General features: G+C 41.8%; 12 protein-coding genes across 23 annotated transcripts; 6 read left to right on the top strand and 6 right to left on the bottom strand.

Moving 5' to 3' along the window:
• The first annotated feature begins 51,887 nt into the window (after window positions 1-51,887).
• sphkap (SPHK1 interactor, AKAP domain containing) lies at window positions 51,888-111,771 on the top strand. 2 transcript variants are annotated; one of them, XM_080889803.1, is made up of 12 exons: window positions 51,888-51,937; window positions 84,207-84,309; window positions 85,517-85,627; window positions 98,871-98,930; window positions 99,333-99,473; window positions 100,459-100,711; window positions 100,952-104,285; window positions 105,618-105,773; window positions 106,630-106,713; window positions 108,349-108,398; window positions 109,542-109,723; window positions 109,898-111,771. In XM_080889803.1, the coding sequence occupies exons 1-12, from the start codon at window positions 51,894-51,896 to the stop codon at window positions 110,051-110,053; spliced, it is 4,674 nt and encodes a 1,557-aa protein (XP_080745929.1). In that variant the 5' UTR covers window positions 51,888-51,893; the 3' UTR covers window positions 110,054-111,771. The 2 variants fall into 2 exon arrangements, with proteins under 2 accessions (XP_080745929.1, XP_080745930.1); XM_080889804.1 differs by lacking the exon at window positions 51,888-51,937 and adding an exon at window positions 81,554-81,862.
• A 67-nt stretch (window positions 111,772-111,838) lies between these two features.
• Window positions 111,839-124,295, bottom strand: daw1 (dynein assembly factor with WDR repeat domains 1). Of its 2 annotated transcripts, none has more exons than XM_080889806.1 (13): window positions 124,195-124,295; window positions 123,857-123,929; window positions 123,056-123,200; window positions 122,295-122,353; window positions 122,084-122,206; window positions 121,857-121,956; window positions 121,210-121,293; window positions 120,068-120,174; window positions 119,824-119,926; window positions 119,319-119,433; window positions 119,000-119,076; window positions 113,035-113,197; window positions 111,839-112,843 (listed from the first exon to the last, which is right to left on the bottom strand). In XM_080889806.1, the coding sequence occupies exons 1-13, from the start codon at window positions 124,232-124,234 to the stop codon at window positions 112,809-112,811; spliced, it is 1,224 nt and encodes a 407-aa protein (XP_080745932.1). In that variant the 5' UTR covers window positions 124,235-124,295; the 3' UTR covers window positions 111,839-112,808. The 2 variants fall into 2 exon arrangements, with proteins under 2 accessions (XP_080745932.1, XP_080745931.1); XM_080889805.1 differs by having other exon boundaries at window positions 111,843-112,843; window positions 121,210-121,317.
• A 1,818-nt stretch (window positions 124,296-126,113) lies between these two features.
• LOC308401589 (uncharacterized protein) lies at window positions 126,114-149,473 on the top strand (the record flags this gene model as incomplete). The annotated part of the gene is made up of 15 exons (XM_080889863.1): window positions 126,114-126,263; window positions 131,823-132,002; window positions 132,351-132,516; window positions 132,638-132,938; window positions 133,132-133,283; window positions 134,145-134,337; window positions 134,567-134,708; window positions 134,975-135,090; window positions 135,526-135,682; window positions 135,997-136,232; window positions 136,315-136,792; window positions 148,571-148,649; window positions 148,778-148,970; window positions 149,130-149,271; window positions 149,363-149,473. The coding sequence occupies 15 exons, from the start codon at window positions 126,114-126,116 to the stop codon at window positions 149,471-149,473; spliced, it is 2,796 nt and encodes a 931-aa protein (XP_080745989.1).
• A 1,410-nt stretch (window positions 149,474-150,883) lies between these two features.
• LOC308401588 (arf-GAP domain and FG repeat-containing protein 1-like) lies at window positions 150,884-159,800 on the bottom strand (the record flags this gene model as incomplete). Its single annotated transcript, XM_080889862.1, has 4 exons — window positions 159,475-159,800; window positions 159,102-159,196; window positions 151,047-151,103; window positions 150,884-150,949 (listed from the first exon to the last, which is right to left on the bottom strand). The coding sequence occupies exons 1-4, from the start codon at window positions 159,650-159,652 to the stop codon at window positions 150,884-150,886; spliced, it is 396 nt and encodes a 131-aa protein (XP_080745988.1). The 5' UTR covers window positions 159,653-159,800.
• A 152-nt stretch (window positions 159,801-159,952) lies between these two features.
• LOC308401587 (thiamine transporter 2-like) lies at window positions 159,953-183,394 on the top strand (the record flags this gene model as incomplete). Its single annotated transcript, XM_080889861.1, has 6 exons — window positions 159,953-159,956; window positions 160,171-160,459; window positions 160,654-160,805; window positions 169,526-169,663; window positions 182,928-182,974; window positions 183,242-183,394. The coding sequence occupies 6 exons, from the start codon at window positions 159,953-159,955 to the stop codon at window positions 183,392-183,394; spliced, it is 783 nt and encodes a 260-aa protein (XP_080745987.1).
• Window positions 183,395-183,802: 408 nt separating this feature from the next.
• On the top strand, window positions 183,803-187,257 carry LOC308400771 (thiamine transporter 2-like; the record flags this gene model as incomplete). The annotated part of the gene is made up of 7 exons (XM_080888732.1): window positions 183,803-183,949; window positions 184,264-184,499; window positions 184,579-185,059; window positions 185,308-185,386; window positions 185,506-185,698; window positions 185,847-185,988; window positions 186,080-187,257. The coding sequence occupies 7 exons, from the start codon at window positions 183,803-183,805 to the stop codon at window positions 186,227-186,229; spliced, it is 1,428 nt and encodes a 475-aa protein (XP_080744858.1). The 3' UTR covers window positions 186,230-187,257.
• agfg1a (ArfGAP with FG repeats 1a) lies at window positions 187,118-209,912 on the bottom strand. Of its 9 annotated transcripts, none has more exons than XM_080888722.1 (14): window positions 209,534-209,912; window positions 203,476-203,569; window positions 201,537-201,652; window positions 200,569-200,734; window positions 199,607-199,769; window positions 198,487-198,606; window positions 197,384-197,455; window positions 195,813-196,028; window positions 194,593-194,779; window positions 194,361-194,440; window positions 193,821-193,925; window positions 191,319-191,501; window positions 190,970-191,064; window positions 187,118-187,256 (listed from the first exon to the last, which is right to left on the bottom strand). In XM_080888722.1, the coding sequence occupies exons 1-14, from the start codon at window positions 209,698-209,700 to the stop codon at window positions 187,197-187,199; spliced, it is 1,824 nt and encodes a 607-aa protein (XP_080744848.1). In that variant the 5' UTR covers window positions 209,701-209,912; the 3' UTR covers window positions 187,118-187,196. The 9 variants fall into 9 exon arrangements, with proteins under 9 accessions (XP_080744848.1, XP_080744850.1, XP_080744849.1 ...); XM_080888724.1 differs by having other exon boundaries at window positions 197,423-197,455; window positions 209,534-209,911; XM_080888723.1 differs by having other exon boundaries at window positions 191,349-191,501; window positions 209,534-209,910.
• A 743-nt stretch (window positions 209,913-210,655) lies between these two features.
• Window positions 210,656-212,807, bottom strand: mrpl44 (mitochondrial ribosomal protein L44). The gene is made up of 4 exons (XM_080890295.1): window positions 212,592-212,807; window positions 211,684-212,152; window positions 211,360-211,538; window positions 210,656-211,241 (listed from the first exon to the last, which is right to left on the bottom strand). Exons 1-4 carry the CDS (start codon window positions 212,765-212,767, stop codon window positions 211,070-211,072), a joined length of 996 nt encoding a protein of 331 aa, XP_080746421.1. The 5' UTR covers window positions 212,768-212,807; the 3' UTR covers window positions 210,656-211,069.
• A 58-nt stretch (window positions 212,808-212,865) lies between these two features.
• Window positions 212,866-215,238, top strand: dnaaf1 (dynein axonemal assembly factor 1). The gene is made up of 2 exons (XM_080890294.1): window positions 212,866-213,948; window positions 214,031-215,238. Exons 1-2 carry the CDS (start codon window positions 212,982-212,984, stop codon window positions 214,891-214,893), a joined length of 1,830 nt encoding a protein of 609 aa, XP_080746420.1. The 5' UTR covers window positions 212,866-212,981; the 3' UTR covers window positions 214,894-215,238.
• A 133-nt stretch (window positions 215,239-215,371) lies between these two features.
• mffa (mitochondrial fission factor a) lies at window positions 215,372-221,191 on the bottom strand. 2 transcript variants are annotated; one of them, XM_080890296.1, is made up of 8 exons: window positions 220,992-221,191; window positions 220,146-220,363; window positions 219,091-219,260; window positions 218,873-218,964; window positions 217,868-218,029; window positions 216,318-216,374; window positions 216,027-216,111; window positions 215,372-215,939 (listed from the first exon to the last, which is right to left on the bottom strand). In XM_080890296.1, exons 2-8 carry the CDS (start codon window positions 220,357-220,359, stop codon window positions 215,808-215,810), a joined length of 912 nt encoding a protein of 303 aa, XP_080746422.1. In that variant the 5' UTR covers window positions 220,360-220,363; window positions 220,992-221,191; the 3' UTR covers window positions 215,372-215,807. The 2 variants fall into 2 exon arrangements, with proteins under 2 accessions (XP_080746422.1, XP_080746423.1); XM_080890297.1 differs by lacking the exon at window positions 217,868-218,029.
• Window positions 221,192-221,828: 637 nt separating this feature from the next.
• Window positions 221,829-284,824, top strand: egfem1 (EGF-like and EMI domain containing 1). Its single transcript, XM_080888276.1, has 38 exons — window positions 221,829-222,160; window positions 223,046-223,180; window positions 223,697-223,806; window positions 224,125-224,229; window positions 247,094-247,216; window positions 251,565-251,687; window positions 253,922-254,047; window positions 254,300-254,422; window positions 255,954-256,076; window positions 256,681-256,818; window positions 257,067-257,189; window positions 257,496-257,618; window positions 257,696-257,947; window positions 258,110-258,238; window positions 260,103-260,231; window positions 260,628-260,756; window positions 264,454-264,588; window positions 264,954-265,088; window positions 266,127-266,252; window positions 267,621-267,752; window positions 268,048-268,176; window positions 268,264-268,395; window positions 268,713-268,841; window positions 273,222-273,350; window positions 274,033-274,161; window positions 274,448-274,576; window positions 276,181-276,309; window positions 276,642-276,770; window positions 276,873-277,001; window positions 278,620-278,751; window positions 278,964-279,092; window positions 279,598-279,726; window positions 280,769-280,897; window positions 281,196-281,324; window positions 281,506-281,634; window positions 282,474-282,602; window positions 282,743-282,871; window positions 284,414-284,824. The coding sequence occupies exons 1-38, from the start codon at window positions 222,078-222,080 to the stop codon at window positions 284,491-284,493; spliced, it is 4,881 nt and encodes a 1,626-aa protein (XP_080744402.1). The 5' UTR covers window positions 221,829-222,077; the 3' UTR covers window positions 284,494-284,824.
• On the bottom strand, window positions 261,042-264,445 carry LOC308400525 (EH domain-containing protein 2-like). Its single transcript, XM_080888277.1, has 6 exons — window positions 263,490-264,445; window positions 263,192-263,368; window positions 262,980-263,077; window positions 262,176-262,588; window positions 261,912-262,076; window positions 261,042-261,805 (listed from the first exon to the last, which is right to left on the bottom strand). Exons 1-6 carry the CDS (start codon window positions 263,708-263,710, stop codon window positions 261,245-261,247), a joined length of 1,635 nt encoding a protein of 544 aa, XP_080744403.1. The 5' UTR covers window positions 263,711-264,445; the 3' UTR covers window positions 261,042-261,244.
• Window positions 284,825-288,358: the final 3,534 nt, after the last annotated feature.

Below are 288,358 nucleotides of genomic sequence, written 5' to 3'. Positions count from 1 at the left end.
GAGGGCGCTAGTGAGTATGTTGTTCTGGTTGTGGTTTTAGAGAAGAAAAAAAGAAAAATAAAGAAAGGAGTCAACTCCGGTAATCCTCTGTTCCTACCTGCGTGTGTGTGTAATACTTGCTGAACTAACACCACACAACAAGTGGCGACGAGAGTAGTGGTGATTAAGTTATGGCTCTGCTCTCTTTGCAACCCCCGGCTGTGTTCCTGGATTGCCCGGGCGAACCGAAAATTCCATTTGCTGCGTGGAAAAAGTTGTTCGATAACTACTTGCTGGCGATCGGGGGTAATGACTTTGCTACGGAGAGGAAGAGGGCCCTGCTCATTCACTGCTTGGGAACGGAGGGACAACGAATCTACAGCGCCTTACCACTCGCTACGGATGATTACGAGGGATCCGTAAAGGCTTTGGAAACGTACTTTCATCCTAAAGTCAATGTTGTCGCCGAGAGATACCGTTTCAGGCAACGAGCCCAAGCTGTCGGTGAGTCTACAGATCACTACGTTGCAGCACTGCGTGAGCTCGTGAAACAATGTAAGTTCGGGGCTATGGAGAATGAAATGTTGCGGGATCAACTTGTAGAGAAGACAAATAATGCTCGTATACGTGAAAGACTGCTAATGGAGGAGGATTTGACGCTCGATCGAGCTTTGGAAATTGCTAGGCGTACAGAGGCTGTAATAGCTGATGCAAAGGCCATTGCTGTCGGTGAAACAAAGCCTGTTGCCGCTGTTCAAGTACAAAAGAAGATGCGCAAGCCAAAATACAAAGCAGCTAAAAAAACGGATACAGCTCCGACGTGCTACCGTTGTGGTTCAGCTGATCACAAAGCCAATGATAAATCCTGCCCCGCAAAAGACTGCAAATGTAATACGTGTGGGAAAATCGGACATTTTTCGAGAGTGTGTAAATCTTCTCATAAGCTTGTTAATGAAGTGACTGTTCCTGAAATGTGTGTTTTAACTGTTGACAATTGTGTCAGTGGTGATCCGGCTAAATTGATGTGCACTGTTGCAGTCACTGTACCAAATACTGCACAGGCATGCACTGTTAAGCTACTAGTAGACACAGGGTCTGGTGTTTCCATACTGCCTGAACATGTTTACAGCACAAATTTTGGCTCAGTTAAGTTAAGTAATCCAGCTGTTCAGCTTATTACATATTCAAAAGAGAAACTGGATGTATTAGGGTGTCTTAGAGCTGACATTACTTACAATGGCAAGAGTGCCTCCACAGATCTCTACATTGTGAGAACAGGAACACCCATACTGGGAATGGACTTGGTGACTGCCCTCCAGCTACACATAAAAGGGGGACAATTAGTTCTTGACAGTCCCAAGGTCTGTGCTGCACTCCAGCAAACCTCGGCTCTGCCCACTCAATGTAAACAGGAATGTGAGTCTCCAGTTGCATTCGGATGTGCAAAGGACTTTGTACATAAAGTGAAGGTGCGACCTGAAGTGAAGCCAATACAGCAGAAACTTCGACGCTTACCCCTGTCAGTCCGTGATGCTGTTTCCGCAGAACTCAAGAACCTTGAGGAACATGGCATCATAGAGAAAATTGATGCATCTGAATGGGTCTCCCCGATTGTAGTCACTAGAAGGAAGACTGGTGGCATACGCATGTGCGTTGATTTGAGAGAACCTAACAAAGCGGTGGTCGCTGACAGTCATCCCTTGCCACTGATAGAGGACATACTGTCTGAGCTGCGTGGGGCTGTCATGTTCTCCACCCTGGATCTTAAATCTGCCTACCATCAGCTGAAACTACATGAAGAGAGTAGAGGGCTCACTGCTTTCATTACACATGAAGGACTGTACCAGTACTGCAGAGTTCCCTATGGGTTGAGTTCAGCACCTGCAGCCTTCCAAAAGATGATGACACAAATCCTACGCGGCCAGAAAGGGGTGCAATGCTACCTTGATGATGTCATCATATACGGAACGTCAGAAGCTGAACATGAGGCCAACTTGCGTGCTGTGTTACACAGAATCAACAATGCAGGACTGAAACTCAATGTTGACAAATGTCAACTCCGTCAAACTACTCTGAGCTTTTTGGGTCAAAAGATCGGTCCAGAAGGTCTGCTGCCAGATGACTCTCATGTCACTGCCATCCTGCATGCTCCGCCCCCTACTGATCCTGCAACCCTGCGCTCATTTCTTGGCTTGAGTGCATGGTACAGCAAGTTTGTGCCAAATTACGCGACTGTTGTTGAACCTATGAGAGCTCTTCTGCGTAAGGACTGTTCATTCCACTGGAACGAAGCAGCTCAAGCAGCGTTTGATCAAGTCAAGCGGTTAATCGTGCACAGCCCTGCCCTGGTGATGTTCGACCCCAGTAAGCCAACCATAGTCTCAACAGATGCCTCAGACTACGGTGTAGGTGCTGTTTTGACTCAACTTGACGGTAATGATGCAGAACATACTGTTGCATTTGCATCTCGCAGCTTGTCTGATGCAGAGAGGAAATACTCAATTGTTGAGAAGGAAGCTCTAGCTTGCGTCTGGGCTGCTGAAAAATGGCGCACATGGCTCTGGGGCAGAAAATTCCTCCTACGAACAGATCACCAAGCACTGACAACACTGCTGACTACTAAGGGCAATAACAGAGCTGGTCTACGCATAGCCAGATGGTCAGCTCGCCTGTTGGAGTTTGATTATGAAGTGGAATATAGAACTGGGTCACTGAACCATGTTGCTGATTGTCTTTCTAGGCTTCCACTTTCCGAGACAGACATGGCATGTGCAGAGGATGTGGAGTCAGTTGCAGCCATCCTCACTGATCTGAGTGCTGTGTCTGAGGATGACTTCCAGTCAGGGTGCAAAGACTGTCCAGTGTTCACAAAGCTCCGTGTGCAGATACAGAAAGGCTGGCCTGCTAGGAAGACGTCACTGGATCCTGACTTACAGCCGTACTTCCCAATCCGCCATGAACTCGCGGTCTTGAACGAGTGCATCATCAGAGGTACACATCGATTGCTAGTGCCTGAGTCGTTGCAGAGAAAACTCACTTATATAGCTCATGAAACTCACCAAGGCATCGTCCGTACCAAACAACGCCTGAGGGAAATGTACTGGTGGCCCAAAATGGATTGTCATATAGAGACACTGATAAAGAACTGTGCAACGTGCAGACAGAATGACAAGTCCGCTGTCACCCATGATGCTCCACTCCAACCCATTCCTTTACCAGCTGCTGCTTGGGAAAAGGTGTCTGTGGACATCATAGGCCCTTTTGAAATAGCCCCTTCTGACTGTAGATTTGCCATCACATTGGTAGACTACTTTAGCAAGTGGCCTGAAGTAGCTTTTGCTCCCCGAGCTGATGCAGCTACTATCATTCAATTCCTTTCTGTAGTTTTCTCTCGTGAAGGGAATCCAAAGACACTGATAAGTGACAATGGCTCTCAATTTCTCTCTGCTGAGTTCACTGACTTCCTGAAAAGCAGGGGAATCCAACACCTGAGATCCTCAGTGTATTACCCAAGAGCTAATGGGGAAGTTGAGAGATTCAATAGATGCATTAAAGACTGCCTACAGACTGCCTCGATTCAAGGACAACCCTGGAAATCGTTCCTGAGAACTTACCTGATGGACTACAGAGCAACCCCTCATTCAACAACTGGAGTTTCCCCTTCAGAACTGCTCCATGGACGACGAATGAGAACAAAGTTACAGGTAATGGATATGCCTGTTCCTCAGACAGAGAGGCATACCATGTGCGAAAGAGTTAAGAATAAGCAAATGAAAATGAAAGAATACACTGATGCTCGCAGACACGCCAAACCATCCAACTTTCAGCCTGGTGACAAGGTACGGGTTAGGAAGCCGTGGAAGGTAAAGAAAGGCGAGTTAAAGTTTTCCAAACCAAGGACTGTCATGACAAGGAAAGGACCAAACACTTATTTGCTGGATGATGGACGGACCTGGAACGCCTCACACTTATCGGCTCTGTCAGAGCTGAACGCAGATACTGATTCTGACACAACAATGGACTGTCATAAACCAGGAACTGATCTAGCATCTAACTCTGAGTCTGATAGTAGGCTTAGGCCCACCAGGATGAGGAACCCACCTTGCTGGACCCAAGACTTTGTCATGGGAAAGTGAATGTTACTGAGTAATGTGAAATATGTTAAAAGTGTATTAGGTGACATACATCAGAATGATGAAGTCAGGTTCACATAAGAAGTCCTTGTTCAAAGGGGGAGATGTTGTGTCCACACATACTATTGCATTTGTTCTGTAGATGCATTTACCAGAAGCGCTAGAGGGCGCTAGTGAGTATGTTGTTCTGGTTGTGGTTTTAGAGAAGAAAAAAAGAAAAATAAAGAAAGGAGTCAACTCCGGTAATCCTCTGTTCCTACCTGCGTGTGTGTGTAATACTTGCTGAACTAACACCACACAACAGGGAACAAAAAAGGGGAGGCGTGACTGAAGGAGGTACCATGGTTAACTTAAAAGAAGACGAGAAGACTAGACAGGGGACATAGGGAGACAAGTACGGATGACACGGGAACAGACTGATGAAAGGTTACGAAAGTAAAACAGGAAATCACCAGCACTGAGACTAATAAACTATTTAACAAACACAAACTCTTGGTTACCGGTACAACAGTGCATGTCTGCAGCCGTCTGTAGAACACGGGAGGCCCTGTCCACAAACTCGAATACCCATGTGTCCCATGGTATATTACTGGCCACCATTTGGTGTGGGGAGGGGGAGGGGGCTGCTTCCTTATTTACAAGGGGTGACTAAAGTTGATTTGGCAGATTTTACCTGCCTTACTTTTACTTATCATGAACAATGTGATAGCAAACCCACAGTGGGTAGATGTAGGTGGACTGTGGGGCTGCATGTGTTGATTAAATTCACATATATCCCACACAGGCCCAAAGTGGTTGTGCAAACACAGCAGTTTTGCCCTTTAGAGTCCATGTATGGGTTTTCTGTGGGCAAACCTCTCGCCACTCGACGGACTTTTAATAACTGTTCGTGCATGATTTTCACTGAAACCTGGCTGGACAGCGCCATTCCCGATGCGGCTATCGATCTAGCAGGCCGCACCGCCTATCGAGCCGACAGGTCTGCGGACTCGGGTAAGAAGACTGGCGGGGGGCTGTGCATCTATATTAACAACCTTTGGTGCACGAACGTCACGGTAACGGAAAAACTGTGCAGTACAGAGGTAGAACTGTTGGTGTTAAAGTGCCGTCCATTCTATCTCCCTCGGGAATTTTCTGCCGTTTACATCTGCGCTGTTTACATTCCACCAGATGCTAATGCTAAGCTAGCGTTAGCACAATTGAGCAGCAGCATCAATAACAGCCTGGTAGCACACCCGGACAGTGTCTTTATTGCGGCTGGGGATTTTAACCACGCGGACCTGAAATCTGTACTTCACAATTTCCACCGTAATGTGAAGTGTGCTACCAGAGGAGATAGAACGTTGGACCAGGTGTACACCAACATGGCGAATGCGTACAGAGCCCAGGCTTATCCCCACCTGGGTCTGTCAGACCATCTCTCCCTTCTGCTACACCCAATATACACACAAAAGATCAAGAGCACTGGGATTACAACCAAAACCGTGAGAACATGGCCGCAGGATGCTATTCCGATGCTTCAGGACTGTTTCCACTGCACAGACTGGGATGTATTCAAGGTGCAGGACACTGACAATCGTGTCGCATTGGACAGTTACACCTCCACTGTCTTGGACTACATCTGTTTCTGTGTGGACAATGTAACAACTTGGAAACGATTCCGTGTGTTCCCTAATAATCCACCCTGGATGACACACGGAGTTCAACAACTTATTCGAACAAGGAACAACGCTTTCAAATCCGGGGACCAGGAGGCATACAGTGCTGCCAGGGCCAACCTGAGAAGAGGCATCAAGACTGCCAAGCAGCAGCACAGGAGGCGTATCGAGGCCAGGTTTGAGAACAACACAAACCCAAGGCAGGTCTGGGAGGGCATCAGGGCTATCACGGACTACAAAAGAAGAACACCATCACCCTCAGCCGACAGTTCTACTCTGGCTGAGGATCTAAATCTCTTTTATGCCCGTTTTGACAGGGAGAACACCGACCCTGTCCTGTCCCCTCTCCCCTCAACCGACCCTGCTCCGGTCCTGAGCACTCATGAGCTGAGGCGTGTGTTCCGGAGCATTAACACCAGGAAGGCGGCCGGGCCGGATGGAGTGCTGGGCCGGGTGCTAAAAGACTGTGCTGCGGACCTGGCGGACGTCTTCACCTCTATATATAACACCTCGTTGTCCTGTTCACTGGTACCATCCTGTTTCAAAGCAGCAACCATCGTTCCCATCCCAAAACAGTCAAATGTCACATGTCTGAACGATTTCAGACCTGTGGCACTCACCCCCATTCCCGCCAAATGCCTGGAGAGACTGGTCATTAAACACATCAGAGCTGCTTTTCCACCATCCCTGGACTCGCACCAGTTTGCATACAGGGAGAACCGGTCAACCGAGGATGCGATCGCCACAGTGCTGCACACATTACTGAAGCACTTGGAACACAGGAACACCTATGCACGGCTCCTCTTTGTAGACTACAGCTCGGCTTTTAATACCATCCGGCCATACAAACTCCGTCCCAAACTCCACCAACTGGGACTTAACTCCTCTCTGTGCAACTGGATTGTGGACTTCCTCACTAACCGTAGACAGAGTGTCAGAGTGGGTAAGAACACCTCTTCCACCCTTGTGGTCAACACCGGTGCCCCTCAGGGGTGTGTTCTGAGCCCTCTGCTATACACTCTCTTCACCCATGACTGTATTTCCTCCTGCGCGTCCAATCTCATTGTTAAGTTTGCAGATGACACTACAGTGCTCGGACTTATATCCAACAATGATGAGACAAACTATAGGACAGAGGTGCAACAACTAGAGTCATGGTGCCACGACAATAACTTGGTCTTAAACACCAAAAAGACCAAGGAGATCATTGTAGATTTCCGGAAGAGGGGTCATAACAACCATCTGCCTCTCTTCATTGGCAGTGAGGCGGTGAAGAGGGTGAGCAGTTTTAAATTCTTGGGGGTAACTGTGACCGAGGACCTGTCCTGGGGCAACCATATCACCTCAGTTGTACGGAAGGCCCAACAGCGCCTCTACTACCTGAGGAGACTGCGGAGCGCACACATTCCCAGATCTCTGATGTTGAACTTCTACAACTGTGCCATCAGCAGCGTTCTGACGTATGGATTTCTAGTGTGGTTCCCCAGCTGCACCAAGGCCGATCAGCAAGCACTCCAGCGGGTGGTGAAAGAAGCTGGCAGAATTATTGGAACAAGTCTGCCAGAGATCAGTAATATCTTCCCCACTCGCTGTCTGAGGAGGGTGCACAGTATCCTGCGGGACCAACATCACCCTGCGCGCCACCTTTTCCATCTGCTGCCCTCAGGGAGAAGGTACAGGTCTATACAGGCCAGAACATCCAGACTGGCCAACAGCCTGTATCCACAGGCTGTGAGGCTCCTGAACTCTCTGCCCCCCTCTCACGGACAATAACCATATCCAACTTCTTAATAGCAATGAACTGGTCTGCATTGGTGCATCATATCTTTATTCTCTTCCCCCTCCTGCCCCCCCCCCCCCCCCCCCCTCTTTCTTAAATAGATAACTATCATATCTGATATCATATCTCACAGTACAATAATATTGAATGGGTTGCATTGTTGTATTTTGTCATGTTTCTCAGGTCTTTGTCTGAATTTCTACGAACATTATTGCTAAGGATTGTCTTATTGCATTGGAGTCACACTGGGTTAAATATGTACACTTGGGTTTTAAGGGGTATTTATTATTTTCTTCTTTTTTTTGGGTTGTATGGAAGCCCCAAACGCAATTTCATTGTTCTTGACAATGACAATAAATAAAATAAATACTAACCTACTATAGATTTCGCACAGAAAACCACAACATGGGCCCCGAGGGGCAAAATGACAGTGGGTTAACCCATAAGGGGGGCAATGAGTGTTTTCTGTAGGCACACCCACGATAGGGAGCCCACAGCAGATTACCCAGATCTTTGCTGGTGGTTGGATCTAAATTTTCACCCAGTAGTATACATATTCTGTGGCACAGCATTGTGATGACATAGTTTAAACAAAAAAAAACTTGCTGTTTAATCAATGTAGAAAAGAGCGAAAGCTTTGTGTTTCAGTAATAGCAGCAAGCCAGTCTCCTTATCTTTCCCCACTGCTTCAACAGCAAATCCATATAGTGAGGCTAAGTGAAGTGAAACCAAAGTCACTGAGTGGTAATTGTATATGGAAGCCAATACATAAAACGAGTTATCAACATCCAGTCCTGGCATCTTGTCCAAAACGGATGAGCCCATCATTAAAAGGGAGCCTCTTTGTAAGTGTGAGGCCTCCAGAGATCCCCTGCAGATTGCTTATTTCACGGCCCATGTGTGTGATTTCACCCAGATTTTCGGGAATAGACTGTTTAATGATGAATGCAGCCGGTTTGTGAATCTTCTACTCATGCTGCCCAATCCCTATATCCATTCTCCTTTTAACACAACCCAGAGACAAACACTATTAATAGCTCATGCTGTTTTATTTTTTATTTTTTATTATTATTTTTTTTTTATATAGCTCATGCTGTTAACAGTTAATGATGCTCAAATCAAAAGCAGCAGATCAAAGTTTTTTATGTTATTTTTTTTATTTATTTCAAAAAAAGAAGTAATTCAAAGCTCTCACCTACTTGCAGGTGCGGAGATCATGCCATTTTGGGGGGGAAAGGAATAAAGTAAAAATTAGCTCCGAAGTTATTTTGAGCCCGTCTTTTCCCACGCAGATGAAGAGAGGTTTCATGTGCACGCTCAAACAAACTGCAGTAATTACAGCAATTCATGCTCTGCAACAACACTGACGTGTCCTCAAAATGACACTCGGAGGACCATGAGATTAAATTAAAATCAGGACTGCGTAAACAAAGACAGTTTCAACATAATCTAAACTTTTTGGTTATCAAAAAAAGTAAAAGAAATAAGTATGGAGAAACCGGAAAGACTTCCAGGAGAGAGGAGTGAGGCTTGAATGCTAAAGAGCAATGCAGGGTGTTGCGAAAATTGCACATCGCATTGCAAATGGAAGAGTTCTTACTGGGAACTTAGGTGTGCATGTGAATCTTGTGTGAATCCGCACACTGTATGTGGTGGAGAGTGTGTCGAAGTACAACCGTGTATTTTCACTAAAATGTAGTTTTTGTGTCATAGACATTCAGTTCTCCTAATAGGACTCTCAGTCTTTTTACACAAAGGTCACAGTCCTAACATCCCAACATCTGATATGGTTTCCACATTCTTCAGATTTCCTTGTTGGACTTTCAGCTTGTTTTGTCACCGTTGCCGGCCGCCATTGCTTATGATCAACAAACTGTATGTTGCCTTAAATGGAAGTAACGTAGCATTGTGTGTGCACATGTTAGTGTATGTGTCTGTATGTTCACATGTCTTCAAACTGCCATTCAAACCTTCACTGAGGGAAGCCCATTTCTCAAATAACATCAGGTATATTGTTGTAACCCTGTCCATTTAGGAAAGTTAGGGTCATGGCTATCAATCTCTGCCTGGTGTCCCGTCTCCTCAGACCTTTTAGCATCCATTCAACCATCCATCTTCTTCCTGTTATCCAATTCAGGGTCACAGAGGCTGGAGCTTATCCCTACTGTCATAGGGTGTGAGGCTGGGTAGCCCTTGGACAGATCTCCAGGCTGACTCAGAGGGAGACACAACCATTCTCCCATTTACACATTCAGACCAATTATAATCACCAATATGTCTGTGAAGGTTCTCAGTCATCCAGGTCATCGTAGTCAAAGGAGCTTGCAAAGAAAAGTGTCTGGACTTCTTTAAGTTGCTTGAAGACGTTTCACCTCTCATCCGAGAAGCTTCTTCAGTTCTAAGGTCAAATGGTGGGGAGTCCCAGATTTAAACGGGGGGATACTCCCACTCGGTTTAAATCTGGGACTCCCCACCATTTGACCTTAGAACTGAAGAAGCTTCTCGGATGAGAGGTGAAACATCTTCAAGCAACTTAAAGAAGTCCAGACGCTTTTCTTTGCAAGCTCCTTTGACTATAATCACCAATAAACCCAACAATATGCCTTGGGCAGATACAGGCAAACAACATACAAACTGCTCACAGAAAGGCCCCAGCTGTCCAGCAGATTCAAATCCAGGACCTTCATCTTCTGAGACTACCACAATGCAGCTGCAGCTGAAAAGAGAGCTGAGTGCAGTCCACTAACCTTTCACATTAAAAGCACATTTAACCCAGTTTTAGCCCGGTCCAGCTTGTACCAGTTACACTTTAGTCAGTCTAAAGTGCTGCACTACTACTGTCACTGGGACTCCGCATCTACTCTAGGAGGTGCACACACAACCCTTAAGAACGGACACCAACGAAACCTGAGAATTGCTGCTAACCATGTCAGTCTCTTTATAAAAGTAGCGAACCGATCTTCTGATGGTTGCTTCAAGCAGGAAAACTCACCATGTCACAAACTGACAAAAAGTTCCCTGCACTCAAATGATCTCCACAGTCACAGATCTCAATCCAGCTGGATATTTGCAAGGTGCACTGAATAAAGTGGCCGGTGGGTGAAGATGTATGATTCAGTATGCCTTTCTATTAAAAGATATGTTGTTACACCAAATTCAGCATTTTGAAGTGTTACACAAACATCCTCTTTTAAATTCATCTCAAAGTCCTTTATTTTTTCATTAAAGGAAATTAGTGTGTTGAACATCTGGATTTTCAAACTATTTCCTTACAGTTTCCAGATTTTTAATTTTTTTTTAAAATAATAACAGCAAATTTAAAAAAACAACAGAACAACAATATGGCCTAGACTCAAAAGGTAGAACACTTTTTTTTTTTTTTTAAAAAGGAAAAAATAAATCAGGAATAAAGATTTTTTTTCTAAACCACCTTTAGGAAATGTCCCTTTGCCTCCTCAACAACATTAAAATTGAATTTTACTCTGTTGGTTCCTGGCCTTGATCTTCACCTGCCTGACCCTTTCTCTAGTCCTTTTGCCACGCTGAGTGAAATGGTTGCCAGCTGTGTTTCAAATGCAATGTCTCCCATGTAAAAAGTAAATTCAGTTTTGCAGTCGAATCATTAACTTTGGAAACTTTCATTTTTCTGATATTTAAGTGTGATAAAATCCTTGCACGATGTGGACTAGAAATCATTCAACCACACGATTTCATGCAGGCAGCAATGGCATTTAATTGAAGATGCATTTAGAAAATAAAGAGCGTGTAAATGTACATGCTGACATAGAAATTACTATAAAAATATGCAGTATGTACTTGATGATACAGGCTCGCCTATATAGCACGTAGTCATTTTTAACTGTTGGTGATTTGATTCCTCTTCTTATCGGCGCAAAATTGCATGCAGTTATATTTTACTTTTCCATCTCCAGCTGTTAAAACTGTCACAGCCTTTGTGTTTGTATGTGTGCGTTACTGTTAAAGTTAGACAAAAACACAGTGTTTGTCAGATCAGAGAATGAGCGTGATCACACTTTTTCAAGAAATAATAGAACAAAACCCAGTCCGCCTTGTGGAGCAGCAACTCGAGAGCTCACTGAGAGTTTTTGCTCCCCAGCTAAAAGCTCACACAATTGATGAGTCAGCCATGATACAGAAATAGGGACTGTTTCACATCTTTCTTTTCGCTCTTTGTGTCACGCGTCTTGGAGACATGCTCCGCATGTTGCACGGGAGACGCGAACTGAGTCACTGTCATCACAATAGGGAATGTAGAGGCTTCATTATTTGCAATGCACATTTCACTGTAGAGATGCTTTTAAGCCTGACAGCCTTGTTTCTTAACTTTGTTTGTACAGTAGGAGCAATCAGCACTCTGCAGTTTCCTCTGCAGTATATGGAGTGTAATTTAGCTGGAATAACATGCTACAGTATTATGTAGTGAAGATGGAGATGGATGGAGCGAAGAGCAGTCAGTAAATGTAATGTGCATCACTGTGGTTTGAAGACAGGATTTTCTCTGAACAGGACAGCTGAGAGGACGTGGAATAGAATGAGCAATATACAGTCCTGTGCAAAAGACTCACCCTTCATTTCTTTATATTTTGTTTCCAAGAAGGCAGACTTTTTTAAATTAAAGCCAGAGTTTTCCTTTGGCTGCTTTTTTCCACTCTTTTTCAGTCCAGTCCTTGTACCTGACCATTTACAGACTAATTGAATTTTATGTTCATCGAGACCTTTAGCTCTGATCTGACATAACAGACAACTTAACAAAGTATCTTTATGTAACTTTAGGCATGTCGTTACTAGCAGCCGTTCCCATAAACGCATAATTTGTTCTCATTTCTCTAATTACATCTACAAATTATGCCAAATTACACAAGAACTGGACTGAAAATGAGGGGCAACAGTGAACGATAAACCTTAATGTGAAGTTTTTGGTTCAAATTATCATCAGTAAGAACAGAGGAGTTCAGAAGAGAGGCTCATCAGTGAGTGTACACAGCCATCTGTCAGATATTGTGGAGGCTCTGTCATGGTTTTGGGCTGGATTTTATCACAATTGATGGAATTATAAACTCAGAAAGGTACCATTATAGTTTGACCCATATTATCTGGAAAGCATTTGATTGGTAACAGCTTAATTTTCAGCTCGACAAAGATCCCAAACACACAGCTAGTGAAGTAAAAGCTTACATGGATAGAAAAAAACAGACAGTGGAATACTTTCAGTCATGGATTGGCCTCCCCGGAGCCCATACCTCAACATTATTGAAGCACTGTGGAATTAAAATACCTTTCCATTGATGTTTCTTAAAGAAAACAGGGTGACTGAGCTCATTATGGCAAAGGATACTTTAGTTTGCATTGTATTACGTAACCTTGCAAATGTAATGAAACCTGTATGGTAGTACATAAAAAGTATGCTCATTATTGGAAAAGTAATAGTAATGCCAGATTTTGTGATCATAATAATAATTAGACTATAATGAGAAAGTCTATTTTTGCAATGACTTGTTTTCTTTTCTTTTTTCAGCTTTTCCAAGAAAACTATTGAAGGAAAAAATCTAAACATATTAGATCCGCTATAAATCATAAAGGCAAAATGCAATTAATAACATTAAAGGGCCAAATGTGCTATTTTCTGAGAGTGGCGGGATTTCGATTTTCAATTAAAGTCACCTTTCCAACATGACCTTATTGATGAGACTCTAGCATCACATAACAGCTGCAGGGAGAGAGACTGAAAGAGGGCTTCCCAAGAGAGATAACTGGATATGCCTATTCTCTAAACTGCCTCTTAAATTTTGAATATACTGTACACGTACCAAACACTATAGTACAAATACGTCTTGAACATGTGTCGACATAAACAGAGCTTTAGTTTAACTGCCTTTCAGTCTTTGAAAGAAGACAGCATGCACCACAGTAAATAACCAACATTACTGTATTAAACTGGTCTTTTCAATTTCCCTTTTTCTTGTTGATATTTCTGCAGTGTCTATATGGTAGTTCACTGACTGTCTATTTTGTCTGTCTCCCTCTTTATACCAGCATTGCTGTTCTTTCATCTTACAACCTGTCATCTGTGCCATTCCTAATTAGAACAGTTAATTATACACTATTTCCAGGGACCAAATTGATTTGATCTGCACTGACCTCGCATTATTTGTGTCAAAAGACATGAGCAGAAAATCAATTTTCCGTGCAGCCTTTCTGCTCCTTCAGCCTCAAAAATTTCTGTTTTCTTCTGAGTTTAAACTTGGAAATGTAACATCAAACGCTGCTCTGTGAACAAGCACTTGTGTATCCATGCATAATGCAGCCACATTGAAAACACAGTTATTACTATTTGCCATGCTGACTTGCAGTCAGGCATAACGCAGGTTGACAAACAGCATCTGTACAGATATCAGCCTTAAACAAGACAGCGAAGCTCCTTTGTAACATGGGAGTATACAGAATATACAGTATATGCACTCACGTGAGGAGAATACACGAACATTTGTTCTGTGTGTGTGCGTTCAGTTGTTTTTTTCCCTATACAGCATTACTCGTGAGCACCAAATGGACTCATAGGTATCATCAGTACCTCAGTCACCTTGCAACAGAAGACAGAAGCCTATTGATTTGTGGGTGAAGCAATTATATGGCTTTGATAGGCTCCTTTCTGACTTACCACACATGTTGGCATGTATATGCACAACAGAGCAACTGAGACATTTTTAGAAACGGGCTATGCTATTGGTGCCTTGTTTCTTTTGTAGAAAACAAGATAGAAGATAATCTGCATGATACCACAATAGATTAGCAGTCTCACTTGCAGTTTAATTAGTATTGATCGTGGGATTTTTCTTTGTTAGCAATGGTTAAATAAAAATCTATCAAAGAGATACTAGTGAGGTTCAAATTTTGTGTAAAGCAGCCACAATCAGTATCATTGATGATGACAAAGGGTACTGTTAACCTTACAGCACACAATGTTATTGGATGGGCATTAATAGGACCAGAGGTATAATGAATCTTTGAACATCTGCATAAGTGCTTGTACTGAAGTACAGATTTAAATTAAAATGGAGAACTTTGGTGACATGCTGGTGAGGTGGTTAGCACTGTTGCCTCAGAGCACAGAGGTATTTGGTTTGGGTGTGTGTGTGTTTCATGTACGTGTGTGGGCTTGTCAAAGCACATCGAAGTATCCTCGCCCAAGATACTGAACCCACAGTTACCCCAATGCATCAGTGTGAGGGAGCACTTGTGTGAATGTGTGTATGATTAAGTGAATGGTGCTTGTACTAAAAAGCACTTTGAACGTTTAGTTAGAGTAGGAAGGCGCTGTATAAGTGGCAGTCCATTTGCTATCTACAATGGCTGCTTAATAATTTGTAAGTATGTATTCATACATGAAAATATACAGTATAAACCTGCATAAGGCTGAGAGTTAAGTCATCAGCAGGATGATCATGTGATCATATAGCCATATCTGTCTGGTTACAATAAGAATGAGTTCAAATATGACTATGAATAATATTATATAAGTATTTGATGAGAAGTCAGACCCTGCCTTTCACATTAAAAACTCATTCTGCCTTGAGACAGACTGAATGATCTGATGAATGCATGATGAGAAGGAAAGAGGGGGCAAAGGAGCTAGTGCTGGCTCATCATCTACTCTGGTTTTAGTATGCGTAAAGAAAGAAGAGGAAGTGGTTGAACATTTGAACTGCCTGGAAAAAGTCTGCTTCCCGTCTGCTGTGACCTCTGGTGAAACCTGCAGCGAGGCTATAAAATCAAACTTGATTCACTGCATGGAAACCTGCAATAAGTAGTGAGTGTTTGTGTAATGAAGCAAAGGATGACACCAAATTAGACTTTAGACTTTAAAAACGAATGTACTGTCACTTCTTCCCACTTATGTTGGCTAACCTTGTTGAGCACTTAATGCTTCAATAAGTCTACATCAGAGTCATTAGGATGCTTCATCATATGTCTTTTTAGCTTGACTGGACTATTAAAACATCTGATTAAAGCTTAAGCAAGCTCTTCTCATTAGTCTGAAAAGGCACCTCGTTAATTATGTTGTCATTATATCCTTTGCATGAAAGAGATTTTAGCTCATGTGACACAAAGGCTGTTAGAGATTTTCTACATTATACATTATAACCAAATCTCTATAAAACAATATAATCAAGTAAGCCTTATATTCTAACCAAGTATGCCTTATATTTTGTGTGTTCATATATTTTCACATAACCAACCCTATTGTTGAAGAATCACCTAACCAAGTCTATTGTTAAAGGAAAACTGATGCATTCCTTACCTCAGTGTCTGAGATGTTTGACAGCATGATATAATGATGCATTCTTTTCCTTTAGTGTCTGTGATGTCAGATAAAGCATGATATACTTCTGTATTCTTATCCCAGTGTGTGAAAGATCAGATAAGTTGATTTAATGTTTAACCTCTTCCCTGACAGTTAAAAGAGGAAGTACTATGTAACCCATTTTTGCCTTATAAATAAAGCAAGCGAGCCTGTGCTCGGTGTGTGTGTCTTCTCAGAGGCATTCACCCGTGCGCACGTTTTCTAATTACACTCTGAGTCGGTCTGCAGTTGTCTCATTTCTCTTACTTGTGTTTGAACAAATGTCTACCCCTGACAAAGGCACAACCTGAAAGGACGTTATTGTGAATCGTTAATTGGCATTGACTTTACAAAGTGACACGTTTCCCATTTGGTCATTAAACTCATTGAAAGTGTCATGAACCAAGGTTCACGCACATAGCGGGGACCCAAAAGCAGACTCAGTACAAATCTTCTGGAACTATGTGCAGGTTTATTGGTTTAACAGAAAAGATCAGGAACAACGAGGGGAGACAAAGATCTAACTTAACGTCGAGGAAATCAGGAACAGAAATGCCCTGGGAAAATGTAATTGGGACCGTCGGAAGAACCAGAGTCAGACAGTGGGATTGGAGGGGAGGGTGTCCGTGGGAGAAAATCCAAGGAGGCAGGGACGGAAACTGAAGGTATTCTCTGGCATACAAACAGGCAGGTGGCAGGCTTCAAACGCTGGACGGTGACCACTAAGGGGTGACTATCGGTCTGGCGTGGAGCAGCCGTCCACACTGGGAGAAGTAGTCCTCCAGTAATTGCCTGGAATGGAATGCAGGTGCGATGGTGACGGCCCAACCTGAGGGCGTGGCCACCAGGGCAACCCGAACACTCCCTGGATACTGAGCCACAGACCATAACAGAAATTTACCTTTAGCCACTGAAACTCCTAGGCAGTTTCAGTATTCACCGCTTCATTGGGGTTTGATTGTTTCTAAATGAAATCAAGCATCATCAGTTTTGTCAGGTGCACAGAATTTTTAGGATATAGTGTCCGTATACCAACACAGCAGATTTTAAATCGAACAATCAATATGTGACTGAAGTGCAGCTTTAATTCAAGGAGTTTTAGGGGGGAAAGATTGCGGTTAGCTTTGGGTCATTATTCACTCACACTGCGTTGTGCTGTCCAGTCAGTTTTTCAGCATTTGGCTGAATCTGAGCAGTGTAGCCCAAGACACTTCAGAGTTCATCCAGCTACTTCTAACAGCAGTCACATCATCAATATAAACTACTGACCTGGTTCCACTGATAGCTATACAGGCCCACACCATATCATTACTCCCTCCATCTTTGACAGATAATTCTTCTCTCCTTCTCCATACATTTCTTTCCCCATCATTTGAGTCGAAGCTAATCTTGCTTTTATAAATATATCTGGAAAACTCTGATCTCACCTTCCTGGTCTTGAGTGTAATCGGTGGTTTGCACCTTGTTGTAAACACTCAGCATTTCTATTCACGAAGGCGTCTCCTGATTGTAGACTTTAACAATGACAGTCCTGCCTCCTCAAAAATATTCTTGACTTGGTTTGATGTTAGATGCTGCTTATCTTAACTTTTGGAAATAATTCTGTCATCATCCACTTCAGTTGTCTTTTATTGTCTTTTAGGCCTTTTTGGTGTTGCTCAGCTGTTAAGTGAATTCATTTTTTAAGAAAGAACCAGATTGTTGAATTGTTACATCTAAAGAAATGGCTTTTTTCTGATAGGTTTATTTTGTTTTTTTCTGATTATTGATGAGCAAACTGCCTCGCATTGACAACTCTTTGGGCCTCATATTTAATTTTGCATCAAAATTACAGTGACTCAACATCAGGTGTTTTCTGTTACATTTTTCATGGACTAATGAGCCGCAAAAAAGAGTGTTAGTCACGTTTGTAGTTAATTTTGAGTGTCTGAAAATGGGGGACTGTGAATAAAAAGGGCTTTAAATTTTAATAATAATTTTTGTACCACTGAATTAAACCTGAAAGTGTGAACTTCAGTCACATAGTCAAGACAGCCTAAGCAATAAAATCCCATATTTGAGTTTAAATTTAGGACATGTTTGCACCCTGCACTCAAATAGCACTGTAGAAAAAGTATTTTTTACATGTGTGTATGTGCTGGTCACGCCATGCCTCTCTTGCCCATGTGTTTACACTGGCACATGATCCATGTTCAGTGATACTGTCAGTGTCCTTCCCTGGTTCCCGGCACCCATATAAGAGGAACTGACTGGCTAATGGGTTTTGACAGGGCAGAAAATTGATCAAGTGGCTGATCAAAAGCTCACTGCTAGAAGGCTGTTGAATGACAATTTGGGGTGATGGTGAGTGTGTCAAATTAGAGCTTTATCAAGGCTGAGGCACAGTGTGGTGCTCCCTATCCAAAGCTCATTACCAATGAGTGATGTCTGAAATATAATTTTTTCCAGCAGGATTGTACAGTAAGAGGGAAAAAACTGATTTTATGAGAATGATAGCATAGCAGTGACCATACGCTCTGACGTCTAGGTGGAGAAGCTAAGCCATGAAACTCAATGTTGGTAAGTAAAAGTAAAAAGTAAAAGTAAGTAAGTAAGTAAAATTTTATTTATATAACACATTTCTAGATAAGAGATCACAAAGTGCTTTACAAGGTATAGACACAGATTAAAAAGACGAAGTACAGTCAAAAGTTAACAAAATGCAATTTTAAAAAGATGTGTTTTTAGCTGTTTTTTAAAAGTAATCAGTGAATCAGCAGATCTTAAGTTCTGAGGAAGAGAATTCCACAGTCTGGCGGCCACAGTAGCAAAAGCTCGATCACCCCTAGTTTTCAGTCTCGTATACTTAATAACAAGTAGGCCCTGACCACAAGACCTCAGAGACCTACTAGGGGCATAGGGCTGTAAGAGTTCAATGATGTATGATGGTGCTTGTTCTTGAAGAGCCTTAAATGTGAGAACCAGAATCTTAAAGTGGACTCTGAATTCGACAGGGAGCCAGTGTAACTGTATAAGCAGCGGTGTTATATGTGAGTATTTCGATGTTTTCGTCAGAAGCCTTGCTGCAGCATTTTGGACAGTCTGCAGACGCTCCAGGGAACTCTTGTTTAGACATGTAAACAGTGAATTGCAATAGTCCAGTCGTGATGAAATAAAAGCATGAATAACAATCTCCAGTTCAGTATGAGCTATTATGGGGCTCAATTTAGAAATATTTCTTAAATGATAAAAGCAAGACCGAACCAGAGATTTGACGTGAGTATCCAATGTAAGAGCAGGATCGAAGGTTATCCCTAGGTTCCTGATAGATGGTTTCACAAACGTTGAAAGGGGACCAAGAGCATTCATTATGCTGGGTACATGTCTGTCTGGAGCACATAACAGGACTTCAGTTTTATTTTCATTTGGTGTAACAAACTGTTTCAGCTTATCATATGTAAGTCATTTTTAGGTTATTTAATAGAAAAAAATTATTTTTGTATTCATAAATATGCATTCATTAGTGTGTAATTTCTACAAATTGCTGTATTTTCATAAACTATTACAAGTATGTAGGGGTGAGCGCCAGTTTGTGGTAGCCAACACGTTACCCCACCATCTTTAAGACAGTGGCCAAGGTGGACGTCGCTGTTTCACCTAATCGTGTTTTTGTATATGGCTAGAAATTTGGCTTTCGATATTGGCACACTTATTCTAATCAGATTAGACATGTTACCGTAGCATCTCCAAACAACTGACAATGAGCAAGCTGAACAACAACAGCTGGTTTTAACTTATAAGTTAGCATTATGCCTCCTTAACTAACACTGGCTAACAGGGGCTAACAGCAGGTAACACAGTCTAATAGCAGCTAATACAGGCTAGCAGGAGCTAAAGGCAGCAAAAACAGCAGCACTTACTGTCAGAAAGGTTCAGGATATTCTCAACAGCTCATGCCATTATTGTTGTTATCAGACAGAAGTTCCTCCAGACTAAACAGACGTGGACACCAGGTGAAGTAAACGGGGAGCTAACAGCCTGATTAGCCAGCAAAAGTCTCCACAGCGTGTCCAGAGTCTTTTTGCTATCTGAATACACTCATTACAGAATACCACAAAATATGTATACACACATAGATTATAGATATTATTTGAATATGTTAAAATAGAGTGCATATTATAAAATGTATTTTTTTTACAGTAGTAAACATGGCAGCCATTGCTATTGTGGGGTACAGTCTAAATTTAATGTTTTTGAACTCTCTCGGGTGATGTCTTGCAGGCAGTGTTGGGAAGGTTACTTTTAAAATGTATTCCATTACAGAATACAGAATACATGCCCCAAAATGTATTCTGTAACGTATTCCATTACGTTACTCAATGACAGTAACGTATTCTGAATACTTTGGATTACTTAATATATTATCATGCTTTTTACAACAACGTGAATGTACTATTGCTGTGTGATTTATTACTATTACTGAAGGTCCGCGTCTCCGAACTGTAGTAAAGGGACCTCTGACTAATACGGCGGGGTCGCTGTCGGCTCGTAGCCGAAAAATAGCTTTACTTTGTTGTCTGGGTCAACTTTTCTTGCGAGAGACAGAGAGAGGCGTTGAAAGACTGCTCCAACGGAACTTATTGTTTTCGGAGGAAAACACGAACACTGTGTACAGTCGAGTCTTAATAGCTTACTTACAACTGGGCTCGTCAGGCACTCTTCTCGGCTGCAGTGGTTATTATTATATTTACATGCTTCCAGCTCCCGTTTTTGCTCGATGACAACTCGTATCTTTCCACTCCCCTTTTTCTCCCTCCTCGCGCTCACAGACACATAACGTGTATGGCAGTCCATTCTCCCTGCAACATGGACTATACTGCCCATGATGCTACATTCTTTAGAGCTATGCTTGTAGCATTCTGCCTGTTAGCTTAGCACAACAACAACAACAACAAAAAGGCGCTCTCTCACCCAGGAAACACACAGTCGCAGAGAGAGAGAGCGTCGCCCTGTAACCATGGCAACCGTAACGCTGCCGCCTGGAACAACAGCACGTAGCTGTCAAACAAAACCCAAACAGTCCTGACCCGCGTCAATATGAAACAGGAAAGTACCGCAGTGTAATCCATTTATTTCAACAAAGTAACTGTATTCTAAATACCACCTTTTTAAACGGTAACTGTAACGGAATACAGTTACTCATATTTTGTATTTTAAATACGTAACGGCGGTACATGTATTCCGTTACTCCCCAACACTGCTTGCAGGTAACCAAAACATTTATTTATTTATTCTACAGTTTATTCTACAGGGGCCACCACATGATCACTCATCCCATTTTCCTCCTTTTTAAAAACAGTGTGCCTGACATTACTCACATTTTTTCTGGGAGTCTGGGAGTTTACTGATTAATGTTTTTACTGTAGGTTGATGTCTAAAAGTTAGATCATGTGCCTCTTCTGCACAGGCAATCTGGCAAGCTTGTTTTAGCTCCTTATATCAGTACATTTATTCTTACTGTATGGAATTATGTCTTTGGCTTTCCTCAACAACTAATCTCCGTACCCTGCTTTGGGAAAGTAATAAAGCTCAGAGATGTCTTCATATTTTTTTTTCTTGTATCATCACAACCCATAAAATGAGCTCCCAAAAACGATACATGCTCATTGTCTTTACGATTTGTGTACCCAGAATGATTCATAGATGTTATTGGAGATACAGATGTGACATAACACAAAATCATTTAGTGGATTAACTAAAGCCTCAGGGCTTGCCAACAGCCTACTTGTCAGTGTTTTTGTTACTTAGGTACATAAATTTGCAATTTTATGGATTTAGACAATTTAATACCATGTGCACTCTTGTGTCTTAGTGCTTAGTAATGCAGGGATGTCACGTTTCTGAAGACTTTATTCAGCTGCCTTTTGCTGAATCAGACACACACACGCTCCCAAAGCTTGCTATTATGTAGTGTTTCTCTCATTTTGTATCCTTCTTAACAAAGCTTAGCATATTAAAGTGTGGTTACCAATCTGTTTTTTCACCTATTGAGTTGGTAATGGCATGTTTTTGTTTTTTTGGATTTTTTTTTTTTGCCCATCCCGTTTGGTTCTTTTGCCATCAGAATTGTTGTCTAAAGGCAAAGAAAGATGCCCAACAGATTTACTTTACCAAATGGACCATTCCAGCCTTGCCGTAATGGTATATTTGATTCACCTTTGCTTTTATTGTTTATTTTATTTTCATATGCTGAGCACGGGACAGACTTGACTGGGGGAAAGAAAAGGGAGAAAGAAAGAGGGAAAGAAAAAGAGCAGGGAAGAGGACCGGTGATAAAGGGCAAAAAACAAAAACCAACAAAACAAACAGACAAAAAATACATATATCAATCACCTGGATCACCTGTTGAGAACGAAAAAAAAAGAAAACAAGCAGAGAAAAAGAGAGCAATATAATAAACAACATCATCGCAATGATCTATGGGAATATAACAGTAAATACTAAATATTAAACATTAATGTGCAGTACGTAAGATCGACAGTGCACAGTGTGCTTTGAGGTAGCAGCCAAAAAGGGTGTAGTTTGTGTGTGTGAGCACCCGTGTGTACAGCTGTGAGCATGAGCGCGCTTATATTTAAAAGGTTCCTTCATGTAATGATCTGCTAGAGGGTGTGGGGAGCCACAGCCCCGTCCTCCAGGGCATGAAGCAGGTATGGAGGAGATCAAGGCTCCAGACATCCAGTGGCCCCAAGGAGACCAAGGAAGACCAACAAAGGGGCAGCTGCGCCACTATCCTGGAAAGAGCTGAGGAGAGCCCCAGATGAGGGGTCGCTCAGCAGCCGCGGAGCAGAAGCCAGGGGTCTTGCAGTGACGTGCCCGTGAGCTCCGCCGGCAGCCAGCTGTGCCAGAGTGACCGAGCCCCAGGCCGAGAGGCCGAGGGCACCCCACCCCCGAAGTGGCCCGAGTGAGCCCCAGGCTCCAGGCCCCGACAAAGCCACCAGGAGTGGGCCGGTGGGTACCTGGACGCCCATCCCCGGACACAAAGAACCACCAATGCACCGATGTCTGAGGGCGTCTGCCACTGGCAGGGGGAGTGGTGGGGGGAGATAGGCCTCCATACATGCATGTTTATTTTTCTAAATTCACTGACATGCCAAGGTGACCAGGGTTATGATGATTATTATAGATCGGCTAGCATGCCCACCTTTATATATGTAAAACATTACCAATATTGGTTGCTACATCAACATTATGATTGCTTTGGTTGCTAGCAGATTGCCATTGTTGCCTGTAGTTTGCATGGAAAACATCTTCATGCCTGCAAACACTTTCCCGCTACATGCCAAGCTGTAATAAAACTTGCAACGGAAATGGAGAACATCCGTCTTCAAAATACAAGCTGTGATTTACCGCTGCAAACAACACCTTTCAAAAGACAGATCTGCTAGCAACCAAAGAACTCATAACTAGGTTTCCAGTGCTGTACCGTTGACTTAGAGGAACCACTAGCCAACCAATAGGGGAAGAAATATTTTTCAGTGTTTACCATGGGATTGCTGACTGGTCTACAGGACTGTGGGACTTGCTCTTCAAGCATCTTCAACTGAGTATATCAAAGTTAGAGAGGCAAGGCTGAGATTGTTTGGATTTATCTGGGGGGATAGTTGATATATACTGGACAAGGGATGCTGATTATAGAGCTGCCAGGCAGGAGGAAATGAAGCAGAACACAGAGAAGATTTGTGGATGGCGTGAAGGAAGAAATGCAGAGGGTTAGTGTGATATAGCAGAATGCTAGGAATAGGTTGAGGCGAACCCTAAAGGGAGCAGCCAACAGAAGAAGAATTAATTCAGAATTCGAGATGAATGTTTTCCATGAGTGTTATAGCAGTGCTCGCCACTAAGCTACCAGGCTGGACAAAACTGATCAGGCTGCTCCAGAGGCAGAAAGGCAGATGAACAGAGAGGATAGTTGCTTGCTCATGATTTCACAAATTATTTCAGAAGCTTTCCCCATCTTTGCTTACCTAAAAATACGTGCCTGGTCTATTTTTGATAGAGCCATATCCTGTGTACATCAGAGGTTAACGTGATACTTTGGTGCTCAACTAAAGTTGATCGAGTATATTTTGCAAAGTTATCCACAAAAAACACTTAAAACTGTGAGCCTTTGCTTTTCCCGATTAAATAATTTTTAGGCCTTCTTTGGACTTCATTTTCATTTCTTAATCATTTTTTGTTGGTGGTGTTTTTACACTAACAATTCCACAATATTTCCATGCCAACCTTTATTTTAACCATTAGCTGTGTATTTAACATTCACGCCTGTAGTCGTGTGAAGAATGTTCAAGTAAATGTCTGCATAACGATGTAATTTACATAAGCCATGTGTATATCACGGCTAATATATGGAAATATGAGTCTATAACTTGGTGCGATTGTGGCTAATGGTTTTCACCGGAGATAAAGAGCAAAAGCATAAAGTCAGCCTTCGGTGTTATACCTGCTCAAGTCAATGAGGCGGCACGTCATGACAGACACCGGACAAACAGCATGATGAAGCAATTAAGACAGGCCTTGACAAACCTTAACAAGCTCTTGGCTGAGCTCCCCTGCTGCAGAGCTTGTTAAACCTCACATGTTTGTGCAAGCAGCCCACTAATGAGCCAAATCTACAGTTTGTAATCAATTAATCTCCTTGACAAGGGTATGGGAAAAGGGAGAATGGCTTTGAAAGAGTTGGAAATGAGAGCGAGGGCCAGACCGACTTTGTTTTTCATATGATGCTCGTTTGGACTCATGTTGATGTTCATTTTTTTTCCTCTGGCAGAACTCAAAAAACATTTGGGCTTCCTGTTCACTAAGTGACGGTACATAATGAAGACAGCGCGTCATGTTTAGTAAAGTGTCTGTTGGAACACATTCATTATCTCTTTAATGCGATGTTAAATCATAATTAATGGATGCAAATCAACTTCAGTTTTACATGTATGACCTCTTTTCACTTTCCTCACAACAGGAATTAGATTTGTTAAGCAAATAAAGTGAAATACAAATCGGGTTTGCCAAAGTAGCTACAAACCACTGCTTCAAAATGTGCCTATAATTCATTAAAATTCATTGATTTTATTATAATGGAAATGTTCAAAGCATAGCCTGGACGTATAAAATCTACATTACTCTGCACTGAGATCTGTTAAAAAAGAGCTATGGGTCTTTATTGTCTCCGTCCAGGCTTTTTTATGATCTCTTTTGCTCCACAACTCTCTCGTTCTTCCATTTCTTTCAATTTAATGCACTGTGATTTTATGTGAAGTGTTGTGTTCACCTCATCGAAGCTTGAGAGTCTTGGAACGTGCAGGTTGCAGTTACTTTGGTCAGACTAATTTTACTTCAGCCACTTCAATAAATCTAACTTGGTACTGTTTTTTACTCATACAGTAATAAACAAACTCATACAGAAAAAAATGAACCAAAATAATGTCATAATACAGAATTTGGGTCACTGTGCAACATAATACTTTGATAATATCTGTTACTTACTCACACAATTTATTTGGTACACCTTGCTAATACTGAATTGTACCCATTTGTTCTTTCAGAGTTGCTTTAATAGTTAATAGAGATTTCGGCCCATTTCACATGATGGCGTTGTAGCACAGTTGCTGCAGATTTGTCAGCTGCACGTTCATGAAGAATCTCCCATTTCACCACATCCCAAAGGTGCTCTGTTGAGATCTGGTGACTTCCGAAGTCATTTGAGTACAGTGAACTCACTGCCATGCTTATGAAACTAGTGTGAGATTATCTGAGTTTTGTGTTTTCCTGCTGGAAGCAGCCATCAGAAGATGGGTACAGTGTGATAGTTAATAGATGGACATGGTAAGAAATAATATTCAGGTGGGCTGTGGCATGTAAATAATGCTCAGTTGGTACCAAGAGTTCCCAAATGTGCCAAGAAGCTTTGATACAAGGCACAATGCTTTCCTTTATAAACTGTCGGTTTCTTGTTCTAGTTGACAGGAGAGGTACCTGGTGTGGTCTTCTGCTGCTGTAGCCCATCTGCTTTAAGGTTTGATATGTTGCGTGTTCAGAGATGCTCTTCTGCATACCTTGGTTGCTACGAGTGGTTACTTGAGTTGCTGTTGCCTTTCTGTCAGCTTATAGGAATCTGGTCATTTGACCTCTCACCAACAAGGGATTTTCATTCAGAGAGCCACTGCCAGAGAGCCAGTAGATTAGTAGTTTCTGAAATACTCAGAACAGCCAGTCTGGTACAAACAATCTTGCCAAATTTTGATGGTTTATTTGGCTGTAGCTCAGGTGGCAGAGCAGGTCAGCCACTAACCAGAAGGTCGGTGGTTTGATCCCAGTCTGCATGCTAAATATCCTTGGGCAAGATACTAACCCCATATTGCTCTCCGATGCATCCATTGGACTGTGAATGTGTATGAATGTTAGATAGAGCACTTAAGAGCTTAGAAGAAGTGATTGAGTGAATGAATTAGTTGTATAAAGCGCTTTGAGTGCTCAGACAGAGTAGAAAAGCGCTATATAAGAAACAGTCCATTTACCATTTATTTGACCTTCAACAGGTAACCTTGACCGCGTCTACATGCCCAAGTTGAGTTGAGTTGCTGCCATGTGATTAGCTCCTTTAAGTTTCCTTCTTTCATCTGCCGCCCTCCCTGAGCCTGGTTCTGCCGGAGGTTTCTTCCTGTTAAAAGTGATTTTTTCCTTCCCACTGTCGCCAAGGTGCTTGCTCATAGCGGGTCATATGATTGTTGAATTTTTCTCTGTATGTATTACTGTAGGGTCTACCTTACACTATAACGTGCCTTGAGGCGACTGTATAAATAAAACTGAAGTTAATGAGCAGTTAAACTGGTGTACATAATGAAGTGACCTTTGAGTACATTCAACTGCATACAAGTTAATACACTGCTAACCAGCTCTGCAGTATATACAATCCTACAATCCTGTTCTATAAATTAATAAAAATTAAAGTGTCCTGATTCTGAGCTGTGTGTTGCATGAAGCACATCTTTTTCTTTTTAAATTTAACATAACTGCTTATATAGTTTTGATTTTAGGCCTGAGTAGATTATAATAAACTAATTGTAACTCGCACACATGTTGCCTATTGTTTAATACATTTATGGAAATTTATTTTGTGTAAAGTTCAGCTGCTTAATGGTCTGACATTTCTCTAAGTTAAAGTCGGCCACATCACTTTTTTTCTGTAGGATACATGCCACTAAATCAAATACACAAGACTACAACATGTTTTGTTTTTGTTGAGGTTTGCTTTTGGGGTATCTAGTAACACAATTTTTATAAGAAAAATCCATCACACGTGTACTACGTGTTTTTAAAAATAGCCCTCTTGAGCTGCACTGTGTCAGAGTGCATTTCATTTCAGTTTATCAACCTGGAGCAGATGTTCCAGGGATGCGATTCATGTTTTCTGCATCCTGTTACGGAGTGATGAGCAAGACCACATTCTTCTCTGCTGGCTGACTGTGCATTGCGTTGTATTCACGGGTAACCACAAAGCCTAAATTGAACAGCAGCAGGGAGAGGGCATTTCATCAGTGCAAGTGAGAAGAAATGTGCTGTGATACAAAATGTAGCAGAGTAAGGAAAGGTTGGAAGGGAAGGAGAGCGTGAGAGGCAGGACAGACGGGGATTAAATGGATGAGAATCCCTTCTATGCTGTGCTCTTATAGTCCTGGCATTCAGTTCAATGCTTATCCCAAAGGGTCACAACGTTTCACTAATGGATACTGAGTGGATTGATCCCTACAGCATTACTGGAATGGATGGTATGAGGCTGCCAGACACCCTTACTCATAGATGTAAAGATATTTAGACTGTAGAGAAATTTACACTGAAAAGGCACACACACTCATTCACTCAACACACGATTTACTCATGCACCACCCCCACACATCTGTCCAGAGGAAAACGCTCAGTGCTGTCAGTACGTACTCTCTGAAATTGAACAGACATGCAAAGAAATCAGTAATGCTATCAAACACTTCCTGGCTGCTCACAGGCTTCATTTAAACACTGTATGTACATAATTCACGGTGTCTGAAAATAGACCTCTGATGTAAATAATGCAGAGGGGCCATTAAAGAAGGCAAAAACAAACACATGGAGGGAAGAAAGCAGAGAGGAAGAATGAATGAAAGTTAGAGGATCTGTTAGTGGGAGTAGTTTGTTTGTCTCAGCATTATGCCCAATCAGACGAGGCTCCGCGGAAGACAATAGGTAAAAGCAATGGACTTGCTTTTCTAGCCTGATGAGGTGAGCTGCATTAGCTGACAGCCCTTAAGAAATGTGACAGGGTAAACTGGGATAATGAAACATGTAGAAAACATGTAATAGGCTTGACTAAAGGTGCTTACACACTGGATGCGTAAAATCTGTGTTAATATTTTGTGCATTAACAATATTTGCTTATTCTTACTGCAGTTGTTCACACAGACCACATAACTTTGGTGGACAAATCTTCTGAATTTATTTATTTAGATTTTTCTGATTTTTTGGATCTGAATCACACCACTACATTTGGCAACAAGTGCACTCACAGCGAGTGCGAGTGCAATATTTTTATATTATTATTTTAGTATGGAAATAGTGTGCCAGACACGCAGCTCTGGGTCAGTTGGCTCCCTGAAATTATTTCTCTACCTCCTCAGATGTGGTCCCAACTCTGCTAACAAGAGCTCAAACCGCTCCACTGACACGCTGAAATATCGATGAAAGCAGTCGTGATACAGCTTCAACTCATGGATCAAAACATGAAATTCTCCCTGCTGCTGACTTCTTCTGAGAAGTATTTAGTATTTAGTATTTAGTATTTATTTATTTATTGTCATTGTCAAGAACAATGAAATTGCGTTTGGGGCTTCCATACAACCCAAACTAGATGAACCCAGAATCTCAGTTTCTTCCTTTTCTTGTAACATCAGGACCAGCTCATCATTGCTTGATGTCAACTTCAGACTGCATTTTTGAGGACAAATTTTCAGCAAAAATGCAACATGTTTAAATGTTACACAACAAGTTCACATATGAAAAATTCATAATTTCATGTCAGTCTGTAAGTTAATGGCCTTAACTCTAAAAGTTTTACTGTAAACACTCGCTAGCCTAGTAATACAGACTGCAACTTATAATGCATGTAGTAGACTCGTTTTTTTTTTAACTTAAATTACATACTTAGTTGTTCAAACAAGTAGCTGTGATTCTACATGCATTCAATGTATGTGGATAGTGTGGTCATGGTGTTAACAAATACCCCAACAATCCCATGACCCCCTATAAGTAAGTGCTTTGGCAACAGTGGGAAGGAAAAACTCACTTTCAACAGGAAGGAACTAGCAGAACCAGGCTCAGGGAGGGACGGCCATCTGCCGTGACCGGTTGGGGGTGAGTGGATAAGGACAGGAAAAAGACATGCTATTGAAGAGAGCTAGAGAGTAATAATAACAAATAATTAAATGCAGAAAGTCATATAAACACATGGTTAGTGGAAAAAGGTGACTAAAGAAGAAACACTCAGTGCATTGTGGGAATCACCCAAGCACCCTAAACCTAATTCTTAATAGTGAAGAGGGTGTCTCTCTCCTGAATCCAAACAGGAAGCTGGTTTCATAGAAGTGGGGACTGAAATCTGAAGGCTCTGCCTCCCATTTTACTTTTAAATTCTCTGGGAGCCACAATTAAGCCCACTGTCTGAGAGTGAAGTGCTGTAATGGGGTGATACAATACTATAAGTCATTAAGATAAGATGGGGCCTGATTATTCAAGACCTTGTACGTGAGGAGCAGGATTTTAAATTCTATTCTGGATTTAACAGGAAGCCAATGAAGGGAAGCCAATATAAAAGAAATATGCTCTCTCTTTCTAGTCTGATCTCAGTACTCTTGCTGCAGCATTTTATGTCAACTGAAGGCTTTTTAGGACATCCTGATGATAACGAATTACAGAAGTCCAGCCTGGAAGTTATAAATGCATGAGCAAGTTTTTCAGCAGTTTCTCATTTTGAAGATATTGCACAAATGGAAGAAAACAGTCCTACATATTTGTTTAATATACACATTAATGGACATATCCTTATTAAAACTGACTTCAAGGTTTCTCACAGTGTTACTAGAGACTGAGTATCTGGTTAGAAACTGCATTTTTATGATTTTTAAGGCTGAGTACAATCACCTCAGTTTTATCTGAATTTAGAAGTAGGTCTTTGTGTCTTTAAGACATTCCTGCAGTTTAATTAATTGGTGTGTGTTATCTGGCTTCATGTATAGATAAAGTTGGGTGTCATCAGCATAGCAGTGAAAATGTATGCTATGTCTTCTAATGATTCTGTTTAAGGACAGCATGTATAATGTAAACAGAATTGGCCTGAACCCTGTGGAAGTCCATAATTAACCTTGGGGTGTGAAGAGGAATCTCCATTTACATAAACAAATTGGAGTATAAGTTAAAATACTTTACCACAGTACCAGTAATACCTACAGCATGCTCTAATCGTTCTAATAGAATATTATGCTCAACAATATCGAACGCTGCACTGATGTCTAACAGGACAAGCACAGAGATGAGTCCACTGTCAGAGGCCATAAGAAGATCATTTGTAACCTTCACCAAAGCTGTTTCTGTGCTGTGATGGGCTGATTAGCTGTTTGACAACTACTCTTTCAAGAATTTTTGATATGAAAGGAAGGTTGGAGATTGGCCTATAATTAGCTAAGACTGCTGGGTCTAGAGATGGCTTTTTGAGTAAAGGTTTAACTACAGCCAACTTGAAGGCCTGTGATACATAGCTGATTATTAGAGATAGGTTGATCCTATTTAAGACTGAAGCATTAATTAATGGCAGGACTTCTTTGAGATTTCTTTAGGAATGTTAATGGTTTGGAGGAAGTAATTACTGAAGTTAGCCCAGAAAGATAAATTAGAGAAGAAGACTAAATAAATTAGAAGAATCAATGGTACTGAAGCAGCTGTGCATAATGTTACTTCTGTAAAATGTTTATAAGTTGTTGTTTTTTTTGATCACTACATTTTTTTTGTAAAGAAATTCATGAAGTCTTTACTAATTAACGTTAAAGGAATGGTTGGCTCAGCAGAGCTCTAACTCTTTGTCAGCCTGGCTACAGTACTGAAGAGAAACCTAAGATTGTTTTTATTTTCTTCTTCAGTGATGAATAGTAAGATGTTCTAGCTTTATGGATGGCTTTGTCATAAAGCAGCAAACTGGCTTTCCAGATGGAAAATATTCAGTTTCAGACTTTAAAGTAAGTCTTTATTAGTGATTTTACTTATTTGTCTCTTATATAAAATGGGTAAAATTTTGGTATTGTTAGTATCTGTTAAGCACACAAGTTTCTAGCAGCCAATGTGAAGCCCTCACTGCCAGCAGTTGTTCTCCACTGTTATACCTCTGAGATTTGATCATGTTCGAGTTAAATATTTGTTGGCAAGAAAGAGACATAACTAACCTAAACTGGACTACACTAGCTGAGCTAAATGATTATTCTGGAGTTGAAGGTCACTTTGCTTTGTGTTTACATCAGAATGTCTTTTCTTTGATCTACAACACTATCAGAAGCATTTAGCAGCACAGTCTGAAGAAATTTGCCTTCAGTCCACATATATCCTTTGGGTCATGGTTGCACTTGGAGTACCTGCTATTTTAAACTCAGTGCAGACACTTATATTTGTTAAAATAAAATCATATCTGTAGTGTCAAATGGATGTGAACAGAAGCACAACCTGCATAACTGGAGGTTAAATTGACAGGTAGAGAAATATTCCTCCATTTTTATTGATTCCAGTTTCTCCCCTTATTGGATGATTGTGCTGAGGGTTTATTTATTTGTTCAACTGTGATGCCTGAGCCCCATGACCACAACCGGCAGATAAATACATCACCATGTTTCGCTAAAAATAGGCCCGCTGCTGTTTTGCAGCACACTTACAAAAAACACAAAACTGTGCATGCTCACACACAACAGTTTCCTGCACACCCACAAACTAGAAACTGCAAGCACACTGTATGCACACAAATGTAGAGCTTTAGAAGCTGGAAGGAAACACCTAATTACAGTCCCACCTTCAGGGGGCTGAAAAGCAAAATGTAGAGCTACTTTTTCCTTTTTCCCCTGACAGTATACGACCCAGCCAAGTGTCAAGTACATTGTATTAGTGCGGCCACTCGGTGACCAGAGGAGTTCTTTAAGTGCATGTCATGATAGAGGCCCTTCAGTTGTCCTCACACAAAACTGTGCACATGTACACACACACGACATTTTGATCATCTGTCTCTACCGTTCTCTTTTGTCCACACCCCGCCACTTCCTGCGGTAGAAACAAGACAATTGTGTCTGTCTGACTCACCTCAGTCCTCTCCCACTAGGCACTGCATGGTCGCATCTAACAGACCACATCAGACAAAGAGACACTCACACACCCGTCTATCCCCAAGCTCACACAGCAGACCATACCTTTGCAAACAACCGTATAGTTTTTTTGTTGAATGCATGCATACATGTCTGCATTATGAAAATGAAATAGACAAAACTGACAGCATTTTTTGTTATTATTTTTATATATGCAATACAGACCTCTTTCTATGATTTACTCGTGAGTATGTCCCGATGACTGTAGAAAAGTACATTACATGATACACTGCATTTCAGTGCAGTCATTAGTATGTCCAAGACCTATATAAGTCATATATATATGTACTATTGAATTTAAATTACCTTTACCTTGCCGGCTCTTCTCAAAAATGTGCACAAGGACACATGCATCATAAGGACATGAGTATATGCATGTGCTTGCTTCAGAACGCAGTCATCCATATCACACTTTTTACCCATAGTGTACCATCAGAAGTAGTGCTGCAACAGTGAGACTGCAGGGCAAAGGCCTTCTTTAGACTTTATTTGTACAATATAATGTGCAAGTGTGTATATTTTCTCTTTCTACCATATCTGTGACATCTGTCTCTCACAAGCATGCCTGAGATACATCTGGCTCATGTCATGTTGGAGAAGTTGGGGTGAGAGTTAATTGGCTTCCTGTTTTCAAGAACTTCTCTTTTTTATCGTTCCCCTGGCACTTGGTAAATTTCTGTCCCTGGAAAAAGTTTCAGTCTCTGATTGAACCATATTGGGTTACACTTATTAAAATCAGAATTTTTTGCATAAAAGGAAAAAAGGGCAAGTCTCCTTTCAAGAGAAAATATCTGAAAAATCCTGGCGCATCAGCCTTCTCTCCAGACCGACTGTTTAGTTGCAACCTGTCAAGTTCTCCAGACGTCCCACTGTAAATCAGAGGTGTGCTGAGTTTTAGCTACATCTTGAATAATGGCCATTTGATAGTCAACTTGCAGTTACAAGTGAAAATTGACACTAAAACTAACACCACGCCAGCAGGAGCATTTGCAAAGTAGCGTCTGTCCCTCCTCCCCACTGAGAGAGTGGGCTAAGGAGTGAAACACGAGTGGGAGAGGAGATTAAGAAGAAGTGGAGGAACACAGAAAAACAGACAAACACTGGGCTCGTGTGAGTCAGAGCACTGAAAAAGTGATTTGTCAATACATTCAGTTAACAACTGCCCCTGAAACCTAGCTGTCAGACACAAGCTAAAAGACCACCAGCCTTCACCGATGATGCATCAGCGCCACAGTACTCATGCAATTTTAAGTACTGTTTTTGCTTTAGAGACACTACCAGCTGGACTAGATGTGTGTGGCTCTATGTGCCAGCACAATTCAGAAGTTTTTTTTTTTTTTCTTTTAAAGCTATTCCTGGTCATCTTTTGATGTAAAGGGAATAAAAGAAAAAAAAAAATTTTTCTCTGCAAACACTGATAAGCTGTTTTCAAAGGATTATCTATATGAAAGCTGGAGAGAGATGCTGCAGTAAAAGACATGACAAACTGAAGCCCATACAAAAATGTGGCTGCAGCCACAGGCTCTACATGCAAAATGCTTCTAGTGCCTAATAAAACCAGAGCAGACATAGAGCACTGCCACACATTTGAATGCCACGCAGCCTCTCCAAATGTATCGTCTGTCTTGGTGCTTTTGTTTGATTGTTATTATTTGATCAGTGCAGCTGTTTACACTGCCAAAGCCAGCTTTTCAAATCTCTTATCTGAATTTGACAGCATGTACGTCAGTTTGTGAATGCTGTCAAAACACTTCCGAGTGCAAAGCAGTCCTTTAACCTGAGCATTCCAGTGTGACTGTAGGCCTGCTTCTGTTTGATGCTTTTTCTTACTTTTTTATTTTACTGATAATGTAAAATAAATAACTGTTAATATAAATGATGAGGAATGGTTACGATATACAATAATGAATACAGAGAATAGGGTTCTCCTAGGATTTTGTCTTCTTGGCTATCTGTTATTAAGAACAACATTTACACCTGGGCAGGTATTTCCACTTTTCATTTTGCAGCACGTTCCAACCATAAACAGGATCCCAAAAAGCCATATCAGTTTGACTACTGAATCATTGCTAATGATTGAGAAAACTGAGCAGTAGCAAAACCACTACATTAGGCACTAATATAGCCTTTCATGAAACATTTGGAACTTGTAATTATTTATATTTGCTTTCAAGTCAGCCACAATTAAATGGAAAAACTGCCCTTGTAACACAATATTATTTTTGGTTAATAATATAATTTTATATGAGTTTGTGTTGATGATATAACGTTTGGTCTAGTAATGAAGTTCTGAAGTGCTTTTTATGCTTTGCGCTGTGCAGGGACAGCCAGTGGATTGGGCTTGTCTTTATCGGTTAGGGTTGGTGTTAGCTCACAGAGGTGATTTATCTTTATCAAAGAATGCTTCTAAAATGAATAGTCAGTGTTCACATTGCGTTTTTATGCATTTGTGTGAATTGCATTTGTGGGCGGTCGTGGCTCAAGAGTTGGGAGTTCACCTTGTTATTGGAAGGTTGCCGGTTCGAGCCCCGGCTTGGACAGCCTCGGTTATTGTGTCCTTGGGCAAGACACTTCACCCGTTACCTGCTGGTGGTGGTGGTCAGAGGGCCCGGTGGCGCCAGTGTCCGGCAGCCTCGCCGCTGTCAGTGCGCCCCAGGGCATACTGTGGTCACAATGTAGTTTGCCATCACCAGTGTGTGAATGGGTGGATGACGGGTTGTGTGAAGTGCTTTGGGGTCCTTAGGGACTAGTAAAGCGCTACACAAATACAGGCCATTTACCGTTTTACCATTTGCAGTATGTACAGCTGTCAGTGCAGCTCGGTCAGCAATGCTGTGCACCTAAATTAATAAAGCATTCGCTCTCATCAAACCAAAATGTTTCCCTGTCCTCACACTGGCTTCATCTGAGCCCTTGTCCCTGTCTCTCAGCTTCTCCACCATTTTTTCAAATTTGCACTACACAGCAACAGGATGCACACTGTAATTGTCCATCATTTTCCACTGTAATACTGAACATGTCACCAATGAATGACTGCAATGAATTCACTCCCTCCTAGATTTTCATTAGCTTCCTCTTGATACCATCTATTGCCATCCCCATATCAGACAAGACTTTGCTGTGTTTAGAGGTAAAAATGCAAAAGTAGCACTGACTGTACTGTTATGCTGGTTGATCCTCTTTTGAAGACATTTTACACTCTGAGCAAGTACAAAGGGACCATTAAAAGTGTGTCCACTCTATCAGTAATTCAGCATTTGAGCTACTTTTGTTGATGAAATACTTTTTTCTAGATCTAGCTATCAAAAGCCCTCTGATGGGCCAGCAACTGGACCATGGTATACCCCACCTCATGCCCTCAGGCAAGTGTGTTTTGCCAGAGCTAGCTTTGTTATATGAACAGACTAAACCAAAAGGAAAACTTGCACCATATCCATCTAGCTATTTGGACCTCACATGTGCAGTTTTAGAATGTGTTCCTTCAATTTCTACTAAAAGACCATTTTCATTATTAGATCCTTGAGTTATCAAAACACGTACAGAGCAAATACTATGAATATTTTTGATATCTATAAAGACAGTGACCTTGAGAATATTCTTCTCAAGCCCAGGCATGACCCTACGCTTCCCAGCCCTTTGTAAACTTGCCTGCTTTTCATCTCACTATCACTCAAGCTCCTTCATCTACTAACCCGTTCCAAAAGAAAACAATGATAAATTAATAGTTGAATTATGTCTTTAGACTGTGTTCTTGCCTTTTAAATCCAGAAATTTTCACTGGTTATAACTGTTATATAATTTTGTCCTTAACTCTTAATTACTGCATTTACATTAGGTGCAGGAAGAGTATTTGGGCTCAACCTCCCTGGTCAGTTATGGCCTTTCTCTGTGCCTGTGTGGTTTTCCTCCTCCTGTTCAGGTACTTTCACCTAATATCTCCTGGGAAAAGTTCCAGACTCCCACTACCCTGAAGTGTTTAAGAAGATAGATGGATGGATGAATCATACAGGAAAGTTCACTTGCATGTATACTAGTTTGGTTACTGAATTCTGTGCTGAAAGGTTGCAACTGTAATTTTCCCCATAATAAATGTAACATAAATTTATTAGCACATTGATTGATTAACATAATATTTTTACAGTCATTCCAGTTGCAGTTACAAAATCCAAATTCCTTGAATTTCCTTTGGTGTAGTTCTATGCAAACACCATAGTAGGGTTGTCACAATACAGATACCCAGGAAAATACTTGATAATCAATACCATATTTGATACCGCAGAGAATATTCTGACTCCATCCAGCAACAGTAATGATGAGGAAGTCATTTGTTGAAAAAGTTAATTTCAACTGAACCCATCTGATTCACTGCTCTGCTCCAGATTTCACTCTTTTGCTCGTATTAGCGCTCCGCACTCTGGACTCTCTGTTTAGCTACAGTTCCCCCGCTGCTCTGCACAGCCAGCAGCCCACCCAGTTGTGTACGTCCATAACCTGCTTTGCCATGGCTCACTATACATATTAATCTTTTCTCTAACTACAGTCCGCTAGCTGCTATGTTAATGACAGCAGATGGATTTCGCGTAATTGCTAAAAGTTAAACAGCTAACGTTAATATGTTAACTGGCCAGTTTAACATTCATGATAACTGTTTTCGTTGCCTTGTACCTGTGACATGTGCAGTGACAATAAAGTTGAATTCTATTCTATCCTATTCTATTAATAATGAAATTATTTTGAAACTGGAGCTTTAATGACCTCTAAAAATACCTAAAGTGTTGTTCAGTGTTATGAATGTTAACTGCTTTAGCTGTTAGTGAGGTTGGAGCTGTGTGCCGGACTGTCTCGGTCCAGTGGTGCTGTGTGAAGTTGTGCGTCAGCTACAGGAGGCCAAGATAGTATTGTTTTTATTGATACTGTTGCAAATTAGTATCTTGATGGTAAATTAGTATTGATTAATATTTGAGTATCCATCCTCTTATCCTTATCATAGGGCAAGGGGCAGGGTACACCCTGGACAGGTCGCCAGTCTATCGCAGGGGTAACACAGAGATACAGACAACCAGTCGCACTCACACTCACGAGTAATTTAGAATAATCAATTAACCTAACCCCGCTAAGTGCATCTCTTTGGATTTGATTCAAACTAAAACCTTCTTGCTGTGAGGTAACAGTGGTGGCCACCAGGCCACTGTGCTGCTACTTTCCATTTGAGTATTGATTTTTTTTTCTCAACAGTTTGTTTAGCCATTACATCACAAAGTACCTATTTGTATGTTTCCTCAGAGAAGACTGGAGTGTATGATAATAAATGATATGTCCCTCTGGTGTCTCGGGTATCCTCAGTGAAATATAATCCTGGCAATATGTGTAGTCTGTTTTTTCCCCAAGTTTTGATTCAGTTATTCTGCCTGCTCACTCATACAATGCAGTTGTGCATACATCCATATAAAAATGCCAGCATGTTGACTTCTGCTTTTAGAAATAAAAGAACACAGAAGACATCTGCATGTCACCGAGGAAAACTAATATTTTGTGTGTATTTCCTCACTGAGAAAAACTGAAAACATACACAGAAACCTTCAAGGGAGACACAAAATCAATGGCCCAATACAGAAACCTTTTTATTTCACACAGTACATTCACTGCCTGACTGGAAGGCTCAGCACATGGAATCAAACACACACTAGGTTATCAAATATGCAGTATGCATACAGCAGGGGTTAGAAAAATGAGAGGAGGCATGGCATTGAAGAGTGTGATAAAAAAAAAAAAAAAGACTGTGCTTGTATTTCCTCCTAAAACTCAGCTTCTCCTTATCTCAACCAGTGAGTCAGTCAGTCAGTATTAAAAAGAATTATTTCTCAGCTCGCTACAGAGGAGTGCACCCTTCATATGCCAGCCGCATGTTAAAGCTGTTAAAACACAAAGCAAACCTGTCATTGTCATGCGTAGAATCAATCAATTCAATTCAGTTTTATTTACGTAGTGCCAAATCACAAAAGTTGCCTCAAAGAGTTTTATATTGTAAGTTAAAGACCCTACACTAATACAAAGACAACAGATTTATGTGTTTAAGTTCAGCTAGTTTCACTTGATATTTTTTCCTCTGGTTGCATTCACTGAAGTGGTTCCTCACCCCACCAGTGGGCCCTGCTGCACAGTTTGAGAAATAATCTTCTATCCCAAAAGCCTTTTTTGGATATGTGCAGTCCTGTGTAAAAGTTTTGAGCTGCTATTTCTTTATATCTAGCTTGCAAAGTGTCTATTGATGTATTGAAACATGTGCAAACGTACACGGAAATACAGTATACAAGGTAACCAGAGCTTGTACATTTCTAACGAGCCTGAAAGTCAAGATTTGGTGTGACCATCTTTATTCTTCAACACATCCTGAACTGTCCAAGGCAAGCCTTCTTCTGCTTTACAATATAAAGAGCCTCAAGGTGAAAGCTGTGATTTGACACTATATAAATAAAATTGAAGCTCCTCTTTGGATGTTGGCTGCCTTTTGTTCTGTTCTCTGTCATGACGATCCCACTCTGCTTCAGTAAAGTTGCGGTCCAGGCTCTGGGGAGGCCCATCCATTACTGATAGTTCTTTATTGTGCATTTATTTACTGCAAAGTCTGAAACTCTGGCTCCTTGGCGCAAAACATAAAGACATGAGGGGTGGCTCAAGACCTGTGCACAGTACTCTCTATACATGTACATCAACCTGTTTTTAATGTAATGAAGCATGAACTGCATCGTCTATGAAATGGTGCCATTTGTGGGAACCAAAAGTAACTTCAGGGAATTCCTCTGTTTCTTTGAAACTTTTTCTGGGTCTTGTTACCTCAAGTAACTCTGTAAATATCTGGCCATTTACAACTAGTCTATATTCCACACCAATGCACATGCCAGCCAGAAGCAGCAGTGTCTGTGGGCAAAGCAAGCACACACTCTGTGGACCATGGTAATGGGTTGAAAATGTCAGTGCATCTGTCCGTGCCCTCTACCTATCCTTCCCTCAAGCGTCTTCCATCCTTCTACTTTCCTTTTTGCTTTTCCATCGGGTGCTGTTGAAGGCAGAAAGTGTACCGCAGCTCTAAACTCACCATTCCTTGACCTCAGTTGTCACATTTCTTGTTTTTTCTTTTCTTGGCCATGATAGGTTCATTTATCATTCTGTCTGGCAGGCTCGCTACTTATCTATATCCTTCATTTAGTGTATACTTTATTGGTTTATTTTCAATTTTGTCACTTATGGCAGTGTCCTATTTTTCAGTCGCTCTGCAGCTCCGAGGCCAATAGTGAGACTTTGACAAAGCATTGATGGGAGACTGAGGATTTCCCTACAAATTCTTTCTGTCGCTCACGCATTTGTACAGCAGACCATGACAACATGCGGACACATACACCGGCAGGCTATACGGCATGTAGGTTATTCCACCTCATGACTCATTTGCGTGTCACCACTTCTCCACCCCCATGCCTTCATGCCGGAGCTCCTTTTTCACTTACTGACAACCTGTGAAGCGAGAGGCCTGATTTCAGCCTGCGATCCACAGGAAGCTGCTCAACGAGTAGTTAAGGAAAGAATGGCTGCCACAGAATTCAAGTATGAGAAACATGAAAGGTCACTGATTTAAAAGCTTCAGCCAAATAAGCAATTTGGAAAAGTTGTAGTGCGTGTGATTTCTGCACAGTTAAATTCATATTTTTTACTAAACTCCAGCTGAGTAATTTCCTGTTGTTTAGTAATTCCTGTTTTTCTGCCAATCACAAACAATGACTCAGCTGCCAAATTACCTTTGCAAGCTTTGTACTCGAGCTGTTTTTTGACTCACCTGTGATTCCTTGTGTAAGATATTTGCCTGTGACCTATTTTTTGATTTTCTTCAGGTTTTTGCCTTTCTGTCTGCGCTGGTTGCCTTGCCAGCATCCTTTGTTAAACGTTTACTCAATTTCTTCTGTTTTTTGGTGTGATCAAAGGGCTTCTCCAGAATCTGAGTTTGCTCAGTGGAATTGAATTCAGCCATTTTAATATGGATTTTTACAAATTTGAGCCAGGCGGCACACATGATTTTCTGTTCCAATCTTTTGAAATATTCAAACTACTGTAGCCTGATTTTGCCTCAGTTTTAATAATCTGTAAATCAAAGCATGACATGAAAGTCACGACTGTTTCTGTCTAAGCGAAATTACAAGTTTATAGCGGTTTGCCTCAATAGTTGCTTTTGAATGATATATTAGTTTATGCTCATACAGTTTGAATTTAAATTTGCTTTGAGGTTCTTTCAAAAGTTTAAATTACCGCTGTGCCAGCCTTTGGAGCAGGTCAGCCACTAATCTGAAGGTCGGTGGTTCGATCCCAGGCTGCATCCTGGCTGCATGCCAAATATCCTTGGGCAAGATACTAACCCCGTGTTTGCCTACTGGTGGTGGTCAGAGGGCCCGGTGGCGCCTGTGTCCGGCAGCCTCGCCTCTGTCAGTGCGCCCCAGGGCAGCTGTGGCTATAATGTAGCTTGCTATCGCCAGTGTGTGAATGTGTGTGTGGATGGGTGAATGACTGAATGTAGTGTAAAGCGCTTTGGGGTCCTATGGACTAGAAAAGCGCTATACAAATGCAGGCCATTTACCATTTGGACCAAGTCTGCAGTGATGATGGAGAGGAAGTGCAGGTGAGACTGTCATAATATGCATTGTCTTTCTGCAGGGGGGCATAGCATTTGAATATTAGTTACACTGAAGCATATGCATATTTAGAAAGCAGTCTTTAGTCTTTCTCCCAACTTTTGAGTCTTCTCTACGGTGGCCCTGAGAGGCCAAACAGACAGCAACTTAAGAAAACACCACCAATAAGAAAAAAGCACACAAAACACAACGGAAATAGGAAAAAACGACAACGGAAATAGGAAAAAACAGATTTCCAAAAGCACAAGGGAAGTGTTTCTGGGGAGACAATAACCCGCCGGACCAGTTGCAGGAACCAAAATATGCTAAGAATTGCTCTGGGATACGCTTAAAAGAAGTGGAGGATCTATCAGTTTTGTGAGGAAAGAAAAGATGAGAGGTAAGTGTGTTAGTCTAACTATTAGCCTAAAAATCCGTCACCAGTATTATATGAATCATGAAAACAAGCCAAGTTTTGGGTTCCTGCAAGTGGTCCGTCGGGTTATTGTCTCCCCAGAAACACTTCCCTTGTGCTTTTGGAAATCTGTTTTTTCCTATTTCCGTTGTCGTCTTTCCTGTTTCTGTTGTGTTTTGTGTGCTTTTGCAGCGTTTTTCTTATTGCTGGTGTTTTCTTAAGTTGCAGTTTGTTTGGCCTCTCAGAGCCACCGTACTTCTCTCTACTATTCTATAATAGTATCTGGTGCAAACTCAACTTAAAGAAACTTGAATAGAGGGATCTTTGATGCTCTGAATCTCTGCCCTGACCACATTATCTGTGTTGTTTCTTGGTCTCAGGACCTTACAAATAACAGAGAGTAGGTCTGCTCAGTGCCTGCTGCTGCTGATATGTCAGGGGCTTCCATGTCAAACTACTTGAAAGCTCAGTTGTCTATTTCCACAGCCTCTGCTTTTTTCTGCTCCCATCAAGTCACAAACAGGAGAGTCACTAATCCAGAACTTTAATCAAAGGGCTAGAAAAAAACAGGGTACTCTATCTCGCAGGTGCTATCGGCAGACCTGGCACCACACTGAAGCCCAACTAGGACAAAAACTGCCAGAAGGATTGCGTGGTGGATTCAGTGACGCTGAGCTGCCATCCTGATTTCTCAGAGCCTGTTGAGAAAGCAGAGCAAGAGATGCTCATCAAAGTCACAGTGCTCCCTGGTCCCACTCACTCCAAGTCTCCTCCTTCCTCCTCTCCAGTCACTCTGACATCATTCTTAATATTCTTAATATTATGTCTGTTCCCCACACTAGGATAATCCTCACAGTGTGTAATAAATGATCATAACAAAGTCCGCTATGACTTTGCGGTTAGCATTTAGTGATGATGTCCCATGTGGAAAGTACCAGCGATTGTTCCCTTGGCATGTTTAAGCAAATGCTATTATGCTGTTTGCAATGGCTTTGTTTTTCTCAGCATGAATTAGATGTGTTGTTGCACCACTGCGATATAGCACCTGAGACAGAGTGAGGGTGTCACAGCTGTGATGTGTGAAAACACATGAAATTATAAAAACATGTGTCTGTACTGTGGGAAAAGCTTTGACAGTAAAATGACTCATTAACCTAGGCAACCCATGACATTTACCTTGGGTTAAAAAGAGGCTTTGTTATATATTAATGTGCATTTCCTATGAGACAGTAATATTATATCATATTAATCCTTAACCTGTATAATATTTCTATTTTTATTTGTATTTTTAAATATTTTGTATATTATTCTATTGGAACATTTAACCATCTATTTTATGCAACTTGTAGCTTTCATTATCTAGGCCTTAAATCTTATAGAATAACAACAACAGTGTAATCTGAGCATCAACTTTATGTAACTGGATATCAAATGAAGTCCCCTAATGTTATCCCCAGAGTAGGCCCTGCTATTTGTGTTGGTAATGTCTATGCAGTGGAGACCAAGGGCAGGTTCTTCATTAGTGTTTCATTAGAAAAATCACACGGCCCACCACCAAACAAAAATGTCACAAAAGCATATTGATAACTTTTCCTCTTCCACCAGGTGTAGCAGAATTGGTTCAGTTTGTCCCCAGTGCACCCTTTTTGCTTTCGTCTGACCACTACTCATGCTAGGGCCTCATCTAGGTCAGGATTTTGTCCAGGACCAGTTCAGATTGACTACTTTTTCTTTTCAAATATTTATTTATTGCTATTGTTTATTGCTGCGTCGTCTCACAGCATGACTATTACGTCATTTCTTCTTCGTCTTCTTCTGTTTTACTGGCAGTTAGCAACCCATTTAATTAGAGCAGGTAGTTGTACTGCCCTCTAGTGGAAGAGGATGTCATTGTTCTGCCCGTAACTCACGCCGATTGCTGAGAGTACTAATCAGGTGGAACCAGATAATCTTCCACGGCACACCTGATCTTTTCTCACATCACAGCTACGTGCTGTGGCACAGTGGTTGGGAAGCACTGCACCATACCATACCAAATATGCATCAGGCAGACCTCCAGGTTTTAAACAAATCCCCAGGTTATCAGAGGTTATTTGGAAGAACAATAAAGGTAAAAAGTGAATATTTGCCAATTTGACCCCATAGTTGTCAAAAAGTGCCGTTTTCCTACAGTATGAAATTATCAGTGTTAAAATTGCTTTAGGCGGTGGTTTGAAAAAGCATTGTTGCTGATGGTTGATTGTTTGTCGGGATTCCAGGCTCCAGATGCCTCCAGAAAAAAGAAGGAAAAGGAAGGTAAAAAAGTGTGATTCTCAAAAGGTGTTCTCAATTAGCACGCAACGGAAATGTAGACATACAATCAACTGAGCACATACAGCATGCTTTGAAATTTATTAGCATTTAGTAACAGTGTTAACAATAGTAATAGTAGTAGTAGTCCAGTAATCTGAGTGTAAACTTTATATTTAGAACCAGTTGTTGTTGTTTTGAGAAAGTTTAAAGTTTAAGTCTTCAGTAGCAGAAAGAGGTGACCTGCCAGGCAAAACAGGTCCCGAATCCTAGATCATTGATTATTGCAATAAAAGGTTAGGCTCAATTTGTTTAGGTAATCAAGTCATTAGGCAAGCTGTCAATCATATTCAGTGACAGGTATGTTGATAAATAAACTATATATGGACCAAAGTGTGAACCACCTACACATTACATATAGAGGAGCTGGTCAGCCATGAGAACCCAAACCACGAAGCTCCTGGTGTACAGTTTTTGTGCTGATGTTAATGCCAGATGAAGTTTGGTACTGCAGTTATAGAGAAAGCAGAGCTTTGGAAACTCTGTGTCTGGGTTGCTGTGGTTGCTAAACACTTTTGAATTTACAGCATTATATCATATATTTTTGTAAAGGCAGGCTGGGTGGCTAGGTGCTTAATTTGTATACATGTGTGGTAACTCGAAGATAACTGGATAAAAAACATCTGAATTCAAAGATTAAGAGCTGTGGGTCAAAATTATTCTCCATGTAGTGTATTTGTTGTTAGTAACTTAAACCACACTCATTCCATAGTTGGTTTGTATCTTTACAAACTTCATATAAACCCACCTTAGAACTCTGCAGTAATGGAAGGTGATCAGACAGTAACACTGCACTTTCCCTGCACTCCTGTCGGGTTTTTGCTTGGACTTGGACTCTATTCACCTCTGTTCACCCGTTTGTTTATTCCGTTTTGTTGTTGCCGTGCAATGGCTTTCCAGAGTCATCTCCAGACAGACTGATGGGGAAAGAGAGAACACGGGGTAATAAAATGTTCCTTTGCAATTTATTTTCTTTTTTATGTTCTTCTATATTCCTTCCCCAAACCCTTTAAGTGCTTGTGGACACTGGACCAGATCAAAAGAGTAGCCATCAAAGCAAGATTGCTTCACTTGATGTTTATCTCCACACTTAGAAGAAGCATTTTGAATTAGCCATCACTCTCTGCCTTTGGGACCTTACGCACCTCTTAGGAAAAAAAAAGTCTCTTTCTGTGCGATAGCATTGCTTGGAGCTTGCCTCTTCATTTCGATCAAAGGATGAAGAAAGACTACCGTCAAAAAGGTTATGTCAGCCTGAGAATTTCTGGTAGCCTAATGCAAAGTCTTTCAAATCAATAAGACATCAAAGCTGTCTCCTGGATTAACCCCCACCATGTTTTCTTCTGTTAAAGAAGCGTTATTGTCTTGTATTGATGCACAGAGGTTGATGGAAAAAGTGAAATTAAAGAGGACATGGCGTGCAGATCATTTATTTCCTCTCTAGCTGCGCATAGACCGTACAGTACCAATCTAATGTGTTTCTTTTCTCTGTGCTTGCAGAGCCTGAAGATGCCAATCAGGGCCCACCTGTCTGGCCACTGATTGTCTTGTCTGATGAGCCAGAGATGTTTGTTATAAGCATGGTGTGTTTCAGCAGAAGGGTTTTGCTGTCATGTAATATGAAGCCATCCTGTAGTTTAACTAACAAAAATAAAAGTATATGTAGCCTTTAGAAAGGAAGAATGTGATTCTCTGATGATTAGACTAAAGAATTCAGTACTGAGTCATTTGAAGGATCAGAGGAAATTATGTCTGCTTTTTGTGTTCAAAACTTTACAGAATGTTGTTGGAGTACCTGCCCCCAAAATTTCTGTGCGGTAAATTGAAAAGAATTTTATCTTGGAATATGGAACATCTAAGCTCAAGGCTAAAAGACTACAAGTCTTAAAATAAGATTTTGTTACTGTTCATTCTTTAAGATATGACTTAATCATGCCAATTACTATTGTACCTCAAAGCTAGATACAGTACACGATTCCTAGCCTACGAAAAATACTGTATATTAAAGCACACTTTGAGTAAAAAAGCCTTTAATTTGCTCAGAGATTTACACTCATCAAGGCATGGGATGAATTTTGAGCTTTAAATGATTTCTTTGAACTGTTCTTTTTCCAGCGTGGAATGATTGTACATCATATTGTACCTTAATCACTGTAAAAAAATAGTAATAGGGCACAAGTTTACAAAAGTATACATGCAGACTAAAACGTACACATTGTATACATCGAAAAAGCAGTTCAAAGAAATCATTAAAAGCCACAAACGTGTAAATCAAGTTTGAGAATAGAGCAACTTTAAGCTATCTTTAGTATTGCAAGGTTGCATGTGAGTGCATGTAATTTTAACATAATCTGAATGTAATTTGTCTGTGCTCTAGGTTAAACCGAGTGGTTACACTTTTGTTGGCTAATTCTATTAAATAAATGAATGAATAAATAAATAACTGCCAGAAAGCAGTAAAATGCTGCAAACAGTCTTTTTGTCTCAATTAGTATTTTTGACCAAACTGTTTTTTTTCCCACTCACTGGCTTTTTGAACCAAGCTGGTTTGATATCTTTATTAATCAAGAGGATGTAGCCTTATCGTAATAGGATAAGCAATTAATGTGTGTTTGTGTGTGTGAGATTAAAGTGAACATCAACACGAGCTTAATGACTTCATTTCTTTTCTACTCAGACCTCATTAAAATGCCCAATAACTTCATTAATTGGTGCCAAAACCTCATTACAATCCTCCAAGACCTCATCATAGCACTAGGACAACAGTGCTATGTGACTATCATTTCAAATTAATAACTCAATCAGAAGTTACTGTACCTTCTTGTCTATAGATTACAGTGGGTTAAACATAAACACGGAAAAAAAGTAGTTGCAACAAAAGTTGATAAGCCAGTTTTAATATCAGGAAACGTATCCCTGTTACTTTATCACTTTCATCATTATCAGCAATGCTAAAAATTGTGAGGTCATTACCTTCCTTTTGACAACAATGTGCAAATTTTGTTTAACAATTCTCACAAATAGGCTCTCAATTTTAAACATCGTCAACTAATTAAAATGTTGGAACACAAGAAAAGTGAAAAATTTGCAAAAACAATGCTTTATTACTTAATACCTTAATATGTGTTGAGACACAATAAAGAAACTAGCCTGAAACAAGAACTTTTACATTAAAAGTAAAACATTTGATCCGTTGGCTGTATAGTTTTGATATTTTTTCCAATGTTTAATGATGTAACTCTATAATATTTTAGTTTTACTTTGATTTGATTTTGATTTTATTGATTAGCATTCAAATTCAAATCTCAGTGAAAACAGTGAAAAAACAAACAAACAGTGAAAACAGAAAAAAATCTACCATAAAGAAAGAAAGCATGAGACAAGGCTAATCAAAAGGTATTGGCTGAAGCATTTGCTTATTACGCCAACCCTTTTCACAAAATATCTTTTTGTATGCAGCTCCTGTACACAGGGCTTGAAGAAAATAATAAAACAAAGCAAAAACCAAACAAACAAACAAACAAACAAAACAAAAACAAACAAACAAAAAAAAACTTTCCACCTTAGATAAGTAACTACATCAAAGCAAAAGAATCAAGAGGTTTTTTTTTCTCCTTTTTGCTCTTTTCATTCTTGATTTATATATTTTTCTATTACTCTATTTTTAAACATGTTTTTAAACAAGGAAAATGACCTACACCTTTTTAAATCACTGTCATAACTATTCCACAGGTTAACTCCTCTAACAGAAACACATCTCTGCTTTATATTTGTCCTTATCTTGTTTTTTTTTAAAAGAAATCTGTTCCCCTTAAGTCATATTGACTCTCTCTGACTTTGAACAGCTTCTGAGTACTGGGGCAAAGCAAGTTATTTTGTGCTTTATACATTATCTGTGCCATTTTATATTCAACTAAATCATAAAATTTCAGGGTATTCAGATTAATAAACAAAATGTTAGTTGGTTCTATATAGTTTAATTGGTTTATAATTCTTATAGCTTTTTTTTGTAACTTGAAAATATGAAGAGTGTTCGTTTTATATGCATTACCCCATATCTCCAGACAGTAAGTCATATATGGAAGCAACAGAGTACAATAAAGTGTGTATAATGATTTTTTGTTCAGGACATGCTTTGTTTTATAGAGAATAGCAATGGTTTTTGACATTTTTGTTTTCACGTGGTTTATATGAGACTTCCAACTCAGCTTATCATCAATTATCACTCCAAGAAATTTATTTTCGTACACTCTTTCAATTTCAATTCCATTAACCCTTATTTTAGATACATTTTTCATTTGTCTAGTGCCAAAAATAATCAATTTTGTTTTCTTTATATTTAATGATAACTTATTTACATCAAACCAGTTTTTTAATATATTTAACTCCTTTTCCGCTGTAGTCAGAAGCTGTTCTAAGTTTTTACCTGAGCAGTACAGAGTCGTATCATCAGCAAACAATACACATTTTAACAGTTTGGAAACACTACATATGTCATTTATATATAATATAAATAATTTAGGGCCCAGCACAGAGCCCTGAGGAACACCACAAGTTACCTTCAACTGCTTAGATTTTACATTATTGAATTCGACATATTGATATCTTTCATCCAGGTAACTTTTCATCCACTTGTATGCTATCCCTCTTATGCCATATCTCTCTAGTTTATTCATTAATATAGAATGATCAATTGTATCAAACGCCTTTTTTAAGTCTATAAAAACACCAACAGTATATTCCTTATTATCTATTGCATTAGATATCCCTTCAACAAGTTCCATCACTGCCATTGAAGTGGACCTTTTCACTCTAAAGCCATATTGGTTATCACTTAGGAGATTATGCTTCTCAATATATTTATCAAGTCTATTAACAAATAACTTTTCTAAAATTTTTGAGAACTGTGGGAGTAGTGATATTGGCCTATAATTGGTAAACTGACATCTCTCTCCGTTTTTATGGATTGGAATAACTTTTGCTATTTTCATTTGTGAGGGAAAGACACCAGTTCGAAAGGACAGATTACAAATGTATGCGAAAGGTTGCACTATATATTCTATAATACTTTTAACTAATATCATGTCAATACCAAAACAGTCAGTGGACTTTTTATTTTTAAATGTCTTCACAATGTTAATTATTTCTCTATGAGTTACAGCACCAATAAACATGGAGGACACAATCTGAGTAATATGTTTATTTAGGTCGTTATTATTTCTTGACTCTGGAATTTCTTTTGCTAAATTAAAGCCAACATTTACAAAGAAATCATTAAATTCATTTGCAATGTCTTTAGTTTTATCAAGCACAATATCTTTATCTTTTTTAAAATAATCTGGATGATTCTTATTTTTTGAGCCCTTTTTGATTATACTGTTTAATATCCTCCATGTTTCTTGTGTGTTACTTCTACTTTGCTCCAATAATTTGTGGTAATATTCTTTCTTACTTGTTCTTATAATATTTACTAATTTATTTTTATATAACTTGTACTTTATTTCAGCAGCTTTTGTCCTCTGTTTTATGAATCTCTTATATAGATTATTTTTCTTTTTACATGCATCTTCTATCCCCTTTGTGATCCATGGCTTATTTGATCTGTGATGCTTTCTAGTGATTTTCATTAAAGGACAATGTTTTTCATATAGTGAAATTACAGTTGATAAGAATGCATCATACGCACTATTTGAATCTTCATTTGCAAAAACCTCATTCCAATTGTGTTCCTTTAAGTCCACCTGGAGGGCAGCAATGGCTCTTGTTGTTCTATGTCGTATCATATCAAATATTTGATTCTTTTGTTTAGTTTTAATCCCAAAATAATTTTGAAAAATTGCAAAAACAGGAAGATGATCGCTTATATCAGTTATAAGAAGTCCACCTACTATTTCATGGTCAATTTTATTTGTGAATATATTATCTATCAATGTAGCTGTATCAATTGTTATTCTACTTGGTTTTATAATTACAGGGAAAAGGGAGTTACTATACATTGTATTTATGAAATCTGTTGTTTTCTGATGTCCATTTGGGTTTAGCAAATCTATAATAAAATCACCACAAATTATTTGCACTTTTTTTATCATTTAGGTTGCTAAACATAGCAGCAAGTTTTTCATTGAATAACTCAAGGCATGAACCTGGTGTCCTATAGATGCAACTTATAATTATATTGTTAGCTTTTTCAACATGAATTTCAATAGTGACACATTCCAATATGTTATCTATGGTGCTTGACATGCATTCAATCAGACTACATTTCAAAACTTTATCTACATATAAAGCAACACCGCCTCCTTTTTTATTCACCCTGTTCATTGTAAATAATTCGTATCCTTCCAGTCCCATTTCACTAACTTTCTCATTATCGAGCCATGTTTCTGATATTGCAATTATGTTAAACTTTTTTAACTTACTTAAACATTCTGTAATTTTAGAACATTTTTTATACAGGCTTCTACTATTGAAATGTATGACCGACAATGCATTTGCCATTTTAATATTCACATTGAATTGGTCGTCTGTATAGTACTCACAAGTATTATTGGTGTTATTGTAGAAGTGGGTATCTGGGTCAATGTTACTTTCAGGGTCATTCATGTTGTGCTCTGCATAGTTAAACGTTTTGAAGTTCGTTTTCTCAGCGTGTGTGGCAAAATAACCACCTTGACAGTCCTTTTCATAATCAAATTCCTCCTCTTCAATATCTCCGAATGGAAACCTATAATCTGTGTCCAAACTTGTCATTTATGTGTTTTTGTTGTTGTTGTTTCCATTGTTTTTGAGCCATAAGGCCAGAAACACTTTCCATACCCATTGTTCATTATCCAATCGTCACTTTTCCAATAGATTCCATAGCAGATTCCTGATTATTTATATTGCTCTAAGTCTTTGAGTTCTCTTATCATCACAACTTTCGCTTCTTCGGGATTGCCATTTAGTCTTATCATTACTTTGCAGTTCCTCATCCATGTCGCTTGTATCTTATTTTGTTTTCTCAGGCTGCGTGCCTGTCTTGCAATTTCAGCAGTCTTTTTCGTTAAATGTTCATTTAAATACACACCAGTCCCTTTTAGCTTCTTACCCTGTTTCAGTAACTCAATCTTTGTTTTGCGACTCACAAACCGAAGAATGATTGCTGGCTTTGTTTTACTGTCTTTTCTGGGGAGCGTGTGGCATGCTGCAATATGATGGCTCTGAATACTTACATTCTTCGTTTGAAGGAATTTTATCACTTGCTGTTCAAGCGTTTGCAGCTCCTCTACCGGGGCATCTTCACCGTCTTTACCTCCGCCAGCTGTTACTCTGGCGTAGGTTCGGTGTTGCGTCTCCAGACCACTTATGACTAAATCATCCATTCTTGTGTATTGTTCAAGGTCCTCGATTCGCCGTTCCAAGTCATCTATTTTCTTGTCCTTGTCCTTTATGAGGTTTTTTAGTTGTTTTATTTCATCCATTAGGTCATGTAGCATACCTTGTTGTTTAGCCACTTTGCTCAGTTCATCAGACATGAAATTAAGCGATTTCCTAATCTCCTCCAACTCCTCTTCAACTCCTGGGTTTGCTTTTTTAGGTGGCATTTTGAAAATGATGAGATTGGTATTTCCTTGTGATGGCCCGTTGAAGTCACTGTTGGTTTACTTGTTGGTGCCTGGCTGCTGGAGGATCCTGGGCCCAGTGGCTGCTGGAGGATCCTGGACCTGGTGGAGCAGGAGGATCCTGGGCCTGGTGACTGCTGGAAGAGCCTGGGCCTGTGGCTGCTGGAGGATCCTGGGCCTGGTGGCTTGCTTGCTTGGATTACGGCATTAAATAGATATTTTTTTTTAGCTGATATTGAGTGATTTGATTTCACATGTATTCCTGCAGCTTTGCTTTTAGTCTTTCCTTAATTGCATGTGGGCATGAACAGTGGCTATGTGGGCCTGCAGGACAAACGTGGCATCAAAGAAAGGCAGCCATCTGTTCATACCTTCTGACACCAATTGCGTGGTTGTATATGTGCTTGTATAAACTCGTCTAACCATTCAAGTGTCTTTGTGTGTTTCAGGTGCAGAACCTGGAAATTAAGAAATTTGGAAAAGAAAAACAAGAATAAGACTGAAGATGTTGTCGGCTTTCGTTGCTGTGCTTCGGACCTTCACTGAGCTGTAAGACCATTGCTTTCTGCTTTTCTTAATTTCCTGCATGAACCATACGGTACAGTTACTGTTCAGTCTTTTAAGTGTTTGAACAATATCCATTTTTATATTTTTGTCTCTGTGCAGCACCTTCTTAGCTTTAATCCGAGAGTTTGAATATTCAGGAATTAAACAAATCCTAGAAAGCTCCCCCATTTTCATAGGCTTAAAAGTAATTGGACAAACAGGCCTAATTTTAAATATACTACTTTTAATACTTGTGTGGAAATCTTTCTCAAACAATAACAGCCTGAAATCTAGAACCAAATGGATGTCACCAAATGCTATGATTTGCCATGAGGGGCTTCAATTCAATACAGTTCATTTCAGTTTTATTAATATAGCATTTAATCACAACAATTGCCTTAAAGCGGTTTGCAAGGTGAGGTAAATACTCTACAATAATATAAACGATACTGATATCCAGGAAAATGAGGTTTCCAGCCTCTAATTTAATAGATGGCTAATGCAGGTAATTAGTAATACTTAAACTTCTATCATTAACTTGTGGCCCGTCAATTTTTCACATGTTAAGCTGCTAGTGAGGGGAGGGGCTTTGTGCCTGCTGTTTGCAGCTATGAAGAATTGTTGTTGTTGATACAGTTATAAATGTGTAGCGATCTAATCCAAGAGTAGTTTTAGTATTTATTGTCAGTATCAAAGTGACAATTTTCAGTAACATAGGCAGCAAAGGGTACCCACCATGGTACCCACATGTCACCGTTTGTAGTGGCCAAAAAAAAAAAACTACCTTAATTTGCTGCTTGTTTGTTGAACTTCAGTAACTGAAAACCATGATCTATTGGCCTGAGATCAGGTGACAGACCTAGCTATTGAAGAATATCCCATCTCTTCACCTTGAAAAACTCTTAGGTTGATGTTAGAGTATGCTTTGAGTCATCAGTCATATCCACTGGCAGCCACGATGTTTGACAGATGATGTGGTTTCTTCTTCTTCCTGCATTTCTCTTCCTATCACTCTGGTACAAGTTAACCTTGGCTTCATCTGTCTAAAAATTGTTGTGAAGGTTCTTAGTTATGATTTCTGGCAAAGTCTAACCTGGACTTCTTAGTCTTGAGTGTAACCTGTGGTTCCCACCATACTGTAAACCTTCTGTATTTCCATCTCATAGCCATCTCATAACTGTAGACTATGAAAATGACACAACTGCCTCCTGAAGTCTTCTTAACTTGTTTACTTGTTGGGAAACTGTTTTTCTGTCATCATCCATTTAAGTCATCTTCTGTGGTCTTTAAGGTCTTTTTGGTGTTGCTGACCTGATTGTTCACTCCTAAAACTTTTTCTCTGTCTCTCTGAAAGGTTTATTTTTTTTATTTTTATTTTTTTCCAGCCTAATGACAGCCTCCTTCACTTGCATTGGCATTTTTTTAGACCTCACATTTAGAGATGGGTTCTCTGGCACTAAACAGCTGCCTCAGTTTTAAACTTGGCGTCAGTTTGCTGTTTTTGTTGTGAAATAATGAGGGAACATCCCTCACTTGGCAGGCATTGTCAAATTACTTTTGAACCTCTGAAAACAGGGGCCATGTATAAATATGGCTGTAATTCCCAAACAGTTAATAAAAAGGTTTTTGCTAAACTTCTTAAATTACAGCTGCAAGTCTGTCACATCTGGATTTTTGATCTACGGTCTACTGTTGTGGTGTGCAGTGTCAAAAGCACAGAAATAAATGTGATTTATGCAGCTTGTCTGTGGTTCTGTGGAGAGGTAGTTGCTTTGCTGCTGTTAGGTATCCATATATACGTTTTTTGTTTAAACTCAGACAGTAAAAGGCTCCTACAATAACTCAGGCATTTTGTCTCTCTTCCACGCGGGGGCACGCTTTTTTTTGTTGTTGCTCCACCTCATTGACATCTTTCTTCATTCTGCGTGTGATTACAACACTTAATTGCTTCAGTTTATCATCCGGGCCCGAGCCGGTGTTTCCCCAGGGACTTTGGTTAGGGAGACAGAGCGAGGGGAAAATGAAAAGCCAAGCACTTACATGCACTGGGAGGGCCGAGGCACATCGCTGGTCATAAAGCACTAATGGACACCAATTAATCCCATGCAAACGTACACCTATCTGGAACAACCCTGACATATTACAAAACAATAATATGATAAACTTTTCAGATTGGAGTGATAAAGGAATCAAATATTTAGAACATATACTAGAAGGAACAGAATTTATTTCATTTGACGGACTAGTTACACAATATGGGATCAACAAGAAAAGATTTTTAGAATATCAACAAATTAAATCCATAGTAAAAAAGAAATTTAAACCGGGTCAAGTTGAACTACAAACACCACCAAGTGTGGTTCAATTTCTTACTCTTAAACCCCCCAAATTACTATCCAAAATATACAGAATGCTTTCTAAAACAGATGAATCAATATCACTTCCTATTGCAAAATGGGAAGCGGATTTATCAGTTAACTTAGACCTAAACTTCTGGTCTCAGATTTGCTTAAAAACCTTTCATCTAATTAGAAATCCCAGTCTTCAATTAATTCAATACAAAATATTACATAGAGTGCACTATACAGGTCATCGGATGTTCAAGATGGGCTTTACGTCTACCAACAACTGCTCACACTGCCAAACCAATTCACCGGACAATTATATCCACGCTCTTTGGTTCTGTCCACCAGTTCAGAAGTTTTGGCGCGAGATATGTGAAGACTTATCGAAGTGTCTGAAATGTAACATTCCAACTTCCCCCTTAGTGTGTTTGTTGGGCAGCTTAGATAATGTCACTTCAGAAAAGAATATCGCCCATATGGTTTTCACTGCCCTATGCATAGCCAAGAAAACAGTCCTCATGAACTGGAAAAATAAAAATAATCTTAATTCTAACCAATATAGAAATTATCTATTAGATTACATTAGTCTTGATACAGCCTCTGCCACCACATCAGATCAATTGCTCTGGGCTCCTTTGATCAGCTCCATCACCTAGTGGGGGTGGGGGGTCATAGTTTGGTCCCGCCTTCACTGTTGTGATTGGTGTGGGGGTAGGGACAGGCTTAGGGCGTCGGGGGGTTCCCCGGAGGCATCTTCCTTGGGGGGCTCAACCCGGGGTAGCGGTCATGTCCGGTTAGGGGCTCTGTTGGCTCTCCGGTGACTGTTTCCTCGCGGCTGCGTGCAGCGGGGCTAGGGGAGGGTCTGTGCTGACGGACGTGGGTTACTGACCTGGTAGCCTGGCTGCCCCTGGGTGGGTCCGGGATGGGCGTGAGGTTCTGGGGGCGCTCCGTCTCTGGGCTGGGACCCGGACCGGGCCTCGGGGGCTTGGGTCCTGGTTGGTGTGTTGCCGGGGTTGTGGGTGGGTGGGTGCATGGGGGCCCAGCCCTGGAGCAGGGTGCCGCCGGTGCGTCGAGCCACCTGGGGGGCTCTTCAACTGGTGGGGGAGATTGTCACATCTTGCAGGGGCTTTCCTCTCCTCAGGAGCTCCCTCTGCAGGAGGGGGAGATACAGGAGAGGTGGAGGAAGATCTCAGCCTGGGTGTTTATTGTCTTATGTAGTCTGGAAGATGAGTGGATGGTGGGGTGGGTGCAGTTTTCTCTGTGGTGGGGTTGGGTGGACTGTCCCGGGCTCTGTGGGGCCGGGCGGCGCTGCTGCACTGGGCCCGGTCTGGATGGGCCTGGGCCCCCTTTCCCTGGCGGGTCACGGAGTATGGGGGTGCCTACTGGGGTCAGCGGGGGAGCTGGCCCCAGGGAGGGGTCACTTGCCCCTCCCTTCCTTCCCTCCCCATCTCCAGCTGCCTCCCTCTTCCCGCTCCACCACAACCACCCACACATGCAGGGCCTTGGAGTAGGGGTATGTCACCAGGGTGCAGAGGAGGCTACCCCCCCCCCCCCCCCCCCCCCCCCCCGTCCCCTTCTGGCTGCCTCTGCCTCAATTTTATCCCACAACTTAGACATTCACATTACTCACACTCTCATTACACATACATATAGGATCTTGGGGGTGGGCACGATACACGGAGTCCAAAGTACCATCAGGGTGTACACCTCACCCCTGACATCGTTGCCCACCTCTCAATTTTAAATACACGTAGACATTGAGGGCTAGCAGGAGGGACCATGCGCTTACCTGCTGCTCTCTGGCAGGTAGCTCCAAGCCCTCCTGGGTTTTAAATGCACCTTAGAACACACATGCATCAACATTACAATGAGCGGGTGGAGGGAGGTTCGGAGTCTTCTCTCACCCCCGTTCTCTGCGACCTGCTGGAGCAGGGGGGCTAGGACTAGGAGGAGGAGTTGGCCGTCCGACTGCGGTCTGGAGTGTGGAGCCTTCCTACTGCTGCGAAGTCGGGGCGGTCTGCCTCCCCCCACCGCAGGGAAAAGGGAAACACCACCTGGGTCTGGGTGCAGTTCCCCCCTCCAGGGGCGGGGGCACCTAGACCCGGTTTGTAGAGTACGCTTGGGGAGTGTGATCGTGTGTACAACGTCTCTTTATGTCTGTCTCCACGTTGGTTGAGTGTGGAGTAAGTGCATATGAGAGCATGAGGGTGGGAATGGATGTTTGTATCTGTGTGTGCCTGTATGTCTGTGTCTATATGTCAGGTTGGGTGTCAGGCGCCACCTCTCTGGGGACATCTCAGGCCCTCCAAGGTTTGGAGGCCTATCTCCCCCTACCACCACTTCCCCTGCCAGTGGCGGACCCCCTCAGGTGTCGGTGCGTTGGTGGTTCTTTGTGTCCGGAGATGGGCGTCCAGGTACACACCGGCTCACTCCTTGGTGGCCGCTTATCGGGGCCTGGAGCCTGGGGCTCGCTCGGGCCACTTCGGAGGTGGGGTGCCCCCGGCCTCTCGGCCTGGGGCTCGGTCACTCAGGCACAGCTGGCTGCCGGCGGAGCTCACGGGCGCGTCACTGCAACTCCCCCTGGCTTCTGCTCCGCGGCTGCTGAGTGAGCCCTCATCTGGGACTCTCCTCAGCTCTTTCCGGGACAGTGGCGCGGCTGCCCCTCTGTTGGTCTTCCTTGGTCTCTTGTGTTCTGGGGGCCTCTGGATGTCTGGAGTTTTGATCTCCTCCATACCTGCTTCACGCCCTGGAGGACGGGGCTGTGGCCCCCCCACACCCTCTAGCAGATCATTACATGAAGGAACCTTTTAAAAAAAAAAAAAACAAGCGCGTCCATGCTCACAGGTGTACACACGGGTGATCACACCCACAAACTACACCCTTTATGGCTCCTACCTCAAAGCACACTGTGTTCTGTTGATCTTACGTGCTGCACAATAATGTTTAATATTTAGTATTTACTGTCATATTCCCATATATCATTGTGATGTTGTTTATTCTATTACTCTTGTTCTCTTCTGCTTGCTTTCTTTTTTCTTTCTCAGCAGGTGATCCAGGTGATTGATATATGCATTTTTTTTCTCTGCCCGTTCTGTTGGTTTTTGTTTTTTGCCCTTCTCCCCCGTCCCTCTTCTCAGCTGTTTCTCTTTCCCTCTCTCTTTCTCCCCTTCTTTCCCCCAGTCAAGTCTGTCCCGTATTCATTAAGTGAAAATAAAATAAACAATAAAAGGTGAATCAAATGGACCATTACGGCAAGGCTGGGATGGTCAGTTTGGTAAAGTAAATCCGTTGGGCATCTTTCTTTGCCTTTAGACAACAATTCTGATGGCAAAAGAGCCAAACGGGACAGGCCAAAAAAAACCCAAAAACAAACAAAAAAAAAAAAACTAATGGACACCAAGCTGCTGAGAGAGCACGGTACTCTGAGATACACCTCATCAACGGCAACAGCAGCGGCGTCTCACCAGTGCGACTTGCATAACAGGTGCCACCAGTCCCTCGTCAGACAGAAAAATAAATGGGACAGATGGTGCTAAGAGAGGGGGTTTGTTTCATGTAATATCAGAGGGATGTGGGGTTTTTTGGTGGTAACTTAACACCAAACAAAAGGACAATGTGCATGGAACAGATTTCCCTGGAATGACATAGCCATCTAGAGTTTAATGTGTCTATAAATAAGAATAGATGAATAAGGATGATAATATTGGGCTGCATGAATGTGTACTGTAGGGCAGAGAAGACAAATGGTAAAGGGCATCAGAAGCACCTGCCTCCGATTATTCTGGCTCAATCAACTGGGACACGCTGAAGTAGAGCAGAAGATAATTGCAGGTCAAACTACACTTTGGGAAAAGAACAACTTGAATGTGTGGGATACATACAGGTGCATGAATGGGATTCATTTGTCATCACTAGTCTTTGTGGGCATACGTTGGGGGCCGCAGAAAATAGACCTGAAGGCTGGTTGGAAAACTAAACTGTTTTGGCTCATGCGCCATGTGGTTTTTCATTCAGGTGAGTGGGCACCATCCAGTGTTATTTATTTCCCATAATGCACCCACAGTGACACTAAATTTTTTGTGTTCAAGATAGTCGGACAGCAGCCCCCAGGCTCAATTATAGAGCACCATTCTTAAAGCAGCTCAAATATCATTTTAAATTTGCTGACAAATGCCAAAATGTCTAACCTGTAAAAGCCTAAACAGCTATTAGATACATGTATTTGATGCAAGATGCATCTTGTCATCTTGGGTCATCTGCTGGGTTCGCAGCCTTTGTGCGCTTTCATAGCGATCTAGCTGAACAGGGAGCCGCTCGAGCTCAGCTGGGATCCTATATTACACGGCACTCCAGCTCCACATTCTAGGAGCTGTCCAAATTGTTTGGGAAAATTGCTACCAGCGAGCCTGCTTTACTTTGTTGTAAACATAAAATAGTGTCAAATCAAGAGCTTTCTCCTGCAAGCGTGGCGAGCGGGGCTGCATTTCTTGCGTGGTGTGCAGGTGTGTGGTGCTGTAAACATGTAATCTGTGCTCAGGGGGCCATGTCTGAAGTAGACTAATCAGAGAGAAGATGGGACTTTAACAGCAGGTGTAAATCAGCAATGATTTTCCTTTGTATTTTTTTCCCCCCTCTTTTCTCACCCTCTCTCAGTTTCTCTCTGCGCATGAATGAGCTCACCATTAAGCGAAACAATGCTAATGGATAATGGTCTGTGGCTTCTGTGCTGCCCTCCCTGGGCTCCTTCTCTATGGATTTTAGCTTCCATGTCCTTCGTATCCAATTTCCTATCCATATAGATTGTCCTTCTTTTTGTTGATGATTTAACAAAGGTCAAGAAGTCTCATCATAGCTTGGTTCGTGTCCAATCTCAGGATCACTGCAAGACTGCCATACAGGCTGTGTTTCTCTTAGTTTAACAGACCGACAGAAGGACAGTCATGCTGCGCTCATGTCTACCCTCTAGTGCAAAATGTTTTCTGTAACGGAAAAAGAAAACATTGATTTTTCTGCAGAAGGACACAAAGAGCGACTTTGACTTTTCAAGCCAATGGTGGGAGGTGTGAAAGGCTCAGTTATGAGTGTTGTTCCAACATCACGCCTCTCAGTTTGCCACCAAGGTCAAGGAAACTGTTTGGAAACTGGAGCAACAGATTAAACTCCCTCACCATGATTTGTATGTCTGTAGAGAAGCTGTGATGTCATGCTGAGCAAACAAACAAAAAAAAAGGGTTGACAACCTTTTCACGAGAGGGCTTGAAGAAGAAGAAGAATGAGGTGATGGTTTTACACTTGCTGTCACCATTTCACCATGTCACCATCCTCTGCTAAACTGAACACAGCCGGTCCGTTCATTCGAACGGGTTCAGAGCAGCAGCTCTGAACCCAGAGCTGCAGCGAAGTTCACCTGCAGATAAGATGAACTTCGCTCAACTTCTGTCCAGATGCAATGTGATAACGTTCCTATTAAAGTGTTATTTTCCGTTTCCGATAGTAGTCTTCCGTTTCACTACTATCACAGGCTGATTCTTTTCAAGAATGTATGTAGATCAGGAGTGTCAAAGATAAGGCCTTGTAGCCGGAATCAGCTGGGTAAAGAGTCCAATCCTGCCCGACTGCATGGCTTGGGTGAAGAATGGCATAGATTTTGGCTTTTTAATGATGTTGTCTTAAGTGTTATAGCATTTGCTACATTCATACTACATCAAAGTACTATTCATTACTAATAGAAAACCAAATGACAGAAAAGTTCCTGTTTTTACTCTACCTACCTTAGAAATATAAAGCAGAGAAAGTTTTTCAGTAAGAAAAATAAACTTTGTTTTATAATTACAAGACAGTCTGGGCAACGAGCTACAATAACATTTTCTGCACTTTATACTTTTTTTCCCTTCCAGTTCATGCCCAGTTATGTAGCACCAAATCACAACAAGAGTTGCCTCAAGGTACTTTATATTGTACGGTAAACATCCTACAATAATACAAAGAAAACTCCAACAATCAGATGACCCCCTATAAACAAGGACTTTAACAGGAAGAAACCTCTGGGAGAACCAGGCTCAGGGAGGACGGTTCTGCTGTGACTGGTTGGGGGTGAGGGCAGGAAGTCAGGACAAAAGACATGCTGTGGAAGAGAGACAGAGATTAATAACAAGTATGATTAAATGCAGAGTGGTGTTTAAACACAAAGTGAGTGAAGAAGAAACACTCATTGCATCATGGGAAGCCCCGCAGCAGTCTAGGCCCATTGCAGCAAAACTAAGGGAGGATTCAGGTCACCTAATCCAGGCCTAACTATATGCCTTTAAAAAAGGGAATGTTTTAAAGTTTTATGAAAGTTTAGAATTTTAATAAAGCAGTACTTTTTTTATCGTGTAGAAAAACTTCGACGTGTGATTGAAATTGCACTTCTTTTTCTTACATTACGATATCTCAGGGTTCAAATGTGTGGTTAAACTTCTTTACACTGACATAAAGGGGACTTTGACTGGTTACCCCTTGAGGTGAAGGTTGTTGTGATTTGATAGATTACAAATGAAACTGACTGGAACTGATGTGGCCACCTGGAGATCAAAGGCCTGTATTTGGCCCACAATGTAGGATCAGTTTTACATCCCTGATATCAATATTGAAATTAATTATGCAAAAGGGAGCATAAAGGTTTATACTAACTGCTTGTAAATTTTCTTGTTTTTAGAAAAAAAAGTCATGATCATGACAAAATACCGAGTTAAGTGCAGTAAGTATAAGAGCGCTACAATATAATAAACCTAAGAAACAGCCACGCATTCTGGTCCATTATACTGTGTTTACCGTGGAGAGAGTGAAAGTCATGAATCGTGATCAGTGGTATTTGTATACTGTCGGGTATAGTAGACAAACCCATTCCAATGCAGCATATAAAGGAGTGTCTGCTGAGCTGCAGGCTAGGCCTGGCTTGCCACATGGAGGAGCAGGAATAATAAGAAGTGAGATTGAAGGTCATTAAGGGCACACAGATTTGTTTGTTGCACAATTGTGGCTGATACGCACATATATATATATATATATATATATATATATATATATATATATATATATATATATATATATATATATATATATATATATATATATATATATATATATATATACATACACACACACACACATATATATGACGAGCCTATGTAAAATTTTTATTTAGCCCCTAAGGGTAAATAATAAGGCAGTGAGCTCACTGCGTATAGAGAGGAACATATGCAATAATATGCTTATAGCTGCTCGTATGACACAAATACTGAAAAGCAGACACAGCCACAGCGCATAAACATGTATATAAAGTACGTTGTAGACAAAAACACAGACCAGGATCTTTGAGCAGATGTTCTGTGGTTGTAGTGATCAGATGGACACTGTTTTATCTGTCCTGGAGACAGCATAACGGTTGTAGGATGCTTGAGTAAATCTGGCTTCTGCCATCTGTCCCAGTGACTCCCTGTACACAGACTGGATCTCACAACACGATACAAACAATCAGAAGGGCCCTTTGACGGGACGAAATCTTTGTGAAAGTGCCATGTCAGCAAAGACTGAGAATGTTCCAGGTTTTTAGAGTGAGAAAGAACTAATTTCAGTGCTATCTGAAATCATTCCTACCACTCTTATGAAACTTACTTAAAGATCAAGCTACAGTTCAACTCAGCAGAAACGCTGAAAACATGGATTAACGACTAGTCTAGTTTTGATTTTAAATTACTTTCTTATATGTTTTTGTTTGCATTTGTCAGTGACTCTTCTCATGAATCCCAATTAGCTAGTGGAGGCCTCAGGAAGTAATTTCTCCAAGTAGTGGTAAAAAAAACCCAAAACAGTTGTTGTGTTGTTTCCACTTACATTTTTAAAAATGTTTTTGCCAGATTGAAGGAGAAAGACGTATCCTTTTTTACCGTTTCCTTTTCTTAACCATTCTTTAAAGGCCTATATAAACGAAACTCTGTAGAAAAAAATTGCGAGTCCAGTTACACATTACACCTACACAAGCTGCTGGGCCACAGAAACCCATACCCCGAAGCATCTGGTGCACCGTTTTTGTGCTGATGTTAATGCCAGAGGACGTCTGAACGCCTCAGCACTCGGCGACCCTGCTCTATGACTTCATGTAGTCTTCCACTTCATGGCTGAGATGCAGGGGTTCCTAAACTTGTCCACTTTGCAGTAATACTGCTTACAGCCGATGGTGGAATATGCAGGGGGAAAGAAATATTTAAAATATTAAATATGATAAACTTGCAGCAGCAGCAGCCTTTTACAGTACTACACTCGAATTTAGTGAGCTCTTTAGAACGATCCATTCTATCACAAGGAATGAAGACTGCAGGGCTGGGTGCTTGATTTTACACACCTGTAATCATGTAGAAAATGTATAGAAAACAACAAAATTTAAAGATTCAGAGTATTGGGGCAGCTGATTACAATTACAGCTGATGAAATATGTGTAAGAAAAAGCTTTTTTTTCAAATTTTACCTTGTCAGAGCAACAAAATCAGTTTTATAATATAATAGTTCTCTATGGTATTGTTGTTAATAGTGATGGTGAAACAGCGTGAAAAACTGAACACTGAAACCAGGGGATCTTTTTTCCTAACATTGTAGAGGAGCAGACCTGTGATGAGAGAATTATTATAATAATAAAAATATATTTTATTTGTGGGCACCTTTCACAACACCCACAGACTCCTTGCAAGGAGTTAAATACCAAAATCACAACTAATTTGAAAAACTAGCAGACAACCACAATTAGTTTCATGTAATGTTGTTTCTTTGTAAAAGCTTAAAAAGCGCTTATGAGAAGAGTCTCAGGGAAGAAACTGAAACGTCCAGTGCAGGGGATCTCAGTCTAATTTATTTAAACTACAAATCAGGAAGAGCCAGCTCTTTGCACCATTTGACTGAGACAAAATTCAGCTTGCAGCCAGCAGCCTCTCCTGCAGGCATCTTGTTCATGACCTTTCAAATGATTGCTGATTAAGAGCACTCAGCCGCCTCCAATGGGGGAGATGAGTGAAGCGAGGAGAGCAGAGGAGAGGTGGAGGAGGGCTGCCCTGTCTAAACAACTGTGTGTAGTGAGATTTTCATTCAGTGTTTACAGTCTTTTCTATCAGCTGAACACACAAACACACACACACACTGCTGAGATAGAAAGTTATCAGTCTGTCAGTTAGTGTTTTTTCAGTAAACACGCACACTGTTAGACTTTTCATCGCCACTTTACGGTAACATACTGGTGTCACTGTTGCCAGCGTCATACCGTGACGCCGTGTTACGGTAGCTTACCGTTCTGCAGGATGATACCGTTTTTTGCTGGTGTGGTATAATACTCTTGGACAAATTATGGTAACGCACAGTAGCCTTTTTTACGGTATCTGTCGTTGTGTCGTAAATTACGTCAACAAAGTAACATCATACTGTGATTAAGAAATTGGTATACTACCGTTTATTCACGGTATGTCACTGTAAGCCCGCTGCAAGGTAATACACTGCAATATATTAACCAGTAACTTACCGTTATCACGCATCATCAGTACCAAAAATATTCATCTCTGCTAGAGGATACAGTGTCCCAACAGGCGGTCATTTACTGTTTAACAGGTCGTAATTTACCGTAATTTCAGTTAACAGTAACATACTGTAAGAGACTGGAGGGTTCCAAAAAAACACACACACACAAAATATAATTCATGTGCTTTACACCACTTTATTTCAATTCAGATTTTTCCCTGCTGAAATACACATTTCCAAAATCAAAAACTGAAAAGAACTGAAAACATATTTTCATTGAGGAAGCACTTGTTTTTACTAAACCATGTAATCCATTATTTGCTCAGATGGTTGTACAAACAATAACGATATTATGTCATATCCATATCATGGCAGACAACATATGCTCAAGTGTTGGGTTTTCTTAGTTATATTTTGTAGGGTCTTAAACCTACAATGTGAAGTGCCTTGGCATTCATTTTGTTGGCACCATGCAAAAAAACTGAATTGTAATGAATATAATATCAAGCCCCACACTTCTGCCTTTATATACACTTTATATACACACCAAAATACTGGCTCACCACCAAATCAATGCACAAAACAGGGTCCACAAGGACATGGATGAGCGTGTGTGGTGTGAAGGAACTTGAGTGACCTGCACTGAACCCTGATCTTGCTTTGTGGACTGAGTTCATTGATTTGTAGGGTGAGCCAATACATGTGACAATTAAAGTGTAAGTAGCTGAAATAATTTTTAACAAATGGGTAAAAGAAGGAAAAAAAATCAAAACTATTGCACTCAAAAAACCTATTGGACAGAGACAGCATCTTGCAAGATGGCAAGAGGGCTTGTCTTCATTGTTGCTCGTCTTGTGTAAATGTCCAGAAAGCATGGGCCATGGATCATCTGTGGAGACATGGGTAACAGCACATTGGTCACTTAAATTATACATGAAATTCACTAAAAATGGCAAAAACAGTTACCTAATTTGAAGTTCTCCACTCAAATTCAGTAAGCCGCTGGAGGAAAGTTGTGACATGAGGGTGAACAACCTTTCGCTTCACAGTGGTCCCAGTCCTTCTGCTTGTCCCAACCTTGGAGGTACATTTGGCCGTGTGACCCTTGTGGTAACTGGATAAATTATTAAAACTATTAAACAATAAAAAAAAAAGATAGTCCAAGCATTAGCGCTTGCTGTTACAAGACGTCCAGGGGATGTGGTGCAGTAACAAAAAAGTGTCCAGGTTGAAAAAGGAAAAGACAGTAAGGCAACCTGGAAATTACACTGTATTTTTTAAGTTAAACTAGGTGGTCTAGCTGCTTTTCCTATCAAAAGAAAGAAACACAACAAAAGCTAGACGCTGCTCTTTTAAACAGGAAGAGCAAGTCACGAATAGTTAAATGATCAACACCCTCCTCACAAGCTCCAACACAGAGCCTCTCTGGCCCTGGAGCCCTTCTCTCTCTGGCCTCGGGTGAGCAGAGTCAGCTTCACAGACGCCTGTCACCCAAAGCTAGAAAGACAAAATCACAACAGGCCCTGATAGAGCCGTAACACTGACCATCTTTACAAACACTGTATTTGTTATAATTACTTTTAATAAATAAATTATGCATAATTATTGTATGGATTATGGTCAATTGCAATGTGAATACATTTTGATTAAAATGGAAAATGGCCTAAACATATGACAAATGAATTAACTTGTCAGTTGATGTTAGGGTGAGATCCATTCATGCGTCCATTCACCTCTGCTTGTCCTTGTTAGGGTGAGCTGCTCAGTGGAAACATATTACAGCTGCTGTCTATTATCTTCATAAATTATTGATCATGTGGTGCTTAGTTCTGGCCACCTGACAATGTCAAAGCATCATCATTAATCCCCATAATCGTACAGAGCACTCTGATCTTGGATTTAACTGACGTCGCATCCAAGGCAGGCTTCTCGAATTAGTACATCTCTAGTGTATGGACCTGTATGAACTTTCTCTACATAGGAAAAAACTGCTATAACATGATTGAAAACAGGGTTTTATTTAAGATATATTTCCACTCCAACTTTGTTTTTTTAAGAAGATATAAAGCTTCTCATGTTTTAATCCTGGTTATTTTCTCCCTTGCTTAAAGCAGAGTTTTTAGCCACAACACTTGACACATCTTGACCTCCGTGTCTTTTAGTGTTGCGAGGCTGAAAGAGTTCATCTCTCTCTTTTTTTGTAATGTTAACTAATGACTACTTTCATTTCCAAAATATCACTCCCAAACAAAGCAAAGGCTATGTTTTCATAATGGGGGAAAGAAAAAGACCTCTAGGGTTTAAACCAAAGTTCCACTTCTGTGGATAAAGAATATTGTGTACCCAGCAAATGTTTACTGAAACATGAAAGCACATTACTGGGTCGTATCAGATGGGGAAAAAATGAAGAGGAAAAAAAACCAACAACCAAAGGAAAGACGCTGGATGTTTGATGAAGCATTGATGAGAGGGTGAGAAAGAGAGAATGAGTCAGCAGCAGCTTGCCCGCACTCTTCCTCTCTAAGGACAGATGCTTTCCTAAGATTAATATTCCCACTCAGGGTTTATTCGCCTGTGTTATCCCCACACTCACCAGGTGATTTCACGCTTCGTGAGCATCCAAAAAGCCCCCTTTTCTCTGCAGCCGGGAGTCCAGCCTGTCACCGATTTTAATAAATGATATTGATAAACCGCTCTCGTGGCTCCGAGTGTAACGGGAGTCTAAACTTAGCCCGTCGAGGAGCGAGCATTGATCTGACTGTTTACGCACACCCCCGTGCCATTCACAGTGTTTCTTCATCAATTATTAAGCTTCGGAAATCTTTACAACTAATGCCTTTTTCAGATCAGTCATAATTAACTCGTGGCCAGTTGTGGGCACCTTATTCTGTATGAAAGGCACCGGCAGTCATTACAGCCAGCTCCGTTCACTGTGCCCTTAATTGATCACAGATTTAATAGGTGGCAATGAATTATAAATCACTGATTCCACTGATGTCTCACAGAGGCGTGTGGTGTCCTTTTTTCTCAGTCCACAGGTAGTTGAATGGACTTCAGACAGTCCAAGATATTGATCTGTGGGAGGTAATTTCATAGCATATGCATGGTTGACCAAATGTCAGAGTTGTGGCTGTGTGTGCGTCTTGTGTTACATGCTTAAGAATATGTGAGGATCAGCATGTGGAAGATGTGTGCAAGTCATTACCTCTTATTATTTGAGACCGGACCTTTAAATCCTCAGACATAAATGCATCTGATAATTATATCTGAATCCAGACCCCTTTCTCACACACGACAAATCTTTTTGTTTTGTGCCACTTGAAGCTGCATTAAATCTTTCAGTGTAGAGAAACTGAACCGTTAACAACCACGGTGAAGGCATCAGCATCAATCAAACGTACATTTTCAGTGCTAGTATCTGTATGGCACTGGAAGTATGGCATCAATCGACTCCTAGCACATCTTTAGACAAGATTTTTTGGGAAGCTTCATTTACGCAATGCAGTATCCTGACTTTACACATAACAACAATTTGGTGTTTTGGTTTTTTAAACCTCTGTTAAGTACGTCCTAATGATCCAGCACTCCAGTACTGGACAGTAATGATCTCCATCGGTGCCACATTTTTATCATGTTTAGCAGCTGATGATTTACAGTCCCTTAATTAAACAAACCCTGCCTTCTTTTACTGGCCTTATTAAACATGACAAATGACACAGACAGCATAGTTAACCTTTGAAAGATATCTTTTTTTGGCTCCTTTTACTAAACTCTCCCATAATTATGGCACTGTCTTGACCTTTAATGACTCTGTTACCAGTAAGAAATAGTAATTGAATTGTTGAGTCAAAGCATCTGGTAGTCCATTTGTTCTCGGTGGTAATTGTAAATGTTAGCTGAGGTCTGCTTTGGTGTTGGCAGGGTTTCTTCGTGGCTGCTGACGCACATGCCTAACAGCAACGTTGACTAAACAGATCGGCATCCCTCTGTGACCGCTGCACGCTTGTTAAATGACATATTAAAAATTCATTTAAAAAAATCACATTTCTTTGTTTTTTTCACTGGTGTTGATTTAGATCAATGTTTTTCACGCTGTAGTTGTTTAGTTAGTTTGGAACATTTAGGTGGAAAATCCCAAACCAAAGCACTTTTTTACTTTTCTTGTACTCTTGTTACAATGCAATATCTCATACTGTATTTGGGTGTTTCATTCATCATCAAACAACTGTTTGTTTTTGAGGAACCAGCGAACACTTAGAAACTGAACAGTTACATGCTTGAGCTGTCAGTGTTCATGAAAAAGGTACAGCTTATATCATGGCTCACTGCCACATGCATAGACTTCCTATAAACTCGGCAAGAGAGTGTACTGTAACTATACAATATAGTTACAGCTGCTAGCTTATTCACAGAGAGGCACCACCAGGGGGGTTTCCTGGTGACCAGGAAGGCACTAAACTATGGTGTGATAGTTTTAGTCTTTTCATTAAAACATCATTTTGTTAATTAAGAATTAGAGGATCTTTTAGTTTTAGTTTTAACTAGTTTTAGTTTAGGCAACTAATTATCATAGTTATTGGACTAAATCTAAAGTTGATTCAGTGTTTTTACCAGCGAGAGTTGCTCCACACAGTTTACAGAGCGTCTTAATTTTCTTTAACATGAAATGCCAAATGTGTCCTCTCACGCTTTTTGTCATTTTGTCCCTTTTTCGTGAGGAACACGGAGCATCCGAGAAAAACTTGTTAGTTATCGTCTTGTTTTTGTCAGAAAAAAAGTTTGCTGACAAAAACTAGATGGTGAAAATTATTGGTCGCCGCTTTACAACATGGTAATCACAATCAGCACAGTGATTTTCTAAATACTGACTTTATGCTCAAACTGCACACCACATGCCTACCAGTGGTGTGAACTGATTGCTTGCGTGTGAATGTTAGAAATGTTAAAAAGCCACTTCTCTGCTCCGTGAAGAAGATTAGGGTGGACAGACGCTAATCAACTGCCAAGAGAGACCAAAGTGATGGACAGAGAGAGGTTTACATTCAGAGTAGGAGGTGGCAGCAAGATCGTGGACAGAGAAGCAGATGGGGAAATAGGGAGAGAGAGGAGGAGGAAATATAAATTGAGTCTTTGGTTCAATTTGTCTCTTATATTTTCAATGATTTTGTTTTTAATTTTTTGCTGCTTTGGGATTTGTCACGCGTAGATTGGACTACATTTAAAAACTGCTGATATTCCATCATCTTAATCTTAATGTATGCAATTTAGATTATTATGCATTAAATACAACTTACTATATTATTCACCAGCTGGCCTGTCACTGACTTGGCTCAAACAAAGCTGCAGCTAGCCCAAACCTGCCGGCATCCTCCCAGCAGTAGACCGGAACCACAATCTGTCACCTCCACCTGCACTTACTGTAGTACAGTGCAGCCCTGTGCAGCACACAGCCTCCCCTGGCATCTTTCATGTCTCCCCACCCTTCATTAATTCCTCATACAACCTTTAGTGCACCATTTCCACAGGTTTTCCCTGAAACTGTTCAGCATCGACATCGACTTCCAATTCTTTTGCCACATTCCTCTATATGTAGTAAGTAAGAGCTTTAAAATACATGCATACAATATCTTGACTGAATTTTAAGTTTATAATGAAAGTCCCAAAATGTGTGGTCTCAGTTCTATAATTAAGATCGATGACGTGACTGTGGCACTCACTTGACACCACTGGGGTCTACCAGCTCTCATGATTCTGGCCCAAAACATGACTCCACCACCTCCTTACTGACGTCGCAGCCTTGTTGGGACATGGGGACCATCCACTCACCAGTAAACAAGGCTGTTTGAAAATTAATCTTCATGTATTCCTGGGCCCACTGCAACTGTTTCTTCTTGTAAGTATTGGTTAGAGGTAGCCGAATGGCAGCTTTATACACGAATGCAAGCCTTTTGAGGTTCCTACCCTTTGAGGTTCGTGGGACTCCAGAGGCACTAGCAGCTTCAAATACCTGTTTGCTGCTTTTTAATGGCATTTTAGCAGCTGCTCTCTTAATCCAATGAATTTGTCTGGCAGAAACCTCATTATGCCTTTATCTGCACAAACCTGTCTGTGCTCTGAATCAGCCACAAATTTCTTCACAGTATGATGATCACGCTTAAGTTTTTGTGAAATATCTGTTTTCATAGCAAGCCATTGCACTATTTGACACTTTTATGCAGCAGAGAAGTAATCTTTCTTTTCCATATTGCTTGAAACCTGTGGCAAGCTTCTTAAGTAGTTTTGCTTTAATTGGGCTCACCTGGGAAACTAATTATTATTATTATTATCAGTGATCCAAAGAGCCCTGAGGCACAATACCATCCATGAGTTTAATGCAGAATAGTTTGAAACTTGGTGAATGGCTTGAATGTTGGAATTGACCAGCAAATAATAAACATTTCAAACAATCAGTCTTTATTTTTTCCAGGCTCATAGTTCATAGAAATGAAGCAAATTTCCGTCCATTAAGATCTCGTTCTCAAACGTGTTTGGCCTCCAAAAAAATTTATACATTTAACATTTTACTTCCACTGAGTAATCTCTGTCTACTGACCTTATTACAGACAGTAAGATTATTATCTGACAGTTTCAACTCTGAAAAGCTTTGATGTTTGTCCTTCTTGGTTCTACAAAATATTACAGCGCTGTTACAGGCATATCTGACCTCATGCTACACATAAGTAGAACATACATGTGAAGGAGCTGCTGGAGACCACACCATCATCTGCATACATAATATGGTTCACTAAAATATTACAGCCTCTCAATTTCTTTGTCAAGCCATTAACATGACCGATAACATTTTCACCGTCAAAGTGTTTTAGTGTGCAGCCCATGTGACACTAATTGAACATTTATTTTCAGTCCATAAAAGTGTACTAAAAATATTTTTTATTGTATTTCATTATTTGTTTAACGTATTTTGAATGATACTGCATGTACGTTGAAATGACCACTCACCGTTGACACTGAAAAGCAGATGCAGCGACCCTCCCCATCGTTGACCTTTTCATGCGATTATTATAATCAGGTTCCATAATCATAATTTCATTTTGTGATGAGAACACAGGTGGAAAGAAAGATGGATGGAAAGGTTGAACGTAATTAAATATGGAGTAGCTGAAGTGAGTGGGTACTGCGATTACTTCTATTAGCAAGGTCATTATCTTCAATTGCTTCCAAGAACTGATTGTCAGTGAATTCTGTTTCTTGTTCTGTCTTCCAGCATGTTTGTGTTTTAAAGGAAGAACTTACTCAAAGACACGTCCAGATGTATTCAGCAGCTGTGAGTGGCTGTGATGGGGATGGAGTGCTGTACGGCTGACTGACCTAGCCCACTTAGCAAGAAAGAGCCCATGTTCAGTTTCCTGGTCTAAGCACAACCTTGATGCAGGAGGGAACCTAAAGAAATCACCCCTGGGTCAAAACTTCATGTTGATTTGCTGAAAGGGAAAAACTGAGCAGCTTTTCTCCTTTTGTGGTCATGACCTGTCAGGGAACTGAAGCCCTGCATGGATACCACTGTCATCACCCACACCATCACCGTCATCATGCTATTTAAAGACTTAATTCTCTATTCCAGTATTGCTGCCGATACTGCTTGGTCATAGACAAGTTAGTATAAATATCTTATCAATGGAGAACAGTTCTAGGAAACCAAATAAGCGTTATTGATTAGTCTAACAGTTGAATTTTATGAAAGTGTATCATTTGATCTATTAAATGTTGAAAAATAGTTTGTCTCCCTCCTGTTTAAGGTGATGTCTACAGATGCTTTGTTCAGCCAACAGGAAAGCAGACAATTCTCTGGTAGGAGGAGCTAACAACTGCTTAGCCCGTTATTTTCTGTCAATTTTTTCGACAAATTGATTCATTGTTTCAGCTGTAATTTGATTGTTTCATTCAAAAAGCACTCTAATGATTTTCCTTTAGTGAGTAGATGATCAGGGCAGGGAAGGAAGCTCACTCGTCAACAGATTTTGCCCTGTGCCTCTTTATTTAGCTAAAGAAAGCCACAATACCTGAATATGTATCAAGTAACCCTGTCGAAAAAAAGAAAAAAAGAATGAACTTTAAATCCAAAAGATGCTGAAAATTAAAGTAGTTTTTTTCTCTCATGAATCTGCAGTAGGATATGAGCCCTGGGAGTGTGGGACCTTAGAAATGTAGAAGGTAGTGGGGATGCAGAAGCTAATACATGGAAACTAGAAGCTGTAGTGTTAGTAGCACATAGAGGGATTGATGAGTTGAGGTGGGATTTAAACACTCCAAATAGATAGATGAGTGTCAAGTGTGCGAGTTGATTAGCAGAAAGGTTGGACCCATGCCCAGACGGACATTCACAGAAAGATGGACAGGAAAACAGACCAGAGAAAAACAATAAGGATGAGATCCTGCTAAAAGAAACATAAGGGCAGTGAAGGTGACCGCTCATTAGGATTGGGCGATTTGCTCCGTAGCCCAATCGTCCTATAGGCCCCCTGTGGCATTGCTGATGATTGATAACATTGCCGCCAGGAAGCAGAGGAGCCTACCATTATGGTAGCAACATCCAGTCAGTGTAATGTATGATGTGTGGCTCAACAAAACACAGCTTGGTGAAAGCGAAATATCCACACTAGGTTGTTCACACTACAAATAAAATGTGACAGCAAACTCGCTCTAGTATGAACGGTTCACGCCCCTCAAAAGAAGACGTTACACATAACGCGCTCTGTTTACGTGCTCTGTTTACAAGCTCTGTTTATGGAAGTAAAAATGGCAGCTGCAGAGCAACTACTAGGTGTTGTTGCAGCAGTCTATCAATTTCTCCCCATATGCTAATAATAATGTATACTTTATTCATCCCCATGGGGAAATCACTCTCTCTGCATGTGCCCCATTCACTCAGCGAAGCAGCAGGCAGCCACTAAGTAGCAGGGAACAGTATCTTGCTTAGGGATAGCTCAGGGTAGCCATTCAGTGGATTCGAACCCCCGACTTTCTGAGCATGGGGCGACCACTCTACCTACTGAGCTATCCCTGCCCTTTAATAAAGTCCAAAACCTCAGTTTCTAATAAAGTTTTTATCTGTCTTGTGTGAAACTTGTATGAAAAGCATACAGGAGTGAAAGCAGATATAAGATCCCTTGAAAGATTATATAAATGAAACTTGTATGTTTTGGATACTTCCTAAAACAATATATGAAAGTAATGAGAAAGTGGCTACTTTCATGAGTAAATCATATAAGCCGTATATGATTCACTATATGAAGTAAGCCAAATCTTATGCAAGTCTTTTATAAGTTTTTTCTATTTCTTTTCTTTTGGGTTGACTCGCTCCGTCTCCAGTTTCCGCCACCATGCTTTCTCGTTTGTCTTCTCTGGCACTGTTAATTGGCGTCTGTCTTGTGTCAGTGACTTAAAAGACAGATTTAATGCGACATGACCATTCGAACAGCAGTCGCTTTCTAAAACATCAGATATGTATCGGATTCAGTACCACATACGAAAGTGACCCAGGTTGGATTTGAAAATATCAGATTTATGCTGTTCACACTGTCATACCATGATCGGATATGAGTCGCATAGGGTCAAAAAAGTCGGATTTGATGCGCTTTCGCCTGCAGTGTGAATGTAGCCTTAGTCAACATGGTAAGTGATCGTAAGTGACCAGGTATCAGGTGAACAGCAATAACGTTATTAAGTCATGACATTTACAGCACTTATATTTTTTTAATATACTCCCGATTCAGACTTCTGAGGACAATCTTTGTAGACCCTACGACAAAACTCATGTAAGTGGCCGACGTCGTTGCCTGTATTTATGCTTGTGCTGGCATTAGTGTAGTTACTACTGTGTAGATTTCCCCATGAAGCATAAATCATAAAGGCATACAAATATACTAACTTCACTGTCCCTCCTTACACAAAGGTACATTTTTCACCAACATACTTTACCGGTGGGGATAAATGTCAAGGAGACGCACAAAGGTGGTCACATCAGTCAGTTCAGCGGTCATTAATGTCTTCCTGTTTTTTCTCCCATTTGATGATAGTAATGATGCATCACTGTAGTTGCTCCACACATACATGGTTATATGTCGGTTTTATGTGGAAGGTGCAAAATGAAACTATATATCCCTTATTATGAATCTGAATATGAAGATAACTTAATGCATCACTGGGGAAGTGGGATCAAATTTGCTTCAATTGGCCAGCTACAGCCATTAACTTTGACCATCATCAATCCCTGACATCACTGTCCATCAGCAAAACCCCGCTGTTCATGTGGAATAATAATAAAAGTGAAAAAAGGGATTTATTGATTTGATTGTATGAGCATATAGCGGCTCAGTTTTAAGATGAAATGGAGCAGTTAATTTAGTTTTACTGAAAAAAGTACAGATATTTAATTTGAAGAAGGTGCTGTTATTTGGATTTTAACAGGTTCTGTTTCAGTGTTTATTAACTGAGGATTAGCGGCCAGTCCTGCCCAATTTTGCTTGACATAGAAAGCATGACTGCTGTTTTTTTTTCTTGCATGTTCTGCAATAATCTGTGATCCAGACTTCAAAGCAGAGGTACAAAAAGTCCACGCACGAACTGTGGGTAGAATTCAATGCCACTTCCAAGCTCATTTCTATTCTGATAAGGCTTGTTTACGTATTTACTGACTGAACGTTCACCGTGAACCCACAGGCACCCCCCTCACAAGTTCACGGTTGAATTCTTCGCACTCCTGATGTTCTAAAAATACCTTTTTAACATCACAACTGCTCAGATTCATCATCGCATCTTCTCCTCTCACGTGAGATATTTCTGTCACTAAATTAAAAATACCCCTGCTGTGGCAGGCTTTTGACAGAGGGCATGTACTCCAGCTGATTCTTATCTAATTTGGTTTTTACTTTGGGCCTTTGTCAGATGTCTGCCCTCTGTAGATGAGAGCAGCCTGCACTTTCATCTCCACTTTAGTTGTTCTTCCGTCTGTTATTTTAAGAAAGTGTGCAATGGATTAGTTCACCCCCCTGAAAAGCCTTTGGATTAAGAGGTGTGGAGGATGATGGAGAAGATGATGAAGGGTGGAGAGTCAGAAGGGGAATGAGAAAGAGGAAGTGGTGTAAAGAAAAAGGGAAAACATTAACAGCGCAAAGACATCTTTCCTGTTGGTGTTGGGTAGTCAACATCTGTGAAGCTTCAGGTGCAACAGTTTGTGTTGTGTGCTGTTACGTGTTGTTTGTCATATTTCTGCTGGCTCCTCTGGAAAACGCTAAAACTGACTCGCTGTTGCTATGCGACTGTTTAAAACTGTTTCAAGCCAGTTTTGAACCCCAGCGATCCTTGCTGGAAAAATTCAATGCTGAAATCTTCAAAACCATCAGTACCCTGCATGCTGAGGCTGAATGTTAAATGTGTGAATACCAAATAGTGCTGTCAAGATACTTTGACTTTCTATTACAAACAAAGAAGAAAGAAAATTACCAGCTTTTTAGTGCAGGGTCATTCCATATACAGTCAATCCAATCTAGAAAAAGTTCCCACATCTTCAAAATCAGCTGGGGATTTTGGTACAATAACTTTTGGACATTTAATGAAGCCATGTGAAATTTACTTTCATATAACGAATGAAAAAATGGTTTCAAACCCAAATATAAAATGCAGAACTTGTGAACACGACTTTCCCTTCCATAAGCTACATTAAATGCAGCATGACAGAGAAAACCACACAACCTCTCCAAACATTCATCACCAAACCTTTCACAATTCAATGATATTTCCATTTAATTTTACAGGGGCAATGTAATATTTCCAGTACAGAGAATCAGGTTTGTGTATCATTTTTAGGCCTAGACTATGTTAAAACAAAATACACACACAATACTGGATTGGTCCAATAATTTACACTAGGGCTGCAGCTATTGATTATTTTAGTAACTGAGTAAGCTATTGATTATTCCATCAATTGTTTAAATATTCAGATAGGAAATACTTTTGTCTTATTAATGAATGAAGAATGAACTGGTTCTAATTTTCGCAATGTTTTAAAGTTTAACTTCACATCTGTCAGAATAAACCTAAACCCTTTGTGTGTATATTGAAATTACCTGAAATTACCTTTAAAGAAAACACTTTCTCAAATGCAAAAATATATCAATAATCTCAAGTACAGTAAAAGGTCAAATCAGATTAGATAAGATATACATATAATCTAAATAAGGCATAAAAAATGTATCTTTACTCTGTCTTTATGGGAGGCTTTGTGATTTAATAGGAGACAGGTTTTTGGCGTAGACATTAATGTTAATATTAATAATAATTCACAACCCTCAGGTTAGTGGCTAATAGTTTGATGGCCCATGTACATTCTTGTTGGCTTTTGAAATTAATGTGGTCTAGCACATCCCCTGCCCCCCTTTAGACTCACCCCTGTTTGCTGCAGGTATTGCTTCCATGTAAAATACACCTGACCCATCCTTCACATTTGGGGAAATGAAGGATGCATTTGTCGGCTGCATTTGGAGCAGCCTTTGAAGTGGGACAGCCTTCGTCGCCTGGCTGTGACGTAATCGGCCTTCAAATGTGGCCTCAGAATTGGGACACAGCTAGTGTTCATCAGTTAACTGGAAAAAGGTATTGCTACAGTTAGCTACAAATCTCTCCTTTACTGGTATGCTATAAAATGACAACAGGTTGATTTCAGTGACAATGCTAAGCTGGCTGGTTCTGATATATTAATCCCAATAACTATTTAAAATATGGTTTTACAGTCACTGGTTAACGCTACATCTGCTAGTTTCGACATTCCTCGATCCTGCTAGCTATGCTAACAAGACAACTGCCCCAACTCTGACTTCAGGTTCGATCACCTGACAGCAAACACAACTGGACAAGCTAGGACAACTAAGTTAACTAATTTTAAATATTACAATAAACTCTATGAAATATGATTCCAGTAGAAGTTATGTAATTTAAGTTTTTTTGTGATAGTCCAAGCAATAAAAGAAGGTCAGGCACAGGTTACAGTCCAAAAAAAGGTTTTTTATTTCACCCAAATACAAACTTGGTTAAATTATACAAAAAAATCTCAACCTTGGGCCCATAAAGGAGGTCAAAGCAACCAAACTCTAGTTAAAAGCTAGCACAAAACAATACTACTACTACTAACTCTAACAAACTGATGTATCTAAAGGGGAAATTTAAATAGTAGCTGATTAGTCCACAAAGTCGTAAAAAAAGGGGTAGAACACACAAAAACCGGACTGAAACTAACATAACAAATTACATTCCCCCCATGATCCAGAGTTGTGGTATGACCCAATTAGCAGGTCTCCATATAGGCTTGCTCCGCCCTTTTTCCCACTTCTTAGCTCATCAACCAAAGGACCTGGAGCAGCTGCCACTGAGGTAACTCCGAAAACAAAGAAAGATTAAATCATACGCCCAACTGTGTAAACTAAAATGTCCGTACTTATTTTAGAATACAGTATAATATGATTGTATAAGTAAATTAAATCTAAACCGAAACCAACCCTTTCTTACTCTGTAAATTAAATACTATATTTAAAGAAAGATAAATCTAAGTGTAGTGTTATGTGTAAGTAGCACTGAGATGTTTGATAGATATTACCCAATATGTGTGGCTGTAACTGCAGCCATCACAGTCTCTCCCAATTAAGGCCAAACTAACAGCACTGATCTATTTGGTGTTAAATTTAATAATAATTATTAGGGATGGGTATCGTTTAGGTTTTATCCGATGCCGGTGCCAAACCGGTACTTTTGAAACGGTGCCGGTGCTTAAACGGTGCTCAAACCGGTGCTTAAAGAATGGAGAACACAAAATTGGTCCAAAACCCTCTCATGTTCAGCTGTTTTTTTTTTTTTTTGTAAAAAGATAACAATGTTAGCTTTTTCTGCAGCTATAGGGGATTTATGGCATCACTCTTGGCTGGAAGCAGTGCTTAAACAATGGAAAAGATAACAAAAGCATTTGTGAAGATTCGATGTTTTCAGTTTCGTTGCAACTGTCTTAAATTCAGTTGTGTAACTGTTAGATGCTGCTGCCTCTGCCAAAACAAGGTTTATACTTCTAAACAGGGTTCAACAAATCTCAGAATTACACCCTTGACTATAGAACGATTTACTGCCCTTTGATCACCTACTACTGTTGTGTTAGTTTTAGAGAGATGAAGAAAATCTCAAGCAAAAGGCCTGGGTAAGCTCAGATGAGCCAGTGTGTATGATGTGCTGTCCAACCACTTCTAGAGATAAGTGTTCATACTTTCTCACAGTGGTTACTCTTTAAGATGGAGCAAAAAGTCCGGGATCACAAGGAGCGGTGTGATTGAATTGTACAAATGGTGCACATGTTTAGGCAAGCTCTTCACAAAGCTATTTATGTTGCAGTCAGTAGTTCTAACAAAATATGATCAAAGATGGTGTGCGCAGAATGAGAAAAGAGAGCTCTGAAGAAAAGTTCCGACCCTTCACATCGCAGCACACAAGGCCCACTGGTGCATTGAAGGGATGGAGAAAGTTTTTGGATATTAAAGGAAGTCCTGAGAAGGAAGAAGTCTTCACGAGGAGAGAGTGTGTGCGCGTGTTTGCTTGCATGTGTGTTAGCGAGTCTGGATTCAACAGTATGATGATTTTAGTGGCTGCAGTGTGTGGTGTCGTTGAATTGCAGTGCTGACTGGTCTTTTTATTATTGTGGAGGCTTATTTTCACATTCGTAGTCAAAGTCGCTGCATTGAACTTATTCTGGGTGAGATGGGCAAGTAGTGGTGGTTGTAGCTAGGGAAGTAGTACAGGTCATCTGCTAATCAGGAGGTTGGAGGGTTGATCCCTGCCTGCTCCAGTCTCCAGTTTGGATGCATAAGTATCCTTGGGCAAGTGATACCCAAGTAGCCCTCCAGTGCATTGATCGGAGTATGAATGGGTGAATGATACATGTTGCATAAAGCACTTTAAGTGCTTAGAGTATGAAAAAAGCTCATCTAAGAACCAGTTCATTTACTAAAACAGAACTATTGAATCTAACGCGTTGTTTGCCAAACTTATAGTTTCTAAATGATCTAACTCTTTTTAAATTATTTTAGGTGTCATGCACAATTCCGAGGTGTTCTATGGTTCTACTACACCTATTGAGAACACAATATTAGACACTCTAAGCTGAGGCTTAAAACCTGCCATCAAAGACGGCAGACAGAAAAGTTCTAATCTACATGACAGTAAACGCAGCATTTCATAAAAATCGCATGCTTTGCTGTGACACCAGAATGCTTCTTTCTTCTTAAATCTGATATTAAATCTATATTTAGAAAGTGCAGGTGATGGCGGGGAGTAGTGTAGTGATATTCTATGTGGGTCACCTTTTAAGGTCACTCATGCACACCGCCCAACAGCAAAGTCTTAGATGACGTGGGAGTTTCTGTTCTGCTGAAAACCAAGATACTCTTCGACACTATCCTCCATACTTGATAACACAGAGCTGCACTGGAAATGCATGAAAATATTCTGCATGCTTTGTTTTACTACACACAGAATAATGAAACTCTAAAGCCCGACTGATGATGGGATTTGTTTGTTTTTTTAAATTTACATTATTTGCAGTTATTCTGTTGACCTGTGAGCTGCATGGGTTTCCCTTATGTGTTTTGCTTTGCCTGTCTCTTTGCAGAATTGTTTGTTTATTTGAAAAGATTCAGGGAGGACAAACTGCTTTTCAACAGAAGAGAAGCATGAAATTAGCTGGTACCGTACATAACCAGGGAGGGCATTAACAGTTGGTGAGAAGTGCTGGCTAATGCAGGACTGTTGCTATTTATATCAGAATGTGGAAGAAGCTTTGGATGGAAGCTGGCTGAGCAAGACAAGTTTATAGGCACTATCTATATGTCTTCATTAATTTTGAATGCAGAAAAGTATGGATGGGAAAACTTCATTTGAAACACTGAATACTTTATCATGTGGGTTTTTTCTTATTTTCTGTATGCTGCATGGCCAAGACTGCTACTACAGAAATTAGGCTTTGATATTGTTAGAGCTGAATGAAAGCAAAGGGTAGAGACGCAGACTAATTGCGGGATGCTGATAACAGCATAAGATGTATTTTCTTTGAGCACAAAAGCATTCCCTTTGGTAAAAATGCTCCTTTGAGCAGAGTGAAGGAGCCCAACTCTTTAGTCACCATACAAATCTACAACAGAATCGTCTTTTCTCCTCCTCTCTTGCTCTAACACGCAGACAAACACATGGTATAGTGTCAAATTAAAGGACCAACCCTTGACCTTACGGTGATGAGATCTACTCTAAGGGAGCATTTTGCTGGGTTTGCCCCTTCAGAGATCAGGATCACTTGCAAATCAATGCAAAATAGTTGTGAGTGATCACCTTTACCCTACGATGAAACATTTCTATCTCGATGTTTTCTTCCGGGATGATGGTGCTACCCACCTAAAGAGCATGAATGGTAACAGTGTGGTTTGCTGACTAGTAAAAGTCATTATGTTTCAACACACATGAGAGCTGTGAGGAAGCCAGAAAAAAAAGAAAAAAAAAACTGGATGAGGGAATCCTTTGGAAGTGTGGTGTTCCTTCCTTCCAGTTCGAAAGACTTGCAGAATTGGTGTCAAGGTAGATTTAAGCATTTATGACGGCACCCAGTGGCCCAGAACCTTACTGAAACTCTTAATGCTGGGTTTTTCTGGAACTTGTCACTCCTTTGCATCTCATCAGGACACCTGCTGTCTCAGATCTTTCATATCCACCACTTTCTTCACTTTTTCTCTCCTTTCCAGCAACATTATTCTCACTGCAATAACAGAACTGAAGGTCATGGTTCTTTCACTCCCTAGTCTGGCTTTTGGTGACCTCCTTGGATCAAAGGGTGGAACATTAGTTGATGTCAGATACAGATATATATGTATTCAATAGTTCTCTCAGTTGGCAACTACCATGTGATGTGTGTGTTTGTGGTATAGATTCTGCCCCGTGTGTCATAACAGGCTTAAAGCTACAACCTTTTTGAAATGTGTAAAGGATCAAACGCCTGTTTAAAGTGCTCCTAATGACAAGCCCTCTAAGAATTATAGCCAGCTCTGCAGTTTCTTCCGGCTCTGCAGATTCATTTAACATTTTCCACTGTTTTGGATTTGCTGCCAGCGGCTTTAGGCTACTATTTTGGTTCACTCTCCTGGTGCTCATCAGCATAATTCCCAGATGCACTGGCAGCTGTCTTCCAACAAACAAGCTCTGTCAAATGACACACTACCTGCACAGTAACAAACAGCCACAAAGTGAAGCATCCGGTTAAAAGGAGACTGCTTCTCTCTGGGGTTAATTGAGATAAAGCTAAAAGTGCTGAATTTTTCATTTAACATGAACCAGAGCTCCCAGGGGAATGCTTGTTGCCCCTTGCCTGCTGAATGTGTAAACTGTCTGGGCACCTGGCTCGCCATTTTGACATTTCGGGATAATAAGTCAAAAAATTGTGCCTGCTGTTGGCTGGGATGCTCGCAAGTGTCAAAAATAATTACCGCCAGTAATCAAAAGCAGACAAAACAATTACACGCTTTAAGTTTAACAAGCTCGATGTGCTCGTGCATGGACGCGCGCGCGCTCTATCCGTGTCAAATGCCCTTGCCTGCGTCGTGCACCTCGTTACGTTTGATCCACGGGCTCCTGCGCTTCCACACGGCACAGACGCGCAGAGCGGACAGGCAAGCGCTGCTGCTGCTCATTCTGCTGCTGATTCCACGGGGGGAGGGGGGGCTCGTCACAGTCCCCATCCAGTCACGCTGAAACGGTGTGGGATTCCTTCACTCCTCGATCAGGGATGCGCATCTGGACCGGAGAGTGTCCAGGGGACAATTACGCGTCAAAGCGCTCCACTGTACCTCTTCTTGTCATCCTGCCCCCGCAGAGGAAATAAACACGTCGTCTGAGGACAGTTTGGCTGTTTTCTTTTTCTTTTTTTTTTTAATACAATGGCAGGCGCAAAGTGCCTTCTGAAGACGCCGAGGTAAGACGTCTTAATTATAGTAGCTTTAAAGAAAAATAACACATCGACGACCACATATTCCAAAACGAAATCTGTCTGTGCAGCAACTGATTTGAGAGCATGTTGTTCAGACTTTGTGGTGTTCTTCTTTCACTCGAGTGGAACTTTAATGTTTTTTAGGGGGGCTTCGCACAGAATTTTAATGTGATATTTTCGGATATGGTGTTTTAGGTAGTTTAAGTCTACCTACAACATGTGCCAGTGCGGCGTGTAATTTGTTGTATAGGCTCCAGGTGTACAACGTGGGGATTTCAGTGCTGTGCAGAGTGCTTGTTTACTGTGAGGGGGAAAAACGCACTAAATCCATGCAGTGTGACACCAGAGCTGCTTTCAGAGAAGGCTATTGGCTATTGCCAGTGCTCTGCCGTTAATAAGGTGTTTTACCCAGCCTGGCTTAGTTGATAGAAATGTCTGACAGTGGCAGCAGTCACGTTTCCAAATTTATTTATTTTTTTGCCCCTTCTTGGTAAGTTTTAGTCTTCTGCTTCATGTAGTCGAAGGTGAAATTGAAGGCTCGTGCAGTCTATAGATCTTAATTTGCCACGCTGGTTATTTTTAGTTGTGGAATCTCAAAGATAACGTCAAAAGTTACCAGCTTGTGGACCAGTAAACTGGCCCGCTCATCCCTGAGCATGAAATCCTCAATCGTACAAGCTTTCATAGTGAATTACAGCAGCAGACCCGGGGAGGGTGACGTGTCTAAAAACCAGACATTGCAGGGGATTAATTGTGTCCTCACTTCAGGCTGATGCCTGTTGGTTACCTCGGGCCCGGGAGCACTTGAGCGCACATAACTGTCAGTCATCACCGTGTCGTGATGGAGAGGTCGTTAGGTGCAAAGATTAGAAAGCAGGTCGCGCGTGACAAATCATTTCCCCTCGTCTTCAGTTTTCTGTGATAAACGCTCATCGTGTGCATGAAAACCACCAACAAACCGCTTTATGGCGTTTTTCCATTTTCGTTTCTTTCCCTTTAAAAGCGTTTTCCCGCGTCCATTTTTCACCCTGCATCCATCTAGTTTTGTGCAAGCATCCGACAAATTCACCGCAGAATCATTGCGTGTGTGTGTGTGTGTGTGTGTAATGGGTGTTTTGATGTGCGCCTTGCAGACACAGCAGCCTATTTAAAGCACGTCATATCCACTTATCTCCAGTACATTATTTTTATCTTATTTTGTTTTTTTCCTAGTGGTTCAGGACATTCACAGCAAACTCATTTTTCTGGTGACAGTTTATTTACATCAGACATGTTCATTAACTGCAAACGGATACAGTTGTGTGATTCCCCCGGGAAGAGGGGGGGGGGGGGACTTTGGAAACAGAATGCTTTTAATTTGCTTTGAAATATGTGGATTATAGAAAAAAAACAGCTGTTCCTATTTAAATATGCACCCCCAGCCTCTTCATTTTCCAAATTGATCCTCATAAATGCCATTCCGGATAAGCTTCGATTTGGCTTATCTCAGTGAAAGCATGCATAGAGGATAATGACGCCTTTCTGAGATTTTGGAGTTTGCGGTGTTTCGTCTCGTTGTGCACTCTGACAGGTACGCCCGTCACTACAGTTTGTCCAATAATTTTGTCCTGCGCTCCAAATAAAGGTCACATGTTGTGATCCTTTCCTGCTGCTGCTTTCCAAGTCAAATTTTTGGATCTGGCACAGAAGCTCTGATGTTTGGACGGTGCACTGCCATTGCTCCATGCTTGTTTGATATTAGTTTATTTCAGATAATGGAAACCACTTTAGAGTCTTGTGAATACCATGAAAGCCTCCTGCTAAAAGCAACAAAGGTTTGGCTTTACATTTATGCAGAATGTATTTGTATATCTCATTCTGGGGGAGAAGACCACTTTTTTTTTTTTTTTACTTAACAAATGATGCGATAAAAGGGGTCTTGACATCCACAGACAATAAATAAATAATAAATCAACTTCAGTTATTCATTAGAAATGTCACTTTGGTTGGATATAAACTGTTACATTTTCTTGACTGTAGGATCAGGGCTCAGGCATGGGTAATGGCTTTGATCCTGTCTCGTTGGGTTATGAAGGGTCGAGCTGAAGTGAATGAAGTATTCGGTGCAGAATATTGAAATGCATCTCCCGTCTGACAATAACTGTTTGCTTAATTCAACAGATGAGTGTCCCAGCTTTACAGTTTGAGCAAATGTGACAGTCAATGGGCCGCTCCAGTAAGCCCAGATAACCGCTCTTTACCGATTCCAGATTTTTTTTTTTTTAAAAAGGGAAGTCTTTGACGAGAACTCGCTCTGACAAAGTCAACTCTGTGCCCTTTTGCCTTGCAGTAACTTCCAGTCGTCTGCCATGTTTGAAGGCCCAGAGTCTATCGAGGTGGAGGGAGGCAGCACAGAGAGCGCAGTGCCATCGTCCATCAGCGCCTGTAAGAAGGTAAGACTGGGTGTTCAAAACCTGTCTTGGTCATAGCATCTTGGATATAACAGGATGGGGGGGGGGGGTTGCTTGTTTCTCAGCTCATGTTTCTGTGCACCTGTCTGTCATATTTGCCTTTCCATCAGTCTATATGTTTCTAGCAGTGCCAGAAATTTTCATTTCCTCCTCCTGGGTGCCAGTGACGCTCAGGGGTTGTGTAATAAGAGGAACAGTCAGGCCCCCCGGGTCAGCCCAGTAGATTTATCACATCCCAGTGCCACAGAGACAGGACGAGAAATAATACAGATCAGTGGGCTGAGGTGGTGGCTTAGATTGAATTTCCTTTCAAAGTGTGTGTACCGTAGATCTTTTGGGTGTGTGTGCCTGACTGTACATTATGTATGTGTGCTGGTGGAGTCTAATTAGCCTACTGCTCATGTTCTTAACTGACTTCCACCAAAGTGTCCTGTACAGACAGAAGGTGATATCTATCTTATAATTGGGCCTCTGGCTCCGCTGACCTGTGGCAGCAGCCTTCGATATTATCGCTCTCGGTGAGATCAGCTGACCCTGCGTCACTTTTACCTGGCTGAAGGCCTGCACAGATGGCCTGTTCCAGAGGGTGCAAGCATGGGGGGACATGGTTTGTCACTAAAAATACATAGTGAGAATGAACAACGCAGTCACGTGTCACAATAATTGCACAAGAATGCTATTAATGGATAAAATGTGATTTTAACCTTTTATCTGCTGCACTTGAGTAGTACAAAACAATCTTCTTTTACAAATAAAAGATCACAGATGCATTTAATGAGGTCAATACCAATTACTGTCATAAGAGGATCACTGATTTTTGCAACTGAGAGGTTATTAAAACAGCTTGGCCAGCAGTTACAACACACTAGATTATTACGGAGAAGAACATTATAAATAACCAGCTGCGTGATTTTACGTTTCATCCTAGGGTTTCATGAAACTATCACCTAAGGGAGGACACTATCTGTGACTGCTTAGTTGACAGATTTCTGATGCCTAGCTGCGGACACTTAAACTGAAATAAATGTCCTAGAGAAAGGTCAATTGATCCCATCCTCCTGAAGGGAAAGCAGAGTGGCAGATGAAAGTGGATGGGTGACTCAGAAAGTGTGTGTGTGGTGGTGGGGGGGTGGGTGTCATTCGCTGTGTGCGTTGGTGCATCTGAGTAGAGTTCATCTGTGTGCTTCAGGTTCTGTGCAGTAACAGTGTGCTGGACTCATCGGAGTACTGGCTGAGGAATGAAAAGGCTCTGTGCAGACTGGGCCTGCTGGATGACGACATGGAGGGCGGCTGCACCATGGTGAGTAGCATACGCGTTGGCAACAAAGTCTGACCACATCGGCTCTAGTGTTCAGTCTTTATGTTCAGCGATGGAAAGGAAACGGTTTGAAATTTAAGGCAGGAACGATGTGAAGGCCCATCTTCAGTCTGCTTCCACTGAGCGTGTCTTTAAAAACAGATATTTTACAGCAGGCTCGTGGTAGCTTCTTGTTGCTATTTAACTGAAAGGTTTTGCTCATAATCTACTCAGAAACTTTGAGTAGATACAAACTGCAGCTCTATTCTGCTTTCTGCTTTTGAAAGCTCACTTTAACGAGCAGGGTCTTTGATAATCATTTATCACTTTCAGTGACGTTACGTCTGTCGCGTGAACACTTTTCGCACGTCATTTCAATTTGCTGTTTTGTTCACTTTGTGAAATTGTAAATTAACAGAGTGCAAACACTGAGTGGAAGCCTTTTATTTTCCTTAGCGTCACTCTGTCTTATGAATTGTAAATTCAGTATGAATTACATTCAGGATTTGCATCTGTCAGGGGCTAAAAGGCACTTGGTTCTTGTTCGGGAATGGCCGGTGTTTGATCCTTCAAGCATATCAGTTCAATTTTACACCATCGTTGAAATGTGACATAAACTAGATCAACGCTCTTAATAAAATGCTTTACCCCGGAGTCTCACAATCTTTAATGTAGGTGGGACTCATTAAGGAAAGTAGCTGAAGTACACAATCTGTTCTCTCTAATAACACCAGCTGTTTCTCAATAAGAATGGCATATTCTTTCACGCTGTCACAGCCTAATAATAAGTCTACATTCAAGCCCCTCCGGGATAAAATTAAATTTCTTACCTTCAGCTGCAGATTATCTTTTGACTCCCTGCTTCTTGACTTTTTCTTTAAAAAAAAAAAAAAAAATCCCATTTATATGTAATCTACACATATTTACCAGGAGAATCCAAGCAACACTTCTAAATCACCGGTCACATCTTGCAGCCTCATCTCATTGACTGCAGGACCAGCTCTATGGACCAAAAGCTGCTTTGCTTTCCACGTCTACAAGTTCTAATGATTCTGTCAGTTTATAGCACGCAGATCATCTGCAGCGAGTTGTCATTACGTTTTTATACATGATGTACACATTCAATGTCATTTTCTGTCTGAATGGTACTGCATCCCACAATCACATAAACAGACAGTTCCCTTGTGCAAAGTTGATGTTGGATTGCACCGATTTGTGAATAACAAAGCCAATATTTACGGGATTGACTGTCCAACATGCTCTGTCCACTGAATATTTCCAGTAGTTTTTGAAGTGGAATTTAATTTCCTGAAGTGCATTTTCTGATGTGAGGAAGGGCAGTCGTAGAAAATATCCCAAACTGATTCTCCCCAAATCATCCAGATTGTAGGTGTAAATGTTCTTAATGGTTAACATGATAAGCACTACATCACCATGTTAGAATCACTGATAATTATTATTATTATTTTATTATCGCCATGCTAAACTGCAGTGTCACAGACCTGCCGTGGATTTTTATTGTTTTATTGCTACTTCTGTTGCTCTCAGTTCACAGCACATTTTTGAGGTTAGCGTTGGGGGTTAAAGTGGGATTTGACAGGTGTGTCTGCAGTGAAACACAACAAACAGTAACAGGGTTTTCAAGCCTTAGCTAACCAGTGCCATTGAACTTACTGCAGTTTATCCTCGCTACTGAATCAATACACGAGCAAGAGTTACTTTTAATTTCTATAATTATCTCTGTCACAGGCTAAGATGGTCAGTTTTATGTAGCTAATGTAAGTGGCAGTAATACACCACTTAATAAGCAATAAAGTGCTTGCACATTGTTTTCCCCCATCCATAAAAGATGCCTCGAGTGCTTGGTAATCATTACCAAGGTAACAGGAATAGCAGTAATTTAGCAAAGAGCACCGTTCTCACACTCATGTCACACTTCGTAAGTGTGAGCAGCTGCATGCTGAATTGAATGTTCCTGCAACCACCCGACATGAGCGGCATTCTTGTAGATGATGTGCACAAGCTTCGAACAACTGTGTTTTGTCAGTTTTCTATTTCACCGAGATCCCAACATTCCTGTGTTTCACATACTGATCCTGCATTTTTCATCAAAAAGCTGTTTAAGGTCGCCATCAATTTAAGCCAACTTGCTTCAGTTTGGTTGTCTTTCACAAACAAAACATTTGAACAGCAGTTGGTTAGGGTTTCAGAGCTGTGTCTCTGAGATGATCCTATTATCTACTGGGGTTTTTGAGTGTTTGCCTTATAGGAATTACTTAGACATACACTGACCCTTTTTTTTTTTTTTTTTTTTTTTTATATTATCTTTGAGCATGTTTAATAATAAAAATAATCCAAAGTAACAGAGTTGCAAGATTACATAGGAAAAGAAAAAAGGACGAGATGAAAACATGTCTACTTTAAGTTTAATAGATTTATAGAGGGCTGATGATCTGTACATCGCTCAAAATGCACCTGTTATCCACTGGTTGCGCAACCATGAAAAAATAAGTACATGCATACAGTTTTCATAGGAGTTAAAAGGACAAGTGGCAGCCACTTTCTGCTAATCAGATGCACTTGAATCATCAGCAAGTGTGCGCACCTCTATCAAATCAGAAAGATTGGCAGTTTCTTGGTCTGTAGCATCAATCCAGACACAAACTGCAACACAAGACAATCCAGGGGTGGATGTCGCAGCAAATTCACCTTAAGGTCAGACGGTGTAATGCTCAGAGCAAGCGTAAAAAAACCCAAATGTGTTAAATATTAAAGTTCAAGACAGTACAATTAGAAAAAGACTGAACAAGAACGGCTTGTGCGGGAGGGTTGCCAGGAGAAAGTCTCTTCCTCTCCTAAAAGAAGATGGCAGCACAGCTTAGGTTTGCAAAGTCACATGTAAACTAAAGACCTCAGGAACAGTGTCTATTGGACAAACAAGATCAAAGTGGAAATGTTTGACCATAATGCAGAGCGCCATGCTTGGCAAAAACCAACCGCAGCATATCATCACAAACATCTCATACCAGCTGTTAAGGTGGAGGGCTGATTATATTTTGCTGCCAAAGGATCTGGATACCGCAAAATTACTGACCCAACCATGAACTTTGTACAGCAGATATGTCTCTGCTAAGGTTCTGAGTCATCCAGGTCATTTTAGTCTAAGGAGGTTGGAAAGAAAAGCATCTGGACTTAAGAGCTGAAAGGTCTTCAAGGAAACTTATCCAAGAAGCTTCTTCAGTTCTAAGAGCGATTGGTGGAGAGTCCCAGATTTTAAGCCCTATGGGAGTGTACCCAAGTGGGTCCCAAGAGGACCCCCTAATGATCCTCTACCTAGTCACACGAGCCAAGGTGTGAAAACGGGCGTGGGTCACAATCAGCCAAGGTTTCAGGTGAAACCTAGCCCCACCCTATCATGTGATTTTCTGAGGTCAAATGGCCCAAGTTGTGAGTGGGTGCTGAGGCTTCTGGGAAGGGATCTCAAAACTGGATTATAGATGGCAGACAGTTGGTGTCATAAGACACAGGCCTCTGTTCAAAGATGGTCATTCGCAGTGGACATAGATGGCTTCTTTCACTCTTCTCAGATGATTTGAAAGAGGAGTCTGGGAGCATCTGGGAAGTCCAGATGCATTTCTTTCCAAGCTCCTTAGACTTTGCAGAGCAAAGTATTCAAATGCGAGGCTGTCTTTCTGACAGCTAAAACCTGGCCATAACTGGATCGTGCAACAGGACAATGAATCCAAGAACACCAGCAAATGGAGAAAAACAAGAATCAAGTTGCTGCAGTGGCCCAGTCAAAGTCCAAACCTCAACCTGATTGAAATGTGAAGAAAGCTTATATATGCATAAATGCCTGTAAATGATGTGAGGGACGGAGGGACTTTTTTTGCTTTCCATGAAAAGCTGTGTGTGACCAGTGCCAACATGAAAATAAAGACGACTCTGCAGAAGACTATTCTCAAGCTCCTACCTGAGTTTATGCAGACAGTGTTAATTTTTCTTCCATATAACGTAAGCCCTAGCATCTTAATCTTCAGGTTTTGTATAAATAATACAATGGCCATTTGTTTTCTTTACTCTACTGTTTTCTATGAATCAGAGGAAAACGTTAATACGACTGCAAACAGATGAGACCCGTCCCCTTGGAGCAACGCTCTCGGACTGCAACATGACAAATCGCTCTCGTGACTCTCAATTCACCGTTCAGCTTTTCTGCAGCTTGCACAGAGAATCAGTCAAACTGGAATTTACAGTTAATGCCATCATAAAAGAAGCACAGGGATGAAAATGTACTTTTATATACAAATATGTACAGTTTAAACCTTGATATCCAAAGGCCAACAAGTCTATGAGGTTAAGTTTTCTAAGGAATGATCGCTTGAGTGAGGGAAAGGGGGAAAAGCATCAGTGTTTGTGTGTTTAGGAACAGGAATAGTCTAAAATGAGTGTGGAAGGCCAAAAACTGAGCTAAATAAAAGATGAAAGCTCTGGATTTTCTGTGTTTCGCTCCATAATCCACCTCTGGCTGCATCGCGTTGTCACCTTTGATCATTCACTCATGTTTTAATGCATGAAGTCACAGAGAAGTGTCATGTTGCTGCGATAGTCACACTGAATTTCATCACACCCCTGAGTGCTCTGACAAGATGAGCGTTTTGAAGAGAAATGCAGCACCTAATTTTTTTCTCATTTGCGAGGCAAATTGTTGCTTAACCTCTGTGAATTTCTATTGTTCTATCTGCTACTTGCATTTATTTACCAACATGATTTAAAACTAAGCTGTTCATAAAACTCCAGCAATAAAAGAAGAATTAGAGAGAGCAGAAGTCCATATATTTAAACTATTGTCGGCACTTTTCACATGCAGGAAATGTTTCCCAAACTGACACGAGAAGTTTAGGTTAGCCTTCAGAGCCTCTGCCGAACACTTTCCATTCCTCTCTCCATCCATCTTCCCCTTTGAACTGCAGTCCATGTAGGAAAATGACCTATTCATCACGAGACTCAAACACTTCTCACTTGGGTAGTGTGTCATGTCCTGACCTTTCCCTTCCTGACAGAGAGAGAAGGGGGGGACAGAATAAATATGCCATCGGCCACGGCAGCAGCGCTGACTTAAAGCAGGATCGGAGCAGGAAACAAAACCTCCTTCATCCAAGACTTAAACCACTTCTCGCAGTTTCTTCTTTAGACTGTCTGTCTTTTTTGACAGATTTTTGCTTATGGTGCAAAGCTGTGGTCTAAAGTCCTCCTATTTTTTTGTCTTTATATTAGATTGTGTGTCACTAAGTCTGAATATTTATAGTTGAGGCGAAGATGAATTTGTCTGCTCAGGGGCAACAGTGCAGAGGCATCCAAGATTTATTTCCCTCCCTCTTCCCAAATTGTTTTGAGAGACACTGTATTTCCAAAAGTATCTGCTCACCTGCCTTCAAACGCACATAAACTAGAGCGACATACCATTCTTAATCCATAGTGTGTTGGAAATCTAGTTTTTAGTGCATGTTTATTTAATATTGATCGTATAGTCTTAGTTCAACGTGTAGCTTGGACGGGGTCTTGTTTAGGTGATGTGTAGCTGTCTCTGGAGCTGGAAGCCAGCCTAATGTGCAGTAACACATTTGGGAGGTGTGTAATTTTATGCACTGGCTTAATATCGTGCGTTGGCTTTAGCACAGTGACTTCACAAATTTAAAACAATGCATTTTGAACGTGGACGCACGCGTTTCTCTTAGCCTAGCAAGGTGACAATAGAGATAGTAAAAGCAGTGGAGGAGGAAAAAAAATATGAAAATGATGGCTAATAATGAAATTGCTTCAAAGCACTTACATTTACTGTAATGTCTTATTTAACAGATTTAATATTAGTATGACTACTGTGTTTCTGTGGCTGCGTACCAGAAGGGATTTGGGGTTGGTGATAATAGGATTACATTTCTGGAGAGAGGAAATGGGAGTGTAACTGTACAACGGATGTAAATAGAAATAGCATTGATTAACTTCCTACGCACTCTCATCCAGTGATAAAGCCAAATCATTCTTTGCATTGCAAACTTTGTGATAAACTGTATTGTTAGCTCATCTCAGCACTTCTCCAAATGTGTAGACACAATTGAATGTATGCGTTTCAAAAACTGAAGCATCACCTACCCGGGGCCTTCAGAGACCTGTAACCTACTCTTAGTCATTTTCACCTCAGTCCTTTAAGGTTTGAGATCACTTAAAAGATCCTACTGACATGTTTCCACCTGTATTTACTGAAAAATATGACCCTTTGGTGAATGTATACATCTGTCAACCCAACTGACATATATAGTAAGAAGAATCAGAAGACGACAGCTGTATTTGTCGCCTTTCTGATTTCTTAGTTTTTTTGCGTCACACTTAAATGTTTCAGATCATCAAACAGATTTTGACAAAGCTACTCAAACCTACCTGCCCTGTGTAAAAGAGCATTGTCCTGCCCTTGTCCTCTAAACCTAATGACTGGTTCTGCCAATCTTGGCAGCAAGAACTGCAGTCAAGACATTTTGTGTTAACTGGCAATGGTTTTAATTCAGTCACATTGGAGGGTTTCCCCATTTTCTGGTAGCGAGCAGAATTCATGGTTCCATGAATTACAGCCCAGGTCTTAAAGCAGCAAAGCAACCCCAGAACCATGTTTGCCTGTTGGTATGATGATCTGTTTATGAAATGCTGTGTTAGTTTTACAGCAGATGTAACAGGACTCAGGCGTTCCAAATACTTTAGGGGTTGCCTTGTCAGTCTTAGGATCATCATTGACGGGTCTTTGTTTTTCTCATTGGGACTCTCCGTTGGAAGCCATTTTTGCTCAGTGTCCTTTTTTTATTGTTGAAACACAGACTTTGACCTTAACTGTGACACGTGAGTCCTGCAGTTCTGTAATGTTGTTCTGGCTTCTTTTGTGACCTCCTGGATGAATTATCAATGCACTCCTGGAGTAATTTTGGTGGACCGCCCACTCCTGGGAAAGTTCACCACCTTTCCAAGTTTTCTCCATTTAAGGATAATGGCTCTCACTGTAGTTCAGTGGAGTCCCAAAGCCTCCAGATAACTTTTTCCAGACTGATCGATGTCAGCTTTGTTTTTCCATCTGTTTCTTTAGATCATGCCTTTTGAGATTTTTGAGTCTATTCACTTTGTCAGGTTCTATTTAAAGAATTTCATGATTCAACAGGTCTGGCAGTAATCAGGCCTGGGTGTGGAAAGCTAGCAGCTACCTTTTCATACAGTGTTTGTTTTTGTTTTTTCCTCTCAATAAATGAAATCATAATTTAAAAACTGAATTTTATATTTACTCAAGTTATTACTCAAGTAAACTTGTTTGTGCTGAAACATGTAAGTGGCAAGCGAACAAATACTTTTTCACAACATTGTATGTAGCATTCTTTTAGCCTGGGGCGCTAAATTCAGCAGCTCACTGCCAAGCAGTGATCGTATAACACTGCGTGATTCAGCAATAGAAAGGCACAGCTGTTTAAAATTAACCTCTTTTTCACGTCTGGATTTGAGAATAGTACATGTTGTTGCTTTGTTGTTTGTTTTTTATTTTAAAGCTATATCTGATCACGCATATCAAATAGGAAGCGACTAAGCCTGGCCAGTCTCGGTGTGCAGCATGTGTTCTTTTCCTTTATGGCCTCGTGGACAGCTGATGTTATGCATTTTATAGGCAGGTACTTAAATGTACGACCACAATTTCAGGCTGTTTATAATCATCAGTCTGTGTGAACAGCATGCCTGTCTGGTCTCAACACCAGCACAGTGTAGCTTGCAAAATTAATATGGCAGAGCCACTGAGCCTTGATGTTCTCCCCCCCCCCCCCCCCCCCCCTCAAAAACGTAGTTTGCATTCACCTACACTTAAAATGGATTATAATTAAAGTTGCCAGCTAAGTCAAAACACATTACAAGAAAGAAATAAAGGAAGCTTGGGACCATGTCCATGTGTTTCCTTTTTTTTCTTTTTTTTTTTTTTTCTTTTTTTTTTTTTAATTACACCACCAGTGGAAACAAAAGACATGCAAAATATACCTGCAGGACAACTGCATAAAAAGACCAAAGTAAATGTCTGACAAGTACTACTATTTATGTAGTATTATTTCAGTAATTAGTTCACGTTTGTGGAATTTATTGTTAGTTTTTGGGGGGGAAAGATGAGGAGAAAGCGTAAATAGGGTTGTTCAGGATATATGTATTTTAAGGCACGAGGAACAAAAAGAGCCACTCTTAAAAGAGAAAGAGGAGACAGCAGAACCAAGAGCAGCAGCAGCTGTGTGTAGGAGGATCAGAGTAGGGAGTAGAGAGGGGGGCTGCTTTGGAGGAACGAGGCTTTGATGGACAAAGGACGCAGAATGTTTGTAATGATTTCTTATATTGACCATGTCTGTGCACATAATGTTGTCTTGAAACTCTATCTGTAGTGTGTGTGTGTGTGTGTGTGTGTGTGTGTGTGTGTTAGTTAGTACAAAGAAAGAAATGTGCTTGCTTGACAGTTTGGCTAAATAGGATTTTATGCATAAATAAGTCAGGACAATTGTACCCCTGTGCAGGATGTGTGCATGCCTGCAGAGTTGGGGTCATAGATGGACACTCACTATAAATCTAACTGTATCATACAGAAGCTAAAACTGTACAACTGCCCTGTGGACAATTTCAGCATGTTAACAAGTATTCTGTGTTTAACATTTATTTTGTCTGTATCAGGCAATCCTCCGCACATTCACACACTACATTCCTATAGGCTCAAAATGGAGGGGTGATATGTTATGCTAGTGATCATCAAACAATTCTCTGTAAATGAGACATGTACCTGTATAAAGGTTAAATCAAAGAAAAATTTAATCTCTGATCAGCTACATCATGAAAAAGCCCCCAAAAATAGCCAATGGTCCGCTTGTTTGTTAAGCAGTATCAAACATTTCACAAGGTTAATTCCAAAAATAAATGTGCAATTTAACACATGTTTGGCTTCAAAGTTCAGTATGTGACTTGTTTTTCCTTAAAGTCTGTTAAAACAATGGCGAGGACATCTAGCACCTAAGCTCGCTGGTAAAACTGAAATTTGTTTTCCTTCTCTAGTAAAGGTCATCTCTGACCGTTTTGGTGGTCTGTCAGCACAGGTGGTCAGAGTCACCCAGAGTTCCCACACTGACCACCTGGGCTGAAGCCGAGCACAGCTGTAAATTTTCACGGGTTGAGCACCTAGTGAAGCACGAAAGCGTGGGGAGACGCTCAACAGCAGGTCTTAGCCAGAGTTCTGACACGAACACGAGCCTGCGTGTAGACGTGCACACCCTTAAAAAAAAATTTACAATTTATTTTCACAATACTCTTAAATCACACAGTTACTTTCTGTGAAACAGCTGTTTGATAGAAATGAACCCTTTTGGCTTTTTCTTTTCTGAACGCTCTCGTTGCTTTCACTGTTGCTCCTGGTTCAGTTTGGTAGGTAGCAATCAGCTGGTGAAAGCAGCAGTCAAATCTCAGACGGAGAGGGAGTATTGATCTAAGACTCATGAGGTGGTCAGACACTCCAAATGAGTGTTAGTATGCTCTGCGGCTGCTCGGCGGGCTCAATAAACCACCTCGAAGGTGATTATTGTAAATGTCAGCATGTCCAAGGTTTGTTACTCCATCAGTTAGTGGAACTTTAACCATGAACTTCACTTAGAAAATGAATATAATTAGTGATAAGCTACCTTTATCCGTTAATCAGCTTCACTGCATATTTGAGTCAAGAGATTTGTACACATGTCGTTCCTGATGCAACCCCAAATAGGTTTGTATCTCCTCCCAGGTTCAAACTGGGGATCTTTGACTTTCTAAGCAACCGTCTAAACCACTACACTATGAAGCCATAATGTAACTACTGATATAAAATATAAGTCAAAGCTAATAACCTCTTACTACTGGCTGTTGCTCAAAACTGGAGCCCATTATTCTTCATCACGTTCTAACATCAAACCATTTCTTTGTCCTCTTTATCTCACCCACCTGGTCGGTCCTTCAGAGACGGGCTGATGCACCTGCGTGTTGTCCACTATGTCTGATAGAATCAGAGCATGTCCCTGCGCTTGCGTCACCATGAGACGGCTGAATGGTCCTCTCCTTTCCCAAATGTAGAACAACCTCCTCTCGACTCTCGCCGTCTGATAGTGTTAAATTGCTTCAGTCCCCTCTCAAGGTCACGGGTCTGGATCGCTCGATTTGTTCTGCCTGTGGGTTGTGCGCAGGCGACGTGTTGGTAGACGGGTGGGAGATGTCGTGGTGGCTTTCTCTGGGAACATTTCCAAATAATCAGCACAAGCGAATACTGCTGAGACATTCATAAGCTAGGGAACGGAACCGGCTGTTCATCCCGTGATGAGCAAGTGGACAGGAAGTGAAAAACTGCAGACACAAAACCAAACACAGTGAAAGAAGTTAAAAAATCAATTATCAGCCTCCTTTTTGGATCAGATTAGGTTCAGCATGTGGAAATATTTTTATACTATACATAAATGAATGACTAAATATCCATCCATCCATAGTTAAATAAAAATCCACCATCCTCATCAGGGTGCGACTGGAGAGACTTTTCATAGATTCTGTCATTGTCAGCTGCCATTAACTTCACATCTTTTCTGTTTGGCTGAATCTGTTTTCGAGCAGCATTTTTCATCCTATTAGCCTTCATAGTTTAGAAATCATTGTTTGACTGGAAGATAGCAGATTGAAGGTGAGGGGGAAATTGGCCTTTCTGAATGTGTCACATTATGCTTTTGGCTGAAGGATATTTTGACTGCTTCCATCTGACTTTGCAGACAGGTTTTTTGTTTTTTGTCACTGCCCTTTCTTTGAAAGTTATCAGTCTTTTGTTTCTTTTAACTCTACCATTTTCTTTGATGAAGAAGCCCTGACTGTGTTTTAAAGATGGCAAAAACAGCAGAAGCAAATCCTCATGTTGGAATATAAACTCATGAGTACATTGGCCTATTTATCGCAGCAGTTGTTGCTTCATTTTAACATCTGCAGCTAGAAAATGTGACATTATTTCCCCCCAAAATTACCCAAAAAAATACATGTGGATCTGTTGTGGCTTCTATACTTTGACACTGCTTTCTGGGACTAGATCTTCTTTAAGCAAACACAGATAAATGAGGAAAAGATGAAAGTCGTGAGGTATGTGTGCCGTCTCACAACTGCTGCTTAAAAGCCTAGCAGCAAACGCCAGGCACACCTCAGGAGGTTCAGGGGAAATTATTTCAAACTGTGATGGGTGTCAAAATGTGGTTATTTGAATCTATATTGTTTTTGCAGGTCTGTAGAGGAAAGAATGGGGTTAGATATCAGCAGGTAGAGCAGACGTGGAGGTGGCGGCAGTGAAAAGGAGAGCTAGCAGTATTCTCTCCCCCCCACCCCCAAGTTCACTGAGAGAAGAGAAGATACCACAGTACCTAAGAATGACTAAATTAATGAGCAACCAACAGATGGTTAGATGTTAGACACTGTGACCTTTCATGATCCTAAAAAAATCAACAAGAGCCAATTTTTTTTTTTTTTTTTTTTTTTTTTTTTAAATGAAAACAAACTAGATTTGGTTATTCGTTTTTCTGTTATCTACAATCCCACAGGGATTTGTGAGGACACAAAATATGCAAACCTTAGGTGGAACCAAATACTGAACATAATCCAACAATAGGTGCAACTGAATATGTCCAGTAACTGTGGATCAGTCCTTTGTTGGAGTTTTTGGCTTGTTCTCTGTATAAAACAGCTCACTGTACAGCTTCAGCTCTAGGATGTTGGTAGATTTCCTCACTCGAACTGCTTCCCTCAGGTCCTTTTATGTAATTTCTGTTTGATTACGGTCACGTTACAAAACGTTAACTTTATGCCCCTTATCTATCTTCTATAAAACCACTCGCATCCTCAGGGTGGCTGTTTGCCGCATGACCCACTTTCTCTATTGCTTCAATTCATATCCTGACATTTTCATTTGGAGTTTGCTGCTACGATTCAGAATTCATTGTTCCATCAATCGTGGCGAGCAGCCCTGACCGAGATGTAGCTCAGTCAGCCCAACGCATGGCACGGACATAACCGGGTTTCCCCTTCTCCAAACATAAACTGTTTGGAGGATTTTTTTTTTTTTTTTTTTTTTGTCACATCCATACACAAGACATTCTTTAACAACCCTCTGGCTTGCCACCATGACCTTTAAATGCAAACTGCAGACAGGCTGGACGATTCTGTCAGGAGAGCAGCATGTTCTCCATGCAGGGCTGCAAGGAGTACATACAGAGCAGGAGTCAACAAGAGTTGCTTCCCTGGATTCCTTTGTGACCTCCCAGACTATTACACACCTTTTTCTTCTAGTGGCTTTTGTCGATCAAGCGCGGGGTCACCCTCCTCTTGAATTTCCTTCATTGTATTTCTCTGAAATTGCCTTTGTATTATAGTTATTACAGTAATGCTCTCATATATGCCCATCTGTTAAACAGAAACGGAACAGCCAATCACATCAGGCCAATAACTGAAAACTACTGGTTCTAATTTTACCTTGCTAATCCTGAATGTTTTCATACTTTCCATTAACAATGACAGATATGTAATACTCTCTGAGTATCTATAATTTCCTTCTCTTAAATTATGAAATCGTGATTGCATTGCAAACATATCGCTCTGCCCAAGGCACTTCGAAGCACCCTGCACATTCATATTGAGTAGGGGTGCTACTCAAGGTGAACTGCACTCCCCTTCCAATGCTGTTGCAGCTGAGCTGTATTCATTTAGCCACACAGGACAAACTTGGCTGCGCCAACTTAGAGCAGAGGTTGTATGCTGCAGAATCAAACAGCAGCTATTGGACAGTCCCGGGGTCCCAGTACTGACATGAGAACTCCATCACATTAAACCTGCAGTCAGAGCCGAGGGAACGCGAGACCGGCAGGGAATGAAAGACGGGGACTATGACAGGCACGCTGTGAAAGCGTGGAGACAGCTGAAGAGGAAAAGCAAAAGAGGAGACATGGGGAAAGAAAATCATTTCTGGTTTACACCTGCTCCTACCAGCCCCTCTGAGACAAGAACATCTCCTTAGAAAGGCCTCTGTCAATATGACAATGTGGTGGCCTGAACAGACGGCTCCTGTAGTGTAGCTGATGGACAGGCAGTGCAGAAACTTCAAAATTACTGTAAAATCCCGTCATCCTGACGCCCTCTTTTTCTTCACTCTCAGGTCTGTTTTGTAAATCTGGACCCACAGAAAACTGACTGTCGTGATGACAAAAGCGTCAAGGTGAGCAGATTTCTCCTCCACCCTCATTTGTTCTCTCCTTGCACCCTTCCCCCCCCCCCCTCCTTCCTTCCCACTTTTCATCTCTCAGGAACTCTGGTCCTTGTATTTCACATACGATACATACATTGGCTCAGTTGCCATGGATTCAAGATCATTACCCAGAATTAGAGGGATGATTTGTGTAGAAAATATGCAGATTTTGCAGTCTTTTGCAGCTGGCGGTGGTGGGCGATCAATGATCATTCCACATGGTTCAAGTCCTCTCACAGGAAGAATTTTATAATTATGTGTCTCTGACTTGGAACCGCAGAGAGCACATTATGTTCAGCTTTGAAGTGACTTGACTAAACGCTTTGTTGTTATCATCTAGTATTGTCTCTGTGCTTGGATTGTGTCTTGCAGAAATTGGCATCTGTGTCTCCAGATCTGCCAAAGCTTGTTGAGTTACTGACCGTCCACCAGCCGAAAGAAAATGAGATCCTACTGCTGGGTGGATTAGAAGCCACAGAAGCTTGCCAAGCGCACCCACACCCCTCAGCTCAGGTAAGTTTGTAGTGGTTTTCTATTCGTTACAAGTATTTCCAGCCTTTGGATTGACTGGCCGAGAGCACAAGCTGTTCTCGTACAGCAGCGCTGTGCGATTAGATGTGAACCTTTTGTGCTGGGAAAAAGACCCCACATGAGGGAGTCCATTCATTTTATGGAGCAATTCTTCCATTTTTAGTCTAGTAAAAGCATGTCCTCATCTTTTGAGGCACACTGCTATCTTGGCAAACACCAACTTCAGGTTTGACTTTTATTTTTGTGCAAAAAAAGCGATGTGTGTGTGTTCCAAATATAGTCATGTGAAAACTGGGCCGGTAACAGACAACTGGATTCAAAGTATGTCTGAATACAAAGCAGCAAACATCAAGAGTAAAACATTTCCATAAAAAAAAGTCTGATAAAAAGACATTTGGTTTGAACTTTTTCGATGCAAAGGATGCGTTCACACTTAATTCATCCAGACGCTACCGCAAATATGACTTTGTTCAGCAGGTGCGTGTAAAGAAAACACACCTGCAGGTACCGAGCAAAAAGTCGCTTTTTAATTCCATACTCTGAATTTTTAAACGGCAATAAAAATTACATACAGACACGTAGCTAACTAATAAGCCTTTCTGTTGGTGTATTTGTCATTAAATAAAAAATCCCCTGTTGCGGTTGCTTTTTTTTGAAGCTCATCCAATAAATAAATGTTTAAAACTGCTGTGAGACTCAATAAACAGCCCTATAGGAGCCTACACAGCCTATTAAACTTTCATTAGCAGGTCCGAAGCAATTAATAGTATATCAAATATATGGAAGAAAAACAGGCAATAGAGCTGTATAATGTTTTAAGAGATTTATAGTAAAGTTTGTGACTATGTGTTAACTGTGCTTACCTATGTGTTGTCTGTAGTGGGTTTTTTAATACTTTAAGACCTTTGGACACATTATATATTGAGTATGTGTGAGCGTACATGAAAGTTGTCCGTGCTTCGTTCAGGGTGGGCAGAGATGCACAGGTGTGTGCCTGCTTCAGTGTTCAGGAAAGAGCCAGCCTGGTAGCATCATCTTTGAGATCAACAAGTTCCTGATCGGCCTGCAGTGGGGAAAAGAGCGACAGTGTCAGCAGGGCAAAGCGGCTGGACAGCGCCTCGATGATGACACCAATCGCTCTATCTCGTCCATAGAGGAAGACTTCCTGACGGCCTCAGAACACTTGGGAGATGACAGCGAGGACGACGGCTTCAGAAATGGTGAGTACAGCAGGGTTTGTTTTCAGCTGGGTAAAGATTATAATTATTGTTGTTGCACTCAGAAATGTATTTTCTCTAAGGGAAATTTTAATTTGACACAGAGTCAGTGGAGGGCAAATCGGGATAATATTCTACTGTTGATGTGACATTTTGGAAACCGGTGGCGCTGCTTCCTAATCAGTGTAGACGTTTGTCATTCTCTCTTTCCACGGCTTTTATTTTTTCCCTGTCTGTTCACAGAGCCAGAGAGCGGTGACCTGGGAGAGAGCGTGCCAGAAGCTGCACAGAAACACTGTGTCAGACTTGCAAGTCATCGGGGACAGCTGGCACGTCATCAGCAAAGGGAGGATGCCGAGGTGAAAAAGGAAGGGCATCAGCGAGCAAGCATCCAGACTAAAGAGTCAGCGGGGTACTACGCCACCAATCTGGCTGAGTCGGTACTGCAGGATGCCTTCATACGGCTCTCTCAAGATGAAACCTCCTTTGCCTCAGAGGCAGCCATCAGTGTGTCCCTCTCTAGTTGCCCTCCCAACTTCAAGAGCCCTTCAAAGACTAAACAGCCTTCCCAACAGCGCACCTGCTCTTTTGAACTCCCTAAAATTGTCATTGTTCAGAGCCCAGACAGTTCTGACGGGGCTGCAGAATGGCCGGAGAACCAGGTGCCTCACGTGCCCGATCACGCTACCAAAACTGGAGAAAAGCAACAGAATGAGACGCAGGCTCACAATCCCCATGACAATGGCGGACACGTATCCAAACATGTAGAGGTGGCTTTGGCCTGTGCTGCCAATGTTATTGGCACTATTACTACCCCGCAGCTAACAGAACAGCTCGCCATGGAATCTGCTTCGGAAGAGGACGTCAATGAGGAGCTGCAGGAACCAGAAGATAAAGAAGAGTACTCCTTCTCCACAGCTATGTGTGGCATGGCTCAGGTAGCCGGCGCTGTCGCAGCTGTGGACTTAATGGAGGAGCCCGGAGACGGCGGCGATTCGGACACGGATCCCGCTGAAATTTACACGGCGTCCCGCGGTCTGATGTCTGCTGCCGAGGCCTCCGCAGCCTTCACGCTGCACTGCAGCGTGGCAGAGGGAACCAGCGTTGAAGCATTTCGTGCCAACATTGCTGAAGTCCTGCATCGGGAAGCAGCTGAGGTGCTGACTCAGCCACAAGGCTACAGGAGTGTAGCCCATCTGCTGGAAACCACGCATAACAAGATAGTAGATGGCATTACGTTTTCCAAAAAAAGCTACACAGATGAAAGGGAGGTGGATGAATTAATAAATGAAGTGGCAGACAGTCTATTCAAGCACGCTTTAGAGAAGGCAAAAAAGAAAAAGGAACTGGAGGGTACCGGGAAGGAGGCGCCAAGCTTTCAGGTATTTCTGCAAGACAGTGTCAACAATCTGCTGTTTGATATTCTCTGCCTGACACAGAAAAAGATCAGCCACATCTCCACGTGTGACCAAGGGTCATGCGACACACGAGAGGGTGATGCTTGTGTTAAGGAACCTGCTAACATCAAGGAGGATGCCAAGGATCCATTAAGCCAATTACAGTGCTTATTTGGGCATAATGAGAATCTAAGCGGCGTGCTGCACTGCACAGATAAGTTATCCACAGTTGCAGGGCTGAAGGAGAAATATGCGCTTGAGGAAGGTGATGTCATTGCATCGTCCTCGGCAGCAAACATCAAAGAACAACAGCAGCAGTCATTGTGCAGGCAAACTCAGTCTAAACCCACTTCCTTGCCAGCCAAAGACTTTTCTGACAGCCAGCAGGGCAGTGGTGCAATCAGAGAGCCTTTAAGTGAAATCCCAGTTCAGGTCACAGAGAGGAGAGGACGACTGGGGACAGGCAGTGACAGCAGACAGGCCTCTCTGACACCTCAGTCCTCCCTGAACTCTTTCAGAATAGACTCAGAGTCCAGGACACCAATTACTTGCTATGCTGATGATTTGGCTTCCACGGTGGTGTCTATGGCCACAGAACTTGCAGCAATCTGTCTAGAAAACTCCACTGGGAAACAGCCCTGGTTCTGTGCCCTTAAAGGGTCCTCTGCTGAAGTCCCCGAGGGTTATTTGATCCCTGCTTGCCGCACAGTACTGAGGAGAAAAGAGGGTCAGAACAGCAATTCAGCTTCCAGAAAACATCGGGCGCCCCGCCTAAGTGAAATTAAAAGGAAAACTGAGGAGCAGCCAGAGCTAATGGAGCGGCTGGTCAACCGGGTGGTAGACGAGTCTGTAAACCCTGACGAACCGCAGGACCCATTTGCCCTCTTTGCCTCTGAGGTCACGGCTAGGATCCTGAACTGCCCTGAACTCAATGTGGTGGATACCTCCAAGACAGGCCAGCAGCGCAGCAGACTGCAGTGTGAGAGGTGGAGCCGTGGGAAGGCATCCAGTTATGAGAGCATTCCAGAAGAAGACACGGACCCATCCGGCACACCCAACACTCTGGGCCCGGGCAGCCGGTTAGGTCAGAACTTGAGTCGCGGCAGCTCGATTTCTAAGCAGTCCAGCTGCGAGAGCATCACAGATGAGTTTTCTCGGTTCATGGTTAACCAGATGGAGACAGAGGGCAGAGGCTTTGACCTTCTGTTGGACTACTATGCAGGGAAGAATGCCAGCAGCATCCTGGCTGCTGCTGTACAGCAGGCTGCATCAAAGAAAAACGGCCACCTTAATGTCAGGGCGTCATCGTGCCTGTCTAAACAGTCGAGCACCGAGAGCATCACAGAGGAGTTCTACAGGTTTATGCTTCGGGATATGGATAAGGAAAACAAAGAATATGGCATTGCAAAGACTAAAGAGTGGAGCAACAGCCTGTTCCCACCTCCTCTAAGAACACCCTTCTGTATACGTCAGTCTTCGGTGCCAGACCGGCGCTCCTCAGACTCGCGGCTGACTGTCAACTCGCCCATAAAAGCGAACTCTTTTGATGGATTTGCGCGGAATGTGCACGGGGACACATTAAATATCTTCCCCACCAACTCTGTGTCAGCCACAGGACTGTGCAAGTCAGACTCATGCCTCTATCAGAGGGGTAAGACTGACCAGATTACTGATATGCTAATTCATGAGACCTGGTCAAGCTCTATCGAGTCCTTGATGAGAAAGAACAAGATCATCGCTGATCCTGAAGACAGTATTGATTTGGAAGCTGCAGGAGACTCGCAGCCCCATGTGCAGCAGTTTGCCAATCGCCTGGCAGCTGACATAGTGGATATTGGCAAATCTGCGCTGGGGGGACAGCAAGATGTAGGTGGAGGCACACCTGGGTCACATCCACAGGCGCACATGCCTGTTGGTGAAAGGAGGAGGGGGTTCAAGCAATCCCATCTACGCTGTAGCCGAAGTAGGTCGAGCCAGGAGCAAGCTGGCAGCATCGGGGGAAGTGACAGCGGTTCAGCCTGCATAAGGGGCCCCAGAAATGTGCCGCTGATCCACATCGAAGGAGATCAGCGAGATGAAGAAACAGTCTCAAACCCTGAAAGAACAGGGGGACATCAAGAAGTGTCATCAGACACGCCGGCTACCAAGCATACGGAGAGAGCTCCCACCAACAGCAGCAGGTATTACACTGCTCACAGGCTTTTGTGTGAGTCCGACCCCTCCTTCTTCAGGCAGAGTTTTCTTTAATAACCCTGCAGCAGAATAGTCATCTACTGGATGTGAAACGTAGAGATTGATCTCTCTGACAAGAGTAAGGGAGAGAAATAAAAAAAGTGCTCGACTATTTTTAAACAAAGTATGAAAATCTGGACTAAACACATAAAATGCAGGTGTACAGTGCTATTTATAGAGTTTGATCAAAGCTTAGTCGGCACGCAGAGGATCTATTTACTGGGTGAACTAATCTATTTTAGCAGGTTTGGCTAGGCTGTGACTCACATTGTCTGGGTGATGGTACTGTGTGTGCAGAAAGCTTTTAGCAGCTTCATCCTTTATCCACAGAGTGGCCGCTGAAGTCCCCTTTATCAGTACAAGCTGCACTCACACTAGGATAACAAACCACAAAACACTCGCTGATATTGAAATAGATAGAATCGGAACTGAGATTCTACTGAGACAGCCGAAATGACAAAGAATTTGGGGGCTGCATTGTCAGATACACGAGTAATTGAAACCAGACTGACGTTTTAGCAAGACAGGGACTCGGCATGGTGGTGAGATTTATTCTAATGCTGTAAATGTCTTGAGGGGCTTTCACGGGAGACAGCAGATTGTAGGACTGTCAAGGAGAACATTTTTAGTTCACATTTTTGGGGTAACAAAGACTGCATGTTTCCATTTGGACTGTAATGACACCACTAAAGTGTATGAGCAGCATCACTAATGTGCAAGAGAAGCCGATAAGTGGAATGTATGAAAGCTCAACGTAGAGTTTTATTGTGTTTTTTTTTTTTTTTTTTTTTTTTTTTTTTGTAACGCTTGATAAAACGTGTAATCCAGAAACAAGTGGAGTGCATGTGTTTGTCCCTTGTGTGCGAGTGCAAGTCAGTCACTCGCCGATTCAATAAAACCTGATTTCCCTGCAGAATTGAGGATGGCAGCTCTCAATCATCTGATTATGACTTAATTTAATCAGTGTCCTGGAAAAAAAAAAAGCTGAAAATCCAACAGTGCCCATGGGAAATGCAGTGTGCTGGTGCATTAAAGATATTCAAAGGAATTGGCTTTCTTTTTAATAATCATTTCACACTCCAAAGACATTTGTCATTTGTAGAAAGTTACTGTTTACAGTAAGACATGATCCCGATATGGGCTTATAGAAAGGAGGTTAGTAGTAACAAATCTGGGTGTCTGCGTAACAATAGTAGTGCATAGAGGAGCAGGAACAGTAGCCAAAGTGACCAAAGCATTGCTGCCGACATTGTGGACATCTTGCGGTTTGCTCTCTCCAGCAGTGACAGGGACAGGACAGCCGTGGCTGCAGTAGTGAAGAGAGACAAGCGTTCTATGAGTGCTAGCAGTGAAGAGAGCATGGGGAGCTGGTCTCACATAACCCCCGAAGATGACCCCCACGAGGAGACCAGTAGTTTTATCCACCTGAGCGAGGGGTCAGTAACCGCTGCTCTTTTGATACTGCTCCAAACGCTGCTGCTCACACCCTCACCCCGCTCTCATTGGCCCATTGCTACTAACTGTGTTCTCCTGTGCCAATGCCAATTTACTCCCTGCCACTCCAGTATCCACACCTGCTAATGCAGTGTATGGCAAGAGAGCTCGCTCTGCAAAGCCAGTGGTGCAAGAGCTCTTATATCATGGATCAAAAGGCCAGCTCATAACATCCACTAAACCATTCTCTGCTTCATCAAATTCTCATTTATTTACCCAACTAATCACCTATTAAAATAAGTTTATGGTGTAAGATCCCCTTTTTCCTTAAAACAAAAAGAAGAGATGTATACCATAATGATTAAACTCATTTAATTTCTCAAACTGGACAATCAATGATCTGGGCAGTTCTGAGAGTTAATAGGAAGTAGCAAGGTACTGTGTTTAGAGCAAGAGTAGTTGTGCGCACCACCATAACACTGCAACCTCTCCATCTACCTGCTTACTTTAACTCTGCCTCATCCCTGATCTATGTTGTGACACAAGGGCACGGCTGCCGGCCTTGCCTGTCCACCCTCCCCACCTAACTGCCTCCAAATATGCCTCATCCCCATTTCCAGACGGACCAGCTGCCAGGCAAAAAAATACGAATCACCAGCTCTCCCAGCTTCAGTGCCCAGTTCTGCTGCAGCTGCTATTTATATGTTAATCACCAGCTAATAACATGACCTGCATCCCTGCGCTTGGACATTGTTCTCTTCACAAGTGAACGATCGTGTTGGATGTCTCGAGACATCATTTAAATGACACTTTTGCTGTTTTTTGTTTTTTTTTTGTTTGTTTGTTTTTCCTTCCTAGGAATGGGACCAGCAGCACGTCTAGCTTAGGCCTGGTAGACCTGGATTCTTTTTCTGATGTTCCCTCTCAAAGCACAGTAATCCAGTATGTTTCTGCTATCACTGTATTTCTCATTATGTCTCTGGTGTGTCAACAGTGACATTTTTAATACACACAAACCTTGCAGGTATTATTTTCTCTCACACATGCTAGACAAGGATATTAAGTGTCATTCCAGAACAAATAACAATTTTCTGTTTAACAGACAAAAGCCTTTTGAATTTTCTGCTTTTATTCTGTTCTTTTTCATTTGTCTAAACGGTAAATAATCAGGTTAACAGTGCAGATTTTTTTTTTAAATATCCAAAAAGGTTCGTAATTTAGTGAACTATTAAAAAAATCGTATTTTAAAACCCTGATTCCACAAATGTTTGCATGCTTCATAAAATAAGAGAATTCTGTGATTTTTGAATGTTAAAAACCCACATTTTGCTCACAACAGAACATAGAAAAGATATCCAATGTTTAAACTGAGGAAATGTTGCATTTTTTTTAAAAAGAAAAAGGGTCACTTTGATGGTCGAAGATGCCCCCCCCCCCCCCCCCCCCCCCCCCCACACACACACACACACACACACACACACACACACAAATGGTCATGGTTGCCACTGTGCAGCCTCTCCTCTTTTAACAACAGTCTGTAAACATCTGGGAACTGAAGAGACCAGCTGCTGGATGGAGGATTCTAGCTGTTCAGCAGTCCTGAGTTGTCTTTCTTCATATTGTTTCATCATGCCCCAGATGTTTTCAGCTGGCAAAAACTCTGGTCTGGACTCCTCTTGCTGAAATATGCAAGGCCTTCCCTGAAAACGTTGTCATCTGGATGTTGCTCTAAAGACTGTGTATACCTTTCAGCACTTTCTAGATTATGTCACACGTCTTCTTCTGCGCATGGTAGATTTAACCTGCATTTGCGGATGGCACGGTGAACTAACAGACAGCGATATCTGGAAGTGTTTCTGAGTCTATTCAGTGATTTCCACACAGCATCCTGTTTTTAATGTAGAGGGCCTGAAGATCGCAGGCATCCAATATTGATCTTCAGCCTTGGTCCTTGTGCACAAATTTCTCTAGATTCTTTGAATCTTTCGATGAAATTATGCGCTGTCAGTGATGAGGTGCTCTAAGTCTGTATTCAAAGGAACAGTATTATAAAACTCTTCCACAATTTGTGAAATTGACCTAATTCGTTGCAAAATGTTCATCCAGCTGGGTTTTTTTTTTTTTTTTTTTTTTTTTTTTTTTTTTTTTTTTTTAGCTAATCGTTTTCATTAACTTGTCAAATTTCCCAGTTCAAACATTTATGTTCTGTTGTGAATAAAATTGGGTTTATGAGATTCTAATGTTACTGCATTCTGCTTTCATTTACATTTTACAACATCCTAACTTTGGATTTGGGGTTATATTTTAATTACATGAAAATAAATACTGTTGCATTGCTTTTAGGTTACCAGAACATGTGCAACTTTGTAATTAGCGAGCTTTCAAGATGTGCTTGTATCCAGATTTTGCTACCTTTGGAGAGCCAGGCTTGATGCTTTTCCTTGCTGTAGCATTGCAAGTTGGTTATTTCCCATTTAAGCATTAATGATACTGCTTTTCCCAAAATTTCAAACTGCTTCATTAATGTATGTCAACATATGTGAAACTTTTAGTCTCCATTATTTTCTTTCTTTATAGCGAGGAGACTGAGAGATGCCACCTGGCAGGAGCCAAAGAGACTGTATTTGGTGAGTGTAGTTTCAAATTCGTAGTCATCAATGGTGTTATTTAGAGACTGGCTAATTTAGCGGATATTAGCTATTTATCAATTTGCTGGTATTGTTATTTATTAACTGTTAAAAAAAATCAAATAGTAGAGAAACAGCATTTAATGAAATTATGAGTGTTGATGTCGCATAGTTTGTCCTCTGGTGGACAATCTGCAACTTCCCTACTGGCAACACAGCACAATCTCAATGCAGCTCAATTAACAGTCGCCTCAAGGTGCTTTATATTGAAATGTAAAGACCCTGCAATAATAGAGAGAAAACCCCAACGATCATATAACCCATTATGAGCAAGCACTTGGTGATAGTGGAAAGGAAAAACGTCCTTTTAACAGGTAGAAACCTATTAGTTGATCAGCCAGAGATTAATAACGAAAAACGATTTAATGCAAAGTGGTGTATAACCACATAGTGATAAGAGGTGACGGAAGAAGAAATGCATCTAGGGAAGGCCCTAGCAGCCTAGGCCTATTGCAGTGTAACTAAGGGATCAACAACCAGCTGATCTGAGCAGACTTGGGTGAGTAAATGAATAAAAACATGCAACAAATGTTGCATCTAGTTCATATTCTCGTGCGTGTGTAAGAAAAAAACAAAACACTGACCAATATATTGGAATGTTGGATTTTTGAATCGCCAAATAATTGCTCTTAAAGTCTTATAGTGTTATATCCACTTCTGAATTATACACCTTCCTCAGTTTAAACATCTTATTACTCATCAGAAACTCTTGAGGGATTCAAGGCAGAGTGCTGTGATTAAGCCTCAAAAATTACACACACGTGTGTGTGTGTGTGTGTGTGTGTGTGTGTGTGTGTGTGTGTGTGTGCGCGTGTGCATAAAATCTTAAAGGTCCATTGTTCCAGAAGTGTTTTATCTCAAAGATCATCATTGTTTAAAGACGAAGCAAAACTGAGCCCAGGAGAGCTGAACACGCTGCGTGACTACATGCTTTTTCTTTTGATGTTTCAGTGAGTTTAGAACAGGCTGAATTGTCTGTGCGCCCCAACACTGCTTTGTTAGTGAGGACAGTATAGCTATCATCAAGGTGTTATTCAGTGCTGACTCGTACTACGTTATGCCATATTATATTTGATCTGTTAGAGAGCAGTTCAGCAAGAACAGCAGGCGACAGAAGCATCAGGGAGCTGTTGGTGGTAAACTGTGACCTCGAGCCAGAGTGCATGGACCTGGAGCTGAGAGTGGCTCTACAGTGGATCGCTGCCTCGGAGCTAGGCCTTCCTGCTCTCTACTTCAGGAAGTCCAAAGAGAAGAGAGTTGCAAAGGTAGGCAAAGCTGCTGGCTTGTCAAATAATACATTTATAAGCAGATCATGTTACTGATGTATTGTTTTTGCTTTTTGTTCTGGTCATTTTCTTACCTGATTTAACTGTGGGGGGGGGGGGGAAATCTACAGCTCATGAGACTGTACCTTTTTTTTTTTTTTCTTTTTGTCCCAGTTCCTGAGGGTGGTCCACCTGATGTCTCAGAAGGCGTGGAGGATTGCAGACTTGTTTGACGCTGTGGTTCAGTTCTGTAAGATGCACGAGAAAGCGGAAGAAGCGGGCAAGTCTCTCCAGTCAAGCCTGTTCGATTGGCTTCTGGAGACACTTTAGGACACTTGCCGCCTCTAATCGCAAACAGTAACAATACAAGCTCACTCATTCGCTCACATTTGTAACATGTTCCTGTTTGCGCGTGTATAGTCTCATCACACCAAGTGTCTCCTACCGAGAGCTGAAAGCACGACGCAATCGGCATACTTGAGAAATTCATACCTCTCACCCTTGTCCAGTTGGACCGATCTCCCTTTAACGAGAGGATGTTCTTGTTTCCAGAGTTACCTCTCTAGCGTCATGCACGCAAACACACGGCAAACTGTAGGTACACGGGTTGGACGTTCCTGATGGGAATGAATCAGCCCTCCAGTGATCATAGTTAGCAGGTTCTAACTGCTCCAGATTATATAGAAAATACATATTTACAAATTCACACAGTCGAATCATGGCTTTATTTATTTATTCACTCAGAGAAAGGCACCTATAGGACATACTGTAGGAAAATCAGGTTGTAGCCTTCCCACAGCTCAACATGCTCAAACCTTTTGTATTAAAACTACTTTTAAAAGAGGCTCTTTAAATCTAAGCCCAAAAAAGCCCTGACACTTTCTTCTGATGGTCACATTGAAGTGCACATTTACTTAATGTAAGTAAAAGGTCCAGATTTTTGTTGTCCATTGGCTAACGTACCACCTCTGTTGTGACTTTGAAACTCAGTACGTATGATATTTTATTCATGTTACTTAAGGGATTATTTTGGATAGCTGTACTGTATATACTGTAGATTTTGAACTGCTGCACCTTGGAGTAGTGGACCGCTCCTTTAGCTTTTGCTATGTCTAAAAAGACAGAGTAAGGTTTGTAATGTTGAATTTGTATGTGGATTTGGTCAGTATATTTCTCTACTTAGTGGTAATCTTGTGTTACAACAGCATCGCGGGGGGAAAAGCACATGACACAGCTGTAAACTTGGTCACAGTAGAAATGAATGTATTTATCTTTTGACATCAATAAATTTCTGTGATGTGAAATAAGAGCAAGTGTTGTGTCATTTGTAAACCAGGGAAAATAAAATCTCAATATTCAGGGGTGCATTTATGCACACTATTACACTCCACTGAACTGTTTCCCCAAAAAGAGAGAGAATTAAAACTACTAAACACAACCATACTGATAGGTTTATTATTGTAGTTTGCATTCAGGAACGGTGCTGTATACAACTGATGCATACAACTGTATAACGCCAATTCAAAACAGCAGTCTCCTGCAATATTAGAAACCCCAAGAAACACACAAACCCCTGTGAGCAAGCTCTCTGTGACAGTGGGAAAGAGAAACTCCCTTTTAACAGGAAGAAACCTTTGGTAGACAGAACCTGGCTCAATGAGTGGCAGCCATCTGCTGTGACTGGTTGGGGGTGAGGGGAAAGAGAAGGTAGTATGAACAAAAAATATTGGCTGACTGTTTCAGTGGTGGTGTCCTATTACAGTCCCGCATTTTAATTGAATGAGCTCTTTAGAAAGAGACATTTTCTCACAAAGGCAGACTGCGTGGCTAGGTGCTTGATTTTATACACTTAATACATTTGAATTTAAAGATTTAGTACTGTGGCCCTACAGCTCTGTTCATGTATGTAGGTCTAGCACAAATCTATAAAAAGGTATAAAGGTTTTATAATCTTAATCTAAATCTCCTTATCATAAAAAATCCATAAAACCATATTTCAACACAGAGCTTTAAAGTAGCAATTTGAGAATTCCCAAACGTCATAGTTTTTAGTTGTGTGATAATACGGGGACTTGGCGAGAAAAACACTGTTCTAACATGCCAGCTATGACAGACACTTTATAGAGCTGCCTGACAATTTTCCATCAGTTTCAAACCACCAGCTTTTTCATGAGCTCTTGAAAGAAGATAAAGATATCTGATCGAACATCATGTTTGGGAGATTTAAAATCCATATGTCAATACAGAGAATTTCAGTCACAGACTGCAAAAGGATAGTCAATGTATTTTCAGTCTGGGTTGGACAATAAATCTGCAGTTTGCGTGATGAAGAACAAGAAATTCTTTATTGTCAAAGCAAAGGTGAGTGCTAATTAACTAATGGTAGGCAGCTACCCAACAGTATTTAGAGGTTTCAGGGTCACTACAGTCAACACTGTGGGGCAGTATTTGACAGGTTAGTAATATGTTAGTTGGGTGTACACAATGTAACATGACATAAATCTAATCAGAGCTTTTTTCCAATGTCAGTTTAAATTACCCATGACTAACAACCTTAGTGTGGACAAGGAGGAATGTATGTGATTTTTACGTTGCACTTGTATGGAAGGGACTTTGCAAGCGTTGCTGTGTGATTTGTTTGTCACTGTGAACCGAGTCACAGACTCATTCAGCATGTTGTATAGCAAAAAATAGTGGTGGGAAGCAAAGGAAAGCCTGTGTTTTCTCATCAGGTGGGCACTCCTACAATGATGTGAAGTTACCTGAAACCCTGGTACTATATGATGTACAGTTAATCCATCTATTTCCAATTATTGCTTGAACAAAACAAACAGCTTTTGAAATTGAAGAATTCGACTCCTTTTGATGACATCTTCTGAGCAGAGATTCCAAGCTGCTGTTGATTTCTAGGACCACATTAACTTCACACAGAAGTCAAAGTTTAAACTGAGCAGGAGTTTGTGATTTTTTTGTGTTTTTCTTTTACAGTAGTCCACAATCGAGCAGACACAAAGTGGGCAATATTTGGCAAACACAATTTGATTGTTGTGTTCATGTAAATGCCCTCCTGAGCCTCAGGTAATGTTCAGTACCAGATCCGGCATGTGTTATCCTTGCTGCCTGCAGGGAAGCACAAATACAAATGGATAGCTGCACAGAAGGACACAGCTGCACGCTTTTCATCTAAAAACTGCAATTAAGCATTTGTGACGGTTGTGATGAAGAGTACATTTGCCTCCTACAGCTACATTTTAACAGTGTACGATGGTCAGATGGGGTTTATGTGTGTTTTCTGTGTCAGTTCTATGTACCTGTAATGATTGTGTCACCCTCATAGTTGAAGACGCAGGAAAAGATCTCGTCTGTGTGCCCCTCCAGGACTTGTAAGCAGACTCCAGAGTGAGCATCCCAGAGCCGAGCTGTCTTGTCTGAGCTGGCAGTCAGGACTCTGGTGCCCTGAGGGCTGAAACAGATCTACCAAGAGAGGCAGAGCCAGGACAGTTAGCCTTTTTTCGAGGGTTGTGGTACATTTGCAACAAAGTTGCTGAATAAGAGATTATGCCAGAGAAAGTAGAAATGACATGAGGGGTGGAAATGGGTGAGTCTAGACCAATTTTACCATATCAGTAGCATTATTCCATTGAGGTCATTCAACTTAAAATGCTTAAGGAGGATAAAGGCACCAGTGGAACTACTCTGAGATGATAGAGGAGCGTTATGAAAATCATGGCTGAAACTGATTGTATTATAGTCTGGGTTTATCATTCCCTGAGTGGTTTTATATCCTAACAGTGAGGTAAAGGAAGGGATGATTAAATGAAGTTGGCCCTAGATGGCCATGAAAGTAAAGTATGTTTTTTTATTAAAATTCTAAACTCAGTGCCAACGAGAGACCCCCAGACAGGAAATGGAAACTGTCTAGAGAAGAAGCTGGCAAGGATAGAAGATTGAGGTGTGGGTGGGGTGTGTGTGTGGGTGGAAGCTATGACAGGTGCCAAAATGGAAGGTTGATGTTTTAAAATGGACAGCGAAGAGAAAAAGATCAAAAAGAGTAAAGGAATCAGATAAAAAATAAACAAAGCTGATGAGTGTCTCAGTTGCATACTGCATATTAAAGTGGACATGAAACACTATGTGTAGAAAGGCTAAATTACATCATGGAGCACTAGTCCAATGTCACTGTCTGAGAAGCTGGATTTAAGAAATAAGTGTTTTTAAGGTCATATGTTGTGTCAGTACACAACAAGACGTCACAGGGTTGTTTTTTTGGTTGCTGCCTTACATTAGTTTATGTTAGCTAACTAGCGATAGAACCAATACCTCAAGGATAAAAATACTAAGTAGCTAGACTGATTACTTAGGTTTGAGGGCATTCATTCATGTGTACAGCTCTCTTAAGCTCCAGTCACAGCATTTTAATCAGTTTGAGTTCTCGACTTAAACCGGGCAATTGCAACACCCTGACTCTTTACCTTTTCAGCCATTCTGTTGTAGATTTGCTGGTCTGTTTAGAAGCACTGTCCCACTTCATTACATAACTTAGTCCAAGCCTCGTATTTGGCTCTAGAATATTTTGGTATACAGAAAACGTCACAGACACCTCAGTGACTCCAACTTGCCCCGGACCTGCAGCTGCAAACTAAGACTAAACCATCACCCCTCTACCGCTGTGCTTGACAGTTTGTATGAGGTGTTTGTGTCGATATACATTTTCTATTTCGCAGTTTTGGAAATATCCTCATAAACACTGCATTGTGGACAAACATCTCCACTGTGGTCTTGTCTGTTAAAAGGATATTGCTTTCTCCAGGCACCTTCACAAACAAGCCAAACTTGTTCAGTCTGTTTCTCTTTATGCCATTATGAACTTTAACATTTAGCATGCTAACTGATGCTGATGATCAATAAATACATTTGATTTGCAACAGTTAGCAGTTACTTGTCCTCTTAACCCCTATGGAAGCAACAAGGACAGGGGTGCCCAATCCCGGTCCTCGAGAGCTACCGTCCTGCAGCTTTTAGATGCATCCTTGTTCCCACACACCCGAATCAAATGAATGGCTTGTTATCAGGCCTTTGCCAAACACGATGGCATGCTGAAGAGGTAATCAAACCATTTGATTCAGCTGTGTTGGAGTAGGGATGCATCTAAAAGCTGCAGGATAGTAGCTCTCGAGGACTGGGATTGGGCAGCCCTGAACAAGGGTGTTCTTAGCCAACTCCAGGCCTCGAGGGCAGGTGTCCTGCAGGTTTTAGATCTCACCCTGAGTCTACACACCTGAATGAAATGATTAGTTCATTACCAGGCCTCTGGAGAACTTCAAGAGATGTTGAGGAGGTAATTTAGCCATTTAACTCAGCTGTGTTGGAACAAGGACACATCTAAAACCTCAAGGCCTGGGTTTGGACACCACTGTGTTAAATAAATAATGACACCATATAATACGTCATGTGTTCTTGTTAATCTGAGATTATTTTTACCAGACTGGAAGCAAGTGAACTTTCCTTTTTATATAACTGTATATATAAAATGGAGGAAGGATTAACAAGGCTAAAGCATTTGTTTAATCTGGCATTACTCAATATCGTCTCTCTTGCATGGTCACTAGGTTACATTGGCCTAACCAATCACATCTTGTTTGTAGCGTAAGAATGACTCAAAACTACGAGAACCATTTTTGTTGGTTAGATGTAGAGGCTAACTTTAAGGTAAAAGTTAATTTTAAAACGCATTTCAACAAGGACCTGCAAAAATGCTACTTCCTACACCATATGGATTTTTTCAATGAAAGTTTGGAGCATGCTGTAAATGGGCTCTACAAATTTAATCAAACACTGATTTTTTCCATTAGATTGTCATTTTGATTTGAATTAAGGGCAAGAATAAAGCAAATGGAACATCCAGAATAGGAAAGAGTCCTCTTAATGCTTAGTTTGAAAACACAGTTATGAGAAGCTATCTATACCAGCGGTCCCCAACCCCTCGGGTCCATGAGTCGTTTGGTACCAGGCCGCGAGAGTTGAGGCTTGAGTGTGAAAGTTATGGTTTTCAGGATTTTTATCGTTATTTTTTTTATCGTTTTTCTCATTAACTCGGTTTCCCTGGGTCTATTCCCGTGTTGTGGATAAATCTTCTTTTTTTTTTGCTACCGATACTGGTTTTATTTTTAAAGGCCGGTCCGTGAAAATATTGTTGGACATAAACCGGTCCATGGCGCAAAAAAGGTTGGGGAATGCTGATTTATACCATCTTCCACACAGAAGAAAATATCTTTAGACCTTTAGAACTAGTCATTTAATTAGCATTCCATCATTTATAATATATTATCATTCACAAACAAAAGGGTAGCAAAGTGAATTTACTACAGCAGTGACCGAGATGTAATAAAAATAAAATTAAAAGCTTACTGAGTGAGATACTGAAATAGAAGGAAAAAAACATGGGGAAGAAAATGGTTAAGAAGCATGGACAGGAGGATGGCTGGTGTCCTGTTAGGGAGAGATTAGTGTCATAATCCCCTGGAATCGTCTTCCATCCAGCCTGTTTATTACTGGCTGTCTAATGTGTTTTAGTAAATGCACACAGAGAAGCCCTCTGAGCCAGAACCTGTGGAAAACCCACACTCGTGCAGAGCATCGCACTTGACAAATATTAAATGGGTGATATCGCTCCAAATAAAGAACAAGGTCAGTGCAGGGTCAGACAGCAGTGCCCCATGCCAGAGTACTCGCATGTATGTGCTTGCGTTACTACTAGTAGGCCATGTTAATCAGGTTTAGAACTGTGCTCACAGATTTCTGGCGATAACTCAAAACATCCTGAAGCTTCGAGTCCTGTCCCTCCATTTCAGCATCAAACTCTGTCACATGTTAGCTAGGTAATTTTAAAAAATGACCTATTTAAAGCACTGGCGAGGAAAACTGTGGTCTGAGTCAATATTACACAAAAATCACAAGTTTATTCACAGCTGCTAGCTGCATGACGCATGCCCAAAGTTGTGGCTGTGGCCCTGGTTATAGAATACTTAATAATTTGTTCTTATTTTTATTACTACATTTGCCATACGAATACTGAGATCATTTTCTGAATGGTTTCAAACATAAGACTCACAAATGGGTAAAAGTTTGCTATGAAATCAGTAACTTAAAAAAAATAACAGTCTCACATCTGTGCTCTTTAACTATAATAGCTACAAAGAAGTAATCGCCCAATCACACGGCATCACAGCAGTGCATTTAGGCACCCATTAGGCACATAGACATGGTTGAAAAGACCTCAAATTGAGAATCAGAATTAGGAAGAAAGATGATTTTTAGTGTCGCTGAGCATGGAATGTTTGTTGGTGTCAGATGGGCCAGTGTAACTACTGTCTAGAGATGGCACGATACCACTTTTTTATGTCCGATACCGATACCGATATCATAAATTTGGATATCTGCCGATACCGATATGAATCCGATATAGTGTTTTTTAATCAACAAAACTGTTTTTTTAAATATCTTGCTGCATTTTCTATAAGTTCATACTCAAGTTTAAAACAACAACTACACTAAAGCTATTCTGTTATACCTGTATGCAAAAAAAAATATTTCATGGTTCAGCAATACTGATCAATCTAATAAACTTAAACCTACACCATCCTCCCTATTCTGGTATTTTAAAGAGTACTTAGCATAAATATTAAGCAACCTAACTAATAGGGTTCCAACTCCCAGCAACAACAAAAATAAATAAAAAATGGGGAACCACCCCTCACGCTCCACCTCATGATGCTTAATCGACGTAAATCAACCTTAATTTGATGCAGTGTGAAAAAAAAAATGCACAGAAATCAATTATTTTTCAAGAAATATTAAATAGATTCAACATCTTTCTTCAACAAAATTGCAGACTGCACAGATGGTACCTTCCCAAAGGAAAAAGTACTATAGCTTACTAGGGTATATATATTAGACTTAATAGTTACTATATACAGTAATGGACTTCTATTCATTTTACATCAAATTAAAACTTTGGGTGTAAGATTCGGATAATTATTTATTAAAAGCTAGACATTTTAAATGAGAATAAGAAAGAAAAGTATGTCTTTGTGCCCCCTTTTCCCTGTTAATGCCCTATCGGCCCCCCTGGCTAAACTTTGCTAGATCCGCCCCTGCACAGTTACCAGCCGTCAGCTGCGTAGAAAAGGATCGTGGTGTAGAAAGTAATATTAAATAAATTCTAACAACAGCTTATCAAGCTTAAACGTGCTGCTGTTGTTCAGCCGCTGGTTTCCTCTTTCTGGCGCGAAGTGGGCCAAAAACAAACAAAAGAGACGGACTCGTGACAGAAAAGCCGATCAGCTGATCATTAAGCAGTTTCATGATTGAAGTAGCAGCAAGAAGAGGCAGTCGCTTGTTAAGCTTAATGCAGGAATGCTTTACAAACATTCAGAGATGGACTTACACACTTGCTTTACTTCTCTCGGGGATAACTTTGTCGGAGATGAAATGCCGGGTTGCTAGCGAAGCTCCACATGCTATCCAGACCACCAACAGGTCCTGCATGCCACAGCCGCTCTATCACGTGATGCATACTGCGCCGACGTGCTAACGTTCTGAGGTGAGTTACGGCGTGTTGCAAGTTTTGTGAGGTGCTTTCGTGATATTTAATGGATCGGATTACATTTTTTATTTTTCTCCGATATCCGATCCAGTAATTTAGGTCAGTATCGGACCGATACCGATACGTAATATCGGATCAGTCCATCTCTACTACTGTCTACTGAAATTTACCTACAACCATAGGGTGGACTAAAAAGAGAAAATATCCAGTGATCGACAGTTCTCTGGGTGAAAATACTTGAGTCTCAATTTCTGCTGCAACGTTTAGATGGTACGGTCAGAATTTGGTGAAAACAACATGAAAGCAGCCTGACCCCTGAATCAAAGGTTCAGGCTGCTGGTGGTATAATGGTATGGGGTATGGCAAACTTCGGCATCCTTAGTAACGATTAAGCATTATTTAAAATGCCAAAACATGTCTAAACTCACCTTAACCCAGCTTTTTCAACAGCAAAAACCTGATATACGTAAGGTGTACCAAGGGGCAGGGTTACGCTTTACAAGTTAAAATAATAGTTAATACTCACAAAGTTGAGAAGAGTGATAAAATGCTGAAAAAGCTTGAGCAACACAGTTATGCTTTTTCATTTAATTACAGATAAATAGATGACAAAAAATAGCCATAACTTAAATTGTTCTTTTAGAACAGACAGTTTGGCTTCATCAACTTACCTTGGAGATATCGCCATCATGGCCTTCTAAGGTTGCAAGACACTGATGTGTTGCTGTACTGAACACTCTTGCTGTCCCTGAGAGTTTCAGGAAGAGAGAGAGTTTTCAGCACACAGGCACAGCTTACAAAATTATAAAAATGTTGCTTTTGTTGTGGAAAATCCAAATTTATACAACCAATAAAGCTTAGGTATTTGTAGAAATCTTTAAATGCAGAATCTTAAATTCTGCACAAGTAGTATATTTAGGGTACGTTTGTAATACCGTGCTAGTACAGTTTTACTCGGAATGTAATCTTTTGACTGAAGTGTTGTCTCACCATCAGCTGAGGCAGTAGCAATGAGTTGACCACTTAAATCAAAACACACATCCAACACCTCTTCTTTGTGTCCAGTGAGGGTGGCAACACACTTCCCACTGACAGTCTCCCAAACCTGCGAACACATTTACACATGTCAAAAAACAGAATTATACATGCACACAGGAGCGAACTACATAACTGGAGCATGCATTCATCATGGAGCATGGAAACACCAAACTCATGAAGTATGCATTTGTGAATGTAGCATTAAACTCTGAAGTGGCTTTATTATGGCCATCTCCCTCAGAGGAATGCAGCGAGGTGGATAATTCTCACTTGTGAGCGTGACTCATCTTGGTGTAATTAAGGAATTAGGATTTAATTTTTCTCCACAGACCTTAGACACAGGAGTTTGCGAGAGAGTGGGAAATTGAAGACGGTAAATACAAACAGACATGTTTTCAGCCTCTGACAAGAGATTTTGGGAACAAAAAAAAGATATTTGGGCTTAATGATAGCTTACTTTGCAGGTTTTATCCATGGAACCAGTAACAATCAAGGAGCAATCCCAGTTAAACTGAGTATTGCTTATTTCTCCCATGTGACCAATGAGTGTGTGGACCCGTCTAGGGGAAAAAACAAGGAATTGAACAGCAATTAATCAGTCTCACAGCTTTGTAAGGCAGAATCGATAAGTGTTACATTCTCTGTGAAGTATAAATGATGACACATGCACAAATGGATGCATAATATTGATAACTTCTGACCTTCCTGAAGCAACATCCCATATAGTGACTGTGTGGTCGAAGGAACCGGTGACAAGTTGACTACCCACTGTGTTAAAGCACAGCGAGAGGACCTCTGCGGTGTGACCCTGAAAGGAGATGGCATTATCTCTCACTGTCTTATTTCATTTCTCCCTCACAGCCACTCACATTATGGATGAAAAAGTGCATCATAAAATGCAAATATTTACCAACCACAACAGTGTGGCTTATACAGCTGATTATTTTCACCTTGTGTGTGTGTGTGTGTGTGTGTGTGTGTGTGTGTGTGTGTGTGTGTGTGTGTGTGTGTGTGTGTGTGTGTGTGTGTGTGTGTCCCTGCAGAAAAGTGGGGCTGTTGTCCTAGAAGGAACTACATCAAAGGCAGCTTTAAGAACTTTGGCAGGTGTTTATGTCTTACTGTCCTTGGATGGATTTGTCCCAACAGTGCAAAGTACAGCCTCCAAACTTTAGAAGTGTGTATTTAAGATCAGAATGAGTTTGAAGGTAAGTGTGGTCCAATTCATAAGTGGTGGCTCGCACCGACTTTGATCACCTGTCCCTCATTTATTTTACTTTTTAGGGCTCATTTGAGGTATTTTGTGCATAATGTTTAATGTTTTCAAAGGCGTGTGCAGTCTGGCAACTAAATGGTGTCATAGCTAGTGTGAGCCCCCCACATTATAGTCTCCTGAATTTGTTAACATAAATACACAGGTTAGCCTTACCGGTAGATTTATAAAATTGAAGTTAACTTAAAAAAAAAAGAACAGATTAAAGAATCTGCACTCAGTTGACTGCATTACTGATTCTTCATGGTGTGAGAAGCTAAGTGAATTGAGAGGGGCAGAGAGTTGCTCCTTGCTGACACAGATTCAGCAAGTCACACTATAAACCCACGTGCAGTCTGCACATTAAAGAGGTCTCACTACTCCCCTTAGAGAGGGCTATCAGTGCCTTCTTAAAGAGTTTGTCACATTCCTATCAAATGTTGGTCATCAAGAGCACTTGACAGCATTCATGTCACTTTCACAAGTGACTAAAAAGTTAATGAATCATCATTAATGAATGAATGTGGGTCACAACACCAGGATAAGAAGAGCAAGAAAAGCAATGGGACAGAGTTTGAGGAAAGGGTATCTCACAGTCAGTGTGGCCACTTCCTCCCCACTCTCCACATCCCACAGCTTGGCAGTGGTGTCCATACTGCTTGTGGCCACCAGCGTACTCTGGGGGTTGAATGCAAGACACACCTACAAAATTTTTTTACTTAGGTTGTATTGTATTCTGTAGCAAAGCTGAATAGTATATGGCATATGAACTGCTCTAAACTCTCGATTTGAAACAGTTGTTTCTATTCTTGGCTTGATATGGCAATTTACTGAATATGGTCATCTCACCCATATGCTTACAGCAGCCCAACCCAACCTCTTGTTTGTGAGTCAATCACAGCCAATCAGAAAAAAAAAGCTCATTTAGAGAGCAGATGGACTTAATGGGAGTAAAATATCTTGCCTCAGACAGAAGATGAAACAAGCTGCCCAAGGCTCAGTCTTAGATAAATGGAGATTACTTGTAAATCATGCAAAGCTACTATGAGTCCAAGAATAAAAATGTAGACAGTAAATAAAATTATAGGTCCTGTTAAAGTACTAAACACAATACCATAGCAGAACCTTGTAGTTTAAATGCTCACATAGCTTAAATACTGACTTGTGTTTCAAATATGAATCAGCAATCAACCAAAAACTAACACAAATGAAATTCATTTAAAACAAATCATTATACATACTATTTCTCCCATGTGTCCCCGATAAGTATGAAAACATTTGCCAGTCTCGGCACACCACAGTTTGCAGGTCTTATCAAAAGAGCCAGTCGCAATCTTGTCTCTAAGTTTAATAGAGAGAAAATAAAGCAATGAAACATTCATTTTTAAGATGAAACACTGATGTGAATCTTCAATTGAGCAATGCGACCCTCCCATGTTATAAAGGTTTTCCTAAAACAGCTCATTACCCATAAGGGTTGTTGAACGCAATTGCATACACCACGTTTCTGTGACCCTCTAGCACGTGCAGCTCTGTGCCTGAGGCTGTGTCCCAGACTCTACATGTCCTGTCGTAACTCCCAGTTATAAACCTGCAGTGTGAGAGAAAAGGGGGAATTGCACAAACTGTAATTTCTCCTAAACAACAAAGTGGCAGGTTACTCAGTGTTAAAAACTCACCTTGACCCAGATTTGTCAAAGGCAACATTTGTCAGTGGCAATATGTGTGCCTTGAGCTCCTGGAAAAAAAATTGAAACTGGTCTGAAAAATCCAATTTAGTTATTGACTACATTCATCTACATTCATCTTTAAAATTACCCATGTAACTTCTGTATGTATAATTCATTTGACTATAATGTAATGTGAAGGCTTCTTCCTCCTGGCCCACCACTGGTGGAATAACTTTCTGCTCTCATTAAGAACAGAAAGATCTCCCAATTTTTAGATGCAGGCAAAATAAATTCAGTAACCTCTGATCTCCAGCAATGCAACTGACCCTGACTTCCATTTAACTCCCCTAATACATGCGCATGAAGCACTAGCGACTTAGTAACCCGATCACTGCTGCTTTCTAGTGCCTCTCTAAAACAGTAGTTACTAATTTCACAAATCACATTCCACATATGTAAATAGCATCTGCTAATCGCTGAGCTAATGGATTGTGCCCGTTTATTCATGCTGCAAAAATGTTACTGTTCCAACAGTCTGCGTGGAATAAAAGCATTAATATCATAACTCAATAAGCAACACGTGTGCCATGTTTCACAGACAAAATAAACTTTAGTTCATAAAACCATTCTTTCATTAAAATCAAGGTTACAAGGAGCACCAAATAACTTTCAACAATGTGAGGGAAATAGATAAATGTCTTCACTAGCAGGAATTCCTTGTAAGCGTCATGTCTACGTGTTGATTTATTTACTGCTGTTTTGTGTCTGACCTTGGAGAAACAGAACCTGTGATGGTCCTGCTGGGTCTGTTTCTTCTGAAGTCGAATAACCAGCTGTTTGACCTGATCAGCCTGAGCCTTTGTGACCAGAGGCTCTGATTGTCTGATTTCTTCCACCAACTCATCTGGATTTGTTCTACAATTTTAAAACATAAAATGTGATAAGTCTTTTTGTAATTTTAGGTAGCTTGATGGCAAAAGAGAGAAAAAAAATGTAAAAAAAACAAAAAACAAAAACAAACCAAAAAAAACCAAGACATTAGGAACAGAAAAGGGAAAGAAAATGGAAACAGAAAGGGGGTTTAGGATAACAAATACAGCTTAACAAAGATTACATTTACTCTACAATTTCACCAAAGTATGTTTAATGTGTGTTAAAATATCACTCCCCGTGTTGTCAGATTTACACCCTTGTGACTGCCAGTAAGAGCTGAAATGAGTAATGTTGGTATTCCTAAAGTAAATGGGTCATTTAAAAGAAATCTCTAGTCTAATGTAATGCCACATTAAGGAATTGCAACTCCTCCACAGTCCAACTTCATAATAAATGCAACATGGTTACAAAGTGTTTTTAAATAGGGTTTTAGTCTGCAGAAAGTCGTTTTTTAGTGGTAATGTAACCGTAGGTTGTAACAGTTTGTTATTGACATTATCTTCAGTGCTGAGATCACACACACACACACACACACACACACACACACACACACACACACACACACACACACACACACACACACACACACACACGCAGAGAGAGAGAGAGAGAGATCCTAACAGGTACAACTCACGCACTCTGGAGTCAAATCCAAAAGATCTATTGATTTGGTCCTCAGAAATCCTCCTTTCTCGTATTCAAGGATTATACCTGACAGCATAAAAAAATGAAAAATAAAAGAATTAAAGAGAGGCTGACATTACAACACCTGGGTTCTAGTTAACTTAACCTGTTATGTCTTATAATGACAAACTATCTAACCCTTCTGCCGATTTGAGTTTGAAAAGCGTTAGCTAACTAGCTAATGTCAGACAAACTTTAGGCCATAACGATTTAATATGAAGGTTAGGCACAGTCATATGACCTCCATGAGAAGCAACATTTTAGATAGGACTACAAACATAACTTGTATTACCTGGCGGATAATATCTGAGGAGAAACCGCTTGAGTTTCATTATGACTTCTAATAAGGTCCTATCACATCACATAGAAACAAACCGTTGTTATGGCGACCGGACTCGCGTCCGTTGTATTAGGCATGCGTACCGCGCATGCCTAATACAAGCCTTAAAGGACCGGCGTTGCACCAAAAAGTGCTGGTCTGCCAAAAAGTGATTTCAAGTTTCTATGTGTGTTTTTTGTTTTTTTTAAATTATGTGTAATGTCTTTACATATATTGATAAATAGACTTTAGACTATATATAAAATAATTACCAGTTTTGCAAGTATCTTTATGACCCGGTCCTTTTTGGCCAGTTAAAATATCTATATTGTCATGCTGCTGCTGTCTTTGCCAGATCGCTCTTAAAAAATAAAATTTTAATGCCAGTGAGACTTTTTTAACGGGATACATAGGCTAAAGGATATATAACAGTCACTTCTAAAATTCTACCTTGTGACAGGAATGTTGTGTGTAGCTCAAGATGAGTTGATATCATTCATGAAGATTACTTTTGACATATATTTCAAATATTATAGGCCAGCAAGTCATGTACAGCAGTTTAAACACGGGCAGTCACTTTTTGGCAGACGATCACTTTTTTTCAATGTCTAATATATTTGCTCTAATAGATTTTAGTAAACTAGATTTACGAAAGGGTTGTATATAAAATAAAAAAATAACCTGTTTTTCAAATAACAGTTTTTCAAGGCTCTGCGTTATTAGTCCTACTTTATAATAAATTAAGTCCTTTTTTAAGCATAAATGATGTGTACATAACTGTGATGCAAGGTTTTTATAGTTAATTAAAGCTAAAAAATTGTAGCTTTTACCTTGTCACAAGAATGCTCTTTCCTGCTCAAAATGACTTATCACTACTAAGACATATGTTTCCGGTATGTTTGCCAGATCAGGAGCTAACAAGTCATTTACGACACCAACAATCAGTTTTTGGTGAATGCTGTAAAACACCTTTTTGGGAGAATCCCTTGTTTTTTCATTTACTGAATTCATAAATAAATAAATGCGCAAAATTTCCCAATTTTCCAAACTGATTGATGAGTAATGAGTTTCAAAGTTTATTATACACTGTAGTTTGTTCATGAACTGTGGTGCATACCAGAAAGCAGCTCTCTGCTCTCTGTAACTCATTGACAGTTATCACAAACACTTGATTGCAGTTGTTGCTGCTAAGGGTGGCCCAACCAGTTATTAGGCGTAGGGTGCAATCACTTTTTCACACAGGGGCCATGTAGGTTTTGATTTTTTTTCCCCCTTAATAATAAACACTTTTATTTCGAAACAGCATTTTGTGTTTAAATGTATTTCTGGTGGCATTCATATGTAAATTTGTGTGATGGTCTGAACCATTTCAGTGTAATAAACATTAAAAAAACGGAAATAAGGAAGGAGGCAAACACTTTTTCACCCCACTGTATGCGGATGCCTTCATTTTGCCTGCAATCTCTAGCCAATCTTTTCATATAACTCAATGCAGTGAGTGCAGTCATTTGTAGTAATAAATTGTTTGAAAACATCCAAATATTTCATGTTTTGTTTTATTAGCAGCTCTGTCTTTATACTCTGGGAGGGAATAGTCACTTGTATATTCCCAATATCAGTATGCCTATTAAGAGTGTGAGTCACTCCAATCCCACAATAAATGACTGTACTTATTTCCTCACCGTTCTTCTTGTCTGTTGCTCCCTGACAGGTCAAAGTCTGAATAAGGCATGTGTAGATGATTAAGTGTTTATATTCTAGCTACTTACAAGGTAACCTGACGAAAGCTCAAAGTGCTTTGGTATTAAACCAGATAGTGTTTTTTTAAATCAAGACTGAAGTGCAACTAAAAACAAAAGGAAACAGCAGGGAAATCTCGCTGAGATACTAACATGGGGTGCTGGGCCAAGTTGAAGTCATCTGGATGGGTTTACCCCACAGCCATCCTGTCACTCTATGGATTTTTTGCAAACTGTAGGGTTGCAGAACCTTTCCTGACACCATACCTTATTGGACCACGCAAGAACATTTCTGAAGAAGTGGTAAGGACTACGGACACACTTTCTGTCTTTTATTAAAAGGCAAGGCAAGTCAAGGCAAGTTTATTTATATACCACAATTCAACAACAAGGTGAATCAGTAGTTAAAATATAAGTTTTGAAATTTAAGCTTAAAAGTGTAGATTTGGTGTTTTATTCAAATGCAGCTGAGAATAGGTGAGTCTTGGATTTACCTGGATTTAAATAAACTGAGTGTTTCAGCTGATCTGAGGCTTTCTGGGAGTTTGTTCCAGATATATGGAGCATAAAAGCTGAATGCAGCTTCTCCGTGTCTGGTTCTGACTCTGAGAACTGATAAAAAACCGGATCCAGATGACCTGAGGGATCTGGAAGGTTCATACTGGGTCAGGAGGTCACTGATGTATTTTGGTCCTAAACCATTCAGAGCTTTATAGACCAGCATCAGAACTTTAAAGTCTATCCTCTGACGGACAGGCAGCCAGTGTAAAGACCTCAGAGCTGGACTGATGTGGTCCACTTTTTTGGTCTTAGTGAGGACTCGAGCAGCAGAGTTCTGAATGAGCTGTAGTTGTCTGACTGATTTTTTAGGTAGACCTGTAAAGATGCTGTTACAGTAATCAAGCCTACTAAAGATGAATGCGTGGACTAGTTTTTCCAGGTCCTGTTGAGACATCAGATCTTTTATCCTTGATATATTCTTGAGGTGATAGTAAGCTGATTTTGTTATTGTCTTAATGTGTTTTTCTAAGTTTAGGTCTGCATCATCACTACACCCAAATTTCTCGCCTGGTTTGTGGTTTTTTGGTGTATAGATTGAAGTTCTCTGGTGACCTGTAATCGTTTTTCTTTGGCACCAAAGACTATTACCTCAGTTTTGTTTTTGTTTAGCTGGAGAAAATTGTGGCACAACCAGTCATTAATTTCCTCAATACATTTACCAAGAGCCTGTACAGGGCCTCGGTCTCCTGGTGACATTGTGATATATATTTGTGTGTCATCTGCATAGCTATGATAGTTTATTTTGTTGTTCTTTATAATCTGTGCCAGTGGGAGCATGTAAATGTTAAACAGAGGGGGTCCCAAGATGGAACCTTGGGGAACTCCTCATGTGATACTTGTCTGCTCAGATGTGAAGTTACCTATTGATACAAAGTATTTCCTGTTTTCTACGTATGTTTTGAACCAGTTTAGTACAGTTCCTGAAAGACCTGTCCAGTTCTCCAGTCGTTTGAGTAATATGTTGTGGTCAACTGTATCAAATGCTGCACTGAGATCCAGTAAAACTAAGACTGACATTTTTCCACTGTCTGTATTCAGACATATGTCATTAAACACTTTGGTCAGAGCGGTTTCAGTGCTGTGGTTCTGTCTAAAACCTGACTGGAAGGCATCATTAGATTAGATAAGATTAGATTAGATTAGATTAGATTAGATTAGATTAGATTAGATTAGATGAAACTTTATTAATCTCTCGGGTGGGTTCCTCTGGGAAATTCAGTTATACAACAGTTCATAGCAGTTATTTTGTTTTAAGAAGTAATTGAGCTGTTGAGAAACTGCTTTTTCAATGATCTTACTTAAAAATGGGAGATTTGAGATCGGCCTGTAGTTGTTCATTTGTGTCATGTCAAGATTGTCGTTTTTCAGTATAGGTTTAATTACAGCAGTTTTTAGTGGTTCTGGAAACACGCCTGATATTAAAGAAAAGTTGACGATCTGTAACAGGTCTGACTCGAAGACTTTGAGACCTTTTTGAAAAAACTTGTTGGCAGGCCATCTAAACAGCAAGAGGAGGAGTTCAGTTGACATAAGATGTCCCCCGGGTCTTTGCTGTTAATCGGGTGAAACTGTTTCATGGTGTTTAAACAGTTTTTCAGTGGACACGGTACATATCCTGAATATGCTGTTGATGTACCAATTGCTTGTCTAATCTTTTGGATTTTTTTCTGTGAAGAATTTGGCAAAGTTATTGCAGGCTATGGTCGAATGAAGTTCAGCTGCCACTGACACAGGAGGGTTTGTTAGCCTGTCAACTGTAGAAAATAAGACCCGAGCATTATGGCTGTTTTTAGTGATGATGTCAGAGAAGTAGGACCTCCTTGCACTCCTCAGTTGTAAATTATAATTGTGAAGTTTTTCTTTATAGATGTCATAGTGAACCTGGAGGTTTGTTTTTCTCCATCTGTGCTCATCTTTCCTACACTCTCTTTTTTCATTTTTCACTAGTGTGGAGTTTCTCCGTGGAGACTTTTTCCTTCCAGAGATAACCTTCACCTTAATGGGAGCAATAGTGTCCATTACATTTAACATTTTAGCATTGAAGCTATTGACGAGCTCATTGACTGAACCTCTGGACAGGCCAGGTGTTAAGGGGAAGACCTGGTTAAATATCTCACTACTGTGTTCTGTTATACACCGTTTTGTGATCACTGCTGTTGATATATTTGTGTGGGCTGAAATTTTACTTTCAAAGAAAACACAGTAATGATCAGACAGGCCCACATCAGACACAGTAACGTTTGAAATGCTCAGGCCCTTGGAGATCAGTAGGTCAAGAGTGTGTCCTCTATTATGTGTGGCCTCTGTTACATGCTGAGTCAGCCCAAAGTTGCCCAAAGTGTTACTCAGGTCTTTAGTCCCTTTGTCCTGAGGGTTGTCCACATGGATCAGATCACAGACAGCAGTTCACTGAGGTCATTAAAAAAGTCTGTGCAGTATTTGGGAGGCCTGTAAACATTAAGAAACACAACTTTGGATGGGGCCTTCAGCTGTAAAGATTCAAAAGACTGAAAACTTCCAGGAGATAGCTGCTTACATTGAAATGATTCATTAAATAAGACAGCAACCCCCCCTCCTCTCCTGCTCACCCTGGCCTCACTGATAAAACTGTAGTTAGGAGGGGTCGTCTCGATGAGAACAGCTCCACTGTTACTTTGGTCCAACCAAGTTTCTGTTAAAAACATAAAATCAAGGCTGTGCTCAGTGATTAAATCATTAATTAAAAATGTTTTCCCAGCTAAAGATCTAACGTTTAATAAAGCCAGCTTAAGTGTTTTAGAGGTATTATTTGCCCCCTTGTGTTTGGGAGCAGTCTGTGGCACACAAGGTATGTTTACTATATTTAAAGATCTTTTAGAGTGCAGCTCTCTGTGTTTTGACCAGGCCACATGTCTCCTTCTGTCACCTAAAAGTACAGAAATTTTAAAACCTTCTAGTAAACAGGGACCCAGCTTCTCCTGGGAAAAGTCACCACTAGGGCTGGGCGATATATCGAGTTTTTTAAAAATATCAATATATTTTCATACGAGATATAAGATGTGACAATATCGTTTATATCGATATAGTCTATGTTACGTTATAATTATACTTGTGGAGCCGCAGGTTTGCCTCTCTTTCGTCCACTTATGTCTCTACGCAACGTTACTCGGCCTCGCCTCTCCTTCACTGAACACAACTCCGCCTCCCCCATAGCTTCACCTGCAGGCAATGACAAGATGAAAGAGGAAAATCTCCGCTAGCGAGTTACCTCGGATCGCCCCGTGCGTGGGGCTGGACGGTGTCAACGTGTTAGCGAGCTAACCGCGCTAACGAGCTAACCGCGCTAACGACATGCAGCCAGGAGGGGCTGCACGGCCTAAAATCCTTTCATTTTCTCAAAAATCGACAGTGCACCTTATGTATGAATTCTGGTTGTGCTTACTGACCGCGAACCGATTTTATGTGGTACACAGCGCTCAGCAATCTGTCAAAAAATGTTTTAATATGACTTTGCTAAGCTACGGAGCTGCACCGCTTGATGGAGCCGCCTCGCGGAGTGATAGTACTGTGCTTCAACGTAATATTACCGTACTGTGTGTGTATAAGGACCACAAATGGCACCTGTTCAGAGACGTGGTGCAGCTGTGAAATCTGTCTCTTTGTTATTACGCTCAGCGTCTATTAGTTTACATTTTGACTGCACAATTGTGAGCTTTTCGTTATGCACAAAAACAACATTGTTTTCTTTTATTTATGGACCATGATTATTTAATAAATGCTGATAATTTATTTTTGAGTAATTTCTTCATGTACATCTACGCTGTATGTAAAGAAAATGCCCATTTGACATCTGGGACACAGTGTGACTAAGAACTCTCTTTTTGTTCTTAACTTATGGCTTAAAAAAAAAAAACCGAGATATATATCTTATATCGCCATCCAGCTAAAAAATATCGAGATATGAATTTTGGGTAATATCGCCCAGCCCTAGTCACCACTGCCATAATCCTCGCAGCCCGGACCCTCCACACATCACACATCAGACTGCGGAGACAGAGCATGAAGGTGGTAAGGAGGAGCTAAGGGGGACGAGGCTGGGCAATGTAACTTCGATTACTCTGTTGAGGGCGGGGCTCGATGGCGAACCTTTGGCTGCTCTGGTGGGGGGTTATGGGGGACAAAAAGGGATTTGGCTGGGGGGTAGATCTGAGCCCAGCATTGACCTGCTCTATCATCTCCTCAGTGAATTTCAGGTATGGCGAGGAGGGAGAAAGGGAGGGGGAGGAGGGTGATGGCCTGTCAGGGGTTTGGGGGACTGGGGAAGGTCGTGGTCCTTGGTCCTGGTCGTTGGTGTTGTTGAGAGAGTTGGAGGCAAATAGGGACCCCTCTTCTCGCCTCTGATGTCTCTCCTTTCTGCAGCTCATCCCAGGTGGGGGCAGATGAGGCTCCTCCTCAAGGTTTCTGCTGGGCTTTGTCTGTTCTTGCAGTACTGTTTGTTCCTCTTTATGAGATAGCTCCTCGTTTATCTCAGCCTTGGTGCTTGGTGCCAAGCACAGATGGATGATGTATGGAATAAAACAAGTTGGAGGTGAACAGTTTCACCCCTGACTTGTTAAAATTAAATCCATTTGCTTTAAACAGATGCCTGCGTTCCCAAAAAATATTAAAATTATCAATAAAATGCACTGAGTGGTCAGTACATGCTGATATGAGCCATTTATTAAGTGTAAACAACCTGCTGAATCTCTCATCTCCTCCTCTGACAGGCGGTACAGGTCCACTGATGAATACAGCTGCATTCAGAGAGTTTACAGTATTTAATAATCCAGTAAAGTCCCGTTTCAGAACCTCCGTCTGTTGTTTGGACACATCGTTTGACCCTGTATGCAGAACAATGTTTGTCACAGTTGGATATTCATCTGCAATTTGAAGAATTCTCTCAATCAGGTTGTTTGACCATATCCTTAGGAAACAGAGGACTTTAGTGTTCTTACCGCACATCCTTTGTACATCCTTTACAGCAGAGTCAGCCACAATCAGAGTTTCAGGCCTAGCCTTTAGCTTTCCCTGTGGCCTTTTACTTTTCAACAGATTTTCAGACCTTACTTCACTGCTTTTAGATGGATGGTTGTCCGATATAGATCCAAGGTCCTTTGATAGTGGAGCAAATCTGTTCTGCAGTTTCACATTCAGCACTTATATGAAAGCAAAACAAAACAAATAAACATGCATCAGTTTTCATAAGCAGTGCGATATGCATGTCATGAAAAAGAAGTACAAATGGGATCATCAGTACTGTTTTGTGGTGCTTGTGGTTTCCAGCTGACCAACTACCTGTTTCCTATCTGGACGTATTCCTACCTGGCCTTTCTTTTCCCCGTCTTCCTCCTGACTGACTTCCTGAGGTACAAACCCCTTATTATAGTACAGGGGTTCTTTCTCATCACCAACTATATTCTACTGTGCTTTGTCCCAGGTCTTCCTGCTATGACTTTCCTTCAGGTCAGTTAAAACTTCTTGTTGTTGTTTCAAGAATGATTAATATATAACACTGAAAGGTGCTGTGAAAAAAAATACTTTGCCACTTCCTGATTTCTTACTATTTTGCATACTTGACACACTTACATCCTTCGGATCATCAAACAATTTTTACTGTTAAATGTAGCTAGTCACAATCTTTTTCACACAGGGCCGGGCAGGTTTGGATCGCTATCTTACCCTTGAAGAAATCTTTTAAAAGCTTTTGTATTTATTCCGGTTATCACAACTTAAATCATACCGTTGTTAATGCATTTAATAGAGTTTATCATGATCTACTGCCTCTTTACAACTGTTCTATTCCATCAACAGGTCAACTATGCTGTAGTGACTTCCACGGAGGTTGCCTACTTTTCCTATATTTACAGTGTAATTCCAGTAGAGAATTACCAAAGAGCTACTGGTTACCTGCGCAGTGCAATGTTGGCTGGATATACATTTGGCGCCACCCTTGGCCAAATGCTTGTCTCCCTTGCTGGTATGGGCTCGTAGTATTTGATCACAATAATATGAAAAATAACATTTGATGCATGACAAGAAAGAAAATTATGAACTGAACTTTAAACAAGCACTAATGAATGATCAATTGTAACCAACAGGCCTGGACTACTTCTATATCAATACTATTACCCTGGGAATTGTGAGCGTGGCATTTCTCGTCTCATTCTGGTTGCCCATGCCCCAGACAAGCATGTTCTTCAAAGGGAAGAAGGCTGCAGCAGTAGACTGCCAGCAAGAGGGGCCACAGGGAGAGAAGGAGTCAGTGACGGATAAGGATGGAGAAGGCTCGGGGAAAGGGAAGATGGAATATAATGGCAGTGCTGGCTACTGCAGCAGAGAAAACGTGGCCGCTGCAGTTCATCTGCTTTGGCAAAGCTTCAGGGAGTCCTACTCTTCCAGGCATTTCTTTTCTTTCAATATTTTTTTTAAATCACTAAGATGCTTTGAGTGCCCACTTGCATTTAATTAACACCTGGGATTACTACTAATTGGTCCAAATTTTTATAATGTATTCATAGGGTACTTCTTTTAAACAGTAGAAGTAGCTGTACAGTCATCATCATAATCTCTTGTCATAATTATCACCATTCAGACATTTAATCTACTGGTCCCTGTGGTGGGCTCTGGCCACAGCTGGTTACGTGCAGGTCTTCAACTACATCCAGCTTATGTGGGACCATATAGAGCCATCTGCCACATCATCCATCTACAACGGAGGAGTGGAGGCTGCGTGCTCTCTTGTAGGTAAGATTGGTGTTAGAGCGGGTTATTTTAGATTAAAAGTAATAATTACAAGATGTTTCAGTCAAGCGACTGTAACAGCGTGAATGTGTCTACATCAGTCAGGGTGAAATACATATTGTTTGTTTTGGTCTGACCTCATTTATTATATATAATATATATGCTCTTAATAAATGACATATGAGATAAATTGAGATAACTTTACTTTTCAACTTACTTTTATATCAGAGTAGAGGAAAAATGATGTAAGAGGGGGTCCACTCATTTGTACTGCAGTGAGCTGGAAGCAGGACTCTAATCAGAGTTCTCTGTCTCTGCTTCAATTAGAAAAGGCGAGAAGACTGCAGCACAACCACATCATGTAGCAAAATAACATTTAACAATGTCATTACAGGCTGCCATTTCTGAATGCACATAGATCTATAAAAACCTGCAATTAAAGGGAATCAGCTGTGCCATATCTGTGGTAACTGATTACACAGACAATGTGTATTGATTTTGAACGGGAATAGCAGCACCCTGGTCCTTTTGGTTTAAGCTCGGCCCGCCTCAGTGCGAGAAGAAGAAGAGTAATTGCTTCTATTAAGGAGATAGAGTTAAAAGGTAATGGATTCTTTGATTATTACTGATAGTTGTTTCCAGGAGTTGGGTGAAACTGGTTCATCATAATAAGCAAGCGTTGTGGAGGCCAGGAAATGCATGAGTGTGCATGAGGCCACCGCGGCCTTTATTCTCCCGTTAAAGGGAGGTTAGAAGTAATGGACGAATCAGGGAATGACAATGGGAAGGATGCAAATGTGCAGTGGAGGCGCCGTCCGCTGGGATGTCAGACTAATTGCTTTATTTTTCTTCTTCATGGGCCAGGTGCTGCAGCAGCCTTCTCTGTGGGCTACATCAAGGTGACCTGGGTTGTGTGGGGAGAGCTGGCTTTGGGGATGTTCTCAGCTGTAGGGTCAGGTGCTGTGTTTCTGATGGCATTCACGAGCAGCATCTGGGTATGCTACGTCGGTTATGCCATATTTAAATCCTGTTACATGCTCCTCATCACCATCACAACGTAAGTGCATGATAGAATTTCTCCACGCTGCTCCTCTAAATGTGTTTTAAAAGTGACAAGAACAACTTAAAGAATTCATTCAAACGGACTGTTTTGTCAGTTCAATACAGAGGAAAAGATGACAATATTAGTTTAGAGTCAGCTTACTGGTTGCAGTGCCATACAAATCTATTGCAGTCTTAGAGTATGTGCTGAATCTCTCATAATTATAAGGACTTTGTCACCGCAGGTTTCAGATCGCCTCTAACCTCTCCATGGAGTGCTATGCTCTGACTTTTGGGATCAACACTTTTGTAGCCCTCTCACTGCAGACCATCATTACAGTCACAGTTGTTGATGAAGCTGCACTGGGGCTGGACATCGTGACGCAGGTACGTGTACAGGCTGTAATTATACTACTGCGTATTTGAATGGCAGCACACAGGGATTTAACAACAACTCAAAGTCAAGAACCCGATGGCCCCTTCAGCGTTCTGCTGCTTAACTGAAGCACTGAAATGTGAGGACAGAGTGACACCTGGTGGTTATCATTAGCTGTTGCACGCAGGTCTATTTGATGCAGGTGGTTCACTGCCATAGCATAGATAAAATAATTCTAATAATGCTTAGGATTATGTGTCGTCTCTCTGCTCTGCAGTTTATCATCTACGGCAGCTACTATGCTGTCATATCGCTGCTCTTTTTGATCCGAGGAACCTACACCGCCTGTGTGAACAAACCCTGTCTCCGGCACACGGAAGCCAAGGAACCCGAGTGTGTGGAGGAGGTGATTGCTGCAGAGCGTCTCTGACCTGTGTCAGTGCCCGACAGGTTTTTGGAAGATTGGAACTAATTTACCTTAAACAGCTGCAAATTAACTAACGAGAGCTTGTAAATATGCTTTTCTTAAACACTACAAACTGTAACATTAAACGTTTATACACTGAAAAGCAAACATTTATGTGTTGTGTATTTTTGCTATCTGCAACCCAGACAGGAAGACAAACAACACAATAAAACAGTTACTTCTGATTGGTATTAAAGTCCAGAGTTTTGGGCGCTTACCTGTTTAATTTATCAAAGTTTTATCTCAGCTTGTGCTCGAGTGTCACCAAGATTGTGTTGCTCTTTGACCAGGTTGCTGATTAACAAAATGCCTAGAGAGTTGTGAGGTATTTTTCCCCCATCACACACTTACACATGAAACAGGAAAGCCAACATGGAGGCAGTGAAGAAGTGGAGATCAGACTGGAAGTATCCCACTATTCTGCTTTGCATTTATGGATTCTTCAGCACAGTTAGACCACTGGAGCCTTTTCTCATCCCATATTTGACAGGACCAGATAAGAATCTGACAACTGAGCAGGTATATATGACATATGCTAGAAAGGCTATAGTGTAATTCAATCAAAACAGACTTAGAAAAGAAATGATTTTCAGTTTTTCGGTCCTTATGGTGAAAAAGTTGGTAACTTTCTCTTTTGTACATGCTGCAATTACAAATAATCACACACACATGCACACACAAGCTGGTGATTCATAGCAGAGAGATAACCGGCATCTTTAAAAAGATAAAAATAAAAAATCTAAGTGATAGAAATCCAATCAAGATTCTGAAACCTTTAATCATTTGCTATAAAGTCATGCATTTCCTGCCTTTGATGAGTTTTTCCCTGACAGGTCAACAATCAAATTTTCCCAGTGTGGACATACTCCTATCTGTCCGTACTAGTGCCGGTGTTCCTTCTCACTGACTGGCTGCGTTACATGCCTGTAGTGGTGTTTCAATGTGTTATGATCTTCATCACCCAAGCACTGCTGCTGTGGACAGCAAGTGTGCCAGCCATGCAGGCTATGCAGTTCTTTTGCGGAGTTGCGACAGCCAGCGACGTGGCCTACTTCTCCTACATTTACAGGTCATGTAGTACATCTCACAGATTTGGATTTTTAGCATTGCTCATGGGAGACTTGACATTTTGAATATGCTCTTTATTACAGTGTAATAGATTTGAAGAGATACCGAAAGGCCACCTCTTACAGCCGCAGTGTCCAGCTCCTGGGGTATACAGTGGGCTCCGTGTTGGGTCAGCTGCTTGTCAGCTTCGACCTCATGTCATACAACAACATCCTGGTGTTCACTCTGGTTCTCACTGCCATCGCTCTCCTCACTTCCTTCTTCTTGCCAGTGCCACAGAAGAGCATGTTCTTTCATCAAAGACGTGGGAGACAGACTGCAGCAGAACAGTCAAACACAATAAATGCATCACTGGAAAATGGAGGAGGTGAAATGGAGAGTGGAGAAGGAGAGCCTGATGCTGAGAAGCTTGAATCTATCATTACGCAGAGTTGCGGCCAAGTCCTCCTCCAGCTGTGGAGGGATTTCCGCCACTGCTATTCCTCTAGACAGCTGCTCTACTGGTCTGTGTGGTGGGCAATGGCTACCTGTGGGTATAACCAGACTGTCAACTATGTGCAGGTCAGTTATGAACAGTGTTGGGTAAGTTACTTTAAATTAGTAACTTAGTTACATTACTAGTTACTTCTATCAAAAGTAACCCAGTTACTTCAAGTTACTCGTTACTTTCAGAGTAACTAGTTACTAGGGAAAGTAACTTTGGTTTTACTCAGAATTCTCTTGTTTATGTGTTGCTTCCGTAACTGGATACCCAGCAAGATTGGCAGTCTTCTAGCTTGCTTACTTGCCACAAGTGCACTGTGCCACCTACCAATAGAAAGGAAAAGATAATGTGCACATTTCCACGAGAGAAATCCCACGCCTGATTCTATTTAGCCTGCTTTTTACATCCAACACAAAAACTGCAGTCGTGGTGCTTTTGATTGTACTCAGAACTCGGAAATTCTGCCTTCTGAATAGGAAGATGTAGGTAACACCAGACTGCAGCTGAGCTGCATACAGGGCTGGACTGGGACAAAAAAATCATCCCGGGCATTTTGACTAGAGACCGGCCCACCATTATAGGAAAAATCATAAAGCCTTTGAATGAAAATAAACACTGTTGTGACAGTGATGTACACTGTTCTGATGGTATATATATGCATCAATCTATCAATCGTTTGTTGCAAGACTCAGATAATTTTTTTTTTAAAGTGAGACATTTTAAATGAGAATAAGAAAGTATTTCCTTGTGCCCCCATTTCCCTTTTAATGCCCTACATGGACCCCTGGCAACACTTTGCTAGACCCGCCCCTGCACAGTTACCAGCTGTCAGCTACTTAGAAAAGGATCCTGGTGTTATTTATCTGAAACAGTTCATAACTTCCCTTCAACTCATTCATGTGACCTAAAAGGTAAACCTGTTTCTCCATCACCTGTTCAGCTCTGATGATCCAGTAAGGACATCTCCTGGTTTCATCTTCATGTTTCCCTCTCACCAGATAACCAAACCGATATCATGACCAGCAGCTTTACAGCTGTGGCTCCAGCAAACATCAGCTGATACTAGAAATTAATATTAAATAAATTCTAACAACAGCTGATCAAGCTTAAAAGTGCTGCTGTTGTTTACCGCGACATCCGCTGGTTTCCTCTTTCTGGCACAAAGTGGGCGATAAATAAACAAGAGAGAAAAGCCGATCAGCTGATCATTGATCAGTTTCATGATTGAAGTAGAAACAGGAGAGAGAGGGGGAGAGAATGAGAGGAGAAGAGGCAGCTGTGCAGCGTAAACACAGAATAACTCCAGCTTTGTGTCTTTTTCATTGTAGCTGAAGTCCGGGACAAACTGTGTTCCTTTTCACCTCAATACGAAACGCATAATATTTTCTCTGAATACGAAACGATTCCGTTTTTTACGGGACGGTTGACAACTCTAATAATTAACCTTATGAACAAAATAAAGTTCAACATCAGTAACATAGCACCACCCAGCTGTATAGAAACTCCATCATGCTAGCTAGTACAGTACGAAAAAGTCAGCATAACGAAAATAAACTCCACCTAAACTTGGTTCATATCTGACCCAGATGGACTGCAGGTTATAACTTCTTACCTGAAGTTCAATCACCTGAAACTCGGACCAGCGGCAGCTTCGGGTCTCTCCTCTTGCCTCCCTTTTCCTTCATCCACCTGCTGGCTTCCACCACTTGCTAATGTTATTGAATCTGTGGAAGCTCCGCGATGCCACCACACGAAGTAACGAATAATGAGCCTATCTAAATCCCAGTAACGAGTAACGCGTTCCCGGTTTTGGCATAATAACTAGTGTCAAGGATATCAACAATTATCAAACACTCAGGTGAAGAAACAACACTTAGACACTTGGAGAGATTTTTAACGTGCACGGGTGAGCGCTCAACAAAGAGACTCACACTCAGCTGCAGTCGTTTCCTTTATTTAAAGCATAGATAGCAGTTCCTGTTTTTCATGTTCGTGTGTATGTGTGTGTGCAGCAAGTCAGTTTCTAAGAATAATAAAGATAATGCGAGTCAACTTCTGCGGACGTGTGGGTGCGGTGAAGCTCCTATCAGCTTCTGAAGATGTGTATTTTTGTGCTGATCTTGTGGCCTTATCACATGGCACACGCGGCTTGCAGTTTCACGTTTATCAAGCTGAGCTGCACAGTGAAAATATGAACATTATCAGTATTGAAGCAAAGCATAAAAACATTTAAACATTATTCTTTGACATTCCCTCCTGTTGTTAATGTTTTCACTCATCACAATACATTGTTCATCAGTTAGCGGCCACTTGTAGAAACATTTTCGGTCGTAACTTCATTGTGCATGTGAACTGTGACGAAACATTCTGGAGCTGTAACGTAAAGCAGTTAGGTTTAGACATTACTTTCACAGTCTTCTTGAGGGATTCCGACGTATGCAATAATGAATGTGTTCACCATGTATAGAATCATCGATCTGATACATGGCAGGATACATGTGGAAAACATACACAGTAACAAAAGCAATACTCCTATGATAACCAGTCCTTTCATTAATAGAGTCTTCCAGCTGCCACTCAATAGCCATGTTAGCCAGTCTTCAGAGCTAGGCATATAGTCCTCAAATTGGGCTCTTTGAAGCTTTTTCAAAGTGTTCAAAGCATCCGTCATGTTCTGAGAGTGCATGTTGTCTGGTATGTAGGTGCAACAAGTGGTGTTGAATAGGACACAGAGCCCTCCTCTTTTTGCAAGTATCATGTCCAGGGCGACTCTGTGTTGCATGACCACTATTCTTATTGCGTCAATTTCCTCGTTTTGTGCCTTGTTGATTTTTGTTGAGCTGTTCAGGAATAGTCCGAATCTGTAGTCCAAAGTCTCAATCCTCAGCATGTTTTTTCCATTTCCCACCCATGGGAACAGTGAGTGCAGGACTTTCTGTCCAGTAGTCCATAACTTGAACTCTTGTGGTACGTTACTGCCCCATATTGAGTCGTGGGGTCGGACGTCGCTTGCTTCTCGCTTGTGTCGTTTAGTTGATGAAGTTGATCCAGGGGTAATTTTGAATGTGTGGTCTGACACCAGAACTGGGGCACAATTCCGGCACTATGTTGAATAAATGTTTTAATCAAGAACCTCTACTAAGAGCTTAGTAAAAGAATATAAAAGTATAACAGACAATTTGAATGACCTAGTAATTCAAATAGCCTCGTCTAACCTGCTCCTCAGAATAACTTAGACTCTGCTTTCACTTCTGCAAACTCTCTGCAACTTCCTGTCAACTGCAACTTAGTCTTTCTGAAAGACACACACACTGTTTAAACCTCTGAATACAATATCAATGCTGCAGATTATATATGGATATAATGCAATAGTAATAATGATGATTATTTACCAATAGCAGTAAAATAATTTCCCTGCTCCACACTCCCTCTCCCGACCTCTGGAACACCAGAGGTCGCAATACATTGTGTCCTCGCTCTGACCCTCTCTAGCTGTCCTCTGGCTCAGCAAATCAGACAACCTCATGTCAGCCAATTGGTCCAGTAATAAACACCAGCTCCCACTCGAGAATACTCCATGCGTAAGATTAGGTTTTCTCAGTCCCTCTCTTGTGGTCCAGAGATCTTCTGCAAAGGAAACAAAACACCTTTTCCTGCACCTCCCTAACTTATCATAATTGGGACTCTTTAATCAAAAGCCTTATCCTAATTATCTTCTTAACTTATTGACTTGTATTTATATATATTCTTCAACGTTACTCGTTACACGTCCGGTTGCACACTCTATTTTCCCTTATCTGATCATCACATCCTGTACACAAACCGTCGCTGCTGCAAATTCCTCTATTCTAATCTAAAGTCACCTTTTTAACAAGAAAATCATTATAAACGCCTATTCTACTAAAAGCTCCAAAAGAAAACAACCACTTTAATCAATTAAGTTTAAGCATATAAGCAATTACTCCTGCATACATTTCATCATAGCTAAATGCTGCCTAGAAACAACTCCTGTTTGTTAATACTAACTTCATCTTAAAACCTCACATTTCCTATGTTATAACCTGTTTTTGGTATAGCCTTTTTATTTCATTTTGATCATTTTAATGTAACAATACCTTCTAATTCTAATTTATCAAACTTAACCAAAATATATGCTTTCCTTCCTTTGGTCCGTCTTTAACCCTCCTGCCTTCTTTTAATAAACTCACACCCTTCCCCCTAGGGACCGTTTTGTGCCACGCCCCAAAAAATGCAATAAAAACCTTATGTATTCATATTTTTTTCCACTTTAAATTAGCCAATCTTTTAAAACTACTTCTCCCTGAAATATTCATATAAAGTTTTAATTATATTTCGGGGGTTTTAACCCTTTTAATCGCAGTTTAATTACATGAGCGCACCGTTTTTTTAGCCCCAAAAAACAAAAAAACTAAATATTTTCCAAAAAAAAAATTTGAAGTAATATTTGATTATTATTATAATTAGGCCTTTAGATGGGTCAAAGATTCGAACCAACATTCGTTTTGATCCAGCATTATTTTTAATGCAGGGGCAAATTTAAAAAAAAAAACTCACACCCTTCCCCCTAGTGACCGTTTTGTGCCACGCCCGAAAAAATGCTATAAAAAGATTATATATTCATATTTTTTTTCCACTTTAAATTAGCCAATCTTTTAAAACTACTTCTCCCTGAAATATTCATATAAAGTTTTAATTATATTTCGGGGGTTTTAACCCTTTTAATCGCAGTTTAATTACATGAGCGCACCATTTTTTTTAGCCCCAAAAAACAAAAAAACTAAATATTTTCCAAAAAAAAAATTTGAAGTAATATTTGATTGTTATTATAATTAGGCCTTTAGATGGGTCAAAGATTCGAACCAACGTTCGTTTTGATCCAGCATTATTTTTAATGCAGGGGCAGAGGAAATTCAATATAATGGTATATTATGGTTTTTCACTTTTTCCCCAATAAATGCTTTTTTTCCTTGTTGTGTTCTAAAATAAAATGAAAAAAATATGTAAATGAAAATACAAGATCAGTTTGAACCAGAAAAACTTTTATTTTGAACAATGAACATCAACATTTATGTTTTTGGGAACGGGAAAGATATAAGTAAGAAAGAGCAAGGGAGGGGGGGAGAGCATATGTGGAGGTGTGGTGTGTATGTGGAGGTGTGTCAGAGTCCTCAGCTGACACAGTGGCTGCAAATGATCAAAATGTGGTCCTTGCATATGGACTTCCCGCATTTGCAGCAGGTGCCGACAACGCGTCTCCTTTTCTCGGCGCAGAACTCGCACTGTCTCCTGCCCTTGGAAGTAGGGATCAGGGCGGGGCCTGCAGCAGCACTCTGCGCACTCGTCACGATGGCTGCAGCACCTGATGAGCGGGGAAGGCGTCCTCGCTTCAGTATGTGTGGGTGTACTAAAGCTTCACCCACTTCTTCAACATACAGCCTCCGTTTGTAATATTTCTGCTCATTCCAGGATGGGTTGACAGCTGTCCACAGCACATAGGAGTTGAACAGTGACACGTCCAGCAGGTTGTGGAAGAGTGCCACTGGCCAGCGCTTTGTTATCCTCCGACAGGAATAGGTGCCAACAACCTAAAAAAAAAAACACACACACACACAAAAACAGAAAATTTCAAACCTATGTATATTTTACACAAGAATATATGAGCAAGGAATAAATCTGTGCGTAACTGATGCGTAATGACACCTACCTTGTCAAGGTTGTCAACACCACCTTTGCACCGATTGTAATCCTGGATGATTACTGGCTTTCGCTTCCCTTCCATGCTCACATCCGGAGAGCGGTGTTTTGTGCTCATCAAGAGCACATTTTTGCCACGTCGGGGAACATAGGAGACAAGAGTGTGGGTGAGCGTGAAGGCGAACGCAGACGACAGGACCGCTCTCCCTCTTGTCTGGAGCAATCGAGGCGGAAGCTCCGGCTTGTTTTTCCTAATCGTTCCAACTAGGGCCACTTTCCTCTTCAACAGCTCTTCTGCCAGGGCAAAGGACGTGAAAAAATTGTCACATGTGACCACGTTTCCCTGGAGCCCCTCTGTGAGCTCCAGGGCCACCCGCATCCCCTGGTTCACCTCCGCGCGATCGCCAACTTTGCCCATGTATATCTGGAGTCTCCAGGCGTAGGAGGTTTCCACGTCGCATACAGCCCATATTTTTAGACCGTACCTTGCTGGCTTCGTTGGTATATATTGCTTGAACTTGCATCTTCCTCGGAACGGGACGAGCTGTTCATCAACACAAACGTCTCTGCCTGGGTTGAAGAGCAGCTCCAGGCGAGTTGTCCACAAATCCCACACCTGGCGGAAGGCAGCCAGCTTGTCCTGACGGCGTCGGGGTCGGGTAAGCTTATCATCAAAACGAAGCGCCCCGCCGATTTGTTGGAAACGCTTCAGAGACATGGTGGCTCGAAAAATATCCCGTCCGCATTTATCACCCCAGAGGCTGAGAGACGATTCGTGTCTTGACCGGTAAACACCAGCTAAAATTAGCAGCCCAACATAAGCACGCAATTCATCACAGTCCATGTCATACCAGCCGGCGACTTCGCGTCTCCCGTGCAGATTAGTCATTGCCACCGTGTGCTGCACAATTTCATCCGTGAAGAGGAGTGCGAAGCTGGATCCCGGGTCCCTGATTCGGGCGACGGCGTAGTGCGTCGGTCCTGGGGTGACAATAGCTGCAGGAAAATAGCGGAGGGTCTCCGTCTGAGTGGGGGACCAAATGATTTTGCCATTTTTTGCAGTCCATCCCGAAGCTGCTTCCTCCGTCTCCCCTTCGCTCTCAGCGTCAGATGTTTCTTCGTCGGAACTGGACTCAAGCTGCTCTAGTTCCACAGATTCATCCGTTTCCTCTCCAGAATCCTCGGAGGAGGATGAGGAGCTATCCTGACACTCGGAGTCCAGGACCATTTCCAACACTTCATCTGTGCTATAATATCTTGCCATCCTGAAAATGACTACTGCCGCTGTACTACTCATTCTTATAACCTCTGCTGCATGCACCTGCATAAACAATTTGAGCCCGCAGACAAAATAAAGTCTAATTTGGTTTAGGCCCCTGCTTTTATGTTTATTTTGTTTACATTGCAGAGAGGAAAGAGAGGAAAGACTTCTAAGAGAGGAAAGACTTTTGAAGTTAGACACAGACACACTTATTTTTCTCTTTCTTTTTAATGATCAAAATGATAGCTTCCCCGAGGAATTACAGACCCTGGTTGCTGGTAAGGCAATTCTTAAGCAGAGTCGCCTGCTAACACTTGCTCCAGAGTATGATCCGGCTATTGGACTGATAAGAGTTGGGGGAAGACTCAGAAGAGCAGAAGGTCTGGACTTGGATGCCATGCACCCCATAGTCCTTGATCCGCAGCATCCGGTGACTAAACTACTGATCAGGCAATATGATGAGCAGCTGTTGCACCCTGGGCCAGAACGAGTGTTCGGGGAGATGAGGAGGAAATATTGGATTCTCCGAGGAAGGGAGGCAATCAAGCGGCACCAGCACAGCTGTGGTGAGTGTCGAAGGTGGCGAGCCAGTCCTGATATTCCTCGGATGGCAGATCTACCCCCCGCGAGGCTGCGCCTATACAAACCACCCTTTTGGTCCACTGGGGTCGACTGCTTTGGCCCTTACAACATCAAAGTGGGACGGCGCACTGAAAAGCGCTGGGGTATCATATTCAAATGCATGACTACGAGCTGTGTGCATCTTGACCTGTTGGACAGCATAGATACCGATGCCTTTCTCATGGCTCTGCGTCGGTTTATTGCACGCCGGGGCAAGCCATATGAGATCCTATCTGACTGTGGTACCAACTTCAGGGGAGGAGAGACCGAACTGCGGTCTAGTTTCTCAGCTCTTGAAGCCCCCATTAAAGAGCAGCTGGCGGAGCAGAGGATTGAGTTCCGGTTTAATCCACCAGGTTCCCCCCATTTTGGAGGTACTTGGGAACGGGAGATAAGATCTGTGAAGACAGCTCTTCAAGTGGTGTTGGGAGGCCATACGGTGACAGAGGCAGTTTTGCAAACTGTGCTGATCGAAGTGGAAGGGATCATTAATGCAAAGCCTCTTGGGTATGTCTCTTCGGATGTAGCGGATCCGGATCCAGTCACACCCAACTTATTGCTAATGGGGCGACGAGATGCATCACTCCCCCAGGTGATTTGTGCTTCGAGTGAGATGCTGGGAAGACGGCGATGGCGCCATAGTCAGATTCTGGCGGACCATTTTTGGTCCAACTTCCTGCGTCACCATCTGCCGGATCTTCAGAGGAGACAAAGATGGCAGGGGGAAACTGACAACTTGACCATGGGACAAGTGGTTATGGTGGTTGACTCACAACTACCGCGAGCGCAGTGGCCCATCGGAAAGGTGGTCAAGGCCTGTCCAGGGCCAGACAGTCGGGTGAGAGCGGCTGAGGTGACAGTCAAGGGACAGACATATCTTCGACCAGTTGCCAGATTAGTCAGACTCTCAGCCTGGGAGGATGATGAGTACTGTCAACCCAATGGTGCTTAGACTTTCGGTTGAGGAGCAAATTTATTACTTAAATTTGGGGGCGGCTGTGTCTGAAAGTCTCCTTATATTTCAATTGCATCGCTATAAGTGCAGTGTTAATTTCTGTCGATAAGTTCCACTTTGTTCTTACTGTTTGCTGCGGTGATGACGTCACATGCTTTTACGACGCTCCTGCCGTATCACGAGTCCGAGGAGCACTAGCCATGTTTTTCTCCATGAGTGTGGGGGAATAGCGATCTCCAGCCGTGTGCGTTCCTGTGCAAATGTGACTCAAAATCCCTCCAGTTCTACGAGTCTATTTCCACTTATAGCACGGGTTGTACTTTGACATTGATTACAGGGGGTTTATGCTAGGAGATTTATCGAGATTGGTAGAGGCATGTGACTTACCACCGTAGCATTTGTTGCGGGTTGGATCTGTGTACTGCGGTTGTGTTATTTAGCCACTAGAGGGCACTGAAGACCATGTAATTGCGACCTTTCCTAATTTGGGGGCATTAGGTCCTTTCTGTTGTCTGAGATATGTAGGTATTCTTGTTTCCTGCCTGTTCAAATGGGATTGTGGGACTTTCTTATGTCAGAGCATTCAGCTGATTATTTGTGTTACAGTTCATTATATTGGCATGATGTTGGGAAGTGACGAGTGTTATATTTATATGTGAAAATTGTTTCTCCTTGTTTCTTGTTATTCAGAACCACACGTCTGTCCACCCCTCCCACATTCGTTAAGTATGCCTACTGCTGTACTGTTGAGCTGCTATTAACTTCCATTAAAGTATATCCGGACATCACTCTCTGTGCCCCACTCTCTGACCGGAGTTTAAGTCCTGAGGGAGCTATCATCCCAGCATCCCAGAGATAACTCTCTAACAATATCACCTCTAGTCCCTTGTATCCCCAAGCGAATGGACAGGCAGAAAAAGGAGTCCAAATAGTAAAGAGATTGTTCAAAAAAGCAAGAGACAGTAAGACCGACCCTTACCTGGCTCTGCTAAGCTACAGAACTTCATCCCTGGAGTGTGGGGCATCACCTGCTGAGCTACTCATGCATCGCAAGCTCCGCACCACACTTCCACACATTTCCAAGGAAAATGACAATGCACATGACAACAAGCTGACCGACAAAAGGATGAAACTCAAGCACAGACAGAAAAGGAACTATGACAAAACTGCAAGCCGTCTGGAACCGCTTCAGGAAAGAGATGTTGTGAGGATTGCAGGTCCAGATTTCTGGGACAAAAAAGCAACAGTTCTCAGCGAAGTAGGGCCCAGATCGTTTGCTGTTCAGACAGAGAATGGACAAGTGTTAAGAAGAAACCGGAGAAGTCTGTTAAAGACACAGGATGTTAAACAGCAGGACACAGAGACTGGAACTGAACAACGAGGTGCTAACCTCGTTGGCATGAGCCCCCGCAGCCCCCGCATCCTCAGGACCTTCTATCGCTGTGCCATTGAGAGCATCCTCACTGGATGCATCACCACCTGGTATGGCAACAGCACCGCCTACAACTGCAAAGCTCTCCAGCGAGTAGTGCGGTGCTCTGAACGGATAATTGGAGGTGAGCTTCCCTCCCTCCAAGACATCTACAGGAAGCGGTGCCTGAGGAAAGCGGGGAGGATCATCAAGGACTCCAGTCACCCCAGCCATAAACTGTTCAGACTGCTTCCATCAGGAAGGAGGTTCTGCAGCATCCAGTCCCGTACCAGCAGACTGAGAGACAGCTTTTTCCATCAGGCCATCAGACTGCTGAACACGTCATAGACACCTCAGCTTCACTACTGGAACTTCAACATTATGCACTCCACACTGTATATAAATGCCACTTGTTTTGCACATATTCAACTCTGTATATTTTATATATTTTATTATTATTATTATTATTATTATTTTATTTTATTTTTTTACTATTTAATTTGTAAAAATGTGTATACACACACACACACACACACACACACACACACACACACACACACACACACACACACACACACACACACGCGTAGGAAAATATTTAGTATACACATCCAGAAATGCATACACTATTATATATTGTACATATATTTATTAGTTTCAGGTTGGCCATTCTTGTATTTTGCTCGTTTGTGTTGTTGTGTTTGCACATCTCTGTTGCTTGTGGGGCTCGCACACAAGAATTTCACTCACATGTGCTGTGCCAGTGTGCCTGCACATGTGATGTGACAATAAAAAGTGATTTGATTTGATTTGATTTGATTTGATAACCCTGTTGAGCACCACAGTGAGCCTCCTTCAACTTCCCCAATGTCTGAGATACTGAGAAGGTCTACCAGACCTAAGAAACGTACAGAGAGGCTCATAGAACAAGTGTGAACTGTTGTGGTAAAGAATTGTTAAAAAATAATAATAATAAATCGCAAGTAAATAACGGATAATAATTCATTTAGAATAGTAATTGTTCACACTTAATTGAGACCTGCTGAGTTATGTGTTATTGACTGTTTAAGTTGTCAAAGGTGAAGAGTTCTAATGTGCTCGAGGGCTGTATGGGATTCATTTGGTTCATTCTGGAAGATGTAAGGTATACATTTGGATTTATTTTGTTTGACTTGTGCTACAACTTTTGGTTATAAAAAAAAAAAAAAGAGAACACTACTGAATGTAGTTTGTTGCACAATTTATAACATGTTGAATGTTAGACAAGAATGTTCAGATGTTACAGAGTAACAGTTCTCTTTGGAATTGTGCTTATTATAACACCAACCTGTTTGGAAAGGGGATGTAATGATAGTTGCTATTGTTGAAGCTACCCACAGGGGGCGCTCTGGAATCAATAAGATATACAGAATAGAAGAAGAAGTGATCGTGGTAGAAAGAATAATAAACAGCTAGCTGAAGCTAGCACCAGGAGCAATTCTTGATGTTTTATTCATAGAGGAATAAGAACATTACAATTATCAGTATTGAAGCAAAGCATAAAAACATTTAAACATTATTCTTTGACAACTAGTTACCGTGCTCGTTACCACAATAATAACGTAGTTACTGTAACGCGTTACTTAATAACGCGTTAGTCCCAACACTGGTTATGAAGGCAGCATAAACAAAAATGTGAGCTGTAAAAGCATCTGAATCACTGCAGCAATCCAAATTGCTACTGGGGGCTGCTTTACGATGGGTTTACCTGCAGTGAACAAGTAGTGCCTTGTAGTTGCTGAAGCCTTCTCTTGTGTTAATAAAAGGCATTTTAGATATATATTTTAAACAGAAATAATTAAACACACACACATCCTTGAACAACTTAATGATACCCACACCATACTGCGCAGGTGCTGTGGGAGCATGTGCAGCCTTCTCAGAACTTCAGCATTTACAACGGAGGCGTGGAGGCAGTCTCAAACCTCTTAAGTAAGCAACATTAGATGGCATTTCCCCCCCTCCCTAAATCAAATGGAAGTTATCAGGGACACATAAGATTTCTCAGTACCTAATCAGCTGTCCTAATTTGTCTTATCCCACGTGTACATGCTTTCCAGGTGCAGCCACTGCCTACGGGATAGGCTTTACTGAGGTAAGATGGGAGCAGTGGGGAGAGCTGGCCCTGGGTGGTTTCTCTGGACTGAGTGCAGCTTCACTGTTCCTCATGACTTTCACTGGCAACATTTGGGTCTGCTACAGCGGTTACGTCGTTTTCAAGTCACTGTACATGACGCTGATAACTATAGCAATGTAAGAGTGTCAAGTCACATCAGGGTTATACTTTACCACAGTTTAGTTTTATTTTTATTGCAGATATAAGAGCAAAAAAGCTAAAAATAAAATAAAATAAAATAAAAATTAAAAAAACCCTCCCCAACCTTTAGATTAAGACAAATTCTATGCTTGCAGGTATCAGATTGCAGCTGATCTCTCAATGGAAAGATATGCACTAGTCTTTGGGGCAAATACCTTTGGAGCACTGGCTCTACAGACGATTATCACGTCTGTTGTAGTTGACAGTAGAGGGCTAGGCCTGGCCATCATTCCCCAGGTAAGCCATCAGATCACAAAATATGTACAGCAGCACTGTTTATTTGTCCATTAGCGTCATTAACCTTTTAAACATGTACTCTTCTTTGCAGTTCACCGTGTATTCCAGCTACTTCTTGGTTATCTCTGTTGTTTTTTTACTTCGGGGTCTATTGGTGAGCACAAAGAAGCAGAAAAGAGACAATTCCTCCAGACAAAGATGAAACTCCAGGCAGCGAAGAACACAGATTCTGAACACGTATAGAGCGTTATAGTGTATCACTTATGGTTTCCCATCCCTAAATTGACCTCACATTAGTTCATAAGTAGCAGATAAAAAGTCTTTAAATTACTTACTTCAACATGATGAATAGAAATCTTTTTTTTTTTTGTACAAAAACAATAAAAGAATGTTTCACACATTCATATAAATGAATGCTTTGGTCGTTTCTTTTTACTTAAAATTCATTTTAATATATATACTGTATATATTTACACCTTAACTTAAACTTTTTTAATACACAATGCAAGTAAGTGGTTTTCAGTTCATCAGCCATTTCTTCTGACTGTCATTTGAAGTGTTGCAACTCTGTCAGCAGGGCGGAGACAACAGAGAAACGAGCCCCCCACCCCACCCATCCCTGATGTAGCATTCAGTCCTCCTCCTAACCCTAACCCCACCTTGACAACAGAATATATTCATTTCCTTAGTGAGAACAGTTTATCTAAAGGGTCCTGCACAAATAGTTTGGTTCTTTACAAATACAGTAACTGGTAGTACCCATTAGCTTTTCAAAGCAACAGTTCTGTCTTAGCAAATTCTGTGTGTTAGATACAAATACTGATATGCACAAAGAGCTAATTTCCTAAAAGAAAAAAAAAAGTACAGAATTGCAGCATAATGAATGGGATATACTGTATGCAATAACTTAGTTTTCAACCAGTTTGATTATACATTGTGGCTGTTGCGAAATCAGTTTTACCCCCGGTGTGTCCCTCTGCAAAATCTTCACCCCTTTGTTAGTTACAGCCAGCTTTATAGAGGCGTCCCCATCATAAAACCCCCCAGGGTGTGCTGCAAACTGTGTCTGTGTCTATGTGCACGAGCACATGAATGCCTACATGTGCGCGTTCCCACGTGTCTATGTGAGTGCTCATGTGTGACTGTGTATGCATACCTGTGTGTATGTGTGAGTGCACATGAGTGAGTGTGCGTGTGGATGTGTGTGCGTGACAGTTAAAGCACTGTGGGTGTGTGTCTCTATGTACGTGACTCCCTGCGGTCATAAAAGTCCATCTCCCTTCCAGACCACAGTTATCCAGTTACAAATGTTGAGACCCCCACCCAAACATTCTCTGGGGAATTTCCACTCAGCATTAACTCCTCTCTGTTTTACTTTCACAGTTCAAGTGGGGGAGGGGTCTCCTACAATCTACTCCTAAGTTCACAACACAGTGAGGCCTTTATTATATTGAGGGCAGTGTCAGTGTCTCTACAATAGTTCTACATTCTATGTTAACACATTTCTAAACTCTAAAATAAGCTAAACATTCCTACATGGCTCAGTAGAGGCCAGGCTAGTTCACAGGTTAAATAAAGGGGAGGGCATCGACCTCCCCCTCTGCACACACCATCACTGTTTTGTAGCCTTCGACAGTGTCAGCACGACTGTGTCGCATATTGTTCCATTTATGACAAACTGCGATAGAAAATACAAATTCTTACAAACATTGTGTTTTTAAAGCTACTAGTGAAACAAAAACAGTGCAATAGATGCAAGCGTGCCAGTTGTTGACCCTGTAGTGCAGCTGACATGATGGACCGCTATAAGAAGGGGTTTGTGGACCCGCACCCTAGAACGAAAAAGGGAAGCACGCAGTGAGACTGTGTACTAAGGTTCTTGTCCAGTGTTAACTGAGAAGAAAGTATGCTAGCTATATGGCTGTTCACCAGAGCAATGGGCTGGTTATTCAAAAAAACAAAACAAACACCTCTCCGTGAATCACTACCTTATCGTGGTGGAGTGGTTTGTGTGTCCCAGGGATCCCAGGGGCTATGTTGTCTGGGGACTTTTGCCCCCTGGTAGGGTCTCCCATGGCAAATTGATCCTGGGTGAGGCACCAGACAAAGAGCGAGACTTCAATGCTCATGTGGGTAACGACAGCGAGACCTGGAGGGGCGTGATTGGGAGGAACGGCCTCCCTGATCTGAACCCGAGCAGTGTTTTGTTATTGGACTTCTGTGCAAATCACAGTTTGGCCATAACGAACACCTTGTTCGAACATAAGAGTGTCCATAAGTGCACGTGGCACCAGGACACTCTAGGCCGCAGGTCGATGATCGATTTTGTAATCGTATCACCAGACCTGCGACCATATGTTCTGGACAATCGGGTAAAGACAGGGGGGTGGAGCTGTCAACTGATCACCACCTGGTGGTGAGTTGGATTAAGTGGCGGGGGAGGACGCTGGACAGACTCGGTGCACCTAAACGCGTAGTGAGGGTGTGCTGGGAACGTCTAGCAGAGGCCCCAGTCCGCGTGATCTTCAACGCACACCTCCGGCAGAGCTTCAACAGCATTCCGAGGGAGACTGGGGACATTGAGTCCGAATGGACCATGTTCAGTGTCTCCATTGCCGAAGCTGCTGCATTGAGCTGCGGCCGCAAGGTGGTCGGTGCCTGCCGTGGTGGTAATCCCCGAACCAAAAGGTGGACACTAGAGGTGAAGGGAGCCACCAGGCTGAAGAAGGAGTCCTATCGGGCTTGGTTAGCCTGTGGGACTCCGGAGGCAGCCGACAGGTATCAACAGGCAAAGCGGAATGCGGCTCGGACAGTGGCTGAAGCAAAAACTCGGGTGTGGGAGGAGTTTGGAGAGGCCATGGAAAAAGACTTTTGGACTGCCTCGAAGAGATTCTGGCAAACCGTCAGGCGTCTCAGGAGGGGAAAGCGGTGCTCTACCTGCACTGTGTATAGTGCTGGCGGACTGCTGCTGACGCCAACTGAGAAAATTGTCAGGCGGTGGAAGGAATACTTCGGGGACCTCCTTAATCCCACTGACACGTCTTCCGAGGAGGAGAGTCTAGGGTTGAGGGGAATGACCCGCCAATTTCCGGAGGCGAGGTCACTGAGGCAGTTAAACAACTCCTTGGTGGCAGAGCCCCTGGTGTTGATGAGGTCCGCCCCGAGTTCCTGAAGGCTCTGGACGTTGTAGGGCTGTCCTGGTTGACACGCCTCTACAATGTTGCGTGGAGATCAGGGGCAGTAGTAAGAGGGGAGACCGGAGGGTATGTTCCAACTACAGGGGGATCACACTCCTCAGCCTCCCTGGAAAGGAGAGTTCGTCCGCTAGTCAAACCTCGGATACAGGAGGAACAATGTGGTTTTCGTCCTGGTCGCGGAACACTGGACCAGCTCTTTATCCTCTCAAGGATACTTGAGGGTGCATGGGAGTTTGCCCAACCAGTCTACATGTGTTTTGTGGACTTGGAGAAGGCATTCGACCGTGTCCCTCGGGGTGTCCTGTGGGAGGTGGTGTCTGGCCCATTGCTACGGGCCATTCGATCCCTATACAACCGTTGCAAGAGCTTGGTTCGCATTGCCGGCAATAAGTGAGACTCGTTCCCGGTGGATGATGGGCTCCGCCAGGGCTGCCCTTTGTCACCGGTTCTGTTCATAATTTTTATGGACAGGATTTCTAGGCGCAGCCAAGTGGCGGAAGGCTATCACTTTGGTGGCCTCAGAATCTCATTTCTGCTTTTTGCGGATGATGTGGTTCTGGTGGCTTCATCGGGTGAGGGCCTCCAGCTCGCACTGGAACGGTTCGCAGCCGAGTGTGAAGCAGCGGGAATGAGGATTCTCATGGGGTTCTCAGCCGGAAAAGGGTGGAGTGCCCACTCTGGGTCGGGGATGAGTTCCTGCCCCAAGCGGTGAAGTTCAAGTATCTCGGGGTCTTGTTCACGAGTGATGGGAGAGGGGAGCCGGAGATCGACAGACGGATTGGGGCTGCGGCTGCAGTGATGCGGACGCTGCACCGGTCCGTCGTGGTGAAGAGGGAGCTGAGTGTAAAAGCAAAGCTCTCAATTTATCGGACGATCTACGTCCCTACCCTCACCTATGGCCACGAGCTGTGGGTAGTGACCGAAAGAACGAGATCGCGGATACAAGCGGCAGAAATGAGCTTCCTCCGAAGGGTGGCTGGCCTCTCCCTTAGAGATAGGGTGAGAAGTTCGGCCATCCAGGAGGGGCTCACAGTAGAGCCGCTGTTGCTCCACATCGAAAGGAGCCAGTTGAGGTGGTTCGGGCATCTGACAAGGATTCCTCCTGGGCGCCTCCTGGGTGAGGTGTTCCAGGCATGTCCCACCGGGAGGAGGCCCCAGGGCAGACCCAGGATACGCTGGAGAGATTATATCTCTCGGCTGGCCTGGGAACGCCTTGGTGTTCCCCCAGATAAGCTGGAGGAGGTTGCTGGGGAGAGGGAGGTCTGGGCTTCTCTCCTTAGGCTGCTGCCCCCGCGACCCGGTGTTAAGGTTCTAACATTGAGGAAGGAGAGTACAAACAGCCATGGTCCCGAACTTGGTCAAACAATTGATATTAATGAAATAAACGCGTGGGAAGATCACTCTGTTCGCAGACAGGAATTGATCTTCGACTTAATCAAAGCATCAGCAGATATTTATACCATCAGAGTTTGACTTTAATGACGCCCCGCCAACGTCAGATACATTCCATACATAGGTCAGATCAAAACCACAATGACTTTTAACACAGTTTAAAAGAACATTATCTCTGTCTCGTCTGGAACACGAGCCCCACATCCTGCAAGAAACTGTTCCTCTTTTGCAGAGACAAACATGACTAACCTCTCACCTATAAATGAGTCTAACTAATGTGTGTGTGTGTGTGTGTGTGTGTGTGTGTGTGTGTGTGTGTGTGTGTGTGTGTGTGTGTGTGTGTGTGTGTGTGTGTGTGTGTGTGTGTGTGTGTGTCGACCTTACATGCTCTCTCAATTCATCCGTTGCTCTTCTGACCTTTTACCAGGACAGAGGCTCATCCTTATGTGTAATAACCTAACTGAAACTATATGTACTATGTTGAATAAATGTTATAATCAGGAACCTCTACTAAAAGCTTAATCAAAGAATATAAAAGTATAAAAGACAATTTGAATAACCTAGTTATTCACATAGCCTCGTCCAAACAGCTCCTCAGAATAACCTGCACTTAGACTTTGCTTTCGGTTTCACTTCTGTAAAAGGCACACTCTGCAAACCTGCAATTTCCTGTCAGCCTGTGGCTCAGTCTTTCTGAAAGACACACTGTTTAAACATCTGAATGCAATATCAATACTGTAGATTATATTATTAATGCAATGGTAATGATGATAATTACTAACAATAGCAGTAAAATAATTTCCCTGCTCTCCACACCGGCCTCGGATAAAGCGGATGAAGATGGATGGATAGATGAACAAACAAACAAAAAAAACAAAGCCATCCCTTACAGTAAAATCTACACAAAGAACTGAAGTCTCTTTATTTATTTTTGTGTCAAACACAGATCAAAAGTGCTGTGCAAAAGTCTCGAGCCACCTCGTAGTATTTTATTCTATTGCATATAGTTTTTTATTCTTTTTATCTTCTCCTATACCTTTTTTCTTTCATTTGTGTTGTTCTAACTTTGCACTGTCTACTTTCTGAAACTTTGCACTGTCTACTTTCTGCTGTGACACAACAAATTTCCCATGTGTGGGACTAATAAAGCTTTATCTTATCTATCTTATCAACAGGTGCAGGAGGTTATTCAAATGTGAAACACTTTTCCTGTGACACACAGGAAAATACAGCATGAGTCAACAACTGTTTGTACAGGTTCTAATATACCAAAGTCAAAATTTTGTATCACCACCTTTATTCTTCAACACAGACTAAACCCTCTTTGGCAGCTCTCTAGTAATTACGTTAACTAGTCATGAGGAATAGTTCTCCAGGCTTCTTGAAGGACATTCAAAGCTCTTCTTTGGATGTTGGCTGACTTTTGTTCTTTTTTCTGTCAAGATGATTCCACACTACTTCAATAATGTTATGGCCCGGGCTCTAAGGAGGCCAATCCATGACTGATAGTGTTCCACTACGTGGTTTTCCATTCAGATTTGCTTTTGGCAGTGTGTTTAGGATCATTGTCATGGTGACAAATATAGCAGCAAAGTGGTTCAGAAGGTCCTGAGTTCGACTCCACTATCTGTGTGGAGTTTGCATATTCTCCCCATGTTTGCATGAGTTATTGGTGTGAGTATGAATGGTTGTCTCTCCATGTTAGCCCTGTAAAAGCCTGGCTGCCTCTCACGGGTAGCTGGGGTAGGCTCCAGTCTCCACAGTGTCTTACAGATGTCTGTATACACAGTGGAACCCTCTCCTGACTTTTTTTGAACATACTGCTTCCTGAAGAATGGCTTCTTGTCGGCCACCCTTCCACTAAGACTATTTCTGATGGATCAACTGAAGCGTCAAATGATGAGGGTCAGCTCTCATGTCTTGTGTCAGCTCTTGTTGGATTTAAAAAAAAGAAAGAAAAAAAAGAAATCTATTTCTTAACAGCATGACTTTCATTATACTTTTTGTCTTATTTTTTTTGTCCTAACACATACACAAATGCCATTTTATATCTATCAAACTATGTTTTTATTGGCATTTTTCACAGATTCAACTAAATAATCTGTTCTGGTTCATTTCCAAGTTGTCTGCTATGTGTAGAAACACTGGGTCATGCATTGAGTTAGTCACCTTTTTTATACTTGAATGATTGACAGGTCAAGTGGCTTAAACAAACATCTGAAAATGTTCAGGCACAAGAACTGAACTGAAAACGCCCAGCTGCTTAGATGCAAGATATTACAGTGGCTTGCAAAAGTATTCGGCCCCCTTGAACTTTCCCACATTTTGTCACATTACAGCCACAAACATTAATCAATTTTATTGGAATTCCACATGAAAGACCAATACAAAGTGGTGTACACGTGAGAAGTGGAACAAAAATCATACATGATTCCAAACATTTTTTACAAATAAATAACTGCAAAGTGGGGTGTGCGTAATTATTCAGCCCCCTTTGGTCTGAGTGCAGTCAGTTGACCATAGACATTACCTGTTGAGTGCTAATGACTAAATAGAGTGCACCTGTGTGTAATCTAATGTCAGTACAAATACAGCTGCTCTGTGACAGCTAGTGATGGGCAGATGAAGCTTCATGAAGCACTGAAGCTTTTCATCCAATTGGTTCATCCCAGCGCAAAGCTTCTTGAAGCTTCATTTGCTCTAGTAGGACACCTACTGGACGTAAAAATATTAGTTGGCATGAATTTGAAGAGTGTGGCCTTTTGCACACAGCCTGTAAATGTCAACAACAAAAGGAGTGTGTAAAACATGTATATTGTAGTGATGGCAGTATACTGTGTATATTTATACTGGCAGTGTGGAAAATGATTATTTGGAAATGCTTAAAATAGAAATGATCATTTACTGTGAGGTGAGGTGTGGTTGGGGTGTGGACAGTAGTTGTGCTTTTGTAACGTTGAGGTATGGACAGCTACACACTGAGGCTTTGAGCCTCAGTCCTGCCTGTTCACATTTTATTCTGTAAAAACTAAATTTTCACTGCTTTTATGACCTTTTTAGTGGGGAGAACATAGCTAGGATTTAATGATTTAACAAATCTTTTGAATCCTTTGTCCTCCACAATGCTAAATGGCTGGGAGTCCTCAATCACCATGCTAACCAGGTCTTCATCTATTTGAGATTGTTCTCCTGAGGAAAGACAATAAAGACAAAGCACAAATATAAATATCACACACGTAACTTATAACAGTTGTATAATATTGTTATATCATTTAGTAACATTACTGCATGCTATATTATCATTGCATTTGATGGCTCACCTGGTCTTGCTCCACAATCGGTGTTCCCCTTATTCTCATGCAAAGCTCTGTAGTGCCTATGCATGGATGAGGTATTGTTGTTATATCCCATCTCCCATGGCACATAGCAAACACTTCACCTTGTACAAAACTCAAGACAGCTTAACATAAATTGTATTGCACCATCAGTATTATGAAAATACATCTTCTGTAGAAATTTACATACCTTGTTGGGAGGAATAAGATCAAAATGTTCCCACACAGGGGAGGACATCCTCCACTTCTTAGCTGGCTCCATTCTCTCCTGACTTTCTCTCCTCACTCTCATAAACCTCCAAACTGTCTCCAAACTGTCTCCAAACTCTCACTAACCGCAACTCTCCATCAAACACCCACATTTTTGAATGAAGTCTGAGGGGTTTATATCGCTGTCATATCTCGCGGCAAAGTTCGAACCACTTCATGAACCAGTCATGTGGTACAGCCGGGCAGCGAGGCTTCAGACGTCATCATTTTCAGCTCCTCCCATAAATGAAGCAAGCCTCGATACGCGCATCGCGGAAACGCTCCCTCAATTACTCGACACAAGCTTCGAAGCCTCGATACAGAATGTCACATCACTAGTGACGGCCTCAGAGGTTGTCTAAGAGAATATTGGGAGCAACAACACCATGAAGTCCAAAGAACACAGCAGACAGGTCAGGGATAAAGTTATTGAGAAATTTAAAGCAGGCTTAGGCTACAAAAAGATTTCCCAAGCCTTGAACATCCCACGGAGCACTGTTCAAGCGATCATTCAGAAATGGAAGGAGTATGGCACAACTGTAAACCTACCAAGACAAGGCCGTCCACCTAAACTCACAGGCCGAACAAGGAGAGCGCTGATCAGAAATGCAGCCAAGAGGCCCACGGTGACTCTGGATGAGCTGCAGAGATCTACAGCTCAGGTGGGGGAATCTGTCCATAGGACAACTATTAGTCGTGCACTGCACAAAGTTGGCCTTTATGGAAGAGTGGCAAGAAGAAAGCCATTGTTAACAGAAAACCATAAGAAGTCCCGTTTGCAGTTTGCCACAAAGCCATGTGGGGGAAACAGCAAACATGTGGAAGAAGGTGCTCTGGTCAGATGAGACCAAAATGGAACATTTTGGCCAAAATGCAAAACGCTATGTGTGACGGAAAACTAACACTGCACATCACTGTGAACACACTATCCCCACTGTCAAATATGGTGGTGGCAGCATCATGCTCTGGGGGTGCTTCTCTTCAGCAGGGACAGGGAAGCTGGTCAGAGTTGATAGGAAGATGGATGGAGCCAAATACAGGGCAATCTTGGAAGAAAACCTCTTGGAGTCTGCAAAAGACTTGAGACTGGGGCGGAGGTTCACCTTCCAGCAGGACAACGACCCTAAACATAAAGCCAGGGCAACAATGGAATGGTTTAAAACAAAACATATCCATGTGTTAGAACGGCCCAAAGTCCAGGTCTAAATCCAATCGAGAACCTCTGGCAAGATCTGAAAACTGCTGTTCACAAACGCTGTCCATCTAATCTGACTGAGCTGGAGCTGTTTTGCAAAGAAGAATGGGCAAGGATTTCAGTCTCTAGATATGCAAAGCTGGTAGAGATATACCCTAAAAGACTGGCTGATGTAATTGCAGCAAAATGTGGTTCTACAAAGTGTTGACTCAGGGGGCTGAATATTTACGCACACCCCACTTTTTAGTTATTTATTTGTGAAAAATGTTTGGAATCATGTATGATTTTTGTTCCACTTCTCACGTGTACACCACTTTGTATTGGTCTTTCATGTGGAATTCCAATAAAATTGATTCATGTTTGTGGGGGCCGAATACAAGCCACTGTAAGAAATGAAAGATGAGTTAAGATTTTTGCACAGTACTGATCCAGGAGACTATAGCACATAGCCACCAGACTAACCAGAAAAGGGTTGCTAGAGACCATAGGTCCTGCCATTGCCTGCCCAAAAGGAGTTGCAACAGACTTGGCCTGGCCGAAGGCTGGAAATCCTCCACCTGAAAGACATAATGTGATTTCAAGTGTTACATGATGGACATGGATCTCTCTCTCTCTCATTTATCTATCTAGCTTGCTCTATATTATTTTCATATAGCTATAAATATAATTAAAACAATAATATCAATAATAATAATATTACCAAATCAAATAAGACCTCTTCTGTCAGGGTTAATTGAGTGAACCAAATATTACATGAAGAAAAATTTTATAGACGACCACTTGACAACTACAGCTCAAATCTCACCATAGCCATTATTGTCTACATGACACACACCGTTGGGTTGCTGGGGATAGGCGGGAGGCTGAGGGAAGGGAGCCTGACCAGGAAAGGGTTGCTGGAACGTTCCACTAAAGCTGGTGGGGAGGTTGAAGGCTGCAGTATTCCCAAATCCAGCTGGCATACTCATGGAGCCTGTGCCAAATGGTGCTGCAAAATAGCAGAACAGCAACATTTAGGAACCAACAAAAGCTCAACACATAATAGGCAAAATTTGGTTTGATCTATTGCTGCGATTCTGTAACCCAGTGTGACTCGTTTTGGGCAAAAACGTCTACAATTCAGTATTGTGTGTCGTGTTGGGATTGTCAGAATCTCAGTTTTGTTTCGTTTTTTATTTGGATAGTTTAAACACATGCAATAAGAGTGTCTGCACACAAGCTGTAGAAAAAAAGAAAAGAGGGAGTCAGAATCAGACGTTTAGTGGCAGTGTCTGATCTCTGGTGAACACACAGGAGCAACAGCTGGGATCAAAATGTGTCAGACAGCCAGCTAAAAACCAAGCAATTCTATCAGTGATTTAAGAAAAACAAAATAAAACATACACACACACAGTTTACAGCTGATAAAGTGATACAGGCTACAGTATTTGACCACAATAATATGAAAAATAACATTTGATGCATGACAAGAAAGAAAATTATGAACTGAACTTTAAACAAGCACTAATGAATGATCAATTGTAACCAACAGGCCTGGACTACTTCTATATCAATACTATTACCCTGGGAATTGTGAGTGTGGCATTTCTCGTCTCATTCTGGTTGCCCATGCCCCAGACAAGCATGTTCTTCAAAGGGAAGAAGGCTGCAGCTGTAGACTGCCAGCAAGAGGGGCTACGGGGAGAAAAGGATTCAGTGACGGATAAGGATGGAGAAGGCTCGGGGAAAGGGAAGATGGAATATAATAGCAGTGCTGGCTACTGCAGCAGAGAAACTGTTCATCTGCTTTGGCAAAGCTTCAGGGAGTCCTACTCTTCTAGGCATTTCTTTTCTTTCAATATTTTTTTTTAAATCACTAAGATGCTTTGAGTGCCCACTTGCATTTAATTAACACCTGGGATTACTACTAATTGGTCCAAATTTTTATAATGTATTCATAGGGTACTTCTTTTAAACAGTAGAAGTAGCTGTACAGTCATCATCATAATCTCTTGTAATAATTATCACCATTCAGACATTTAATTTACTGGTCCCTGTGGTGGGCTCTGGCCACAGCTGGCTACGTGCAGGTCTTCAACTACATCCAGCTTATGTGGGACCATATAGAGCCATCTGCCACATCATCCATCTACAACGGAGGAGTGGAGGCTGCATGCTCTCTTGTAGGTAAGATTGGTGTTAGAGCGGGTTATTTTAGATTAAAAGTAATAATTACAAGATGTTCCAGTCAAGCGACTGTAACAGCGTGAATGTGTCTACATCAGTCAGGGTGAAATACATATTGTTTGTTTTGGTCTGACCTCATTTATTAAAAGCAGACAAAGAGCGATTCAGAAGACCCTTATGAAGAGAACATCAAGGGAACAGTTTACCCTGCCGGGGATAGGGTTACCAGGGCCCCGCCCTGGAGCCAGGCCCGGGGAGGGTGCCCGAGGGCAAGCGTCTGGTGGCCGGGCCTTACGGTGTGTTCACACCGAACGCGATGGACGCGAATAGAGCGTCAGGTTTACATGTAAAGTCAATGGAAAGGCGCGATGACACACGATTGCGGGTCCTGCGAAAATTCAGAAGCAGATTTGCGTCGCGAAAACGCCAAAACGTGTGAAACGCACGTCAGTGTAGCGCGTCTGGCGCATTTGACGCGCGAATAAAACCACGCGCGTCAGTTTTTTTGTTGCATTTTGTGCATACGCGCATTTCGCGTCTCCAGCGTCAAATCGCGCCGCGACAACCAATTAGGAGCCTGGTGACGTGGCTTTGACCTAGGTCAAAGGGGCAGATCCAGCCAAAGCCTTTCATACTTCAATGGAGGGGAAGGCTAATCAATGCGGTAGCAAACAACTCGGAGCTGTACGACACCAGCTGCTTTCTGTACCGAGACAGAAATAAAAAGGACTGAGCTTGGAGGAAGATATGTGAAGAGATCGGGCAACCTGGTAAGTTCATTCATTTCTCTTTTGAAAGTTTTTACTGACCCGGGAAAGTTGCACAAAAGCTAGCAAGCCACCGCTATTTTCCCACTGAAGTACAAATACCGTTCTGCTTTTATCCATGTTGTCATTTAGGAATATATTTTATTGTTTATTAATAAACAGCACACAGTGGTCCCGCTGTTCATCCGTCACTGCTTCACTTTTTCGCTGATTTTTTTTATTGCACAGTACAGCATTGCATTCTGCAGCCTGATTGACAAATCTCCTTCGTGTCGTGTCTCCTGCGCTTGCCAAATTTATCACGTTTGGTTTTGATAACCATCACGTCCAATAGAAAAAACAGCACAAAAACACCCATAACTATGACCCTCATTCGGAAATAGACACCTGCACCGCGAGGGAAAAAGGCGCACGAAAGTGGCGGGCAGATGAAGACAAACCGCGGCATAATAATACTTTTATGTTTTGCAATCTACAAAGGTTTGCACTTTGAGAATCAATTGTGAGAACTGTGACCAATGTTCATGTGTGTGGGGGAAAACAGTGTATAAAGTGCGTGACCAGGGGCTAGTTATTCTGAGAACCCCTGCTGCAATAAATGAGGGACCACTGTCTACTCTACGATTATTATATTCAACCTGTTAACATTTAATACTGTATTGATAGAACCAACTGATTCTGCAGCAGAGCATCCCCAGTCCCTGAGCTCCTGCTGCTGCACCCACAGATATGTACAGCAAGCACTGATACCTTTTCAGTCGGTGGGATTGCCTTGTGATCACCTTTACTAAATATCTACAACCAATCTGATTATATCCTGTTTTTGTTTTTTTGTTTTTTTCAATGTTGAAATTAAAATCTAGTAGCAGTCTTCTCGTTTCTTTGTGTTTTGTGCTGTTTTACAGGCCCACAGGGGAGGACGGCTCCGAGGCAGATGAGGGACGGGTCCCAGGACGGTCCATCGGCGCTGGAGCTGGCCATCCTGGTATCCCTGAAGAGTCCACACCAGTCTCCAATGGAGCATTTCCTCCTCAGCCTTGTTCCTGCTCTGGAGAGCAGCTGGTCCTTTTTATTCCTGTCTCTCTGTAAATTCTTATATTTTATATATTTATGTTTAATGTTTTTCTGTTTGAGAATTTTAATATTATTTCAAATACATTTTTATAATGACTAATGTCTCAGTTCTACTACACAGCAAATGTTGGCACACGACTTGACACATGTAGAATTTATTTCATATTATACTAATGACAAAATATACTAATACAGTGGGATGCAAAAGTTTGGGCAACCTTGTTAATAGCCATCATTTTCCTGTATAAATTGTTGGTTGTTACAATAAAAAAATGTCAGTTAAATATCATACAGGAGACACACACAGTGATATTTGAGAAGTGAAAAGAAGTTTACTGGATTTACAGAAAGTGTGCAATAATTGTTTAAACAAAATCAAGCAGGTGCATAAATTTGGGCACCACAAAAAAGAACTTAAATAAATATTTAGTGTATATCAATGTGTGTGTCTCCTATATGATATATGGGGTGCCTTTGTCTGGACGTGCTTCCCATCCAGAGCTGCACAGCACAGAGGAAAGTTCCAGCGCTCCTGGAATCCCTCTGTGATGGACCGCCAGTCTCCAGGTGAAGGCGCAGCCATGAAGTTGTCCACTAGACAGTCCCAGATGGCCGTCGCTGCCTGGGGGGTGATCTGGCTCAACGTGGACACACCGACTCTGTAACTGAATGCTTGGTCGTGAAGGAGTCCCCGGTGACAAGGAACCTGGACAAAATTGTTCAAAATTAGTATTATGTGTACTGCAGTTACAAAATACATTATTCAAATTCCAAAATACTTTTGTGATGTCATTTAAATCACAAAACTTAAATCTTACATAAAACATTTTGTAATTATAAGGATAATTACAAAATGTATATTAGATAATATCTAAAACAGCTGTGTTTTGTTTTAACTTTAACATATCATAATTTGATTGGTAGCAACTTTCACAACTACAGTGAGCCAATCACTCATAATTCCTAAACATGTCAATCAGGTAGGAATGAAGTAAGACATTAATAGAAATAAAGAGTTGTATGTTGACATGTAGCCCTTTCCTTGCTTAAATCATTAATATTTTTGAAAAATTAATCTGTGATAAGACATAGCTTATCAAGATAGAACCATGTAACTAAAGATGAACCAAACTGTTCACAGTTTTATCTAACTCTGTTTTAATAAGGGCTGGTGAGCCCTGTTATAGAGTCTGACAGCTGCAGGGATTATATACAAATATTCAACTATCCCAGAATTAAACCAGTTCTAAATAAAAAGGAGTGAGTATCACTACAAAGGTTAACTCAGTGGTCCTAATGCTACAGTTTGATATCAGCAAACACCGAGCGCATACATTGATGTGACACCACAGCCATGGTATCATTGCAAACACTGATAACAGCATAAATCGAATTAAATCGGGACTTGATGAGAGCTTCTGAGTATCACTAGAAATATTATAAACAGTCGTCTCTGTACCACAGTTTGCTATCAGTAAACACCGACAGCATTCACTGTTAGCATAACACATCCATGTTAGCAGTGTATAAATGGATGGTTTAGCATATTAGCACAGGTATCAATAAAGGACTACCGTATTAAACACTTTTACTAACCTCAGGCAGACGGACAGGCGCTCTGCAGGTGGGATTGAGCGCCTGTAATTGGTGTCTAGGCGGGCGATGCTGGGACCGACGAGGGAAAGCAGTAGAGGTGGGAATCACCATACACCCCACGATACGATATTATCACAATACTTAACTCACGATACGATATTATTGAGATTTATTTATTTATTTATTTATTTTTATATATATATATTTTTGCAATATTCTGGGTATTGCAATACGATATTTTGTGATTTATCACATATTTTTTCTACTGCAGATTTTGTCCATAAAGGTAAACTTTATCAATATTCATTTTATCTAATAATAAAGTCTCACACTCAGTCTTTCTCTCATGTCAGTCAGTTTTATTGCTGACAAAGTGAATGGTTTGTATAACAGTCTAGTAACCAACTTAACTGAACGTAACTATCTGGTACAATTATAGCTTAAAACAAAATATAATTTTACATTAAATAAAAAAGTTTTAAATTTAAATAAAATAAAACATTTCTTAAATTAAAATAAGTAAACTGTCCTGTTTGTTGCTGCCCTAAAAAGTTAAACACATTTGGACAGTGAAGCAATGTCAGCATTCTTGCTCAGAAAAAGGAGCTGATCAACATGCTCTGAAGTCAGAGTGCTCCGTTTTGCTGTGACGATGTCTCCAGCGGTTGAGAAGACTCTTTCAGCCGAGACACTAGTACCTGGGATACAAAGGTATCTTTTTGCCAGTGTGGCCAGGAAAGAATAGACTTCCTCATGGGATTTCCACCAGCTTAGTGGGTCTTCTGTGAGTGCCAGTGACGTGACCTCCTGGTATCTTTTCACCTCCTCCTCAGCTGTGGCAGATAATGATTTTGGTGGGGCTCCAACATCACCATAAGTCTGACCAAGCAAGTCTGTTAACCCACAAGACTTCCTCATCTTGGCTGGTATGAGAGGGGGTCTGAGATTTTGTTCAGTCTCGTCAGGTTTCTCATGATGTTCATGGGCTTCTGGCTCACAGATGGGCTGCTGCCTCTTTTCTTCCTGTAGAAAACCCACACACATACAGAGAGAGGAAGAAAATAAATATTTCATATCTTTTAGTATGCAGTAATATGTTAGCAAATTATAATTAATGTATTTAATTGTTAAATAGAATATTACCAATATGACAAAAATATCACCGATCTACTAATATTGTAAGTAAGTTATTTAAATTATAACACCAGAATGTTTGCTTACCTGAAGGGTTATAGCCTCAGCAACCACTCTGGCACAGGTTTCCTGTCTTTCCTCCAGTGACAGGAACGGCAGGGTTTTAAAGCGTGGGTCGAGAGCTGATGCTGTGTAGAGGGTGTTCCTCTCGACTGTGCTGGCATATCTCTTCTTAAGATCTTGACTGATACTTTGCTTGATGTTTCTGACCAGTGCTGTGTCACCAATGTTGTCTTGGGTGTCGTGCAACAGCTGTGCTAGCAGCCGTGCTACGAGAGACAGAGTAGGATTCTTTTCCTCAGACATCACAGTAGTCGCGACTTGCAATGACTTCAAGGCCCGGACAATTTCTTCAGTGTTCCCAATATCCGTCTTGTTTAGAGTAAAGATATCTGTGCTACTCTTTCTGACTTCGGGAGACAGCAGCGCTGCACAAATCGCAGGTTGTTGTTCAAGGAAACGCTGGAGCATGTCATAAGCACTGTTCCATCTCGTGCAGATGTCGGTCTTGAGCTTGTGAGTCGGGAGCTGTAACATTTTCTGTTTTTGCTCCAGAGCGTGGTTTGCCACTGTGCTTCTATTGAAAAACCCAGTTATGCGCCGCACTCTTCCCAAGACCCTGGCTACTGCAGGCAGGTTTAAGGCTCGTTGTGATGCCAGATTGAGGGTATGGGCGAAACACTTCACATGCAGGTATTCCGCTAGCTGAGTGGCAATTGTCATATTAGAAGCATTGTCGGTGACAACCACCAGATTTTTGTCGGCAATCCCCCATTCCTGTGCTGCATTTTGCAGGAGATTTGCAATGTTCGCTCCGGTGTGACTTTCATGTAATGTTCGAGTTTGGAGAACGTAAGACAGCAGTTGCCAGTCCGCTGTGAGATAATGAGCTGTTATAGTCACATATGAATCCACAGCCCGCGAGGTCCATGCGTCGCAAGTTAATGCAACCCTTTCTGCTGTGCTCAAACTTTCCTCAACTTTACGCTTCACATCTATGTAGAGATTGGGTACGGCTGTGTCCGCGAAAAAACGTCGTGATGGTATCACATACCTGGGTTCCAGCGTCTTGATCATGTAAGAAAAGCCCTCGTTTTCCACAATGTTGTAAGGACGCAGGTCTTTGCAGATGAAGTACATGATAGATTGTGTTATTTTCTTAGCTCGCTCTGAATTGGGAGATAGCTTTGCTAAGCTAAGAGTGTCCAGCGTTGGTTGATTTTTCAGTGGAGCTGATTCAGAGCTAGCTTTCCCGTCCGCGGTTAATGCTATTTTTGGATGGTGCCGTGTAAGATGGGCCCTCATGTTCGTAGTATTCCCAGAGTACTTTATTTTCATACGACACACCTTGCAAATCCCGTGTGTCATATCCATCTCATTTGTTCCATCCTTGTTAAAAAATCCAAAGTACGTCCAAACATTTGATTTAAACGCAGATGGCGCTTTCCTGATCTCTTTTTCTTCCTCCATCTTTGTTTGATCTATTTTCCCATGTGCTGACCTAACCTCTGCTGACCTCACTAGAGAAAAAGCTCAACTGCACCATCTGGTGGACTGGAAGTTTTTGGAACAAAATATCGATATCTGCTGTCCCTGTATCGATACATTATTAGCAAACAAAATATCACGATACTACGCAGTATCGATTTTTTCCCCCACCTCTAGAAAGCAGGTCCTCAAACTGGCTGACGGTGATATCTCTGGAATCGGCCGTCATCCAGGCGCAGCTCCTGGAGCAAATGGTGAAACTCACCAAACTGCTCATGCCTCTGGAGGACCTGATGGACCCAGGTATGGCAAGGACGTCTTTTACGCCGCTGCTCTGCTCTCCACAGTACATAGAGAAGGGACACTCTCTCTTGAAGCGCTAGCTCGACAGCTGCCATCTTGCAAGGATACCGGTCTGGCACAACTTCCTCCCACATTCCTCCCACATTTCCGGTTCACGCACGTCAAAATATGATATTTTGACCCGCAATGGATTTTTCTTGGACACGCGTTGAGACGCGAATGTGCACGCGTCAAATTAGGGGCGTTTGGGGCGTTTTGTTCGCGTCCATCGCGTGAACACACCGTTAGTCCATGGGGCCCGGCCGGGCACAGCCCGAAGAGGAGACATGGGCCTATCCTCCCACAGACCCACCACCCGCAGGAGGCGCCATAGGGGTCGGGTGCATTGTGTGCCGGGTGGCGGCCAGGAGCGGAGGCCCTGGCGGACTGATCCCCGGCTGCCAAGACTGGCAATAGGGACATGGAATGTCACCTCTCTGGTGGGGAAGGAGCCTGAGTTAGTGCGTGAGGTTGAGAGGTACCGGCTAGATATAGTCGGGCTCACCTCTACGCATGGCTTGGGCTCTGGAACCAGTGTCCTGGAGAGGGGCTGGACTCTGTCTCAGTCTGGAGTTGCCCCTGGTGAGAGGTGGCGGGCTTCTAATATCCCCTCGGCTTGCTGCCGGTACGTTGGGGTTTTTCCCGGTGGATGAGAGGGCTTGTTCCCTGCGCCTTAGGGTCGGGGAATGGGTCCTGACTGTCATCTGCGCTTATGCGCCGAATGGCAGTTCAGAGCACCCAGCCTTCTTAGAGTCCCTTCACTGCTCACGTGTGTAACGACAGCGAGACCTGGAGGGGTGTGATTGGGAGGAATGGCCTCCCTGATCTGAACCCGAGCGGTGTTTTGTTATTGGACTTCTGTGCAAATCACAGTTTGGCCATAACGAACACCTTGTTCGAACATAAGAGTGTCCATAAGTGCACGTGGCACCAGGATGCTCTAGGCCGTAGGTCGATGATCGATTTTGTAATCGTATCACCAGACCTGCGACCATATGTTCTGGACAATCGGGTAAAGACAGGGGCTGAGCTGTCAACTTATCATCACCTGGTGGTGAGTTGGACCAGGTGGCGGGGGAGGACGCTGGACAGACTCGGTGCACCTAAACGCGTAGTGAGGGTGTGCTGGGAACGTCTAGCAGAGGCCCCAGTCCGCGTGATCTTCAACGCACACCTCCGGCAGAGCTTCAACAGCATTCCGAGGGAGACTGGGGAAATTGAGTCCGAATGGACCATGTTCAGCGTCTCCATTGCCGAAGCTGCTGCATTGAGCTGCGGCCGCAAGGTGGTTGGTGCCTGCCGTGGTGGTAATCCCCGAACCAAAAGGTGGACACCAGAGGTGAAGGGAGCCACCAGGCTGAAGAAGGAGTCCTATCGGGCTTGGTTAGCCTGTGGGACTCCGGAGGCAGCCGACAGGTATCAACAGGCCAAGCAGAATGCGGCTCGGACAGTGGCTGAAGCAAAAACTCGGGTGTGGGAGGAGTTCGGAGAGGCCATGGAAAAAGACTTTTGGACTGCCTCGAAGAGATTCTGGCAAACCGTCAGATGTCTCAGGAGGGGAAAGCGGTGCTCTACCTGCACTGTGTATAGTGCTGGCGGAGCGCTGCTGACGTCGACTGAGAAAATTGTCAGGCGGTGGAAGGAATACTTCGAGGACCTCCTTAATCCCACTGACACGTCTTCCGAGGAGGAAGCAGAGTCTGGGGATGAGGGGAATGACCCGCCAATTTCCGGGGGCGAGGTCACTGAGGCAGTTAAACAACTCCTTGGTGGCAGAGCCCCTGGTGTTGATGAGGTCCGCCCCGAGTTCCTGAAGGCTCTGGACGTTGTAGGGCTGTTCTGGTTGACACGCCTCTGCAATGTTGCGTGGAGATCAGGGGCAGTACCTGTGGACTGGCAGACCGGGGTGGTGGTCCCCATCTTTAAGAAAGGGGACCGGAGGGTGTGTTCCAACTACAGGGGGATCACACTCCTCAGCCTCCCTGGGAAAGTCTATGCCAGGGTGCTGGAAAGGAGAGCTGGAGGAGGTGGCTGGGGAGAGGGAGGTCTGGGCCTCTTTGCTTAGGCTGCTGCCCCCGCGACCCGGCCCCAGACAAAGCGGATGAAGATGGATGGATGGATGGATGGATGGATGACTGTTTTGTCAGTTCAATACAGAGGAAAGGATGACAATATTAGTTTAGAGTCAGCTTACTGGTTCATTGCCACACAAATCTATTGCAGTCTTAGAGTATGTGCTGAATCTCTCATAATTATAAGGACTTTGTCACCGCAGGTTTCAGATCGCCTCTAACCTCTCCATGGAGTGCTATGCTCTGACTTTTGGGATCAACACTTTTGTAGCCCTCTCACTGCAGACCATCATTACAGAAGAGGTGGGTCGAGTATCCAAAAATTGTACTCAAGTAAGAGTAGCATTACTTTAAAATATTATTACTCAAGTAAAAGTGAAAAGTCCATTCATCCATCCATCATCTTCATCCGCTTTATCCGAGGCCGGGTCGCGGGGGCAGCAGCCTAAGCAAAGAGGCCCAGACCTCCCTCTCCCCAGCCACCTCCTCCAGCTTATCCGGGGGAACACCAAGGCGTTCCCAGGCCAGCCGAGAGATATAATCTCTCCAGCGTATCCTGGGTCTGCCCCAGGGCCTCCTCCCGGTGGGACATGCCTGGAACACCTCACCCAGGAGGCGCCCAGGGGGAATCCTTGTCAGATGCCCGAACCACCTCAGCTGGCTCCTTTCGATGTGGAGCAGCAGCTGCTCTACTCTGAGCCCCTCCCGGATGGCCGAACCTCTCACCCTATCTCTAAGGGAGAGGCCAGCCGCCCTTCGGAGGAAGCTCATTTCTGCCGCTTGTATCCGCGATCTCGTTCTTTCGGTCACTACCCACAGCTCGTGGCCATAGGTGAGGGTAGGGACGTAGATCGACCGGTAAATTGAGAGCTTCGCTTTTACACTCAGCTCCCTCTTCACCACGACGGACCGGTGCAGCGTGCGCATTACTGCAGCCACAGCCCCAATCCGTCTGTCGATCTCCGGCTCCCTTCTCCCATCACTCGCGAACAAGACCCCGAGATACTTGAACTCGTCCACTTGGGGCAGGAACTCATCCCCGGCCCGGAGTGGGCACTCCACCCTTTTCCGGCTGAGAACCGTGGCCTCAGATTTAGAGGTGCTGATCCTCATTCCCGCTGCTTCACACTCGGCTGCGAACCGTTCCAGTGCAAGCTGGAGGCCCTCACCCGATGAAGCCAACAGAACCACATCATCTGCAAAAAGCAGAGATGAGATTCTGAGGCCACCAAAGCGAAAGCCCTCCGCCACTTGGCTGCGCCTAGAAATCCTGTCCATAAAAATTATGAACATAACCGGAGACAAAGGGCAGCCCTGTCGGAGCCGATCACCCACCGGGAACGAGTCCGACTTATTGCCGGCAATGCGAACCAAGCTCTTGCAGCGGTTGTATAGGGATCGAATGGCCCGTAGCAATGGGCCAGACACCCCATACTCCCTCAACACCTCCCACAGGACACCCCGAGGGACACGGTCGAATGCCTTCTCCAAGTCCACAAAACACATGTAGACTGGTTGGGCAAACTCCCATGCACCCTCAAGTATCCTGGAGAGGATAAAGAGCTGGTCCAGTGTTCCGCGACCAGGACGAAAACCACATTGTTCCTCCTGTATCCGAGGTTCGACTAGCGGACGAACTCTCCTTTCCAGCACCCTGGCATAGACTTTCCCAGGGAGGCTGAGGAGTGTGATCCCCCTGTAGTTGGAACACACCCTCCGGTCCCCCTTCTTAAAGATGGGGACCCCCATCTTGAAAAGTAGTCGTCAAAAAAGTTACTCAAGTAAGAGTAAAAAGGTGTTTGGCGAAAAGACTACTCAAGAAGCGAGTAACTGTTTAAAATGTCCGATTTATTTTATAAATAAATGCTATTAGAAAAACAAAAATAAATAAACATACAAATTTTAGTATGTTCAAAAGGAATATATGTAAAAACATCAACAAAATAAGGCACAACAATTCTAATTTCCAGATTTCAGTTTTTCACAACATAAAGCTTTTTTCACCAATATCTACAGTAAATAATATAAATATATAAACAGTGCAAACAATTTCCAGTGACAAGATATGCTGTAAACTTTATATTCATTTTTGCTCCAAATGGCACAGAAGCCTCAGAGAAAACATTAGAACGAGGCATCTTCATGTTCATATAAGGCAGCTCAGTTTTCCATAAATTGTATAAGTGTGCATTTATTTCTGCATATTTAGCAAAAATGTGCCATTTCTTCAGTCAGTGAGGTGATAGTTAAGCTTCAGCAGCAGTTTGCTCTCGAGGTTCTTTCTGTGAAGCTTTAACTGTTTAGCAGTGAATAGGAGTCCTGCATGACTAAGAAGTCCTTCACAAGCTCCAGATGCATGAAGAGCTGTATTGACTTTGATCGACAGCTTCTTGATGTGAGGAAAGCCATGCAATAGATCCACACCTCCAGTGAATGGACATGAAAGGTACCTCTCCAGCTCCCCTGCTTCTGGCTTTCCTGACCCCATGGATCCATCATCTTCGTCGAATAGGCCGCTGTTTGTGCTGGCCTCATGCAGCTCTGGGTCTAGGTGATGTCTGATGAAGTGGAGACCTGTGGAAAGATGTATGGTTTTCAAAAGAATTAGGTCTGGTCATTATAGTGCTGTATACACTGCCAAGCTGCGGATGTTTGTTTGGAGCTAGCCTCCAAAAGCTGGGCATACACTGTGCGATTTTTGGCCCATTTTGAGCCAATCTTTCAGTCGCGCAACCGTTTAGGGGATCGGCCCGAGTTTTGCCTTAATTGTGTGTTGTGCATCGTGTAGTATACATGGGGTAACGAAAAGCAGTTAAAACCTCACGACCAGCTCCCAATCATCAATCGTATGGTCACAAGATAATCAAACCTGTTTGAAATCCTGTCGCCCCTCAACGCAGCCTCTCACACTGCGCATACACAAACACAGAAATGAAAGTGAAAAGGTGGAGCAGCACGGCAGTGCAGCGTGTGATCTGGACACAAGAGATGGAGGCACAACTTGTAGACCTTTGGCAAGCTCATCTGAGCACGTAAGCGTAGAGCTGCCACCCAGGCAAAAGAAAAATAGAGCTATATCACGTTATAACGTTAAAGGTTTCTGCAATATACCTTTCACATTTGAACAATATAATATCACGTTCGTACAATATAATATTTATATTGTATGAACGTGATAATTATGTATATTGTAGTAACGTGATATTATATTGTTCAAACGTGAAAGGTATATTGTACTAACATGATAGTCTATTGTACAAACACGAAAAGTATATTGTTAGAACAATATACTTTTCATGTTATAACGTGATATAGCTCTATTTTTCTTTTGCCTGGGTGGCAGCTCTACGCTTACGTATCCGAGGCTTTTCAATGTGGCCTCACAAAATTATCACGACTACAACAACTATGAAAAGAGTTGGATGGACATTGCTGCTCAATCACAGCTGCCTGGTCAATGTTTTTCATTAGTAATTTAGCAAAGTTGATGGTGGTGGGGTGTGTGTGTGTCTGTGTGAGTGAGTGAAAGACACAAAGAGGGAGAGCGAGAGACAGATTTTGTATGATAAGCTTCATGTTATGGACGCACAGTTTGAGCACTCAGGTCACATCAGAGCATCAGGCCGTATAGTGTGAGACCCTGCATCGTGACCTATGAACTTCTAACCCCTGCGATTTAATTGTACAGTTTGAGCTGGAGCGGAATAACGTGACTGAAAAAAATTGCACAGTGTTTGCCCAGCTTAACGCAGACTGTTTAAACTAAACAAGCTGCTTGTTAATTTTGGTTGAACCAACGACTGTATAGGCGTTGGCTGAATAGCAGTGGTGTTCACCTTGGGGTGTCGGTCAGAACACACAGGACGCACAGATAAAGGTTATACCGTCTTTACTGTGATTCCTCATCTTAACAGCACAGTAGAGCAACACAGTAATGCAACCGCAGGCTTACAGAGTGGTGAGGGGTGTGGGTGTGGTCTGTGAACAAAACATATTCAGAATACTGAATGTAATAAATATCTAAGTCATGAATTATGATTCATTAGCTTTCTTCAAATCTAACCAGAACTACAAATGGGAATTCCTATATGAACATCTACATGCACAAGTTTCATACACTACTCCCAAACCCTTACAGTACATGACACTGACTGCCAATACACCCAACAACAATATATCACAAAACACCAAATGGGTTTAGCTTACAGCTAGCAAGTATGTAGCATAACAAGTACCATTAGTAGCATGAACTAGCCACATAGCGAACAGGTCAATACACATTGCACTCCTACATCCACTAAATGTCCAAATGGCATAAAAGACTAAAACTGTCCTTTCCAGGCAGGGCTCCACGTCTACTCACAGTTCTTTAGCGACGCACACGACTCACACCGTGTGTAGACATCCCCTGCTGAGTCAGTCTGCCAGGTGGCTTTTGCCCTGTGTTAGCTCAAATAAACTCTGATCACTGGAACATGTGCTCAATATTGCAGCTGTGCTCTCTCGCCACAAGGGGGCTCCCCCACACAGCTGACAGCCTTTCCAACATAGCCGCCCCCCAATTTGCGGTGCAAATTGACTCCATGGAAAGGCTGTCTATACAGACGAGGGATCCCCCACCTGGTCATCCTCATCCTTGATCGCCGGAAGCACAATCAGACATACTATAGGCCGGGTGTATGTTCTGTCACGTATCTTCACCTCTGCCGTTCGGGTGTGGCCATCAGAGCCAGTAAGAATCCTCGTAACTCTCCCAATCTGCCATGATGCTCTGGGTAGCTGTGGATCCACCAGCAGAACAACCGGTCCCTCTTTTATGTCCTCCATGGGTCTCTGCCACTTCATCCGAGTTGGGAGATTAGGCAAATAGTGTCTGATGATCGGTCGTTGTGTCCTTGGGCAAGACACTTCACCTACCGCCTACTGGTGATGGCCAGAGGGGCCGATGGCGTGATATGGCAGCCTCGCCTCTGTCAGTCTGCCCCCGGGCAGCTGTGGCTACAACTGTAGCTTGCCTTCACCAGTGTATGAATGTGAGAGTGAATGAATAGTGGTATTGTAAAGCGCTTTGAGGGTAGGGCTGCACGATTTTGCATAAAATGAGAATCACGATTTTTTGGCTTAGAATTGAGATCACGATTCTCTCACGATTTTCTTTTCCAGTATAAATATTTATTGCACTTATTAACTGCACATCAACTTCGTAACAGTTGAAACTGAACATAAAAACAATAAATAAACATAAAAACAACAAATGTCTCACGTTTTGTTGTTGCCGCAAAATGTTGTACTGCTTGAAATTCCGCCTCCACCGTTGCTCGACACTGCGTGTATAGAGCAGGTAGTGCAACAATAGAAAAATTGTTGCGGGACGGCACTGTGTAGCGTTTGTCTAGGGTGTTGATCATTTTCCTAAATCCCTCGTTTTGCACAGTGTTGATGGGAGTCATATCTTTGGTCAGGTGATAAGTAATAGCCTCTAATTTCTTTGTGCCTGCGGGAGTTCGACGTGTATAGGGAAGCGCTGTATAAGGTTCCCGTTATTGATGTTTGGGTGGTTGACCGGGACGGATTTTCTCCTGTCACTTTCTCGTCATCCCTGACGTGCTCTCCGTTGTTTTTTCCCTGCTAATTTTAGCATCACACGGCACAGCTTCTGTATCACGTAGTATAAGGTTCCGCCCTTGTCATTTGTTGAGCAGGAAGAGTGAGCGCTTGTTTTCATGCAGAGTACGTCCCGGATCAAAATGCGGTACAGTCGTCGTCGTCTTTTTTTCTTTTTTTTTTATCGTTGTCATTTGGAAATGAGATCGCTCATAAGTATGAATCGAGATCGCGATTTTCTAACGATTAATCATGCAGCCCTATTTGAGGGGTCCCAAAAAGCGCTATATAAAATGCAATCCATTATTATTATTATTAATCTGTCCACCAGGATTTGCGAATGTCTCCATCTTCGCCTCCCTAGCGCTTCTTCTTCGGGATACACTACCTGAGGTAGGGAGCTGTCAGGCCGCCCCATGAGCAAGTAGTTAGGGATCACTGGATCGATGTCAGCCACATCCGCAGAAACATAACCTAGGGGTTTGGCATTCAGGATACCCTAGATTTCTGTAAGAACGGTCCTGAGTACTTCCTCACTCATGGTCTGAGAGCCAACAGGTGTATAAGGCGTTTTTGATAGAGCGGATTTCTCTTTCCCAAGTGCTTCCAAAGTGGGGTGCTGCAGGTGGGTTGAAGCGGAAACATACCTGCTGCATAGCCAGTTTCTGCTGGAGGTCTGGACACATGCTGGAGAATGCCTGCTGGAACTCCTTTTCCCCTCCTTTGAAGTTTGTCCCCTGATCCGAGTAAACTTCTGCCGGTTTCCCTCTTCTCACGATGAACCTTCGGAAGGCCATCAAAAAGGAATCCGTGTCGACAGATGTCAGGAGGTCTATATTGTTACATCCCCTGGCTAGTCTAGGGGGTTGAAGGGACGAACATAAAGGTGGATAGAGAAGGAGGAGCCAAGATGGTAATTTTAGAAGGTTTATTTAATACGGGTGATGGGATCAGACTGAGGTATAACGTCAGGGAGAGCCAAGGCCAACATAACAAACAAAACATCCCTGATGTTGAAATAAAAGAAACTTACCTAACTCCAAAGAAACAAAATATACAACCTATAACCATAACCGACCTAACAACACATAAACAGGAGAAAACAGGGTGTCAAAACAAAAGGCAGCTCTCCCCTACAAGCAGTCTGAACATGAAACAACAATGCTCACACAAAATACAAAGGCATGCAAGCCTGCACAAGTATGGCAACCAACATGGCCAGAGGGCCCAGAAGCACAGCTCCACAGGCCTTAAATAGTGCTCTGCTGTTTACCAATTAGCCGGACTCTGCGCAACATCCAATCAGGACAGAGGAGGTGGAGCCTGGACAAAACAAAGGGTTAATAGGGAGAAGAGACATCCTCCTGGGGGATGTAACAATATGAACGGCCCGAGTAGTGAGGCACTTAAACAAAATGCCCCATTGCTTCTCCCTGTGTCTGCCTATTGTCAATGGAAAATTATACTTAGTAGTCAGTATAATCTTTTAATGATATAAGTTTGCATATGGTAGAATACTGCATGTTGACCGTTTGATGTCTTAGGCCATAGGTGTCAAACTCTGGCCCGCGGGCCAAATTTGGCCCGCAGCCTAATTACATTTGGCCCGCGAAGTAGTGAGCTTGCCCACTGGTATTATACAGCTAATATATATATTGTTTAGTATTAAGCTTTGCTTGTTCCATATTCAGTTTTCCAGCAAAACTTATTTGAGTCCATAAGAAAAGATTCATTCTTATATCTGGAGGAAGATTTTTTTTTTTTTTCAATAAATATTAATGTTAGCCCGCGACTTTGTTCCAGTTTTGAATTTTGGCCCACTGTGTATTTGAGTTTGACACCCCTGTCTTAGGCTGTTGTTCACTACAAGACTTTGTGTGCATTCCAGAGTGCTCTGGCATTCACACCCACATCCTGGGAGCATAGGAAAGGTCGTACCTTCTCTTATTGTTTTGCGGTAGGATAAAAATCACTGGAACATGTGCTCAATAGTGCAGCTGTGCTCTCTCGCCACAAGGGGGCTCCCCCACACAGCTGACAGCCTTTCCAACACTGCTGTTTCACATAATAAACCCTGTCAGCCGCAGTATTGCCTTCTGTTTTAACAGTTAAAGCAGTAAAGACGAGCTGTTTGCATGTTCGTGGAACTCTTGCGTCATTAACAAGGCTAGCTGTTAGCTTATAGGCTAACCAGCGAGCAGTTAACAGGACAGCTGAAGCTGCACAAAACACCCACAAACTTGTCTCACTACAACGTAGCACCGAAAATATGACTCGCATGACTCGACACAGCTGCTGTAACATAAGACTGACATCCAGCTAACCACAGCTAAAAAGCTATTTAGAGAAAACTTACCGTTTCCTCAGGTTACACGAGTTGTTTCACGCTGAAAAGTTGGTTTGTTTTGGCTCTCACTGAAGACACCGACAATGAAGACATAGCTGTTCTTTTGTACTCCTTTTAAGCAAAACATTCTTTGTATGTGAGGAAAATGCTGTTCATCCTCTTCAGCTCTTCTTTCCGTGTGTCTGCTACTTTGAAACGCTTGGGCCGCTCTGCCCGCCACAGTTTCAAACTGGGAAACTCCACTGGCGGCATGTTATTGTAACGTTCACAAGAACCAGACGGTTGGGGTCTCAGTTTGTCCGTTTATTCGGCACATAAGCCAGCGGGTTGTTAACTCAGGGGGAAGCGCTCTCGAACTACACCTCTCTTCAGCCTGGCACACACACAGAACAACCAGGTCCCCCCACCCCTTCCTGTACACCACCCTCACTACTTCCTGCAGCCCAACCAAACATGAATCTTAAAGGAACAACAACAGTGTGCAGAGAAAACCAACATGTCACTGTCCAGTAACACTTAACCATCGTTACACTGCCCCCCCAGCAATAAGTTCCTCGTCCCCGAAGGAACGACACAGTCTCTGAGGCGGGGCGGTAGCCTACGTTCCCTCCTTGACCTCCTGAGCCCCTGAGGAGGACGCGGAGCTTCGGGGCTTTGGGGTGAAGAGTCCGAGGGGGGGGAACGCAGCCCCGGTCGGGGGCCCCTCTGAGCAGGGTCATGGACGCTCTGTACACGTCCCTCTGGAAAGGAGGGGAGGGACTGTCCTCTGTAGGGGGCCATCCGGTCTCTGTGCAGCGCTACTATCCTCCCCCTAGGAGGCAACTGCACCCTGTAAACAACCTCCCCCACTCGCTCTAGGACGCTGCAAGGCCCCACCCAGCTGCTATCCAGTTTAGGACACCGTCCCTTCTTCCTCTTTGGGCTGTAGACCCACACCAGCTCCCCAGCACAGAAGTGCCTCCCTTTAGTGGTGATGTCGTAATTCCTCTTTTGGCGCAGGCCTGCCTTCGCCAGTTGCTCTCGGGCGTAGGAATGTGCAGAATCCAGCCGGTCCTGCAGCTTCCTTGCGTAGTCCCGGCCCGGTGGTGCCTCTGGCGCGTCCGGGGGTTTCCCAAAAGCCAACTCTGCAGGAGTTCTCAGCTCTCTCCCTAACATGAGCAGGGCAGGCGTACATTGGGTGGAGTCCTGCACTGCCGACCTGTAGGCCATGAGGGTAAGGGGAAGATGGTAATCCCAGTCCCGTTGGTGTTCTGAGGTAAGGATGACTAGCTGCTGGGCCAGCGTCCTGTTAAACCTTTCCACCAGCCCATCGCTTTGGGGGTGAAGTGGGGTGGTGCGGGTTTTCTTAGTCCCAAGGCGTTCACACATGGCAGCAAATACCTTGGACTCAAAGTTACGCCCCTGGTCACTGTGGAGGGTCTCTGCTGTTCCAAAGCGGCTGAACATCCCCTCCACTAATACATCAGCGACCGTCTCAGCCTCCTGATCTGGGATGGCGTATGCTTCCGGCCACTTGGTAAAATAGTCCATGGCCACAAGAACATAGCGGTTTCCTCTGTCTGTGCGAGGAAATGGGCCCATGACGTCCACAGCTACTCGCTCCATTGGGGCTCCTGCTGGTTGCTGCTGAAGCTGAGCCCGGGACTGGTCTTGTGGCCCTTTGTGTGAGGAACATGCATCACAGCTGCGGCAAAAGTCCTCCACATCCCTCCGCTGTTGACCCCAGTAATAGCCCTGGCGGAGGCGGCGAAGAGTCTTGGAGACCCCAAAGTGGCCAGAGCCAGTGCTCCCATGGCAGGCTCCCAGCACAGCTGACCTCAGCGACCTTGGCACCACAACCTGCCACCTCTCCTCCCCCGTGGCAGGATCCTTCCAGGCACGCTCCAACACCCCCTCCTTCAGCCTGAGAGCTGCAAACTTGGCCCACAGCCCCCTGGTACAGATGGAAAACCCAGTGACCTCATCCCAAAGGGGTTGCTCCCCCTTCTCCAGCCACTGCAGGACCGGCAGCAGGTCTGTGTCTTGTTCCTGCCGTGCCCTCCACTCCGCTGCATCCACCACCAGAAGAACCCTGCAGGCGAGCTGTGCTGCTCCGTCTATTGTCGTGAGTTCCCGCTCTATTTCCTCTCGCTTCTCACAGTAACGGCAGCCAGCTGCAGCACATGGGCGGCGAGAGAGGGCTCCACGGTGAAATTGAAGGCTTGGAGCTCCTCCAGCCAGCGAGCCACCTGTCCCTCTGGCTCCCTGAAAGACATCAGCCACTGAAGGGCAGCATGATCAGTTCTGACAACAAATGCTGTGCCGCACAGGTAGTATTTAAAGTGTCTCACCCCCGCCACCACAGCCAACAGCTCTCGTCGTGTGACACAGTAGCGCCGCTCGCTCCTGTTCAGGACCCGGCTGAAGTACGCCACCACCTTCTCCCCTTCCGGTCCAACCTGCGACAACACCGCTCCCAGCCCCACATTACTTGCGTCAGTGTCCAGGACAAAAGGCAGGGCGGGGTCAGGGGGGGCAAGGACTGGGGACTCTGTCAGCGATCTGCGGAGGGTGTCGAACGCCTGCTGACAGTCCTGGGTCCAGATGAAGTCACGGTCCTTCTGCAGCAGGTGGAAGAGTGGTGCGGCTATGGAGGAAAAGCCCTTCACAAACCTCCTGTAATAAGACGCCAGTCCTAGGAAGCTTTTGAGCTGTTTCTGGTCTGCTGGTGTGGGCCACTCGGTAATGGTGTGAATTTTTTCCTCCAAAGTGCTGATGCCCTCACGACCCAGCTTGTGGCCCAGAAACTCCACCTCCCTCCTCATGAAGTGGCACTTGTCGGGATGCAGCTTCAGGCCTGCAGCCGCCACCCTCTCCAACACTTGTCTCAGGGCATCCAGGGCAGCATCAAAGGAGCTCCCGTGCACTAGAAGATCATCCAGGTAAACCAGACACCGTTGCCGTGGGACGCCAGCCAGCACACTGTCCATGAGCCTCTCGAAGGTCGCAGGAGCGTTGCAAAGGCCAAAACTCAGGACTTTGAACTGCCATAGTCCCCTGTTAGTGCAGAAGGCTGTCTTCGGTCTGGATTCCGGGGACAGTGGCACCTGCCAGTAGCCACTCCGCAGGTCCAGGGTGGAAAACCAGGAGGACCCGGCTACTAAGTCGAGGGACTCATCAATCCTGGGAAGGGGGTAAGAGTCTTTCTTCGTCACTTTGTTGAGTGGTCTGTAGTCCACACAGAAACGCATCCTAGGACTTTTTTTCTTAGGCACCATCACCACCGCGGAGGCCCACGGGCTATCAGATGGTTCTATGATGCCCGCCTTCATCATTTCACACAGCTCCCTGTCTGCAGCCTCCTGATGAGCCAGGGGCAGGCGGCGGGGGCGCACTTTAATAGGCTGGGCATCCCCGGTCTCAATGACGTGCTCTACCAAGTGTGTCAAGCCAACATCACTTTCTTTCAGGGCAAAAATGTCACTAAACTATTTTAGTACCTGCCATAGACTCTCTTGCTGCTGTGGAGTCAGCCCCTCACAGTTCTTTGACCAGATACTCCTCACTGCTGAGAGCCTCTCCTCCTCCGCTCGCTGTTCTGCTGGCGGGTCTGCAGGGGTCTCTGCGGTGGAGGTGGACGCCACAGCAGATGCTGTGCAGACCGGGGGAGGAATAAGCGGCACCTTCTTCCCATCAGGGAGTACGAGGAGGCCTTTGCCTAAGTCCAGTACACCACCAATGGCTCGTAAAAAATCCAGCCCAAGGATGCAGGCGTCCTGCACGTCAGCCACCCAGGCAGCATAAGACACACCGAGGTCCCCCACCTTGAACTGGAACACTCCCTTCCCTCTCATTGGGGCCAGATCACCGGTCACAGTCTTAAGTTGCACGTTAGTCGGTTGTACAGCAGCTCCGGTTGGGACAATATCGGGTCGGACCAGCGTTGCATTGGATCCCGTGTCCAGCAGGGCCGTACAGGACACCCCCGCAATCGTCACTGGAACATGGCAAAAGCCGCCAACCTGGGTCCAGCCCACAGTGATGGCTGCACCGGGTGGAGGTGGCGGTGGTGTGGGGATGTCGTTCTCCCAGGCCCATGTACTCCCGCCTACACGGGCCCGTGGGCGTTTCCCTGAACCGCTGCAAGCTTGGGGCACTGCCTGATGAGGTGTCCGACTTGTCCACATCCCCAGCAGCTCTGAGGTCGGCGGTGTGGGCCAGCCCGAGGGGAAGGCGACTGCAGCGAAGCTGTCTGCACCAAACTGCACAGGCCCGCTGGCGTCTCCATCTGTTCCACAGGTGCTGACACAGCCCTCACCACGTGTGCGTCGTCAGCGCCCCCAGAGGATCCTGCAAGCATCTCCCTCTCCAACGCTAGCTCCAGGGCTGCACTGAGTGTGGCCGGCCGAGCAAGCTGAGTTTACATGCGGAGCTCTTTAGGGCTCAGGGCCTGCAGGAACTGGTCCCGAGCTAACTCCGCCTGCACTGATGGTGGCATGCTGTCATACGCCCTCCGGCAAAGGCACTCGACTTCATGGGCCAAAATGCGGAGGGGCTCACCTGGCAATCTGCGTCTGTTGTGGAACTCCGACCTCAGCAGCACTGGTTGGTTATACTGCCCGAAGCGCCTCTGAAGTGCTCCGACCAGAGCATTATAATCTCCCCTCTGCTCCTCGGTCAGCAGCAGCAGGCATGCAGCTGCATCCTCACACAGGCACAAAGCCAATTGGAGAGCTTTATGTTCCTCAGACCAGCCAGCTGCAACAGCTAACAGCTCGAACTGTGCGATAAACACTTCCCATGGCGTCTTGCCGCTGAACTTAGGCGTTTTTATATTCGCTGCAGCTTGCTGGGCGCCGCCATGTTTGTTTACATCACGTGACGGCGCGCCAAGCGAGGTCGACTCCTTCCCGCCGGAATCGCGGCCGCTGTGCGAACAGTTCCCGAGCCTAGTCAAACCTGGAGAAAATCCAGCCTCGGCAGACAGCCGCAGCGCCGTTTCCCTCACTCCATGGGCGGGCGAGCGCGGACAAACCTCCCTCTCCTCCGTCTCCTTCTTAATCCTGCCCGGCAACATCCTCGTCTCGTAACGGCAAGCGTCGCCGGCAACAGGGTCTCGGGCGTTCTGGGGTTCTTTTTTCTTTCTTCACTTCTGACACCAATGTAACGTTCACAAGAACCAGACGGTTGGGGTCTCAGTTTGTCCGTTTATTCGGCACATAAGCCAGCGGGTTGTTAACTCAGGGGGAAGCGCTCTCGAACTACACCTCTCTTCAGCCTGGCACACACACAGAACAACCAGGTCCCCCCACCCCTTCCTGTACACCACCCTCACTACTTCCTGCAGCCCAACCAAACATGAATCTTAAAGGAACAACAACAGTGTGCAGAGAAAACCAACATGTCACTGTCCAGTAACACTTAACCATCGTTACATTATCTAATGTGTTAAACTAATTATTTTTTTAAAAAGTAACGAGTCGAATTTTGCAAATGTAGCGGAGTAAAAGTACAGTTTCTTCTTCACAAATGTACTCAACTAAAAGTAAAAAGTATCTCACAAAAAAGGTACTTTAAAAGTACATTTTCTTTCAAAAACTTACTCAAGTAAATGTAACGGAGTAAATGTAACTCGTTACTACCCACCTCTGCATTACAGTCACAGTTGTTGATGAAGCTGCACTGGGGCTGGACATCGTGACGCAGGTACGTGTACAGGCTGTAATTATACTACTGCTGTATTAGAATGGCAACACACGGGGATTTAACAACAACTCAAAGTCAAGAACCCGATGGCCCCTTCAGCGTTCTGCTGCTTAACTGAAGCACTGAAATGTGAGGACAGAGTGACACCTGGTGGTTATCATTAGCTGTTGCACGCAGGTCTATTTGATGCAGGTGGTTCACTGCCATAGCATAGATAAAATAATTCTAATAATGCTTAGGATTATGTGTCGTCTCTCTGCTCTGCAGTTTATCATCTACGGCAGCTACTATGCTGTCATATCGCTGCTCTTTTTGATCCGAGGAACCTACACCGCCTGTGTGAACAAACCCTGTCTCCGGCACACGGAAGCCAAGGAACCTGAGTGTGTGGAGGAGGTGATTGCTGCAGAGCGTCTCTGACCTGTGTCAGTGCCCAACAGGTTTTTGGAAGATTGGAACTAATTTACCTTAAACAGCTGCAAATTAACTAACGAGAGCTTGTAAATATGCTTTTCTTAAACACTACAAACTGTAACATTAAACGTTTATACACTGAAAAGCAAACATTTATGTGTTGTGTATTTTTGCTATCTGCAACCCAGACAGGAAGACAAACAACACAATAAAACAGTTACTTCTGATTGGTATTAAAGTCCAGAGTTTTGGGCGCTTACCTGTTTAATTTATCAAAGTTTTATCTCAGCTTGTGCTCGAGTGTCACCAAGATTGTGTTGCTCTTTGACCAGGTTGCTGATTAACAAAATGCCTAGAGAGTTGTGAGGTATTTTTCCCCCATCACACACTCACACATGAAACAGGAAAGCCAACATGGAGGCAGTGAAGAAGTGGAGATCAGACTGGAAGTATCCCACTATTCTGCTTTGCATTTATGGATTCTTCAGCACAGTTAAACCACTGGAGCCTTTTCTCATCCCATTTTTGACAGGACCGGATAAGAATCTGACAACTGAGCAGGTATATATGACATATGCTAGAAAGGCTATAGTGTAATTCAATCAAAACAGACTTAGAAAAGAAATTATTTTCAGTTTTTCGGTCCTTATGGTGAAAAAGTTGGTAACTTTCTCTTTTGTACATGCTGCAATTACAAATAATCACACACACATGCACACACAAGCTGGTGATTCATAGCAGAGAGATAACCGGCATCTTTAAAAAGATAAAAATAAAAAATCTAAGTGATAGAAATCCAATCAAGATTCTGAAACCTTTAATCATTTGCTATAAAGTCATGCATTTCCTGCCTTTGATGAGTTTTTCCCTGACAGGTCAACAATCAAATTTTCCCAGTGTGGACATACTCCTATCTGTCCGTACTAGTGCCGGTGTTCCTTCTCACTGACTGGCTGCGTTACATGCCTGTAGTGGTGTTTCAGTGTGTTATGCTCTTCATCACCACAGCACTGCTGCTGTGGACAGCAAGTGTGCCAGCCATGCAGGCTACGCAGTTCTTTTACGGAGTCGTGACAGCCAGCGACATAGCCTACTTCTCCTACATTTACAGGTCATGTAGTACATCTCACAGATTTGGATTTTTAGCATTGCTCATGGGAGACTTGACATTATTATGCTCTTTATTACAGTGTAATAGATTTGAAGAGATACCGGAAGGCCACCTCTTACAGCCGCAGTGTCCAGCTCCTGGGGTATACAGTGGGCTCCGTGTTGGGTCAGCTGCTTGTCAGCTTCGACCTCATGTCATACAACAACATCCTGGTGTTCACTCTGGTTCTCACTGCCATCGCTCTCCTCACTTCCTTCTTCTTGCCAATGCCACAGAAGAGCATGTTCTTTCATCAAAGACGTGGGAGACAGACTGCAGCAGAACAGTCAAACACAATAAATGCATCACTGGAAAATGGAGGAGGTGAAATGGAGAGTGGAGAAGGAGAGCCTGATGCTGAGAAGCTTGAGGAATCTATCGTTACGCAGAGTTGCGGCCAAGTCCTCCTCCAGCTGTGGAGGGATTTCCGCCACTGCTATTCCTCTAGACAGCTGCTCTACTGGTCTGTGTGGTGGGCAATGGCTACCTGTGGGTATAACCAGACTGTCAACTATGTGCAGGTCAGTTATGAAGGCAGCATAAACAAAAATGTGAGCTGTAAAAGCATCTGAATCACTGCAGCAATCCAAATTGCTACTGGGGGCTGCTTTACGATGGGTTTACCTGCAGTGAACAAGTAGTGCCTTGTAGTTGCTGAAGCCTTCTCTTGTGTTAACAAAAGGCATTTTAGATATATATTTTAAACAGAAATAATTAAACACACACATATCCTTGAACAACCTAATGATACCCACACCATACTGCGCAGGTGCTGTGGGAGCATGTGCAGCCTTCTCAGAACTTCAGCATTTACAACGGAGGCGTGGAGGCAGTCTCAAACCTCTTAAGTAAGCAACATTAGATGGCATTTCCCCCCCTCCCTAAATCAAATGGAAGACACATAAGATTTCTCAGTACCTAATCAGCTGTCCTAATTTGTCTTATCCCACGTGTACATGCTTTCCAGGTGCAGCCACTGCCTACGGGATAGGCTTTACTGAGGTAAGATGGGAGCAGTGGGGAGAGCTGGCCCTGGGTGGTTTCTCTGGACTGAGTGCAGCTTCACTGTTCCTCATGACTTTCACTGGCAACATTTGGGTCTGCTACAGCGGTTACGTCGTTTTCAAGTCACTGTACATGATGCTGATAACTATAGCAATGTAAGAGTGTCAAGTCACATCAGGGTTATACTTTACCACAGTTTAGTTTGATTTTTATTGCAGATATAAGAGCAAAAAAGCTAAAAAAAATAAAAAAATAAAAAAACCCTCCCCAACCTTTAGATTAAGACAAATTCTATGCTTGCAGGTATCAGATTGCAGCTGATCTCTCAATGGAAAGATATGCACTAGTCTTTGGGGCAAATACCTTTGGAGCACTGGCTCTACAGACGATTATCACGTCTGTTGTAGTTGACAGTAGAGGGCTAGGCCTGGCCATCATTCCCCAGGTAAGCCATCAGATCACAAAATATGTACAGCAGCACTGTTTATTTGTCCATTAGCGTCATTAACCTTTTAAACATGTACTCTTCTTTGCAGTTCACCGTGTATTCCAGCTACTTCTTGGTTATCTCTGTTGTTTTTTTACTTCGGGGTCTGTTCAGTATTTGGAGAGCACAAAGAAGCAGAAAAGAGACAATTCCTCCAGACAAAGATGAAACTCCAGGCAGCGAAGAACACAGATTCTGAACACGTATAGAGCGTTATAGTGTATCACTTATGGTTTCCCATCCCTAAATTGACCTCACATTAGTTCATAAGTAGCAGAAAAAAAGTCTTTAAATTACTTACTTCAACATGATGAATAGAAATCATTTTTTTGTACAAAAACAATAAAAGAATGTTTCACACATCCATATAAATGAATGCTTTGGTCGTTTCTTTTTACTTAAAATTCATTTTAATATATATACTGTATATATTTACACCTTAACTTAAACTTTTTTAATACCCAATGCAAGTAAGTGGTTTTCAGTTCATCAGCCATTTCTTCTGACTGTCATTTGAAGTGTTGCAACTCTGTCAGCAGGGCGGAGACAACAGAGAAACGAGCCCCCCACCCCACCCATCCCTGATGTAGCATTCAGTCCTCCTCCTAACCCTAACCCCACCTTGACAACAGAATATATTCATTTCCTTAGTGAGAACAGTTTATCTAAAAGGGTCCTGCACAAATAGTTTGGTTCTTTACAAATACAGTAACTGGCAGTACCCATTAGCTTTTCAAAGCAACAGTTCTGTCTTAGCAAATTCTGTGTGTTAGATACAAATACTGATATGCACAAAGAGCTAATTTCCTAAAAGAAAAAAAAATGTACAGAATTGCAGCATAATGAATGGGATATACTGTATGCAATAACTTAGTTTTCAACCAGTTCGATTATACATTGTGGCTCAGTAGAGGCCAGGCTAGTTCACAGGTTAAATAAAGGGGAGGGCATCGACCTCCCCCTCTGCACACACCATCACTGTTTTGTAGCCTTCGACAGTGTCAGCACGACTGTGTCGCATAATGTTCCATTTATGACAAACCGCGATAGAAAATACAAATTCTTACAAACATTGTGTTTTTAAAGCTACTTGTGAAACAAAAACAGTGCAATAGGTGCAAGCGTGCCAGTTGTTGACCCTGTAGTGCAGCTGACATGATGGACCGCTATAAGAAGGGGTTTGTGGAAGAGCCTCCAGCTGGATACTGCGCAGGTGGACCCGCACCCTAGAACGAAAAAGGGAAGCACGCATTTAGACTGTGTACTAAGGTTCTTGTCCAGTGTTAACTGAGAAGAAAGTATGCTAGCTATATGGCTGTTCACCAGAGCAATGGGCTGGTTATTCAAAAAACAAAAACCAAAGCCATCCCTCACAATAAAATCTACACAAAGAACTGAAGTCTCTTAATTTATTTTTGTGTTAAACACAGATCAAAAGTGCTGTGCAAAAGTCTCAAGCCACCTCGTAGTATTTTATTCTATTGCATATAGTTTTTTTATTCTTTTTATCTTCTCCTATACCTTTTTTCTTTCATTTGTGTTGTTCTAACTTTGCACTGTCTACTTTCTGCTGTGACACAACAAATTTCCCATGTGTGGGACTAATAAAGCTTTATCTTATCTATCTTATCAACAGGTGCAGGAGGTTATTCAAATGTGAAACACTTTTCCTGTGACACACAGGAAAATACAGCATGAGTCAACAACTGTTTGTACAGGTTCTAATATACCAAAGTCAAAATTTTGTATCACCACCTTTATTCTTCAACACAGACTAAACCCTCTTTGGCAGCTCTCTAGTAATTACGTTAACTAGTCATGAGGAATAGTTCTCCAGGCTTCTTGAAGGACATTCAAAGCTCTTCTTTGGATGTCAGCTGACTTTTGTTCTTTTTTCTGTCAAGATGATTCCACACTACTTCAATAATGTTATGGCCCGGGCTCTGAGGAGGCCAATCCATGACTGATAGTGTTCCACTGCGTGGTTTTCCATTCAGATTTGCTTTTGGCAGTGTGTTTAGGATCATTGTCATGGTGACAAATATAGCAGCAAAGTGGTTCAGAAGGTCCTGAGTTCGACTCCACTATCTGTGTGGAGTAGAGCTGGGCGATAGAACGATAACGATATGTATCGCGATATAACTTTGACTCGATAGAGAAATTAAGCTATCGCGATAGACCTCGCCGCTCTTGTCCTCAAAAAAAAAAAAAAAAAAAAAAAAAAAAAGGGTCAGCCAATCCAAATTAAGTAGCGCAGAGCCGAACCAATCACAGCCGCAGCATCACGTCGCGTGACTTGTTACGTACAGCACAAGTGCCAAGCCGCACGTGTGTTTGTTTGGGAAGCAGCCAAGCAGCCAGCGGGTAATGGAGCCAGCGCGTAATGGAGGAAATGAGTGTGCCGACTAGAAAAATCAACCGAGCGTGACCGAAGAGAAAACAGATGATGGTTCCAATGCCGGAGAGACTGTCGAACGGAAGAGCCATAGAAGTTCCGTAGTGTGAAGGTATTTCGGCTATTTCAAGTCTGACAAAAACAGAGCAGCGTGCACTGTAAATTGTGCCGAAAGCAAGTCTGGAAATACAATAAACTGGTGCATGCGTCACACTGTGCGCCACGTTATTGTTTCGGTGAAATGAATTTCTACAATACTGTTAATTCTACTCTCTGCAGTGTTTAAATGCTTACATATACACACAGTTACTGTCCGTCCACACATACGACTCGGTTCTGCTTCTATGCCGCAGCTTTGTTTACTTTTTCCCACCGAGGCTTCTAGACTTCTGATTGGCCAACATTTCTGCACGGTTAGGAATCTAGCGCCACCTGCTGCTTTGGCATGTTCATAGCAGCGTTTTCCTTCATTTCTGCCTTTATGTGTGGACGGGATTATTTTTTAAAACGAAAACGGAAAATCTCCGTTTTCAAAGATACCCGTGTACGTGTGGACGTAGCCTCAGTCTCTGACTGGAAGCGCTAATTCATCATTCGGCTTTTGTCAGACTAAAGTAACTGTTAAAACTGTTTGAAAAGCTCAGCTATACAACAAGGAGAGATTGAGAATTTCCTTTTAGTTCTCAGTTTATTTGATATTGACAAAAGTTAGTCAGTTTTGTCTGTTCTTCTGTAAAACAAACTAAGATTTATTTTTAGAATTAATATTTTGTTTCTAAGTGGAATTGACAATTTAGTCTGTTTTGTTTGTTCTATTTTGAAACTTAAACGCTTTAGTGGCTGCCTTTTGTGTAGTTTGCAATATTTGCCTTTATTTATCTGAAAAAGTCTCATGTTCCTTAACTCATTCACTGCCAGCCATTGGCAGTGAATGAGTTAAACCCATTGACTCATTCACTGCAATTGACGGCTATAGACGTCAATGGCAGTGAATGAGTTAAGTACATCTACCCTGTTGAACTTATTATGGGAAATAAATATTTAAATAAAAACAAGCTGCTGATTATTTCACATTTTACTTGTGAGCAACGGCACATTTAAATCTTACAAATATAGTTATTTGGCTTATATCGTGATAGATATCGTTATCGCCTGAAATGAAAAAAACATATCGTGATATGAAAAAATCTCATATTGCCCAGCTCTAGTGTGGAGTTTGCATATTCTCCCCATGTTTGCATGAGTTATTGGTGTGAGTGTGAATGGTTGTCTCTCCATGTTAGCCCTGTAAAAGCCTGGCTGCCTCTCACAGGTAGCCGGGGTAGGCTCCAGTCTCCACAGTGTCTTACAGATGTCTGTATACACAGTGGAACCCTCTCCTGACGTTTTTTGAACATACTGCTTCCTGAAGAATGGCTTCTTGTCGGCCACCCTTCCACTAAGACTATTTCTGATGGATCAACTGAAGCGTCAAATGATGAGGGTCAGCTCTCATGTCTTGTGTCAGCTCTTGTTGGATTTTAAAAAAAAAAAGAAAGAAAAAAACTTTATTTATGTTTTTGTCCTAACACATACCATTTTATGTCTATCAAACTATGTTTTTATTGGCATTTTTCAACTAAATAATCTGTTCTGGTTCATTTCCAAGTTGTCTGCTATGTGTAGAAACACTGGGTCATGCATTGAGTTAGTCACCTTTTTTATACTTGAATGATTGACAGGTCAAGTGGCTTAAACAAACATCTGAAAATGTTCAGGCACAAGAACTGAACTGAAAATGCCCAGCTGCTTAGATGCAAGATATTACAGTGGCTTGCAAAAGTATTCGGCCCCCTTGAACTTTCCCACATTTTGTCACATTACAGCCACAAACATTAATAAATTTTATTGGAATTCCACATGAAAGACCAATACAAAGTGGTGTACACGTGAGAAGTGGAACAAAAATCATACATGATTCCAAACATTTTTTACAAATAAATAACTGCAAAGTGGGGTGTGTGTAATTATTCAGCCCCCTTTGGGGGGCAACAATGGAATGGTCTAAAACAAAACATATCCATGTGTTAGAACGGCCCAAAGTCCAGGTCTAAATCCAATCGAGAACCTCTGGCAAGATCTGAAAACTGCTGTTCACAAACGCTGTCCATCTAATCTGACTGAGCTGGAGCTGTTTTTCAAAGAAGAATGGGCAAGGATTTCAGTCTCTAGATATGCAAAGCTGGTAGAGACATACCCTAAAAGACCGGCTGATGTAATTGCAGCAAAATGTGGTTCTACAAAGTGTTGACTCAGGGGGCTGAATATTTACGCACACCCCACTTTTCAGTTATTTATTTGTGAAAAATGTTTGGAATCATGTATGATTTTTGTTCCACTTCTCACGTGTACACCACTTTGTATTGGTCTTTCATGTGGAATTCCAATAAAATTGATTCATGTTTGTGGGGGCCGAATACAAGCCACTGTAAGAAATGAAAGATGAGTTAAGATTTTTGCACAGTACTGATCCAGGAGACTATAGCACATAGCCACCAGACTAACCAGAAAAGGGTTGCTAGAGACCATAGGTCCTGCCATTGCCTGCCCAAAAGGAGTTGCAACAGACTTGGCCTGGCCGAAGGCTGGAAATCCTCCACCTGAAAGACATAATGTGATTTCAAGTGTTACATGATGGACATGGATCTCTCTCTCTCTCATTTATCTATCTAGCTTGCTCTATATTATTTTCATATAGCTATAAATATAATTAAAACAATAATATCAATAATAATAATAATAATATTACCAAATCAAATAAGACCTCTTCCGTCAGGGTTAATTGAGTGAACCAAATATTACATGAAGAAAAATTTTATAGACGACCACTTGACAACTACAGCTCAAATCTCACCATAGCCATTATTGTCTACATGACACACACCGTTGGGTTGCTGGGGATAGGCGGGAGGCTGAGGGAAGGGAGCCTGACCAGGAAAGGGTTGCTGGAACGTTCCACTAAAGCTGGTGGGGAGGTTGAAGGCTGCAGTATTCCCAAATCCAGCTGGCATACTCATGGAGCCTGTGCCAAATGGTGCTGCAAAATAGCAGAACAGCAACATTTAGGAACCAACAAAAGCTCAACACATAATAGGCAAAATTTGGTTTGATCTATTGCTGCGATTCTGTAACCCAGTGTGACTCGTTTTGGGCAAAAACGTCTACAATTCAGTATTGTGTGTCGTGCTGGGATTGTCAGAATCTCAGTTTTGTTTCATTTTTTATTTGGCTAATTTAAACACATGCAATAAGAGTGTCTGCACACAAGCTGTAGAAAAAAGAAAAGAGGGAGTCAGAATCAGACATCAGTAAGTAGGGATGGGTACCGGTATCCGGTGCCATGATGGCACCGGTTCTGACATAAACGGTAGTAACCAGACCAAAAAGCAGCGCACATTTCGGTGCTTTATTTCGGTGCTTTTTTTCCTGAGATGTGATACACTTTGAATTCTAGCCAATCATTTTACGTTTCCAAGGATAGTAGGCGGGTCCAGGTACATACGTTATTTTAGAGCAGAGCTACAGAGTAAAAATGCCCAAGGCGAAGCGGTCAAAAGTCTGGCTGTACTTCACAGCAAAATATGCAAACTCAGCAGCCTGCAACAAGTGCTTTAAGCTGATACTGTGATACTGTCAAAGGAGGTAACATCTCAAATCTGATGAAACACCTGGCGACGTATAGTGTTTTTTTAAACGCCGAGAAATGCGCTGTATTTGATAGCTTGCTGCGAGACCTCACATCGAGCGCATCTACTGCGGGTGGGTTGCCTGTTATCGGACCCGGAGTTAGCAACATCCCCCAAAAACCCGAAGAGGAGAGTCCTGGCCCCTAGCCCTGCCAGTGTAGCAGAAATGATGAGGATGATGATGACAGTAGCAGCTGTTCTGCTCTGCGTGAGTAGCTTAATGTTGTTGGTGTGTAAATTAATGCATGTAAGGTGAACTAACAACACGTCGTAGTTACATGCAGCTGTCTTCTTGTTTGATGGCAGATACTCCCTTCACTCTGGCCAAAAAGGCTAAAATGACCAAAGAAAAAGTGGAAAACAGTTAAACATGAGAGGTTTTGGACAAAGTTTGTGTTTTTTTCCCATTGTTTAAGCACTGCTTCCAGCCAAGAGTGATACCATATATGCCCTATAGCTGCAGAAAAGGCTAACACTGTTATCTTTTTACAAAACAAAACAAAACAAAAAAACAAACAGCTGAACATGAGAGATTTGACCAATTTTGTGTTCTCCATTCTTTAAGCACCGGTTTGAGCACCATTTAAGCATCAGCACCGTTTCAAAAGTACCGGTTTGGCACCGGTATCGGATAAAACCTAAACGATACCCATCCCTATCAGTAAGTTTAGTGGCAGTGTCTGATCTCTGGTGAACACACAGGAGCAACAGCTGGGATCAAAATGTGTCAGACAGCCAGCTAAAAACCAAGCAATTCTATCAGCGATTTAAGAAAAACAAAAGAAAACACCCACACACACACACACACACAGTTTACAGCTGATAAAGTGATACAGGCTTCATTCATTCATTGAATGAAGCATATCTGGTAATTAGCGTGATTAATAACTCAGGGTGTAAGTTTTCGTTTAATGAACAATAAAGTTTAATATTTCTCCTTTAATTCTTTAACCGAGAAGAGGACCATGCTGCAGAAACCACAGATATTTGGGAAACATGAATCCATCCTCAAACCTATCGTTATTAGTCATTTCTCATTCAGCTTCACTCTGTTCCTCTGTGATGAAATGGTAACTGGATTATTGGGCTATTTCAGTGGTGCCGTGTTTACGTCTTTCGAGATTTTCCTCAGTGACAGCTAAAATCATTCACTGGCAGAGCAAAGCACATGAGAGCAAAGGGGAAGCAGTTAGCACAAACAAACCTACCAAAGGTGGGAGGATACCCATGCCAATGAAGAACCCTCATCAAGCCTGTCCAGCACGCCAAGGACAATAAGACAGACAACTGAATCTAAAAATTCTTCACCATACCGATTTATTTTTAAAATCAATCTCTGCACACCAGTAAATGGCAACACTTCTCTTGCTAACCAGTTCCATAGTGAATTGTAGTTTTCAATCTTTTTGCCCTCCTCCACTTTCCTGTTGCTTTTTCTGTGTTTGGCACTGTCAGAGATATAATCACTTCTGAGGTAGCACAGGCAAAGGTTGCCACTTCCAATGTGCAAAAAAAGACAGCTTTTAATACACTAACTTTATGACTGAACAAGTGCATTTAATTTCTATACACACTGTTAAACTGAACTACTAAACTAAGTGAGTAAGCAGGGTGTTAAGTGAGTAAGGTGATTCTCAAAACACACACAGACACAGCCAACAAAAACAAACCTGCTGCAGCTGCAACAGTTGCTGCTCTGCCATTGCACTGGAATGGGTTGGTTGGAGCTGCTGCTGGGACAACACCAGGAGCTACAAATGGATTGGTTGGGTGTGCTGATGGGAAAAACAGCATCAAATTAACATTAATTAGCATGAAGTCCTAAGCAGAAGAATACATTAAACATTTTTCTTTTTTAAAGATAGCTTATAGAGGGTGTTTTGACAGTTCCACGTCAATGTCCTTTATACATCACAACAAACTAATTAACTAATGTTAATGAAACAAAAATAAATTCTTGACCATACTAGGCTGATTCTTGCCAAATTAAGTTTTAAGTTATGATAAAGTTATGATGCTTTAAGAATCATCATTTAAGTACGCAAGTTGTACAAAATGAAACTGCCAAATCTCTCGGTGATTGTCTCAGTTTCCTCAACCTCACTCTAAAATTATTTAGAAATGTAAAACATGAACAATTACTAACAACCGTGTCAATTTTGTGAACATTGTTACCATAACAAATCAGAGACGTGTTTAAGTTCACTTACCTCCAAAACCCTGAGCCATGCTGGGCACAGCCTGCTGTATTTGTGCTGTTGACACCCCCGTCTCTGAGCCAAACACACTCCTGTAGTGACACACCGTTAGCACATAAGTTTAGGAAAGGATGCAAAAAGAAAGGTACTCGGTGGCCTTTTCCTAACTGTATTCTGGAACACTGATCATCAGAATGAAGAAAAAAGATTTGTCTGATTTATGTTGGTTTGTGCAGTCTCTTACCCTTGTGAGGTGCTGGTGGTATTGTAAACAATGGTGGCAGGTGCTGAGGTGCTGAAGACTGTATCAAGCTCAGCTAGAGCAGCATAGCGGTCTCCACCTGCTGGCTGTTTCTGAGGCAAACCACCCACTCCTGCTGCTGCTGCTGCTGCTGCTGCTGCTGAGCTCACCCCACCAGGAATACCACCTCCTAGAATAGAAGTACATAAAAGGAAAGCCAGGTTCAATTTACCTCAGTTCACTTAATGCAGAAGAAAATGCTGTTAAACTTTCAAAGAGGTCCGGAGATAGCTGCCATACTGAACCTACTGAAATTAATAGGGAATAAATGTTAGGTCATTAGGAAGTGTATATTTTCTAGGCCAAAAATACATATTTATATGAGAAAAACCAGCTCAGTACAATTCACAGATACTCAAACACCAAACTTCTAATAATGTGGTATTAAAATGCTTCAGTCAAACCTAGATGTATAGCATTCACAGAAGTGAGGAGGCATTTCAGTCATGTCCAGTTGCCTTTTTGCAGCTGGTTCAGTAACATTGAGGTATAGACAATCGTGATCAGAAGTTTACATTCCCTGTAAGAATTAATGTCCTGGCAATTTGGGGATTTTGAGCATTTCTTTGTCATTGTTCTAAGAAGCAGGATTGTTCAAAGTCCAAGGAAGTCAGTGAAGATACGAGTATTGGTCAATTCAATGGCTGCTCTCAAACAAATTCTTTTTATGCTGGCAAAGAGGCCAGAAACTACCAGTTACAGTCAATCATCAGTAACGAGAAGTTAAAAGGTTTTGGCCTTGTCAAGTTAAAAGATTATAGAACCTTTAGCACTGCTTATTAAAAGATTTAAGTGAATGTACGCATATATTTGAGTCCATATTTATGATTTTGATCCTAAATGAATTAGATAACCTCCCAAACGAATTAAAACGTGTGCAATTTTTTTTAAGTCATTAGTCTAAAAGCCCAAAATTACCTTGACATTCATGCCCAAGATGAGTGTATGTAAACTTCTGACCTCTACTGCAAGTATAAATTGCTAGAAAATGTAAACCAGCCCTTTTTTAGAGACTGCCTATCCCTGCCAGGAGAAGAAAACTTATAGGGACTTAAATCTATGCGCCTAATTAAACCTAGTTTTCAGTTTGTATTTTTGTTTTTCAGTCATTCTCTAGCCCTACAATGGACATCTATGAAACAGGCTAGGCATGAAGGGTTTACCTGGCTCTGTTTTGGCAGAGCTAAATATGTTATCCAGGTCAGCCAGGGCTGCGTATTTATCGGCAGAAATGTTAGTACTCTGTACAACGTCTCTGCCAGCTCCTGTGGAGTTACTCTGGGAGGAGGAACTGAAGGATCCAAAGTCAGCACTACACGATTTGGGGAAGTTCTCAAAATTTGCAAAACTGGCATTTGCTAGTCCCCCTGAGGCGCTACCTGTATGAAAGAGAGAGATTAAAGAGTCATAAGGGGGACTGTAATTGTTGGTTTTGAGAAACAACAAAACAGGTTGGAGAGGGAGAGAAGAAGGTGCATGAAGGGTAAACTTGGGAGTCAGGCTGGTAAAGGGACACCTTCTAAAGGATAGATAGCAACATCTGTCCTTTGTTACACTGCACTATGCTGGCTTTTCATTAGCCTATGAACCAAAAGAGCACACACAATTAGCACTTATATGTGTTAGAGGCTGAGCATGTGCAGGGCAGCAATTTTCTTGTGTAACTCCAATACTTCCGACTTCACCACGATACTGTGGAGAAAGGAAGTTAAAGACAAAACTCATCAAAATGTATTCACTGAGAGATAGAAAACAAGTTGCTATCTCCCAAAAAAATCTCTTTAATATGCCAACAACCCTGCAGATTTTACTGAGCGCTGTAATATCAACACGATCACACTCAAGCAGGTCTAAACGTGTTAGAGCAAAACGAAACATTAATCTCTTAATGTTTACCTATTTTCTGCAACAGACTGCAAAATAATCACTCTGGACATCTTTATGCAACTAATTCAACACGCCATGTCAATGCTTGGAAACCCTCAGTTCACACATTCCTGCATATTACAGAGAAAAATTGAGGTTTTGCTACAGAGCAGTAATTTCCAAATTGCAGCACATGAAGAGCAGATTTGTATGGAGCCCATTAAAAGCAAACACAGAATAATAAATTATTTTGGACACCGCGGTAAAACAATCAGAGCTAACTGGGACGCAGCACAGTTGTTGTGACCCTAAGGGGGAGAGAAGGCAATTTTTAGTAATGACACCGATACCGCTGCATTTTAATCAGCAGTTCACTGCTTTCTATGAAATATTGGTTATTTAATGAGTTTTAGGTCAGGGACACTAAAGGAGTCCGAGTTTAAAGGCATCCCACATTACAGTTTACAAAAAATAGATTCTAGGGTAAAAGCTTTTGTAGAAGTAATTTTTGCATAAAAATCTAGAGGCTAAGCACATTAAAAAAAATATTATTATTGCTTGAGGGGAAAATATGCATCTCCTCTTATCATCTCTTTTCATGTTGCCTTGTTGGATTTTTATACACTTTGGTCTATTTTGCACAGTAGGTCATATTAATCATTGCAACAATCAAAGATTAGTAGACTTATGTTTAACCACTGAGCTTTATCAGCTGTTAATTTTAGTATAAATGGACCAAAAAAAACAAACAAAAAACAACACAGTGAGACACACACACACACAGAGAGGATTGGGATCACAATGACTACACATACAAGATGGGTGAGAGAGTGAAAGCTGTTATGAGGGCAAGCGCAGAGAGACTTACTGTGTGAACACTGGAGAGGCAGAGCAGTGGCAAACTCACCCATACTGCGGCTGGATGAGAGCACAGTGAACGCTTGCAGCCACAAATCAAAGAGGGAGGCAGAAATGGGGTAATGAGCAATGTAAGATGGCAGAGAAATCAAAGAAAAGATGTCAGGTAACCCAGAGGTAAACATTATGAAGTGCTAAATCAAAGCAAATCAAATACTGCTAAAGCAAAGGATTAAAAAAAAAAAAAAAAAAAAAAAACCCAAAACAAAAAACAAGTAAGACAGATTTGACAGCTGAAGGCAGACAGTGCAAGGCAGTCAGTATCTGTGAGAAAGCCACTTAAAAATGTTTCCAATAAAAATAAACACTAAGGAGGCCGCTTCACACAGAGTCAATATGCACCTCCAGCAGAGGGCACTGTAGTACAACATTTTCCTGACAGGAAGTGAAGTTTGTGGCAGTAACTACTGTTCAAATAAGAGTATGTGACTTATGAGTCAAAGTGCTGAAAATAAGCCAGAGGATGTGTCAATAAGCTGCCAATGTATTTTTGAAACACTGTAGGAGAGAGAGAGAGAGAAAAAGCTTTGGCTAACAACGCATGTATTGATTAGCGCTCATCTATTGCACAACACCAGCATTAATTTAGAACCTCAAAAGTACGCAACAATGTTAGTTTCTCAGACATGTGGCTAAGCTGTATGAAGCTTGTGTATGCCCAAAGCAAAGTTTACAGTAAATGTCTCTAGTGAGGTACAGTGGATAATCTCCTGAACACAGTACTTCACGTCTTAGTCTCTTTTACTCTCTTTTAAACAGGATCATCTGAAAACCGTACAACTCTCTGGTGTAAAGAAATGTTTACATTTGAACAAAAAAATGAATGAACACTACACATATGTAAAGGTTTGGGAACAGAGGTGATACAACAGTTTAAATAAACCAACAAATGATGATGTGAGAGAAATTTTGACTACCATTGAGGTGTGTGTGTGACTAAATTATTTGTCTATGTAAATTTTTACATGTCTGCCTGTGTACATAAAGCAAACCTGTTCCTCTGTGTTATTGACTTAGTTGTGTTATTTGTCCAGTAAAACCAGCTTGCTCTACCTGTATTTGGGGGTTGAAATGGTGCTTGGGGTGCAGAGGGAAAACCACCTGTCGACCCAGAAGTGTTCCCGAATGCATCAAAATTAGCAAAGTCTGCCTCTCCTTTGGTATTCTGTGCCACTTGAAGTTGTGTAGAGGTGTTGTACAGACAAACAGATGGAGGAAAAAAAAAGTGAGGGGAAAAAATGGATTAATGAATGAATGCATACAATATCCAAAGACATGAATGACTGCAAAACAAATACAATGGGTTAAACACTACTAATAAAATACAATGGGTGATGTGTTAAATGTGAGGAATAATCAGAGTAGTAGAGCAGTGCAACTTAAAATGCGTAGCAGCTTATATACCTCGACATTCACTATTTCCCAGTAACACCCAAGAGTCCTTCATGTGCACACCCAAATATAAAGCAGGACTTGTGTGCTTAGCACTACACACATCATTAATTTTAACACACCTGTGTGCATGTTTGTTAGGTGTGTTAACGCCACTTTAGTTCTTGCATTAAGGATGAATCTTAAAGGCTCTGAGGGAGAAATGAGAGGACATTATCCTCAATTGAAAGCAAATGCTAACAGCCACATGTTACAAGTACTAGTAACCATGGCAATTTGTCTGTCTGATGCAATTTTATAATATATTTTGATACAATCCAAGAGCACATCATGACTCCTGATGTATAGCAAATTCACATCTTCTCCAAACTGGTGGCATCCTGATCCCATCTAATGTAGTAAATACACCACCTCTGGAGAAGTGCCCACCCCACATCCAATATCTATAAACGCAGTTATTTATTGGTAAGAGATTGGTAATTGGGGCTTTTTTTGTTGTTTATTGTGGATTATATGTGCTGAGGACTTCTATCTTCATGTACATTGTACATGCCCAGGGAAATGAGATACTGGTGTGACCTTCTTGAAAAGGCAGTTTAACCAACTCTAGTTGGGATCTCCATCAGAGACAACTTGCTGGCTACGCTATGCCATGCACATTTCAATAGTGAAACTTGAAAACACTGGTTGAAGCAAACCTTGCCTACAAGTGTTTTAAAGTGGTAACTACATTACTTACTGCAACTAACAAAAACATGAGTGTTATTGGTCTGTTGCTTACTTGTGTGGCTGTTGAAGTGTGCAAAGTTAGCAAAACTGGAGCTGGCGCCTGCATTCATGTTGGGCGGGGCAGCAAAGATGTCACCACCCAAGTCACTGAGGAGGTCATATTTCTTGTCATGGAGCTGCTGCTGCTGGGTTTGTCCACGGCTCACTACAGGAGACTGGTGACGACAAGAGATGCATTTGAAAAAAATTTAATAAATAACTAAACCGGTATAAATGAGCTCCTAAACAGCCTTCATGCAAATTAATAAAGAGGAGATAATAGGCCACGTGAAAAAACAGACTGTGGTGACACTGTCTCATTAGCGATGAAAGATGAACCTTATCTCAGTGGGCAAATTTGGTCATTTATCATAAACAAGATGAATATGCTTTTGTCTTTAAAGACATGGCTTCTTAATACTGCTGTGAAACAATTCACAGTCTAATCCTGGACTGCACCTGTTGTCAATAAATCTGTCATTGCATTTGTGCGAAGAGTCGTTATTTTCTTTGTATCTATGAGATACTTTTTAATTAGCAAATCACTTAGCAAATTAAGTCCAATGTAAACATGTCAGTAAAGCATTTAGGGATGTGTGTGTAAATGGATTACTAAGTAACTGTGGTAGTGTTGAACCACAGAGCATTCAGCAAAGTAAACAAGGTCATCAACTGGTAGCATCGTTTCCGCTAAAGCCCATCATAAGGTTTCATTTTAACATCGGCAACAATGCTGAGTGTTAACTGTCGATTGATAACCCAGTTCAAAGCTGAAAGTGTAACAGCGTAAATATTCACACCATTGTAAAGACCAACCTGAGGGGAGAATATGTAGTAACAACTACATATTTTCACCTCAACCCTGCTAGATGTGGCATATATGGCACACTGAACAAGAACCGGTTTATGCTGTCCAACATATGTGTTAATCATATGATGACTTGTGTGCATGTGTGTACACTATGCAAGTCTCACCTGATTTGGTGGGGTGTGCTTGTTGAGGTGTAGAGACGGTGCAGACTCCCCCAGCAGGGACTTGAGTGGTCTAACCTCTGGGGTGCTGCTGGTGCTGCTGTTTGAGGAGCCAGAGATGGAGGCATGGACTGACGCCACTACCTTGGCCTGCTCAGGAGGCACGTACCTTGGAAGCAATCAACAATTTATGCATTACTTACACTAAAATAAATAAATAAAATAAAAAATAAATAAAAAATAAATAAATAAATAGTGTTAGTTTTAAACTACCATTTATAAGAGTGAGACACTACAAGTTGTGTGTGCGCACAACAGAGCAGACCACGTGAATGCCTGTCTGCAGCAAACCTAGCATGTTCAAACATGCACTAGTCATTGCTCTCATTTTGATCATATTTCAGACTAAACACTAGATGGATGAGTTGATGTTTTGTAACAACATCCATGCTTACCCAATTCACACTTTGGGTGTATCAAATTTGTCATAACAAAATGCAGAGGATAAATAAAAATCTTACAAGAAGCCGTTAAAGATGCATCACAGTTTGTTGGTTGTTTTCTTTTATCTTTTAAATCACTGAGTGATCAGCGACAATCAGTGACTAACTTTTAAACTTAAAACAGTAATCATTTGGCTAGTTCTTATTTCACAAACACCAATGACAATTTTATTCAGAGTCAAAAAAGAAGCTCTAGAACATCTAGAAAAAGCTCATACATATTTCAGTTGATTAAAGCCTATAACTTCATGGAGCAATTAAGTCTTGCATATAGAGCAGCTTTACTGTAATGACCTAGATTCTGTACATCTCAAGAGGGGTATTTGGTGGCTTGCTAGAGGCTAACTGCTATGAGGCACATGTGAAACATTCCAAGCCAGAGAGAGAGGGAGAAAAACAAAAAAAACCCCTTTGCACAATGCACACTGACAAAGATCTTTTCTCAGCAAGCTTATGATACTGACATACCATCTCTTTTTCTCATATTTATCTTGTAGGAACTCCTTGACTTTCTGTGGTTCTCTGAAGTCTGGTACTGAAGAGGTTCTGTCATCATAAAGACCAAGCCAGATCTGTTTACAAACCTGAGAACACACAGAGTTAGAGAAAGGGATTTTTGGAGGAAACGGCACACACACGCACAGAGCTTTGCCATCAGTCATTATTAGTAATGAAATTGTTCCAATAAAGGAAAAATAGACAAGCAAATAAAAAGACAAGCCACATGTAAGATAAAGTTGCAGAGTAAAGAAAAAACAAAACAGAAAACCCCCTCTGACAGATAAAGGGGTTGCGAACCTCTGCCCTGGTGTGAACCTTTGCAGCAATAAGTACAAAAAAGCATTTCTGTCTTGGGATAAAATTCCACATTGGAGTGGTGGAATTTTATCCCATGCTTTGAACACATTTGACTCTGGGATGAGGGTGGAATTCTTCACGTGGACCACGTGCTTTAGGCTATTCCATTTTAGTTTGCTCAAGTTCAGGACTTTCCAAAACAAGCTATTCCAAAAGATCCACTTTATTTTTCTGTAAAAATATTGGAGAACAAACATGTTTGGTGTACATATTGCCTTAAATAAATTGCAAAATAATATATTTTATGCATCTTAGACTGCAGTGGTCTTATTTCTGTTTCCAGACACAGTGACCTCATTATAACAGCACGGTAGTGGCTCTCTGGGGGAACCAGAAGACTCCCGGTCATCATACAGTTCAAGACAGTAAAGCTGTAGTAGGTCTAACTTCAGGATGAGCCTTGGGGCGGTGCATCATTATTAAGGACCACCACAATGACAACCCGGCAAATGAGCCAAAAAGAAAGAGAAACAATGACATGGGGACGGCTGGTGCGAGCTGAATAGTCACAACTGGACTTTCAGGATGTCTAGAAGTAGATCAGTTGTGGATGGCATTGTTCTCCTGGATAAAACATAATAAAAACAAACAAAACAAAAACTCTGTGCTGATATGAGTTACCAACTATACTTGGGCAGCTATTAATATTATCTAGGTGTTGTCAAAATAAATACTTTGTGAGAAAAACACTGCTTTAAACAGGAAAACACTGGGACTGGGCACCAATTTATGACCAACAGTTTATAACATTATTTCCCATATAGACTTTAGTTGGGTAAGCCACCAGCCACATAAATTAAATCCTCCTTCGGCTCAGTGTTTGTCAAGTGCGCTCTATGAAGACAGAAAGGTAACTTACAGGCAGTATTTATAGACCAGCCTTCAAGCGTATATGCATCAGCTCCAACCTTGAGTCTCCTTCATGTCTGCTTTCCATGCCACTTTGCCACATCCTTTAATAGACTGTCCTTCGTGGGTGGCACTGCACTATTTCGTACTCTGTTTACTCGAAATATCTCGTCCCTTCGGTATTTTGCACAGTGCAACTGGTCGATTGTTTATACTTCTCATAAGTAAATAGGTGCCAGTATAATGCATGAAATTCTTGACCTGTCTATTCAATAAAAGTGTGACACAACACCTGTATTAAACTGACAAAACATTTGCCTTACAACAATTTTTGTTGTCGGAAAGTAGCATGCACTTTTTAATCTAGAGTTTGTTTTATAAAACTTTCTACCGCAGTAAAATGATAATAGTCCGCATGAATTTCAAGCGTGCCTAAATTGCCTTATCAAGCATATGTGCAACAGGCTACTTAAATACAAACACTAAAAGCAGAACTTTCACAACAGACACAGCCCATTTCAAGATTTTTAGAGGCTGACTTTATGCCAACCTGTCTATTAAATATTGAATAGAGAAGGACAAACAATGATGGCTCAACCAAAAGCTAATCTAACTAGTCAGAAAGGAAAGCAGTGGGAAGGTTGACCTCGGGCTTAATTTCTAACTTTATTAATTGACAGGGCCGAATTGCCGTTCCTACCTCATTGCCATGTTTCTGTAAGAACTCTATTTCCTGTTGCGTGAAGGTTGTCATGGAGATGGACTTGACTCTGTGGGGTGGATTCAGTCCTCGTCTATGGAAAAATAGAAACAAGGGTCAATTTAATTTGAAGACAACATACATGAAAACCTCATCTTGATACACTCCAGAGCCCACCTCTCAGGACGGGACCATTTAATTAGCTGAAAGCTGAATGGTTGCTGGTGTGTGTGTGTGTGTGTGTGTGTGTGTGTGTGTGTGGGGGTGTGTGTGTGTGTGTGTGTGGGGGAGAGAGAGAGAGAGAGAGAGACTTAGGACAAGTGAGTAACTGAGGATAAGAAGTCATGATTATAGAGAGAAATGAAAGAGACAAATAATGACAGAGAGACATACTGACAGAAAAAGAAAGGGAGTACAATAACCAGAGGAAGTGGGTGAAACTCTCTTCACTTACACTGACTGAACTGAGACTGTCCAAACATTAAAAGAATGAACAATCTTCCTTAATATAGAAACTTCAATTATGGAGTAACACCCATTAGACCACACAAGCCTGGCTCACTTTCCTTAGAAGGTCACACAGTCAATGCCACAATGGCCCAAATTAAAAATGCCTGGTTATGGTAGGAGTTGAAAAGAGCAATCATTTGTCTATTATTAAGCTCCAGGCCTGATTGTCTGAGCACGTTTTCCTCGAATCGCTTACAGGTGAAAACTGATGTTGTGCTGACTGGCACGGTCACCACCTGTTTTTGTGAGAAGGTGACCACAGAACATTTACCATGCGTGAAGACCACTTTAACTGCGAGTTAACAAAAGTACTTGTCAACACATAAAACATATTGAAATAAATAAATAAATCTTCAATTCTATAAAAAAGGATCTGTGCTTCTAGTTGCTTACATTAACCTTTGCTGTTAACCAGTCTTCAGAAAGTAACTAAAATTATAAATTGGACTGCAACTTCAAATGCCTTTAAAAGCAGAGAAAGTGGTGAGCAGTAGGGCTGCCACAAACGATTATTTTGATAGTCGACTAGTCACCGATTATTTTTGCGATTAGTTGACTAATCAGATCATCATCCATTGGATGCAATACTACAGCTTATTGCACCAGCAGCATCTGCTCTTATATAACTATCATTAGCTTACAGCTTTAAGTGTTTAAGGTCTGTGCTAACTAAAAATAAAGACAAGATGATAGTTTATTAAATTTTAATGAAATTTGCGGATTGTTTCGGTGAAGTTTAATAAACTCCTTGCTATCTAAAATATAACAGGACACTGGAGTATATTCTGGAGCATCTCACACTTCTGATAATCAGTTGTCTGCTTGACGTTTATTCAGCTGTGTAAAAACTATAACTTTAATCTCAGACAAACTGATTTACTCAGGAACAAATAAAATACTAAAAAAAAAGCCAAACAATAACATTTTAAGTTATCTAAGTGACTCATATATATTTAACCTGAGTAGCGAAAGACAGCGGTGGGTTTGAAAACGATTTGCGGGGAGTCCGGTGTTCTCACGGCGCTAGTGAGCCTAGCCCCCGGCTCGCTAACGAGCTAGTGGGTAACAGATGTCTCCGAAAACGTCGGAGCGCTTTTGAAAATATGTGGTGTCCTGATAAACTGAGCAGATATTTGAGGTTTACACAGCTACATTCTCGCCTGAAAATATGTTAAACGTTTATTTTGTGACCCAGAAAGAATAATAAGAGTAACATTAAAACTAACCAGCTGCCGCCATTGTTGGAAACTGCGCTGGGCCGCGCTATGAATTCTGGGACACAGCTGCTTCTTCTTCTTCTTCGGGGTTTAACGGTAGCTGACATCCTTGTACATGCAATGCTGCCATCTTCTGTTTCAGTCCGTTATTACACTCTTAAATCCTGCCACTTATTCCTGCGTCTTTTGTGATCTTACAAAGCTTCAAACGACGCGTCGACTATTAAATCAGTCGTCGACGATTTTGATAGTCGACGTAATCGTGACTAGTCGACAAATCGTGGCAGCCCTAGTGAGCAGTGAGTAAACTCAAACAGCCATCATCAGCAAATATCATTAGGATAGCCATTACACTGTGCCAACAGTGGCCACAGGCATCTTTTCCTTCCGTTTCCCTTTGCAGCCATCAGCATGTCAGGAGCACAACAGATACACTCGCTTATGGACATGGATAGTGGATTTAATCAGCCATAACACAGATGTGTTAAAGGAAGCATTCCGACAGCACTCAAAGCCCCATTATACAATAGACGTATTTACAGGTATGGTGGACAGATATAAATGATTAAAACAGCTTTTATCAACCTCAGTTTTAATCTCAAACACAGTAACATGCTACAGAGACATAATGACATGGTATTAACATTTAGGAACACACAATTAAAGCAAAGTTAGTTTTTTGATTGTGGATAATATACAAAGAACTCTTAATTCAAGTGTTTTTAAATACTTGAACTCCTGCTTTATCATCTACAAGAACTACCAAGAGTTTTGCATGTTTCCCCTGCATCTTTATAACAAGAAAAGTTTTGTATGAAGTTTACAAACTGAAGAAGTCACTTGGATAAGTGACGAAATGTTTCTGCCACTGAAAACGCTACATCCAGGTGAACAGGATCAACTTTCTGTGGCTTACAAACACGATGTTATACACAGAGCAGTCAGATGCTGAAGGCATTGAAATACTAGACGGGCCTGTTAAATTATTCACTGCTGTTACCTCTAACAGAACTTGTTGTCATTAAACCTTTTTCTCAATACATCCGTCAGTCAGTGGATTGACTTTAATCAAAAAAAACATTCACTGCTATCTGGTACAGAGTACAGAAGCTACAGTTTAGCTAATTCGTGCTGTTTGTGAACACCCAAAAGACCTGTCGGTTCACATTTAAGAACATAATGATCTAAAAGAAATAACATAATTTTATGTCAATGTGGAAAAGATTGCATGAAAATGTGTGGGGGTTTTGCTTTCCCTTCATACAAATGCTGAGACTGCCACGTACATGACTAATGTTTAAGCAGTGCACTTTTAGTTTTTAATCATTTACTAGTGCTTTGTGTTAGGCTTACAAAAATATACACACGGACCAATCACAGCAGAACCACGTCACACTAAAGTAGAAGGACATTACAAATCCCTAAAACAGAGTATTAAAAACTAAAATGGTCCCCTGATACTGCACTGCGGGGTAGAGAGGAACGGACAAAAACAAAAAACGAATTGTTTTTAAACTGGATAAGTTTTTCCAGCTCCCTGAGGAAGATAAGTGACCAAATTCTAGTCTTACGAAGATTAAACTAGGTCAGATAGAGGGAGAGGTTTCCAGAGCCCTTGAGGTCTAAATATTATATCAACGTCTTAGCAGTGTGGTCCCATTGAGGAGTTCTAATTCTGAAAATGTCATTTTTGTTACTTCTATAAATTTTAAAATTTATATTAAGGTGACTTTTTCAGGAGAATTAAATTGCAGTAACAATCAGTAGCTGCACAGTATAAAGGAACTGCTTTTATCACAACGTGTCAGAGAACAGTACCACATATTGCACTGTAAAATAATCATGAACTAGTCCCTATTGCACTAGTTCAGAGATGGGAACTCGGCTCATTTGCATACTGCAACTGCCTCAGGGTAAGAGAAACTGGCAACACAAAGTCTCCAAAGAGAGGAAAGTCCACACACTTCATTTCACTGCTTTAGATCCCTGCAAAAAACGATATTTTAGTCTTTTAACAGTACTGTTATTAAGCGTCTCATACAACAGAAAATACCCATTCCTAATTTAGTGACTCACTAATTTAGTCACCCCATCCCTGTTTCACAGATTCCACACCATTGTTGAGAAATCAAATGTCAGGGTTATATTAGAGTCATTTCTGGTAACTAGCCATTGATCAGATCATGTATCAGCACATTTGGTGTCTGTGACACCTTCCCAACTCTGATTACTCAGGAACACATAGGTCAAGTGGGGTTACTTCCCGTCATGAGCAAATCTCTAGTAAGACATCGATTGGCGTTCCTCCTGGGAAAGGCTCCACCATCATGAGGAATGTGTTTATATAGCAAATTCCAACCCCACCCTTTAAACAACTACAGCTACGGGAGGAAGAAGGTTATTAAGAAGTAAGTTGTTGTGAACTCTCCATCACTCCAGAGAAAGTCAACAGTGTTAATCTTAAAAGAAAAAGGAATTAAAAAGCCACCTGTAATGTTGGATGAGTTTGCTTTGGTTTATTTGGACAAAATAAAGAAAACACGATGGTTATTCAGAAAATTGGCATAATAAGCCAAGACAGTGATTGAAATTATCAAGTCTGCGCATGAATTTTAACTACTCATAATTCCAACGTGACCTCACAGCCACTTCCTGTTGCTCACATACACAACATCACATGCTGCTGATGTAGCAGCACAGTGGGGCCACACCACTTCCTGAACCTAAAAATCAGATCAAGCTTCCTGCGCATATCATACAGACATCTATGCTTTCAGCCCCACACTCTTCCAACAGAAAGATTTTCCTTGAATGTGACCTTTATCTAACCAAAAGTCAGCGAGAAAGACAAAAAAGAAAGGATATAAGGTTTAGAACAGAGATCTCAAGCTAAAAAAAATGAACTTAATTAGCTCTTATTACAGGATTTAAAGCAATAGGGCAAGCACATGGGAAATACACAGCGGCGTCCCCACAGAAACACCCACTGGTGGCGGTAAACAAAGGGAAAGTATCAGCCAGCATGTAATTTATCTAATGCTCACCAAAGCTAAGCTACATTAACTCAAACCTGGTCAGTGGGCATTTACTAAGCAATAAAAACCTTACCTTTTACCTACAACATTTTTAGAATGATAATTATTCATGAACAGAAAATGGCAAGGTGATCTGTATAAAAGGTGTATGCAGATCTAATTCAAGTATTTGTGTCTTTATGGGTGATGGTGATAGCACTTATAATTTATTTTAGCATTTCATGTGTGTGTTGTTTCTCAGTGAACTACATGTCAGTGCAGTCTGAAAGGTCGATTACTGCAGAGTATTGAGAATGATTAGTGCAACACGGGCAGTGAGAGGGAAACACTTCCTCCATGTTGTACATCTTTTGCCCCATTTACCACTAAACTGATGTAAAACTGAGTGACGAAGTGATTTGTTATTATTGCATTAAACCATTTTCTTTCTGAATGTATCCAGCATCATACAACATGCAAGAAGGAAATATGACAGCTGAGCTGAGACGTATGTGTGGCAAAATAAGAAGAAGCGGAGTGCTCCACTAATCCCAAGCTAAAAAAAAATGCTTATCACACAACTGCACAAAGATTTTAATTAAAAAAAATTACAAATAAAACCCTCCACTCTGCTACAATGAAACTACAATGCTTGTAAATGCATGGGCTTCAGAGCCGTCGTAGGAGGTAAACTGCAGATACACGGAGAGAAAAAAAGCTTTTGATCAACTGCGTTGTCAGCTCTAATTCGAGCTGCGATGTTATGCCAGAGGATAAATAATTCGAAAACACAAAATAGATGAGTGAACTTCGCACAATTGATAACAGATTTTACATTTATCTCAGTCGCGCCTTAAGATAACACGACTTTCGCTCTGCCAAGTGTCGACCATCACGTTTGCAGCGAAAATGCGGTTAAGTGACTCAAACATATGGCTCCACAGGGCGGACCGGCTCAGTTACTAGGTGGTGCTTCCTAACGTTACCGGCAGCTGGAAGCAGCAGCAGCTGGCTTATCTGTGGACCTAGCTTGCAAGTGTCAGATAAGTTCACTTGCTAACACTGGATGCTAACGTTAGCTAGCATCTCGGCTGGTTGGTGCGCTCGCCTGACACCTCTATGCACCCCGCCCAACGCACCACACTGCAATGTCAAAACAGCTAAACTCACACTACCTCCGTCTTTTCTAGTTCCCCATCTGACGGTAGCTAGTGCTACTATTTGACTAACTGGCTGGGTTTACCCCGTGTAGCCGAAGCGCATTAATATCGTGTGCGCCATGTCTAAGCTAAGGTCACTGTGCAACTTAATACTTACAGGATGCCAGAGCAGGAGGTACAGACGAAGGAACCCACAGTCATGTTGGCGTAGGTCGGGCCTCGCTGGTCGCAGTCAAAGCACTTTCTGTTGGGAGGCAAACTCGTCATTTCTCTCAGCATCTTCAGGTGTTTCTCCTCCTGTTTTCTCTTCGCACTCGCCGCCATGGTAAAGAATCTATAGCGGGGGTTGAATAAAACCGTGAGAGACGGAAAGCTAGCTAGCTAAAACTAAAAGAGCTGTGCTTTCTTCTTTTTAATGGTTGTCGACTCGTAAAGACAGAGTGAATCGCTAGGTGGGTCTGTTGTCAGGGCGGCCTCGCGTCTCCTCGAACAAGGAGTTTTCAGGCGATGGACCTGGCGCTAGCTAACGGGACAAGAGCTATGCTGCCATCTACTTCCGCCTTCGCTTAAATCCCGTTATGCAGCCACAGCGAGTCTTCATGACTCAAGGCCAAACGTGAGCCCATTAAACTCATCACAGTCAAAGATATCCACTACAGATGGAGGCTATTATTTTTAATCTAATTTTATTTAAGTTGGCATTAACTGTGTCGTATGCGCTGCACGCTGCAGGCATTTTAACGGCATCAACAACACAATTTAAAGATTGTGGCAGTTAGCGGCTATGTGAGTTACTTTATCTTCAGTTCAAATTTTGACGTGTACATAGAAGCAGACAGTACGCTCGGTGACTTGTCTGAAGAATTGCAGCGGGCCACAACGCAAACTGAAACAAAGAGCATCATCTTGTTTCTAACGGGACAGCTCTTTGGTTGTGCTCCAGACAGCGCAAAGAGCGCCACTATTCTTTCTTTAACGCAACAGCGCCACTGTGCGGTATTGGTTACTACAAGATTGTAACTAGACCCAACGTTAATCAAGTCATTAAAAATGCACTGCGTCACTATATGAAAAAAAATTAATGAAATACGTCAAGTATTAAAAGATACGTAAAATTCCTTAAACGCAATGCTTGATTATTTGTTTCAGGAAAATGTACGATAGAAAATTAATATTAGATATTTAAAGATATTTTAAGAAGAATTTGTCACAGGAACATATGCAAATACCCTGATGAAATGTGTGGAGAAATATAAGTGAAAAAGAGTCAGAATGGATGTGTATTTTACACACTTTATTACAACTGAATAACATATTATTACATAATACAAAGTAAACCAAATGGTATTTGTATTATTTACAAGAGTATTTTGTGCAATGGACTTCAGAACCTCTGTTGTAATCTAGGGTGAGCTGACCAGTCTAGTTCACTACTGAAGATGTCATCAGTTACTGGAACAATAAGCTGGAACAATAAGTCTGAGCCAGATCTTACAACATTTTTTCTTAGAACATCAAGACTTATAGTGCTCTGCTTTGACTGAAGGACCTGACTTTTAAATACCCAACAAGAACCAGTTATGTCAAGTTCAGCACACTCTGCAATCAGTGGGAAGCCTTAAGTCTTCAAATGAGATTCCTGTCCGTCCTTGCCCCCTTTAAATGTTTTTTGCTGCAGCTTTAGAGATGTTAATTAATTGCTGGCTGACTGAATAAAAGGCTGCTGTTGTTGTTGTTGTGGAGAAAAGTCAAAGGGTCTGCAGTTCTCAGTGTAGCCATAAAGTTTCCGGAGGGCCACGCGAGCTGCTTCTTCCTCAGCTGCTGCAAGTGTCTCTCCTGGACCCTGAGCCAGTAGCTTCTTGTCACTGAATTAACAAAGAGGTGAGCAGACAAAAATGTAAATTCTTCATAGCATTAATTTTAACCCATCGCATCCGTTTTAAATTTAGAACAGTAACAACGCACGAACAACAGAACACATACCTGTATAAGCCAACAAAATACAGTGGCAACACTGTGCTGGCTCCAGCAGACCGGATGAGCCGAGGCTCCGGCAGAGGAATTTTCCTCTTTGTAAGCTCTTCCACCAGTAGTCCCATGGGGTTGACCACAGTCCACATATCAAAGAGGTCCTTTCCTATCAGCTGAGTCACCAGAAAATCCTAGGAAGAAGGTGGAGGTAGGATTACAAGAACAAAATGTCCCACCACTGTACACACAGCAGAGGCAACTGAGCAATGTGGACAAATTATGCTTCCTCTAAGCGAATTATTATGTGCCAATGATTTTGTGCCATAAGCGACCTACCCTGAGAAATAATCCAGTTCGCTCAGCTCCACTGCTTTCCTGCAGAGCTCCGATCACTGCCATGAAAGTAGAACAGAGCACATCATCTGGAACAGGGAATTCTGCACTCATTGTTAGGTCTTCAATGCCCAGATTTCTGGCTACGTAAGTGATGACTGCTGGACTGGTGAGGTGCCCTACAATACTCTCCACCCCGATGGCCGGGAGGCTCGGGAAGCTTGCCCTGCACCAGTCGATCAGGAAGCTTTCAGCGAACGCAGACCCCTTTTTACTCAGCTGCATATTATCTTTTAGAACAAGAGCGGCAGTCTCAGATTCCACACCCAACCCCTTTCTCTTCTCTTGCTCCATCTGCAGGTAACAGGGATTGATGAAGGCTGTTTTCAGGAGCTCAAGAGAGAAATTTTCATGCAGGCGATGGGTGAAAGCTTGAATCTCTGCATGGTAATCCCAGTGAGGCTGCTGGGATCTGAAGAAGAAGAAAAAAGTAAATACCAAACAGAAATAGGAGTGTACAGTGGCTAAAATCATGTCTAAAATCACTAAAAGCGTGTACAGAAAGTCTTAGAAGGCCATGGACAAAGCATACGGTCATTAAAATATGACATTTTTATATATTAAATCAATGATAAAATTAGAAGATTAACCGAGATCACGGGGAGGATCTTGGTTTTCTACCCTTGGGCAAAGAGCTTCGACAGCTAGCTACGCTTCTGGTGTTATTTGGAAAAGCCATGAAACCAGTAACGCCACACGCAGCGCTAAAACATCTGCATTAAACAGTTGCAAAATTGCACTAAAATGCCGTCCATATGCACGCTTCTCAACGGACTATGAAAAAATAAACACATTGAAATATCAAATACACGAATGGCCTTGAGACGCTCTCTAGTGATTTTTGGCGTTACCGTGGCGTCGGAGGTGGAGGTCCTTCCAGCTTCAACTTCTTCGCCATGAGGTACGTGTAAGCTTTCATCCATCGCTTTTTCTCTCTAACCTGTGACAGTGAAATATCCCTGCAGACGCGCTGGCAATGAATTCCTAATGTCAAAGCACCACGATTTAGTAAGTACCCTGACGCCATGTTGGGTCCCTAAACAGCAAGGTGCAACCACTAAAAGTGTCCGACACGGAGCAACAAAGCATATCCGGTAGGCTGGAGCGTAAAGACGGAGCGTTACCATGGAAACAAGCGTAAACGGTAACTAATATTAACGACCGGGGCAGGCTGCTGATTGCTATTTATTCGACTGTACAATTCAGAAACGCCTATAAAACCAATCGTTAAGAAGTATTGTATGTTTCTGATATCAATTTTAACGATATCCACTTCGGAAAATCAAGAAAGGATGGAAGATCAAGTGTTGGTAGCAACTGAAGTCGAAGGTGGGGATGCCCGAGAAAGTTCTGACAGCAGTGGAGCTCAAGAAGACCTTGGGAAAAAAGAGCTGCAAAGTTCACCTCAGGAGAAAAATAAAAAACACTCAGGACCACGGATGACCAAGAAATTCCTGAGAGACCACTGTAAGCAGAACAAACTGTACATAACACCATGCCACAATGATGCGCTGTATCTGCATTTCAAAGGTTTCTCCACCATTGAGAACTTAGAGGAGTACACAGGTCTGAAATGTCTCTGGCTGGAAAGCAATGGGCTCCAACGCATTGAGAATCTGGATGCTCAGACTGATCTGCGCTGCTTGTTCCTTCAGCAAAATCTCATATACAAGCTGGAAAACCTAGAGCCTCTGAAGAAACTCTGCATCCTGAACGTCTCCAACAACTACATACACATCATAGAGAACATCTCCTGCCTTCCTGACCTGAGTACTCTGCAGATTGCCCATAACAAGCTGGAAACTGTTGGTGACATAGAGCATTTGAGTCAGTGTCTGAACATTAGTGTATTAGACCTCTCTCACAACCTGTTACACGACCCTGACATCCTGCCTGTGCTTGAGGCCATGCCAGAACTGCGTGTACTGAATCTAATGGGAAATGAGGTCGTGAAAAAAATCCCAAACTACAGAAAAAATATGATTGTACGCCTCAAGCAGCTCACGTTTCTTGACGATCGCCCTGTGTTTCCTAAAGACAGGGCATGTGCTGAGTCGTGGGCAGTGGGAGGGCTGGAAGGGGAACGCCAGGAGAGGGAGCAGTGGGATACACGAGAGAGGAAGAAAATTCAGGAAAGCTTGGATGGAATGGCAATGATTCGGAAGAAGGCCCAGGAAAGACGCAGACTCAGAGAGTTACAGGATAAAGGTAATCAGCTTTTACTACCCTCGTCTGTATACTGAGAGTAAATGTGGATGAATGTTTACACAGTATAATTGTTTCATTTCAGGGAAAACCGATGCTTCCTCTACTCCAGAAACTACTACTGAGGAAAACGGTACCCAGATTTTAACTTCTTCACAAGGTGACAAGATACAAGCTTTTGTGCAGGACAGCCTGGATGCCCATGAAGAGTTCTTAGAGAAACAGTCAAAACAGGGACTTCTTGAAAATCAACCAGCAAGTAAACATCTTGAGACCAAGGAGGCAGGTCAACTCCTGATGAGAGAGCAGTTAGATGAAGATACCCAGGACCATTCTCCGATAACGCACACCGTAAGAGAAGAGAAAGGAAGGGAAAAGATCCCAGCAGATGAGCAAGGCAGTACTGTAGGGCACATGTTAGAGACAGAAAATAAACAAGAAAAACAGTCCAAGAGAAATGAAGCAGAGAGAGAGCAGAGTAAAAACAAACAGCCTCCCCTTCCTGAAGCCGATGACGATGTACCGGTACATAGTCCTGGACCACGGATTACAGAGCTACAAGATGCAGAGCTGCTGGAAACCATTCACCTTCCTCCAGCAAGTCGCTCATTGCGTATTGATGAGTTGCCTGATTTGGAAGATGTGGACACAGAAGACTTTAATGCAGCGTTCTCTTGTAGGCAGGCCTTTAAACCAAAAATAGAAGTCATATCAGGTGACAGCAACGGGGAAGCACCAGCTGGGATTCAGAGTGACAGCATCTCCACATCCGCTCCAGCTAAGAGCTTTTTGTTCCTAACAAGTGGCTGCGACAAATCACCGGCTGTCTCTGGCAATTCTACATCGCTGGTGTATCCAGAGGATGAGGGTGCGCCTTCCGACCCGTCAAACTCAAAAATAAACCGAACCTCCTCTCCACCACGCTGCCTGATCGAGGAGCTTGAGTAATACCTTGATGTCATTAAATTTGAAATATGAATTAAAATAGTAAACTGCAATTCAATCTGTAGCATATTTGTGATAGCTGTTTTGTCTGTGTGCTTGTCAGCTGTTATACTGTGAAAAGAATAAATTCAGGACTGATTTGGTCAGTATTCTCGGGGGGAATTATACGTTTACTCTTCACATTACAGCAACATTTTATATAATTTTATTTCATTCAGGGTTTTTCCCAGACAACTGTGGTCCTTTGTGGTTTAATACAGTGCAATGGGTAAGACAATGCTAGCTGTTTTGTAACAGATATGTATAATTTTTGGTTACTTCTGACCATTTCAAAAGCAAATGTATCTATTTTGTTTGAGAGAATCCACCCAAATAAATACACTTGTAAATTTTAGGCTTTTTTCCTCGGGAGACATTTAACTCCTCTACAGGAAAAACTATGTTAACGTCTCAATAAAAATACAAGACCAAACATGACTGGTACGGTTTTACTAAACTTTATTAAATTTACCAGCCAAGTCACATATTACTCTTAGTATTCAGCATTACCACCATGGAGCTGTATGTCCCCACACTACAGCTCCTTATTTTATTTTTTTTTTGGGTGAACTATATACTGTGCCTCTGGATGAGGTCCGATTGACATGAACAAATATTTACAACAACTTAGCAATGGGCAGCAGAATTTGAGAATAAAAACAAAACACAAGAAAATGGAATAGAAGGAACAAAATAAGAGTACAAAAATAAAACTGTACATGTTTAAATAAACAAAATCAAAATGTTGAGCCTATGTGCAACAGGCCTTGCACGTGCTAACATCTCCTCACACAGGGGTTAAGTGCAGTGAGCAGCTAACTGATAGGATAAAGGATAATACGTTCTTGTCATGTGGATGGCGGAAACACAGGCCGGCTCTAACGTCGCAACCACACCCAAGTGTTGATGAGCCAGAAAGCAACGGTGACGGAGTACAGGATCATCTCTCGCTTTGTTCGCTCTTTGTTCTCTTCCTCCAAATGTTGGAGTCTCCGGTTCAACTTGATGAGCTGTTGCCGAATCAAAAAAAAATTGTTTTATCAGTCTGGCCTCTTGCACCACACAAGACAGAATTCATTTATTTATCATGAGCTAACCTGCCGTCGAAGTGTTGTTGCATCGACCACAGTCATGTCATCAGCTGTCCCATCCAGAGAGGGTTCATATGTTGACAGTGCAAGCCTTAAAAAAAAAAAATGGCTAGTTTGAGAATCACAAAATAACCAAGTCACAGCAGCACACGGCACATTCAAATACGCAGAACAATTTAACAATGGCAATGTAATTTTTATAGATATCTGTGTCCATATATCTGTGTCCTACCACTCAAGGTAGGAAAGGATGAGGACAAGGAGAGAGGAACAAAACGAAGTGCCAGATGAAGTTACCTGGAATCATGCAGGGGGTGGGAGCTGGAAGCCGACCCCCCTCGCAGTGATGATTTGCTAAGGGGTGGGGAAAGACAGAGTTGGGAAAAGGCGAAAGAGATATAGAGAAACCAACAATGTTGCATCCATGCACACAACTTGGATGTCTTTAATGCACCTAGACTTTCTCTAATTTTCTATTCTTTCTAGTCCTTTTAAAAAGTCTTATTTCCCTAAAGTTGTTTTCAGTGTCTTAAAACAAGTCACAACTATATCACTTTAGTCTTCAAAGGGGACAAAGAATGTGGGTAAGTGTTCTAAAAATACCTTTTTAAGCATACAGAAAATATGAATTTGTGAGCAATATTTAGAAGATCCATTTTCACCTTATTCTTTCCTTAAAAAGCTAAACAATTAAAAGGTCAAACACTTGCAAAACTCCTTGGAAAGTTCAGTAATGAATCCACATGCTCTGCACAGCGTTTAACCCTGGAGTAACTGAAGTGTTGAACCTGAAGGTGAAATAAGTTGTCAGCACTACTTCACTTTCTCTTTAATACACCATCTCTGAAGTTTCAAAGGAAGATAAAACAAATTCCTCAGTGTGAATTATTCCCTTTCTTACAAAGCAAACATTTATGGTGTTTGAGAAGTCAAAGTTAGGGTTGGGCGATTGGACGAATATATCGACTATCGACGATAGACAGCCCATTGGCGATCGTTTTTACAAGGGCAATTTATGTATCTATTCGCCCATGAGTAAGTTTGCTAATAATGATGGAGCTAATAGAAGCAGTCAACAAAAGAATAAATAAATAATAGCGCGGTTTTAACAGCACCCTCTTTCATCTGTGAGCAAATGCACCCTCCTCAGAGTGTGCCCAAATGCTTGTTGATGGAGCTGCAGAAGCTGGTGATAGCCTAGCATACTCAGCCGGATGGTGGACACGTACATGCTCATGCAAGTTAGTCGTGTTTGAATACTTTGCTTGCTCGGACAGCCCTAATTTTTTTGGAAATTAGTTCGTCCATGTTTGGACTTCTATGATGTAAACGCGGAAATCAGTCCGTGCATGATCATATTGCTCCACCCATCAAAAAGTCTGCGCGTGCGCGAACATATCGCCCATCATTGATTAGTGGACTGACGATGTAAAAGTTTTTACATATCGCCAAACCCTAGTCAAAGTGCAACTCAAACAACTTGATTCAACCACTGGTGGAAGTGGCAGTTCAGAGCTTCAGTTTTTTATTCTTCAACAAGCAAGGAACTTAGAAACCTTTTCTACATTTTCTGGGATTAATACATGTGTTATTAATACTGTTAAAGGTTAAAACTGGTCACAAGATTCTTGAGACTACACAACCTGTACCACATGACCCTCTCCCAATCCAAAACAAATGGTGCTTATGGGCAGAAATGAAAGTACATTTAATGCCATCTATCATGAAAATAGCTGTTGCAATTTTTACGGCCTTTTTAAACCAATACCCATTCGGGCAATTTTTTTTTCAAAACCTTTAAGCAAAAAAAAAAAAAAAAAAAAAAGACCAGATGATGGGGAGGTCACCTGCGAGGGTTCTCATCCAAGACCTCCAGGACGTGCTGGTAGGCCCGACGTGAAGTGGACTGGATGAAAGATAAGACACCACTAGCGCTGTAGAGGTTGTGTTCTTCAGCCTCGGTGAGAGGGGGGCATGGGTGAGCAATGGCTGGGGGGGAAGGGGTTGCACTGCTCAGTGCCCACCATTAAGAGCAGCAAATTCAGTAGGGAAGGGAAGAAGAGAGAGTACAAGAGAAGGAGGAAGGAAAGGGATAGAAATAAGGAAAGGAAACTGTCCTCCACTGACTGTGCAAAACTAATATCAGAGTGAAAGTGAATAGGCAAAAAGCAGCAGCCAAAGACTGAACCTGCCAACCACACTATGTTCTAACACATCTGGCAAGAAACAGGAATGCAAAAGGAGCTGATTTTATGTTTGATTAAGTGACTATTTTCTAGTTCACCATTCAGGCCAGACAAGGAACCTTGTTAACAGTACCAGTGTGCTGTGTTGCAGAAAGTGATCAGGGCATGAAAAGGTGGTTTTTTTTTTTGTCCGAGAACTGTGTAATATTTTTCTCAAATATTAAGCCTAAAAATTTCTGTCAAAATAATAAAGTTGCCAAGCACTTGTAGTTTACACCAGGCCTTCAAACAAATACATGAAGCTACTAAAGCTTCAAATTTGAATCGCTTTGCATTAAAAGCAGTCTGCTTCACTAGTTCCTGTCAGTGCTTCCCCAGCTATTCCTGTCCTTCTGCGTAGAGGGGATAACAGTGTTCAAATTTGTAATTTATTTAAACTAATCAATTAATCTTTAAAGATTTCACAATTTGGAAATAATCTACCAATAAAAACATGTTGTTAATGTATTAAAAAGTAGCAAAAAGTTTCTGCATCAACACTGACAGCAGCAAAAGCTCCTGACACAGTGGCTTACAATACAAGAATGAAACCAAAAGAAAGATGCTGCATGCTTTACATGCACAAAGACGTAATAGCTGGTACCCAGTTAATGGACCCATACTCACGCTGAATCGTTGCGCATCAGCTGAGTGTTCTGACGGACAGCCGCATTCTCACTGGCTGAACGCTCCCTCCGTAAACGTCCCTGGGGTCGCAACTACAAGGAATAGCATTGACAACTGATTTTCTGGTTATGAGTTACACTAAGGACATTATCTTAAACAATGGGTGAATTGTACATAGTGTTCTCTGTAATAAAAAAAATTACTGATTTATCACTTACCACTTCCTCACTGTCTGGAGCCACCCGCTGATCGTCTTCCATGAAGTCCAGGGGTCGCTCATTGAGGGTGAGGACTCTGGGTGGAGTTTTAAGTGATAGCATTTCCAGTGGTGTTGACTGGATGAGGTCCAAGTCTCTGGGTCTGGAGAACTGGGAGTCATCACTGCCTCCTGACAAATGAAATGTACTGTGAGACTAACCTATCACTTCTAACACTTTAACAGTATGCTGTGCTTTTAATACAAAATTGAATGAATTAAAATCAATTAGTTCACACCTATAGTGGGAAAAAAGCAAATATCCCCTCTGCCATGCTACCTGTATGCATGTCAGCCCCTTCACATAAAAAGCAGTAAGTAACAGCTAAGTTGAGCTTAAAATCTGTGTTGCAGTGGCTTTTGCGCTCATTTTTTCTTTCTTTTGCTTTTGAATGTCAAGCTTTGTTTTCCTTGTGTGAATGCACATCACTGTGCTCTGGTCATAGTTCAACAATGCTGAACTTTGACCACAGCACACCAGTGCTTCCTGAATGGTGTGCATGAACTGTGCTTTACTCAATGCAGGGGGCAAACTGCTCATGTGTAGTGCAACTCAGTGGAAATAATGTGAGCAGTGGTACTGATGTCACATTACGTAAAACATTCATGTTCATGTGGTTCTCTGTGGTGAAGAGAAACACAGAGACACGTGCTGTAGTAGTTCCTCTGTCCCACTTTACACCCCTTTTCATTCTCTTTCTTTATTAAATGTTCATAACTCCTCATGTATGGCTGTGTCAACGGAGACCATTTCTAGAGCTGGGTATGTCTTAAGATATCAAAGATATTGCGGCTAGTGTGATCACATCGCAAGATGGTTTGTAATTGTTACGTTAAAAGTGAAATAGTTGATGGGATCTTGGCAGTGAAACGGCATCTAGGAGCAAAGTCCTGTGGCACTGATAGAAGGAGTTCTATAATCTGCAAAAGACTGTGAGGAACTACCATAATGGTGAGTCACCAGTGATGTGCAGACATAGTGTGACATAAAGGACAGAAAACATACAGTATACTAACCAGCAACCACAATTCTCTCTGGGACTTGCATTATAACACTGTGAGGGACCTCCTGCGATCCCAAATTAGGGTCCTCGTGGGCTGTTGGAGCCACTTTGAGCATCTCTGGGATGCGCATCCTTTGGCTTATTCCCTCGGTGTACTCCAGCTCATAGTGGATACGGTTAATTTCAGCTATATCAGCCGTTGGAGAGGGGAATGTTGCTCCGTTCATTTGGCTGTTCATCAACACAGAATTAATTGTTAGTTAAACAGAAAAAAATCCCTAAAGGAAGAGAACATGCTGATACAATAAGCCTTTGAGCTAAAATAGTTCTACTTCAGCCACACACTGAATAGCTATTGTTATGCAGTGTGTGGCTTCAGCTATTAAACCTAGCCCTAGCACACAAAACCAGAATATCTCCTCTAGGGACACAGTGATACTTGGTGGTGCTAACAGAGTAGTGGAGAGGGGATTAAAGATGGAACAGGCTTGTGATGTTATCATAAGTTATCACATGATGTATTCAGATTTTTTCAGAGTCACGCAAAAGTCGAACATTGACCCCAAAGCAAACAACATTGATTTTAACATTAAAGAACTGCTGGTCTTATTACAGAGTGTTTATTTTAAAGCCCTTAATGCTCACAAGATGACAAGAAATGATTAACTTCAGGTTGCTGTACTAGCATAAGAAATATCTAATACATTACCCATGTAACAACATTCAGAAACTATTATCCACAAACATTTGCGGAAATACTTTGCATTCCAGAAAACAGGTTAGCTTCCGAAAATGAAATTGACAGAAAACACTTTAGCTTAGCGCCATTTCAAGCTAGCACGTTAGCCATATTTCTTACCGTTTAGTCTGTTGCCACGGGCCGCTGTTTCGTCGAAGAACTTATTCAGAAATTTTTTGACGGAACAAACCTGAAGTCGGAAATGTAAAGCTCAGTTTCAAGTATTTTAGGTATTACAGGTGAATTAGCTGTTAAGCATCTCTATGTTGTGAGAGAGGACCTTCCCCTCTTCCTGCTTCTTCCTCTGTCTTGTGTCTGCACGCTAAACAGGAAGTGGCGTAATTCTGGGGAAGTTATGTCATTAGTACCAAGCGCTGAAATTAAAAGCAGAGAAAAAACTGGACATGTGTGCAAACAGTACAGCCTAAAATAATATAATTTGTCTAACTTGTTGGTTTATTGTAGCTTACCATTAAATAGCCTGTATTTAAATATTCTACATGCTTTCAGAAATGACTTTAAGTCACCATAGTAGGTGTTTTATCTATTTTTTTTTTTATTGTGGCTTATTTAATTTGGCAAAGAATTCATCCATCCATCCATCCATCCATCCATCCATCCATCCATTCGCTTCCGCTTATCCTTTTCAGGGTCTCGGGGGGCGCTGGAGCCATCTCAGCTGTCATGACTTTACGAAACGCAATAACATAATTTATCTGCACTGAATGTTTATTGATCTGCTTTATTGTATTCAGTAAAGCTTAATATATATAAAACTGTTGAAAGTAGTTTATTTTTATTTTATATGCACATCGAACCATTTAAAAAAATCAGAATAATTTAGGAGCATTTGTCGATAGGTATAGCCTTTTGATGAAACTACATATTTTGTCTTATAAGCAAAGCTGGCTGTATTACTAATGAGTGCACATGTCAGTGTTGCCGGGAGGTTTGGAGAGATGGCCCCACAGTCACTGTGGGTGGTGCCTTTCTTCGGAGCCATTCAAAGGCAGCCTTTGACATGAGACAGTTGCCCCTCTGCGTAACAAGCAAACGGGATATCAGGGATATCATTGCAGGATAAACAAAAGTCGTGAGTCATGTTTAAAGGAGGACTTTCATAAGTGTCAGGATGCTCTTCATTTAACAGGCACAGAGCCAGCGCCGATTGAGTACTTCTGACCGTGGTTGTAACTGGCTGAAATTATGTTCCCACATATTTTTATTTTGTGCGTAATATTATTTGGCACTATGCATATCGCGTCATCTTTGGAGCTGCAGCTTGGCATGTAAGTAACGTGTTTTGGGTTTGTTTTGGGTTTTTTTGTTTTGTTTAACATCGTTTCCACTGCTTTCCGTTTGCACTGTGAGCACACACTTGAATATATGATCAGGTGAAAGAGAAAGATTTGGGGCTTTTAAATATGACAGAAGCAGCGTGCGTTAGATTGGATTTTTAAAACAGAGATTCTGAGTTTAAACTCTGTTGAACTTTTGATTTCACCATTTATAATTCTCACTTCTCTCCACTCTATGTTTTTCTGCTCAATGACCACTAGGAGTCTCTCTTTCGGGTCCCCTCGTGCATGCGTGTCCACTGTTTTTGTAGCGCGGATGTAATGTGCATCTGCATAATAACTTCCAAAGGAATGTGCTTTTCCTTGGACTGTACTTGAGGGTTTTGAATTTAAATAGACTGTGGAGGACATGATTGATTCTTTCATTACCAGAGAAGAAGAATATTTCCTCTAATTAACTTCAGGTTGCCCTATACTGAAGCCAGATGGTTTGAGGAGGAGGACACCTATGGATAGTTTACCTGCACTCACAACATAAACAGATGCAGGCTCCTTAAATAGAAGCTTACAAAGTTTAAGATTTGAGGCTTTTTTTTTTTACACTTTATTTTGTAGATTTACATTGTAACAATTAAAATGTGGTTGTTTATCTAGTGATAAAAGCAGTAGACGGTGATAATGTGTAATACTAAAACAAATGAACATGTAGAACATGTATATATAACTGTTGTCTACCCCTCAACACAGTCACCTACCAACACATAGACAGAAAAATACAAATAAAGCACTATTTACTGAAAGTCATCAGAAAAACAGATTTTTTTCCCCCAAGTTTTTGCCATTTTGTTATATAAACTATGTGTTTTTCATGCCCAGGCCAAATGTTTGTGCTGACCAGGAGATGTCCATGGTAGGGAGCCGTCAACCTTGCGTCCAGGCTTTTACCCGCATGGTGAAGGTGTGGAAGCAGGGATGCACAAGCCACAAATGGTGTATGGGTGTTGAGAGGAGGTAAATGTAGACTTTTAAAATTTGGTTTGCCACTGGCGATCTCTCCGATAACTGCTGGGGATGACTTCTGTTCACGTGATCTGGGGCTGATAGTTGTAATGTTCATTCTTCTGATTAACAGAAACAGTGACTAATTAGTATTACTACAGTTATTTTTGACTGTTTTATACCTTACACTTATTGCTCTTTTATGCTTTTATATGCATTTATTTTGCTTTTGTGTTTTAATGCCATCTAACCTGCTAGCATGTTTTGGTACCTTGCCATAGCCCTCATCCTTCCCTCTTACTTCATCTTACCCTCTTACATGTTAAGCACTTTGGTACACCATGGTTTTTAAATGTGCTATATAAATAAAGTTTGTTGTTGTTGTTGTTGTTATTAAACCAATTGGCTTTTGCATCTACAAAAATTGTTTAATGATGTGTTAAAAATCTTTTATACACTCAACATTATAAGGTATTACCTGTGAAGGTAATGTAATGACCTTAAAATTGTGAAATTTCCCCTCCTCAGGACAGCGTACTACACAGTTTACAGGCAAGTGTACAGAGTGGATTTGCACACAGTCTACAGGTGCTGCCCTGGTTGGATTCAGAAGGGTGAAGAGAGAGGTTGTCTGCACAGTGAGTAATTGCATTTCATCAGCATGTATCAGATGGAGCTACTTTCAATACTGCTGTGAAGTTGCACTTGAAACAATAACTGAACCCGGAAACAGCCTGTTGTCTAAACCAGCAATGGGCAATTAATTTTCCCAAGAAGCCACATGAGAAACTAGGACTGTTGTGCAGTGCTGCACCAATAAGTTGAACTCAACAGTCTCTGTTTCTCATGTGGCCCCATCGGAAAATTAATTGCCCACTGCTGGTCAAGACTGTATATGCAGAAGTGCACACATAACTTGGATATATCAGCAGCGTTATGCTATGTGATACCTTCAGGGGTTTGCAGTGCCAATATGTGCTTCAATGGAGGGAGATGTGCTGAGACTGGAGACCAAATATGTCATTGTCCACTGGGCTTCAAAGGCACACGATGTCAATATGGTGAGTATTCAGCTTCCCAGAAGATGAAAACTAAAGATTTTGCCAATTTATTAAATTGAAAATAAGTCACTGAAGTATGCAGGTAATTCAAAATAGCCAAATATATGTTTGGGAGCCGGCAAACACACTTATGTATATTCAGGGTCCAGTTCAGACCTTATGTATTCACTCTGCTAAAGCAGAATGAGCCTGTCTTGTAGCTGTGATTGGACGGGGCTGCTCTGTGGGGGCTTTGGCTAGTTAAAGGTGAAAGAAGTGGGTTTTTGTTTGGGAGAAATGTTTTTTCTTTGAAGGCAAGAGCCTGGAGTGCTGTGGCTAACCCAGCTGAGCTTCCTCTCTATAAAAACTGCTCATTAATGAGACTGTCTTCAGTCCTTATTTTATATGACAGAAAAACTAAAACAAAAAATCTTCAGAAATAGAAATTTGGTTTCACCTACCAATATTTCCCCCTGGTTGAACATTTCCTTAATGCATTGAATTAATTGATTTGTTTGTTGAGTATTCTTTAAGGTTTGATAGTTTGGAAATAGGGATATTTCCAGTTTAGAAGCCAATGTGAACTCCCATGTCACTCAGTTATCAGCGTGCTTCTTGCACGGTATAACATAAGGCAGCCAGTTGATGGTTAGCATATACTTACATGTGCAACCGGTTTCCTGTACAAGGTCTCTTTCAGCTGAACAGCTGTTTGCCAGATCACTGCTCAGAGAAAGGACAGTGAACATTTGACAGGGACCAACCTTTCACTCCCTTCCAGTCTTTGTACTAAGCAAACCAGACATTTGCTGCAACCTTTAAATTACTGCGGAGATACAAAGGCAGCACGTGTGCTCTTAGCGATAACCTACCAGAAGGTGAATAAGTGTATTTGCTAAAATGTGGCTTCCTGTAAAATGCATCTAAGCAGTATCTATTACTTAAATTGCATTTAAATAAGCCAAAACAACTTAGAAATATGAATTGTTGGAGATAAGGACTTCTACACAAATAAATAAACTGGACATAATCAAAACCTCTAAAATCTCAGCCTTTCAGTTCTTAATGAACTGCAACTGAGCAACCTGGCATCTGTCACAAATAAATAGCGAACATCTGAAGTAAAGCAGAGTTAAACCCTTATTATTCTTCTTGTCTCTTGTTGCCATCATTGTCTATTCTTTCCGCTCATTGCAGTCTAAGTAACTCTAGTTTTTGTGTGCTTGTTGCTGTTTTGGAGGAGTCCTGCAAAGAGAGAATGGTGAGCGGAAGATATTTGGTTTCTAGCCCCCCACATGCTCACAGAAACGCAAACATGCAGGCAGACACACACATAAGCTTTGCTGTTAGATTTCCCAGGAGAAGGGGCCTGCCAGAGGTGTAACACAGTCCTTCCTCTTGCTAAGATGTTTTCACACAAGCCTGTTGTTGTTTGTTAGAGGCAGCGCTCGCGTTTGTTTTCACGTGGGTTCTTTGGTTTTCACACATCTAAGTGATGGATTGGAAACAGAGATGTTATAATCAGGACTTTCATCCTCTCTCTTTCACGTCCTCTTTGGGAACGCACGTCTTGCTCTTCTCTTTCTTGAAAACACTTTTCCTTCTCTCGTCTCGTGAGACAGATTTATCCACAGTCTTCTGCCAGAAACATTATGCGCCGAGAGAGTCAGCCAAGCTTCTGTGTTCAGCCAGGTTCCTTCCCTCGCAACCTTTGCCTGATGCGGCATCAAAGACACACACTAGTCATTCTGATTTGTGTGGGTTTAAGCAAATTACTATCGTTATTAACCTGCCTTCTTTATTAGATTCGTATTGTGAGATTTCACATTTCAAAATGACACTTTTTTTCTTTCCCGTGTGAGATTCGAGTATGATTTAGAACAAACAGGAACAGTTAAGAAGAAGGAATGCTGACCTCTGTCGTTTTACCTCAGAGTCATAAGTTAAAGGTAGCTGTCGTGCGCTTTGGTCGTGAAGATGTTTCGCAAGACTTTGGTAGACTTATAGTCGATCCCTCGTGTCTGAATCCTTTGCCATGTGCATTTAATCCTGCTGCATGTAATGTTTCTGGTGTTTGTCAGTTTGTACACTGACCAGTCTTTCAGTATCTATATTATGTTCTGCACCTGCACTGGAGGCCGACGTACTGCATGAGAACAGCTGCTTTGTCAGATAGATAAATCTCAGTTTTTTTTTAAAAATGTACTCACAAGAATTAGTTCAACTTCTCTGCTTTCTTTTCACTCAGAACTAGTGTTGTGTTATTTTTTTTTAAAGTCAATAGTGCTTGTTGATTAAATTAGGGCTTCACCTGTCATTGGACAAATTACAACGCTATTATTGATTGCAGCATAGCAGCAACTTTAACCCACATTTTGGCAACTTTACCCCCTTGGTGTTTTTACACTACAACTCTCATCAGATTGTTTCGAGCCTCAAAAACCAGCACGAACTGGGTTTTGATGTAACAGAAAAGAAGAAAGGATTATCAGTATTTACAAAGAACCACAGTGAATACTTCAGATTGTGTGTTGGAGCTGGGCACTCTGAAACTTTTGTGATGGATCCTGTTGCTTATATATTAATAGGGGTTCTTCTCTTGAGGTGCAAAATACATTAAGGAGAATATTTAAATCAAGCACATAAACTGATTCGCTAATGTCTGTGACACACAATTTACTTGTCTTAATTTTTGAGCTTTATATTGAAATTAACTGATTCCACTTAAGTTCAGAAAACGTTTTCATTTGTAAATCTAACCACATGCTCTATTTGGGGATTGCACTCACTGCTCTTTTGCCCCATTTAGTAAATCTGGGCCTTAAAGACTAACTTAAGGGGAGTTGGTACTACAGGAAAGGAAGGAAAGCGTGAATGTGAGTGAATTTTACACTCCCAGAAAAATAAATAGAAGACTTTTCTGTGATTTCATTCTTGTATTTTGCTTGTTTACATTATTGTATTTTGCACAACTCTGTTGCTTGTGAAGCTCGCACACAAGAATTTCACTCACATGTGCTGTACCAATGTATCTGCACATGTGATGTGACAATAAAAGTGATTTGATTGTGTGGATGCCCTCAAGGGCATCACATGTGCCCTCAAGGGCATCCACACTATTGAGATCCTGTTTCTCTTTAAACTTTATTCTTATAGTTGCTCCGCGTTTTTCGGCACTTAACTACTCCCTCAGTTTTCAGCCGATTTTCTCCGTTCAAACTCTAAACTGTTCTGCTCTTTCTGCTAATTCCAGCTATATCTTTTGGTGTTTATTGCTATTATACTATTTAAAATATTACACTTTTTTCCTTTAATTTGTCCCATTGAAATGAATGGGGAAACTTCCACAATTCTGCTAAAACTTTCTTGTCTTTGAAACTTAACTACTGCCTCATACTTTCACCTAGAAACTCCATTCAAACTTTAAAATGTTCTCAAATGATTGGGCTATTCCTGTGTGATTCAGCTTTTTCATATCTGTTACCGTTTTCATGTGATGACTCTTTAAGTTTTCAGTTGCAACTTTGTGATTTTTCAGAAAATACATGCGTTGCTATGGTTGCTATGCAATTAACTCCCAGTGCACACTCGTCCGTTCTGAATTTTCTCTTCATGTCCAGAGATGGGCAGTAACGCGTTACTTGTAACGCGTTACTGTAATCGGATTACTTTTTTCAAGTAACGAGTAATGTAAGGGATTACTATTGCAAAAACGGTAATTAGATTACCTTTACTTTCCCGTAGGAACGCTGCGTTACTGCGTTACTAAAACCGTGAACTTTTTGCGAGAATGTCTCATGACAATGACGCAAGCGAGTGCGACGGCTATGGTAGCTCGTGTGTCAACAATAGAAAACATGGAGCGAGGGATAGAGTACGATCGTGCAGCATTTAATACTTGGAAATACCGACATTATTTTGAATTTGACTCTTTAAAAAGCGACAAAAACATAAGCGTACGTTGTACACTCTGCATCGGAAGAAAACTTCTTTCTACGTCGAAAAATTCCACTTCCAACCTGAGCAAGCACCTAGCACGCTGCCACAAGAATGTTAAATTGACAGAAAACCCCCAGGATCCCCTCACTGACGTGACCGCTGTGGCTACCACATCTACTTCCACCGGGCAAACCTCAGATGGACCCACTCCTGCTAAACAGGTTAAACTAGACGTAAGAGCGACAGGACTTAGTGCCGCTGAACTGAAGAAGCTTGTCGCTGCCTATATCGTCGAGGACATGTTGCCGATTTCCACTGTTGACTCTGAATCATTCCGACGCATCATAGAAAAAATACCAACTAAAAGTGGTGTCAAGCTGCCCCAGAGAAAGTCATTTGTAGGATACCTTGAGAGAGAATATGACAAAATGAACTCTAACTTGAAGGCTACACTCGAAGAGGCAGAGTTTGTTTCCACCACTGCTGACATCTGGACGGTAAATAATAAAAGTTTTATGGGTGTAACAGTTCACTGGATTAATTCCACATTACAACACAACAAGGCCGCTCTAGCATGCAAGAGAATTAGAGGCAGCCATACCTATGATGTAATTGGAGCAGAGATTGAAGAAATCCATTCATCATATGGACTACAAGGCAAAGTTATTGCCACTGTAACGGATAATGCATCCAATTTTGCCAAAGCATTCAGAGTATGTCAGCCCTGTCATTTGGAGTCTGAATCTGAAAATGAAGAAGGTGATGACGAGGAACCGACCTTTACTGATGTCATAGAAGCTCTTTCAGCTGCATCTGGTGATGCACAGTTCAGCCTCCCTCCACACTACAGATGTGCATCGCACACAATTAACTTGATTTCAACAAGCGATGTTGACAAACATCTAAATTCCTGTGCAGACACCAAGGCTGTATATAGGAGTAGCATTGCAAAATGTTCTGCTCTTTGGACTAAAGCAAGTCGATCAACATTAGCCTCTGAACAGGTGGAGGAAGTCAGTCGGAGGAAACTAATGGTACCGACATCCACAAGGTGGAATTCCCTGTATGAGGCCATTTCTAGAATCATCACAATTCCCTTGAATGAACTTAATCCCCTGTGTGTAAAACTGGGAATCAAGTGCCTTAATGAAAGGGAGTACCAGTTCTTGAAAGAGTACTGTACTGTGATGAAGCCCCTGACAGTGGCTCTGGACATCTTACAAGGGGATGAGTGCACCTACGGGGCTTTACTGCCAACACTCACAAGCCTGATGTTAAAGACCCTTGCCCTGAAAGATGACCTCTCTAGAATGACAGCCAGCCTTCCAGATGTCATTGTAAAGGTAAGATTATTATTAATTGCTTTGGGTGGATTTGTTAAATTTATTATACCATTCACAGTGGGTGGATGTTATACTTTGTTTTAAGCAGTGGGTACAATTATTAAAATGATAGAATAAAAGACCAAGTATTCACCCCTTGTTAAATATCAGGGACATTGATCATCATTAATCATGAATATTAATCATAATATCAACAAAAGCCTCAGCCAAAATTAAATCTCATACAGTATTGATAATAGAAAATATAGATGGTTTAGAGCTGTAAAGCCCACAAAATATTGACAATAGGTAATTATACAGTAAAATAATTTTATTCTTAGTTGCATCATATTGTATGTTACAGGCCATCAAGACTCGTTTTGATGCTGTTCTGGACAGCCAAGAAGGACTTCTCGCAGCGGCCACTTGTCCCAAGTTTAAACTTCGTTGGCTGAGAGATGAGCGTAGGAGAGAGTATGTGAAGGAGCTCCTGATAACAGAGTGTCGTAAAGCTGCTCCTGCAACTGAGAACACTAATGTGTCCCAAATCCCAGCCAGCCCAGCCGAAATGGACTTTTTTGAATTTCAGAATCAGCCCACAGAAAGCTTCTCAGCAGAAAAAGAAATAACTGACTTTTTAAGGTCAGGCTATGAGCTTGAGATTCTGAATCAGTTCCCAAATCTCAAAAAGATGTACATGAAATACAACAGTCCAACTCCATCCAGTGCACCAGTGGAACGGCTGTTCAGTTTAGGTGGATTGGTGCTTTCCCCAAAAAGGAACAGAATGTCTGATAGAAGGTTTGAGAAGCTTCTGCTGATGCGATATAACCACTGTTTCAGTCCAAAAGAAAACAATAAAACATAGGTCTTTTTCAGGGTTGCCACAAACTGAGACTGGATTAACAGCCTGAATGTAGCATGCAATAGCATTTTCTGTTTTTGTAATCTCAATATTATGCCTCTCTGCACTTTACCAACTGTTAAAAGATGTTTTTGTTAATTTTATTTATTTTATTTATTTATTTTTTGCTTTATTTATATGAAAAGATGTGTGTATACATAAAAATAATTTATGTTATATGCTGGAGTATGCAGAAATACAGTTTAAGCCTTTATTTTCTTAAAATATGGTGTAATGTGCAGAAATATGTTCAAATGTTAAACAAATTTATTAAAGTCAAAGACTGTTGAATTTAATTAAATTTTTGTTTGATGCACTGTTTATAAAGTTAAGATTAAAAGTAATAAACAATTTTTTAAAAAGACACTTTTCCATTTGATTCACTTTTATATGATGGATTATGCAGAAAAAATAGCATTGGCCCAAAAGGTCTATTGCTTTATCAAGCATTCAGGTAGTGTATCATGTTTTTTAAAAGTAACTAAGTAACTAAGTAATTAATTACTTTTGAAAACAAGTAATCAGTAAAGTAACGGGATTACTTTTTTGAGAAGTAATCAGTAATCAGTAACTAATTACTTTTTTCAAGTAACTTGACCAACACTGTTCATGTCTGAACAACTCCTTGCTACTCACTCAATTTCCACCGCGATCAAATTCTGAGTGCTGATCATCCTGTTTTTTAAGGCGCCCCGCCCCCTTTCCAGGTGGCGCGATTGATAATGACACGGCTCTTCAGACCAAAGGTCCTGGGTTCGATTCCACCTTGGTCAACATGTTTTTTTTAACTACAAATTTATACACTATCACAGACCGGTAATTCATATTGATAATTTATTACAATTCTGCAAAGTTTTATGATTTCACCAGCTTTTCTAATATGGACCTCAGATTCTTGTTAACAGTCTATGGCAGAAATACATACAAGTACACAGCCTGATGAAGCAGACAGAAGCAGTACCTCTGATTGGTTCAGCATTTTCACCTCTTATCAGCACAAATCTCAGCCTCTTCTGCTGTTTTGATTAGAATTTTAAGCTTTTCCACCTTTTTTCAGTTACGTGAGAACCAGTTTGGCTCAATGAGTAGCTGAAAAATATCAGCCTCTTCTGCTGTTTTAGCAGGATTTCAGAGTTCAGCTTTTTCACTTGTTTTAAGCACAAATTTCAGTTTCTTTACCTCATTTCACAACAAAGTTCTTCCTCTTCACCTCTTTTCTGCTAATTTGAGCTTCTGCTCCACAGTGCACATTTTCCCTCTCATCATATCTTTGCTTGTGACCAGAACTCATTTGGCTCAGAGGGTAGGGCAGCTGCCGTGAGACCCGGTGGCAGAGGTTTGAATCCTACCTGTGACAGTTGCTACACATGTTCCCTGCTTGCATGCGCTCTGCTTTCTTGACACTCTCCAGTGTGTCATTACACATACAGCCATCTTCAGCAAGCACTTCTGCTTCTACACCTCTTTTCAGCTCATCTTTTTGCTTCTTTACCTCTTTTCAGCAGAAATTCTTCTGATTCACCTCTTTTCTGCCAAATGTTTAGCCCTTTCACCTCTTACCAGCACAATTCAAAGCAGCTTCTGCTAATTTCACCAGAATTGTCAGTCTCTCCACCTCTTCTTTGTGCGAATGAGTTTGGTGCAGTGAGGTGAGTCGCTGTGTTTAGACCAGAAGGGCCAAGTTTGGATCCTGCTCAGGGCAATATTTTTTGTGTTTTTCAACTTTTTCAGCTTTTTTCAGCAGACATCTTCAGCGTTAAGGCATCCACACAGCATTTTCGCAGGAAATGCAAATTTTTCTAGTTGTGTGGATGCCCTCAAGGGCATTGATTTGATTTCAAACTAAAAAGGTAATCATATTTCAGTATTTTGTTTACAGTTGCTAAAAAAGGTGATTGGCGAATTAAAGAACGTGTTTTTTTTAGAGTGAAAATTGCAATTCATTAAATCAATCAGAATCAGAATCAGAATCAGAATACTTTATTGATCCCTGGGGGAAATTATTTTTTGTTACAGTGCTCCATTTTAAACCAACATTAAGACAAGACAGACAATACGCTAACTAAGAATAGTACAATATATACATATATATACATACATACATACATAAGTCACTTATAAATAAATATTTGGAAAAGAAACATGTGTAGTTGTAGCAGCAAACAGTGTGTTAAGTGGATGCGTTGTACAGGGAGATGGCCACAGGCAGGAATGATTTCCTGTGTCGTTCAGTGGTGCTTTTTGGTAATCTCAGTCTCTCACTGAACGAGCTCCTGTGACTGACCAACATGTCATGGAGTGGGTGGGAGGTGTTATCCAACATTGTCTTTATCTTGGACAGCATCCGCCTCTCCGACACCACCTTGAGGGAGTCCAGCTCCATCCCCACAACATTGCTGGCCTTACGGATCAGTTTATTAAGTCTGTTGGCATCTGCGACCCTCAGCCTGCTCCCCCAGCATGCAACAGCATAGAGGATCGCACTGGCCACCACAGACTCATAGAAAATCCTCAGCATTTTCTGGCAGATGTTGAAGGACCTCAGTCGCCTCAAAAAATAGAGACGACTCTGGCCCTTCCTGTAAAGTGCTGTGGTGTTTTTAGCCCAGTCCAGTTTATTGTCAATGTGTACTCCAAGGTATTTATAGTCCTCCACAATGTCAACACTGACCCCCTGGATTGAAACAGGGGTCAAGTGTTTCCTGGTCTTCCTGAAGTCCACGATCAGTTCCTTGGTCTTTGCCACGTTGAGCTGCAGATGATTCTGCTCACACCACGTGACAAAGGAGTCGACCACAGCCCGGTACTCTGTCTCATCATCCCTGCTGATGCATCCAACCACCGCAGAGTCATCAGAAAACTTCTGAAGATGGCAGGTCTCTGTGCAGTGGCTGAAGTCTGTGGTGTAGAGGGTGAAGAGGAAGGGGGAGAGGACAGTCCCCTGTGGTGCCCCTGTGTTGCTAATCACCTTGTCAGACACACACTGTGGGAGACGTACATATTGTGGTCTTCCTGTCAGGTAATCAACAATCCAGGACACCAGAGAAGCATCCACCTGCATCGCTGCTAACTTATCACCCAGGAGGGTCGGCCTGATGGTGTTGAAAGCACTGGAAAAGTCAAAAAACATGACCCTCACAGTGCTCGCCGGCTGGTCCAGATGGGTGTAGACACGATTGAGCAGGTAGATGATGGCGTCCTCTGTTCCGAGACGAGGCTGATAAGCGAACTGAAGGGGATCCAGATGTGGTCTTACTATGGGTCGCAGCTGGTCCAGGATGAGCCTTTCCAGGGTCTTCATGATGTGGGAGGTCAGTGCCACGGGCCTGTAATCCTGGGGGCCACTGGGACGAGGCGTCTTTGGTACAGGGACGAGGTATGATGTCTTCCACATCACCGGGACCCTCTGCAGGCTCAGACTCAGCATAAACAGTTTATGAAAGACTCCACACAGCTGGGGGGCACAGGCCTTGAGGACAAGGGGACTCACTCCGTCTGGTCCAGCAGACTTGCCTGAGTGAAGTCTCCTCATTTGCATCTCAACCTGGTATTGAGTGAAGGTGATGGGTGGGGGAGGGGTGTCAGGAATCTCACAGGAGGCAACATGTGAAGAGAGAGGCTGGCACAGTGGTGTGGCTCTGGATTCCAGGCTGACTGCAGGTGAGGTTGTGGGGGTGGGAGCAGACACTGTGGTGTCGAATCTATTGAAAAACAGATTCAACTCGTCGGCTCTATTCTCACCTCCCTCAGCTCCCCTGCTGTTGGTTGGCCTGAATCCAGTGATGGTCTTCATGCCCCTCCACACCTCTCTCATGCTGTTCTGCTGGAGTTTCCACTCCAGCTTCCTCCTGTAATTGTCCTTAGCCTCTCTGATCTTGTCCTTTAGTAACACCTGGACCTTCCTCACCTCCTCTTTGTTGCCCCCTCTGAAAGCCCTCTTCTTGTTGTTGAGGAGGGCTTTGATGTCCTTAGTCACCCACGGCTTGTTATTTGGGTAACAATGAACAGTCTGAGCTGGAACAATGGAGTCGGTGCAGAAAGTTATGTAGTCTGTGATACACTCAGTAAGCCCATTGATGTCCTTGGCGTGAGGCTCACAGAGTGTTTCCCAGTCGGTCACCTCGAAACAGCCCTGTAGTTCCGCTATTGCCTCCTCTGACCACCTCCTAACAGTCCTGGTGGTCACAGGTTCCCTCCTCACAATTGGCACATAGCGGGGGGTGAGGTGAATCAGGTTATGATCTGACCTACCAAGTGGGGGGAGGGAGGAGGAGCTGTATGCATCCTTGACGTTAGCATACAGTAAGTCTAAAGTTTTCTCTCCCCTGGTGGGACAGTCCACATATTGTTTGAATGTTGGTAGTGTATTGTCCAGTGATACATGGTTGAAGTCACCCGAGATCACAATAAAGGCACTCGGGTGCTGAGTCTGTAGCCGAGCTATGGCAGAGTGGATAGTGTCACATGCAGCTGTGGGGTTAGCAGAGGGGGGAACATAAACAGCCACCAAGATGACGTGAGAGAATTCCCTGGGTAAATAATACGGCCTGAGTCCAACAGCACACAGTTCAGTGTCCGGGCAACAAATCCTTTCTTTGATTGTTATGTTGGCAGGGTTACACCACCGGTTGTTAACTAAAACAGCAAGCCCACCTCCTTTACGCTTACCGCTAGCGATGCTGTCCCTGTCCGCCCGAACAGTGTGGAAGCCTTCCACGGAAGCATTCTCATCGGGAATGACCTGGTGCAGCCATGATTCGGTGAAACACATCAGGCTACACTCTCGGTATTCCCTCTGACTCCGTACCAGTGCTGAGAGCTCGTCGATTTTACTTGCCAACGATCGCACATTTCCCATCACGATAGACGGCAGACACGGTTTAAACCTCCTCCTCGCTTCGAGCCTCCGCTGTCTCACCGTCACCTTTTTTCTTCTCTTCTGTCCTTGACCTCTGCATCCCCGATGTGTTTTCCTCCAAATTTCAGCTGGTACAATGACAATGAGTTTATTTTTTTAATTACAAGCCTGACTTTCTCGTAGCAAACGACTTCCTGTCACTATTCATCCTGTCACTATTTCTTAAGATATATAACAAAGTGCGTTGTGAGGACAAAGGATATGTCAGCCTTGCCTTTTCACCACAGCAGATTTAGACTTCAAAAGAGGCAAAATGTACACTGAGAAAAAGCCGAACATTCTGACTCTGGTTTTAGTTCAAGTTACAATCCAGGCACTGCTCCCCCTTGCCTCTTTTCAGCACTCATCACTGACTGACTTTCTTGAACTGTTACTTTCTTTGGTGCTCTGGCCAAGTCGTGGTGGTAGAACCCACAGTGTGTTGTGCGGGCCAGCTGACCACCTGCTTCTCATTTCTGATGTGAGACAGTAGGCATCATCCAAGGAAATCTATGTCAGCCACTGACACCAAGGCCGGGGTGTTGACACTGGGAGGTCATAAACAGCCTGCATGTTGCCCGAAGCATGTGTTGAGACTCTGGAGCCGGCTCTGTAATAGTTCTATTTATCCCTGCTTGTGAATGCCACCCTGTCTCACTCTGTAAAGCTTTGGATTAGGCTTTGGTTTGGTTAGATTGGTGCATGTGTCTGTATAAAATTAAGAGACCATGGGCACATAACAGCGTGAGGACAGAAACCATCTGGTCCTCACTAAAGAAGCCTTGGCTGCTTTCAGTGCACTTTTGGAACAGTTGTTATGAACGGTGCTTAAGACTAGATCTTGTAGTGGGTGTTTTTAATGAGACAGCGATCAAAATCAATAGAAATTACAACTTTCTTGCAAAAAGTTAATTGATATAAGTTGTGATATTATAGGTAGCAACATCCAAACAAACTTTGTTGGGAATGTATGGTAGAACAAAGATTTTTCTAACACAAACAAAGTCACCAGGCGGTGTGTGAATTAAACTAAGTATATGTAGCAACAGAAGTGGACTGGACAGTTTTATTTCCAGACTTTAAATCTGAGGAACTCTGTTGACAGCCTCGGGGGAATTGCAGTTTCAGTGTAAATCACATTTTCTCTCATGGAATCTTCTTTCTTCATTTGAACTTGAATGTTTGATTCTGCGGACCTCGAGTTGTCTATTATCGGATCACATCTCACCCCAGTCACTGAGCTCCTGTCTGGACGGGATTTCTGTCAGATTAAACACACCAGTCTTTATCTGTGTCAGTGTTTGAACACTTGTGTACATATTTTTACAAAGGTGTGAATTAGATTGGGCTTGATTGTATGACATAAAGCTGAATGGATGGTGGAGATGGAGTTGCAGGAACACGTCTGCAGTCTTTAGTGTGGTAGATTACAGTAGGTTTTCTCTGAAAGTTTTCTTCTGTGATTGCCGAATGAAAAGGCTTCAATACAACTGAAGTTCTCTATGACTGTATTAAAGTTTTTCAATGAGCTACTGAAATGGGAAACAGCTATAGCTATAGAGGGAGTGGCTTTTCCTGCAGAGTTGTTAGGATGACTGCAATAAATAAAACAGTGGGAGACGGTGACTCAGTTACCACCAGGTCTCTTCTGTTGTGTATTTACTTTTGGTACAGGAAGCAGAGACTCTGTTTATTATGTGCATTTGACTATGTAAAACAGATTATAAACAGTCTGGCATAAATGGATGCAGTTTTGTTTGGATGTTGAAATTTTCTTTTAAGTCTTGGATTTTGTTGACTGTGTTTGTGCATTTTGATTTGTTTTACAGTATTTCAACAGTGAAATGTGTCCTAGAGAATCGGGAGTTATTTTTGTTTGTGTTGCAGCAGGTTTATATGTGCATGTGTTTGGATTTTCATGGTTCTCCTACCTAAATGTTATTTTTGTCGTTAATGTGTTTGAACAGAACTGGCTCTAGAGCCCCAGTTTTTAAGACCAATATGGAAACCACTGGAAAAATATTAAGAGGTAAAATAATGTAGACTGAAAGCAACACAGCAGTGTGCTTGTGAGAGGAAAAGTACTGCAGAGGTGTACTAAAGGTGTGCAGTTTGAGTGCTGTGGTCAGTAGGTCTGGAAAAGACGTTACTACATTAATAAAACTTAGCCTATCTGAAAGAAGGAAATACAGCCAGTAATAATGCAAACCCAGTAAATTAACAGATGTATCAATATGACACTTGGTTCATTAAGACATGGAAGAATCTGATGTATTACAATCAAGTATTTAATTAAATCATGTTTAACTTAATTACATTAAAAGACAATTTTAGTCTTGATTCTGTACAAATTTGATATAAGGTCAGAATGTATGAAAAAAGTCATCTTTTTTAGGATTCATATGTAAATGCTTTTGGAAAAATAGAAATATTTTAAAATAAAAATAGCTTGCAGCCAACATGAAAAAAACAAAACAAGACAAGAACATTGGTTATACTAGTCGATATTCAGAAAAGATTCTTATCTGGAAAAGATAAACACTTTAGATGCTGTTAAAAAGTTTTAGACCCTCCTACTCTCCACACACAGATGTCTGAGGAACTTCAAAGAATGGGGATGCTATTTTCTGGGAATTGATTGGTCAGTAGGTGACGATTTCATACATGTTGAGCTCTAATCTGGAACCTAATCTGATCTGTGTTAGTGCACAGCATATGTTACCATGGCAAGCTACCGCAGTAAGAAGTTAACCATGTTCATAGTACTGAAAACCAGGTTTAACCCTGAATTTACCAAGGAAGATTCAACTAGCTTTGTAGAACAGCTTCCTGCACTATGAACCAAGTCCAGCATATCCAGGTTATCTTTTTGTTTTCTGGATTCACTTTCCTCACCGCTGGTGATCAGGATAAGCGCTCACACAAAGCTGATTATCAACTCCTTAAATTAAACCAGAGTTTCCACTGCAGGTTGATATGATGGGGTTGGCGTTGGCAGCATCTAACCAGTATAAAAGGGTTTTTTCCATGGGTCATAACACTTTTCTTCCACAGAAAATGATCCCTATGAGTGCTACCTACACCAGAGACATCAGATGGTGTTTCAAAAATCGCTACAAAATATAAAATATACACCTGTAAAATACAAAACTGTTGTAAAGAAACATGGTTAACCATGTTTAACACTGAAGTTACACAAATAAAACAAAATCCTGTTTTGTAGTACTGGCTTTAGGGCTCTGGTTGTTGTGTTTGTAGCATTTCAAACACATATTACCAGCAGGGAAGTTTCAGAGTGCCTTTGGGAACATCAACACTCATAACATGATTGAAGGTGTTTCTTTACTTTATATATATATTTTTCTATCATATAAATGCCACTAATGATATCGGCAAATACCTAATATCGACTGAAATTGACTGACATATAGACATATAGACACATTCTGTCTCTCACAGTTGAAGTGTACCTCTGGTGCAAATTACTGACCTCTGTCATCGTTTTAAGTGGGGGAACTTGCACAATCGGTGGCTGACTAAATACTTTTTTGCCCCACTGTATGATAATGGTCGAGCTTTAGTTGGGCTCTGCAGATTTGTACATATGCTAAGCTCATTGCATGTTTCCTCTTTGAGTATTCTGTGGAGGTGTTTATGCAAATTCTTGTACCTTACGCTTGACTGTTTCCATTTTTCACACAAGAAAATTAATGTTTCCTTCATACATCATTTAGGACCGGTTCAGGGAACATACTGGAAATTGTTAACTCTAATCCATTGGGTTTTGAATATAGCTAAAAAATATTTGCAACTTGGAAAAGATTCAGGAAAAATGATTTGGTAATGTCTTCACTTGGTATGGTGTATATCCTTTATAGAGCCTCTGCCAGTGTTTAGTCCTCTGTCTTCTACTGCTTTCACATGTCTTTGGCAGTAATATCACACATTCCTGGATTTGACTCTGGACAGAAAGAAAAATCTGTTCAGGATGAATTTTTACTGGTATGCCTGTTCCTGCTCTGAACTTTAAAAAGAGTGTCAGTGAAACAATCTGTCCGTCAAGAAAGAGAAAAAAACCATAGTCTCTTTCAGGTCTCTGGAAGTAATTAAGCTCAACGATGTAGTCAAGCCAAAATATCAATATGTGGTTACAATAAAAACATGGCTGAGGAAAAATAAATAAATCTAGTCCTAGATTTAATTTGATAGAAATGTTCGTGAAGACCCAGAATGAAGGTGTATAACGTCTTAGTAGCTCCTGTGGTTGTTCTCACAAAACAGTGATGTCTTTCACAGGTTTGGAAGGAATCCTCTTAACTAACATACCATGCGGGGAGTTTAGCTTCTCTAAGTCTTTCCGTGCACTTAGGTCATAGCAGAGCTCCAGGTGAGTTTTGAGCATTGTGCTTTAACTCCTAAGCAACAGAAGCAGATTGTTCTTTCCCTCTAGGTACAAAGGAGTCATTTTAGAACAGTTGTAGTTCCAAATCATTGTCAACAACTATGATCTTAACACAACCTGGGATATAAGACAGCACTCTAAAGTCCCAGCTCACACATGTGCAGCAGGCAGTAATTTATTTAAATTATGACAACTGTGTGGTTGTAATGATGGCAGGCTGGAGTGCTTATGTTGGTCTTGTCTGAAAGGTTTCTGCAACAATAATTTAGGTCATGGCTACTAAAGTCTGTGAGGTGTGGAAGTCATAACGTTTGTTTCTGACAGAACTGAAGTGCAAATGTCTAAATGACCTCTGACAGGTCGGTTGTTGCTTTGGCTAGCGCTTTGTGTTTTTAATAATAGTGGTTAATGAAAAGCTTCACTGAGGGTTCCTGTGCATCTCTGGCGTAATATGTGCTTAATGACTGAGAAACCAATACCAATCTCCCAAGACATGTTTTAAACACATGGTAGCGATCAGCTTTTGAAAACTGAGTTAAAAGCCGCAGATGCCTCTGGCTGAATACATCAGACCTTACAGCAAGTTAAAATTAAATGTTGAACTCTAATAGTGATTGGATGCCAGAGGTTTCCATGATCCACAGAAAAAACTGTATCATCATAGTTATAGTCATGTGTGATTTTTCAGGATAAACATAGTTTGTCTTCTTATTAAACACTGAGACTAAGACAGTGATAATGTTTGTTATGTGCTAGCGTTGCTTCCTTTGTGACCTGTGCACCCAGTCATCCTGTTTTCATTCCTGAAGTCTCTATATGTGGATGTAGGAATCATATGCCGAGACACAGACCGTGAATATGGCTCGTCTAACAGCAGGACACAGGGGGGAGCAAGGCAAGTGCTACATGATCAGCATAGCTATCAGAGGAGGGAGGAACATTAGATCAATTGCTGCCATGTGACAGGGAAGTAGCCACATGCTAAAAAAAACACCCCGGCATCTTTTCAAATGCATTTAGCTATCATTTTTATCAGGTTAATGCTGAACAGGCCGCAGCTAATGGTCTGTGAGATGAGCCATGTGCACTCAAGGCTCACTGTTGAATTCCTACAGTAGCAGTGGAGTTATTCTTCCATGAACTCGGTTTGGCTGTGCTCTATAGTGTTAGTTTTGGGTTTAGAAAAATAAGCCTAAGATAGAGGCCCCCTTTTTCGAGATTTTTGAAGTAGACAAGTGGTGAGTTTTCCACCAAGAAAGTGCCCCAGAGTTCTGAAAACTACTTTAGGGAAGTTAGCAAAAGGGATAAAAACCTTTTTTGGCCTTCACTAATCTAAAACTGGAGAAATATCTGATATGCAGCTGTTTGGCTATAAAGCAAGCAGTGCAATTCTGATTGTTTTTCAGTGTGAACTTTTCTCAGAAGAAGATAAAAAAAATGCTATCTTGACCTTTTGTTGTCTTGTAGAAGAACATCAAAGAGCTGAAAGCGCTGTGAGTCATTCAGGCCTACACACTTCACTAGTTTCTCTAACAACATGGTTTTCTTTATAACTCGTGTTCTTGCTCATTTAAAGGTAAACTTTTCCTTTAACATATGACAGTAAGTAGGCAGCATTAGCAGTCAGTAGCATTAGGGGAAATGTTGGAAGTGAATGGTGAAAGTTAGAACATGCTGACGCTGTGTAACTTAGTACATCTTACTACGTGTAATAATTCTCAAAAGCTAGAAAGACCCTGGCATGGATGTTGTTTCACAATGAAAAGTAAATAGTAACGTTCAAAGCTTTATTAAACTGAAAAATCATCCTTAGCACGATCATGTTTATTCCATATCTGAAACAGCAATACTGAGATGCTGAACAATCTTCTACATGCAGTACAGTTAGGCATAAATCTACATCCATGTTTCATCCTCTCTGTGGAAGGCATTTTTGAGGAAGATAGTTTTCCCAGATGTTGAAGAAAACTTGATGGAATTATGGGGCAAAAAGTTCAAATAAGACTATCAAGCCAGGGGCTCCAGTTCAACTTTTCTATCCCAATTAATGAACTGGGTTTTAATGTTGGAACTTTGGTAATTACAGAGAAAAATGCTGGTGTTGTGCGCGGATTAAATGTTGGGGGAGAAAGCAGGATAGCACACAGTTGTTGTGATTCATGTCTCTTGTACTGCACTGTCAGAGAACAAATAAGGTTTTATTATTTACTATTAGGAAATGAAAGATAAGAAAAAAAAAAGCATGTTTACACCAAGTAAATAATCTGTGTCCCCCTAAAACATCTGATCCATCCTTACAATAAAAACAAGTTTTGAAGAGACAAATGGGAAGCATGTGAGCTGCACAAGTGAGTTCACCACATGGTTGAAAGTGAGCAGGGCTAAATGTTTGTCACATAGAAAATTAAGAGCAAGGAGAAAGGAAGCTTTTCAAAATACTTTCTCACATATCAATGCGTCATATTAACAAACCCAGCTATCCAAAATTAGGGCTTTCCATCACCAATGACCAGCTCTGCCTTTCTCCTCCTCTGTTATTGTATGCTTCAGACGGGACTTAAAGACAGTTGGCATTCTTCCTAAATGTTCTGAGCCATGATTGATTGTATCCCTTCCTCAAGCTCGCCATATCTTGAAAACAATCCACCTTTTGTCTCATCTTTAGTTGCCGCTGAGCAGATTGTTGAAGCTTACTTCCTTCTCTGTGACAGGTTCTTTAAGCTCCTCAGCTGTCCCTGAATAACCTTTGACCTTTATGGTTCACAAGGTCTTTTGCTTTTTCTCCGCAATGGGACACTTCTACATCATAGCTAACACACATTTTCAGCTTCGATAAATAATAATAAATACAATATATATATATATATATACATATATGTAAAACAAATCACTAATGGAGCAATGCACTGGAAAAAGATACAAAATCATCACTTGGAACAGCTCACATTTGAAATATTACATCTCATTGGCAAATAGCAGTTATGTGGAGCTGCTGAAGTAGAATAGCTGAGTAAGAATGTGTCCTGTTTCATGAACGTTTCCAAAAGTTCATGGTGTATATGTCGAGCATAATCTCACAGTTTAAATAATCTTTTTGGTAATGTGTAACATTAAGTTAAATAAAAAGGCTGAAAAATGGCCTGTTATTGTAGAGAAGTGTGAGCTGAGGCTTTTTCTTTACTGGTCTGTCTGGTAAGTATTTCTTTTCACAGTTAACTTGCCATAATAGAAACAAACCTAGAATAGGTGGGAAATAAACACCGGTCCTGCTCCAGACCCAAATTCCATCTATTAAGGAAGATTCAGTAAATTTACTCAGGCTTGAATTTCACTTACCACAACTGAAGCTCTGCTGCATTCATTGAAGAGTGCTGAGAGAGACAAATCATGCAGCCAAAGCCTGCTGATTCAGTTATTGATCCAGACTTGTATCTTTAAATGTTTTACCATGAGGAAAATGGGCACATTGCTGAGGGTTTGTTGATTTATTTAATGTCCATGTACTAAAGGTAGTTTTTTTTTCTAGGGGAAGGAAAAACGGTGGTCCTTGGAGAAACTGGAAAGAGGGGGGGCACTGTATGCTATGCTGAAGACAGTAATGTCAATAACACCTGATGAGATATCCAGGAATAAGGACTTGGTGGTTGATAGTTGTCTATGGAGAACACAAAAGCATTCAAACAGCTGTCCTCTCTGTTCGGCCTAACTGATGGGAAACAAAAATCACTTCCATTCATAAATGAAGAAGAAAACAGTTTCCGTCTTGTTTTGAACTTTATCAAGATAGATACATGGATACATTACAAGAAGACGAAAGCTCTGGCAGAAGGCTCACAAAGCCATCTGTTGCAACAAGTTGAGATCATATACAGTATCGCTATGTTTAAAATCGATAGCTTCCTGATAAAATAAGTTAGTTGCACTACTTCGGCTCTATGGTGACCCCTTGGGTAAGGAAGGGAGCAGCTGAAAGTACCTTCTTTTGATGACTGTCTGCAGAGATTTTGAGGCTGAATTATGTGGAATTCTATAACTAAGTAAAAAATACATTAAATTCCTGCATATAGGTGACGGTTTAAATGGAAAAACATTTTTGCTTTTTCAGTCTTCCCATTAAAATAAGTGCTATTCAGTAACGATGACAGGGCGACACAGTTCACATCGCTAACACTTTTTAAGCGTTGCGTTGTTTTGTGCTGGAAAAAGCTGGATTTTAAAAATGCCCTGAAAGGCACTAAGTGAACACTTCTCCCTGCACACCATCTTGATGGTGATGACAAATGACCCTGAGCTAATACGGAGAGCTCATTAAGGCTCCAGGGAGCTGCAGGATCAAAGTGGGGATGTGTGAGTGGGGGGGGGCAGGGCTGTAAGGTTAAGAGTCTATGTCACTTCCTTGTGAGTTGATGAAAAGTATAGAACAGGGTTGTGTCTCTGTGGACAGCTATAGGTATGCACATGTGTGTGTGTGTGTTTTCCCGGATGGGCATAAAGTTTCTTAGAGCCTCTTCTTGTTAAAGATGAATGGGAAGAGTGTTGGACTTCCATGTAAGTAAAGGCTTGTAAAGCCAAGGCTTACATTATTTATGTGTATTTTTCTGAGGAAAACAATGTGCTAATTATAAAAATAAAACAACTAAGGAAAAGTGATTTACAAAGACCTAAACCCAAAAGATAAATATCTGTAATATCAGCACTGATCATTGTCTCCTTCAGAAATTCTTGAAATTAATTGTGAATCTGTGTCTCCCTTTACATTACCCAGAAAACCCTGCATGCCCTTGGAAACCAAGTGTGGGTGTGGCCTGAAAAAGAAATATGGCGACCCATCCTTTGTTTCTGAGGTCCTGCAGAACTCTGCAAACTTTTAAAATCCTGTAACAACTAATGTTCAAGCGAAGCATTCAATTTCTGAGGATATTTGTCACGGCTGCTGCTTTTCCTTGCTTCTGATTTCACCCACTGTAAAATATGGAGCCGTATAGTATCTCTTTATCTCCACAGGGAACACACATGGTTGCAATAATTCAGCATCGCTCGTCCAAACTATGGCTCTTTGCATCACATCGCATGAAAGGATTTGAATAGGCTATTGATAACGCATCTTGCTTGCTCAGCTGGAGACAATTTTGTCTAAACTGACTGCTGTGGCTTTGTGCTGTTATCAGGAAGCAGCTTTCAGCACAGACTCAAATCCTTTCTTTATTTCTTATTTTTTGAGAATGCAGATGTGGGGAAACAGATATATTATCAAGTATTTTACCTGAACAACATAAACAGTTTTTCATACCCTGTTGTCTTTTAATAACTCTGGCCAAGTCGTCGGTTGCTTCATGGGTGTCTTCCCCCTGCAGGCTCAACATAAGAGTACTGCTGAGTATGTTAAAATCGAAAGCCTTTTTTTTTCTCCCCCGAAACCAAAGGCTTTGTTTCATGGCTTATGTAAAATGTATGTGCCTTTAGATTAGCCTTTGCATAGTTAGATAGCGGTATATTGAAGAAATAGGACATTATTCCTTCATTACCCCTTGAAAAGCTAAACAAATCTTAAAAACCACCATTAAAAGCATGTTATTTTATAATAGCAAGTTAATAAAAAAAGATTATGACTTTCACAAAGTGATACATCAGACTAATTTAAACAAACACTGTTGTCGTGTTCCTTCAATCTAATAAAAACAAGCTGCCAAACGATGCATTTTTTAAAAGCACGCCGTTTCCTGTTTTTTTTCCCAAACTGTTTCTCCACATTGGAAATTTCCTGTTATTCAGAATAAACAAACTCAATGTACAGTGAGGGGCCATTTAATCTTTTTAACAGATGGCGACAAGATACTAAATAATATTTCCTTTCCACCTTCTCTGACAGGAGATGTCTATATCTGATGTCTGCATATCACTGACAGCGTATCCCTTTTCGAAACCAGTCCTGTAACAGTGTATCATGGACCAGAACTACTGTGGCAAAAAACAGCATTTTACACTCATTGATCAGGATCAAGTCAGCTGTATAGACTTGATCCTGATCAATGAGTGTAAAATGTTACACTGCTGTTTTCTATCTTTGGATTGTAGGGACAATAGGTGCCAACCTCATCTGACCAGCTATAAGTAATGGCGTGGGATAGTAAAGGTGGTATGAAAGATTGTAGTGTTTTCAATAGAAAGCAGTTTAAACAGTGGGGACTTCAGTAAAACAGAAATACGCAAAAAAATAAATAAATTAAAAAAGTTAAAAAAAAGTATTTCTGTATATCAAATGAAAGCCCGTTTTACAAACCAGAAACTATTTTAAAGTAATGCCATAAATGAAAATGTCTTCCTTTGTTGCTTGATTATAACTACTGCAGATGTTAGCAACATTTACCAGACCTGCCTGTTATAAATCTTCAGCCAACAATCTGTCTACTATAAAAATAATACTTAGAGCAATATCTCATTGCCATGTGTCATAGATCATTCATATTAATAGGGTTTCTTGTTACCGCTTCATGCATATTAGAAGATAAAGGAAAATTTGTGTGGTGATATCACACCAGATTAGAAGGTTGGGAAAACCAAGTAAGAAGTAAGGTTAGATAAACATATTAAGACTTTGAAAAGAGATTTAATGCCAGTATTTATTTTTTTTTAAATTTGACCTCGAATGAGGACTTTTAGTTGGGTAGTAGAAGGGACACTTAGAAGATCTCCTCAATTCCATTGACATGCCTTCTGTAGAGGAAACAGAGTCTAGGGACAAAAGGGATGACTAAGCCATCACTGGAGGTGAGGTCACTGAGGTAGTTTGGCGAGGCCTCTGGAGTGGATGAAATTTGTCCTGAGTTTCTCAAGGCTCTGGATGTTGTGGGGTTGTAACAGCTAACACGCATATGCAACGTTTGTGGAAGTTGGGGAGATTGTACCTGGACTGAAAAACCTCTTCAAGAAGAGGGTCTGGATGGTGTGCTTCACGTTTAGGGGGATCATACTCCTCAGCCTCCCCTGGCAAGGTCTTAGTCCATCTCTCTTGGTTGTGCCCTGTGGGTAAACGGAGTGTTAGGTTTGGTGGTCTCAGGATTGTGTCTCTTGCACTTGAGCAGTTTGTGGTTGAGCAGCAGGGATGAGACTTTCTCCTGTTCTTTCATTGTGCTTCATGAGTGCACCGATCCTTAAATCCTGTCAATAGACTTCAATTTTATTTATATATCACTAAATCACAACAACAGTTCCTCAAGACGCATTGTATTGTAAGGTGAAGACCCTAAAATAATACAAAGAAAAAAATAAAAAGAAAGGAAAGAGGCAAACAAACAAAAACCCTACAAAGAGTTTAGGATGCAGTGAGGCCAAAAATCCTTTTGTCACATTTAATTAAGCTGCAATGTTTTGTTAACTGTGAATTAACTTAGTGAACTTAGCCTTCAATGTTCTTCTTTCAGATGTTAACGAATGTGAAGTGGATGAAGGCGGCTGTGAGGGGTACTGTTGCAACACCATTGGCAGCTACTACTGCAAGTGCCCTGAAGGCAGTAGGTTGGGGCCAGATGGCAAGGCCTGCAATGGTAAGGTGGACATCTAGAAATAGCTGGCGTACAAACACTGACCTCCTGGGTTAACTTCATTGTTATTATTATAATATAATATAATATAATATAATATAATATAATATAATATAATATAATATAATATAATATAATGTGCCTGTGAATTTGTTATCATTTAGTAGTGCTACGACTCTGTTCTCTGTAATCGAGTTCATGTAACTCAGTACTAATGACTACTGAGCATCATGTTTATGTGTCCCAGCTTGTGTAACCCCATAGCAAGACGGCCCCTAGCTGATTAATTATGACATCACTATAAAGCTTTTTGCACAGAAAGCCCTAAATGCGATCATCTTCTCTTCCAACATTTTATGGCAGTCCACTTTCCTGCTTCAATTTACCTTTAGTCTGAAATCATAAATGCACTGAGTAATTAGTTACAGGAGCTACAATGAAGGCATTTTTGCATGGGCTTACTTTGGCTGCTTGTCTGCCTGTGGTCAAGTTTTTCCCAGCGAGATAGCATCGCAATCAAGACACAGTCACGGAAATTCTGTGCAAGTTTATTAGGGTAAAAAATAACGTTATGGTAGAGACATTAGGTGCCAATCATAACGTTATTTTTGATGCAACTTCCCATTTGAAACAGTCAAAGTTACGGCACCAAAACCGCTTGGTTAGGAAAAAATAATTATGACATTGCAGGAAAACACTGGCGTGATCCATTTTTCAGCATCTGCCCATCTTCTTCTCCTTCCTAATCCTTTCTCAATCTCTTGATTAGAAGCTTTACTGGAGTTGTTTCTTTATGCAGATGATGCACTCAGTGTTCATCTACTGTATAGGCAGACATATGCCATCATTTACATGAGCCTGTGGTACTGTGCTCCATTAGCAATAGCACAAAAAATGATCACTGTACATTTAATTTAGGCCTTTATTTTACCATTCATTGTATACTTTTTGGGCTTTTTAAACTCAGAGAGAAAAAAGTTAACTTTAGAAACTTTTACATAGTGACACCTATTATTTTGACTAAAAACATTGGTGCCATCTATAAATGAACGTGAGCATTTGTTCACATTCATCCATGTGAGGTAATTCAGTGGCCTTTGTGTTTTCTCCCTAAGTATTTCTTGAATCTGCTACATTTAAATGATCTGGCCTCTGTAGACCTACACATGCATCTGTCCACACAGGCAGTGCTGATATATTATAACAAGCGTGCCCTCCCAGTTCATCTGTCTTCTTTGAAAGAAATACGCTGAGTTAGCGGCGCGCCCATTTGTTCCTAAAAGCTACAGGTGTGAACAAATGCTCCTGATCTTTGACCTTTAAGACAGGATAGTGTCACTCTAACATTTTTATGCCTCACAGGTTGCTGGAGAAGTCAGGAGTGAGCAGCATTAGCAGCATTAGCAGCTGTTCATTTCTTATTTTAGGGGCTTTTGTGTGAATTTGCGTGAAAGTACAACCTGATACTTACATAGCATTTTTCACTTGCACCAAACACTCATAGACTCACACTCCAATAGATGCATCAAGGGCAACTTGGGGTTCAGTATTTCGCCTAAGGACACTTTGACATGCAGGTTGGAGGAGCCAGACCGGGGCGGGTGACCCATTCTATCTCCTGAACCACAGTTGCCCCATTTGTTCACTACATGTGGTTAAATTACTGGCAGAAAAGAGTGTTTTTGACTTTAACATGTGGCAGAAAAGAAAGTGACGTTACTATTTTTAGAGTTTTATCTGACCAAAACTGAAGCACCCTGAAGATTTTGGTGAGAGAACTTGCTTTGAGTTTTTGGTTCTCACTAAAATGGGCTCTTTTAACATTCAGACTACCTTTTTTTAAAAAAAGAAAAAAATTCTACCTCATTTGTGCCACTAAAGCAGTTCAGCAGCATGTTAGTAGGGCTGCTGTTTCGCCTAATTGTATGTGTTAGCTCAACAATTCTGCTGTCACATGATATGACCTCCTGACCTGTGACACCTCCAGCCCTGCATGCACCTCACTGTGTGTCTCACGCTGAAATGATCTCAACTGGGGAAACCAATAAGCAACCTTGACAAACTTTTTTCTGTTCAGCTGTTTTGGATGTTAAGCATCATTCACAATAGTAGTCATACAAAAGAGCCTTGTTTCAGTGGCACACACCTTACGAGTGCAATGTGCAGTAAATATTTCTAACATCCATGTATATGTTCAAAGAATGGGGCAAACCACTAGGAATTTCTTTAGGCGACTATAGTCTTGCAATCACTTTGGAGAGGATTGCCCACATGGGTTTGCCAGATATTTAAATGTGTAGAAAGCAAAACACAAACACAAATAAATGCACACATAAACTACATGAAAGTGATTTAGTATATTTGTAGTACTTAGGAAATTCTCTGACCTCAGAGAAACCAGAATTATGGTTGTGTTGTGCATGCTCAAATAAACTGAACCACATGTTCCTGGGAAAAATACAAAAAGAAAACACAAAATAAAACTTTATTTGGGCAGTCATTGCACACACAGGCCTAACAAAGGAATTAGTGTAATCTCAAAAAGTCAGAGATGACAAGCAGGAAGAGTTTTGGAGGATCTTATGAGCACCGTCCCCAATACGTATACGTGAGTTGAGGTTTCAGGTTTTTGGCTTCACGGCTTCCTTCTCTCTGACACACACTATAGGAAAAACAGTGAACAAATGAATCGTGTGCAAAGAGCATGATAAACCACTCATCACTCACACCAAAGAAAGTGTAGTTGTAAAAGTCTTGATGATATTCACCGTTTCATCGTTTTGTTCACAGGAGACATAATATGCAGTTAGCTCTTAGTGTTTTTCTTCACTAGTAAAACTGAAGGAGCTGATGGGGGAATAAGCTGAACAGCACACTTAATAATTAACATTTTAAAGCATGAGAAATTGGAGCTTAAAATTGGTTAAAATTACACAATTACACCTCTTTATTCCACAATCCCGTAAAATTGCGTTATTCATTTTCTGTTATTTGGCGTGCGTCAAACGAAATGTTTAATTAGACCACCTCAAAGCTGGGTGGGACTTTTTTTAAAATTAAGGATGTAATAAATTCCTTGTTTCTAAAAAGCTCATTTTAATCCTTCATTAAATTGAACGCTGTTCTCTCACAACTGACCACAGTTACAGGTGTCTCATTCATGAGCAAAGCGAAAACTTTTAATCAAGAAGCAGAGAAACTGTTCCATATTCATCACTGTGATGGCTGCAAATTTCATATTTGAATCAGTCAGAAGCAAGGCGTGGTGCATGCAGGGGCGGATCCAGAGAAATTTTCTTAGGGTGGCATGAAGGTGGCAAAGAAATCAAATGGGGTGGCAAAATCAAAGCCTCCCCCCCACCCAAACACATATGCACAAAACAAAACGACTACACAACAGAACAGCTACACAAGACAACACAATACACTAAGTATACACTCCACACTAACCATCACAAATCTCCCACATCTAAAAACTCTCTCTCACACACACACTTGCTCGCTCTGTCTCGCTGCTGTTACAGTCACTCCCAAAACTTTTCCCTCTTCCTAAACAACCAAATTCCATATGTTGACTTTTTTTTGAATTGGTCGACATGGTGCATTTGTCCACCGATAGGAAAGCGGTGGCTTTTTCCCCTTTCTTTACTGTTTTCGCGCTGTCCTTAGAAAACGCTTAAAACACACACACACAAAAACCTGACGACAGTATTTAGGAAAAAAGCGTGGCTTATATATATTATCATAACTCTGGATTTACTGGCCTGTAATTAAAATGTAAAAACTTTGAAGTCTGAACTTTCAGTGTGGGTTGAAATAGAAACTCAGCGTGGCTGCAGCTTGTTGCTATGTCACCTTAAAATAGTCATGTGATTTGGAGGTGCAGCGTGTCGGTGGACCACAGAGGGTTCATAACACTCACCTTTCTTCCATTTCCAGAGTGTAACATCCAAACACCTGTGTAAAATCCGAAATTCCCATGTTGTTGTTCAAAATGTGCTCTGGCACAATCATAAGCATGGCTTGCTACTGAAAGCAAGAAAAAAGCCGGTCCTGCTATGGGCTGAACCATTTGTTAATGTTGCAGGGCGGGAACACTATCCAATACATTCAGTTTTAGCATTTATATTCACTGTTGACTGTAACTACACTCAAACTGTTAATGCTATCTTATTTTAATAAACAACACTGTCATATGCAAAACTGGGGTGGCACTTGGGGTGGCAAGGGATCATTTTAGGGTGGCACTTGCCACCCCATGCCACCCTTCTAGATCCGCCCCTGGGTGCATGAATACATATAAATATATATCTGTATGAGGTATGCATGCATTGCATATCTGTGTGTTCAGATGTAGATGAATGTGAGGAGCTCAATGGAGGATGCCAGCAGACATGTGTCAACACACCGGGCTCCCATCACTGTGAGTGCAGTGAAGGCTTCCGCATGCACTCAGATGGTCGAACTTGTATCGGTAAGTACTAAAGAAAAGGATTTACAGCACTTGTGGAAACTGTTTTCTATCTACTCCTCCCCACACCGTATTTTTCCCACATTAATAATTCAGGATTTTTTGCAATCATTCTCTTTGTAATAAAACAGATAAAATACAGTTTTTTAAAAAAATGGTTTGAATTTATTGCACTTTTGAAGGATAGCCTGACATTCTGAGAATTTGCTTGTGAGCTTTCTTTCCAAGCTTTTGATGGGAATATTAATGTCAATCTCACCATATTTATTTTATGAAACTTAAGCAACAGATCATCTGGCGATCAGAGCCCTTTACTACACGTTCATGACATTAGAAAGGTTATGCCATACAAATACTTAGGATACACACTGATAATGCACTTACTCGGAACATGGATGTAGAAAGTGTGTATACGAGAATCCATCAGCATCATTGTCTCTGATGTTTTTAGTGTTTATGGCAATATTTTGTCATTTATGCTTAGGTCTGTGTGCAATTTTCGTTTTTTGTTGTTGCCATGATTTGTGTTGATCTTATCTTATCTTATCTTATCTTATCTTATCTTATCTTATCTTATCTTATCTTATCTTACCAAGAGTGCAAACTGGAGGCATAACTGACATGTATACTTTCTCAACTGCTGGTTAACACAAATCTGTAATAAGTCCGTAAACAACTCAGTGCTTTTAAACATGCAGACATGGTCAAGATGATCTGCTGAAGTTCAAACTGAGCATTACAATAGGGGAAGAAAGGTTGTTCGTGCCAGACGAGCCAGTCGAAGCATTTCAGAAACTGCTGAGCTGCTGGGATTTTCCCACACAACAATTTCTATTGTTTACAGAGAACAGTTCAACAAAAAGAAAATATCCAGTGAGCGGCAGCTTGCTGGGCGAAAATGCTTTCTTAATGTCAGAAGTCAGAGGAACATGGTAAGACTGCGTCAAGCTAACAGGAAGACATTAATAACTCAGATAACCAGTCATTACAGCCACGGTATGCAGAAGAGCATCTCAAGATATGAAAACTTGGACTACAGCAGCTGAGGATGACAGTGGGTGCCATTCCTGTTAGCTAAGAGCAGGAACCTGAAGCTACAGCTCACAATAGATGTCTGAAAAAATGTTGCCTGCTTAATGAGTCTAGATTTGTGTTGCAACATTCAGACGGTAGGGTTCAGACTGCGGGTGTTGGCATAATGGTGTGGGGAATAGTTTCTTAGCACAACGCGAAATCGTAATCCCAAAGTCGGCGATATCATGGATGTGGAGCAAATGTGTGACGCTGTAACATGAACCAAACTCTCTGTGGAATGTTTCCACCACCTCGATAAATCTGTGCCACAAAGAATTAAGGGTGTTCTGAAGCCAGGATTAGCAAGGTCTACATAATGAAGTGGCCAGTGAGTGTTCAGTCCAATGAAAACCAGACTTCATTGGTAGCAGTCACTGAACACAGTTAATGCCAGAACTAATTTCTTCACTTTGGGTTTTGTACAAATGTAACAAACAAATGTAGTGAAAAAAACAGAATGAAAGCGTAGAAGCTAGAGCTTCATTGAATAATCCTTGTGAGAAATTCAGACACAATTTAAAAGGAGAAATGCAAGGCGGTAAAGTACTTTTACCCTTTTAGGACCATAAAATTTGTCATTTAATGAAACAATTTATTACTTGGAGAAAATCGGTACATCTCTGTTTCTATGTATGTCCCCTAATGCCCTCAGTTTCCAGCTGCAGCTTTGTGTTAAAAGATAGGTACGGATGCAGAGGGATGGCTAATTGTGTCTGTGGAAGTCATCAGTGTTAAAAGCCTGCCGTTCATTCAGTTTTACAGCCTGTGTCATCATGTCTGTGTTTAGAGCACCCAGAAGGCACACGGCTAATATTCATATTTGGCACGTCATTAAGTTGCAGGAATGATAGGATGGAAAGATCATTAGAAAATAAACTAGAGGTAGTCATTGGACCAACAGGCCTATTGAAGACCTTTTTTTTCCAGTTTCCTGCATTTACTCAAGTGTTTTCCACAATTATACAGCTGTGCAACTTGAGCTGTGAAAGGTATTTTGAATTGCCAGAAAATTCAGTTATATTTATCATCCTTTCTAAGTTACTGAAAACTTAGTGCGACTTTCAGCCCCATTAAATCTGCACTTGAGCACCTGAGCGGATGGGCTTTATGACTTTGACTTTTTTTTTTTTACTGAGCACTCGTCTATCTTCTTTGCTCTTAAGCTGTGAATTCCTGCTCTGTCTTGAATGGTGGATGTGAACACAAGTGTGTGGACACGGGGGACAATCACTACAAATGTGAGTGTCGGAAGAACTACCAGCTGAAGAGGGATGGGAGACACTGTAAATGTAAGTCAGCCTAACTTTTGGTGCAGAAACATCTGTTAAAGTGGCAGAGCTGTGCATTACACAGCTCAAAATCTGAATAGTCTTCATGGATTTTCTAATGCACTGATTAATTTTACTAGCAATCTTGTTGTGACAGAAAATATATTAATGTGTATGATTCAGATGTCAAGAATACAAATTGTCCTCATCAAACTGTCCTGACCTGGCTTCATTCTGCAAATATATGTATGTGTATGTTTCTCCTCGTGTTAGTGAGGGACCCCTGTGAGGAGAGGAATGGAGGCTGCAGCCAGATGTGTACTTCAGAAGAAGGCCGAGTTCACTGCAGCTGCCGACCTGGTTTTACACTGGCTGGAGATGCCAAGAACTGTGAAGGTGACAAAGCCCTCTCTCTCACTCACATAGCTATAACTCAGATAAGACCTCTGATTTCCTGTATGTGAGAAAGAAAGTTTTCTATGCAGTCCTGTGAGAAACTAACTACACCATTACTGCTTCCCTATAACTAAGAGGGCAAGTAGCAACGAGGCGCTACTAATCAAATGCACTTAATTATTAGATCATTGGCAGGTGTGAGCAGGTCTAAGCATTCAGGTGTGTGTTATACAATACCATTATCTTACCAGCAAACTCACCCTTTTAAACTTAAAGAAACTCCAAAATCCTCTCAGACTCTGCAACCTCAGTTAGCATGCTGGATGTTAAAGTTCCTGATTGTTCAGTTACAAAAAGAATGAAAAAGTATGACTTGTCTATAAAAACAACATGGCAGCATGGCACAGAACAATCTGCAAGGCTTCTGGAGCATGCCCTTTGGACAGATAAGACCAAAGGGAAGAGGTTTGGCCATAAAACACAAACACAGGATATCATCACAAAGACCTCATTCCAACTGTCAAGCATGATGGTGGGGGTGTAGCGATTCATGCCTTGCAGTCATTGTGTTGACCATGAACTCAACTGTGTACCAAAGCATCCCATATGGAAAAGATATATATAAATATTATAAAGTTTGTATCTGTCTTGTGTGAAACTTATATGAAAAGCATACAAAAGTGAAAAAAGATATAAGATCCCTTGAAAAATTATATAAATGAAACTTGTATGTTTTGGATACTTACTAAAACAATATATGAAAGTAATGAGAAAGTGGCCACTTTCATGAGTAAATCATGTAAGCCTTATATGATTCACTATATGAAGTAGGCCACATCTTATGCAAGTCTTTTATAAGTTTTTACTATTTCTTTTCCTTATGGGATTGCAGAGTCAAGCATGGCTGAAATTGAGCCATGAAACAGGACAATGAGTCCAGGCACAGCAGCAAAACTATAACAGAATGACATGAAATGAAAAAGAAAATAATCAAGGTCCTGCAGTGGCTCAGTCAATGCCCAGATCTCAACCTAAATGAAATTTTGTGATGGGACCTTAAGAGAACTGTGCATAAATCAATGCCTACAGACCTCAATTAAATGAAACAGCATTCAAAGTAGGCCAGATTCCCTCCGCTACATTGTGAGAAACTCATATGGAAAGTAGTTACTTAATGTTATAGCTAATTGTGGTTCTGCAAGATGCTGAGAGCTGTAATTAACTTTCCACAGGACTGCGCACATCTACTTGTTTTAGGAACTCTGGATTTGGTTGGAGACTTAGCTGCTACTCGACCAAGAAAGTCAGGTTCCAGGATACAAGTTTCATGAACACTGAAATCCTGTTTACCTCCGCTGTTTCTTAATATGATGCTGAATAATATTCTGCAGTTTTGCAATACAGTAGATAAATCTTTGACACAATCAGTGGACTTTTCTCATGCTCATGTGTTTCTGCCGACATGTCTTGGTGTATCTGTTGACATTTGTCATACCAGGATCTAAAGTTTGTTAATATTTGCCTCTTATAGACATTGATGAGTGCAGCTCTGGCCATGCCAAGTGTTCCCATGGTTGTGTCAACATGTTGGGTTCCTTTAGCTGTGTGTGTCATCCGGGTTTTGAACTCGGTGCTGATGCTAAACAATGCTACCGTAAGTAAGAACTTCAGCCTACCTTCCACAAACTGTAAAGACTGCTGAGTGCTTTTTATTATGCAAATAAGAGAACAACTTACATCATTTCAGAATGACTTTGTTGAAAATGTTCTGATTCAAATGTGCCTTAGTTTTTTTATTTTTAACCCCAAAGGGATTTTTTGACTGTAATGGGAATTTAACTAGTAACCTTTCCTTTGCTAAATAAATATGAATACCACTGCACACTATAGCGCAGGCTGGTGCAGCTTGCACATTCTAAAATCATTTTCTTTTTTTTCTGCTAACAACAGAACAAAACGCAAATACCAGGTTACTTGTAAACTGCTCTTTAATTTGAATCACAAAACTTTGCTTGTAAACATTTCAGTGTAGCACACAGGACTGACATGCGTGATATGCCTCAAAATTCAACCGAGTCCTAAGTTATATCCTTTTTAAATCCATCATACTCTCATTAGGTATTTATGTTGAGCATATAAAATGCAAAATTAAATGTGATTTACAGAGTCACTATTAGCCAAAAATGCCCCGTGTCATTGACCCTATATTTCATCTGTGGTTGTGTACTGTTGTTGTGGTTTGATCCTTTCATCTCCAGGCATTGAGATGGAGATTGTAAACAGCTGCGAGAAGAACAACGGAGGTTGCTCTCATCATTGTGAGCATACCACCAATGGCCCTCTTTGCTCCTGTAACCAGGGTTACCAGCTTGACCAAGACAGGAAGACCTGTGTAGGTCAGACCTTCTATACATGTGTGTGTGTGTGTGTGTGTGTGTGTGTGTGTGTATATATATATATATATATATATATATATATATATATATATATATATATATATATATATATATATATATATATATATATATATATATATATATATATATATATTTTGTTTTCACCTGTTTTATTTAATGTGTTTTGGCTCTGTGCTTCAGTCCTTCAGAAGGATCTCTTCATACCAGCTCTTTAATACTTTCCACAGATAATAATGAGTGTGTGAGTGAGGAGTCCTGCTGCAGCCACTTCTGTAAAAATTATCCAGGCGGCTATGAATGCAGCTGCTGGCCTGGTTACAGACTAAATCCAGACGGTTGCAGCTGTGACGGTAAGGTTGGACTCTTAGCAGATCATCTAGTCTGGTACTTATTAAGGTTTTCTGTGTTGTGGCAAAGCTGTGTATGACACAAATTCTAAAAAGCGTATTTACCAAGTGAGTCCTGAAAAATTAATCCTTTTAAGGCCAGTTCCTACTAGAAAAGGGGGGAAAAAAGAACATTTTACTCAAAAAGCGATGTACAGTCAAGTGCAACTTCTGGATGGGTAGAAAAAAGAAAATCCATATCTGTGTCATCTTGCAGTGCTACACTATCTTTTCATATACTTGCACTATGTTTGCATTTTCTTCTGTTAGACATTGACGAGTGTCTGGCAGAGATCTCGGACTGTGAACAATACTGCATCAACACTGTGGGAGCGTACGAGTGCTTTTGTCAACAGGGCTTCCGTTTGAATGAGGACCGGCGCTCTTGCGTGTGTGAGTAACATTTTCAGCTTTCCAAATACCACTCTGCATTTCTTCTTGACATATAACATTGTACTTGGTCTCTTTAGCTCTTTACGGCAGAGAGCTGGAAGAGGAAGATGAAGAAGAGGAAGATGAGGAAGTGCAGCTCGAGGCTGGCAGATTACCGGACCTGCTGTTCCGCAATGCTCCTCAGCTCCTGCAGTACACGGCAGCCTTGCGCTCCCATTACGGCAGCGAAGATGATGACGACGATGATGGTAGTCACCGTGGTGACAGTGAAAAAGTATTAGAGATCCTGAGAGAGCGCAGGGGAGAGCTCAGACTGGAAAGTCACATAGGTACAGTAAAAAAACAAAACCCCAAAACAAGAAAAACAAAGCATGTGTGCTGAGTCTGCACTTTGTGCTTGACCAGATCAATATTATTTTATTACTCTCCTTTTGTTTTCCTATTAAATGTTGATGATCTTCAGGAATTTCCTTTGGAATTTCCTTTTTTAGTGTGTCTAGATGACTCATTTGGGGAGGACTGCAGTGTAAGCTGTGAAGACTGCGTGCATGGAGCGTGCAACGAAAACAGAGACCGATGCGAATGTTTGCCTGGCTGGACGGGGGTCATCTGCAACGAGAGTGAGGATCTTTAAAAGTGTTCTGAAGTGACGTCTTTCCATCATAACACAAACACTGTCCTTCGGGATAAATCATGTGCCACCTGTCATCAGTGTACTGTAGCAAGTTAGCTTAGCATGAAGACTTTGCTCCATCCAGAAGTAATAAAAACTATATGGTGGGATTTGTAAATACTAGGCTATATCTCATTGGCTTATTTTGCACAAAAAATAAAAAAAATTGTGACTTTATAAAAGTATTTCGTATACAAATGACACATTATGACAAAGCCTTAGAGGGGAAACTGGCTCCATATTTACCATTATTTTAAGTGGCACATGATCATCTCCTCATCTCACTTTCAGACAGAAAGGGATGAAGGGGAGACATTTATTTATTTATTTATTTATTTGTATGGGAAAATTGACCAAAGCGAATGAGTCATGTCCAGATCACATATCTGATTCAGTTGTACATTGAACAGTACAGCATAGACGGGCATGCACATAGCCTTGATTGTATCACAAGGCACATGTTTTCCCAGAGCTATTTGAACTGCCTTTAGCAGTATGGTCTAGTTAAAGAAAGATGACATAGCTCCCTGTGTGCATCGATCCAGCGTCATGTATCAAAGCCTGACGGCTCTTGTGTGGGAGGCTGTGTTGTTTATGGGCTCCAGAACACAAGAGGGCCAGGGGAATCAATTTGTCTGCTACTACTGTGGCCAGGACCCACAGCAAGAGCACAGCCCGAGGCCAAGGATGTCCACTACTGGGTTACAAAGCAAAGCTTCATTGTTCCCATCCAGCTCTGTGATTAATGGCTGTCTTTTGGTCTGAACCTGAGGAGGAGAGCCACGTGTGATAAGTCCATTAGAAGCATTCTGAAACGAGAGTCTGAGGGAGGCAGTGTTCAGATGCACACCCTGAAGGTGATGGGCCTGGGCAGCATTTTCAGGTGGAGTAGATGAGGAATATTGCTGCCTGAGGCAAAGATATGGGGAATGGTGCAGTAGGCAACAACATAGGGGGCTATAAGGAAAAAAAATATGGGCCATGTATGGTCTTTAAAAAATGTGACATATAACATTTTTATTGTATGAAGTTGTATATATATAAAAAATATATAATTAACTGGGTTACTCTTTCCCATATCTCAAATAATTGAATTATATTTGAATCATATCGCTGAAGCAGTGTGCCAACTCTTAATACTGCTGTTGAAGCATTACAAGTATTTATGGTGTTTAAAACTAGCTCTCTTTGTTATACATGTTGTCTCAGGATGCCTTAAGTATTTATTTTATTTAACCAGGAAGTCCCTTGAGATTACAAACTTTTTTTCTAGGGAGAACCTGGTCAAGAGGGTACCTCAATACAAAACGACACCCTTGCCTACTGACCTGTTCACTGCCTTTTTCATATATTATTATGATTTCTCTAAATACGTCTTGTCCCTTCATTTATATATTAATTCATTCATTCTGAACTATTTCCTGTTCTTATCCTGTTCCACAGGGTGCTGCCGTTGCTACACTATTTTAAACAATTTCATCCTGCGATATAAAACTGTTGTAAAGAAGCTGCGATATGGAAGTTAAGCAGCAGTTAACTTGATGGATTAGAATACTTGAGCACGTCTTAAACAGCCAGCTGTTTCTTCTCAGAACTGCTAACAAGGCCAGTGAGATTAAGAAAGTCAGGCAAACCCACAACACCAGGAAAGAGAGGACGGAAGCTGAAAGTGTTTACTGCCTAGACCAAAACTCTAGCTTTTGATGTGTTTATTTTCAAATTAAAAAATAAATAAATATATATATATCTTTGGATTTCCACACTGAACTTTTTTTGAGCCAAAAAAAAATCTTCATCTCCTTTCTCTTCAGCTTGTCCACAGGGGAGCTACGGACAGGCCTGCAACAGCCTGTGTCGCTGTCAGAATGGAGGCTCCTGTGACCCTGTGACTGGCAAGTGTTTGTGCCCCCCTGGGGTGCAAGGCTTGCTCTGCGAGGATGGTTTGTATACACGCATTCCTACAGACGCATGCAACCACCTGGGTCTAGTTTGCTTGCGACCCCCTCCACATGAATTTAACTATGTGATTAGACATCTGTCAGAATGCTTTTATCCTCTAAAACTGACGAGTCATTAAAAAGATTTATGCTAGAAAGATAAGGAAAAAAAACATAAATTAAAGCTTGTTTCATACCAGGGTGATTATCTTATAAATAACTAGATTCATCTTGATATCCCAGGGTTTGGAAATCACTGCCCTGTACTCTGCTTCAGTGTGTGCTGAATGAGTCATTACCATTATTAAAGATGTCTTCTCACAAATGAGGCATGTGGGCTCTGTTGTATTTTTGAATCTAAGCAGGGACTAATTTATTTGGCATTATTCTTGCTCACAGGTTGCCCAAAGGGTTTTTTTGGGAGGCACTGCAGAAGAAAGTGCAACTGTCCCAACAGTGTGCACTGCCATCGTCTCTATGGAGGCTGCCTGTGCCCTCCAGGATTATATGGGCGTTTTTGCCACCTGGGTGAGTGAGAATTGTTAGAGTTCAAAATATTGGTGATAGCAATGTCAATGTTTTTAATGTCACATATTAAAGAAAAGCTTAACAGTCAGGGAATATGAAACTTTTACTGCATTAGCTGAAGAGAGACTGTCCATGCAACTGATAATATTTGCTGTTGTGTTTCCTTATAAGATGACAACAATAACGTAGTTGTCAAAAAAAGTGTGAATAATACTTCAAAATCAAATCATTCATAACCAATAACAGTAAGCTTTAGGTTGTGTCAGCTGTTAATACGTTTTCAGGTTTGCACACACACACACACACACACACACACACACACACACACACACACACACACACACACACACACACACACACACACACACACACACACACACACTTCAGTTTTCATAGTACTCAAACTGCCAACATTGTAAAAAATCTGCATTAATTTTACTTGTAATGAATACACGTTCTCAGCTTTCCGTTTCCTTTGGATGACAAGTTCACACCGACACGTCGCTTGCTTCACTTGGCCGTTTTGATGGTGGCACCAGGTGTGGAGGCAGCTCTCTGGGGAGCCAGTGGCCCTCCACTTTCTCCTCGATGAGGTGGACTGCCAAAGCAAACTCCTCATCGTCCAGCATGCCATCCCCGTCTACATCGGACAGCCTCCAGATGTGAGCGAGCACAGAGTTGGGCAGAAGAGTCTTTGTCATCCACTCTTTGACTTTGGTTCCGCTAAGTTTGCCCTCAGTTGGATTGAGGTTGTAGAAAATCTCATCGTATTTGGGTTTGTATTTCTCCACTACCCACTCATCGAAATCTAGCTCGCTCCCCTCGTCTATGGGAGGTTCTTTGAACGGGTCTCTGCTGTAATGCTCGGGCTTGAATGTTCTCAAAAATTCCCCGTCCAGCACTCCGTGGAGGGATCGCTTTCTCTGTTCTTGTTGTTGGATGTAGGGGACCAGCTTGGCGATGTCAGTGCTGAGGAGTTTATCCAAGGAGGCCATAAGGCTCGGTTTTAGCTTCTTGAACTTTGAGAAGTCTTGCCCCAAAAGTTTCTCCTGAAAATGTGTGCAATCGCATGTGAGACTAACACAGAACATTAGAGTGAATGAAATCTAACAAATATGGTATTTAAACAATAATCAAAGAAGTTGTTTTGTTGACCTGCATCTTTGTGCAGTTGGGGAAATCGCCAGCTGGGACACGATGCTGCTGCTGAATCTTGCTAAAAATCACGGGAAGCTGGTAGATCAGATTATGCTTCTTGCTTTCTCTACAAAAAATGGTTGGCATCTCCTGCTTCAGATAGCTGATAATGTGTGCATGAGCCTGTGAAGAAACACAAGGGAGTCATAAAGGTCACCACAGCAGCTGGATTTGTATATGCAAAGTACCGGTTGGAATTTATCATAACGGCTGATTTCTGACCCTCACTAAGCGCGCTCTCTTCACCAGGTCATTCAGCTTGCGTACTGCAGCGTTGCGTGGCAGGTTCCTTATATCGGCCAACAAATCCTCCTCCTCCAACTCTATCAGCTGGTAGTGGTCGCACATCTGCCTCGGCTCTGACCAGAAGGATCCGATGTAAACCCGTAAAATCTCAGGGGTTCGAAACACTTTTCCCAGTGACCACATGAGGGCGCCATACACTCTCATCAGATACTGAGAGTCCACCCTGTCAGCTTTGTTGAGAACCACACGCAACTTGTCCTCATAACCGCACAGGGCCTCGAATGCTCGTGTGAGCTCATCAGAAAACTCCAGCTTATGCGCGTCAAACAGCAGGATGATCCGATCGACACGCTCTGCAAACCAGCGCAGCACTGCTGCGAAGTCATAGCCTGGGGAGAAGGAACAGAAACATAGGGGTTTCATTAAGACTGTATGTAACACAGCCTCACAGCCTCAAGCCATCGAGGAACGTTTTACACATCCCAGAGGTCCTCACTGGTTTCAAGCCATTTCGGTTACACCCACTGAAAAATGTGTCCATAAAACGAAGCAAAGGCTTTTCAGTTCCTCTCAGCTTATCTCCTGCCAGCCCAAAGTCATACTGCTTTCATCAGCTTTGCTTCTGCCTTCAAGTGTTTGAATTTTGCTGGCTGAAATGTTCCTACTTCACTGGGTCTACTACATTTATCACTCTGCTCCCACAGTCCAACATTAATAGAAGCAAAGGCTTGTTAATTTCCTCTGGCACTAAAAGGGAAATTAGAAGACATTCAGCCTCACCTCGGCTCAGTTTTCTTTTAGCAGCAGTCAAGATGCCTGGCGTGTCAATTATGCTGATACTCTCAAGGATCTGATTTGGCATCTGAACACACTGAAACCTGTAAATGTGATGCATTTCAGGATTACTTGATTCATTTATAGGAATAATGGCAAAGCATAATCCTATCAGTACATTATACAAACAGGAATTCTCCTCTGTGAACGCTCATCACCTGTTCAGAAACGAATTTCCAAAAGGGTCGAGGTTGCGAAAGGGCTTTTTCTGGTCCATCGTGAGGGCATTCCCAGGGATGATTCCCTCGACTTCTCCATACATGAGGGCAGTGAAGCAGTCAGTGGTTGGCTCTGGCCCAACTCTGCTACCAAGAAAATCTTGCTCTATGAGATACCTTGAGACACACATGGTGCAAACCAGCACTGTTATCTCCCTTTGTTTAAAACATGGCAAGTTAATGCATGCAGATCCTTTTTTTCCCTTTTTCTTTTTAATGATCCAAGTCCTGAGCTTACCTGATAAAAGTAGTCTTTCCTGTTGAGTACTGACCCATCACCAGCACCATCGGTTTGTTGTCAAAGTCTGCGTCCTCATAGCTTGGTGAGTGAAAGTGATGGAAAGAATAGTATTTTTCTACTGGCAGCAGCCGCTTGTAATAAAGATTCTTCAGCTCCTCTGTCACCATGTTGACGTCCCCCATTGCTTTCGGGGTGCTCCAAAGCCTCCGGAAGGACATGGCGACAGCAGTTTTACTCTTAATTTCTCAGTGTGGAAGCTGCTCGCTCTTCTTAGACCCAACTAAATGATGGAAGAATGTGCACAAGGCATATTATCAGATTCTCACAGCTGTCTGCTTCATCCTGCAGCGGGACATTAGAGAGGGTGGAGAGGGTGTAACTGGAGCCTGCAGCTGCACCTAACATAAAGCCAATATCGAGAGGGACAGGGTGGAGTGCAGCTCAGCTTTTGTTGCTGTGTGGGGACAGTTTTGGCAAGATTCACCCACAGGGTTGTAACAATTGTCAGACTTAAAGGTCATGCACAAAACTTAAATCTGTTTATTAAATGCGTTTATATACAAGCAGAAATTAAAGTACTTGCAAAAACAGTCAGAGGAGTCAAAGTTCAATAAATCAGGAGAAACAGGAGGCAGCAGTCACATGACTTCAGCCAGCAGAAATCTATCGTTATCATAACATGGTGACTGGGTGTGTTTGTTTGGCTCATTTTTAAGTGCATTTCGATAGCAAAGAATGTTTAATTTCAATTTATTTTCCTTTTTTCCATGAAATTGTGACCAGCTAAACTTTAGACAACAGAAGGTGAAGTTGGTTTAGTGCAGCATTTCTGCAGCTATCAACATTTATATAAGTGTCTAATGAACGGATTTTGCGTAGTATTACTCAAACACAAGAGGATAATCTAACCTTCTACTTCCATACTATCAGCCTTTTTCTGTCTGTTTTTAAAACCTCTCAGCTTGTCCCAGGTGGACGCACGGAGCGGGCTGTTCCAAGGAGTGCGACTGTGTTCAAGAACATTCCACCGCCTGTGACCCCAAAACGGGAAGCTGTTTCTGCAAGGCTGCGTATCACGGCCCACGATGTGAACAAGGTATAAAAAGCACGTTTATTCCTTGACAGGAATGAAGTGGTTAAGATTTGTGTTTGGTTACATTTTCAAGCCAAATGCTGAACAGAGACGAGGGCGTATTACTTTCTCAGCTGTTTTAAAGGTTCTAAACATGAACAAATATGTTTCCAGTTGCAGTAATGCATCTCTAATGTGAGCTACAAAGGGGAGTCTTGCTGTTTCCTTGCAGTACAGTTTTAGTATATTAGTGTGTAGAAGAAGAAGAGTTTAGGAGGTTGTCGGTGGTCTTTAACAGTCAAGCTTCTACTCGATGAAGGTATCCAAGATATTTGGTTAGAGACTGCACACCATCTTAATCTTTTATGCATCTGCGTGTCTCATTGTAGAATGCGATCCAGGCTTTTTCGGGCCCGGCTGTGAGCAGCCATGTGACTGTCCAGGTGGAGGGTCATGTGACCCCAAGACTGGAGAGTGCAGCCAGCAATGTCCTGCAGGGCTTCACGGACATAACTGTCAACTGGGTAAGCAAAAAAAAAAATGATTTAAAGCACTTTGTAAAAGCCAATGTAAGAGCGCATGTTCAGTTATTTTGACGTCTAACGTATGCAGTGCAGTTATTTTCAGATGTTTGGCTCGCATTAATAATATCACTCGTTCCTTTTAACCTCTGCAAACGCAGTGTTCTCCACAGAGCTCGATTCCACAGTGCACTCATGTGGTCACAGCTTTTATAGTGAAAGACCGCACAGTGTAATAATGTGTGTGAATTTGTGAACTGCGTGGGCCGGCATACTGACACGTGTCAGCACGCATGCTTATAGTTTGCATAGTTGTTGCTTGTGCAACTGTGTGCCTTTTTCAAAGCAGCGCATTTTGTTATGTGTTTGCTCAGCTTTGTCACATTTTTAATTTCCTGCAAAGCATACAGATCTTTCTTTACTCCTCTATCCTCGCCTCCTTCTTCTATTCATCATTTGATAGCTTTGACTGATTACGTGGATGTAGTAGGTGAAATGCATCTATGAATTCACCTGGTCAGTGCAGGTGTTCTTGTTGTTGCAAACTACACAACTAGAAAGTAGGGTTCCTGTACAGCAGGGTGCCCTCTGGCTGTTTACTCTGCTGGTTGATGGAAAGTTCAACCCTCTGTACTGTGCTCTAGAGTGATGCTGAATATTGCTCAGGAGCCTCTGGTAAAAACATCACTTTATGTCTCTGGGGAGCGGACTAAGATAACAGAGTTACCATGTGTCAGGACTAGTGCACAGTCCAAGCCTAGGCGTGCTGGGTTTGCAACCCAAATAAAAGTTTTTTTTTCGTTTTTCTCTAGGTTGTCCATAGCTTAAGTTGCAGGCCAGGTCATGACAGGGGCGATTTAATTCAGTTATTACAGCAGGAGCTTTTGGCAGAGGCTGAATAAATAAGCATCAAGTGATTATGATTTCAACATTTTCACTTGTCCAGCTGCCTCTCTTAATAATTTTTTTCACTGTTGTGTAACCCAGTCTTTTATTTTTTCTCCTGTTACATCATGTCTGTTGTGTATTTTGTGTTGCTAGCCTGCCAAGCTGGAAGCTATGGAGAGAACTGTCTTCTGACCTGTGATTGCAGTGGAGCTCCTTGTGATCCCATAACTGGACAATGCATCTGTCCTGATGGAAAGATGGGACACTCGTGCCAGGAAGGTATTCATTATTGCAATGTCCTATAATAATAGAAAGAAGACAATCAATTATCTTTCTTGTTTGCAGGCTGGACATTTGTTACCCCTCTCAGAGAGTTACAGAAATGTGCAAAGGTTTTGAGCCATCCCTCTTTTCCTTTAATTTGCTGGGAAAAACACAAATAGAATTGTACAAACATTTTTTGCCTTATATACTGGGTTTCCATGTTATGTTTGGACATTTTTAAATAAATCACTGCACCTAACAAACTTGTAAGTCAATATCTTTAATGACGAACTTTAAACAACATTAACTCCCTTAGTCAATATTTCTTTTAGTTTCTTTAAGCAGGCTTCAGGAATAGTTCTCCAGGCTTCTTGAAGGACATTCAAAGCTGTTGGCTGACTTTTGTTCTGTTCTCTGTCAAGATGATCCCACACTGCTTCAGTAATGTAGAGGTCTGGGCTCTGCGGAGGCCAGTCCATAACTGATAGTGATCCATTGTGTTATTTTTCCATATAGGTATATTTTTTATTGATTTACCAGTGTGTTTGGAATCGTTGTATGATTGTACTTTTCAGATGATCTTCCATAGTGGATCAAAATCTCATGTTTTCATAACTCCATCACTTTTTACAAGATCCCCGACCTCCCTCGTACATATAAACAATAATTTGGACCAAAAATGTCAAATTTGGATTCATTATTCCTGACCTGTTGCCACTGATTTTCAGTGTGGGTCTTGTGTAGTTTGGCATAACTCAGCCTTTTTTCTCCCTGTTTTTTTTCTTCCATAAGAATGATTTCTTGACTGCCGTCCTCACACTGACACCATTTTTGATGAGGCTTCAGTGATCAGTAGCTTGTTCATCTGAAGAGTCAGATGGATCTTTGGGGTCCTGTGTCAGATGGTTGTTGGATTTTTTTCCTGTTTCTTAAGGACAACTTTCAATTACTGCTCTGAAGTATCATTTTAGGACTCCCACTTCTTCTGCTCACCATGACGATATGGGAAAGGTTTCAGATTCTTGGAGTTACCTCTGTTGGTGTAAAAATACCTTTTTTATTCCTTTCAAACTGTGTTGTCTTTGGCATTTTGTGTAAACTGGTTTATCTCAGGACTGGACTGACAATGAGCTAAAAAGCAGTCAATGACCAAAGAAAAACTTTGAGAGACCTACAAAAAGTCTTGAGCACTTTTGCTCAGGATGACTTTAAAAAAATGACAAAAAAGTCTGAAAGCAAAATATTAAAAAAAATCGTGGATGGCTCAAAACTGCACTTTACTACAATTTCTACAATATTTGAATGTGTATTAAATCTGAGAAGTTAAAAACATAAATACTGCGTACTGCTCTATCAAAGTGAAAGGTACTTGCTGTTTCCCAGACTGCCCTGATGGATTCTGGGGGTCAAAGTGCCAGTCTTCTTGTCCTGAGTGTCAGAACAGAGGCTCGTGCAACAAGCAGACCGGTACATGTGAGTGTGAGCCAGGATTCATGGGACAGCTCTGCCAAAACAGTGAGTTTGCATGAAATTTCTGAGATTAAAACAAAAAAAAAATCATTTAATAAACCAAATGTGTAAGCTGTAGCTGACCTTAATGCTGATGATAATATATTTAATGAGGCATACAACTTTTTTTTTTACTTATTCAACCTCAAATTTTAAAAAACAAAAACAAAAAATGATGATGTCACACTTGGATTTTGAAATTACTGTAATCGCCTCGACTTGCTTGAACACTTTAATTATATTTAATTATAGAAAGTTCATGACAGAATCAGTTTTCTGATTAATCACCTGTGTTGTGTAGAGTGTCCTGCTGGGTACCATGGACCAGGCTGTCTAACACCTTGCTCTTGCCACCCTGATGCCAGTTGTGACCCACAGACTGGGAAATGCATTTGCCCTCCTGGAAAAAGAGGCCACGATTGTGCAACATGTGAGAATGTAAACAAATGAGACAAAAATAAGAGAATCTGACAGAGTAGCAGAGAAAATAACTCACCCTTCACTGTAATGTTTGCAGTATGTGATCCTGGTTTCTGGGGACAAGGGTGCACCAGTTCTTGTCAGTGCCACGAACAGTCTCTGGGCTGTGACCCAGTCAGTGGTCAGTGTGCATGTGAGGCCGGCTACACAGGAGACCGATGTGAAAAGAGTAAGTTATTGCCTTAGCTACTAAATCATTTTGTATCATTTTGTATATTTTACTAAATGCTGCCACCTTGGGGCCATTTCAGTTACAGCACCACAGTCAGTATTTTTTTGATTTTATGTTTAACAAGCACAATACAGTTTAAATGTTTTATTTGATCCTGATACTGTATAACTTTAGATTTTACATGTTATATAAATCTCTGTTTAAAATGATAGATGGAGACACATGTGGGGAGTCTTCTGGGTTTTTATTTGGATTGGCATTTTTTTTAGTTGGACAGTCAAGAGACTGTGTAATGTGCATGCTCCAATTCACAGAGTGTATGAATGGCACTTATGGTCGGGGCTGTGCCCAGCTGTGCCAGTGTGAGAATGGAGCCCTCTGTGACCATGTGAGCGGAGCCTGTACATGCTCTCCTGGGTATACGGGCACCTTCTGTGAGAAAAGTAAGCCATGTGTTGTCTCTGATGTTATTTCTAATCTTATGTCTTTACATAAATATATATTGTGTTCCTAATATGCCTGTTTTATGTAGCCCCAACCTTGCTACAGCCATAAAAATCTCAAAAATGTTATTAAATCACTTGTACAACTTTTTTTGGTATACTGGCTTTAGAGTGAAAGTTTGATTTAAGGAACTTTTAATTGCATTATTAGACACAAATGTGGCTATAATTGTATCTTTATATGTACTTTAAGCTATTAACAGTGATTTTGGTTCCTTCTCACTTCAAGAATAAACCCTTAGGATCTTTTTTTTCTCTTAAACCTAATTCCAGAAGTAATCCACGTTTTGAGATCCGCCATGTCCTTCTGCCTCCCTCGCTTGCAGCTGCATGTGAACAAAACTTAGTCCATCCCTGAGAAGAAATGAAAGCCTTTGCAATTCCGGTACTCTGGATAACCATGCAACATTATTCACTATTGACTCCAAAATATGTCTGTGGCAGTCCCGTCATAAGCGGATGTCTCATTTTAATAGAATGCCATGTCGATCCTCTTTAGCTAAGCAAAGTAATTTAAATGTTTCCCTGCAAACTTGAACTGATCAAATCATGGATAAACACACTCCTTTGATTTTGTTCTTGTTTTCAACTGATGCCTCCGGTGGACTGTTGTGTTTATGAGATTATGATGCATCTATCCATCCATCTATGCACTACATTGCACGATTCGTCAGAATTTAGTGAACCTTGCACACAATGATCACCTACTGAGTTTTTGCCTAAATCATGCTCAAGGTCAAGTTTTATGGGAACTTTTTAGTTTTCACAAGAATCACTTCTTTAGTGAAACCAGATTTGTGTGTCCCATGTATGACTGTCTGCAAATTCTCTTTATTTTTATAATAGCTGACCAGTCTCAACAAAAAACATACACAAAGCAATACCATGTGATGGGTCACATGGTGAGCTCATGACATCACTGATGTTCTAGATACGCAATTGAAGCCAAAGTGGAGAATATATCACTTTCTCTTTCTTGAGGATTTAATGTTTTTCTTTGCTTTATTTGACATAATATCAGCATATATTAGCTTGAGCAAGAGGAAGTTGCAGTCAGTTATTTTTACCATTAATAAATTATTTTAAAAAGCCCCAAATCACTACCAATAAAGTTTGGCCCATCATTTTTTTTATCACAAATGTAAATGTTTTGCAAAATGTAATTCCTGATTCTAGTTTGATGTAAGATTATGGCATTAACACTTTGCGTCTTTAAAACGGTCCACACTGAACGCTCCGCTCCATTCCTGCTAACATTTTTATTTTTCATCACTAGAGGGTGTTGCAGGACATTCTTCAATCTTTTCTCCAACTTCAGTGAAGCGTCCGCCAAATCCCGCGACTCGTCCCGCTGTCCTTATAATATCATGAGCGAACCATTTCAGAATTCCAAGATATAATTTGTATCAGCATCCTGCCATAGCAAACCTTTCACATAACAAATATTCACCTGTATTTGTCCTGAACTACAAGACGTAACGACAGTCTGAGAGTTTTAACGATGTAATAGAGTTGTTTTGACTTGAAGTGGCCTCCTGTTATTACAAAGCAAAAGATTTACTGTGACTGTACTACTAGTTCCAGAAATTCATAGCGCCTCCCTAGTACACAGGGCATTGTAAATCACAGCCATGCCACACCAGAGGAGAGCTTCACATCCCTAGTCATAACAGGTTAATGGCTGCAGTCTGATTGGACGTTGCTGTGGAAATGGAGCTATCACTCTGACTAGATTTTAGTTTCTGAAGGCCCATTCCCCTCAAACAAAGGTGTCCAGTTTCTCAGTGTTCTAATGAGCCTCTTCCTTCAGGAAAAGCCAGGCCTTGGCTTGACAACGTAAAGACCTCTTTACTTGATCGGTTTCAAAGAATTAAAGGGAACAAAATGACTTCTCATTAGAACTTAGATCTTGTTATTCACAAAAGTAGTTGGCTCCACAAGATTCAGATAGCTTGATAAGGCCAAAGGCCTTGTTGTGTTCAGCATTCTTGTGGTACTGAGGTTGATGCTAAGCATTCCCATCAAGTATTATTGGAGGAAAGAGGCCTGACATGCATCCAGCACACAGCTTCTTCAATTAAAGCCGATCATGCCGCGCTTCTGGTCCACAGCTTTGATGTCTGCATCAAAAAAACAAAAACAAAACAGAGTTCATTTTGTTGCAGTAAAAAAGAACTGTGGTCTGAGGAGCATTGAACATCCGTGTTCTTGTTGAAGAAACCGGGCCGTTTTGTTGTTGCAGCATTGACCTCTTTCAGTGTACGCAGACCCTGAATAGAACCAGGAAGTTCTATTCTGAGTTCTCTCTATCCGCTCTATTTCTGTGGTCTGCTCTCCCTGGCTGTGTGGTCCCTGGACCTGCTTTATGGGCTGACAGCAGTGGCTCTTACACAACCGGGGATCTGGAAATAATCCTTCTGTCTTAAAGAGCTCATTTAGTCTCGAGATGGAGTCTTTCAATGATGGCACACAGTATGTGTGTGAGTTTGTGTGTGATGGTGGACCGAATCCTGTGTTCCTACCTATAAACAAAGACTCAGAGGGAAGACTCTGCATTTACAAACACTAGCAGACACTGGGCTCATATCAAATGACAGATTGCAGCTCTGTGGTTAATATGGAAACCAGTCGCCCCCTACTGGTGTATACAAATACAAAGTTTGTCATTCAAAATTGTGCAACTGCCTAAAGACTTAAAATAAAGTGCGCGCGCTGCTGTAAACTTTGTCCGCTGAAAAGGAGAGTAATTGCTACATCTGTTGATGGGCTTATTGTTCCTCTTATTAAAAGGGAACATGACTCATCTGAGATGCTTTCTGTTTATATTTTAGCAGCAGAGATGTGTTGAGGTGCTCACGATATATCAAAGTAATGGCACTAAGGCATTTTTTCCTGCAGGACAAGCAATGCCAGCTTGTTGCCATGGTGTCAGCAAACGCTATGATAATAATAAACAGGAGACAATAAACCGACGATTTTGCTACCACAGAGTTAATGTACAGCTGCATTAAAATGACAGCATCCTCAGTGGGCTAGCTTTAATAACATCACAGCCTAACCACTACAGAGAGAGTCAAAGACGTCATGCTGTCAGCGTGGGAACACAACGACGGCCATGCCAGAAACTGCTGAGCAGCAAAGATACTTTTTTCCCAATTTGAGGCCTTGAGGCAGAAAAAAAGGAGGAGTGGACACCGTCATCAATTTGAGCGAGAGCAGGAGGGTATGATGCATTAACCGTAGGGGAACACCCTGACTAATGCGGCATTTATAATACATGAAACCACCAAGTTACACATTTTTGCCAATTTGTGGCTTCCTTTGGTCATGTTGCGCTCTGCTTTCCTTATTCACAGAAGAAGTAGTATATAAACGGAATGAAAGAGCTGCTGGCTGCTGAGATAATTTGGACAGACTCTATGCAAACCATTTCTCGCACACTGCTGCAACAGGAAACAGAAGAGGGTACTCGAAGAGAGAAATGTCAGTCAGTCCATGCTTTGGCAGGGAAATAGCAGCGTTCCCATAAATAAAGACCCGTGTGGGTGAAGTTTTTGTTTTGCAGGATACGACTATCATCCGAGTTTGCCTGTGATCTCCACGGTGACAAATTGACCGATCAAAAATATAGGCCGTGAATAAACAGAGTTATTCTTTCCTGCTCTAGTGAAGTCATGCTTACAGATAATATTTACATCCAAGCAGTGGAAAGGCTCATTCATCCCGCAACCTCTGGCTAGGTTCCTCTGGATGGGGAGGCACTGTGTTTACCAAACTCTGTGAGTGTCACTTGACTATACACACACACTCGAGCGATTTCTCTAACTTTCCTTGAGAATGGGAAACAGACCTTAAACTGGCATCGCCTTGCATCTGCAGCAGCACTGTCGTGTGTGTGTATGTGTGTGGGTACAGTAACACCAGGCTTTGTTTTGTCGAGTGTTGGTGGGGCCTGTGGACTCAGCAGGTGCTCTATTTACCGGCTCTTTGTGCCCTCTCTAACCCCCCCCCCCTCCCAGAGGGAACGGCCTCCGAGCCGCCATAAACTTTTGATGTGGCCCAGATCCACCACACATGTGGGACATGAGCTCACTTAACGAACGCAGACGCTTTGCAACAGCCGCAGTGTGGTACTGCAATTTGATATTGGTATTTTCAGTAGGACAGAGAGAGAAAGTAGGAAGAAGGGGAACAGAGTGAGAGTGGGAAAGGAAAAAAAAAGAACTAAATAAAAAAATATTGGCATCTAAACCTTCTCCTCTCCTCTTTTTTCTGAAGCTGCCAGTTCTAACCAGTCGGATGTTTTATCTCGGCCCACAGTGTGCCCGGACGGCTTTTACAGTCTTGACTGTGGCCAGATGTGCGAGTGCAGGAACGGTGCCCGTTGCCACCACATCACAGGAGCCTGCCTGTGCACCGCCGGCTGGGCAGGACCACACTGCATTCTGGGTAATGGAAGCCACATCATTAAAACAGGGTGTGAGGGAGGCCCTCACTGCAGCCCATCACGACATCCTCTCCTTAAACTCAGCTATGAAGTGTTTGTGAACAATTATCTCTATAATGAGACATTGCCAATGACTTTTTTAGGGATGGGTAAGGGTGGAGAAAGGAGGGAGTGCAAGAGTGCCCTCTGGCATACATGGTTTAATTGAAGTCTATTCTGGATAAATGCACCCACATGTATATAGCGATCAACATTAGGAAAGGGAGAGCTCAACTTGGAAGAGACTTTAGCAGCTAACCAGTGTTCTCAGGCTGAAGTTTCTTGAGGATTTCATGCCATTGTTTTAATGAAGCCAGTGAAATACCCACTAAAGTCCTTAGTCTGTCATTCTGCAGTCTTATTCAAGACTTTCCTCTCGCCCACAGCCATTTTGTGGTTCTAACTACCAGAACCAGAGTGAGCAGAAAGCCACGAGCATGACTTAATCATGCACCTCTGTCATTATTGCATTTTCCTCTTTCTTAAACCCCAAATGCCATCTTGGACTTTGATTATTACTGCGTTTACAATATGGGTGCTAAAAACCATAATGTCTCAAATGACCAATTAGCTCTCACGTCTGTTTTCTAGGAATGCAACTTGAATATTATTGAATGTGTGTGTGTGCCTGCATGTGTGTGGCAGAATGCCCAGAGGGTCAGTTTGGAGAGCAATGCAGTCAGACCTGTGAGTGTCAGAACGGAGGCCAGTGTAACCATGTGACTGGGAGATGCAGCTGCACAGCTGGGTGGACCGGAGATAGGTGCCAACTGCGTGAGTGGCTCATCAGTTAAACTGCTAATTACTGAGCATGATGACCGTAATGTCAAAGAAGTCTATTTTTCAAACCACTGTGCTGTGTTGTAGAACTTTTTGGCAGTGTAAATATCAGTCAGCAGACTCTGAAAACCGACGTTAGTCATGTTATCTATCTCGGGAATCTCTTGGCGCAGTTACTGCACTTGCAGAAATGAACTCATGATATAAGAAAGGCTAGAAAAATATAATAGAACGTTTGCAGTCAAAACTCAAATGCTTATACTATGTTGTGTGTATTCAGCCTGTCCTGCAGGACGATATGGAGGGCACTGTTCAAGTCAATGTCTGTGTCAAAATGGAGGGACTTGTAACAGGATCAGTGGCCGGTGCTCCTGCCCACTGGGATGGACTGGAGCAGCTTGTGAACTGGGTGAGTCTGACAGTACTACGGATTAAACTGTGTTTTTTACAACTTTTCAGCTGCCAGTTAATGCAAATATCTAATCAGCCAATCACATGGCAGTAACTCATTCCATTTAAGGATGTAGACATGGTGAAGACCACCTGCTAAAGTTCAAACTGAGCATCAGAATGGAGATGAAAGGTTTAAGCAGCGTTAAACGTGGTTGTGGGTGCCAGATGGGCTGGTTTGAGAATTTCAGAATCTCCTGATCTGCTGGGATTTTCCCACACAACCATCTCTATTGTTTACAGAGAAAGGCAAGAAAAAGAGACAATATCCAATGAGAGGCAGTTGTCTGGGAGAAAATGTCTTGCTGATTTTAAAGGTCAGAGGAGAAGGGCCAGACCACTTCAAGCTGACAGGAAGGCAACATTAACTCAAGTAACCACTCATTATAACCAAGGAAGGCAGGAGAGCATCTCTGAACAAACAACACATCAAACCTTGAAGCAGATGCACTCCAGTAATAATAATGGATTGCATTTATACAGCGCTTTTCGGGGCCCTCAAAGCACTTTACAATTCCACTATTCATTCACTCTCACACACTGGTGGAGGCAAGCTACAGTTGTAGCCACAGCTGCCCTGGAGCAGACTGACAGAAGCAAGGCTGCCAGGTCGCACCATCGGCCCCTCTGGTCATCACCAATAGGGTGTCTTGCCCAAGGACACAACGACCGAGACTGTCCGAGCCAGCTCGAACCGGCAACCTTCCGACTACAAGACGAACTGCCAACTCTTGAGCCACGATCGCCTAGTAGCAGAAGAGCACACCAGGTCTTCTGCTACTGGGCGCCAGGTGTGACAAGCTACAAAACAGTAAACTGAAGTTACAGTTCACTAAGGTTAACCAGAATTAGAAACTGAATATTTGAAAAACTATGATGGGCCTTGATTTCTGCTGCAACATTCAAATAGGACATTGTATCGCCTTGTATCAGCAGTTCAGGCTGGTGTTGTTGGGATACTTTATTGGTCCCTTCGTACCAACTGAGCATTGTTTAAACACCACAGCCTTCAATGCTTTCATTCCCTTTGTGACCAGTTTGTGTACTTTCTGATGTCTTCTTCCACAGCAGGAGAAAGTGCCATATCACAAAACTCCATCATCTCAAACTGGTTTCTTGAACATGACAGTGAGTTCACTGTACTCAAATGACCTCCCCAGTCACTGGATCTCAATCCAACAGAGTACCTTTGGGATGTGGAACGGGACATTGACATCATGGATGTGCAGCTGACAAATCTGCAGCAACTGTGTCATGTCAGTGTGGATCACAATCTCTGAGGAATGTTTCCAGCAACTTATTGAATCTATGTGGTGAAACAGGCAGTTCTGTAGGCAACCGGAAAGTCCAACTCACTGCTCAAAAGGTGTATGTAATAGGGGGATAGTGAATGCACATTGTAGGGAAGCTAAGAGAAACAAAACTTTTTTTCTTGATTAAATATTTTGTCTTTCTGTCCCTGTCTTCATAATTTGGTGCCTTGGAAAAGCCATGTTGTATTTGTGTGATAAATTATTACTTGAATGTAACTTTTCTCTTAACCTTCCTTTCCATCTGTCCCAGAGTGTGAAGAAGGACGTTATGGAAAGAACTGCACCGAGGTCTGCCCCTGTATGAATGGAGGGAGATGCGACAGAGTGACAGGAAAATGTGTGTGTCTCCATGGTTGGACAGGAGACCTCTGCCAGTCAGGTGATTTCCTATACTTACAGCATAGTTGTTTTATCATAATCTAGTACCTGCTGATGCGGGGTTTTTTTTCAAAGACACATAAAATTGTAGCCTGTCTCTCAACATCATGAGAGACAGGCATGCCCCTGTGCTCCATTTGCTAACATTTGGATATCAGCAGCAGAAAGGTTTGTTTACTCCAGGAAAAGAAGCCGATAGCTTATAACATGGTATGTCAAAACAGTTTGTGCAGTTAGCCTTCCAAGCATATAAAAGGTAAACATCTTCTAAAAGTGCATCCTTGGCTGCGATGTTGCATGCTAACCGCAAGCGCTTGTGTTTTTTGTCTGAAGCCTGTTCTAAGGGATTCTTCGGGGAGGGTTGTGAGCAGAGGTGTGACTGTGCCCATAGTTCGAGTTGCCACCATGTGACAGGCCGCTGTGAGTGCGTGCCAGGCTGGAGAGGAGCCAGGTGTGACAAATGTGAGTGCATACAGGACTGAGGAAATTGTGGCTGAATGAAACTGGCACTAAAGAACATAAGAGTGAAGTGACTGTGTGTGTGATGTGTGTATTGACTGACAGCCTGCCTCCCGGGGTTCTACGGTGCTTCCTGTGCCCAGCGGTGTCAGTGCCAGGCTGGAGTGTCCTGTCACCATGAGACGGGGAGCTGTGGCTGCCCAGCTGGACTCACAGGGGCTGGCTGCGAGAAAAGTAAGAAGGAAAACAAAACCTGTCTGAATGAATTCTAATCATGAGGTGATTAGTGGCTTGCTTGCTCAATTTTTAGATCTTAAATATCCACAGACTTTCACTAATGTCCTTTACCTGTAACAGGTAGTCAGGAGAGTATACCTACATGGCTTACATTTGAGGCCATTTAGCTACCTTGTTGATAAAAAGACTGTCGCCTTGAAACAAACCAATTGTGTGCTTGTGAGAATGTTTCATTATTCAAACCGTACCCTTAAGGAGTGTATATAAGCAGCGTCCCTCCTCAGCCCTTCACCGCGCCTTCTACTCACCCACCCTCCTCCCCTTCCTTACGGCCTCAGCTCCGTTCCTCTCCTCACACACTCCCCAGACATCTGATAAATGTTACACACCGGTTGCCAAGTAAAACAGAAGGCATTGTTTTTGTCTCCTCGGCGGCGGATAAGGGCTTTTGGAAGGCAGACATGCATAATGACAGCACCGTAATTGCCTCTTTAGTCTGGAGTCCTTTCTTATCTGTCCCCCACGCTGCCTGCTGCTGCCTGACTGAGTAGCTTAGTGCTGTGGTCTCACCTGAAAACATGCTCGGTTCACAGATTCATCTTGTTCCCTATGACTGATTGTCTGGGGACTTCATTCATTATTGTGATGAGCGCATATGTATGTATGCAGACAGGGTGTGTGAAAGAATGTCCCTCTGTGTTTGCCTGGGTTTGGGCACCAGGGAAAGTTGCTGCGAGTTTTGGTGTCATTAGCAGTCAATACTGAATGTCCCAGTATGTTCGCAGGATAATCTGAGGAAGGAAAGGGAAACGGCATGCGTCTTTGTTCCCACATACTATTGAATGTGTGCATAAAGGCCTTATCTGCTGCTGTATCACGAGCACTATGGATATCTGCACAATGTTTCTTTTCGGGTGTGCAATGCCCATCAGGGATAACAATGAAAAATTAAGACTGCATTTGAGGCTCATTCCTTTTCATTTTTATTTATTTTATTTATATCCAGAAATATGTATCTTCTTTTAACAAAGCTTTAATTAACACACACGTTTTAGGCTATAAATTAACAATAGGATTTTTGAAAGCTTACTAATTAACATGCTTTTAAACTGCACTGCAGCCCCAAACGTCTTTAGATATTACCAATGGTAGGTTCAGGTCAGAAGGCAAATACCCGACACAGCTACCTGTAAGCACCCCAGCACAAAGTTCATTTTAGGTCTTTTTACACTGATTCACAACCTGCTGCGCACTCTTCTTCAGGCAGCACTCATTCCTAAATCAGTATCAGTATTTCCATTGGTAAGAACACAGCCGACTCAACCCAGCTCAATCTCTGTGCTCCATTTGACGCTTGGAGAGCTTCAGACAAACAAAAAATCAGAATATATATTTACACACAAACATATATATATTATAAAGATATTAAATTATAAGCATAATACAATACCACTGTCTTTGATCCAGGCATGAGAGGTTAGTTGTTCAGCTGACCTGTGCATCGAAGATTTATCATTCACCTTTGAACAAAGAAGGTAAATGATCCCAAAAATTGCTTCTTACATTCTTCTGTTGTGCTAATGTGCGTGATGTGCTGCCGGTTTGATCATTTTAGCCTGCCCTGCTGGAGTGTTCGGACAAAACTGCACCAAGCTGTGCCAGTGTTCAGGAGACCAAGAGCAGTGCCATCCGGTGACGGGGAAATGTAGCTGCTTGCCCGGTTATTATGGGCCGCGATGTGGGCTAAGTAAGTATACTGTTAATCTTCTGTTGCAACCACTGGCTAATAAGACGCACCTGCTATTATCCATTTATTTATTTAGTTTTTAATAAAACAGGAAGTCTAATGAAATAACTATTGCTGCGGAGTACATATTTGGCTACACTTTAGATTTGCATGACTCAATGATATGTTTAATTTAAGCTAGTAATAGTTTTGTGTGTCTGGTTTTTCTGTAGGATGTAGAGCGGGGACTTTTGGGCCGAACTGCAAGTCCAGGTGCAGCTGCATCAATGGTGGTCGCTGTGACTTCAGGACTGGTTCCTGCTACTGTCCTCCTGGCTTCATAGGCAGCGACTGCAGCTCAAGTAAGTCAAGAAAGCTTGAATGTCCTTGTCCTCTAATAAAAGTCATATTTGCGAGTCATATTTCTGCCTACTTATACTTATAGCTTGATTAGAGTCACAGTCTTTCTTTTACCCTGTCACCTTCCCCTCACTCCCAACCAGTTGCGGCAGATGGCTGCCCTACCTGAGCCTTGTTCTACTGGGGGGGGTTTTCCTGCTACAAGGGAGTTTTTCCTTCCCACTGTCACCAAGTGACAAACCTTGATTTTCTCTGCATTATTGTAGGGTCTTTATCTTACAATATAAAATGCCTTGAGGTCAATGTTGTTTTGATTCAGTCCTATATAAATAAAATTGAATCTAACTGGATTGATTTAGAGACTTTTTTTGATACAACCATTCTTTATGTTGCGTTACAAAATTCTGGTCGACATCAACTGAAGTAATGCAGATGCCTGTAAAATTAATACATGCATAGTTTTTAATTTGTTCTTTCATATGGATGAAAGCATATCTATTCATGCAGGTTGTCCAAGTGGATACTATGGGAAAGACTGTGCTAAGATGTGCATGTGTGGGGAAGGAGGACAGTGTCACCCAGTAACCGGGAGGTGTATCTGTGGCCCTGGTAGGATGGGATTGTCCTGCGAGCAAGGTAACGTTAAACCGAGGATGTTTATTTGCAGTATATTAGTGCAAAATTATATATTTGCAGAATTTTAGATGCAAAGTGGCAAGAACAGTGCTGCACATCAGAGAATGATATTCAAAGAACTACAAGAGTAGTTTCAAGACTGACTCTAAACAGGATACATACTGGCACATTTAACATTTTGCAGCAGCTTTAAAGTGTCACCTCGCTGTTCAACTTTAAGCAGAACCATATCACACATATCAAACAGGCTTTATATTTAGACATTTTTCTTTTACAATCCTCTCGAGTTTACAGAGAGTCACCACTGAGACTGCCATGCATCATTAGGAACCACTGGCTCTAATGAGTTCTTTAGAAACAGGACACTTAACTAGAAATGAGAAACAACCACTAAAATGAGGGTGTAGTTTTCAACATTTTCCCTGTGTATTTAAGTTACAAATTCTCCATTTCCTCAGTGTAAGCGCTGCGATGATCACAGGGCTTTTATTCCCACTAAACAGAGGCAGAGCTGAGTTTTCTTAATCTCTCCTTTTATCAGCAATTCAGCTGGATTGCAAACAGGGAATTTCCAGCGCTGCCTGCACTAAATGTTCTCGTCTTCAGCCTCCTGCATGTACTTGGACATACCACCTCTTAAGTTCCTCTTGTTGAATGTTTACATAAACCTAAAGTGGCTCATTCTCTGTGTTCCGTGTCGCTGGATTTGGCAAGGAAGCAAATAAATAAACAGGGGAATCAAAGACGGCTTGCTTATTGTTTTCCCAATCTAAATTACCCAGAGAAACATGATTATTCTTTTATATCAGCGCCAAATTAGGCTACTTTGCCATCTCTTTAGAAACTGTTGCTTAAATAAACACGAGCGTGGTTAGTGCAGTCGCGTTTGTGTGTGTGTGCGCGCGCGCGCGTGTGTGAAAGAGACAAGGGAAAGCGCGAGCTGTGCACTGTGTGTGTTTTATGTTTGGTGCAACCACTAGTGCTTTTGCTGAACAGAAGAGTTCTAGTGTATTATGATGTTTCCTGAAAATTGTTTCTCCAGTGTGTCCCAGGGGGCGCTATGGCATGCAGTGCAGAAACGCTTGCAGCTGTCTGAACGGGGCTTTGTGTGACCCCAGTGATGGGTCCTGCAAGTGCGGCCTCGGCTGGACTGGACCCCGCTGTGAGACAGGTACTCCAGATATTCCACAATAAAAAAAATCCTAAACTCAGCAGAATTTGATTGTGGTCATTTCAAATTAAAAGCCAACAACAAACTTTATATTGCAGTAGTTTCCCCATTATTAGCTACATGATGGACTTCAGTCTGTATTTATGAAGAAGACATTTTCCCCAGTTTTAATGTTTTCAGTGTTTAATGTTTGATGCACACATTTTTTTACTTTTTTACTCCAATAATCATCACTCAGGCTTATATGTCACATTTCTTTCTAGTGTTATCAACCCATTGTGTGTGTCTGTGTGTGTAGCCTGTCCACAGGGAAAATATGGGCTTGATTGTGCACAAGACTGTCCATGCCTCAACAATGGGACCTGCGACCGCTTCACTGGCAGCTGCAGCTGTACTGCAGGATACTACGGCCACTCCTGTCAACACAGTATGCAAACCCTCACTCAAAATAAAGAAAAGAAAACTTGGTTATAAGGTTACTAGAAGTCCCGTTGACATTATGAAATGTAGATCTTTTTCAAACTCCCCTGGTCACATAGAAGACTGAATGAATCCAGATAAAACACCTTTTTAACCAACCTAAATCCTCTGTCTTGTGTTCCTCCCAGCGTGCCCATCTGGGTTTTTTGGAGTGAATTGCGCACACACCTGTGTTTGTAAGGTGCTGCAAGCGTGCGATCCTGTGACAGGCAAATGTGCGTGTCCACCGGGCTACCATGGCTCACAGTGCCAAAGACGTAAGTATGTTACATGCAACTACATGGGAGTAAAGGTTAAACGAGTAACAAAGAGGGATATTTGTAATTCAGCATGTCTGCGAAGACTTAAAACACAGCAGTGCTCACAGTCACATGTTTGTGCTCATTGTTAAATGGCCACCTGGATAGCCAGCTGCGACTGTACATGGGGAGATATGAGCATGAATGAATGAGAGACTTCCAGCAAAATGTGAGTGTGTGGTGGCTGGCAGACAGGCTGTTAGGTAGGTGGGCAGGCAGGCTGGTTATTTGATGAGAGACGGGTGTTTCCCTACTGCTTAATGCATTCTTGTTACATCCTCATGCCCTCCTGCAAGCTCGTGGGGCTCTCAGCCCCAGTTTGAGTGCCTTAATGGCCACTTCAGTACCAGCAGGAGATAGGACTGAGCACTGAAGAGCAGCTAGAAGGTAGAAGGACACCGACCTGGATCGATCAGGGTGTTTGTGTCTATCTGAGAAAATGTTTATGCACAGTTTCTTATAACTAAATGCTGTTGTTAGTATGTGAATCCATTCATTTCCATTAAATTTATATTTGCATGTGTGCTAAGAACTAAATTTCAATTTCCAAAATGTTTATTAAATGTGTTAATCGTCATCTCGTTCTAAAAGCTTTACTTTGTGGGATTATGTAATAAAAAAAAAAAAGGATATTTTTACGTATACACGTGTTATCAACTACTTACAGCAGGTTTCAGTGCACTCCCAGGCTATTCATGTCTAATGAAGCAGTTTCCGTGTAGTTAAAGAAGAACTTGAATGATCATTACTGCATTTTTCAAAGTATGCGTGTGAATGTTTCTGTTTTTTCTTCTCAGGATGTGAGGCTGGCAGCTTTGGACCGAACTGTGAAAGATCATGTGACTGTGCTGGCGAGGCCCCATGTGACCCATTGACAGGACGCTGTCTCTGTCCCCCAGGAAGAACGGGGCACAGATGTGAAAAAAGTAGATATTACTTTTATTAACATGATTCACTTAAATCCAAAATAGATATTAAAAAAAGATCACTTAGGGTGTCTTGCGTCAAGTCTTTCCTTTCTTTGAATTTCCTCATTTCTTTCACTGTGCCTTTTTTTTTTTCTCAGCCTGTGACGAAGACCGTTTTGGCCCTGAGTGCTCCCTGCTGTGTCGCTGTTCTGACAGGGCCCGCTGTGATAGGGTGAATGGACGTTGCCTGTGCCCGCTCACCTGGCTTGACCCTTCATGTAGTGAAGGTAAACACACGAAGAAAATAGATACTTGCACTATGAGACGCATAGTGCAAGTATCTAAAAGACTTGAGCAACCTCTAATTTTTGCATATGTGTGGAAGTAAATGGGAAATAGGTGGAGGAATTTATTGAAGTCTGCAAACATACATGGAAATACAGCATACAAGGCAAAATACAAGTAGTCTTCAGGAATAGTTCTTCAGGCTTCTTGAAGGACATTCAAAGCTCTTCTTTGGATGTCGTCTGCCTTTTGTTCTCTGTCAAGATGATCACGCACTGCTTCAATAATGATGAGGTTCAGGCTCTGGGGAGGCCAATCCATCAATGATTGTGTTGCACTGTGTGCTTTTACTGCATTATAAGTGTGTCTGGGATCATTGTCATATTGAAAAGCCATTGTCAATCAGATCATTTTCAGATGGTATTGAATGGTGGATCAAACTCTGATGTAATCTGATGATCATTACATCACTTTTAAAATGATTTGGTTTTAGACCTTCCACTTCTTCGTTTTGTCTTCCATTTGTCAAGTTTCCTCATTTTTTTTAGGATAGATTGCATAATATATATTGCATGATATATCTCATATCACGCTTTTATCTATGAAACTCATGGGAACCACCTTGGTGGTACAAAAATACTATGCTATGTCTGTCAAACTGTCTATTGCATTTTTTGTAGATTCAGTTAAATAAGAGGGAACAAAGCTGCAAGTAGCAAAGGGCCTGAAAATACAGTTCAAAATTAGTTCTCTGCTAAGTTGTCTGTTATATCGCAAAACAAAAAAAAAGAAAGAAAAAACATTCCTCTAAAATTGATCAGGCACAAGAATTGGAATTAAAAAAGACTGAAAAATTAGCCAATGAGTGAAAATGTTTTTGAAAGACCTTCAGAAAGCCTGGGGAACTATCAAGACTACTTAAAATCACAGTAAAGTACAATATAAAGAAATGAGGTGTGACTCAAGACTTTTGCACAGTATTGTAGACACAGACAACCATGTATCATTACATTAGAGGACTACAGATTATCTGCCTAACCTCTATCATCATTTAACCTTAAAGAGTGTCCTCCCCTTTCAAATTAACAATTCACATTGTGAGCACTGACTTTTTGTTGCCTTTTGGGAGACACCAACCCATAATGTGTCTCTGTAAATCCACTCAAGTCCCCATAACATGACTAATACCTGACCACACACATGCGCACACACTCGCACACACAGAAAACATAGACACCCAGGGTCAAGGGCTGTAAAGCTGAACCAGCTTTAGTGAAATACTGTGTCATGAAGTGTGAGAGGCTGAGCCCCATCACTCTGTGTGTCACCCTGTCTCTCTCAATAGCTGCTCCCGTCTCCTGACAGTTATTTTAATCTGCACCCAGCATGAAGCCAGTCTTGAAGCTGTCTTCATTTTACCTCCTCAAAGCCAAGCGCACGGGGAGACTACGTAGCAGTAACTTCTCCTCCAAAATCCCCAGAACATTTGCTTTTGATTTGCAAATAGTGCTGATGTCTTCTTGCCTCTTTTTTTTTCTTTTCAGCACCGCTCCACCAAACCCCGGGAGTGCTGAACTTCTCTGTGTCCCAACGAAAGAGAAGAACAGGCAGCAAAACCACATAACCCAAGCAGAGGTACAAACATCTGACTGGGTGTTCAAACACAGGACTTGGCTCAGTGAAGCATTACTCAGATCATCTCGGTAAAGGTAATGCTGGTGTTAATATGTTCGCTCAAACTTGTAGTCGGCTGTCAGAAACTGGCACTCAATCACCAAATCCCAAGCTCGGGGGCGATCAACTAGTGGACCTGAACTCATGAACTCAAACGTACCCAGTCAATCTAAAATTAAAAGTTCAGAGTTACACAAGCTCCTTAGCAATACGCGCGCACACACACACACACACACACACACACACACACACACACACACACACACACACACACACACACCTGAATTACATTTGTTACTGACACGAGATTCTTTTCATCCACTGCCACTTTTTTTATGTGGGTGTCCATAAAAGGCTTAATGTTTAGTGTAAAAGAATGCCAAGCATATATCTATGTAAAAATAAAAATGTATGAAACAGATTTAGAAATACCGGGGCAGCTTGTTTACTTATTTTAAAACACAAAAGATGAACACACACAGAAAAAGTCAACGCGAGACACAAAAATATGGTCCAAAAGTGAAAAAATAGAATATTTTATGTGCACCAAAGTGGCCTGTTAAATGCTGGAAAGAGTCTCACAGTGATGCTTGCACTTTTCAGATACATTTTTTGCATTTTAATGTTAACGCTTTTCCCTCTGAAAAGAATGAAGATCAGATAACCAGTTCATTTGTGAAGAAGCTGGCTCTGGGACACAATAATGGCCCAATATTCGTCTCAACTCACTTTAAGGTTAAGTTTGGCTTGACCAAATTTCATTTCCCTGCAATTCAAACACTCAATTTATTAGCGCTGACCACAGGTTTTCCTGGTGCAGTGCTGGTCGCGAGTCATTACATTTAAACTTCTTTCAGATTTGTGTTCGCCAAGTGAGCTGCTGACACAGAGGTGGTCAATTTTACGAAAAAACCCCCAAAAAACAACAACAAAAGAAAATGTTACTGCACTTTTCTCTGGACTTACAGTAGTAGAAACTCATTTCACCCTTTCACTACTGCACTACTTTTACAAGACATTTTATCTCGATTGGTGTTCGTCTGTTTTTATTTTTTGTAAAAAACTGTATTTGTATTATATCTCAGGTCGGTGCCAGTTGTATCACTCGTAACCCTACTGTGCTCATTTCCTGGCATATCAGTGGTGCTACATTGTTTAAAAGAGAAGATACATTTGATTTATCAGCCAGTTAGTATGTTTCATTTTGTCATCTGTGACGGTGCCGTGAACCAAATAAATAACAACAAACACATCTGTGGACATTTCCTTTAACTAACCATCTATTTTTTTTGTAATGTGTGCTATGAACGCAGCGTTGCATGGTATTGATTTTTGTGATCCCTAAGTTGTGTGGGCTGGGGGTTTGGGGGTGGGAGGGCAGTAAGGTATGGGTGGAGGTTTCAGCTGTCATTGAGAGCTATGGGATCATGTGGCTCTTAGTGTGTTTGTGTGTGTCAGTGTGCAAATTTGAGCAAGGCAACTACCAGACATCTCTCATCATCAGCCTGGGCAGGGTCAAGCATTAAGGCCATGCCTGCCTTCCTGATAGTAAACGGTGGGTTACCTGAGCTGAGTGTTAAGGTGTGTGTGTGTGTGTGTGTGTGTGTGTGTGTGTGTGTGTGTCAGCATCAGAGAGCAAGTGCACTCTCCCTGAGGCATTTTTCATGTCCACTGGAGCGTTTTCTCTCCCGTTGGCCAACGGCGGCTGTGGTCCGGCACTGGCGGGCAGGTGCCTGGACCATGCATGCACCCTATATCCAGGACGTCCTGGGTTGAGTGATAGGTGAGTGAGCTCAGTACCAGGGGACTCTCCCCCCACCCCACCCTAAACACTCACTCTCCAGTGAGGCTGATGGATGGCGGCGCGCTCCTGCTCGCCCCATGTTGTGACAAGCAGCAGATGTTCTCCAATAATGTTTATCGGCTGGGCCTTCATCTTCAGATGACACACACCTGTTTCCAGTCAAACACGCCCAGAGAGGCCATCCATCCACCGAGCTCTGGGTGGCCGCTGCACCACCGTATCAGCCTCTCCACAGCAGCACGCTGGGCGAGCAGCACCGTAAATGAGGGACTGGCATGGCAAAATATCTAATCTAAATGGCTACAAACAAGAGATGCTTACCACGCTGTTGTGCAGAGGCTTGGCTCTTCTAGGACTGATATTGCATTGATACAGTATGTTTCAGCGTCCTTGTTTTTTTGTTTTGGTTTTCTTTTGCATGATTTGAGATATGAAAAGCTTTTTGAGAGTGCCAGAATTTCAAAGGACACTTTTGTTCCATTGCAAGTAAATGAATAAAGCATGGCCTTTGTGCAGAAAGACTTTATGAGCGAACACAAAATGCCCCGCTGTTGCACGCATGCTGGCTTATCAGGGAGCGAGAAAAAGAGAGGGCTGGAGGAAACTGTCGATGAAATAGTCCGTAAAAGGTAAGATCGCATCACGGGTACTTTTTCGCTGTAATTAAGCATACGCCACTCTTTGCAAGAGAGATTCTATCACTTTGCTGCCATAGCTTCACGTCCCAGAGATAATTTCTGCCCCTCTGCGTTGAACCAGATCTCCCAGAAGGCCACAGTGTTTTGAACTCCAGCTGACAAAGCTGTCTGCTCAGATAAAAGAGTGAAGGGGAAATCATTTCAACACGTCCTGCACCATTTGTTTGGTTGCTGCCTGAAAAAATAAATCTTAAATGTCGGGGATGTAAAAAAGATTTGTATCAAGAAACTCTCCCACACTCTGGGGGCGCGTGGTGTAAAGAGCGTATCTTTGGTTTAGATATGTCGGCTTGTTTGACTACAAGCCTGAAGAAAGGATGACTCTTTTTTTTTTTTTTTTTTGTCTTTCAGCAGAATTTATGTTATCACTTGCTCTAACTAGACACTCACTATATTTGAAGTTTATTTAATTAACTGGGAGAGTTTTTAAACCCAAATTTTGCAGGTAGGTGCACATTGCTACTTTCACCACTGGGGGGAGCTCAGCACAGAAAAGAACTTTGACAGAACTCTAATTCAAGTGAGTGCACATAAATGAATGGATCATGCTTTATGCTAATTAATGTCAGCATATATTGTCAATTTTGTGCTACAAACATTTTATGTTTAAGTGACTCCAGAAGTACCAAAACCAAAATATGCATGCCCAGTCCTTCAACAATGGAGCCGATAGCCTCTAATCTAATCCATGAGCAAGAGAGGAGATGATTTCAATAGCAGGCCTCAAGTGGTTCTGCCACCACGCCTATCCTGATTAGACTCGTCATATTAAAACCATGTGCACGGCTGGGCTGCTTTGTCTCGGTCTGTTCCTCGGGACTCTACTGAGTGTCCATCAATAACACTAATGGCCTGTAGCCTCCAGGGAGAAAAACGAACAGCGTAATGAAACCACAACCTTAAACTCTGCTGCTTTCCAAGAGAGAAGAAGAAGAACAAGTAGTGAGGAATTGGTTTGGTTGTCCTGTACACACATGGGACATAGACAGAGGACGCGCTACCGTAACTGTAAACACAACAGAAAGTTGATGAGGTGGTTTGCGGTGTCTCCCCACTCAAACACACACACAAGCACACACTCAGAAACACACTTTGGCCAGCTGTTAGCTTTAGTGTCCCTCCATACCAGCCCCTCATTCCTCCCTGAAGGATACACTCCCACACCCCTCCGTGTCTCCTTCTCTGCAATGTTTCCCTTGGTGTCTGAGTCAGCATGGGTGCCAAGTCAATCAATGTGAGAGCTGCCAGCTGTGATGGTCTCTCTCTCTCGCTCTCTCTCTCTGAGGGTGTGATGTATGTTCCAGCAAGCGGAG

Source organism: Rhamphochromis sp. 'chilingali' (genome assembly GCF_963969265.1).
Source record: "Rhamphochromis sp. 'chilingali' genome assembly, chromosome: 8".
Lineage (NCBI taxonomy): Eukaryota > Metazoa > Chordata > Actinopteri > Cichliformes > Cichlidae > Rhamphochromis > Rhamphochromis sp. 'chilingali'.
This window is presented reverse-complemented; position numbering and strand designations above follow the sequence as displayed.

Excerpts from the sequence above, each read along its gene's own strand:
- agfg1a (XM_080888722.1), bottom strand. The coding sequence starts at position 209,700 with ATGGCGGCGAGTGCGAAGAGAAAACAGGAGGAGAAACACCTGAAGATG. Across the intron at positions 199,770-200,568 it reads AGCACACCCCACCAAATCAG|TCTCCTGTAGTGAGCCGTGG; the intron begins GTGAGACTTGCA and ends TGTCGTCACCAG. Across the intron at positions 191,502-193,820 it reads AACTGTTGCAGCTGCAGCAG|CACCATTTGGCACAGGCTCC; the intron begins GTTTGTTTTTGT and ends GCTATTTTGCAG.
- mrpl44 (XM_080890295.1), bottom strand. The coding sequence starts at position 212,767 with ATGGCGTCAGGGTACTTACTAAATCGTGGTGCTTTGACATTAGGAATT. Across the intron at positions 212,153-212,591 it reads CCTCCACCTCCGACGCCACG|ATCCCAGCAGCCTCACTGGG; the intron begins GTAACGCCAAAA and ends CTTCTTCTTCAG. Across the intron at positions 211,242-211,359 it reads TATTTTGTTGGCTTATACAG|TGACAAGAAGCTACTGGCTC; the intron begins GTATGTGTTCTG and ends TTGTTAATTCAG.
- dnaaf1 (XM_080890294.1), top strand. The coding sequence starts at position 212,982 with ATGTTTCTGATATCAATTTTAACGATATCCACTTCGGAAAATCAAGAA. Across the intron at positions 213,949-214,030 it reads CAGAGAGTTACAGGATAAAG|GGAAAACCGATGCTTCCTCT; the intron begins GTAATCAGCTTT and ends GTTTCATTTCAG.
- LOC308400525 (XM_080888277.1), bottom strand. The coding sequence starts at position 263,710 with ATGTCCTTCCGGAGGCTTTGGAGCACCCCGAAAGCAATGGGGGACGTC. Across the intron at positions 263,369-263,489 it reads GGAAAGACTACTTTTATCAG|GTATCTCATAGAGCAAGATT; the intron begins GTAAGCTCAGGA and ends GTGTGTCTCAAG. Across the intron at positions 262,077-262,175 it reads AGAGAGCGCGCTTAGTGAGG|GCTCATGCACACATTATCAG; the intron begins GTCAGAAATCAG and ends GTTTCTTCACAG.
- egfem1 (XM_080888276.1), top strand. The coding sequence starts at position 222,078 with ATGTTCCCACATATTTTTATTTTGTGCGTAATATTATTTGGCACTATG. Across the intron at positions 260,232-260,627 it reads AGGCTTGCTCTGCGAGGATG|GTTGCCCAAAGGGTTTTTTT; the intron begins GTTTGTATACAC and ends TCTTGCTCACAG. Across the intron at positions 276,771-276,872 it reads AGGAGCCAGGTGTGACAAAT|CCTGCCTCCCGGGGTTCTAC; the intron begins GTGAGTGCATAC and ends ATTGACTGACAG.
- sphkap (XM_080889803.1), top strand. The coding sequence starts at position 51,894 with ATGTTGTCGGCTTTCGTTGCTGTGCTTCGGACCTTCACTGAGCT. Across the intron at positions 98,931-99,332 it reads GTGATGACAAAAGCGTCAAG|AAATTGGCATCTGTGTCTCC; the intron begins GTGAGCAGATTT and ends TGTGTCTTGCAG. Across the intron at positions 104,286-105,617 it reads GCTCCCACCAACAGCAGCAG|CAGTGACAGGGACAGGACAG; the intron begins GTATTACACTGC and ends TGCTCTCTCCAG.
- mffa (XM_080890296.1), bottom strand. The coding sequence starts at position 220,359 with ATGAACGGAGCAACATTCCCCTCTCCAACGGCTGATATAGCTGAAATT. Across the intron at positions 218,965-219,090 it reads CTCCAGACAGTGAGGAAGTG|TTGCGACCCCAGGGACGTTT; the intron begins GTAAGTGATAAA and ends TATTCCTTGTAG. Across the intron at positions 216,112-216,317 it reads CACCCCCTGCATGATTCCAG|GCTTGCACTGTCAACATATG; the intron begins GTAACTTCATCT and ends TTTTTTTTTAAG.
- daw1 (XM_080889805.1), bottom strand. The coding sequence starts at position 124,234 with ATGAAACTCAAGCGGTTTCTCCTCAGATATTATCCGCCAG. Across the intron at positions 120,175-121,209 it reads AGGAAGTGGCCACACTGACT|GGTCACACCGCAGAGGTCCT; the intron begins GTGAGATACCCT and ends ATCTCCTTTCAG. Across the intron at positions 119,927-120,067 it reads TGGGATGTTGCTTCAGGAAG|ACGGGTCCACACACTCATTG; the intron begins GTCAGAAGTTAT and ends TTTTTCCCCTAG.